At 41.2% G+C, this 248018-nt stretch overlaps 3 protein-coding genes and 1 pseudogene across 13 annotated transcripts in view; 3 read left to right on the top strand and 1 right to left on the bottom strand.

The window, feature by feature from the left end:
* Positions 1-12310: 12310 nt before the first annotated feature.
* Positions 12311-33343, top strand: Arpp19 (cAMP regulated phosphoprotein 19). 3 transcript variants are annotated; one of them, XM_075965253.1, is made up of 4 exons: positions 12311-12363; positions 12548-12602; positions 27456-27578; positions 31595-33343. In XM_075965253.1, the coding sequence occupies exons 2-4, from the start codon at positions 12558-12560 to the stop codon at positions 31763-31765; spliced, it is 339 nt and encodes a 112-aa protein (XP_075821368.1). In that variant the 5' UTR covers positions 12311-12363; positions 12548-12557; the 3' UTR covers positions 31766-33343. The 3 variants fall into 3 exon arrangements, with proteins under 3 accessions (XP_075821368.1, XP_075821369.1, XP_075821370.1); XM_075965254.1 differs by having other exon boundaries at positions 12349-12367; XM_075965255.1 differs by lacking the exons at positions 12311-12363; positions 12548-12602 and adding an exon at positions 27352-27376.
* A 15511-nt stretch (positions 33344-48854) lies between these two features.
* Positions 48855-215866, top strand: Myo5a (myosin VA). 4 transcript variants are annotated; one of them, XM_075965246.1, is made up of 41 exons: positions 48855-49032; positions 95068-95178; positions 103039-103210; positions 105209-105353; positions 114530-114686; positions 124448-124591; positions 128928-129009; positions 129524-129631; positions 132782-132888; positions 136262-136527; positions 137249-137330; positions 140178-140318; positions 141973-142098; positions 144302-144385; positions 149865-150026; positions 150646-150743; positions 153215-153301; positions 153387-153495; positions 156284-156495; positions 157104-157260; positions 159995-160234; positions 162608-162856; positions 166470-166563; positions 171044-171192; positions 172851-172964; positions 175143-175286; positions 175497-175550; positions 176956-177183; positions 182929-183029; positions 185928-186008; positions 187342-187540; positions 189570-189644; positions 191102-191195; positions 195980-196126; positions 198925-199079; positions 203537-203626; positions 204668-204818; positions 205814-206096; positions 207969-208143; positions 209998-210078; positions 210351-215866. In XM_075965246.1, the coding sequence occupies exons 1-41, from the start codon at positions 49006-49008 to the stop codon at positions 210501-210503; spliced, it is 5634 nt and encodes a 1877-aa protein (XP_075821361.1). In that variant the 5' UTR covers positions 48855-49005; the 3' UTR covers positions 210504-215866. The 4 variants fall into 4 exon arrangements, with proteins under 4 accessions (XP_075821361.1, XP_075821363.1, XP_075821362.1 ...); XM_075965248.1 differs by lacking the exon at positions 185928-186008; XM_075965247.1 differs by lacking the exon at positions 189570-189644.
* On the bottom strand, positions 121554-124187 carry LOC142846669 (2-oxoisovalerate dehydrogenase subunit beta, mitochondrial-like; annotated as a pseudogene).
* Positions 215867-222348: 6482 nt separating the features above from the next.
* Myo5c (myosin VC) overlaps positions 222349-248018 on the top strand; it is a 78442-nt gene continuing 52772 nt past the window's right edge. For 4 of the 6 annotated variants that reach the window (XM_075965242.1, XM_075965244.1, XM_075965239.1 and 1 more), the window contains exons 1-9: positions 227063-227134; positions 230839-230949; positions 234711-234876; positions 236203-236347; positions 239187-239343; positions 240705-240848; positions 241857-241938; positions 243153-243260; positions 247558-247664. In XM_075965242.1, coding sequence (XP_075821357.1) covers positions 227099-227134; positions 230839-230949; positions 234711-234876; positions 236203-236347; positions 239187-239343; positions 240705-240848; positions 241857-241938; positions 243153-243260; positions 247558-247664 — 1056 coding nt within the window. In that variant the 5' untranslated portion in view covers positions 227063-227098. Of the gene's footprint in view, positions 222485-227062; positions 227135-230838; positions 230950-234710; positions 234877-236202; positions 236348-239186; positions 239344-240704; positions 240849-241856; positions 241939-243152; positions 243261-247557; positions 247665-248018 lie in introns of those variants that run through there. The other 2 variants (XM_075965243.1, XM_075965241.1) reach the window with 1 other exon arrangement.

Here is a 248018-nt window from a genome sequence, read left to right as displayed (position 1 = left end):
GAGTGTTTTCCTGTGGAGATAAGAACAGAACCCTGCCCCCATTCTATATGTTTTTCTTACCATCTGTATGAATATCATCATTGTAGATAAGTTGTCATTTCTCCTTTCCAAGAGGTTTTTCCTCTTCAAATCGAAACTTTATTAATTTTGATGGTATCCACAATTTTTCTTCTCCTGTGGAAACAAGAGCAAAACCCCTTCCCCAACGTAGCACATCTCCTGGCTTCCATTGAGAGGTCAGCACATCTTTGAAATAAATCGGTTGATTTAGTTCAGCAGACTTTTCCATTATCCAATGTCTTTCTGCTGCTGTCGTTCCTTTCTCATTAGCGTTAAGAAAATTCAAGGTTAATAAAGCATTATGTAATCTATTTCTGGGGGTATTTTCGGTCCCTTTCTGTTTGTTCAGCATATCCTTTATAGTACGATTTGATCTTTCTATAACTGCCTGACCTGTAGGATTATTTGGTATACCTGTAATGTGTTTTATATTATAATAATCAAAAAAGCGTTTCATTTTCTTAGATACATATGCTGGACCATTGTCTGTCTTTATTTGTGCAGGTATACCCATGATGGCCATAACTTCCAATAAATGTGTGATTACTGAATCAGCCTTTTCTGAGCTCAGGGCAGTAGCCCATTGAAAACCTGAATACGTGTCTATGGTGTGGTGTACATATTTTAATTTACCAAATTCCATAAAGTGGAACACATCCATCTGCCAGATTTCATTTCTCTTAGTGCCCTTTGGGTTACTCCCTGCAGGCAACGGTGTTTGATTATAGAAAGAACAAGTAGGACATCTCTTTATAATGTCCTTAGCTTGTTGCCAAGTAATGGAAAATTCTTTCTTTAGGCCTTTACTATTGACATGATGCTTCTTATGAAATTCTGAGGCCTGCAACACACTTCCAATCAATAATTGATCAATCTCAGCATTGCCTTGGGCTAGAGGACCAGGCAGACCTGTATGGGAACGGATGTGTGTTATGTACATCGGACAAAGCCTGTTCCTGATTATGTCTTGTACCTGGATAAACAATGAAGTCAACTCTGTGTCATCTGGTATAAATTCAGCGGTTTCAATATGCAAGATAACTCTTTCTGCATATTGTGAATCTGTAACTATATTAAGAGGTTCTTTAAAATCCCTTAGCACCATAAGAATGGCATATAACTCTGCCTTCTGGACAGAATTATAAGGGCTTTGTTCCACCTTACTCAATTCATCTGACTTGTAACCTGCTTTCCCTGATTTATTTGCATCAGTATAGAACGTACGGGCTCCAGTTATTGGAGCATCACGTACAATTCTAGGAAGAATCCAAGAAGTTCTTTTTATGAGGTTAAGTCTACCACTTTTGGGATAGTTGCTATTAATTTCTCCCAAAAAATTAGCACAAGCTCTTTGCCACGGTTCATTGTCTTCCCATAACTTTTTTATTTCTTCAGTAGTAAAAGGCACTATAATTTCTGCTGGGTCTATACCTGCTAGTTGACGAAGTCTCAGCTTACCTTTTATAATTAATTCAGAGACTTTTTCCACATAAGTTTTTAATTTTTTACTTGGTTTATTAGGTATAAATATCCACTCTAAAATAATATCTTCCCTCTGCATTAGAATCCCTGTAGGAGAAATTCTGGAAGGCAATATGACTAGGATGCAGCTAAGATTTGGGTTCACCCTATCCACATGTGCCTCCTGTAATTTTTCCTCAATCATTGTCAGTTCCTTTTCTGCTTCAGCTGTCAGTTCTCTTGGACTATTCAAATCTTTATCACCATCTAAGGTTTTGTTTAAATGAACTATTAGATCAGGTGTTATCCCAACAGCTGGTCGTAGACTGGAAATGTCTCCTAACAATCTTTGGAAGTCATTAAGAGTCTTTAAGCGGTCTCTCCTAATTTGTGCCTTTTGCGTTTTAATTTTCTCTAACCCTATTCTGTAACCTAGGTAATTAATAGAGTTTCCTCTTTGAATCTTTTCAGGGGCAATTTGTAATCCCCACCTAGGCAAGACTTTCTTTACTTCTTCAAACATCCTTTCTAAAGTATCTTTATTTGAATCAGATAACAAGATGTCATCCATGTAATGATAAATAATGGACTTGGGGAATTGTTTACGAATTATTTCCAATGGCTTACTTACAAAATATTGGCACAGTGTAGGACTATTGAGCATACCCTGTGGGAGGACAGTCCATTGATATCTCCTATTGGGCTGAGAATTATTATAAGTAGGCACTGTGAAGGCAAATTTTTCTCTATCCTTTTCTTGTAACGGTATAGTGAAAAAACAATCTTTCAAATCAATAACTATAAGAGGCCATCCTTTTGGTAACAGAGAAGGCAAAGGAATTCCAGATTGTAGTGAGCCCATAGGTTGAATTACTTTGTTGACAGCTCTTAGATCTGTCACCATTCTCCATTTACCAGATTTCTTTTTTACAACAAACACAGGAGAATTCCAAGGGCTGGTTGATTCTTCAATGTGGTGAGCATCTAGTTGCTCCTGCACCAGCTGTTCCAATGCCTGTAGTTTATCTTCAGCTAGAGGCCACTGTTTGATCCATATTGGCTTCTCAGTTAGCCATTTTAAAGGTAGGGCTGTTGGTACCTCTAAAGGTTTGGTATTTGCTGTATGTTCTTGTACAGCCTGAATGGCTAGTGACCTTTTTCCATAATACCTCATCATATACTTCCCAGAATTATGAGTTCCTGGAACTACAGGAATGTTAATCTGGGTATTCCATTGCTGTAGCAGGTCACGGCCCCATAAATTTATGGCAATATTGGCTATATATGGCCTTAGTCTTCCTATTTGCCCTTCGGGCCCTATGCATTCAACCCATCTTGTGCTTTGTTTTACACGAGATAGGGTTCCAATTCCCAGGAACTGAACATCTACCTCTTGAAGAGGCCAATTCGGATGCCAAGATTCTGGGGTAATGATACTTACATCCGCACCTGTGTCTAATAAGCCTTCAATAAAAGTGCCATTTATACAGACTCTTAGCTTTGGTCTTTGATCATTAATAGAAGTCTGCCAAAATATACGTTTACTCTGTCCAACTGGGTTTTTTGACTCATCCTCCACATGGATTTCATCATTTAGACCAGTATTACTTTTTACAGCAGAAATTGTAGCTTTTAATTTTCTTGGTGAGGCACGTTCTCCACTGTGACTGGGAATGACTGGGCCACTGTTGGCTTGGGGGCCTGCGAGAGGCCCCTCAAGGAGTTTCCCGACGGTATCGGGTTGCCTTGTTTGTCTGTTGTTGACCTGCATTCATTGGACCAATGTCGGCCTTTACCGCATCTCCTACATATACCTGAAGGCCTAGGTCTCCTATCTTTGTCATTCCCAGAGGAGATAATATTCCTAGAAATTCTGTGCCTGCAATCCCTTTTCAGATGTCCTAATTTACCACAATTAAAACACCTGGCAGTTTGATGTCTCCTCATTGCTGTGGAAATCGCTTCTCCTACCCAAGATTCATCGTTATAGCTAAACGTCTCAACATTCATCGTATGCTGAATCCATTCATCCATAGGTGCTGATCTAGACTTTAAAGGCCCAATTATCTTTTTGCATTCTATGTTTGCATTCTCAAAAGCTAGAGATTCAAGAAGTATTCGTCTAGCTTCTGGGTCTGTTACCCCTATGTCCAGAGCCTTAATTAATCTTTGCAAAAAGTCAATAAAGGGTTCTCTCTGTCCCTGCCTAATTCTGGTATATGATTCAACCCTTTTTGCTGGATCTTGTATCCTATTCCAAGCATTTAAAGCTGCTTGGTGACATAGACACAGTACTTCATCATCATAAAGAGCTTGGACCTGTGGATCAGCATATTCTCCTGCACCAAGAATTTGATCTTGGGAAACCTCAATACCTTTTGCTCTTCCTTGCTGTTCCATATGTTTGGATTCTTCTCTAAAATAAATTCCAAACATCAAGGAAGGTCCATTATCTAAAACTGCAGACACTAACTGATGGAAATCATGGGGGGTAGCTCTAGCATTAGAAGCCCAAGTCCTTATCATTTCCTTTACGTATGCAGAGTGCAAGCCAAAATTAACAATAGCTTGCTTAATTTCTTTTAGATCATTCATTGCTATTGGCGTCCATCTAGCTTCTCTGACTCCCTTTGAGCCTTTAGAAGTTGACGCTTTGTCAGAATTAAGTATAGGGTATGCTGCTAAAACCTTTGGTAAGCCAGTTCTAATAGCTGGTGTTGGCATTGTATCCTGTCCTTGTGCCTTATTACTCTGTTCACCAGCTCCAATCATTTCTTCAATCATTTCAAGTCTTCTTATTATTGTCTTTATTATTGTCTCTTTTGAATCCTGAATCTCCTGACCTGCATGAGTTTCTAGTAAAGATTGTATGGTTCTTAGGAGTGCCATGATCTTCCTAAATGATAGAATATTCAAAAGAATACTGAAACCTAGTAACCAGTAAATTAAGTTATCCCCATAGTCATATAAACCTTGCATGATATAACCCATTGTATTGGTAACCAGAACAGTAAAATTCGCGTTAGAAACGGGAACTGCCATATTACCTATTATCCAGCAGGTGGCGCTGTTGCCAAGTCTCGACGAAAACACGGTCCTGTTTCAGAGTCCGCCTAGTATTTGTTAAAAACTGGAAAATGTAAGTTGCTCAACAAAGTAAATGTAATTAAATCAATTCCAGAGATGGAACCAGAAACCAGAATCCAGGGGTAGAGAAGAGCAACCTGGAAGCCGCTTATGCCTCCACGTGACAGAGTCACCCTGAGGGGTTGCAGCTTTCAGCAACCGCGTGCTCTGGTTCGCGCCACTTAAGAGCTGTGCTTGCAAGGGAGATTTAAAAACGACTCAGAAAAGAGCAAACCAGGCGGGCAGAGACTACGCGGGCCTGTGGAGTTTAAATCCACAGGCAGCGGCTGAGGAAGCAAGGGCTCCCGCCAAGCTGAACAAGCGCCCGCCAAGCCGAACTTGCGGCCGCCAAGCCGAACTTCCGGCCGCCAAGCCGAACTCGCGGCTGCGAGCCGGGAGAGGTTCTAAAACCAAACGTTGGACGCCAAATGAAGGCGTAAGTCACAAACAATGCCACACCAACTTGGGATTATGATTAATAGGGTGATATTTATTTAAAAGGGGAAAAACTTACAGATCACTGTCAGCCCTCTGCGTAACCAGGAAGGAAGTCAAGTCACCGGCGGAGCAGGAAGTGAAGAGAGAGAGGAGAGGGAAGTGGCTGCTTTTTTAAAGGGAGAGAGACCACGCCCCAAGGGGCTGGTATTTCAGCGGCGATAGGCTGGAGGAGTGGGAGGACCTCCCGCAACACATGCTAGATAATTTTCTCACACTTTTAAAAAGAATATGTACTTTTAAAAACAAATTACTATTTATATTGTAAATATATGCAGAAAACTAAAATGTGTATTTGGCTTTTCTTTTTAGATGAGACATTTATATGACTGTTGCATTAGCCATCAGACAGTTTCCATTCTACCTCTGCAGCTGCCAAGGAGAGAAGCATTTGGAAATTGGAAAGGCTACCAAGCAAGGGAGCTTGACTGGATGTAGCAGAAGCCTCTCCTGTCATGCTTGGACAGAACACAGCAGTCTTTGTATTCACGCTGGGCTGATGGGCAGCACACTAGACAACAGGGCCGGAATATTTGGGGTGCAGATCAGGATTGGTCACACTCCTGTGATCCCAATACTGGGGGTGCAGATCTTAGAGGATTGCTTCAAGTTTGAAGCATGCTTGGTCTACATAGTGAGCTCCAGGACAGCCAGGACTACATAGACCCTGTCAGAGGAGGGGGGGAGGGAGGGAGGGAGGGAGAGAGAGAGAGAGAGAGAGAGAGAGAGAGAGAGAGAGAGAGAGAGAGAGAGATCCTATTTGAACTACCAAGCATCTCACTTGGTTTCAGATAATTTTCAAGTCTCCTACTATATATCTTCTAAGTTGAAAATCCATTCTCTCCTTCGATGAACTGTAGATCAGTCATGGAGTGCTTGTCTGACATGCACAAAGCCTGGAGTTAACCCCACAGCACAGACTGAACCAGGCATGGTGGTACATATTGTAATCCCAGCACAAGGGAGACTGAAGCAGGAGGATCAGGAGTTCAAGGTTATTCCTGATTCATAGTGAGTTTGAGGCCAACCTGAGCTAAAAATCTGTCTCAAAAACAAAGGGAGGGAGGGTGGGAAGAAAGAAAAATTCTGATCTTTTAAAAGCTTTATGTGCTTACTAGATTCCAAATATTGTGTGCACATTCACATCAGAACCATCAGAGGGAATTTTGGTTAGCATCTGTTCTTGGACTGGCCCTAATTGTAAGAATCTCTGTCAAGAGTGTTTGGGTGTTTCTAATCTCGATGGCTAGTTCTTTCAGCATTCCATTCCTTGTACTAGCCACATTAAATTCTCAGTGGCATCTAAATGCCACTATATGATTAGTAGCTAGTGTGTCCAATGGCACAAATGTAGACTACTCACATCATCACAGAAAATACTATGGAACAGCCCTATTCTGGATTGATGGCTGGTCAGTCTACAAGGGTAGAAGTGATCTCTGGAAGAGGGTAAAACTGTAAGAGAATGGGAATCAAGAGAAAACATTAAAATCAATTGTCAGGTTTGGGGTCAAGTGCCTTACCTACTAAGGCCATCCCACTAGCCCCAAAATCTTGTTAGGTAAGTAAAACCAGGTATAGTGGTACAGGCCTGTAATCCCAACATTTGGGAGACTGTTATTAGAACCCAGCATATAGACTGCACAATTAGTCTGTCTCAAAAAAAAAAATGAAGAATTCGGTCAAAGGTCAGGTGCAAAGGCATAGTGGCTCATATAATCCAGCATCCAAAGCCTGAAGCAGGAGGACCATGAGTTCAAGTATAGCTGTAAATCCATAGCAAGTTGAAGGTTAGCCTGAGTTAGACTTGCTGTGGGAGTCCATTTAGCCAAATACTGAAGGGGCGTAAACGACCGGCAAATAGGAATAATCAGGCTAGCTTTAATATCAGCTTTATTAAGGGAAAAAAGGAGATAACTTAGAAAACCAAGGTTCCAAGGAAGAGCAGGAAACAGAAGGGAAGGTGGGGAGCATACCCACAAGATTTATAAGTAAATATTAGCCTAAGGGGATCCTGCCCTTCAAGCAAGGTGATTGGCTGGGCTTCCCCTACAAAATACCTTTGGGGGATCAGCCCTTTGGGTGTGGTCCAAGGTGATAAACTGCAAGAGAAAGCTCTCTTGCTCTGGCTCTCATTTAGTGTGAGGGGAGACTCTGGACAGCCGAGAGACAGCACAGCGCAGGATCGATCAGCAATGGCTTCTGTCCTGTCTCTGCAATTGTGAGTTTGTGCCTTTCCATTGCAAACTCTTTATAAATGGGTTTTATTTCCCCCAGTGTGATTAAACCTACGACCCTGGGATTAAGAGTCCCATGCTGTACCGACTGAGCTACCATTGCAAGTCCTTAATAAATCAGTTTCATTTACCTCGGTGTGATTACACAATATAGACCATTTGTGAAAAATCAAGAAGTAGATGAATTCTGAAGGTTGAACCCAGGAATTCATGATTTCAAGACCAACCTAAAGCATAGTGTGAAACCACTCATCTCGACAAAGGACAGGGCAAGGGCAGGAATGGTGGCTCGTACCTTGTGATAGGGCATGTACAAGGACCATAGGGGATAAATGTTTCAGGTACAGGGACCATAGAGAATAAAAATGTTTCAGGATATCCAATGCTGGGAGTTAGAGTAGCCCAAATTCCTAAACACTGAGATTCCCAAGCAAAGATTTCAACAATGTATAGCTACAGCCACACATACGAATTCCTTGAGTTGTGTTTCATGGTTTCCATAACTTATATGTAGCTGACTCCCAGGTGGGGAGACACTGAGGACTTTTCTCTATCACTTTTGTTCCAAACTAAAAAGAGAAAAGCACCAACAACAGAAACAAAACCATATTTCCTTTAAACCGCTGCCATTTCTTGGTTTTCTCTGTTTCTTGGTAAAAAGAGGCAAATAGCTTACTTGAGATTCTGGTTACAGCAGGAATCAGCCAAAGGAGGGAGAATCATTTAATTTGAGCCAAACTGAGCTTTGCAGCAAATTTGAGGCCAGCCTGTTGAGCTTCTTAGTAAGCCCCTGTCTTAGCAACAAAAAGTGGAGGAGGTGTGGCCAATATCTAGAGGTCAAAAGGAGAGCATTTTGAGGAATGGGTATTGGGAATCAATGTGCAGTTTTAAAGATTAAAGTACATGAGTAATGATGGTGCAGAATCATGTCCTAACAGGCCCTGGGAATTAAGATTTGTCAAAAGTTGCTTCCTGAAGAATATAACACACTGGGAATGAAAATGGCCTGCCCCCAAACCCTGGCCCTTCTAGCTCCCAGTTCTGGTATCTTGTGCACAGGACTAAATCTATATGTGATGTGGGATTCCTCTCTGTATGCTGTGAATACCATTGGTTAATAAAGAAACTGTCTTGGGTCTGCACACAGCAGAAAAGAGGTAGATGGGGAAAACTAAACTGAATGCTGGGAGAAAGGAGGCAGAGTCAGAGAGAAGCCAGTAGTCCTGCCGGAGACAGCCATGTGGCAATACTAGAAATGGGTTAAATTAAGATGTAAGAATTAGCCAATAAGCTAGAGCTAGTGGGCCAAGCAGTGATTTAATTAATACAGTTTCTGTGTGGTTATTTTGGGTCTGAGCGGCCAGGAAACAAACAAGTGACCTCCTACTACATGTATGTGCACGTGTCCTGGCTTCTATTTCATCATTTCTATGTGGGAACACTGATATGAGTAAGGCAAAGAAATGGAACTCATGTAACCCAAGCTGGTCTAACTTACTGGGTAGCTCAGGATGGCCTTGAATTCCTGCTTGACCTGCCCCTGCTTCCCAAGTATTGAGATTACAGGCATGTACCACCACATCTAACATCTTCTTTTCTCCTAATGCAGGTGAGTGCTACACTGGGACCAGAGCCAGGCTTTATCCTGTTGACAGTGTTACTTGGGGGAAGGATGGCTTCTCAGACAGTTCTAGGACATGACATTGCCTTTGAGGAATTTTTTATTTGATCACCCTGCCTCCCAGAAATTAGATTTGTTCTGACATGAATGTTACTATCTATCTTTTAGGAACAGATGTATATTTAGAGTCTCTGTCTCTCTCTGTCTCTGTCTCTCTGTCTCTCTGTCTCTCTGTCTCTCTGTCTCTGTCTCTCTCTCTCTCTCTCTCTCTCTCTCTCTCTCTCTCTCTCTCTCTCTCTCTCTCCGCTCTCTCCCCGTGTATATGCATGCATGTGCACACTGAAACCTGCAGAGTTTTTATTATCAACACATTATTTGTACAACAGTTACAAAAAGAATTGTAGATAGGCATGGTATCATTAGGATTCAATGCTTAGAAGCAAACTTTTGGTACAATGGATTATCAATTTGTCATTTTTATATAGAAGCTTTTTTTTCATTGTAGGGATTTTTTGTTTGTTTGTTTTGAGAATGGGTTTCTCCTGTAGCCCTGGCTGTCCTGGAATTTACTCTGTAGGCTAGGCTAGTTTTGAATTCAGAGACTGACCTGCCTCTGCTCCTGAGTGTTGGAATTAAAGGTGCACCACACCTCCGCCTGATTGAACAGATTCTTTGTAAGGTCACAAATACCTTTTTTCCCCCGTTTTTCTTGTCACATCTTAACCCAAAATTTACTCAAGTTTATTCATATGTCTTTGTGTGAATTGTATTTGATTAATTAAAAGTGCTAGTTAGATGTGTCCATTAGCCTAACTAGTACAATTTTTCTTCCATCTATAGCTCTACTCAAATGAAAAGCACTGAGAGGCTAAAGTAAAAGGTTTGCTGCGAGTTCCAAGCCTGCTTGGGCTAGAGTGAGACCCTGTCTCAAACCATGTCAGATGTGGCACATGTAGGCAGGCAGATTTCTGTGAGTTCTGGGATAGCTAGGAATACATGAGAGGCTCTGTCTCAAAAAAAAATCGGGGTGGGGAACAAATACCAGACAGTTACTTTGTCAGTATAGAAGGATAACAAATACATGGGGGTCAAATACATGGGGTGGGGAGCAAATATCAGACCGTTACTTTGTCGGTATAGGATGACAAACACACAGTTGTTTTTTGTTGTTCTTTTTGTGCAGTTCTGGTTTTGGAGACACCTTCATGCCCTGTGAGCTGGACTTGAACTCACGCATAACTGAGGCTGGCCTTGGATTGACATTCTTCCTCTCTCTGCTTACAAAGTTCTGGGATTCTAAGTGTGCACTACATTTGATTTGTGAAGCAATCAAGCCATTCTCAAGGGATATCTTTGTCCAAGAGTTAGTCCCTTAAGCCCTTTTATCATAAACAGGCACTTGGTTGAGCGTCTATTTAAGGCTGACTAACCTTCCCTTCCTTTTTCAACAAGAATTCAGTATTATGACTCACTTTGTTTTTCAAACTTAAGTCCCAGGCAAGTCTTCCTGTGTGAGATCCTGTGCTTGTTGAGGCTTTGTTTTTCCTTGACTTTTGTTGTTGTCTTGTTTTATTTTTGAGACAGAGCCTCACACAGCCCAGGCTAGCCTCAAGGTCAAGCTGAGGATGACCTTGAACTCCTTGACCCTTCTTCCTCTACCTCCCCCACGCTAGGACTACAGGTATGCAGGTTTGCATCACCGTGTTGGGTTTTTTTAAAAAAATTATTTATTTATTTATTGTGTATACAGTATTCTGCCTACATTCATGCTTGCAGGCCAGAAGAGGGCACCAGATCCCATTACAGATGGTTGTGAGCCACCGTGTGGTTGCTCGGAATTGAACTCGGGACCTTTAGACGAGCATGCGGTGCTCTTAACCACTGAGCCATCTCTCCAACCCCCACCATGTTGGTTTTATATGGTGCTGGGAATCAAACCTGTTCCAGGCAAATGATCCATCTACTACTGAATTAAGTTCCTAGCTCTCTCTCTCTCTCTCCCCTCTCTGTATGTTGTTTTTGTGCTAGTGAGAGATTGAATGCAGGAATTTGTACATACTAAGCAAACCCTGTAGATGGAAGTTTCTGTCCCATCCAGTTCTGCAGTCATTCAGTCCCAAATAAACACACAGAGGCTTATATTAATTATAAACTGCTTGGCCTATTAGCTCAGGTCTATTATCAACTAGCTCTTACAACTTAAATTAACCCATAATTCTTATCTATGTTTAGCCATGTGGCTTGGTACCTTTTCTCAGTTTGGCATTCTCATCTTGCTTCCTCTGCATCTGGCTTATGACTGCCTCTCTGCCTTTCCTCTTTCCAGAATTCTCCTAGTATGGTGGCCCTACCTATACTTCCTGCCTGGCTACTGGCCAATCAGCATTTATTAAACCAATATGAGTGACAAATCTTTACAGTGTACAAAAGCATTATCCCACAGCAAAACCCTCTACCACTGAGGAGCTCCATACCTGCCTTTTGATATAGGGCCTCATTAAATTGCCCAGGTTGGTCTTTTATTTACTCTATAGCCTAGGCAGGCATAAATTTGACATCCTTCTGCTTCAACCTCCCAGACAGCTGGGATCACATTCCTATGCCACAGGGCCTACCTTCAGTTTTCATGGCTTCCAAATTCCACATCCAATTATTAGGACCTTTCGATTGCTCCCCATTCATTACCTTCCAATTCCTACGAGCTGAACGTACAAGGCCATTTTATTCCAAGAGTTCTGAGGCACATTTCTTTGGAACCAGATGCACCAGCAGGTATAAGATGCTTTGTAGAATGAGGAGTTGATACGAACACACAGGACTTGGCAATTAAGAAAGTCTTTCTGGAGCTCAGTGTTTTGAGCTAACTGCCGTGAAAGAACAAGGAATGGAGCTGAATTCATTCATTACTTATTTATTACGAAGGAAATACCAAGATCTGGGGAGGATCTCAGAGTGAAATATTGGCTCTATCCTTAGTGTAGCTAATGAGAGAGGGAAGGCAACATTACCAAAGAGATCATAGTTTCTGTCTAATGATACTGTGCTTATTGTGATAGCTTTGAAGAAGTTGATCTAAGAAGAAAAGATTGTGCTGAGACAAGGTGGGAGAACTGGAGAAGTAATGGTGGACAGGGTTAAGCTGAAGCAGAGCTACTGCAGATCACAGTGCAAGCAGATGGGTAAATGGGAGGTCAGAGTAGTCTGGAAAGGCCAGAGAAGGGAGGAAAGACGGTGCTACAGATAAACTACAATTCCCAGGAAGCACTGTACGCTCACGGACGGAAGTGAGGTGAGGCGCGAGCCTCAACCTTTGAGGGAAAGAGGAAGTGCTTGGGCGTCGCAGGGCCGGAGGCGCGGGGATAGGTAGGTAAGGGCGCGGCGCGGGAGTCTGGCGGGCCTGGGCTGCGGGAGTCACGGCGGGCGGGAGCCGGGCAGCCGTGTCGTCACAAGGCGACAGCCGCCAGCCCGGCGGGTAGCTGGGCAGGCAGAAGGCAGCGGGAGGCCTTGCCACCCGGTAATCAGTCCCCTCCCGGCGTCTCTTCTGCAGAAGGAGCACCATGTCCGCGGAAGTCCCCGAGGCAGCGTCGGCGGAGGAGCAGAAGGTGAGCGTGCGGCGGTGGCTCGGCGGGGCTGAGGGAAGCCGGTGTGGCGGGGTCCTTGGCCGACGGAGCCTTCCGCTGGAGGCTGCCTGCCTGGCGACACCACAGGAGGCGGTCGGCTCCCCCCGCAGCCTGGGCCCCCGGAGGCTCGGACACCGAACGCTTCTCCCTGGTGCCTCGGTGTGTCACTTGAGTATGTGAGGGAGGCAGGTCTCGGGCCCATGCCAGGGACCCAAGTTTTGTAGTGAGCTTTTTATTTGCTTAGGACGTTGGTTTCTCCCGGAAGCGCTCCGACCACTTGTAAGCTTGCAGGTAACCCCCCCCAAGCGGTGTCTCCGTTCAGGGGGCGATGCAGATCTAGATCAGGATGGTGAGCCGCGCGGCCCCCACGATCGGTGTCGGTAAAGTCCAGGTGATAATGTCTACTTCCCACGACTGCTGTGAGGCCCAGCCGAGATCATGGAAACCCGGCACAACCCGGGCTCACAAATGCTGGCTGCCGGGGTTTGCACCTGACTAGAATTCGAGAATTGGATGAGCTTTACAAATTTTCACTATTCAGGTATTTCTCGAAACATGGGGATGCTTTTGTCAGCTCATTTGTTTTCTCTGACGAAGAAAAATGAGCTAGCTTTCCGTCTAGGAATACGAGGCCTGTGTGTTTATCTGGGCTGTTGCCTGCCCATTCCATCGTAGTTGTTAATTGTTCCGAGGCCTTGCCTTCCTGGGTACGTGGAATCAGTTAACTAAGAAAGGAGAACAGTCCTTGGTCTCAGTTCTTACATTGTTTTAGGGAGAGTTCCCAACATTTTTTCTTAAAAAAAAAAATCAAACTGCGCCTTTCATCCCAGCACTCAGGCAAAAAAGCAGGCAGATGTCTGTGAGTTCCAGGCCAGCTGGAGCTACATAATGAGACCCTGTCTCAAATTAATTAATGGATGATTAATAACAAGCTGCTTTACTGTAAATGACATTTGGTCTACTGTCTAAACTTTCTTAGGGCTTATACTTAATGTTGCCATGTAGATTAGTGCTCTGTGCCCGTCCCGTATGTTCTTAAGCATGTCAACTTTTCCTGTGTAATTTCTTCCATGTGATAGTTCCGGTCTGACAGTACTTGTAAATTAACTGATGAAAAGGAAAACAAAGATAATAAAGAACACCACGTTATTTTTGGTTGTATCCTTTGCAAGAAGAAAGATTTCTTCTTTCCTCCTTCCCTTTTTCTTTCTGCAGTAGGGGGCTTCTGGGGCAGCCTAGGCAAGGAAGGGCTTTACCTCTGAGCTCTATTCCTGGGGTCCCCTTCTGCTTTTGTGAGAACAGCAAGTGAGAAGAAAAGAGAATATGTGTGTGCAGGGCAAGCACTTTACTGACCCAGCCCCTGTTGTCTTTTTGGGAGAAGAACTGGTGTTGCTCAGGCTAGCTAGAGCGCATGACCCTGAAACTATTGATCGGTTACCATGCTGGCCCTAATCTTTTAGTTTTTAGTTTTTAAACGATCTCACTAAGTTGCCCAGACAAGCCTTGAACTTGGTGATCCTCTAGGCTCAGACACCAAGTGACTCAGGTTATAAACCTGTGCCATGAGGGCCAGCTGAGTAATGAATTTTGGAAGCCAAAAAAAAAAATTAAATAAAATGCATACAGTTTAAGGATTATAGTCTGAACAGTAATCTTAAATATTACCTGTTCATATTGTAAGCTTTGATGTATTCACAATTGTTTAGGGTTTAGGAACTCAAAGCCCATCTCTATCTTGTCTTAAATATACTGAAATAAATCTTGGTTTTAATTTGATACATAATGCTGTGGGAGGTGATTTTTTTTTAATTTATTGTATGTTGGGGGTGTTTGTGTAGAGGTCAGAGAATAACCTGCAGGAGCTGGCTTTTTCCTTCTACCATGAGAACTCCAGTATTTGGGTTGTCAGCATTGGTGGCTAGAGCTCCCACCCATTGAGCCGTCCTGCTAGCCCTTGTTTAATTATTTTTCAGGCAGGGGCTCACTCTGTAGCCCTTGCTTGCCTTTGATGTGAAGTGCTCCTCTGGCTTTAAACCTCCCAAATTCAAGGATTACAATCCAGCTGCCACTACACCCAGCTAAAATAATTTTGGTTGACAGGATTTGTTAGTATGTTGCCAAAGTTTGAAGTATTGGCTTTCTAGGGTATAAATACTTTTGATTAAAATAGCCTAATATAATACCCAATATCAAGGATAATTTTAATGTTTTCTCTTTAAGATTTTTTTCTCTTTAAGCATTTTTTAAGGTCTTTGTTTCTAGCTAATGTCATTAATATAAATTAGAGGGTGTTGGGAATGTGATGTCCCTTTTTGAATTGAAGAGTGGCTGTAGATTTTAAGTGCCTGAGGCATGAACACTATCCTTAAACAAGAGGAAAATGTGCAAAGTCACTTCTGTGTTCTAGTGAGCCAAATCACCTGTTTCTTCTATTTGGAAGAACAGTTACATGACCTAAAAAGTTGATTATTGTCTCTGTTCCCATTTGACCTTTCAATTGTAGCCAAAGTATTCAGTTAAAAATACTTTTAAGGTTTTTGTTAGCTTGTTGTCTTTAAAAGTTTAGGATAGCGGGGCCCTGCAAGGAATATGACAAGGTCACTGTTTCTACCCCTGATAAATGGCACACACTCGTGTTAAGAGAAGAAATACACAGACCAATGGTTATAAAATTGAAAGCAAATTTTTTTTTAAAGAGAAGGCAATCAGATAGGCACCTATTTTTAATTAAGTTATTAATTAGATATGTGTGAGCATAAAAACACAGATATCTGCTTCTTTGTATCAGTCTTAAACAGAAACACAGCCTATCTATAAACTATTCATTATATCTGGTATTGTGCTGAAACTAAATATATTGAGAAATGGTAGCTGCTGTTAAAAAAAGTTAACTACCCCATTGGCCATGTGATGACTAAGTTCTTTTAACATAAGCTGTGGGGCCATTTAACTATTTAGAACTGAAGATAATTTTAAAATTAGTTCTAGCTCGGCATAGTGGGTCACACCTAATAATCCCAGCAGTCAGGAAACAGAAGCTGTCGAGTATAATACAGTGAGCCCATGGTGATAAAGCATAGAAACTTTAACTTTGATCCACTTTAAAAATATGAACAAAACTAAATACATAATGCTTGCCGGGTGGTGGTGGCGCACACCTTTAATCCCAGCACTCGGGAGGCAGAGGCAGGTGGATCTCTGTGAGTTCGAGACCAGCCTGGTCTACAAGAGCTAGTTCCAGGACAGGCTCCAAAGCCACAGAGAAACCCTGTCTCGAAAAACCAAAAAAAAAAAAAAAAAAAAATACATAATGCTTATGTGCGTTGTGGCTCAGGTTGGCTTTTTGTTGTTGTTGTTGTTGTTGTTATTTTGTTTCTTTAAGATGCCAGTAGCAGGTTTCTAGAGATTATTTTACTCAGGCTAGGTGAAGTAGCTTAGACTGACGAGCTGAAGTAGAGCTCCCAACTGAAATACTCTATTAAAGAACCCCTGGCCAGGCTGGAGAGGTAGTTAAGAGCACTGGCTGCTCTTCCAGAGGAACTGGTTCTATTCTCAGCACCCACATGGTGGCTCACCGGTTTCAGAGGATCTAGTGTCCTCTTCTGACCAGGGTACATGAGTAGTATACAGACATACATGCAGACAAAATACACAAACTTAAAAATAATTATTTTTTAAAAAGATACAGGCCAGGTGTGTAGCGCACACTTTAAATCCAGTACACTGGAGACAGAGGCAAGCGGGTCTCTGAGTTTAAGGCTAGCCTGGTCACATAGTGCATTCTAGAACAGCCAGAGCTATGTAGAGAGACCTTAACACCCCCCCCCATACAAATATATATATCAAGGCCTCTGGTGGTTTTGTTCATGGTGTAAAAAGAAGAGAACTGTTACATAGATTTGCAGTGAAAAACCTCCTGTTCTCTCAAGGGCTGCCTGTTGGTGGATTGGGGGTGGCCTTGCACAGTCCGGGCTGGGGGTAAGTTTATCTTCCCGACTGTCTGCCACAGGATGAAGTCCAAGCTCACCAGCTCCTTTCATCACATTCTCTTGCTTCATCTCCTCTTGCCCACCCTGTTCCATTCTCTTACTGATGCTTCCTTCATCCTTAGACAAAACCTGCTTGCCTACGTCTTTGTGTGTCTAAATCCTACATGCCTTTTCTGTAATCAGAGTTATGCTTGGTTACATGTGGCAGGAAGATGAAACTAATAGTAGTTTTAACAAGATAGAAGTTAGTTATTTTTCTCTCTTGACAAAGAAGCCCAAAAGGCTAGCCCAAGGACTGGGATAGTGGTTCTGAGGTTTTCAAAACCTTATGTCCTTTGTTGCTGCTCCACCATTCTTAGCACCTCAGTTCTTACTGCAATATGGCTGCTTCAGTTCCAGACATTTTAAGCTCATTAAACCATGAGAAAGGACACAGAGGGCAAAAACTGCGTTCTCTTCTTCATGGGAGGCTTCTTAAATCTTGCACATGACATTTATCTCTTATCGGCTGTTTGTTTTAATGTGTATGGGTGTTTTGTCTGCATGTATGTCTGTGTGTCTGTGTGCTGCTTGGTGCCCTGGAAGGTCAGAAGAGTGCATCAGATCACCTACCTGGGACTGGAGTTAGAGACCATCATGAGCCACCTTGTATATGCTGGGAGTTGAATGCAGGTCCTCTGGAAGAGCCATTGCTTTTAACCACGGAGCCATCTCTGATGTCTTCTAATGACAATACATTTTCCTGAACATCCCTAATCATATGTGTAACATGACTGTTTCCTTATATCAGTGTTTAGCAGTACATGTAAATTTGCCCCCCCAACCCCCTGTTTTTAAAAAATTCTAGTTAATTTTGATCTTGATATTTTTTGGTAGGCTTAATAGTGTTCTTTTTTTTTTATCCAGACAGATTTCTCTCTTGTTTGTCCAGTGGGGTCTTCTATCTCAGACTGGCCTTGAACTAAAAGGGTAGTCAGGATGAGTTTGAACTCCTTGCCTCGTTACTTGTACCTCCTGAGTACTGGGTTTTCAGTCATGTCCCATCTTCTGGTGCTAGGGAGGAAACCCAGAACCTTGTTAATTACACTTCCAGCTCTACCAGCTTGTTAGATTTGCTTCTGTAGTATGTGTAAGATTTGTACTTCGTAACTTAGATTCCTGAACCTATTAATTCTGTGGCATCAAATATTCTCAAGCTGATGGTAAATCTATGTTGAAAGTTTCTTGGTTTTATGGACGCAGTAGAAAGACATTGTCCTTCCGGAGACTTTTACTTACTGTCATTGAATGCCAAGCACTGGCAAATCTTAAGAATTTACAGGACAAAAGTGACTCTATAAATTGGTAACAGTAGTTGAGCCTTCCTTTGTTTGTTTGTTTTTCAAGACAGGGTTGCGAGAGCCTGGCCTGGAACTAGCTCTTGTAGACCAGTCTGGCTTCGAACTCACAGAGATTCACCGCCTCTGCCTGGTGGTATTAAAGGCTTAAAGGCGTGCGCCACCACCGCCCGGATAGTTGAACCTTCCTAACAATATCTTTAAAGGTCTGTTGGCCTTTATTAATTCATCAGTGCCTTAGTGAACATGTTGCCATATTGCTCAGCAGACAGAGAACTGATTCAAGTGCCCAGTTTTTTCTGCTGAGCTATGTAACTTAGCCACAGGCTGAAAAAAATATTTCGATAAAATTATTATCAGCTTATTAGAATATAAAATAATCATTTAACTTTTTTTTCAGTACTAAAGATTGAACCTAGGAAATATCATGCATATGTAAAGCAAGCACTGTACCACTGAGCTACATCCCCAGGCCTAATAATTTTTCAAAGGCCTTTTGCTATTGTTGGTGCTGATCTATTGAACCTGGGACCTCATGGATTTTAGATTGTGCTTTGCTACTGAACTCTAGCTCTTGAATGTTTCCAGATATGTATTCATAGCTTATGCCTTAGTAACAAAGGGTTTCTATTGTATTCTAATAGTAAAACTCACAGAAATACATGTGTTAATCTTAGTTCACGTTTACATTCGATAAGGATTAGGTTCTAAGTGTAGACTATATGAAGACAGTTATAACCATCCCACCGTTATTTGTTAAGTCACTTAGTTATATAGCTTATATAGGTGTGTGTGTGTGTGTATTATTAAAATACATAAACCTGTGACTGTAGAGGTTTCCTGTCCCAGGAGCCACTTCCAAATTACCACACAGAGACATATATTAATTGTAAATGTTCAGCTAATGGCTCAGGCATGTTACTAGTTCTTACACTTCAATTAACCCATATTTCTGTTCAGACTTTGCCACATGTCATGGCTTGTTACCTCATTTTCTACACGTCCTGCTTGCTCAGCAGCTCTGACTCCACCGTTCTTTCTCCCAGCATCCTCAGTCTGATCACCCGCCTATACTTTTTGCCTGACTCTCAGCCAATCAGCATTTTCTTAACAATGAGCATAATCCACAGCATGTAACACAAGAGGTTTTAAAGAATAAAATTTCAAAATCAGCTTTGAATTTTTAAAACTATTTTTCTTCCTGAGTTTGACATTTCTTTTTAAGCTTTTTATATTTTATTAGTGAGTGAGTGTGAGTGTGCAAGTGCCCATCTAGCACAGTATATATGGACAGAATAGAGATCAACTTGTGGGAGTCTGTTCTCTCCTACCATCCGGGACCCAGGGATTAAACTGAGGTCATTAAGCTTGGTGACAAGTGGTCCTTTACTTTTGTGGGGGCTTTTTGAGTTCTTTGGTTGGTTGGGGTTTGTTGTTATTGTTGTTTGACTGACTTTTTTTTTTTAAAGACAGAGTTTCTCTGTTTATCCCTGTCCATTCAGGCTGACCTTGAACTCTTAGAGAGTCTTCTGCTTCTGTCTCCTGAGTGGCGTGATTAAAGGCTTCCTTTACTATTTTGTTTGTTTGTTTGTTTTTTAAGACTTGGTTTTATATATTGCATCCTGGCTTGAAACTCCTGATTCTCTTGCCTTCACTTTGTACATGCTAGGGTTACATATGCCCAGTTTTTAAGCTTTTGCTTAACAGTCTCATTTTGTATCCCCAGCTGGCCTGGAAATCTCTAGAATGTCCAAGCTGTCCTCAAGCTTGTAATCTTGCCTAGAAGTTTGAGGCTGCTTGGCTCTTACTAGTTTCTTTGCTTATTGCCCTTTTCCTGACCCCTGCTGCGGATTAAACTCAGGTCTTAATACTACCCAAGCAACTGCTCTGCCGTTGAATTAAGGGTACACATGTATACAGTCTTTGTGTGACTTCCTTTTGTTTTGTATTGAGGAAGGTATCACTAGCCAGGCAGTCCCCGAACTCGCCATAAATTTCCACAAATCCTTGAATACTAGGAATGTTAGCATACGTAATCAGACCTGATCAGTCCGCCCTCCCTCCCTTCCTTCCTTCCTTCCTTCCTTCCTTCCTTCCTTCCTTCCTTCCTTCCTTCCTTCCTTCCTTCCTTCCTTCCTTCCTTCCTTCCTCTCTTATCAGGGCTTCATGAGATGGCTTAGAGTGTTAAGGTTCTTGCCTTTAAGCCTGATAACTTTAGTTTGATCTCCAGATCTTATGTGGTGGAATAAGAGAACCGACTCCTGCAAGTTATCCTTTGACTTCCACACTTCTGTTGTGGTGATATGCAGATGCCCCCCCACAACATACATACATAAATACATACATACATGTAAAAGAAATTATTGGGATCTTTTTTGTAAAACCAAGTACTTGTAAGATAAATAAATGTTTAAGTAAATGCTGTCAGCTTTAGGATGGGGCACAATGAGCTCTCAGTAAGTTTTTCCAGGCTGACATTGAACTCATACTCAAGTGATTCTGCCAGCACACTCAGCTAATGGTGAACTAGCTGCCTCGTTCATAAATGTGCTGATTTCAAGCCTTTTTTTTCCATAAGTTGATAACTGCTCACACTGATTAACATAGGAAAGACCAGAGTTCCTAGGGTCTGACTAGAAATTATCCTTTGTAGCAACAAAGTCCACAGTAACCTGAATGACTTCTCTGTTCCTGACATTGCTCATAGTTGAAACAGCAGAAATCATCACAGAAATCATCAAAACCTTGCTGCCATGCCAGTCTCCTCCAAGGGGGAAATTCCAGACCCCAGGCTTTCATTCCTCGGGTAAAACAGCTCTGTTGCTGCTGGGTGGTGGTGGCACCTTTAATCCCAGAGGCAGGTGCAGGCGAATCTCTGTTAGTTAGAGGCCAGCCTAGTCTACCAGAGCTAGTTCAAGGACAGCTAGGACTGTTAAACAGAGAAACCCTGTCTCTGTTTAACAGAGGGAGGGAGGGAGGGAGGGAGGGAGGGAGGGAGGGAGGGAGGGAGAGAGAGAGAGAGAGAGAGAGAGAGAGAGAGAGAGAGAGGAGAGGAGAAAAAGGAAAAAACCCAAACAACCAGAACTGTTTCTGGGTGGGCCTCTAGTGCCAATTAGGTTTCCTTCCTTCAAAGGATAAAACAACACTGACTATCTTCGATCCCTGTTGTGGTGCTGGGACCTACTTGCACCATCAGGCACCTGTGTTCATTTTATACAACACACAGGCTTGTACCTTCTCATCGTAGGGTACCAGTAAGTAGCACTTGCCATCCCATGCCGCCATGGGAACTGCACAGAGAGCAGGGTGTCTGTATTTGTGGGGTTTTTGGTTTATTTTAAGCTCTCTCTCTCTCTCTCTCTCTCTCTCTCTCTCTCTCTCTCTCTCTCTCTCTCTCTTCTTGTGTATACAGTGTTCTGCCTGCATGTATTCCTGCAGGCCAGAAGAGGGCACCAGATCTCATTACAGATTTTTGTGAGCCACAGCGTGTTTTCCGTCTTCTGGAAAAACAGGCAGTGCTCTTAAATGCTGAGCCATCTCTCCAGCCTGTTTTGTTTGTTTGTTTTGAGGCAGAGTTTCTTTGTGTAGCCCTGGCTATCCTGGAACTAACTCTATAGTTCAGGCTAGCCTCGAACTCGAGATCCACCTTCTCCTAAGATTAAAGGCATGCCACTCACCACCTGGCTGTCCTATATATTTCTAATAATACTTTTAGTATCTATGTTACTCAATATAGGTGCACTAGCATTCGATTAGGGCTTGTTTAATATGTTATTTCCCCTGTTTATTTTCTACCTGTCATTTTTAAATTTTACTTGGTAAGTGACTAGTTTTTGTTGTTGTTTCTTACTCTGTGTCTGAATTTTTATCTGTTCATTTATTTGTTTATTTTTGGCATTTTGAACAGGCGGTCCTGGAACTTGCTATGTTAACCATGCTTATAGACTTGGTGGCAATCCTTTTGGTTCTGTCTCTCGAATACTAGGATTACAGGCATGACTGTCTCTCTTGGCTTCCAGCTACAGATTTAAATGGACAGGTCCATCAGTCCTTTTATGGTTATTGTGATCATTGACATTTTCAGTGTTTTTGTTTGTTTGCTTGTTTTTATTTTTCATCTCACCTTTTTTCGTTTTGAACAAATCATGTTTACTTTGTCCCTTTGTTATTATGGTGCTATGTGGGTAATATCTAGTCCCGTTAATATTTTATTAACTTTCCCCATTGATTTTCTTTTCTTCACTACTAAACTACCAATTTGGAAATGTTATGCTTTAGTTTTGTTTAGTTAGCCCCATTTAAAACTTTATTATGCAAGCCAGGTGGTGATGGCACATGCCTTTAATTCCAACACTCAGGATGTAGAGGCAGGCAGATCTCTATGAGTTTAAGGGCAGCCTGATCTATAGCACAAGTGCCAGGACAGCTACACAGAGAGACCCGTCCCGAAAACAATAAAAGATCACATATGTATTAATTTATTTTCTCATGGCTCTGACTCAATATCTGATAAAAAGTCGATTAAAGGAAGGGTTTACTTTTGCTCAGAGGTTGAGGATATACTCCATGATGGCTAGGAATGTATGGTAGCATGAGCCAATGCAGCTATAGCCAGGAAGCAGAGATGGATATTGGTGTTCATCTTTCTCTTTCTCCCATTATCCTCTTCTCATATTTTGTGTGTGTGTGCGCGCACACACGCGCGTGTGTAAACGTGTGTAAGTGCATATATGAAGTCCAGAAGAGGACATCACATTTTTTGGAGCTGGAGTGACAAATGTTTGTACAATGTGTGCCTTATTACATAGGTGTTAGGATACAAACTCCAGTCCTTGTGATGGTATGTGATTGTATAACTTCTCTTAAACCATTGAGCCATCTCTTTAGTCCACTTCCTTTTTAAAATTCAGTCTAGTGCCCCAGCCTATAAAATGATATTGACAACATCTAGGGTAGATCTTGCTACCTAATTAACCATCTATAAACTCCCTTACAGATATACCTAGAGATTATGGTTCCTATCATGTTTTGACAGTCAGTATAAACCCATCACGACTTCCACATTACAACATGTAAATTAAAAACACTATCCTGATGTATGTTTTTCTTTTTTGTCTCATTTTGTTTTTGCGGCACTTGGAATTGAATCCAGGGCCCTGCCCATTCTTGGCAAGTGCTCTGTACTGAGCCACACCCCAGCCCTTTGTTGCCTACCTCCTTTCCTCTCAGATGCAGGAAATTGTGAGTCTAGGGCCTCTGTGCTCTCTGACGCGGGCGACATCCCTGACCCTGAATCTCTCCCTTTATCCCCTCCTGCAAAAGACATCTAGGGTATAAATATTTGATGCATATGTAACCTATTTTTTTGTTTGTTTTATATTTCATTCTCTTTATCTCAAATCTTTTTCTCCCTTCTTCAGTTTGTTTTCTTTCTTAGCTCAATTAAATGTTCTAGAATGTCTTTGATGTTCATAGCAAATTCAGTCTGCTTCCATTTTTAGCATAACTACAGGTATAAATTATTCCACTTGACTTTTATTAAGCATCGTATGGAGAGGACAAGAACAAAAGCTACTTGACATAGTTCAAACATAAAGGAAATGGTTTGGGGTGCTAGATTACAAATTCTTGAAAGGGTTGGAAGGACAGAGGGAGAAATAAAGAGATGTTTCCAGAGGCAGAGATTGAAGAATGTCTCTGACTGTAGGAGTAAGTCCTGTTTGGAGCCTGCCATCTTCTACCCCACTGCCATGTAGCTGCTACAAGACCCCTTGATTATCTGTGAATACCCCACTGGAGGAACTCACAGGGGCCTGCTGCTCTGTAGCAGCATGATCAAGAGAAGAATGGGTTCTTTTCTCCCACACTTTTTTTTTAATCTGTTGTAGCTACCATTGCTACCTCATTGGAATACAGTTTGGAAAATGTAGTTTTAGCTTTCTATTTGTACTGTTTGGGGAAGCATGTAGAGCAGAGCAATAGTGGCTAAATGCCAGTAGCCACAGCACCCCACCCCCACACGTTTATATCGATATAAGCAAATCGATAGCTGTGTTAGAATGTTAGTGAAAGTCCAGCAACTTGGAGTTATTTAATGTAAGGTCCTAAAACTTCTGCAGTAGATTAAGAATGGTTTTGTATGGTTCATGAAAAGTATTGTGGAAGTCTTGATAGTGCTTCACTTTGTTTTAAAGTGTAGTTTAGGTCTGTCTTTTCATATCTTTCCTTCTCTTATTGAATACAGAAAGTTTGACTTCATATAGGAAATTGTACTAGCAGCACTTATTGATAATGTGTTACGTATTGGCAAGGACATTCAAGAATTAGATTCCCCTCTTCCTCCACCCTTCACTTCCTCTCACCTCTGTCTTCTCTCCCTGTCGTCCTCTCCTTGTTTTGAGATGAGGTCTCATTGGTCTCAAACTTTTTTTTTTTTTTTTTTTTTTTTTTTTGGGTTTTTCGAGACAGGGTTTCTCTGTGGCTTTGGAGCCTGTCCTGGAACTAGCTCTGTAGACCAGGCTGGTCTCGAACTCACAGAGATCCACCTACCTCTGCCTCCCGAGTGCTGGGATTAAAGGCGTGCGCCACCATCGCCCGGCGGTCTCAAACTTTTTTAAAAAAATATTTATTTATTTATTATGTATACAGTATACAATATTCTGTTTGTGTATATGTCTGCAGACCAGAAGAGGGCAGCAGACCTCATTACAGATGGTTGTGAGCCACCATGTGGTTGCCGGGAATTGAACTCATGACCTTTGGAAGAGCAGGCAATGCTCTTAACCACTGAGCCATCTCTCCAGCCCCTGGTCTCAAACTTTTGAGGTCCTAGGTTCAAGTAGTTATCAAAAGAAGTGGGTTTGGGGTGTGTGTGTGTGTGTGTGTGTGTGTGTGTGTGAGAGAGAGAGAGAGAGAGAGAGAGAGAAAGAGAGAGAGAGAGAGAGAGAGAGAGAGAGAGAGAGAGAGAGAGTGTCTCTGTGTGGATGTGCCTCTGGAACTGGATATGTAGACCACCAGCCTAGCCTCATTTTTTTCTTGTGTGAGCATGAGTGTGGGTGCATGTGTGCTACAATATACACGTGAAGGTCAGAAGGCAACTCTCAGGACCTGGTTCTCACCAACCACCATCAGAGACAGATTAAACTCAGATTGCCAAGTTTATGTGGCAAGCTTCTTTAGCTGCTGTGTAATCTTTTTGGCCCAAGAAAATCTGATTCTGTGACAGGAAGGTTTGAAAGTTCTGGGACTAAAGGGCAGCAGTTGCCTTTGGCTCCTTTTCAATAGCAATATTTAAAATGGGCTAACTGGACAGGGAAGCCCAAGAGTAATAGGTTCTCGCATCCAGTTTTGCTTTGAAATTGCAGTTCTGAGAATGCCAGTGGATCGCAGTAGATTTGTGTAGTGAAGGGTGAGCAGCCAGCCACTAGATGTCGCTAAGGCTCTAGCACACCTTGCATTAAACTGCATACCTTATTTTTGTCTTAGCGTCTCCAGCTTTACATAAGTGCAGTATCTTCATATCTTTACCTAGTTAGGTTCTACACTTTATGAGACAGAAATCATGCATAAAATTAGGAACTACCCCAACCCTCAGGAAGCAGAGGCTGGTAGATTTCTTTGAGTTCAAGGCCAGCTTGGTCTGCATAGTTCCAGAACAGCCAGAGCTACAGAATGAAACCCTGTCTCAAAGACAGACATAAAACTCCTTAACGAATGATGGTATTGCAGTTAATTTTTGTTTTTACTTGAGCATACAACTAGACTTGCATACCAGCTGAAGTAGTGGGCTTATGAAGGCTTAGCTTTTAAATGTGACAGTAATAAACAGCATGTTGATATGCTTACGCACTGAGAGTTACCCAGGGTTTGTATTGTATACCTCACATTTGAACTTTTGAACATACCATTTTTAAATGTAAGGACTGGAAAAATCATTATTTAGACTCTTACCTGTGCTGAATACACAGATAAATTTTCTATGAAGCATATGTGTGAATGGCTACAGTAAGAGATTGGAAGTCAACATAGTATATGAAACTGCAGCCTAGAAGATAAAAGTAGGACATCTGAAACAGAAAAGGCAGGTTTATGTAAAGAGATTAGAAAACAAAGGGTATCTGCCATTAGCACCTTTTCCCTCAAAATAATCTAAGACATAAACGAGGTGCATAAAGGAGTTGTTGAGGGCCACGTGTTGGTAATACAAAAGGGAATAGAATATGTATAAATGTGATTTTGAGGAAAATCTAAAAAACAAAAAATACATGAGATTGAAAGGTTCCTAAGTAAGTTATTTACTTGCTATGTAAGAACAGTTGGCTTGACATTTATAGATTTAACATTTCGGCTATTTTTACTTCACAAATAACCTTAGAGATTCAAAATGAGCCGAAGTGAGGTTTTGCCATTCAGAATGAGTCTGATAGCTAAAATTGCCCTTGCCAGCTGCCCAATCTCCCATAATAGGAAGCCTGTGATTTTCTTGATTTATTGTTTTTGACATGATATGATGAATAAATTCTTTTCTGTAAAGATAGCATTTTGAAGAATGTGGGCTAAATCAAGATAGGTTTTGAGAAAATTATCTTCAGACAGTGACAGGACCAGAGGTATAACCGAGTGCCCCCAAATTTAATCCTTAGCCCAGGAGGGGAAATTTAATGACTTTTTTTTTTTTGGTTTTTCGAGACAGGGTTTCTCTGTGGTTTTGGAGCCTGTCCTGGAACTAGCTCTTGTAGACCAGGCTGGTCTCGAACTCACAGAGATCCGCCTGCCTCTGCCTCCCAAGTGCTGGGATTATAATGACAGTCTTTTTAGAAAGTACTTTGATACCTAAAAATATGTGGTCTCTTTGACATGAATGGAATTTGCCTTTTGTTGGTAGGAAATAGGGACTCACCGTAGGCTGGCCTTGAACTTTATACAGTCTTCCTGCCTCAGACTCTTGGGTACTGTGATTAAAGGCACAATCTCTCACGTTCAGCCAGATGTGAGGATTAGTGAACACATTCCTCTCCTTTACAGACTTCAAGGTCTTTTGAATTCATTTAGTTAGGAAAAAACATGCTGGTGTTTGGGCAGCTATTAATGTCTAGTAAAGAGTCTTAGGAGTTTAAAATTCTACATGATTTTGAATAAATAGGAAATCAGAAAGGCCTTAGATTGTGGTGGTATTAAGAAGATTCTGTAAATATAGACAGAGAGCTGAAGAGTCCATAGAAGGAGACTAACTAGAAATGTATTATACATGACTGAAAGTGACTGCAAGCCTTGAGAGCTGAGCTGTCTCGGTATTTTTATCCAGTGTGTGGGGTGTTGTACATGCATCACAGCTATAATAGAGCTGTCACATGGGACATTCGAGAAGGAAGAGAGAGGCGCTTAGAAGGTTCCTCTGCTTGGTCTTAGTCAGAGGCAGTCAACAACAAAAGTCAGAATCCAGATATTAAAAGGTGAATTATTTTCAAATCTGAGTTTTAATAGAAATAATTTACTTGAAATTATTTCAGGAAATGGAAGATAAAGTAACTAGTCCAGAGAAAGCTGAAGAAGCAAAATTAAAAGCAAGGTACCCACACTTGGGACAAAAGCCTGGCGGGTCCGATTTCTTAAGGAAGCGATTGCAGAAAGGGGTAAGTTGTTGAGTAATGTCTTCCCTCATGGGGAAATGAGCTCAATGTGCTGACAGGCTGTGAGGTGAATGTCTGCATTTTTATCTCCGTATTTCAGGTGCGTGTGTCTGTCTTTGTCAATATTTTACATGCCTCATACCACGAATATGTATGAAAAGAATCACTTATAATGTTTTAAATTATAAGTATTTCAAGTATGTAGCATAGTACAGATGATAATGTAAGAGAAGTCCTGTAACCACCACCTTCATTTACTATTGATATATTGTCACCTTTGTAAGAAACTAATTGTAGGCATAATTCAAACCTACCCTGTATTTTCTCTATGACCCTTCTCCCTCTTCTCTTCAGAAGGAACCGATGTCTAGAAACTGGCATTTTTACCCTACCATCCTTACTAAAGCTTACCTATTAGAAAACAAGCCCCACATAACATCCAGAGGCTTACGATCCTTTATAAAATCATCTAATTTGCTTCATAGTTTCTTTAATCCAATTTGCACATTATAATCTTAGTAGTTCAAATTAATGAAAATATTTCATTATCTCTTAGCGTTGAGATCGTAGTGCTACTCGTTTGTTTCTAATTTTCTCTCAGCTCCTTCCTTCTGCTTGAAAAAAACTAGAAAATTAGGATTAAAGCACATTTGAATTCTTTATTATATGAGGATCAGAGAATGAATGATGAAGTATATGTGGAAGACAATTATTGTAGAAGATGCTAGATTTTTATATTTCTTTTTAAGGAAATACCTTAAGTGTATTGGTATCCACTGCTTATATATAAAAAACAAGTCTGTATGTGTGCACCATAGTTATATATGAACTATTTTCTCAACTCTGAACTCCAAAAGTGATTTTTAAAGATACCAACAAATGTGTTTTTAAACTTGTGAAATGAAAGGATTCACATCTTTCAAATAATATATAGACAATTATGTTAAATATAGAAAATGTAAATTTTCTGTACCATAAAACAGAATCTAGTAGGGAAATTAATCCAAATATCGGAACCTTAAAAAACATTAACATGACTCTAAATAAAGGAATTTAACAGAGGAAATAATGACTGTTTACATGCATGATAGAAATCGTACTAACTTCAGCCAAAGTGGGAAAATACTTAGAATAATTCCTGCTGCTGAGTTTGAAATTAAATGTAACTAATAGATAACTTGTTTTGTATAAACATTAAAATCATTACTCTTAATTTTCAAAGTGTTTTATGGGAGATTTATGGAAGTATTTACATTGACTGATCTCTTATAAATTAATTTTAGAGTATAATTCAGTATGAGAAAAATATCTTCAAATTTGAAGCTTTTTTTTCCCCTCTTAAAGCTTTTACTATAATTAGAAGCAGGCTTATTGTTCATCATCAGAGAAATACTAAGTTATAATCAGTCAACAAAATAGAATATGTGGTTATATAAAATCATGATTGTAAAAATCATGTAGCAGGTAAATAGAAATCTCACAGTGAGAACTGCATTCATTAGGAATCTAGCTGTGCAAAATGTTCATGTACTGTCTGCTTTCAGTACTGTACGATTAGGTATATTTTCAGCTATGACATAATCATGTATAATCCTGGGCATCAAATTCATGTTTGCACTTGACTGGTTATTAGTATTAGTTAAGAGATGGTTTCTCCACAGCAGAATTAATATATCTTTTTTTTCTTTTTTTATTGAGCTATATATTTTTCTCTGCTTCCCCTCCCTTCCTCCCTCCTCCCCTTCTACCCTGTTCCATGATCCCCACGCTCCAGATTTACTTAGGAGATCTTGCCTTTTTCTACTTCCCATGTAGATTAGATTCTGTATGTCTCTCTTAATGAATTAATGTATCTTAAAGTTGGTATTGTAGATGTAAACAGTTGGAAATGAAGTAAATGCCACTTGAATCAAATAATTCTATATAATTTGAAATGTGAATGTTTGAGTCTGTATTTTCTCAAACTATCAATGGAATAAGCTTTTTGTGCTTTGAATCAAATAATTCTGTAGAATTTGGAATGTGAATGTTTGAATGGTTCTGTATTTTCTCAGACTGTCAATGAAGTAAGCTTTTTTGTTGTTGCTGTTGTTTTAGAATTTTTTTTAAAGTCTGAGTCACAAAGTTCTAGATTTCAATTTTCTTCTGCCATGATAGTTAACAAGCTAAGAGACTTTGTTTCTTCATTATTTGAGAGAGTTAAATTGCATTTAATTACCATATCAGATCTTTTTTCTGTATTATTATACAGATCTATTTCTGTATTATTGGTGGTATTATGAAGTTAAGTGTTATATAATATTCCCATTGCACTTTTAACAGTAATACTGTGTACATGATGAATTATAGCCCATCAGAGTGGGTAAGGATCTGAACAGTCTAGCGCATGATTTTCTGTATTTGTAAGGTTTGTAAAGTACCAAGACTGAGGACCCAGTTCTAATAAACATGACTTTAAAGTTTGTTATGTTAGGTAATCACATACATAGTGTCAGTGCTGCTCAATTTTAGTGGGAAATTAGGCATGGTGGAATGTATGTGATGTCAGTACTTGAGAGTTCAGGCATCCTGGGCTACAAGAGGCATTTTCTCGATTGAATGAATGAATGAATGAATGAATGAATGAATGAATGAATGAATGAATGAATATGAAGAGAGGCTTTTGTAAGATTGCCTTCCATATGATCTAAAGTATATTTTATTTGGTTTTTAAGGAGTTTGTATTACTTGAGATAGGGTCTTAGTATAGCTCACACTAGCCTGGAGCTTACTGAGTAGCTCAAGCTGACTTCAGACTCGCTCTCATATTCCTGCTGCACAAAGACTCCATATTGAGGATTGTGTATTCTCTTCAGCAGAGCATCCCAATATGCAATTAAATGAGATCCTTTTATGATTAATATTTTTAGTATAAAACAGTTCTAGTTAGAAACTGAGTTCATTAAACTGGAGGAAATTTTATGGTGCTTAGGCATGCAAGATGAGAAAGGATAAAGAATCTTGCTGCCGAGCCTGTCAACCTTAGTTCAGTCCCCATGATTCACAAGGTGGAATGAGAGAACCAGCTGTGAAAATTGTCCTCTGACCTCCACATAGACTCTCTTGACACACATACCCAGTAAATAAGTAAATATAATTATTTATTTTAGTTTGTAGTGTTCAGTTTCTTACTTTGTAATTAAGTAACACACATAAGAAATTTACCAGACTGCTTTGTTGTCCATATGCCAGCAGTGCTCCATTTTCCTTCTTAAGACAGGGTTTCACATAGTTGAAGCAAGCTTTGAGCATCTGTCTTCCTGTCTTCACATCCCGAATGCAGAGATTCCAGGTCTGCCACACATACTTAGCTAGAAGCAGCTTCTTGATTTGGGGGCATTAGAATTCTACACTCATTTTAAAGCATCATACAAAAATGATACTGCAGCAACCTCAGACATAACCTTGCCTGCATCTCACTGATAACTGCTCCATATAAAACTTGTACAGTGCTATCCAAAAAGTAGTTTCTGTTCATAGATCCATTGGCCATAGCACAGATCTGGCTTATCAAAAAGGAGCCAGCTAATAAGACCTGCTTCCTAGGCCATTCAGTAGCCTTATGCTAACTGTGAGTCTCAGCTACTTCATTTTAGGGACTCTAAAGTCTGAGAAATTTTTTTCTGCTCATTATTTATCCAAGCCATCATTTCATCATTTTATTATTTCATTTTGCCAAACCCAGACTTTAATGACCAAACCTTATTTTTGATTGTAAAAGTTGTTATGATGGTTGATTTTAATTGACCATTTTTTATCTCTCATTAGCTCTTGAACATTAGTTTATATATAGCAGACATTCAGTAGAAATGGATATAAGCCAGACAGACCTCAAGCAAATTCCCCTGGTTGTCCTTAAGCTATCATTAGTTCTATCATGGTGTGAGAGGCCTATGGTTTCTTCATTTTTCCATCCAAATCAATCCAATGGTATGAAGAACTTTTAAACTCTAATCTAATTTTTTGTTTTTTGTTTGCAGCAAAAGTATTTTGATTCTGGGGATTACAACATGGCGAAAGCAAAGATGAAGAACAAGCAGCTTCCTGCTGCAGCCCCGGATAAGACAGAGGTCACTGGTGACCACATTCCCACTCCACAGGACCTTCCTCAGCGGAAACCATCCCTGGTTGCTAGCAAGCTGGCTGGCTGATTAAAAGAGCTGAACTGCATGAGTCTTCTAATGTCCTTTATTTCTCCTTACTATGTTCCTTCCCCACTTTCTGTTTCCTTTCACTCACTCTGTCATTCGAGACTGACAGCTTTGCAGATAGTGGTAGTGTGTGCTGCTGTCGTAAGGGAGCATACATATGTAGAGGTTTTGGTTAGTTTACAGTGCACTGATGCAAAGGACATGTAACAGCAACTTAAGTAATTGACGTTATAATAATTGTACATATTACCTAGCTGGTGTAGGGCTGGCTCCAACAAGTAGCAAGCAAGTTTTACAGCTTTAATGTTCTGGCTTTCCTTACTTCCTCGTAATTACAGCTTTGTATGTTACTCTTATTTAATAGAACCTCTGTTGTATTGATTTCTTCTGTATTTTCCTTTTGAATTTTGTAAGACAGAAGTTTAAGACCACAAGTTGGAAGACAAGTCACATAATTCAAACACAAGTAAATGGGCTGCAAAAGATTTGAATAACTGCTTGGACTTGACGGCCTTAAACCTGCTGTTTCAGCTTTAACAAGAGCATCTTACCTGGGCGATATTTGCCCGTTCTGGTGTGACTTGTGTGACTCCAGTGCTTACCAGCTGTCATTGAAGCTAGTGCTCTTCCTCGGTTCTGCAGTCTTGAGACAGCTTTCTTTGTTGAAGACGTGAATGGGTGTGCATGTGCACTGACTATTGCATTCACTTTTGTGCCATTTTTGTAAATACAATAGTTTTGCACAACCTTTTACAAATGTCTGTATTAATTTCACCATATTAGAAAGTAGATAATGTGCCAACCAGAAGCACAAGACTTCCTACACAAATCTGCCCACCATTACTGCTTTTGTATAAGAATAGTTTACAATCTTGAGCTTATTAGAATACCAAACTAAAATCTACTCACCCTGATACAGAATTAAGCATTTTTAGTTGTTACTAATATTCATGAATTTCAGTGGCCTTGTACAAATATGATATGTTGCTTAGGCATATCTTTTGTTCTATGCAGAACATTTCATTTTGACTCTTACAAAAAATTGCAATTCATATAATTTATATAAACTTTCTTAATGTAGAAACTTTTACTTCCACACTCAACTTTGGGGGATACTAAAGTTAAAGGCTTGCATTCTCTGCCTTCTGTGTTCTTCTCAACCCCCATCTTCTCTCTTTTGCTTCTGTGACTTGTGTTGGGCCGTTCCATTTATATGAGAACATACATATCTATATCTTGTCTTTACTTTTTAAACTTGCTTAAATAAAAGGACTTTTGTGAGGGTTTTTTTGTTATGCTGAGGATCAAACCACTGTCTTACATGTGCTTAGCAAGCACTGTACTATGGAACTACACTCTTATCCCTAAGGGAACTTTATAATGAAGCAAGTAGTTGAAAAGATTGGTCTAGGAAACTGTCAGGATTAGCTGAATTCTGGTAAATAATTTTAAGTAATTAGAATGAACTAGGAGAATTTGGGCTTCTAACAATTACAGTGATTTATGTAGTAGGTAAAACATATTAAAATTAGGTTTCTCTTATACATGTCATTTTAATAAAATATCACTTTACTTTTACCTGTGGTTTATGTGTTAGTGAAAACATTAGCACACTTTATTGGGACACATTTACTGTTCTCTTACAGCTCTTCCCTCGGGGTGTTGGGGAGGCATATTGAGCTGCAGCAGCCTGAGCTGATACTATTCTTTCTCTTCATCTTGGGCTGGGATGAGACCTACCCCACTATGGGAATCCAGGCATCATTTGTATTGTGGCTACATTTATGTACCCGCTTTCCTGTGGTTCCACACTAGTGATTAGTCCTCCACTCGATCTGAAGGGCAGAAAAGCAACACACTCCAGACTCCATATTGGTAATTTTACAGCTCAGTTTTATGTAAATGCATTTGTAATGAGCAAATGGACTATTCTGTAATATGTGTAATTCACCATAAGATTGGTATCTAGTTTCCCCTCCCCCCCCATGGATATTTGCAAGCCCACACCGTTAAGTTCATTAGATGCATCTGAAATCAGAGTGGCCATACCCTTCCTGACTACCAGACTCAGTTTATGACAAGTGAGTAACGCCTGCGTGAGTTTTGATTTGTATAATAGGACACTGATCTTTAACCTACCTCAAGACTTGAGGATCTGTGAAATACTAAGTGCCCCAAATAAAATATCACTATCAAAAGTAAGTTTCCTCACTGAACCAACCTGCCTTCTATAAAGTAGCAGTGCTTAAGTAAAATCTCAGGATTTTCCAGAGGGAAAGACCTGTTAAGGATGTGTACATATAGCTGCATAGCTTCCATTATTGGTGCTTGAGAGAAGTTTTACATTTTCCTGTCTTTTGTTCTGCTTCACAACTCGGTTTATTGTAGACATGTTTGCAGGATTTTTGGTCATCATTTAGTGAAGACTTTGGTTAAATGAGCTTAATTGTCCATTTGTATGTCAAAGTTGTGTCTAAGGAATGACTAGTTTTAATGTTAGAGTAAAACTGAAGTTGATAAAAATACTAAAGGCAAACTGGCTAAAGTCTATTTTGTTCAGTAACTCCTGTGAGAAACACCTTGAAGGCTACATCTGACTAACAGCTGCAGCTCGTGTCTGGTTGGAATAGCATTGGGTTATATTGAGGGGGCATTTTGTAATCTACAAGTTGTTAGATAATTTTGTATTGCTGACCTGGAAACATGTCTAAACTGTTTAAAGCAGTCATGGCAAGGCCTCCTCTTGTTATTATTCCACAGTTAGAATTAGTTGCTCTTTTTACTTGATGTGCCCAGAGTATACCTCTGAGTATTTATTGGAAGTCATTAGTAAGTAAGACTTGTTTTTTTTGTTTTTTAATCTTGTTTTGTTTTTGGTTTTGAGACATGGTTTCTCTGTAGCTTTAGAGCCTGTCCTGGAACTAGCTCTTGTAGACCAGGCTGGCCTCAAACTCAAGAGATCCTCCTGCCTCTATCTCCCAAGTGCTGGGATTAAAGGCATCCCCACCACTGCCCAGTAAGACTTGTATTCTTTTTTTTTTAATTTATTTATTATGTATACAATATTCTGTCTTGTGTATGCCTGCTGGCCAGAAGAGGACACTAGACTTCATTACAGATGGTTGTGAGCCACCATGTGGTTGCTGGGAATTGAACTCAGGACCTTTGGAAGAGCAGGCAATGCTCTTAACCTCTGAGCCATCTCTCCAGCCCAGACTTGTATTCTTAATATGTCACTGTCTTACCAAAGCTGAACTATCAACCCAAACTCTGCTCTAAACTTAGTATTTGGTGGTCAAACACAGGTATCTTGTGGGAAGAGCAGTCCTGACCAAGGCTTTGTCAAACTCACTACGTACATTGTAACCCATTTCTGTCACCATGTTCATCCTTGAAGCCCACTGTAAGCACTTAACATTTTTTTTTCTTTTTTTGTTTTGTTTTTCAAGACAGGGTTTCTCTGTAGCTTTGGAGCCTGTCCTGGAACTAGCTCTGTAGACCAGGCTGGCCTCGAACTCATAGAGATTTGCCTGCCTCTGCCTCCCAAGTGCTGGGATTAAAGGCGTGCGCCGCCACCACTCGGCACACTTAACATCTTCTAAAGCACTATCTTGATCTCACGTGGCATGTACTGCCAGTCTTACCCGGGTCTCTTTCTCCAACTTTTCATACAACTTTTAGAAATTAGGATCAAAGAAACCTATAGTATTTCATGAATAGATGACGACAGGATACTCTTACTAGTTCCAACTTTCTAAGTAGGTAGACCCATAGGTTTCAATTCTGTAAATCACTGGTGGTGGTGACACCCATTTGTGTATGTTTCTGTGGTATTTATCAACTAAATAGCAGTAGAAATCTAACTCCTTTTTGCCCTCAAATCTGTCACTGCATCTCTGCCATTTGATATGCAATAGGACACTGCCTGTATGCAAAGGGCCAACACAATTGCCTTTTCTTGTTAAGGATGTTTGTAGAGTTGGTGGCTAATGCTGGTTTGTCAAATAGCCCTTTTAAACTTATACTTGTAAAATACACCCAAAATAAATGGATCTACCTAATTTTTATTGATTTTAATATGCAGTTTTGTCTTATTTGTTAATGTTTTCTGAAGTTAAGCCACTATGAAGAAATTGTGATCTTAGATCTTAATTTAAATGTGTTAATGAAACCCTGCTGTTCTCATCTTGTGTATAGAATATTAGATACAGAAAGATGAAAGAGACAGGTAGAAATAGTTTCAGGAAGTCTACAGGGCTGAGGATATAGCTTAGTTGGTAGATGCTTGCCTAACATACACAGAATCTTTTTTTTTTTTCGAGACAGGGTTTCTCTGTGGTTTTGGAGCCTGTCCTGGAACTAGCTCTTGCAGACCAGGCTGGTCTCGAACTCACAGAGATCCGCCTGCCTCTGCCTCCCAAGTGCTGGGATTAAAGGCGTGCGCCACCACCGCCCGGCCATATGCAGAATCTTGGGTTCAGTTCCTATCACTATAGGCTGGGTCTGGGTGCACAGGTCTGTAACCTCATAGGGAGGCAGAAAGGAGGATCAGGAGTTCAAGATCATCCTTGAACACAGCTTCATAAGACCATCTCAGTAAAGTTGTAAAACATCTAGTGCCAGGAGTTCTTCAGCATAGAGTATGGGTGGCACAGAGGGACGAGTTTTCAGGTGGTGGTAAGTAGCAGTTGCTGTGAGGATGGGTGGGAGGAATGAAGAAAAAATGCGTTTTTGGGTGAAGGAAACTTCATTCTTACAAAGAGAAGAAGTGGAGAAAGGTGAGCTTTTGTAAGGAAGATTGAAAACAACGTGTAACCAGCTTTTTTTTTTCTCCTTAAATTTGGTCCTCTCTACAGTCATACTTTATAAATACCTCCATGACTTCACTCAGGCATTCAAAGACTCCAAAGTTATCCTCATTTTTTTTTCCTCCTTAGGGGAAGTAGTGACCAACACTCCCAGACATTTATTGTACCATACTCAAAGCCACTAATGCTTTTTATTATATTTTTTTAAGGCAGGGTCTCTAGCCTAGGCTGACTTCAGACTTGACCTGTAGACTAGGCTTCTTTCAGACTCAGGGCAACCCTCCTGCTTGGCCTCTGAGTGTTAGGATTGCAGGCATGCGCCAGCATGTCTGGTGTCACTGCTGTAGCTCCAAGCTGTTCCTGCTCTCTGCCATCCTACTCTAACCCCTTCCACATTGGTTACCGTGGAAGCCGCGGTGGTTTTCTTAGACAGGGATCTGGTTTTGTTCCTCAGGCTTTCCTTCAGTGTTGGGCTCAAGTAATACACTTAAGCATCCTGAGTAATCGAATACCTCCATACCAGGCAGCACAGTGATTTAAATCATGTGAGTCTCATGTAACTCCTAGAGTTTGGGTGTGAAATGTTACAGAATGCAGTATTTAGAGGAGGGTGTTCTGGTCATCAGCTCTTACTAATCCACTGACGGATTCATAATCCAAGACTGCTGTGAAGAAGTGGATATGGTACATCATAGAGAGTGTTGCTGAGGACATGTTTTGAAAGACTGGTTCTGGGTTTCTTCCCGTCTGCCGTGAGGTGGGTCACTGCTCCATGAACATGCTTTCCATCACTATTTGCTTCACCATACTCGGACCCAAAAGTAAGGGAAGGGACCCTACGGTGGTGATGCGAGTGCCTTGTTGGTAAGCAGTGTCCCTATTGGACTTGAGACATACTCAACAAGAAGCCTGGTGCTGAATGATAGAGCCCTTGTGTAGCAGGCACAAGGACCTGTGTTTAATTTCCATTACGGCCCCAAACAAAAACCCTAGGTGGAGTTCAGTGACCAGAGCTGAAATTTCTGAAACCATGAAGCAAAGAAAATGCTCTCTTAATTGTTTTCTCAGGTATTTGTCACAGCAAGAAGAAGCTAATTGACTTAGTTTTGTTTCCTATTGCTGTATTGGTAAAAGCCTTGACAGGCAATTAGAGAAGAAAGCATTTATTCCGGCGTATAGTTCCAGATTCCATGCCATTGTTGTAAACCACAGTAGCAAGAGCTTGAGACAGCTGGTCACATTGCATTCAGTTAAAAAGCAGAGAGGAAGCCGGAGGTGGTGGTGGTGTGCACCTTCAACCCCAGCACTTGGGAGGCAGAGGCAGGTGGATCTCTCTGAGTTCCAGGACACACACACAAGCAGATGTTGTAATAGGGAGCGGCGGGGCTGCGTCCCCAGCACCCCGGCCATCTGCTAGCTTATGCCTCGAAATAATTACACGGACACTGTATTCTTTTAAACACTGCTTGGCCCATTAACTCTAGCCCTTACAGGCTAATTCTCATATTCCGATCAGCCCATCTCTAATAATCTATATAGCATCAGTCTTACCGGAAAAGATTCTAGCCTACGTCCATCCTGGGTCGGAGCTTCATCGATCATCGATCACGTCTGCCTCAGAGAGCAGAGCTATCGCGTCTGCCCAGGAGAGGCGTCTCTGAGCTCACTTCCTCTTCCAGCATTCTGTTCTGTTTACTCCACCCACCTATGTTCTAACCTATCAGGGCAAGCAGTTTCTTTAATTAACCAATGACCTTCCTCCATCATTTCCCCTTTTTTCTGTTTAAACAAAAAAGAAAGGCTTTAACTTTAACATAGCAAAATTATATATAACAAAACAGTTATCAAGTAAAAATTACAATTTATATCTATTTTATCTTTATCATAACTAGGGAAAACTATAACTATAACTATTCTTCAACTCCATCAAAGACTCCAGAAAGATACAATATTACCTAAGCAAACAAGAAATAAGCAACTTTCAAACTCTAGAAATGACAGAGACATCTCGCTGCCTGGATAGTCGCCCAAAGTTCCTCTGTACCGTTGGGGCATCCATCTTCAGCCTACAGGCCCATGGTATCCAGAGACATTTCCATGAAGCAGGACATTTCAAAGTCAGTTCAGTCATTATCTGTTGTGTCCTGCAGAATGTCTCGCAGACTCTTTCATGAGTCAGGACCCCCAAAAGATCATCTCACCTTTAGGCAAGTTCAGTAGTCCTCTCTCTGTGGGTTCTCTGTGTCCAGTTTATGCAATAGTCCAGGCAAGAGCAGTTTCTTGCCCAAATGGCTATCAAACTCCATAAGGATCCTCTTCGATGCCCATCTTTCTCTTGAAGTAGATTGGTGCTGCCAGGAGCAGAGTGTCTCATTGTCATGAAAAGTCCTCAGTTATTAAAACATTAAATGTCCTATTCTGTAATCTTTGAAAGATATGAAGAATGTCTATCTAAAATTTATCTATGTACATCTAGAAAATCTAACTAACATGACTACAAACTTGACTATTATGATTATCTATTAACAACCTATATACATTAAATTTTTAAATGTACTACACAATCACAATACCTTAATCAATATCAGAAATACATATACATATAATAAAATTGACCTTAATATCAGTAAACCAAAATTCATATCAATGCAAACTATTCACATCTATATCATCTCCCCCTTTAAATGTAAAAGAACACTTATAAACAATTTTTGGGAATATGAGCGCAGTTATTTCTCTCCAAACTGCTTCCTGCTGAATGGGGGCGTCGTTAATTAAGTCTTTCATGGTATAACCTGTGTGCTAGTTTCATCTCAGTTGGCAGTTGAGTGAAGCAATTTTCTGAAGACTTAGTGTGAAGACAACTGTGCAGTGTAGTGGACAGTGCAAAGAGAGGGACCTGAGGAAGGGGCTGCTGATTTGGGAGTCTGTGTTTTCATTGGAGAGCTCCATTCCCATCGAGAAGGAGATACCTGCCTGTGGCAGAGGAATGTAGGAAGAGTAACAAATTATTTGAGATAAATTAGCAACGAGGGGCCTAGTCCTTTTGAGAGACTCTGACATATAACAAGATTCCAGTTTAGAGGAATTGTTTTTGCTGTTATATGTTTGGAAAGTTTTGAATAGAGTCATTGTGTTAGTGATCTCTGTAACATGTTTTTTTTTAATTAATTAACTTATTTATTATGTATATATGCCTGCCCACCAGAAGAGGGCACGAGATCTCAGATGGTTGTGAGCCACCCATGTGGTTACTGGGAATTGAACTCAGGACCTCTGAAAGAGCAGCCAGTGCTCTTAACCTCTGAGCCATCTCTCCAGCCCCAGATTTTTTCTATTGAGCCACCAACCAGATCCCAAATCATGACACAGAGTCGTATTAGTTTTGAATGCCTGACCTAGCCTAGGCACATTTCTGGCTCGTTCTTTTAACTAAAATTAACCTGTTTCTCTTGATCTACCATTTGCCTCAGGGCTTGTTACCTCGCTTGCCTTTGTGTATCTTACTTTCACTGCTTCTCTGTCTGGCTTCTTGCCCCAGGCACATCCCTCTTCTCCCCTCTCTTTTCATTCTTCCTCTTCTTTTTTCTCTCCTATTTATTCTTTCTGCCTGCCAGTCCCGCCTTTCCTTTCTCTGGCCTAGCTATTGGCCATTCAGCTTTTTATTAGACCAATCAGATGTTTTAGGCAAGCAAGGTGAAACAAAGACAGCACATCTTTTCATAAATAAACCAAGGTAGCATATCTTCACATAGTTAACGTAATAGTCCTCAGCGTAAACAAGCATAACACATCTTTGCCTAGTTATAATAATATTCCGCAACAGATCATTCAGTTGCTGTAACAAATTCGTGAAGTAGTTTAGATAGATAAAAGGTTTATTTGGGCTCATAAACTTTGAGGTTTCAGTCTATCATCATTTGCCCCATGGCTTTGGGGTCTGTAGGGGAGCAGCACATCATGGCAGAGACCTTGTGGCAGAACAAAAACTTCACAGGGGAGAGACATGACCGAGGAGGCATCCTGGGCCCCACAGTCTCCTTTGTAGGCGTGTCTCTGACGACATAAAATCTCCCATGAAGACCCACCATCTCCAATAGCCATACAAGCTGGGGGCCAGCCCTCTTAATTCATGAGCTCTAGATCCAAACTATGCCAGTTGTGGGCCAAACAGAGTGAAGAAAAAAAAAAGATATTCTGACTTGACCTGTCGGGGAGTGGCTAGTGACTAACTATTAGGGAGTTTTCCTGGTCAAAGGCTGTCTAGAATTGTGTGTGTGTTAATCCTTGTAGAATTTACACTCCAACCTGTTTTTTTAAAATGCGAAGAAAGTAAAAATTCAAGCGAGGCAAGAGGACAAGAATTGAGACGGAGATCAGTCTTGGCATGTCTTTGAAAGTGTCAGGAGGTGAGTCACTAGAGGTGAGACTGAAGAGGGGAACACTGGAGAGTGCCTGGGAATGACAGTCCTATCCCGAAAGGGACAGCATGCTATAATCCCCAAGAAGTGCGCTTGAAAGGCAAAGTATCGACTCAACCCCCCCAAGACCAAGTTCTCAGCCCAAAGGAGTTACTTGCTCCAGAAGGACATATGGCAGGGATAAGGGACAGAGATAAGAGACAGAGGGAGAAGGGGAAGGGAACTAGGGAAAGAGAGCAGAAGTATTCGCCCCAGAGGACAAAGAACTGCCTTTGGACAGAGAGGAGACAGATGTAGCACATAGGAAAATGGCCGTTTATAAAGGTCCAAAGGGAAACCGTGGGTTAAGTGTTTAATTTTAATTGGGCATGTTAATTAGTGAAGCAAAGGGGGCTTTTGATTCTTGGATTCCAATACTTTGATAGCTGGGGCCTTGGTAGTCAGCCTACAGAGGAGGAATTGGCTAAATAAGGGTGAGATCTCTTCCCCCATCCCTAGTCTTGGGACTCCTCTTCCCAACACCAGGACCATGAACCTAACAATTTCAAATGTACATCCAAGATAATTGTTTTTTTTTAATTTATTTATTTATTAAGATTTCTGTCTCTACCCCACCACCGCCTCCCATTTCCCTCCCCCTCCCCCAATCAAGTCCTCCTCCCTCATCAGCCCAAAGAGCAATCAGGGTTCCCTGCCCTGTGGAAAGTCCAAGGACCACCCACCTCCATCCAGGTCTAGTAATGTGAGCATCCAAACTGCCTAGGCTCCCACAAAGCCAGTACGTGCAGTAGGATCAAAAACCCATTGCCATTGTTCTTGAGTTCTCAGTAGTCCTCATTGTCTGCTATGTCCAGCGAGTCCGGTTTTATCCCAGGCTTTTTCAGACCCAGGCCAGCTGGCCTTGGTGAGTTCCCAATAGAACATCCCCATTCTTCTTTATTTTTTTTTTTTGGGTCCTTGTCGGGAGAACATCCCCATTGTCTCAGTGTGTGGGTGCCCCCCTCGCGGTCCTGAGTTCCTTGCTCGTGCTCTCTCTCCTTCTGCTCCTCATTTGGACCTTGAGATTTCTGTCCGGTGCTCCAATGTGGGTCTCTGTCTCTATCTCCTTTCATTGCCTGATGAAGGTTAATATTCAGGAGGATGCCTATATGTTTTTCTTTGGGTTCTCCTTCTTATTTAGCTTCTCTAAGATCACGAATTATAGGCTCAATGTCCTTTATTTATGGCTAGAAACCAAATATGAGTGAGTACATCCCATGTTCCTCTTTTTGGGTCTGGCCCACCTCACTCAGGATAGTGTTTTCTATTTCCATCCATTTGCATGCAAAATTCAAGAAGTCGTTTTTTACTGCTGAGTAGTATTCTAATATGTATATATTCCATACTTTCTTCATCCATTCTTCCATTGAAGGGCATTTAGGTTGTTTCCACATTCTGGCTATTACAAACAATGCTGCTATGAACATAGTAGAGCATATACTTTTGTTGTATGATAAGGCCTCTCTTGGGTATATTCCCAAGAGTGGTATTGCTGGGTCCAGGGGTAGGTTGATCCCGAATTTCCTGAGAAACCGCCACACTGCTTTCCAAAGTGGTTGCACAAGTTTGCATTCCCACCAGCAATGGATGCAGTGGTGGGGAGGAGGCAGAAATCTTTAATAAACAAATAAAAGTAAAAGAAATAAAGAAATAAGGGAACTAACAGATGTTATGACTCAAATGGACTTAAAAGACATCTATAGAATATTCCATCCAAACATAAAAGAATATACCTTCTTCTCAGCACCTAGTGGAACCTTCTTGAAAATTGACCACATACTCGGTAACAAAATAAACCCCAATAGATACAAAAAATTGGAATAACCTCATGTATCTTATCAGATCACCATGGCTTAAAACTAGAACTCAACAGCAATACTAATTCCAGAAAGCCCACAAACACATGGAAATTAAACAATGTTCACCTGAATCATCAATGGGTCAAGGAAGAAATAAAGAGAGAAATTTAAAACTTCCCAAAATTCAATGAAAATGACCACACAACAAACCCAATTTTATGGAACACAATGAAAGCAGTGTTAAGAGAAAAGTTCATAGCACTAAATGCCTACATAAAAAAGCTGGAAAATCCCACACTTGTGAATTAACAGAACATTTGAAAACTTTAGAACAAAAAGAATCAAAGGCACCCAAGAGAACTAGAAAGCAGGAAATAATCAAACTGAGAGCTAAAATCAACAAAATAGAAACAAAGTAACCAATACAAAGAATTAATGAGACAACGAGCTGGTTCTTCTTGAAAATCAACAAAATAGAGAAACATTTATCCAAACTAACCAAAGGCAGAGAGAGAATATCCAAATTAACAAAATCAGAAATAAAAAGGGGATATAACAACAGACAAGGAAGAAATACAGAGAATTATCAGGTCATATTTTGAAAACCTGTACTCCACAAAATTTGAAAACTTAAAAGAAATGGACAACTTTCTGGATAAATATCATTTACCAAAATTAAATCAAGACCAGATAAACAAATTAAACAGACCTATAACTACTGAAGAAATAGAAGCAGTCATCAAAAGTCTCCCAACCAAAAAAAAAAAAAACAAAATCCCAGAACCAGATGGTTCAGCTCAGAATTCTACAAGATTATCAAAGAAGAACTAATACCAATACTCCTCAAATTGTTCCACTCAACAGAAACAGAAGGAACATTGCCAAACTCTTTTTATGAGGCTACAATTACCCTGATACCCAAACCACATAAAGATATTACTAAGAAAGAGAATTACAGACCTAAAGAGAGAACTCTCAACAGAGGAATGTAAAATGGCTGAAAGACACTTAAGGAATTATTCAACATCCTTAGTCATCAGAGAAATGCAAATCAAAACAACTCTGAGATTCCATCTTACACCTGTAAGAATGGCCCAGATCAAAAACACTGATGACAACTTATGCTGGAAAGATATGGGGTAAAGGGAACACTTCTGCATTGCGGGTGGGAATGCAAGCTGGTACAACCCCTTTGGATGTCAGTGTGGCGATTTCTCAGAAAATTAGGAAACAACCTTCCTCAAGATCCAGCAATACCACTTTTGGGTATATATCCAAAGGATGCTCAATCGTGCCACAAGGACATGTGCTCAACTATGTTCATAGCAGCTTTGTTTGTCATAGCCAGAACCTGGAAACAAACTAATTATCCCTTGACTGAAGAATGGATAAGGAAAATGTGGTACATTTACACAATGGAGTACTACACAGCAGAAAAAAAACCCAACATCTTGAATTTTGCAGGCAAATGGATGGATCTAGAAAATATTATTTTGAGTGAGGTAACCCAGACATGAAAAGACAATTATCACATGTACTCACTCATAGGTGATTTTTAAACATAAATCAAAGAAAGCCAGCCTACAAACCACAATCCTAGAGAACTTAGACAACATTGAGGACTCTAAGAGAGACATACATGGATTTAACCTACATGGAAAGTAGAAAAAGACAAGATCAAAAAAATAAATAAAAATTAAAAAAAAAGAAAAAGACAAGATCTCCTGAGTAAATTGGGAGCATGGGGACCTTGGGAGAGGGTTGAAGGGGAGGAGAGAGGCAGGGAGGGGAGCAGAGAAAACTGTAGAACTCAATAAAAATCAATTAAAAAAGAAATATGGGTTAATTTAAATGTAAGAGTTAGCTAGTAAGAAGCCTGAACTATTGGCCAAACATTTATAATTAATTTTGAGTCTCTTTTTTCAGGTTTTTGGCAACTGGTAGATGGAAAGAAAAGTCTGTCTACAGTCCCTGACTTGGAATGTTTCAATATTCAATTTTTGACTTTATGTTTGTATGAAAGTGGCATATATTCAGTAGAAAATGTACTCTTTTTTTCTCTCCCAGTTCCTCTCTTTGGTAGTATTGTAGTGGAACCCAGGGTCTCATACATGCAAGGCAAGTGCTGTAACACTTGCTACCACCCTAGTTTTATCCTAAGCAGTTATTTTATGTGTATGTATGTTTTACCTGCTTGTATGTCTGTGTGCCTGGTGGTATCCATGGAGGTCAGAAGAGGGCATCAGATTCCCTAGAACCAGAATCAGAGACAGTTGTGAGCCAACATGTGGGTGCTAAGTTGTGAACTCACATGAATTGAATTAGCAGTCAGTGCTTTTAACCACTGAGCCATCTCTCTATTCCTTAATTTTTGAATTTTATTCTTTTTTTTTAACCTAGTGCCATTCAGTAAGATACTGCTTTATATTGTTGAGCAGATATAAGCCGTATCTCCCAGTCAGCCAGGGTATTACCAAAGTAAATGACTGGTGCCTATACTACAGTTGCCAACAGTTTTTGACAAGTATGCCATAAATTACCTAAGGTATTCACCACTATCATTAGCTATGCTTTGCGTTAGATGACTTTGCCAAACAATAGGCTAATTCAAGTGTTCTGAGCAGGTTCAAGATAGGTGAGGCTATGCCGCTGTTGTTCAGTGGGTTAGGTGCATTAGAAGGATCTCAAATTAACAGTATTTCTAATTTCTAGTGAGTTTGTCAGGACATGTCTCACTTGAGTCAAAAAGAGAAAGTCAAGGGGCACCTGAACTTTGGAGGAAAGGCTTTGGTTTTGTTTCTTTTTCATTTAAACTTGGACAGTGTTTTCATTTGAAAACAGCCCACAAGAAAATGTTAATTTATAAAGTAATAGCTGAGAATGTTATCAATTTACACCAAAATTTACAATTCCTTGTGCCTATTTCTGGAGTGTGGACCTTACTCCTGATTTTCAGATGTTACTAAAGACAGAGTGCTTTGGAATATATATGCAGAAGATAGAAGAGTCCATCCATCAGAATGCCCACTGCCAGTTGCCTGGGATTTGTCTGAAGTCTGTTCTTTTCCTGAATGAAGCAAGAGGTTTGTGGTCAGAAACCCATTTCCCAACTGTATATGGCAGCGTGCACCTGTAATTCCAGTACTCCCAGTACTTAGGAGGGAGAAGTAAGATGGTTCCAGGTCAGCCCCAGCCCCACAAAGAGACTTTACCCTCATCACCACCAAAAAAGGAAACCTTGCTCCTCTTCCTCATCTCCCCATTCTCTTACTATGACCTCAAACATCTGGGTGGTTGAATGTATGTGCTTGAAAATTATCATTCCAATATTCTTTTTGTTCATCTAAAAAATCACTTTTATAAAAACTCTTGTGGTTTTGTTTTGGGTGTATAGGCTTTCCTCCATCATACTCAGTTCTGACAGGTAGGTACCATCTGGAGGGTAAACAGGCACTTTGTACAGCAAGAAGGAAGGATAAGAGAAAGAAGCTAAATCTTCCAAATCTTTATGTTCTGCTGGTCAAAAGCAGATCTTGTCTCTTTTCACAGCTGCACAATGAAAGGATGGAATCCAGAACCATCAAAGTGACATGATTTCAGTGCAGGAATCTGTAGCCATTCTCCCTGGCATTCTAAAGAAACTGTGGGATTGTGAGCAAATGGGAAAAAGGACTGAGTTATAGGAACTGAAGACTCACTCTGTCTTCCCGTTAGTGAATAATCTTCAAATAGTCATTCCTCAAGCTCAGACACAAGCATGGAGCCAGCCGCGTGCACTGACCTTTGTAGCATGAATTCTAATTGATCTTAATAAGAAAACTCGTAGTCATCTATCAGGGGATGAAGCAGAGCGTCTAACCACTAGAGTTCTTACCTCTACCAATGCTCAGACCGGAGGGGTGATCCTGTCCTTACGAATCCTCAGGTTGCATCTATGACTGAATTCTCAGACTGCCTCCCTCAGACTGCTCTGAGCTCCTGTCTCCTCCCTCCTTGTATTCTTCTTTTCACCCAGCCACACCACTCCTGTCTTCACCTTGCTAGTGCTGGGATTAAAGTCACGTGGTCCCAAAATTCTAGGATCACCTTTGTGTGAGCTCTGTTTTGTTTTTAGACAGATTCAATCTCAAGTAACCAGGGTGACCTTGAACCCACAGAGATCTGTCTCCTGAGTCAACCTGGGATTAAAGGTGTGAGCCACCACTGCCTTGCCTCTATGGCTTAGCTTTGCACTCTGATCTTCAGGCAGGCTTTGTTTGTTATAGAATATACAAAACCTCACCAGAGACCTTGATTGGACTGGGCTCAGAATCACACTTCTAAAATCTCAGCACTTGCAAGGCAGAGGCAGGAGGATGGAGAGTTCAAAGCCAGCCTGGGCTACTTAGTGAGACCCACCTTAAAAACCAAGGAAACAAACTAAATTTGGTCCCAGTTCTCATGACAGGCACTGGCTACCACTTACAGTTTAAAGAAATAAGAAAGATGGGCACCCAAAAAGGCTGAAAATTTGAAAGATTATTCCAAGTATTGTGATGTGGGAGTCCCCTCTGTGTGCTGTGATTACCATTAATTAATAAAGAAACTGCGTTGGACCTATAGCAAGGCAGAACTTAGGTGGGCAGGGAAAGCTAGGCTGAATGCTGGGAGAAAGAAGGACAGAGTCAGAGAGAAGCCATGGATCCACCACCTGTGACAGATACTGGGAACTTTAGCTGGTAAGCCACAGCCACGTGGTGATACACAGATTAATAGAAATTGGTTAAATTAAGATGTAAGAGCTAGCCAATAAGAAGCTAGAGCTAATAGGCCAAGCAGTGATTTAATTAATACAGGTTATTTTGGGTCTGAGCCGCCAGAACGAGCAAGCCGCCTTCTACAACAAAGTATGTGTGAAAAAAAGTATGTGTGAAAGTGTGGGCGGAGAGACACGGCAAGTTGGGATGAAAGGACCACATTCCTGTGCTTGTGTAAGAGCACCGAGTAGACTGAGTCAAGGTTGCAAGCACTGGAGTTTCCCTTAGTCGGCTGCCTTTTCCTGGTGACTTCAAGATCAGCCTCAGGTAGTACCACCGAGCCTAAGAGGTCAGCAGAGTTCTTGTTCTTAAAGGTCGGTGAACTCATGCGAGCATACAGACAGGTGTAAGGTGGCAACTGCTCCCCAGGGCCATCTTGTTTTCAGGTTCATTAGAGTTTCTGAGTGTTAGAGCCCATCTTATGTTCTTCCATCACCAAGCGACCCTGTTGCATACTCAAGTTCAGCTTGGTCCTGGGCATCCTTCAACTCCAATTCCGGGTGGTGCAAGGCTCAGCTTCCCAGCCCTGCAGCCCGCACGGTTCTTCTGGAGTTGCAGGTTATAGAGATGCCTTCCACGAACCCTTCCCTACCCTAAGTCCTCTTCCTAGAAATAGCTGGGCCTGTCGGGGAGCAGCCTTCATGCTCCCTGGTCCGCGCGGGACACTAACAGCACCTGCCACCGCAGCCCCTGGCGTGGGTGACGCTCCCGCACTGTCCTTCGTTCGCGGCCACGGGGGACTCTGCCAAGGAGGGTTTGGGATGTCAGCCGCGTGGGTTGATGATGCTCGGTGCCCGCTGCCGATGGGAGGCAGCGTGAGCCCGAGAGAGCGGGGAGCAGTCGCCGCGGCCACGCTCGAGCGCAGCCTCCTCCCGCTCCCACAATGCACAGGGCGACGGCGGCAGCGGCGGCGGCAGCATCGAGAGCCGCTGAGGAGACCGAGGAGGCTGCAGAGACCAGGCCTCTCGGGAGACCTCTGAGGAGGCGAAACAGCCTAGGAAACCGAGGACGCTGAAGACCCCGGGCTGCTGAGGAGACCTCAAGGGCGGTGGAGAGCGGGCGGCTGGGGAGACCGAGGCGGCCCCGGCTGCTCCCCGGTTGCCCCCACCCCCACCCCCCGGTTACCCCCGAGCACGCGCGCCAGACTCACGCGGCGAGCCCGGGGGTGATGACCGGCTGACTGCCGCCCGCCCGCCGCTAGCGAGCGCCTGACGAGCCCCGCCCCGCCCTGCCCGGGCCCGCCCGCCCTCCAGCGCGGCCCGCCCTGCCCGGCCCTTCCCCTGCTCCCCGCCCGCTGCCACCGATTCACCCGCGCGGGCGGCCGCCACGCGAGCTGCGGCCTCCGCCCAGGCGGGGGGCGTCGGCGCTGGGCCCGCCATGGCCGCGTCCGAGCTCTACACCAAGGTAATGCGCGCGCCGCGCGCGGGGCCGCGCCCTGGGGAGGGGTCGCGCGCTGGGGGTCGGTGGTTGTAGCACGGGGTGGGTTCTGCGGGACTGCGCCTCCTCCCTGCCCGGCTGCACCTCCCTACTCTGCCTCCTGGGCCCATTTCGGGTGGGATGCTCTTGGGCAGATGCTCTGGCCGCTGTCCGGGGCCGCGCGCTTAAAATAACGTCCTGTGCCGGTACGCGCCAGGCAGCCTCTCGGGGAGATGATTTCGGATTCTGCAGACAGGGCCAGTCCGCTTTCACCTTTAGCCGCAGGGTTCTTGCTATTGCCCTGGGGTGCGGAGCCTTCGGGAAGATGCTGCCCAGGCGATGGCGAGCTTATTCTCAGGCTCGTCGGTGGCTGGCAGTTTGCAATCTGCGCGTTATCCCCGAGAGCCTCGTTAGCTCCGCGTCCTCACCCTCCTTTCCGGCGAACCTTTCCCTTTTAATCTTCGTTTAGGGGAAGTGGCAGTCTTTTCAGTCTTAAACCGACGCCCATATTCTCTGAGTCTGGTAATCTCTCTCTGAATGGCGTATTTTGGAGAGACTTCAGAAAATCTGTGTTGGCCAGTTGTGGTGTATGCAATCGTGGTATCTTGTATTATGGTTTCAATGGGTGTTTTGCCAACAATTGATTATTAATTAGCTCTAATTCCATTGAACGGAATTGCCTTAACTTTTCCAGTTCACGTTTTCAAGACTGTGCCAGAATCTCTCTTCTTATCTCTCTCTGTCTGTCTTTGTCTTCCCCTCCGGCACTGGAGATTGTAGAGCCTCAAGCGCCACAGACAAACCCATTACCACTCAGCTGTACGTAGATAACCCCAGCTCTCTGGACTTTTCCTTTGGCATTTGAAATCATTGCTTGCACCCACGACTTCAGTAAGCCCTGAGCCCAAGTTGCAGCCTACAGGAAAGAAGTCTGGGTGGGACATCCAGATACCTGCACCTGGTCTAGATGTTTTCACCAATTGTGTGGCCTTGGGCAGCCTCTCTGGTTCAGGTTTTTTACAAGTCAATAGAGTTTGTTACACTTGTCCTGCAACCCTTAGGAGCTGTTGTGAGGAACCATTTTGTTTTGTTTTGTTCTTTTGAGGCAGGGTTTTTCTGTTTCTCTGACCTGGAACTTGGTCCGTGTACTAGACTGGCCTTGAACTCATAGATCTGCCTGCTTCTGCCTCCTAAGAGCTGGTATTAAAGGAGTGCACCACTGCCACCCGGCCTTGAGAAACAAATTTAATACGAGTTGTGAAAGCTTTAAATGTATAACGTTTTTCTACAATTATGAGTTATCTGATTAATTTCTTCCAGCCATGAAATGAGGAGCTTGCATGAACCTGGTACTTCTTTCTTTCTAGTCCTAGATTTAAAAAGTGTACAATTAGAATGTTTCTCTAAACCTCCTAATTTTTTTAGGCATGGTAGCTCTCTAAGATCTGAGTGACTATCACTGGAAACTGATTGAGAGTTACCTTATTAACTATATAAGTACACTTTTAAGTGGTTTGCAAATATTATCTCATTTAATCATTACAATTAATGTATGAGTAGATACAAGTATCAGTTATGTTCCTGTGAAGAGCTGTCAGTCTGTAAACATTGCTTAGTTACATTGTTCTCTCCTGTCTGGCCCCTTCCAAGGCCCTGGCCATCAGTCCCATCCTGAACCTGCTAATCGTAGGCTGATAAGTAGAAATCAGGAGCTAAGTTGTTGGACTTCTGGATCTGTTTTTGTGCCCAAAAGATAACTTGTAGGAAAAAAGTTGGGAAAGGTGTTGCCATTTTTAAATGAGAAGGTTTTGAGTTTCCATCACAGCTTTATGGGACTAATAAAAGACTAATTAATCATTTAGTCTTTCTAGATACAGACTAATTTAGTCACTGAAACTGAGGTTGGGACTTAAGGGGCTTTCTCCTAAAGTCACAAATACCCAAGAATAGCCTGGTTCCATAGTTATTTGTGGGCTGATTTTCTGAGTGGGCCAAAGTTTAATGACAGGCAGGGATATTTATTGAGTATCCTGATACTCTGCCTGATGTTTAGAGTTTCTAACAGTGGACAAGTCATAGCCCTTTCCCTCATAGAGTTCACAGTCTGCTTCTTATATTCTTGAGCCACTTTGACTCTCTGAGGGCATAAATAACCTGCCGTTACCTTAACAACAGCAGGCAGATGTGTTAGAAGGGGATGGGAAGTGTTCCGGGCTGTGGCAAAGCCTGAAGTGACTCTACTGATTGCAGTATTGGCCTTTGCGATTAAATATGAAAGTGCCCCTTTAAAAGTTGTCATCGGACCTTTAAGGCAGATTTTGATGTGTGATACAGATCAGCTCCTATTACAGTGAAGGGCATGGGACTGCTGGTCAATTTATTTTCTTAAGTTAGAATGATAATGATTTTGTCATCACAATTTAGCAGGGTTTCCATTTCATAAAAATTTCTAGAAGTTTAAATATTTAAGAGCAATAACTTAGTGCCTGGATGTAAAGTTTCTTGAGGCGACATTTTGGTTAAAACATATTTGTTGATTTTTTTTTCCCAGAAGGTGTTGCTAAGAAGCTTTTGAATGTTTTTTTAAAGTACAGCATTATTGAGTTCCTCTGTATCGTACAATTCACCAATTTAAACTCCCCGGATTGGTAGTTTTGGCATATTCACTGTGATTTTAGGTCTACCCTGCAGTTGTTATGTTATTGCCCTGAAGAGAGTTGTTAGTCTTGACTTGGCAGTAGATTTCTGTGTGGCAACCTCATCTAATGATGCTTTTAATAACTTAAGAGGTTCAGCATTGTGGAACTAAGTTTATCAATGAGACCTGGAAGCATCACCTGCAGCAATTTAATTAATTGAGTATTAATCAGGTATATATACCATTGATAGCACATGGGTACTTTAGAATATACAAAGGTACCTAAAGCTATTTGAGTAAAAGTCCCTGGGATATATGAAGATGCTAAGTATTTTAAGAAAGAAAAAAATCAGACAGCAACTCCAAAGCCATTAAAACTTTCCCAAAGCGAAACAGCCTTGTAGGGCAGTAGATTTCATACTTGCTACCATATTTACCTTTTCCACGTTTTCTTATATACCTGCTGAAGCCATGTAACCTAGGGGTGTGTGTGTGTGTGTGTTCTGGTGTAGTTCATTTTGATATTCAATAGCACTGTCCTCTCAAACTACCATTCCTGGAGATTCTAATATTCTGGGGTTAAAATCCATTCTTTGATCCTGTGTTGTGATTTGCAGTTTGGCAAGTACATCCTTCAATCATGCTCCCTCTATGACTTTTTCTTCTGATGTCCCTGGTCTTGTTAATGGCAGTGCTCTTCTAGTTCCACAGGTTTGGAACTTCTGCATCTTTTCCCTTGGATCTTATATTTTACTTCTTTACCAATTTTGGTTCCATTTGACATCCAGCTGTTAGGATTCTGAACCACTGCTTGCATCTTCTTTTTTCTGTGTCTCAGTGACCTGGGTACATTTCCATCTGACTACAGTTGTATGTATGTTAACATTGTTTAGTACTATAAGCCTCTGAGATGCTATTTTGTTCAGCTCTCATTTGTTGAATAAATGAATGAATGAATGAATGAATGAATACTTAAATAGGAGGAGGTAGAGATTGAAAATTATGGCAGGGTGGTGGTGGTGCACACTTTTATTCCCAGCATTCAGGAGGCAGAGGCAGGTGGGTCTCTGTTAATTCAAGCCAGCCTGGTCTACAGAGTGAATTCCAGGACAGCCAGAGCTACAACACAGAGAAACCCTGTCACAAAAAATGACAACAACAACTGAGGGAGGGAGGGAGGGAGGGAGAGAGAGAGAGAGAGAGAGAGAGAGAGAGAGAGAGAGAGAGAGAAAAGAATGACATGGATTAGGCATAGTGATGCCCTTTTGTAATCTAGCATTTGGAAGGCAAGGACTTACCATAAGTTCAAGGATGGCTTGAGCTATATAACAAGATCCTATCTGAGAAAAAATGAAAAGCAAATTATAAGAATGTGATGAAAGAAGTAAACACATAATAAGGCATGTTGAAGAGGATGAGTAATAGAGAGAACTGGCAGCCAGTGAGACCAAAAAGAGAGCTGTTTCAGGGAACACAGTGTGAATCGCAGAGGTCTGGTAGTCTGAGGGATGCTTAGAAAGGCGCTCAAAGAAGGAAATAAACCTGAGAGACATTTCTGCGAAGGATTAGATATAGGATAAGAAGGAGAGGAGCCAAGATAAGGGCATGCTGGTAGCTCCACCTTGGAAACTAGAAGCTGTTTCTAGGGATTACAAATGGAAAATTACTCAGAATAATTGTTTGATCAAATTGCTTGATCAAATAACTGCTAAATTTCTTGATTAAAGCAAAGAGATGATGAGTTGCTCTAGAAATTTGTCAATGTCTCTTAAATTGTGAAGGTCCTGTGTATTGTCCAGGGGCTCAAAGATTACAGAAGTGTTCTAACTCTAGTAAGAGTTGCTACTCCTGGACCAGTTGCTTAAAAAGAAAGGAAAAATAGAAGCCCAATGAGGAACATACTTTGCCTGCCTGCCTGCCTGCCTGCCTGCCTGCCTGCCTTCCTTCCTTCCTTCCTTCCTTCCTTCCTTCCTTCCTTCCTTCCTTCCTTCCTTCCTTCCTTCCTTCCGTTAATGTAGGGTCTTACTCTACAGCCTAGACTACTCTGGAACTTATCCACCTAGACTGACCTCAAATTCATGGGAGTCCTCCTGCCTTAGCCTCCTCCTAAATTTTGGAATTACACACATGAGCTGCCATGCCCAGCTATGATTTGTTTCTAGACAAATGTATAGCTAAACTAGAGAAATTTCAGAATGGAATGGTCAGGCAAAAAAAGAAGCTAGACATATAAGAGGGATAGAACTTGAAAAATACAGGTGTTCTGGAAATATCAAGAATTAGAAATTTGGCCAGCAACATGGTTTGGTTGTTAAGGGCACATGTCACTGAGCTTATAACCTAAACTCAATCCCCAAGATCTCCATGGTAGAATAGAGAACTGAGTCTCTCAAGTTGTACCCTGACCTCTGTGTGTACTCTTGCATGTGCATGCTCACACTCACACAAGTAGATAAATGTGATAGGAACTTTAAAAAAATGAAAAAACATAGTAGAAATTTGTAACATCTTACTTTAGTAGCTGTTAGCTTATTAGAATTTGAAATAAATATGTATCATTTTAAATGGATTCTATTGTAAACATACAGATTTGTGCTTATGTAATGGAGTACCTTAAGTTATGATATCAACCTAGTTGTAGTTTCTAAATTAGAGTCTGCGTAGTCTACGAATGGTATTTTTTTGTGTTCTCTCTCTCTCTCTCTCTCTCTCTCTCTCTCTCTCTCTCTCTCTCTCTTAATTTTGTTTTTGTTTTTTCAAGACAGGATTTCTCTGTATAGTTCTAGCTCTCCTAGAACTTGCTCTGTAGACCAGGCTGCCCTACAGAGGTGGAGCCCACAGAGATCCACCTGTCTTTGCCTCCCAAGTGCTGGGATTAAAGTTGTGTGCCTCCACAGCCCTCCTCATGAATAGCATTCCTAATATACCAAACTGTCAAATCCCAAACCTTTCTTTGGCAGAGTTAAGAAATTAGCCAACTAGAACTAGTTTAAATGTTTATTTATTCACTTTTGTTTGTTTGTGTGTGTGCCTACACACCTCTGCATGAGTTTATGTGAACAAAGTTTGTGCAAGTCTTGGATGTCAGAGGATATTGTATCTCCTGGAACTGGAGTTACAGGTAATTGTGAGCCACCTGATTTAGGTGCTAGGAGCTGAACGTAGGTCCCCTGCAAGAGCAGTAAGCACACTTAACCTCTGAGCCATCTAGCACTGTAGAGTTCATTTAGTTGGAAATAAAAGAAAACCTTTTCAAAACAAGAAAGGAATTTTATTCACTTGTGTGACCTGAAAGTTTAAGATTAGCAGCTCAGGTATATCTTCGGGACTGTGTGCCACTGACTCTCGTGTGCTGTCTGACATTGTTCTCATCTTCAGGACAACTGTGAGTAGAGCGTGGAGTCTGCAGATCACATGATTGCACAGCTCTGGGCCTCGGGGAAGAGAGCCTGGTAGAGAAGTTCTTCCTGCCCTTTCTTAGAGTCATGTGCCCGTTCCTTTCTCAACACTCTGTTGGAAGTGTGGGAAGAATACCATGAGAGATCAAGTTTATGCTTGCCCAGAGGCTTGAAGGAGAACAGGCATTGTGATTGGTAGTCTCATTATGACCTTATGGGATGGCTGAGAGCCATTCTCCTTTACAAGGAATAGTGCTGAGTAGACAAAATGACAAACAGTCCTCAATCAATGTCATCTATGAATAGATCACGAAAAATGATGGTGATCAAGTTCTTACTATTTCTGATCTTTGAGTGAAGTGAAAAGTTTGTTTTTTTAACCTAACCAAGATATTAAATATATTCCCCCTAGAAAATAATCTATGAAAATATAGCTATGGGAAATCTATACAAGCAAAGTTAGTAATAAGATATCAGAAACTGAAGGTGTACAACATACCTTTTACCCAGTCTGCGAGGACTTGGTGAATTGTATTGCTAATTTTTTCTGCTGTATTTCCTCAGCATTGCATATTTCCTCTTACTTTCTTCATAGCCTTGCTTGTGCACAGTATTCTCTTCCCTCATTTTCACCCAGTGATAACATTCGCACAGTTTCTCCCCCTTTCTTTTGAGACGTGGTCTCACGATCTCAGGCTGCCCTCAAGTTTGTTGTGTAGCCAAGGATGACCTTGAAGTTCTCATCCTCCTGCATCTACTTCCCAGTGCTGGATTTACTGTGTGCACCACCACAGCTCCTTTGTGCACTGCTGGGGACCAAACTCAGGGCCTTGTGCATGCTAGGCAGACACTTACCAACAGAACTTCGTTTGTAGACTCCCTGTTGTACGTCTTAATTTCTTTGTTTTGCCTGTCCAAATTGCCCAATTTGGTGGTATGTCTTCTGTTCTCCCTCCCCATCTTCTTTATGTCCCTGTTATCTGTAAGTCCCTGCTGCTCAGTGAGAGTTAGAACTGAGCACACATACACCCTGTAATGAGCTAAGATATATTGCTATTGGAGGAACCATTCCTTAGCCCTCAGTGTGTGCTTTACTTAGTCAAACCCTGCACCTTTCCTTTCTTACCACTCCCTGAATCTGACATCATAGGAAGTAATTTTTATGAGTTTGCATAATCATTTTCTGTGTGCATGAACAAGCACTTTTGTGTTAGGTTAGTTTTCAAACTGGTTAGCCTAGACTAGTTCACTCTTAGTTTTCTGGTTTTGTCTAGCATAGTAAGAGACCATTCTTACTTGAAAACATGTTGTTTTCATACAGGACTGGTCTCTATCTGTTGAGACTAAGAAAAACATAGTTGACAAACTACTTAGGTTAGGATTTCTGCAGATGTTTACCATAAAATCAGAGCATATGTATTTCAGTAATGTGAATTTAGATCAAATTGTGGATTAAGTCTTTTATAATTTGAGTGGCTATTTCTTATTTTCCAAGTGAAGAAAGTTAGATTACAATATATGACAGTGCATTTTAGTGCACTCCTATTTCTGTCTGGTTTCTGTCCCGGAGGAGGGTTTCTCAACCTTTGCACTAACAGCAAATTGGATATTTTTTTCCCTCAAAAGTCTGTTCTTTGTATTGTAGGATATTTAGCCAAATTCATGACTTTCAGCTGCTAGTTCACTAGTACCCTCTACTTCTGTTTATGACAATCTATACTATCTCCAGACATTGCCAGATGTCCCTTAGGGGCCAAGGTAAACAAACCACTACCCTGAAGCCAGTGCCCAGACCTTAAGACTTAGATTAGGGTAGGAGGAAAACGTAGAAATAGTTAAAAACAGAAGCAGAGATTACTTGTAAAAATTAGTTGACTTGAGAGCAGGACATGTTTCATAGACACAATACCTGTGAGCCAGTATGGTGGGCTAGAACCAGCTATTTGACAAGCTGAGGCAGTTCAAGTCATGCAGGGCAACCTGGTGAGACCCTGTCATAAGGGACACGATGTTTGCCCATCATATATGAAGCCACAGTCCCCAAGCTCAATCTCCAGCAGTGTTCTGCTCCCCACAGAAAAATAAATAAATAAAAGAGGTAGTCAGGCAGAATCCAAGTCTCCTTGGTGAGAATTGGCATTTATACATGGGGTAGGACATTCACATTCATCTTTAAAAATAGTACCTTGTATGCACACTTCCTCAAGGGCAGGGAGACTGGATGTCCCACTTCTGGAAGATAACTTCCATGCCTTTATTTTGTGTTGAGAAATGCTTCTCAGTAGAAATATATACGCTTGTTTAAAATAATATCTGGAAACCTAAACTCCTTCCTTTCTTTCTTTGATAACAAACAAACACACAAGCAAGCAAACAAGCAGAATCTCGCTTTATAGCCCTGGCTGGATTGAAACTTGCTGTGTAAACCAGACTGGTCTCAAACTCCCAGAGAGCCACCTGCCTCTGTCTTAAAGGTGTGCACCACTAAGTCCAGTTTATTTTCTTTGTAGTGCCCTTAAAAAAAAGAAATTACTTACCACCTTTTCTTTCTTAAATCTTTGAAGAATTTTGGCAATAGAGGAAAAATTGAAGTAGGATTTTAAGAGAGAGAGAAAAACCATAGCTTCTGTGCTGAGTGTAAATCATAAATTTCAACTTGAAACCTACCTGATAGTATGCTGTCATCTCATTATAGAGAACATGTCTTTAATTATAGCAAACTCTAACATTTGTCTGAAGTAGTATAAGGATAGGTTGCTTTCAGGTGTATCATACCTTAGGGTTCCTGAGCGTCAGCTGCTGTTGCACAGCAGCACTGAATGCAGTGCGCACCCTAACACTGGCTGTCATACTCGGGTCTTTGTAGCTTGTGGGGCTTTCTGGTCATTCCTTGTGTGGGACTAAGGATTTGTATCAATTCAATGGTAGCCACAAAGCTAAAGGGAAATGAAGGTCAAGAAACTGAACTGACCCTTAGCATCCTTGAAGAATGCTACTTTTCCTCAGGTACTAAAATCTTGATTTTTTTGTTTTGTTTTGTTTTTGCTTTCATTTTTGGAGACAGGGTTTCTTTTGTCTGTGTAGCTGTGGAGCCTGTCCTGGAACTAGCTCTGTAGACCAGGCTCGTCTCACAGAGATCTGCCTGCCTCTGCCTCCTGAATGCTGGGATTAAAAGCGTGCGCCACCACCATCTGGATTTTTGTTTGTTTTTTCCTCTATTAGTTTCAGTTATTTTCTTCTAAAAATTTTGACTTGTACAAATACATGGATCTGGCAAAACAGTTTTTTATAGTAATGATTACTATTTACTGAGGCCTTGTTGTGGTTCAGAGAGCCTTTAAAAGAAATTCTTTGCCTGGCCTGGTTGCAGTAAGCCTGTAATGTCATTTGCTTAGGAGGGTTGGCAGGATTGCAAATTCCAGGCCCACCTGGGCTATAGAATGAGGGGTTAAAGGCAGCCTGAGCTGCGAGGTGAGACTCTTTTTCAAAATCTAATGTCTTACTAGGTTGTGCTGGGTGTTTGGATATGGTGGCCTGGGGCTGTAATCCTAACATTCTGGAGGCCAAGACAAGAGGATTGTCACAAGTTGATGGCAATTGGGCTCTTAGAGCTGGAGACTGTCCAGGCTGGCCTGGAACTCACAGTGTCGACCCAGCTGGCCCTAAACTTGTGTCAGCCAGTCCTGCTGCTTCTGCCTCCACCTCCCAAGAGGGAGAGTAAAGGTTTGCCTTACCACACTTGGCTTATCTAAAACAGGACATTTTTAAAATGTCCTGTTAGTGTTTCTAAGTAACTTTTAAATTTGCCTGTGTTCCTCACAAGCCAGACAATCTAACTTATAAGTGTCTTCTTCCTTTGCTGTGACTCATCCCTTTTCCCTGAAAGAGTGGCAGCATATTATAGCAGCCAAGGCGTGGACACCACATCTACAAGACTGAATCCTGGTTTTGCTTTCTTCCTCCCTCCCTTCCTTCCCTTTAATCCTTTCTTTTTTTTATTGAAAATTATTATGTGTATGAGTGTTTTGCCTGCATGTATGTCTGTGTACTATGACCATATCTGGTTCCTATGGAGGTCAGAAGAGAGTATCAGTTATAAATAGCCATAGCTGACATGTGGGTGCTGGGAATGAATTCAGGGTCCTCTACAGTAGCAGCCAGCACTCCTGTTAAACAGCTGAGCCCTCTCCAGCCCTGCTGCTCCCCCATTTTGCTATTAGCTTTCTATATGGCCTGTAACCAAGTTACTCGCCCTTTCTGTACTTCAGTTTTCTCATTTTTGTTTTATTTGTATGTATGTGTTGTTTTTTTTTTTTTACTTAAAAATTTCCACCTCCTTCCCTCTTCCCATTTCCCTCCCCCTCCCCCTCCCTCTCCAGTCCAAAGAGCAGTCAGGGTTCCCTGCCCTGTAGTGGGAAGTCCAAGGTCCTCTCCCCTCCATCTAGGTCTAGGAAGGGGAGCATCCAAACAGACTGGGCTTCCACAAAGCCAGTACATGCAGTAGAATCAAAACCCAGTGCCATTGTCCTTGGCTTCTCAGTCAGTCCTTCTTGTCCGACACATTCAGAGAGTTCGGTTTGATCACATGCTCCATCAGTCCCAGTCCAGCTTGCTTTGGTGAGCTCTCATTAGATCAGTCCCACCGTCTCAGTGGGTGGGCGCACCCCTAAATCCTTGGGCAGCTGAGGAGAGGGAGCCTGAAATGGCCCTATCCTATAGCCATACTGATGAATATCTTGCATACCACCGTAGAACCTTCATCTGGCTATGGATGAAGCTAGAGACAGAGACCCACATTGGAGCACTGGACTGAGCTCCCAAGGTCCAAATGAGGAGCAGGAGGAGGGAGAACATGAGCAAGGAAGTCAGGATTATGTATGTGTTTTTGTGTGAATGTGTATTTGTATATATATGGAGGCTAGAGGACAGCCTTGGATATCTTGTTCCTTGGGAGCTGTTCACCTTATTTTATTTTATTTTATTTTTTTGGTTTTTCTAGACAGAGTTTCTCTGTGTAGCTTAGGTGCCTGGCCTTGAACTCACAGAGATCTGCCTGCCTCTGTGCTAGGGTTAAAGGCATGTACCACCACTGCCCGGCCTTGTTTTTTGAGATAGGGTCTGGAACTCACCAATTGGACTTGGCTGGCAGGCCAGCAAGCCCCATGGACCTGCCTGTATCCACCCACCCAGCGTTAGTATTTCTAACTCATGTGCCACAATGCCCAGCTTTTCAGACTTATTTATTTATTCACTCATTTTTTTAAATGTGTGTGAGTGTTTTGCCTGAATTATGGATGGTTACCACATATATGCCTGGTGCCCTTGGAGATCAGGTGAAGGTGTTGGGTGCTCTAGAACTGGAGGTACAGATGGTGGCCAGCTGCCATATGGGTACTGGATTCTGCTGATTGAACTCGGGCCATCACACTGCAGCCCACATTAACTTTGACGTTTAGGAATCTTCTTGCCTCACCCTCCAAATGCTAGGATTATAAGTATGAGGTCCAATGCCAGCTGCCTCTGGATATCCTTAATATTTCATTTTATTAATAGAGTATATGAGGAGACCTGGTACATGGTAGTGACCTAGTAATTATTTTTCTATTTTTAAGGACAACTGAGAAAAGTGCCTCCTTTATATTAAGACATAATTAAGAATTGTCTATTCTGCTATTAATAGGTCTGAAATAGTAAAGGAAATGACTTGCAAAGTTACTTTGGAAGACATTCTCTTAAAATATATTTAAAGTCTCAGTACGTAGCTCAGTTGGCAGAGTCCTTGTCTAGTATGTATGGAGCCATGGGCTTGATCCTCAGCACTCAGTGAACCGGGTATGGTATTGCATACCCCTAATCTTGGCACTTTTGGGGGAGGGGGCAGCAGCGAGAAGATCAAAAGTTCAAGATTATTCCCATCTACATAGGGAATTTGAGACCCGAGTGAGCCAAAAACCAACTCTCGCTCTCTCTGTCTCTCTCTGTCTCTCTCTCTGTCTCTATCTCTCTCGCACACACACACTATTTATTTATTTATTTATTTATTTATTTATTTATTTATTTATTTATTTATTGAGACAGGGTTTCTCTATAGCTTTGGAGCCTGTCCTGGAACTAGCTCAGGTTGGCCTCAAGCTCACAGAGATCTGCCCGCCTCTGCCTTTTGAGTGTTGCAATTACAGGTGTGTGCCACCACTGCCTGGTTACATATACATTTTTAATAGTAAAAATATAATAAATATTTAATGTGAAGGAGGTAAATACAGAAAAAACTACACGCAGCCCTACTGTTTTCAAGTGCTCTAATATTTGATGTATAATCCTTCTAGTCACCTATTTCTGTTTATGTTTTCTAGAGAAAACTGGTTTGTATTCAGGCGTAAATGGGGTACCTGTATCACATACCCTTCCCCCAGAGACAGGGTGTGTGTGAAGATTTTAAGAGCCAGGGATTAGGGAGGACCAGGGTAAAGCAGTATCTTCCAGACATGACTGAGCACTGCACCCATGGACTCACAGTGGCTGTCGGCATTCTAGCATGGAGGGTCTCATGAAACCCCACCGTTGCTGAGGAACAGTTGAGGGCTGCTGAGGGAGGAAGAGGCAGTTTAAGGGTTTAGCCCTTGGTAGGTTGACCATGCTCAGTTAATGGTCCCACACCTGTGAATACATGGACAGCACAAATAGGACTCTGATTTATAAAAATAAACAAGAGGACTTGAGTAGCCAGGCAGTGGTGGCGCACGCCTTTTAATCCCAGCACTTGAGAGGCAGAGGCAGGTGAATCTCTGTGAGTTCGAGGCCAGCCTGATCTACAGAGTAAGTTCCAGGTCAAGTTCCAAAGCTACACAGAGAAACCCTGTCTCAAAAAACAAAGCTAACAAAACAAGACAAAAAAAAAAAAAAGAGGACTTGAAGTTGGGACTTACTGGGGTTGGGGGTGGGGATTAGATCTAGGAGGAGTTTGGGGGGGAAATGGGGCTGAATATACTCAAAATACATTGGGCCCATATATAAAATTTTCAATCATCCATAAAAATACTATCTTAAAAATGGCTTATTTTATATGTACTACTTTGTAAGCATGATTTGCTTTCTTTAAATAGTATTTTATGAATATTTCCCATGCCAATACATTCTTCTATATTACGACTTTGAGAGATTCTGTCACTGCGTAGACCATGGTGCCCTCAGACTTAAAGCAGTCTGGCTTCAGCCTTCCAGAGTGCCAGGATTACAGTTGTGAGCCAATGTGCCTGACTTATAAAATGTTTTTAATGGCTTCACATTGTTACGATGCAGACATTACTTAACCTGTATTACGTACTTATAATTTCTTGAAGTTCACACATGAACTGAAGAAGACATAAAGCTTTTGTGTGTTCCCGTAGAAACTGAGCTGTGGTTTTCATTGAGGTTGACTGGCGGCAAAGTGTCCCATTTTTGCAGTAATCACAATGGTATAGAAATTGGGTGGTGGTGAAATAGATCAACACCAAGGAAATTAGTCTACTTAGAGCTTAGAACACAGGCTACAGGGATCTCACCTTCTCAGGAAAAAATTCTTAAGTATTAGTAACACATCTGTAATCTCAGGATGCCAGTCTTGACAGCTTACTAGAAGCAGATTCTCTAGATGGCCGGGATGACAGATGGCTAGAGTGGCCAGAAGAAGTCAGAGTCTAACGTGAGCATACAAAGGGTCCTTTCCAGTGTTTTGGAAGCCATAATGCAGGGTGAAGTGTAAGGGATATATTAATATATCTGCCACAGAGGCATATTAGCCAAGGAGACTGTCCCTGACTAACAAATCTAGGATCTGTCACACAACTGCACCAGTCTTTAATGTAGGATAGTCTGGCTGCTCTGCTGTTGCCTTTCAATTTGGAGAGACTGACTGGGTAAAAGGGAGGATAATACAGCAGAGAAGTAAGATGGGGAATAGTCTCTGAAACAATCGTGAAATCAGTTAAGCTCTGAAAAGGAGGCTTATAATTAATGTATTTCAGTAAGTCTCTTGGTTTGCAAATGTTATAATTAGTTTCTTATAACAAGTTTCAGCTGAAATGTGTCTAGGAAACTGGCCAGAGGTCTTAAATGACCTGGTCTTGTAAAAGATGTTCATTTCTCTTAGATGAGATATGATCCCTTCCGGGGTTGACATTTCCTGCGTTTATCAGGAGCAGTGTCTTAGTCCCAAGAAAGCAGACAGATCTGTGGAGGAGCAAATGTTTCCATGGCGCTTACCACCTGCACAGTCGGTCATCCCAGTCCAGTTGGTCTTTTGGAGCTGGGCCCCCACTAGAGTGTGTTTAAGAAGCATCTGGGACAGCAGTGGGAGGCTTACTCATGAGGATCACAAGTTTGAGGCCATAAGTAGCTACACAGTGAGTTGGAAGACAGTCTCGGCTACCTTACATGGCACTATGGCACTGTCTCAGTAGAAACAGCACTGAGCACAAAACATGTGATGGAACTTAACTGGTTGGGTTGAGATTGGGAAGGCTTATGTGAGTTCATGAAAAGTATAAATGATGTAGCTAATTGGTTCATGCCTGTAATCCCAGTGCTTGAGAAACCAAGGCAGGAAGGTTGCTGCAGTTTGAGGTTAGCATGGGCTACTGAGTAAGACTTTACTCATCTTTAAAAAAAAAGTATATGTGTGTGATAGGAATCAGTACCATAAAACCAGAATCCATAAAACTCAGTTGTTAATAAATAAATATAAAAACAAACTACATAACCCAGCTGTGGTGGTAAATGCCTGTAATCCCAGGATTTAGAAAGCAGATTGGAAGGTGATTTTAAACTACGATCCTGCCTCAAAACAAAACCACACAAAGAAAAATCCCTACAAGACACAATTGTGATTGAGCCATTTTGTACATTAGTCTTGCATCTTAAAATACTTTTCTTTTTAAGGTTAACTCTTTCCTGTCTTCTGAACAGATATGGTGACATTTGCCTGTTTATCATTCTAGCTCCTTAGGAGACTGAGTCAGGAATATAACTTAAGCCCAGGAGTTTGAGGCCAGTTTGGGTTGCACAGTGGGATGCCTTCTCAAAGTAAAAATAAAAAGCCAAAACCTCATGTGTTCTTTCTTGACTTGCTTAGGTATTGATTTTTTTAACGTCTGAATTTGCATAGATTGAATACAGAGTCTTGCCAAGAACCCTGGAGCTGCTTCTGTGAGCCTTCACTGTTATCAGTGAGCTAGCTCTCTTAGTGGCTGCTGTCCTTTAGATTTCCAGAGCAGTGACATCAGATGCAGCTGGCACTTAATTCCTGTCAGACAAAGAAACATAATTAATGGGATAACCGCCTCATTAAAATATTTAGAACTTTTTTTCCTGTGTTGCTTCTTCCCCTCCTGACGAGGCTGGAGAAAAAGAATGGTGGAGATTGTTCTCTTGAGACCATGCTAAGCTATTGGTTTGTCTTAAGGCCTATCTAATGGTTCCGATTTCCACATGAATCATTTAGGCTGTGCTGTGATTCTTATTTCCTCGGATGGCTGCTCTCTGCTGTTAGTGACAGTTTTCCAGAGATCACTGTGTGACTTTGACTTGTCAGAATCTAAATATGCCCCCACTTTATTGTTTTGTAGAGGTTAGTTTTAAACACAGCTGATTTAGCAAACAGATAACCTGTCTAAGTGGGTGACAGATACTAGGCAGGGATGAGAGAGGAAGAGGATCAGTGCTTCCCCATTGCTGCTTTCCTCAGCTGCATGCTGCCTCTCAACTGATCTACTGATGTAGTTTGCATTTCATAAGAATTTTTTAAAAAGATATATGATTAGATACAGCCAGTCAGAGGAAAATCAAGGAGAGAGAAGAAAAATCATTTTTTATGTGATCATCAACATTAAGATACTACTTTTGAGAAAATTGGAAAAGAGGTTTTATTTGGTATGTGTATGTCTATATATACTTTGATATAGGGTATCAATCTGCAGCCCAGCCTAGCCTGGAACTCTTTGTAGCCCAGACTAGCTTTGAACCCATAACAGTACTTCTACTTCAGCCTCTTCTGAGTGTTGGGATTGCAGGCTTGAACCATCATGTATAATGTAGAAAGACTTTAATCATTTTATTGTAAAGATGAGAGAATGAAATTAATATGTAACATACAGTTTCCAGATTTTGACATGTAGGGTTTGTTGTTGTTGTTGATATTAGTTGTTGTTGTATTGGAAAATATGCTCTGAGGCTAATTTCTAGAAACAAAAAAACCCCCCAAAGATCTAAAGAAATGATTACATGAATTAGTAATTACCTTTCCATTCCTGTAATAGAAGACTTGTTATAATCAGCTTAAAAAGAAGAAAGGCTTTTGTTTGTTTGCGTTTGCTTTTATTTTTTTGCTGACAGTTGTAGAGGTTTCAGTCCATGTTTTGTTGTCCTGTCTCTTTTCCTTTGGCATGGCAGCACATGATAGCAGGAACATGCGGACATGTGGCAGAGGTGCTGCTCTCTCCATGACAGCCGGGAAGCCACAGAGAGAGGAAGGGGATGGATTCCTGCTCTCTCCTTCCAGGGCGCACTCCGAGTGGTCTAAGACCTTCTTCCTATAGGTTCCACTACTTTCCAGTAGCACTGAAGACCAGGCTTTAACACATGAACTTCTGGGGGACATTCCAGAACCAAGCCATAGAATTAGCCAAATCCATGTCTGTTCTCCTATCCCAAGTGTGGAGTACAGTGTGCTGGAACTGTGCAGTAAGAGTTGCAAGATAAGCAGTGGATATCCGCTGTGCAGGTCAGAGGATAACTTGTTGAGCCAGTTCTCTCTATCCACCAGGAGAGCTTGGCTGTCAGCCCCTTTACCTACTGTGCAGTTTCATCAGCCCCAGAGCCTGGGTTCTTTTCTAAAAAATATTTAATTTTATTTGATGTGTATGAGTGTTTTACCTGTATGTATATATGTTCACCGTGTGAATGCAGTGCACATGGGGGCAGAAGAGAGGACATTGGATGCTCTGGATCTAGAGCCACAGATGTTAGCTGCTGTGAACTGATCCCAGGTCCTCTGGAAGAGCAGCAAGTGCTCTTAACCTCTGAGCCATCTTTTTCAGTTCCAGAGCCTAGATTCTTAATGATATTATTAGACTGAGATAACCTTCTCTAGATTTCTTGTTAAATATAAAAATACATTCATGGTGGTATAAAGTACTAAAGCTTTTATGATCCTTTTAGCAAAAATCATTCCTGTCTTAAATGTAGCAGTTTTGGGCTGGGGATGTAACTCAGTGGTAGAACTCTTGCCTAGCAGGCCCGAGATGCTCTGGGCTTAATTACCTGCATTGCAAGAGAAACAGAATGTAAGCGCTTTGTGAATGAGACTGTATTATTTGTGTACAGAACAGTTCAGGTGTATGGTAAATGTCAGGAGGTGAAAGATGAATTCTAGTCATGTTCTGAACATCTTGAACATTATTAATATGATGTATAATATCCAGTGTTAATCGTGGTTTCTAGCTGTTCTAGTTATATTCAGAGTCTTCCCACTGTACATAGCTTTGTAAAGAGTTAATTTCCTCAGGCCTAGAAACCTGAACATGACAGAGGCAAGAACTGAAGCTTCAGTAATATGGGAAAAGTGGGTATGAGTAAGAGTGAGTGGGTAGAAGACCTCAATTAAAGCATGAGTGAGGAGAGGTGCTCCAGGCTTCCAGCCAGGCCTGGTCCTGGGACACCCAAGTTTACAGCTGCTGCAGGATTTTGAGTTTCAGCAGAAGAAGAAAACAAGAATCCAAATCACCAGAGGAGGAAGAGCAAGGCAGCCATTGCACATTTACAAGTGTTAGAACCCAGTGGCTCACTTATGGAAGGTGTATAGGGAACGTGTCCTTTACATACTTAGTACAATCCTGTTAAATTTTAGATTGCCTGTTGAAGTTAAATGGTTTGGAAATTTATTTGGTGATGAAAATTTGAAGTGCAGAGAGACCAGGAAGAGGAGAGGAGTAGGAAAATTCAGAACTTTGTGTGAGTAAGAAATTTAAGTGTGTCAGATGAACATGGTAATATTTGCTCTTACTTTAATTTTATCATTTGCTGAGATGGACAAGACAATGTCTTATTTACACCTTTTTAAAGTTACTCGGGAGGGTTCTCCACAGATAGATCATCTCAGCAGACTGTTCGTTAATGAGACCCTTTGGACAGCAAAGGGGAGCTCCGCTGCACTTGTAACTAGTTCCTGTAGCTGACAAGAACGATGCTTATGGATAATGGGCAGGGGAGTCAGGACGTCATAGTTTTGGCACACCAATTCATACATATATGCCCCAGAAAAACATATGTGACATGCCTGTTCTCTGATGTCTCCTAAACTTCTTAAAGATTTATTTTAAAGGGGCTGGAGAGATGGCTCAGTGGTTAAGAGCATTGCCTGCTCTTCCAAAGGTCCTGAGTTCAATTCCTAGCAACCACATGGTGGCTCACAACCATCTGTAAAGAGATCTGGCGCCCTCTTCTGGCCTTCAGGCATACAGACAGAATATTGTATACATAATAAATAAATAAATAAATATTAAAAAAATTATTTTAAAAATGTAATTACGTGTATGTATGTGTAGAAATGTGCATGTAATGCAATTGCCTTCAGAGGCCAGAAGAGGGCGTCAAATCCCCTGAGGCTGTAGCTACAGGCTGCCTTGGGTACTGAAAGCTAAACTGGGGTCCTCTGCAAGTATGTAACATGTTTGTTCTTAACCTGTGAGCTGTCTCTCCAGACCCATCTTCTACTTTTTATTGTTGAGATGAAAGTGTATACCAGGAAAGGACCAGTCATTTGTGACATAAGTAAAGGTCATTTTCTTGCGAAAGGCCAGTCCTCCTCCCAAGCCCGCATGTTCACATTTTTTTGTTTTTCTTTTGGAGACAGGTTTTCACTATGTAGCCCTAGTTGGCCTGGAACTCATTTTGTAGATCAGGCTGGCCTTACGATCTGCCTGAATTTGGAATGAAAGGTGTGTGCCACCGTGTTTGCATTCTATCTACTTCTCCCACATCCTATTTTAAAGGATGTCTTCATGTGGAATCTTCGACAGAGCCTCAGTTGTAAGCACATGCTGACTTTAGCAGGCTTGCTGGTGGTTAGGTGTGTATCCATGGCCTTCAGCATTGTCTGTGCTCCTCTCAGGTGTTTAGTGAAGCAAGAGAGGAGAAATTTCAGAGCTCTTGTAACATCACCCTATTTTCCTCTGCCTGTCATTCCCTTTCCTTCTTTTTTTTTCTTTTCCTTTTTTTTTTGAAGAATTTCCCTAAATGGTTTTTTTTTGAAGAAAATAATATGCAAAATGTTTCTGTTTTCAACTAAAAAAGACTTGCCTTTGGAATTTATTAATATGTCCAGTTCCTTTATAATTGTGAAGGAGATAAAGATACTGATTCTAAAAGATGGGCTTTCTGAAAAGATAATATTTGAGCTGTGGTCTGAATAAGGAAGATAAAGCATGATTGCTGGGGAATGAAAGTCAGTCTAGACTTTTTATTTTGTTCATACTTTTAAGAAGGATGTGTTTATTATTTATTCATTTTCTTTTATGAGTGTATTGCCTCCCTGAGTTCACATCCACCACCTGTGTCAGGTGCCTCCAGATGGCAGAGAGCATGCATTCCCTGGAACTGGAGTTATGGACAGTGTGAGCCATCTAACGTAGCTGCCTTGTAAGTGCTGCAAGTGCGTTTAACTGAGCCATCCTTCCCGTCTTTGCTTTTACTTTTTAAGACAGGGTCTCATTTTATAGCCATGCTGGCCTGTAAATCACTGTGTAAATTAGGCTGGCCTCAAACTCATGGCCATCATCCTGCCTCAGTCTTCCAAGTGGTGAATTACAACTATGAGCCAGCTAGGGCCAGACTTTCTTGGTAATTTTTCAGCTAATTTTTTGATTTACCTGACCATGCTATTCTGACCAAACCACTTTGACTGTTACAAACATGTTTTCCCCTATCTATAAAAGAGAGTAATGGCAGTGAGAAAGTTATTTGGCATAAATTCTATCTATCTATCTATCTATCTATCTATCTATCTATCTATCTATCTATCTATCTATCTATCTATCATCTATCTACCTACCTACCTACCTATCATCTATCTATCTATCTATCATCTATCTATCTACCTGTCTGTCTGTCTGTCTGTCTATCTATCTATCTATCTATCTATCTATCTATCTATCTATCTATCATCTATCTACCTATCTGTCATGCCCCACCTCGTCCAGCAAGGATGACGCGACCACCGGAGCTCTTCTCACTGCAGTTTATTCCAGGACTTTATTCACTCTCTCTCTCTCTCTTCCTCTCTTCCCCTCTCTCTCCGTTGACCTCTCTCCTCTCTCCTTTTTTCCTCTCTGTCCTCTCTCTTTGACCTCTTTCCTCCCCATCTCTCTCTCCTTTTTTCCTCTCTCTTCTTTCTCCTCTTTCTCTCCTTCCTCTCTCCTTGACCTCTCTCTCTCTCTTCCTCTCTCCCCAGGCAAAACCTCTCCCAGCCCTTAAGTAGGCATGGGTTGCCAACCCCGAACTGCCAGGTGGGCACTGCCCATAGGTTCACGCATATGCAGGCAGCTGATAATCATTGCGTGATCATAGCATAGGTCAGGCCTTAGCCATCTCAGGAGTTGATTATACATCTCCATCAGGTGTGACACCACGCAGCTCGCTACACCTATCTGTCTGTCTGTCTGTCTGTCTGTCTGTCTGTCTCTTTGAAGGTGAGAAGGCAAAGGCCTGGGTCTGGCAAATAGAAAGCAGGAGATGCCTTCTCCTCCTTGTTTTGCCAACCCCAACCCCACAGTTTCATACAGGGCTGACTTCTAAGTGGCTCAGGAACTATATATTAGATTACTTTGATTTGGAAACAAGTAGGAAAAACATAAAAGACAAATGTGACTTAAGCAGCTCATAAAAATGAAGAAGCGGTTTACTGTGGGAATTTTTTGTTTTGCTTCAAGAGATTTGTTGTCATGTGACTCATTCTAGCTTTGAACTCACAGTCCACTTGTCTCAGCCTACAGGGTGCTAGAATTATAGTGTTGATCACCATGCTTACCTACGATGGAAATGTTCATTGAGCTATGTCTTCGTGATTACTTGTGTATGGTGACGGCTAATGGTAGTTTTATGCCAGGTTCTTGAAATTATTTTTTTCTGCCAAAAGAGAATGAGTGAGTGTATCTGGGCATGTGTCTGACACTCCCGTTTAAAACTCTTCCTAGTTGTGATATGTAAAATTTTATTATTGTAGAAGAAAGATGTACAGCTAATATCCCTATAAGCAGTGACAGTACAGCTAAAGGAGAAAATGGAGAAAATTTAAAGGTTATGATGAGGTTTTTTTTTTTTTTAAACATGAGTCAGTACTACTAGGTAAGGTTTTCTAAACAGAGACCTTGTTATCCTAGAGCCCGGTACCCCATGATTTCACCACAGTCTGCTTGTAGACATCAACTGACTTCTTTTAAACAGGCTCATGTGACAAAAACCTGAACTTTCTTGGAGTCCAATTGTCCTCTTAGTTCCAGTAGTACTTTGATCATATTCTATTCTGTTCAAATTTAGTTTGACATCAGTTTTATCACCTTTTTTCACTTTTAGTTTCCTTTTAAAGATTTTATTTTCTGGCATTTGCAGATTATTAGTATAGAAGGAACAATTTAAACTTTTAAAAGCTTCCATATCATTTCAGGACTGATTAGAATGACTGTCATTTGTAATCACCTAGGTTCTAAATAGCTATGAAAAGTAGCTCTGTAATTATTAGACACTGCTTTTTTTAAGAGTAAAGACTTTCAATTTTATTCTTTTTTCTGCTTTTAAAAATTAATTAAAATGTAATTACACTACTTCCCCCCTTTCCTCCCTCCAACCTCTCCCATGTGCCCCTCTCACTACCTCTCAAATTGATGACCTCTTTTTTTTTAAATATTTATTTATTTATTTATTATGTATACAAGATTCTGTCTGCACGTATGCCTGTAGGCCAGAAGAGGGCACCAGACCTCATTACAGATGGTTGTGAGCCACCATGTGGTTGCTGGGAATTGAACTCAGGACCTTTGGAAGAGCAGGCAATGCTCTTAACCTCTGAGCCATCTCTCCAGCCCTGACCTCTTTTCTTTGACTATTATTTTTACATATATAAATATACATAAACTTTCTGAGTATGTTTAATGTTGCTTGCATGAATATGATTTCTGGGCTAAACATTAAATATAGAGTAATCTACCTTTTTTAAAAAAGTGATGACCTGAAGAACAGAGATTTTAATTTAAAAGACAATACTGGCTGGGCATGGTGGCACATGCCTTTAATCTGAGCACTGAAGAGGCAGGTGAATATTTGTAAGTTTGAGGCCAGCCTTGTCTCCATAGTGAGTTCCAGCACAGCTAGGGCCACAAAAAGAGAACCTGTCTCAAAATAGCAACAACAAAAAAGTGCTGGAATCAGGGCCTGAGTAGTATAGTGGATCATGTCAGTAGTCTAGCTACGTGTCAGGTTGATATGGGAAGGTCACTGGAGCCTAGAACATTCATATAAGCCTGAGCAACATAGTGAATTCCATCTCAAAAAAATTACCTGCTATGATAATAATAAATGCTATTGTTCATTTGTTTTAAAATATTTTGGGAATACCTGAAAGTTTTGTTCTGTCTCCCAAGTTTATTTTTCTTAATTTAGGCATATAAGGTACACTTCTATATTCTTCATTCCTTAGTAGCTCATATAATGGTAACCTTGGAATATTTTGATTTACAGAAGTCTAATAAGACTAAAACAGAAGTCAGGTTCAAAGCTAGATTAAGTCCCCCTCTTGTTCTGGTAATAAAAGAAACATAAGGGTAAAAAATTCTCCCTGAATAACACTCTCTCTGGCTATTGGAATTGACCCACGTTTTTATTTTCTTGAGGCAGGAATGAAGAAGTTGTATGTGATAGATGGTGCCTGGGACTTGGGAGAAAGAAGAGGTTAGGAATTGAAAGTTAGCTGAGGTCACAGAAGACCCTGTCTCAAAAACAAACAAATAAACAAACAAAACAGAAAAAAGTGTGTGTGTGTGTGTGTGTTTGCTTGAGTGTGTGCGTGTGTGTGTGTGTTAGAAACTAAACTAGCTAGAATCTCTTGAATTCTAGTTGTTTGCATTTGAATTCAAATATACTTTCCCGGAAAATGTAATGTGGAAAATCAAGGCACACTTATAAAATGTTCAAGTCAGTACAAGTATCATAGAATAAATTTGTCTGTACTTGTAATTTAGTGAATGAATCTAGGTCCTAAAGTGTACTGAGTGCACTTATTCATGTCAGAGCTCAGCAGTTTCAGGGTCCACTGTATTTGAGAAGAGATAAAGAAAGTGGCTCCCATAGTTTTGTCTGATTTAGGGAACCTTTCAGAATACCAGCTACTGAGTGTGACAGCTGTGTAAACCGACTGTCTTCCCAAATCACTGTATCATAAAATAATAGAGGTTATCCCCCCCCCCCCCAAGACAGGGTTTCTCTGTAGCTTTGGAGCCTGTCCTGGAACTAGCTCTTGTAGACCAGGCTGGCCTCGAACTCAGAGAGATCCACCTGCCTCTGCCTCCTGAGTGCTGGAATTAAAGGTGTATGCCACCATTGTTTGGCTAATAATAGAGGTTCTCATAGTTAGGGTTAAGATCTAGGTGTAGACATAGCCAAAACTAAGGGGCAATTTTGTTTAGCTTAGAGATGAGCCTCCAATCCTTGCCATGATCTCTTTTAATATATTGTTTTTGCTTGGTTAAAAATACTTAGTCCTAAATAATTGGAAGGCTAAGCAGAAGGATAACAGATTTGAGGCCTGCTCAGTTATATAAGAAGTTCAAGGCTAACCTGGGCAACTTAGTTGAGACCATGTCTTAAAATAAAATGAGCTGAGGATGTACTTCAGTTTTTAGAGCATGTGCCTAGCATTTGCAAATCCCTGGGTCCCCTTCCCAATACTGTATAGTAAAATAAAATAAAAATAGCACAATATACATATACATATATTGAAGCATGAGACAGATGTCTTTCTAAATTATGACATTAAAGTGAGTGGAGATGGAATCTTGCCTGCTGAGAATGGAGTTTTCAGAAGTCTGGGTGTCCTGGCTGCTATAGGCCTTGCATGCTTTACTTTATGATGCCAAGTTGCTGTTACTATCCACATGTCTCTTTTTCCATTCTTCACTCCTAAAACTTGTATTAGGATATTGCTACCATCACCATGATCACCATTGTCGCCACCGCCATGATCATCATGTGTGGCTAGATGAGTTTATCCATGGTCCCTTCTATCAGTAATATACTTCCCAATCCAGGCTCCTGCTGAGAAACCAAATGATCTATCTAAGATGGATTGGTCTAAGTCAAATAGACAGGATCAGGGAGACCCTGACCTAAATATGGCTAATTCACGGGCTAGTAAGGGCCGTTTGATATATCCCTTCCTCAAAAGGACACTCTAAACACAGTGAATGGAAAGATAGCTTAAGTGGGTAAAGGCACTTGCTGTCAAGCCTGATAACCTGAGTTTGATCACTGGAACCCACTGGTGGAGGAAGAGAATCAGTTCCTGAAAATTGTCTTCTGACCTTCACCACATATGCACACATATAATACAATGAATTCAGACACTAGTGGGTGTTTGTATGTTTTGTGCTCAGGATAGAACCAAGGCGTTGCACAATCTAGCTCTATGCAAGTGTTCAATCACTACATTATAACCTGAACCCTAATAGAAGTAGTGTTTATGCTGTTTAGAGAGTCTGTTTGGGGGAATACCAGAGAGTATTCTCCAAGGAGTACAGAAAAGAGTAGCAAGAGAAGAGTTACGTAGACACAGTGATAGAAGTGACCCCATCTCAAAGAGAATATTTCTCTTGAGCATGTGTATTTGACACTTTTTTTGAGAATCAGATGGCTGTTGTCAGCCTCCCTTATTAACTTTGTTGCAATCTTGTTTTTCTTTTTTTGTTTTTCGAGACCTATAGCTTTGGAGCCTTTCTTGTAGACCAGGCTGGCCTCGAACTCACAGTAATCCACCTGCCTCTGCCTCCTGAGTGTTGGAATTAAAGGCGTGCGCCACCACCGCCCGACTGCAATCTTGTTTTTCTTATTGAAAAATAAACCATGGCTCAGAATTCCACCTGCCTGTAATCCCAGTGCTAGCAGACCCAGAGAGCTCCCCCTTTTTTCTTTCTGCATATGATCTTAGCCTCTGTCTTTTGTGCAGAAAGCTCTTTTTTGTTTGTGTAGTCAAAAAATATCAGAACAGCACAGCTACTTCCTCTTTATTATACCAGAATCTCTCAAGTATCATTCTGCATGAACTTTGTTTTTGCTGAGCTTTGCTTTTTTAATTCTACTGATTCAGAATAATTCTAACATTCTGATCCTTCTAACGAACACAAAATCACAAAATATGCCTAAGCTTATACTAATACCTTTTCCATGAGAATTCTAACAGTCCTTCATCAGTATTTATGCTGATTTTGACTTAACTGGAACAAGTTATTATGTAAATATTTTCAACTACAATAAAAATTTATTGCATCCTTTTTAATTAATACATATTAGTTGTGTATATTAATGGATTTACGGTACTATCAGCACACATTGATTGATTGCATGTATTTGGATTTGTTTGCTAGTGAAAGGAAACATCTATCTTTCCCTGTGTTTAATTATTATTTTTTTTTTTTTTTTGGTTTTTCGAGACAGGGTTTCTCTGTGGTTTTGGAGCCTGTCCTGGAACTAGCTCTTGTAGACCAGGCTGGTCTCGAACTCACAGAGATCCGCCTGCCTCTGCCTCCCGAGTGCTGGGATTAAAGGCGTGCGCCACCACCGCCCGGCTGTTTAATTATTTTTGTGATGCTTCTTTTACTTGTCTTTTTTTCCTATTCACTATCTTCTAGTAATTTGTAAGGATTCTTTATATGTCATAGAAAATCATTTATATTTGGTTAGTGTCTTTTTGACTTTGCTTAGGAAGTGTTTTGCCATTTAGAAGTTTTAATCTTTTCTTTAAAATCTTCAGTCAATCTTTCTTCCAAATATACAGCCTAAGTTGACTTTCGTTTCTACTTTCCCCAGCTACAGTCAGCTAAATGATGCCTTAAAAATGAGGCAGGGCTATTTTAGCAAGCAGAAATCCTTGGGGCTGGAGAGATGGCTCAGAGGATAAACGCTTATACCTCTTGCATGGGACCAGAGTTTGGCCCTGGTACCCACATCAGATGTCTCACAATCTTTTATAACTCTAGTTCCAGGGGGCTCAGTGCCCTCTTCTGTCCTTCACGGTACATGAATTCATATACACATTTTCATACATGAACGCACATTTACACACAAAATTAAAAAGAAGTTATCAAGGAGTCCAAAGTGGAGCACTCTGTTTCAGAGCAGCAGTGGGATTCTTATGCTTACGGTGACTCCAGATTGTTTCCAGGGTGGAAATCTCCCTCCAGCTCCCATCATTGGTTGATGAGACAATACCAGTTGAATTTCTTTTTGTTTTGAATCTCATATTACTCCCAGTGACTCCATGCAATCCCATCTAATACAAATGACATTGTGTAGCAATTATGTGTATAGTATGTAAGTCCTGTCCCAGGCAAAATATGTGTGACAATAATATACAAAGAAGCAGAGCGAGAACAACTGATCAGCTCAGAGTTGTACAAGATGTGCTTTTGATTACGAATGAAAGACTTCTGATAGAACTAGTGTATTAGAAATAATCTTTTTCATTGCTCTTTTTAAAATGCCTTTGGCGGGGGCTGGAGAGATGGCTCAGTGGTTAAGAGCATTGCCTGCTCTTCCAAAGGTCCTGAGTTCAATTCCCAGCAACCACATGGTGGCTCACAACCATCTGTAAAGAGGTCTGGCGCCCTCTTCTGGCCTTCAGGAATACAGACAGAATGTTGTATACATAATAAATAAATAAATTATACATAAAAAAAAATAAATAAAATAAAATGCCTTTGGCCCATTTGCAGGGTATAAATAGACAGCTTGCCTACAAAACCATTTGAGGACATTCACATCCTGGTTCTAACCTGTTTTTTTTTCAGCTAACCAAACACTTGTTAAATATTTCACACATTTCAGTATTTATTGTTTACTAGGTAAACACGGTACTAGATTGTGGAGTTGCAGTATTTTCAGGCTTCAGACTAGTTGGAAAAACACGCAGTCCCGAGTTTTAAAAAAGTCTATAGCACCAAACTAGGCCCTCTGAATGTGGGTGACAGTTGTATGGCTGAGACAGTCTGTGTCGCCACTGGCTGTGGGGCCAGGATTTATACCCATTGCTTGAACTGGCTTTTTGCAGTCCATTCTCTTTGGAGGAATACTTTGCTCAGCCTAGACATAGTGGGGAGGGCCTTGGTTCTGCCTCAAAGTGATGTGCTAGACTTTGTTGACTCCTCATGGGAAGCCCTACCTTCTCTGAGGAGTAGATGGGGGTGGGTGGATGGGAAAGTGGAGGGAGAGGGAGGAGAGGAGGGGGTAGGAACTGGTATTGGTATGTAAAATTTCAGTTAAATAACAATAATATAAAAAATATGGAGTATAAAAAAGTCCATAACAAATCATGCAGAACTTCCATGAGCAGACATCAAAAATGACCTAAATATTGAGAAGGAACTGGCCATAAAAAAGTTAGGAAATGAGGGGAATATGTTCTTGGCAGAGTACACAGGAGTGACTTTTAAATTATAGCATTGGGGGTATTCCAGGAACATAGAAGGCTGGTACATCCAGAGTTCAAAGAAAGGGAGAAGACCCCAATAAAGCATTAAACCAGACGCAGAAAATGAATCTGCATATTATAGAATATGGAGGGTAAATTTTTTTTTTACCTCTTTAATGAAACATTTAATGGGGTGGCTGACAATTGCAGAAGTTGAGCCCATTTTCATCATGGTTGGACATGGAGGAATGCAGGCAGACTCAATACTGGAACTGAGAGTTCTACATCTTGATCAGCAGGCAACAGGAAGTGAACTGTCTCACTGGCATGGCTTCAGCACATGAGACCTCAAAACTGGCCTCCACAGTGACACACCCCCTGATAGCGCCACTCCCTTTAGAGGCCAATTTCTTTAAACCGTCACATTCCTCTCCCTGGCCCTCAAAGGTTAGTAGCCATGCCATAATGCAAAAATGCATTCAGTCCAACTTCAAAAGTCCCCGTAGTCTGTAGCAGTCTCAAACATGTTTAAATGTCTAAAGTTCAAAGTCTCTTCTGAGATTTATATAATTTCTTAACTGTAATCCTCTATAAAATAAAAATAAAGAAAAAGATCACATACTTCAAACATATAATGACATAGGATACGTACTACCATTCCAAAACAGGGAAGCAAGCACAGTGAAAAAATACTGGACCAAAGCATGAACAAAAGCAGCTGAGCAAACTCTGAAGTCTGCATCCCCTATCTGATGTCAAAATGCCCTTCAGATCTCCAGTTCCTTTCAGCTTTGATGACTGTAACACACTTCTTTCTCTTGGGCTGGTTCCACTCCCTGTTAGCTGCTCTCCTCAGCAGGTATCCCATAACTCTGGCATCTCCAACACCTTGAGGTCTCTAAGGCAATCAACATGGAGGGTAAATTTTAATGAAGAGGCATAATGAGGTTTTTAAATCTAGGTTGGTATAAGCTAGGCAATAGGTTTAAAGAAGTGTATCTCACTTGTCTATGTAGCAACTCTTGGAGGTAGGTATTTCATAACTGGAGTTTGTTTGACTTTATTTTTTAGGTAGGGTCTTGTTATATAGCTCAGGCTTGCCTGGAACTTACTTTGTAGTCAGTTGTGGCCTGAAACTCTTGATTCTCTCATCTTAGCCTCCCATGTTGGAATAATAGGCATGAGCCAGCATGCCAGTCTTAATATCTGGCTTTATGGATGAAGGCATTGCGCAAAGGAGGTTGGGAAATTTATTCAAGGTTATGTACATATTTGGAAGGATAGGAACCACTAGTTCTGTCTGACTCTGAAGCCCATAGTCTTAACCTTATCTGTAAATTCTATACTGTTGAATTGCTTTGTCTTGAAAGAAAATTGAGATTTCAAAAAATTTTAGAACAAATAAGATGATATGAGGCACTGTTAAAAAATTTAGAGTTTTCAACTTAGAAAAAAGAACTTTGTGCATGGTAGAAACTTAGAAAAGCATGAAGTAGGGGGCTGGAGAGATGGCTCAGTGGTTAAGAGCATTGCCTGCTCTTCCAAAGGTCCTGAGTTCAATTCCCGGCAACCACATGGTGGCTCACAACCATTGGAATGAGGTCTGGTGTCCTCTTCTGGCTGCAGACATACACACAGACAGAATATTGTATACATAATAAATAAATATTTTTTTTAAAAAAGAAAAGCATGAAGTACCCAAAGAAGCAACATAGATTTATTTACTCTATAAATAGGAACCTAAGGACATCTTCTGAAGCATCAAAGAAGTAATTACAGGTCAAATAAAAGCAAGTACTTTTTACATAGTGGGTAGCCAATTATCTCAGTTATAGATTAAAAAATATTTAGAGTGGATCCAGGAGGTGGCTCAGTCAGTAAGTCCTTGCCTTGCAGTGAGCATAAGAGTTGTGTTGAATCCTCAGAACATATATAAAAACAGACAAAACAAAAATGGGTATGGTGGCATGGTTTTATAATCCCAGCACTTTAGAGATAGAGATGGATGGATCTCTGGGACTTGCTCAACACCCAGCTTAGTCTGGTTGTTGCGTAGCTCAGCAGTCGAGTGCTTGCTGCTCAATCATAAGGACTTGAGTTCTGATGTCAGCACCTATATAACAAGCCCAACATCCTGAAAATGCCTGTCTTCCAGTCCAAGACGTCCACAACTTATTCTGGCCTCTGCTAACACAAAGGCAAACACCCACACACGGGCAAAACATTCAGATACACACACACATGAGTAGAATTTTTTTAAAATGTAAACTTTATTAAAGGATGGATGGTACCTGAGGAATGACATCTAACAGCATGTGCATGACCACATGCACCCATGTATGCAAACAAATAACACTTTATTAAAAATAAAGTGTTAAGGATAGTTTTATGAAGAATGTATCATTAAAGCTGGGATTAGTTGTATACATTTATAATCCTAGTATTGGAAGACTGGGACAAGAGGATTGCTGTGAGTTCAAGGCCAGCCTGGGCTACAGTTGAGTTCCAGGTCAGCCTGAACTACGGAGTGCAACTATGAAATATTGTCTCCAAATTTAACAAAACACCAAAAAGATATGATAATTTTGTAAAATTTAAAAATTTTAGGTAGGCATAGTGGCATGCCTGTAATTAGTTGTTTAAGAAAGCGACAGATCAAGACATAGAGAGCAAGCCAATAACCAACACTCCTTCATGGCCTTGCTTCAGTTCCTGCCTTGGGTTCCTCCCTAGACCTCCTTTCAAGATGGACTGTAAGCTGTAAGGTGAGATAAATCCTTTCCTCTCCGAGCTGCTTTTGGTCATGGTCTTTACATAGCAATGTAAACGTAACTAGACGGGATCTCATACATCAGACTGGCCTCAAACACACCGCATTTTAGAAAGTGGTTTCAACTCTCATTCTTCCCCCATCCCAAATGCTGGAAATATAGAAATGAGCCCCCACAGTAGGCCACTTCGTTTTAGTCTAATTAGGAAAAAATAGACAAACTTATGAATGATCTAAGTAGAAAAAACATAGAGAGATAATCAGGTAATATTACAGGTTTAGTAAAATTCTTCCAGAGAAATCCACTTTTAGCTGCTAGCAGGGTGTGGTCAAGTTTCTGCCAGGATGTTGTTGGCTTTACATCTAGGAAAAGCTGAGGCACAAATTCTCTCAGAGTCTCCGCTTGCTTTTGCTGCATTTTTCTTTCAGAAAACTCTTAGCATTTACAATTAGTGTAACTCTTGCTCAAGAACAGATGTCCTTAGTTCCTGAATGTGAAATTTTTGCAACCTAAAATAGACTGGCAGCTGATCTTGATCTTTGTGTTATGATCGTCATTCTCCTGTCTACTTGCCTTGTTCAGCTCAGGTATCTTTAGTACTTTCTTCTTCTTCTTCTTCTTCTTCTTCTTCTTCTTCTTCTTCTTCTTCTTCTTCTTCTTCTTCTTCTTCTTCTTCTTCTTCTTCTTCTCCTCCTCCTCTTCCTCCTCCTCCTCCTCCTCTCCTCCTCCTTTCTCCTTCTTTCTCCCCCTCCTCATTTTACATTCCAATCCCATTTCTCTCTCCCTCCTGTCCTCCCACTCCTCCTACCTTCTCCCTATCCCACCCCCCATCCACTCCTCAGAGAGGTTGAGGCCTCCCATGGGGAGTCAACAAAGTCTGTCTCATCACTTGAAGCAGGATCAAGGTCCTCCCCCAGTATCTAGGCTGAACAAGGTACCCTTCCATAGGTACCAAAGAGCCACATAATGCACTAGGGATAAATACTGGTTCCACTGCTAGTGGCCCCACAGACTGCCTATGCCTCATAACTGTCACTCACATTCAGAGGGCCTAGTTCAGTCCTGCGTTGGTTCCTCAGCTGTCAGTCCAGGGACAGTGAACTCCCACTAGCTCTAGTCAGTTATTTCTATGGGTTTCCCCATCATGGTCTTGGCTCCTTTGCAATATTGCTCCTCCCACTCTATGATTAGTCTGTAGGAGTTCGGCCCAGTGCTTAACTGTGAATCTCTTGATCTGCTTCTATCAGTTACAGGATGAAGGTTCTATGATGACAATTAAGGTAGTCATCAATGGGATTACAGAGGAAGGCCGGTTCAGGCACCCTCTCTGTTATTGCTTAGATTTTTGCCTGGGGTTATCCTTGTGGTTTCCTGGGAGTTCTCCTAGTGCCTGGTTTCTTGCTAACCCCACAATGACTCCCTCTTTCAAGATATCTCTTTCCTTGCTCTTCCTCCCTATCCTTTACCCAACTTGATCTTCCTGATCCCTCCTGTTCTCCTCCCTGTTCCCCTTCTCACCTTCCCACTCCCCTACCACTCTCCTCCACCCTGCATATTGCCAAATTACCAAGGAGATCTTGTCTAGTTCCCCTTCCTGCAGGGAGTGGAGGGGAAGAGGAATCCACGTATGTCTCTCTTAGGTTAACCACTTCTTTTAACATGTAAGGACTATCAGTTTGGAAAAGAAAAATGCACTCCAGATTTTGGGAATTTCTGAGTCAAAATTTTATAACTTTATTTTAAATTAGTTTTGTGTCTTAGTTCTAAACTACTGTATTAATGTCATCACAATGCAGACAAGGCCCACAGTTGGCCTGGGGCTAACACTACTTTGTGGTTCTCATTTTCCTTAAGTGTGACTGGGGTAGCTACTCTTTGGAGACTAGGATGTATCTAGTTGTGTACACATAGAAATGTATCTCATGAACATTACAGTCTTACAATATAGCCTGATTTGTTAGATATGCAGCTGAAAGAGCAATACTACAAAGTAGGAGTCAGAGTGTGTGTCCCAGTAATTTTTGTGGGGATTCTACTGACCAAAAGTCTAAACTGTGAAGGGGCTAGAGAAATGGCTCAGTGGTTAAGAAAACTGGCAACTCCTCCAGAGGACCCATGTTCATTCCCAACACCTGCATGGCAGCTCTCAACTGTCTTTTACTCCAGTTCTAGAAGATCTAATGCCCTCTTCTGGCCTTTGTGGGCACTACATGCATGTGATGTACATACATGCAGATAAAATACCCATATACATAAAATAAAAAACAAATCTTAAATCTTACATCTGCCTAATCCAGATGTTTTGGTGTATGCCCATAAACTGGTACTTGGGAGACAGGGTGTAAGGATCCATAAGTCAAGATCGTTTTTGACTACATAGCAAATTCAAGGCCAGCATTGGGTACATAAATTCTTCTCTCAGAAAACAGACAAGTTTATGTAAGCTACCCAAGTAATGGGCAGAGAAACACATAAGATATAAATATAAGTGGATTTTAGTAACTCGGAGGCTTTTTGTTTAGATATGTTGTGCTTATCTTCAAAGAAACCTCCTATTATGACATGTTTCATTTGGGTGCCAACTTTGTAGTTTCAGGCATGGCCAGCTGGGTTACTGCTTTTTCTCTTGTGCTTCTAGTCATCAACTACATTATTTTCAACTCCTTTCTATGACTTCTTTAGTGATTTTCTGCTTGCCATGGCATTCTTTGTTTCTATTCAGGGTTTCTATTGCTGTAAAGAGGCACCATGTCTATGGTAACTCTTATAAAGGAAAACATTTAATTGGGTGCCTTAAGTTCAGAGGTTCAGTCCTGAACATCCTGGTGGGACTTGGCAGCATACAGGCAGACATGGAACTGGAGAAGGAGCTGAGAGGTTTACATCTTGATATGCAGGCAACAGGAAGTAAACTGAGACACTGGACGTGGCTTGTGAAACCTCAAAGCCTGCTTCCACAGTAACACACTTCCTCCAACAAGGTCATAGCTATTCCAACAAAGCCACACATCCTAATAGTGCCACTCCCTATGAGATTATATGGGCAATTACATTTAAACTGCCACATTCTATGATTCCTCAGTTCATTAGTTCACTCACAGAGTAGACATCTTATATGCATTTACTATGCTAAGCACTAGTCCAGGTGTGGATGATGCCGAAGGATAGAGGTATCCTGTTCTAGGATCATGGTCTAGTCAGAGAGGGCCTGTGAGGGTAGCATACTGATAAAAAGCAGATATTTTAGAAGATGTAGTTAGGAGGCTCACAAAGACTTACTGGGGTCATAAAACGTAAACATAAATTTAAAAATGAGGATTTTTTTCTTTGTAAAATTTTGTCTTAAAATGGCTGGAAGTGTAAAACAAAACATAATGTCGTGGACTAGCCTCAACAAAAACACCTCTTGCCAGGGTAGGGGCATGGGAATTTAGAAATATTAGTAAAGAATACGAAGGCATGTTTAAAATAACGAAACAGAAAAACATAGAATAGTACCAGGAGGAAGTTCCAGTGAATACTGAAATCCCCATGTTTAATTTCCAAATAAATTAAAATACCCCAACCCCAAGAGGTAGGAATAAGGTAAAAAAGAAACTGCATGGGCTGGAGAGATGGCTCAGAGGTTAAGAGCATTGCCTGCTCTTCCAAAGGTCCTGAGTTCAATTCCCAGTAACCACATGGTGGCTCACAACCATCTGTAATGGGGTCTGGTGCCCTCTTCTGGCCTGCAGGCATACAGACAGAACATTGTTTACATAATAAATAAATAAATAAATAAATATTAAAAAAAAAAAAAGAAACTGCATTAACATGATACAAAGAAATGAACAGACCAGTTGAAAGTCACAGGCTACATCCATAGTTAAATATTCTGTTGCTAGGACAAAACAAGTCACGCTCACACCCTAGACCAAAACACTCTGTAGACAAACCACTCCCTGGGTGGAATCCCATGTTATCTCCTTAAGAGAACTGGAACCTTAGTTGGATCCTTAGACTTTTGTTTGAGGTAGAAATGTATCTACTTCTCTATTCCTGAAATACAGGGTCTGGCCATTAGCCACACCTGTTGATAATAACCTTGAGAGAGTAGAACTCTCTGCTCTAAATCTAGGTGGGACCTTTGTTTGAGGTAGAAACCTTGAAGGAATAGAGGTAAGTTCCAACTCTCTGACCTTTGGTCAACATAGAATTAGGCTCATATTTTTGGGCCTCCACAACAAAATATATATATAAAGCTATAAGTTAAACAGAAGTTTAAAGAATAGAAGAGGATCTGGGGGTGTATCTAAGTTGTTGGAATGTTTTCTTAGCATGTATGAAACCCTGAATTTGATCCTTACAACTCTAAACTGGGTATGGGAGCATACACCTATAAACCCAGAAATTGGAAAGTTGGGGAGGTATGAGGAACAGAAGTTCAAGGCCATCCTCAACTAACAAGTTCAAAGTCAGCCTAGGATTCATGAGACCTGGTCTCAACAACAGAAGAGAAGAGAGAAACATAAGAGACATAGTCAAGTCATGGAGTCAGAGGTGCAACTAAGAACCATGCCCATAGTGATCTGCTGTTATCTACTCAGTTCTCAAATACACATTATGTTTTCACACTGGGAATGCATCTGATGGGTTATTATGCCTTTGGTTTGATAAACAGAACATTTCTTGACACAGTAACGCTTATCTAGCTCAGACACTGTGTTGAACTCAGTGTTATTCTTTTGGTCCCTGCCCTAGCCACGCCCACTCCTTTTTAACCTCTGACCTCCGCCCACCATCGCTCTCTCTCCCCGTGTACACACAGGGCTTTGCCTCTCTCCTCTTCTCTCTCCCTTCTTCTCTCTTTTAATAAATTCTCATATGGCTATTTCCTGTGTTTATATGTCTGTTACCCGCGTAGCCGCTTGTCGCATGGCGACTCCGCCAGCCCACCCCGGGGACTGACAACCGTCTCTTCAGGGCTAGCAGCTTCTTTTATGGCTCCATGGGTCTGCTCACATGCGCCCGCTGCATTGGGGGTTCCGCCGTGTGGCTTCCCGCTGCCGCTGGGAACCCCCCATATATTTTTTAAGAATAACACTCAGGATATCAGTTTTGAGCAAAAATAGATTTCAGTTTCTGACTTTTGGGTGCTTACACTCAAGCAAAAGGTCATGTGAGATAACGTAACTGCGGGTCTAATTTAGGTCTAGAGGTCAGGGAAGGATCTTAAGTAATAGGTGTTCGAGCTTGAGATCTGAAGGGTAAACAGAAACAGTCATAAATCTGGGACTTCAGAGCTTGAGGTAGTGTGGGTGCTCAGGCAGCTAAAGGAAGTCAGTCCTTGGTTGGCTGATACTATAAGGTGAGTAGGTGGGTAGGAAATGGCACGTGGTGCTGCCGCTTCTCTAAAACAGAAGGCAGGTGCCAACTAACTAAGGCTCCGGGGGCATATGTGAATATTTTATATTACTATAAAGGGTTTTAAGCAAGGATGAGACAGGGTCAGATTTTACCATTTCCAAAAGATAACTGTGGCTGCTGATAGAGAGTGGCGAAGAAAGCCTTATAGAAAGGTTTTTTTCCAGTACCACGTAAGGTAATGGTAGAGTACTAACTGTGAAGGTGCAGGGGCCTCTAAGTACAGCTAAGAATCACTGCTAGGACTTGATTGATGAAGGTAAAGGAGAGGGCAATGCTAAGGACCAGTTTCCTCCAGGAGCCAGTAACTTGCTGGCAGACGTGCCCTTCTGTTACTCAGGGGGTGCTATGGGAAGGACATACTTGAATAGGGGTGGCAGAGCTGTTCTATTGTTGGACTCATTTAAAATTAAGATGCCTCCGAGATAAGTGAAGATTTAGGTAGTTTGTGAGCCCGAAGTCTGAGCTAGAGAGATTTAAGCTGAGGGTAGGTAGGATAGATTAGAACTATATAAGAACAAAAGTATTCTTTGTCAAAAATCAGGTAAAAAAAAAAGGAACAAAAATAATGCAGTCTAAAGAGCATACTGTTAGTATTAGTGAGAGAAGCTAGTGCTTACTGCCTGCCTCCCTGTCTTAAGTAGTGTCACGAAGGACCTGGAACATGCTCTGACCTTAGGAACAGTGTGATCTCAGCCTGGGTGTATCTGTCCTCAACTGTGTTTTAAGATTTCTCTGTATTAAGGCCCAGACATATTTAACATGAACCCCATTTTCTACTTTTCTCTAAGTTGAGAGCCAAGTATTAGATGATAGGAAGGTGTGAATTCTTCTGTTTACCTGGGTGACTTTGTTCTTAGGAGAAAGCAGTCCATTGAGATTGTCCATGTTATGTCCTAAGCACTGTGAAGGTGGAGCTCATCTGGATTTGAACATGATTCTGTTGTTTGTTGGATGGCTTTTTGTTGAAGAAGGGTTTCTTTAATGGCAGCAGTCGTGAACATGCTCCAAGGCTTCTCCAGCCTCACGATGACCATGAACAGCATTGGTCCCTTTGTTTGTTGCAGCCCTGCTCTGTTGTTGATTAATTTACTTATTTACAATTTTGTAATTTATCTTCAATACCACTGACTAATTGTAGATAGAAATAATAATTTTTCTAGGTGTGTATCTTAAAGATATTCTTATAAAGTGAGATATAGTTCCAAAAAAATCTTTACAGGAATATTAAAGAACTTCAGTTTTTAAAAATATTCATTCCAAACCTTTACCATCTCACACTAAAATTCTAGAAAAATAAAATCCCCTACTTTTGTTACCTGACTATGATTTAAAAAAACACTCCATTAATTTTATAGTTCTCATTTTCCTCATAAATTTAGAAGAATTAAAATTCTAAGACTTAAGAGAAGTTGACTTAAATTTGGTTCACATTTTTGTGTGCGTATGCATGCATGTGTGTGTGTGTTTGAGACAGGGTCACATGTAGCACAGACTGACAGGCCTCAAACTCACTGTACAGAAGAAGATGACCTTACACTTCTGCTGTCTTGCCTCCACCAATGCTTGTGTTACTATTTACCCCATTTATGGGTGCTTTCCATTCAAACTTGGACTTCCTGCATTCTATGTAAGTACTCTATAATTTAACTACACTCCCAACTTTGATTCAACTTATTTACTTATTCTTGTGGGGAAGTACTTTATTGCTAAGCAGTTTAGTTAAAGACACAGATACCTGCCTTATCACCAGGCCCTTCTGCTTAATTTATCTCTGAACTGGGGCTGACCTAGGGTCAAGACCTGTAGCTGGATTATCAGGGCACCACAGGGAGCTGAAAGTACCACTCGCATTAATCCTAAAAGCCTGACTTATTTTTAAACTCTATATTTCATTGTACAAGCAAGATAATTTCAAGAATTATAAAAAATAATCTTAAATCAACCCTATCATTTGTTCATTTAGAGAAGTCCGTGAATCAGAAATTATTTAAGTTTTAGTCCTTAGCATCTTCTCACTGGTGTTGTTACTCCTTGGCAGAGCCTCATCTTGAGGTCCTAGCTAGTGGAGCATTGCAGGATGGATGTCAGGCTGATTGTTGGTTTTTTTTTTTTACATGTTATCTTGGATAAAATACTCAACTCTGCCTGAGCACATAGATCACTTTAATGACTATTGCCATTATAATGTTAACAGGAGTAATTTGGAGGGAAGAAATAATTTACTTTTTAGCAAGGGGTACATCTGGAGTGGAAAGATTGTGTACCTTTTGGCATAGACACATTTGAACACCCCCTTTTAAACCACATTTAAGGTCTGTCTTGGTATGTGTTAAAATGGGTTAATAATGGGGGCTATTGTAATGATTTGGGTAAGGTTATTCATATAAAATCCCCAGGCATACAGAAAATAATAAATATAGCTTCATTCCTTACAGATCTGTGATAAATTCTGTTAGACAGAGTTGGTTGTTGCTGTTTAGCTCATCATCTTCTCCACTCAGTTGTGATGAGCCCAGAACACTTCTGTTCTTACTGATAACCCTGCACCAAATGCACATGTTCCCACACCCTAATCCATTCTTTACATTTCAGTCTGACTCCTTGCCCTGATTTAGACTGCTAGCTTTCCTTCACCCCCATCTTTTTTGTTCCTCTGATGTTCTGGGAGATTGAGTATAGTGGTAGAAGTGTCATTTCTGTCTTTTCAGTGAGGGCTTCGTGGTAGAGTTGGGGTGGGGCCAAACCTCTGCTCCATACTAGCCTGGCTGTTCTTTCTTTTGTCATTTCAACATTTCCTACATGGTCCAGCACTTCAGGCACCTTTCTCTATTTCTGAGAGTGTTGGGAGAGATCAGTAATTCTTTTGTGTACCCTTGTGGAAGTATATCATCTGAGGCCAAGAAGAGTCATATGACCAGAGTTCATGAGAGATTATTAAGGGCAGTCTTGTGTAAAGTTCCAGAGAGACAAAGGTGAAAAAGACAGACCTACTTTCAAGGAGCTCGAAGTCTCTGGACTTGGATAAATCATCAAGTAGTGGGATAAGGAGCCTAATAGAAGACTGGATGAGATACAGGAGACATTGAGAACGAAGTGCCAAATGACAAGTAAGGAAAGGCTTCTTGGAGAAGATGACATGGAGGACAGATAGCAGGGGTAAATAGTGTTCTACTGGTTGGAAATAGAGGGATGGTGATCTAAATGTTGGAAACAGTTAAAGCAAAAACATAGACATGCAACCCAGCAGAGCCCTTCAGGGTACAGCAGACGCAGACTCTGACATAACTGGAGAAGAGTGGAGTAAGATAAGGGGAAAAAGTGCCAAAGAAGCTCTTCTGTTGAAGGGTTCAATACAATTACTGATATTCTACTTCTGAACCTAAATGATGGCTATATGAGAATTCATTGTATCATTCTTTTGTTTAACATATATAAAAATATAATAAGTACACATGTATACATAAATATAAATACATGTATACATATACATACATGTATCTTCTCTTATTTGTATATCTCAAAGTTTTTAAATTAAATATATAATTATTAAGTGTAATATTTTCCTAATATTTTCTAGTTGCTTTAATGTTTTTCCTTTTCTTTAGAAAGCCCATTGTGTATACATTTTAGAGTGACAGTTCCTGAATATTTCACCCCAGGCATTCCATAATTGTTAGTAGCCATATAGAATATCATTAATGTGTCAGGTTCAGAGGTGGGGGCATTGGTGATGATTTCTCTCCCCAGCTCATGCCCCAGAGGGACACACACACACACACACACACACCAGACTTTCTGAAATGGTACAAAATCATTTTTGTGAACATTCACAATGAATGAATGCACTAATACAAATTGAATTATTCAAATCATAATAATTTAATGTGGACTGTAGGGAAAATGCTCACATACTCTGTGAATTGAGTAGTGTATGAAGGAATTTAGGGGGAAAGAGAGGATTGTGTGGTAAGGTTTGTTGGGTTTCAAAGGTTGGCTGGTTCTTGCTAATGCTGTTGGTTATGTCCCTGAATGTCTGAGGCATCAGAAACACAGCTGCTTTTGGTGTTCCTATTTCAGACTTCCTTGATTGACAAAAACGCAAGTTAGCACAACTTCAGTGAGTCATTTTTACTAATCAAGGATCTCTTCAGTGTTGTCATGGTGGCAGGAAACAAAAAGATGACTGGTGCTCCCTTAAGCAGGCAGAGATGTATCTCCCTAGAAGGGTTATGCTGCACACAGTAGCACGATCTATTGCTCATCTGTAGTGCATACCTGGGCAACCATGTTCTGGAACCTGCCTTTCCAGTGCACTTCTATTAGACTGTCAGAATTACTTCATCGCTGCCAGATGGGCCAATTAAGTTGTATTGTGAAAATTACAGATGACTTTTATTTCCCTTGCATGTTGTATTATGCAACTTAAATCTTTGGTAACATTATCTTCTCAGATTTCGCCTATTACAGAGTTTAGCCTATCTCATTTTATTCTTACACTCATTTCTTACTTCAACCTTAGTTATTTCAAGTGGATTCAGTTATCACGATTCTGATATGTCTACATTAAAAAAAAATCTTCATTTACTTAACAGTACTGGACATTGAACCCAGGGTGTTGTGCATGCTAGGCAAGTCCTGTATCACTTAATCAAACTCCCTCTGTGTGTGTGTATTTTACTTTTTTGTTTATTTTTTAAGACATGGTTTCTCCATGTAGCTCTAGCTGTCCTGGAACTCACTATGTAGACCAGGCTGGCAGGACTTGGAGATCTGCCAGCCTCTGCCTCTCTAATGTTGGAATTAAAGGCCTGTACCACCACTGCCCAACACTCAATGTCTGTATTTTAATTTGATCTATTTTAAGCTTTTTCTCATTCCTTCATCTTCTGCAGATTTGTAGGGAACTTTTTGTTGTTGGTGATGATTTGTGTATTCATAGTATCTCAATTCCCAAACTCTTGCTTTTCCTCTCCTACTAGTTTCTATCATTGGTTACTTTCTTGCTTTATGAATTTCTCTACTTTAAGTACTTGACTCATGTCCTATCTCAGACATGTTTTGTGGCCTAAGGTGGCTTCATGGAGAACCCTAAGTTAAACTTTTAAAGTTTACTTTTGCTTCCTCTCATGTCAGCCTTTTCATCTCTTGTCCTTTGATCTTAAATAAAATCAACATGTGTGCTACTCAGCCACTGGTCCAATTTGCATGGCCAACATTTGGGGGATTCGAGTCTAATATAGGTGGTAGATTGATCCATAACAGGTATCTGTCTTATTTCTGATGGATGCTGGGTTCTCACTGCTCTGTCCACTTAGAGATTTTCCCTGTGATCTAGAAGCCTTGTCTTTTTGCCTTGTTTCCCTTGATTCATATGCTGGAGGTAAGTGGATGCATTTAGTCCTGTTCCTTAGGGATTTTTGTGTGTTTTTGCATTGGGTCCTGGGGAAGGAGTGGAAGGTAATGTGAAAAGTAACAGAATCATACTAGGATGAAAGTTGGTTCTCATTATCATGGAGAAGAAGCACTAAGAGGCAATGGTAAGAGTTCACAGATTTCATAGCTGTTTCTCCTTGGATACTTTCTTAAGAGGTAGCAGTAAGACAAAAAGTTGATTGTTAGAGAAGCTTGTTTAAATATCTTGCCTCAGGTCAGGCAAGGACATTAGCCTCTGTCTACTTGTATGAAAGTGATATTACCAACGTCTGGGAAGTGCAACTTTTGACAAGTACTCATTGCAAAGACTGGAAATGTGAGCTATCAACACAAAGGTACTTCTTTGAAGACTCCTCCTAGTTAGGCAAGGCCAGTCATTCCTCTATAAGCTTATCCAGTTCCTTGAGGTTTTCATCAGTCAAGGTAGTAGGTAATTTCAAGACTTTGAATGTCATATGTTTATGGGTTGTTTTGTTTTTCTTTTCTGGAACTAGTAGATCATTTATAAAAAAATACAAAAATATTAACTTTGTAAAGTAAGAGATGGAGCATGTAATAGATGTTTTTCTATTGCTGTGATAAAAGACCATGACCACAACAGTTTCTAAAAAAGCTTGAGTTCCAGAGAGTTAGAGTCTGTGATGGAGAAGTGAAGGCATGGTTGAAGGTGGTTGGAACAGCAGCTAAGCGCTCACATCTTTTGTTGTTGTTGATATTATTGAGCTATACATTTTTCTCTGCTCTCCTCCCTTCTTCTTTCCTCCCTTCAACCATCTCCCATGGTCCCCATGCTCTCAATTTACTCAGGAGATCTTGTCTTTTTCTACTCCCCATGTAGATTAGATCTATGTTAGATCTCTCTTAGTGTCCTCATATTGCCTAGGTTCTCTGGGATTGTGAATTGTAGACTGGTGTTCTTTGCTTTATGTCTAAAAGCCACTTATTAGTGAGTACATATGATATTTGTCTGTCTGGGTCTGGGTTACCTCACTCAATATGATGGTTTCTAGATCCATCTATCTGCCTGCAAATTTTAAGATGTCATTATTTTTTTTTTGCTCCATTGTATATATGTACCACATTTTCTGTATTCATTCTTTGGTTGAGGGGCATTTAGGTTGTTTCCAGGTTCTAGCTATGACAAACAATGCTGCTATGAACACAGTTGAGTACATGTCCTTGTGGTATAATTGAGCATCCTTTGGATATATACCCAAAAGTGGTATTGCTGGGTTTTGAGGAAGGTTGCTTCCTAATTTTCTGAGAAATCACCATACTGATATCAAAAGGGTCTGTACCAATTTGCATTACCAACAGCAATGCAGGAGTGTTCCCTTTACCCCACATCTCTCCAGCATAAGTTGTCATTGGTGTTTTTGATCCTGGCCATTCTTACAGGTGTAAGATGGAATCTCAGAGTTGTTTTGATTTGCATTTCTCTGATGTCTAAGGATGTTGAGCATTTCCTTAAGTGTCTTTCAGCCATTTTAGGTTCCTCTGTTGAGAGTTCTCTGTTTAGGTCTATATTCCATTTTTTATTGGCTTATTTGTTTTTTTAATGACCAATTTCTTGAGTTCTTTGTATATTTTGTAGATCAGCCCTCTGTCTGATGTGGGGTTGGCGCATGACACAGAGAGAGCACACTGGGAATAGCACAAGTCTTTTGAAACCTCAAAGTCCACTCCCCAGTGACACACTTCCTTCAATAAGTCCATACTTCCTAACCCTTCCCAAACAATTCCACCAACTGGGGATCAAATATTCAAACCTATGAACCTCTGGGGACCATTCTCATTCAAACCACCAGAAAAGTTATATAGAAATTCTTGTTGAATTAGCAATTTTAATTATACTTCTCAGTTTATAGACCATGTATCAAAGTTATAAAATAAATTTCACTAAATGTATTTGATACATTTCATTAGAAATCACTTCCTATGGAGAAAAATGAGCAATCTTGCTCATACTAATATATTGTTAATACTTTTTATTACACTTTTACAAAGCTTCTGTGTATGTAATCCTTACAACAGACTGCTCTTGCTCTCTGTTTTATATTTTTGTCTAAAATAAAGGTTTAAGGCAAGTATGATAGCTGGATTAGAACTTATAATTCTAACATAATATGATATGCCAATGTAATGTAATATAGTATAAAATAGTTCTAACATCATAATCTGTCATGCTAAAAATTTTCAGTATTTTTCAAATTGTTCACATTAAGTTTTTTATGATTCTGTAATCATAAATGAAAAATGAAAAAAATTGGGTGAGTTTTAATCTATATAGAATGTACAATTTTTGTTTTCTTTCTTCTTCTCTCTATCTCCTTTCCTCCCTCCTTTCTCACTCTCTTTCTTCCTTTATTTTGAGACATAATTTAATGTTGTGGTCCTCACTGGAGCCCAAGATGACCTTAAACTTTATCAATCCTTCTTCCTCAGTCTCTCATGAACTTGAGTTACCTGAGCATGCTACTACACCTGGCTTTCCAAACATCACCAGCCATGAGCTGGTTTGGCATATTTTATTTTTTTTTAATTTTTATTTTTTGGAAAGTGCTACATTATGTCATAGTAGTTTCTTTAAAAAAAGGTTTAGAAATCTGTCAGTACGGAGGTTAATGTAATGTCTTGTACAGGGGTGGGCTGAAATAAGTGTTTTTCTGTCCAGAGACATTTTCTTTAAGTTCTCTGGAGTCTTAGATCTCCTCTGCTTTCAGTCACCTACTGATTTTTTGTTCTTTCCCCTCACCTTTAAATTTATCGCTAAATCATGTACATCTCTTTTTTACTAGGGAGTGTTGTTGATAGAGGTTTGCAGAAGTTGTGACCAGTACTTAGAATATCATCGCACTACAACTGCTCTACATGGCACACACCTAAATCCAGATGTCTTTCAACTCGAAACCCACGTAGATTATGTCTTGGTCACTATTGACAATGAAACCCAGGGCCAGCAAGACGGCTTAGTTTGTAAAATGCTTGTCATGTAAGGACTTGAGTTTGGATCTGCAGCAACTTACATAAAAAGCTAGAACATTAGTACATGCCTATAATCCTAGCTCTGTGGAGGCAAAGACAGGCAGATCCCCAGAGTTTGCTAGCCGTTTAGTTTTGATGACTTGGTGAGCTCCCAGTTCAGCTAGAGACCATGTCTCAAAGCAAAGGATGGAAAGCAATAGAGGAAGATACCTAACATCAACCCTTGACTTCCGCACTTACACTTATATGCACATGTATATGCGCCTATCCACACATACACCATTCAAGTCTAGCTGAGCATGGTGGTGCATACCTGTAGTTCTAGCTACTTGGTTGGCTGCAGCAAGGCCTGTCTGGTCTACATAGCAAGTTAAAGCCTTTTTAGTGCGACCTTGTTTCCAACTGTAAAAGGGGATTGGAAACTACTAAGCGTTCAGGTCAGTGATCGTGTTTGCCTAGCATTAGTTCGGTCTTCAGCACTGCCATTACTGGAAGGAAGGAGGGCAGGAGGAAGGGAGAGAGTAAGGGGGAGAGATGGAGGGAGGATTGATATGGAGATGGTTTTACATAAAATGACAATATAAGTACAGATCAGAGAAGAGATTTAGTCTGGCTGATATCAGTATGTATTCCTCAGTTAACTAGATCTAGCTTGTTCTACATTATGATATATACATATTAAATATTAAAATATTTTGTACTTTTTCTCAAGATTACCTGTCTGACTTAGGTCTAGATAAAAACTAGTTGAAGCTATAGTTTTAGGATTTTGTGGTTCTCATGGTATTGAGGCTACTTGACCCAAATGTATTGCTAGTCAAATATCATTCTTATTAATCTTTATAAAATACTGTGTGCAAAATTTCAAATAACAATGTTTTTCTTAAACTGTTAAAATAAGCAATAATTTTTTTCAAAGAAAATTGTAGATATGCAGTCTATGAATTACCTGTGACTTAAGGCCACACACTTATTTCTTATCTCCCCACTAGAATGGTTCCTGAAGGGTATCTGGGATGTCACCATGGCTTTGCAGATGAGGAAACCACAATGAAAGATTTAGATTGCGAATGCTACCATAAAGAGATGACTGTGCTGTCGAATTACCATCCTAGAACTTTGAAAATAGACATTATATATAAATTTTTACCCCAAATTACATTTACTATATAAAGCAAAGCTAGGTTTTAATTTTGGTTATTTTTTCAGAGCACATTATTTATATAATTTGGGAACAGTAGTGGTACTGGAGCTAACCTACTTTTCTATTCTAATTTTAAAAGTGAGGGTCATTGCAGGCATGGTATATACCTGTAATCACAGTACTCAGCAGGACTAAGCAGAAGGACTGTGAGGTTAAGGCCAGGCTGGAGTATGTAAATGAAATGGTGCCTCTAACAACAAAAAAAATGAGGCAGATTTCATATAGCTCAGAGTTCTGTTTTGTTGTTTTGTTTGTTCTTTTTTGAAACAGGTCCCAGGTCTTACTGTATAACTAAGACTGACCTTGAATTTCTGATCTTCCTTCCCCTTCCAGTAGTGGGCTGAAGACACGCACCACCATACCTTGCTTAAGATGCTTTTTTATAAATTAATTATAAGTGAAGTTATAATGTGATATGTTGTAAATATGGTTGTTAAGTGATTGATTTGTTAGCTTAAATTTCTTTCCTTTTTGTCTTCTAGTTTGCCAGGGTTTGGATCCCTGATCCCGAGGAAGTGTGGAAGTCAGCAGAGTTGCTCAAAGATTATAAGCCTGGAGATAAAGTGCTGCTACTTCACCTTGAGGAAGGGAAGGTGAGAATTTTGCCTTCATTTCTTGTGTTTAGCCTGAAGTGATGGAGGGTGAAAGATAAAATCTTACTATAATTTCCTTAATCCCAATTATAGCACAAATATTGAATTACTTTAATATTATTATTTACTATTTTGATAAAATGATACTTTTTCTGCACTCTACATAGAAGCCAGTAAAAACAAGTCATGCTTTAAAACACCGTCATTTTAGCTTCTACATTTATTGTGATTATCAAATTTGCTTTAATTTCTAATTTTAATACTAAAGAGGTACCTCTGCATCCATGTTTTATGTTTAGAAAAGCATTGCACTTAGTTCATAATAACTAAGTGCCTGTCTAAGATTTGATATTTGGGAAATATTTACCAAGGAGCTGTTGTATATGAAGCATTTTGTAGTCACCAGAAGACCTTACAAGCAGCCCTGTATATTCGGTATTCTGTGTCAGTGAACTCATCTTTGTTCCAAAGCTTTTAATCTGTCCAGTGCATTTGGCAGGCTATGTCATCCTTCTTCTTAAACAGAACTTTGTGGCATTCATTTTCTTTAAAGAATTTATAGTCCCAGTGTTAAGTGCTCAACCTTATTTGGGGGCATCTATATTACCCTCTCCAAGGCTCAAAAAACATTGCAGAAGATGAGAGAGGATGAATGTAGGAGCTGGAGGATGTCAGGATGGGGGTGGGGTTTCTTTTTTTTTTCTTTTTTTCTTGGTTTTTCGAGACAGGGTTTCTCTGTAGCTTTGGTGCCGGTCCCAGAACTAGCTCTTGTAGACCAGGCTGGCCTCGAACTCACAGAGATCCGCCTGCCTCTGCCTCCCGAGTGCTGAGATTAAAGGCGTGCGCCACCACCGCCCGGCGGGGGTGGGGTTTCTATAGAATGCTGTTTTCCTGACATGGCATGGCTGTTGCACCTTAAGCTCACAGCAGCTGTGACTGCCTACATAGGACTAGGCCCATTAGCATTGCAGCCTGGATGGAGAAGGGTCTTATGAGTCCCCACTCCTCCCTGAAGAGTTACAGGTAGTAAATGATTTCTAGGGATGGGGAGTCATATTCCTCAGTGGTGCAGCCACTGGTAAGTTGCTCTTCCTTGAGTTAATGACCCCAACCCATGTTCATGCAGACAACCCTAATCAGATGCAATGGGATCTGCCCCTACCCACTTCCGACCCCTATCTCCCCATAGACATGAAAGTAGGAGGGAGTTTCTTGGGAAGAAGAAAGGACTCAGTGGAAGAGGGAGGGGATAATAAAAGGGAATAGGAGGGGGAATATGACCAAATTGTGTGTGTGTGTGTGTGTGTGTGTGTGTGTATGACTAAAATAATAAAACCTTTAGAAGAACTTTCAATTTAAGTTAGGTACAGTGTCTCATTCCTGTATTCCTAGCATACAGGAGGCTGGGGCAGGAGAATTGCAAGTTTGAGTCCAGCTTGGTCTATATAATGAGTTATTGTTTAAATACATAGAACAAGGGATGGTGAGATGGCTCAGGAGATAAAGATCCTTGCCACAAAACCTGATGACCTGAGTTTAATCCTCAGGATCTGTATGATAGAAGGAGAAAACCAGTTCCAGAAACTTGTCCTCTGGCTTCCACCTGTGTGTCATGGTAGATGCATGTGTACATGTGTATGCCTCCTCCCATACATTAATAAATAAGTGTAATTTAAAAATTTAAAGCAAAGTAAGAAAAATCATAATCTAGCCAGGGGAACTTGATATAACTACATGTAACGCTAAATAATTAGGAATTAGAATAGGGCAGCACTAGGGTTCTCAAGACTTCTACCCTGTTTCCCTGTTGCTGTGATAAACGCCATGACTAAAACTAATTTGAGGAGGAAAGGTATTATTTCATCTTACAGCTTACATTCATTGTCAAGGGAAGCTGAGTAAGGAGCTCAAGGCAGGGACTTGGAGACAAGAACTAAGCAGTGACCATGGAGGAATGATGCTTACTGGCTGGCGCTGGGAGACAGCATCACTGTCTAGAACAACCTGCTAAACTCCATTTACAGCATTTAGCCCTTTTCTAGTACAGAGTTCCAAAGATTCCATATTCCTTCAAAAACCCCACGTAGTCTGGTTTTCACAGCAACAGCCTGCTTTTTGGTTTCAACTTCTGTATTAATGGCCTTTCTGCTGCTGTGATAAAACACCACAGCAGAAGCATCTTACAGAAGAAGAGTTTATTTGGACTTAGAGTCCAGAGGGATAAGAAGTCTGTTATGCTGGGAAAGTATGGCAGCAAGTGGCAGGTGTGGTGGGAGCAAGAAGCTGAGATCACATATTTTACCACAAGCATGAGGCAGAGAGATCAACCTAGAACTGGGGCAAGGCTGCATGTATACTCCCCAAGCCCATCCTAGTGCATTCCTTCAGCAGGGCTACCTCTCCACACCTCCCAGCACAGTGACCAACTGGGCACCAGGTATTTAAATGCCTGATCCTAAGGGGACATTTATCATTGAAACCACCGCAATGTTAAAACAAGTGTATGTTTATTTTTCAAATGATTAACCCATGCATTGAGTACTTACTGAGTATCAAGCATGATTCTAACTCTTTTAAGACAGTTCATCTCTTAGGGTCCTTCTTGTTTCCTGGCTTCTCTGGGGTTGTGGCCTGTAGGGTGGTTATCCTTTGCTTTATGTCTGATATCCACTTAAGAGTAAGTACATACTATGTTTGTCTTTCTGGGTCTGGGTTAACTCACAGGAAACAAGGAGGACTCTAAGAGATATACATGGATCCCCCAGAAAGGGGAAATAGAGAAGATCTCGTAAGTAAATTGAGAGCAAGTGGTATAGGGTAAAAGGGAGTGAGAAGAGAGAAAGGGGAGGGGGGAGGAATATGTGAGGGATCGGGAAGGTTGGGAGAAGAATAGAGAAGGAGAGCAAGTGAAGAGATATCTTGATAGAGGGAGCTATTATGGGGTTAGCAAGAAACCTTCCACTAGGAAAATTCCCAGGAATACACAAGCATGACCCAAGCTAAGAATATGAGCATTAGTGGAGAGGGTACCTAAACTGCCCTTCCCCCATAATCATATTGATGACTGCCTTAATTGTCATCATAGAACCTTCATCTAATAGCTGACAGAAGCAGATGTAGAGATCCACAGCTAAGCACTGGGCTGAGCTCCTGGAGTCCAGTTGTAGAGAGGGAGGAGTGATAATATAAGCAGAAAGGTCAAGACAGTGATGGGGAAGCTCACAGAAACAGCTGACCAGAGCCAGTGGGAGCTCATTGACTCTGGACTGACAGCTGGGGAACCTGCGTAAGACTGAACTAGGCCTTCTGAATGTGGGTGACAGTTGTGTGGTGTGGGCAATTTGTAGGGCAACTGGTTGTAGAACCAGTATTTATCCCTAGTTCATGATCTGGCTCTTTGGAGCCCATTCCATGTGGAGGGATACTTTGCTCAGCCTAGATACAGCGTGGAGGGCCTTGGTCCTGCATCAAATGATGTGTCCGACTTTGTTGACTTCCCATGGGAGGCCTCACCTTCTCTGAGGAGTGGAAGGGGTGTGGGGTAGGGGAAATGTGGGGGGAGCAAAAGGAGGGGAGGGAGAGGAAATTGGGATTGGTATGTAAAATAAAAAAAGATTGTTTTAAAAAAAATTTTAAAAAAAGGGGAACTTGCCTCAAAAAAAAAAAAAAGACAAATGTAACATGAGGTCCTGCTAGTTGGGGTTTCTGTCCTGCCCAGTTCCCACAGCCGGTAAGCCCCAAAGAAATTACACAGAGAGTCTATATTAATGATAAACGGATTGGCCCATTAGCTCAGGCTTCTTATTAGCTCTTGTAGCTTATCTTAACCCATTATTCTTATCTATGTTAGCCACATGGCTCTGTACCTTTTTCAGCAGGGCAGGTCACATCCTGCTTCTTAGGTGCTCTGGGAAGGATGGGGAGAAATGGGCTTCCTCCTTCCCAGAATTCTCCTGTTCTCCTCACCCCACCTCTACTTCCTGTCTGGTTGACCTGCCTATACTCCATGCCTGGCCAATCAGCATTTATTTAAAACATGATTGACCAAATATAGACAATTCTCCCACACCACTTTCCCCTCTCTTTTTTTTTTTAACAAAGGAAAATATCCATAGTGTATTTTTTGGGAATGTGGGCATAGTATTTCAGGCTACTTCCCGCTGGTTGGGGGCGCTAATAATCTTATGGGGACCTTAAGAAAATTTAGAGTTATGATCAAGTCCTAACTGGAGTATTCTATGAGGCTTGATCATCTCAGGCAGCATCTTGAATCTGTTCTGGATGTAGAACTCTGACAGCTGGGCCATCTGTTCCTTCCGGAGATTTCTCAGGTGGTCTTCCTTGATCAAACCTGATTTTTCTTAACTCAGAATGAATCCACAGTCTCTCATTTCCTGTGGAAACAAAAGCAAAATCTCTTCTCCAAAGTAACATACCTTTTGACTTCAATTTTGAAGTCAAGGTATTTTCAAAATACCTATCTTGGATTAATTCAGCAGCATTTATAAACAAATATCTTTTAGGAGCTGTTGCTCTTTCCTCAGCATTCAAACAATTCAAAGAGAGCATGATGACATACAGTATCAAGATTCTCTGTGTATTTTTCATCTTTACGTGGCTTTATTTAAACCTCCAGTTCTTTTATTTTTACTTTTTGGCTTTTTGAGACAGGTTCTCTGTGTATCTTTATCCGTTTAGCCCTAGAGAAAATCACACAGAGGTCTCCATAAGATTATAAACTGATTGTCCCATTAGCTCAGGCTTCTTATTAGCTCTTGTAGCTTTATATTAACCCATTATTCTTATCTATGTTAGCCACATGGCTCTGTACCTTTTTCAGCAGTGCAGGTCATATCCTGGTGGTCTGGGCAGGACTGGGGAGAATGGGCTTCCTCCTTCTCAGAATTTTCCTGTTCTCATTGCCCCACCTCTACTTCCTGTCTGGTTGACCCGCCTATACTTCCTGCCTGGCTATTGGACCAAAAAAAAAAAACCCAAAAGACAATTCATTTTTTTAAAGACAATGTCTCACAATTGAGCACTGCCTAGCCCAGAACTCTCTTTACAGACCAGGCTGGATTGGATCTCATTGAGATTCACCTTTCTCTGCCTCTTCTGGTACTAAAGGTGTATATCACTGAACCCATGACAATTATTTTAATCTTTACAATAATACTACGAGTAGGGCTATTACTATTTCTATTTTATTTGGTTTTGTTATTGTTGTTTGGAGGTACTATTTCATGTCATTCAGGTAGGTACAGAGGAAAGGTAATTGAACCACGTGGCAGAATGAAGATTAATTAAAAAAAAAACAGGTTAAATTATAAGAGCTAGTTGGGACAGAAACCTGAGCTAAGGCCAAGTCTTCATAATTAATAATAAAATAATATAAAAACTCTTGATCTTCACTAGTATATGGAGAGTAATTAGTGTTTTAGAATACAAATAGTGAAGTTTGTGTTTCAGAGAAGGTACTATGGATATGGATTAGACCAGATTAAGGAAGCCCTGAATGTCAAGCTACAGAATTACAGTATCCAACATTTATTATTTGTCTGCTTTATAGTATTAGGCACTCTGTTAGACCTGTTGGCCTATATTTTCTAATGTCAGTTCACAGCTCTATGGGTTATTAGGTTCAGAGGCATCAGATAGATTTGCCTGAAATCAGTGTAATTAACAAAAGCAAGTCATCAACCCTATATAGTCATGCACAGTGTTGTCCCAGTACTTGGGAAATAGAGTGGAGAATCAGAAGTTTGTAAGTTATTCTGAACTACTTAAGGCCAGCCAGGGATACATGAGATCCCGTGTTTCAAAAACAAAAAACAAACAAAAAGAGAAAAAAAGAGGAGGAAGAGCAATTCTTAGAACAGGATGCAAGTGAGAAAAATAGACAAAGTCTCCCTGCAACTGACCAATTTCCTTTTTAGGAAATACAGTAGTTTAGGTCCTAGAATACAATAGAAAAAAAACCCATGGTCTTTGCAATACTAGAGTGCACATTTATTTGCATTTCAGAGAAGCAGATTATAGCCATTCCAAGAGGGAATTTTTATAAATATGTTACAGATGACTCTTGCCTTGTTAGTGTCTTCTCTAATATCCCAGTTCCATTTTATTTTCCTATACTGACCAAATAATTGCACCATCCTTCTATGAAGACTGAGAAAAACATTCTTGGATGACCGTCTGCTGTTCTGGAACTATACGATGAATTGTATTATCAAACCATGAAGATCATGAGCATATCTAAAGCCCCACATCCTCCAGGGTGTGATATCAGTCCATATTGTCACACTATCTAGACACAAACAGAAAAGATCAGTGAGGTTCCTGACCCCAAACATGTCATCGAAGGTGGGCAGGCAAACAGAATGTAGTGAAGGGAATCTAAAGCACTCAGATTGGAGCAGTAAGGAAACAGAGGTGGACTGACAGAGCCAGTGCAGTGAGCAGTCAGCCACAGAAAAGGACCTCATCCCTGCAGGAGCTAACAGAGGGGAAAGGCACAAAGCTCCATGCCTTTCCTGTATGCTAATCCATTTCTACCTAATGAAAATTTGACTTCTCTGTACATCTTCATTAGTAACAAACGAGTATGTTCCGCTATAATTGAACCCATCTTTTCTTCTTTTCACTTGGCCTATACTATTTGTCCTTAATATATAGTAAAGTGGCAGCTTTCATAATTGGTGTTGTCAAAAAATCCCATATACCTATGATTTTATAATGCGTAGTACTCCTTACATTTATTTTGACATTTAGTGTACATATTCATGTATGTGTATATATATGTGTTCTTGCCATGATGCACATATACAGGTCAAAGGACAGGTTCAGGAGTTGCTTTCATTTCTCTATGTGGGGATCAAATTCAGGTCTTGTATGTATAAATATGTACACACAGTGTGGCACGTAATTTCAGGGGACTCTTGGGGTCCTTAGGGCTTCAGAAATCTTAGGGGTTCTCAGATTGTGCTAAGCATTGCGTCTTTAATTTTTTTCCAAAGTTTTTGAGCTGTTTTTGTTAAACCACCTTACAAATGAAAAACTTAGTTTAAATAATGCACACAAAGCTACATAGAAGTTAAGTGTCAGTATTAGGTTTTGAACCCAGGTCAGACTGACTTTAAAACTAAGCTCTTGACCTCTTATATCCTTTCCCATACATAGAATGAAGAGGAAGATGAGAGCTCATCTAATGGTTGAAATTTTCTGGGTAAAAAATCTTTACACTCCAGCTGAGCAGTCGTGGTGGACACCTTTAATCCCAGCACTAGGGAGACAGAGGCAGGAGGATCTCTGTGATTTCAAGGCCAACCTGGTCTATAAGAGCTAGTTCCAGGACAGGCTCCAAAGCTACAGAGAATCTCTGCCTTAAAAAAAAAATCTCCACACTCTGATTTCTTCCACTATATTAACAAAAACCATTTACAGTGGTGCTGGAGCAATGGTTCAGTAGGTAAGAGTATATATTGCTCTTCCAGAGGACCAGAGATTGGTTCCCTGCATTGGGCAGCTCATGCCTATAATTCCAATTCCAGGAAATCCAATGTCTAGTCTAGACAACTGTATCATGTACACACATACACCCTCACACACTACACACATGCATACATGCATAATTAAATATAAAAATAAAATTTTAAATTATTTGTGCAGATTTATGTCTGTTGGAAAAGAAACCACTCCTTATTGTTTGCCATTTTTACTAGTTTCTCTGTTAATAGAAAAATGATAGAAAATAAATACATTTAAAAGCCAAGAGGCAAATCAGAAATAGGGAATAATCAAGTGCATAGGTCTGTTTCATGTTCATCATTATTGACCTAGATATTGCATCTTTGTCCTCAGGATTTGGAATACCGTCTAGATCCAAAGACCAAGGAGCTGCCTCACTTACGGAACCCTGACATACTTGTTGGAGAAAATGATCTCACAGCCCTCAGCTATCTTCATGAGCCTGCTGTGTTGCATAATCTCCGCGTTCGTTTCATCGATTCCAAACTTATTTATACATATTGTGGTAAGTGCTTTCCTGATGAGCTATAAGCTTTCCTTTGGTGGATGTAGTAATGGAAGTGCAGATGGGGAAAACCAACTTGGTTGAATTTCTCATACATACAAAATCACTTTGAAGTTATCAGAAGGATTTGCCAGTATCCAGTAGCTGGTTACAGTTCATGCCAGATAAAGTTACTTGTGAATTTACATGGTTTCACTCAACTTAAAAAGAACAGGTCCAGTGCTGAAATCACCAGTCCTTTTCATCTCGTGAAAACCTACTCCATGAAGAGTAGGTGTCCACAGACTGGCATTTGGTGCAGGTGAAGGTAACGTGCTACCTTTATCCTTACCTAGACACCCAGGACTGACATGTGACGAGTGTCTCTTTCCTGCAGTGCTATCAGCCAGCAGCCCAGCTCATGATGGTTTTCTCCAAAGTGAAGCTGGAACATGTGTGCATGGCTGCAGTTCTTCTCCTAGCCCCATCTGTCTTTGTCTTTCTCTTCTCTATTTTGTTCATAGTTATTTCCTCCCACTTCTCTGGCTCTTCTCCCTCATGATCTTCCCTCTCTCCTACTAATCATGGCTCTTCTGAGGTCCAGATCCAGGTGTTCACTCTTTTGTGTGCTCATTGGCTTGCTGGCCCATGTCGTGTTTATCATGATTTCACTATTGTCTATTTAAGCAGGCACAGCCACTTTTTCCTCTCAAGAGAATTTGTCTTACATACCCTTAATGATAACCTTTCTTTCTCCCTCTTATTTAAATATTTTCTTTGTTTTTCTTCAATTTATATTTTAAGATTTATTTTATATGTATGAGCGTTTGTCTGCATGTTTGTATGTGATATGTACACCACATGTATAACATATCAGGTGCCTGTGGAGGTCAGAAGAGGGTATTAGATGCCCTGGAACTGGAGTTATGGGTGGTGATGAACCACATGTGGTGCTGGGAGCCAAACCCAGGTCCTGTCCAAAAGCAGCTCTCTTAACTACTGAGCCCTCTCACCAGCCTTTCAATTTATTTATTTATTTTTTTGCACATATCATGTTTTTTTTTCTTTTGAGACAGTATCTCGTATAGCCCAGACTGTTCTGGAATGCATTATGTAGCTGAGGATAACCTTGAACTTCTGATTCTTCACCTATCTCCACTTTCTTTTTTTTTTTGGTTTTTCGAGACAGAGTTTCTCTGTGGTTTTGGAGCCTGTCCTGGAACTAGCTCTTGTAGACCAGGCTGGTCTCGAACTCACAGTGATCCGCCTGCCTCTGCCTCCCAACTATCTCCACTTTCTATGACACTTAGTATTCTTCAGAATTCAGAATACTCAGTAATCTGTGGTGCGGAACAATGCTCATGTAGAATCACAGTGATTCTAGTATATGTTTTGTTGGTTTCTGTTTTCACTGTATGACTACCAGTGTGAGATTCTTCTAAAAGAAAACCCTTTTAATGAATCTCTGATTATTTCATTGGATAAATCTCTAGAAATGAGCGTGTGTGTGTCCATGCATTTTGGTGCTTGCAAAGTCTAGAAGGTCTGATTCCTAGGAATTGGAGTTACAGGCAGTTGTGAGCTGCCTGACATGGGTGCTGGGACCTGAACTCAGATCCTCAGCAAGGTCGGCTAGTGCTCTTTACCCTTGAGCCATCTCTTCAGCCTGCAGTTTTTTAAAACTAAATATTTAAATTGTTTAAAACACTGTTATTTTTCCTTTTCCACAACGGAGATAAAACCCAGAGGTTTCTGAATGATTGACAAGTCCCCTGCTTCTGAGCCCCATCCCTATCCAGGTCACATTGTTTTAAACAATCTAGCCCAGGTTAGTTAGGATTATGTATAATAATTTAGAATGGCAATGACTGTGATATATTTTGACCTTTGAGCAATTAATTAGTTTAGTATGAACTGAATTGAAACAAGATTTTGTGTTGCTTCACTTTACCAAGCTTGATGTGCCCATTGGGATATCACTGATTTCATTTTCTTTCTCACCCTCTCCCCCATTCCCAGGAATAGTCCTAGTAGCTATAAATCCCTATGAACAGCTGCCTATTTATGGAGAAGATATTATTAATGCATACAGTGGCCAGAATATGGGTGACATGGATCCTCACATCTTTGCAGTAGCTGAAGAGGCTTATAAGCAAATGGCAAGGTTGGTAGGAACTTCTTTCATCATTTCATGGCTCTTGTTAGATAAGATAATTTATTCTTTGCTGTCATGGGTGTTTAAAGAAAATAAGAACGTGAAAATAATTACTGCCTAAGTAGCTTTGGCCAATTTGTCTTAGATTGTTTGAACTATGTAATTAAATATTAAAATCTTACAATAATGCACAGATTAAATAGTTTGGTTTTAAGTTACCTTTGGAATCTCATCATGCTCTTATGACAAAGCAAGGACAGGTATTGTGTTTTATAGGTGAGAGAGTCAAAGTTTAGTAGTAACTGTAGTAACTTGTAAGTGACTTGTCTAATGTCTCTCAGAAAAGGAACAGATGAACTAAAAGATCTATGAGCTAGAAAATAAATTATCTCTATGTAGCAATTAAAAATTTATCATATGACATCAGTTATGTGTGTATAAAGAACATCTGCAAAGTGTGTCTCATATGACCCACAGAGACTGGTGAATAAAGGTACATTCAGGGTAAGATCATACTCTGAATAATAAGTGACATGTTGTAATGTGAAAGGATGAGTGCATAAAGAAGTTAATTTCTCTTGCTTACAAGGAGGAACTTGGTAAAATATGAAGTGGGAAACCCCCAAAGCAGTTTATAAAACAGAAAGGAAATTAACGCTATAGAGGCCTTTATTTTTTCTTTTGAAACCAGTGTACATTTTGGGTTCAGACTGTGACAGAATTTTATAATTATTTCAATTTAAGAGCCCATAGAAGTATTATTATTTTTTCTTTTTTTGCTTTTTTTGGTTTTTCGAGGCAGGGTTTCTTTGTAGTTTTGGAGCTTGTCCTGGAACTAGCTCTTGTAGACCAGGCTGGTCTCAAACTCACAGAGATCTGCCTGCCTCTGCCTCCCAAGTGCTGGGATTAAAGGCGTGAGCCACCACCGCCCGGCAGAAGTTTTAATAATAATAGTACTTCTAATAAGAGCTAAAGTTAACTGTCTGCTGTCTCCCTACATGGTATTGATTAGTTACTTTCAATTTGCTAACAAAATTTATCTTCACAACAACTTTTTGAGTTTGGTGTTGTTAGTAAATTAAAACTTCATTTTACAATTGGTAAAACTGAGGCTCAGAGAAGTTGTATAATTTTTCTGAGGTTTCATCAATAGGAAGATCATTTTTTAAAATTCAATTAGTCTGAGTAAAATATTAGTATATTAAATATAAAATTGCTAAGTGAACTAGCAGTATATAATATGCTACATTATGCCTGATACTTCTATAAAATGGTAATGATTATCCAAAGTTTAAAGCTTTTTTTTTTTTTTGAGACAGGGTTTCTCTGTAGCTTTGGAGCTTGTCCTGGAACTAGCTCTTGTAGATTAGGCTGGCCTTGAACTCACAGAGATCACCTGCCTCTGCCTCCCAATTGCTGGGATTAAAGGCACGCATCACCACCGCTCCCCCCCCCCCCCAAGTTTAAAGCTTGACATTGAGAAAATTCCATCTGTCAGTACGTTTTTCCTCTAAGCTGAACATTGTCTACTAGTACTTGATTTTTCTAGTTCTCGAGCTTTGCAGTACAATGCTGACACCACTCAGAACAGCCTGAAACCCACTAGTCAGAGAGGGGATCCCATGAGTTGCTAGACTCTAAAATTGATCTCTGAGGAATTTTTAATACTTAAAAAATTATACAACTTTTCAGAAAATACTTTTTTTTGGCTCAAGGGATCAAAGCAAGAGTGTTGCATATGCTCAGTCCATTCTCAACCCCAGTACTGTTCTTTAATCTGAAAGCAGGGTTCTTTCATCATTGTGGTGGCAACCCTCAAATGTCAGCGATTCAGCTTGCTTCCTGGCATTCTCCTCATCCCACATGATATTTCCCGTGAGTCAATCAGTATGATTTCTTTCTTTCTTTTTTTCTGAGACAGGGTTTCTGTGTTTAGCAGACTTAGATGTCCTGGACGTAGTTCTTATAGACCAGGCTGGCCTCGAACTCACAGAGTGCTGGAATTAAAGAGGGGTGCCACCACCGCCCTGTCATTAGTATGATTTCTTAATTGAAGGTTGTGGTTTTTCTTTGCCTAATTTTCTCTTATAGATACTTTGAAAATATGCTCCAGTTAGTTAGGATATTTAATCACTTGTATTAACGAATCTGCATCCACAAAATCTACAGTCACCAAACAGGGTATGTCTGCTTTGGCTTAGTCAGGAATCAGTGCTGGAGGATCATTTCTTATTTTTTTCCTTACCAGATAAACATGCCATCTTTCCCAGATGTGAATCTTGGTGTTTCATATCAGCACTGTTTGTACAAACCCCTTAGATCTTTAGGAAAGATACAATTCATCATTACTGACAGAAATTTTATAATCACAATTCAAAAACCAGCCAGTGTCCTGGACATGATACGCAGCAAACTAGATAAAAGTTCCACCCCACAATCAAAGCCTAGTAAAGAATAAAAGTAAATAAGGCTTATGTTTGTCACCTATCGATAGGGTGATTGATTAAATGGGAGTGTTATTATAGCAGTGTTAACTTTCCTGACTTTGGTCCTTATAAATTGGTAAGAACAAAGCTCTTCTTAGGAACCATATTGTGAAGGTGGTAGGAAGATACATGTTTACAGTCCACACTCAAAATGCTGCAGAAAGTATTAGATTGAGAGAAATAGAGAAACATAGCAAGTGGACAGCTCCTGGCTCTGAGGCAAACATAAGCAGGAATTCATTTTACTGTGCATGGAGTTTTCTACAAGTTTGAAATCACAACAAAGTAATTTTACAATAACAAAACAGAGCGAGCTAGAGTAAAACTCAGGAGATGGGGTAGGTTAATCAGTGAACTGAGTGAGAAATGACAATTCAGTTTAGAATATTGAGCAATTCCCTTTCTAGAGATGAAGAGGTTACACGAAGAGTGGATCATGTGTACATGGTAGGGGTGAAGAGGTGGGTTTACATCTTAGTTTATTTTTTTAATCCACATATATGAGTATTTTACCTGCATGTATATATGTGTATCATCTTAGTGCAGTACCTGAGGAGGCCAGAAAAGGGCCTGGTGCAAGTGCCTTTTCCTGTAGAGCCATCGTGATAGGGGTTTTAGTTAGAAATGATCATGCCCCATCTCCATTTTAAACATGCTCCTTAGAGAGCAGTGCCCATATTGTCAGACTCTTCCTTTAATGGGCCTGTTGACTTCTAGAGGAGAAAAGGTGAGTGGAGTTCGGGGTCTTTGTTTCTCTTGTATTCCTTTCCTCACATTCTTACTTGTCTTTTCTCATCTTAAAGCTGTTTATTTGTGTGTAGTGTGTGGTGTGATGTGTGGTGTGTGGGGTGTGTGTGTGTTAGCAGAGAGGAAAACTTACGGGAGTCAGTTCTCTTTCCATGTGAATTTCAAGGATTGAGTTCAGTTAATCAGTCTTAGTACTGAACCAACCGACTTTGACTTCTGAGCCATCTCACTGGGCCCTGATTTTTTTCCTTTACCAAAATCACAGTGCTATTCTATTAAAACATCAAAAATTAGTTTTGTTTTCTTAAAGCCATGTGGTGTGGTATCATCTTAATCTTATATATTTCCTGTCCTTTCTGAGTCATGTTCTTAAGAGCAATGTTCTTAAGTTTCACTTATAGTTTTGAATGAATAAAAAGTTAATACTGTCAAATTAACCTTGAAATAATTTTTAAAAAAGAGCTATCTGTACTAGTTGCTTCTAATAGCCATAGAACTTAAATCTCAGGATCTTTGTTTAATCAACTATAAGATGGAACAGTTTCACAAATGGTCTAGCTTGACCGTTATAATGTTCTGTGAAATGTATTTGTTATCCTTATGTATGATAGGATAATGCATGGGCATTTTCCTTCTTTTTTGGGAAGGACAGACCAGGATAAGAAGTGACAAAGCAAAGCAGAAGGAGCCTACTCTAGACCTCCCTATACCTCTGGAGTTAGGCTGTAACAATCCACTGTCTAGACATACTAGTCACCAACTTTGGGCAAACTAACTCCTCTGTTGTTTTCTCCAAAGAGGACAAGAGAGTGTCTGTCCTTATTATTCCAGGATTTAAAATTATCCTGGCTGATAAGTACAGAAGCACTTTGAAAAATATGAAGTAGAATTCAAATTCAATCTCTTCCTTTCATTATTGTGAAGCACCATCTCTTTAGTCTTCTTCCATCCATTTAGACATGTCATCTGCTTTTGTTACTTCTGACTTTATTACCAGGCCTTTCTCTCATTTCGTTATGTGGTTTCTGAATGTTCTTGTGTTCTGAGGTTCATTGGCTAAGTGGGAAATGACTCTTATGGGTGATGAAATCTCTCCTGTTAACACCAGTGACTCAACTACCATGTGGTGCCAAGTATCCTAGTTATATAACAGGCTTGGTGTAATGCATGCTACCTTACAAGGATGATTTTATACAGATGCTTTGTGACTTTCAGTCAGTACATCCCACGTTAGGTTTGGTACCACCTGTGTATATGCCATGTGTTATATTATTAGTATACAATAGCTCCCAAGGTTTATGTGTTGAAGATTTAGTACTATTATTGAGAGACAATTGGATAATGCACTAACTTCTTCAGTGAGTTAATCTATTAAGTTCCACGTTGAATACACTATTATGAAGTACAACCTGGCTAGAGGAAATAGGCTGCTGGGAATATGTCTTTTAAGGGTTTCTCTCATCCCTTCCCCCTGCTCAGCTTTGTCTGCTTCCTGGCTGCCATGAGGTGAGCAGCTGTGCTTTTGCTTTCTTGTTCTGTACCGTGATTCGCCGTGGCCCAGAAACAACAGACCCAAGTGAACGTGGACTAAAATACAAAAAAAACCAAAAATCTTTCCTCCCTGCATCAGTTACTTGTATTGTTGCTGTAACAAGGTACTTGACAAAAGCAATTTAAGGAACGAAGGAATTATTTCGGCTCACAGTTTAAGGGTCAAGTCCTTCATGGCCGAAAGTCACAGCAGAAGAAATGAGGCAGCCAACATCAGTCAGGAAACAGAGATAAATGCTGGTGATCAGCTCATTTTCTTCTAGGACCCCAGCCCCTAGAGTTGTATTGCCACATTTACTTATTTAACCAAATTAAGGTAATCCCTTTACAGACATAGCCAGTGATTCTAAATCTGACCAATTTAGCAATCAAGTTTAAACATCATGGTGTTACCCATTGTCAATTTGATATCCAAACATAGTGCTTTAAAAGCATAATCTTTACTTCTTGTCCTTTTGGCTCATGGCTGTCTCATAATGTAAAGTGCGATCAGTCAAATTCTAAAGTCTCTATAGTATTTGTCAGTCCCAACACTGTTTAAAAATTCTAAGTCCAAGTCTCATCTGAGACTCAAAGCAATTTCTTAACTACAAACTCCTATAAAATATAAAACAAGTTATATACTTTCAGCATACTTTATTGTGGCATGATGTAGTAATAGGGGGGCGGCGGGGCTGTGACCCCAAAAACCCCAGCTGCCTGCTCGGCTAGCTTATGCCCCAAAATAATTACACAGACATTGTATTCTTTTAAACACTGCTTTGGCTCATTTCTACCTAGCATCTTCTAGGCTAACTCTCTCATATTAATTTAGCCCATTTCTAATCATCTGTGTAGCGCCCCTAGGTGCGCTTACCGGGAAGATTCTAGCCTAAGTCCATCCTGGGTCGGAGCTTCATAGCGTGCGTCTTCCCTGGAGCAGGTAGCATGGTGTCTCTCCTGCGTCTGCTCCGGAGAGGAGAGCTGTCGAGTCTGACCTCACTTCCTCTTCCTCCCAGCGTTTTGTTCTGTCTACTCCTCCCACCTATCTTCTAACCAATGAAAGCCAAGCAGTTTTTTTTAATTTAACCAATGACCTTCCTCCATCATTTCCCCTTTTTCGGTTTAAACAAAAAAAAAAGGCTTTAACTTTAACATAGCAAAATTACATATAACAAAACAGTTATCAAGTAAAAGTTACATCAGAAACATTTATACATATAACAAAATTGACCGTAAATCTCTATCAATAAAGCAAAATCTATACTAATGCAAATTATTCATGTCTATATCATATCCCCCTTTAAATGTAAAATAACATTTATAAACCATATTTGGGAACATGGGCGCAGTTTTTTCTCTCCAAACTGCTTCCTGCTGAATGGGGGCGTCGTTAATTAGGTCTTTCATGGTATAACCTGTGTGCTAGTTTCAGTTGGCAGTTGAGCGAAGCAATTTTCTGAAGGTGTTCACACCAACCCTTCAGGAGGACGTGGTCCATCATACCAAATCGGAATAGAAGAAATCCATAGAGTCTCATCCTCTGTGAAAACAAAAGAAGACTCTCTCCAAAGCATCATATCCTTAGACCCAAATTCTGAAATCGTACCCTCATGATATCCGTTCTGGTTCCACTTGGCAGCCCATATAATGAAATGTCTCTCTGTACTTAGCTCCTTCACAGTCAAAAATTTTAAAGAAAACACAATAATACAAAGAATCCAGACTCTCTGTGAATTTTTCATTTTTACGTAGCTTATATTTCTTTATTTCTTTTAATCTCTTAACTATCTGTACTCTGTCTCTTTAAAGACTTTACCTTTTTTTTTTAAACCATTAACTTTATTCTCTATATTCTTTTTCTTCTCTCTCCCAAGCCTATGTACGTTCATCTAACAGTGTGACTCATTTAGTGGTCTGAATCTGTCCTATTGTGAATCTGTAATTTTTTACTATCCAGGAGCACTTTTGATTTGCGCCTTTAAATCACTAGGTGCTTAAGAATCCAAGCTGTGACATTCCTAAGTTAACTTTTTGTTTTTTGAGCGTATATCTGTAGACCAGGCTGTCTTTGAACTCTCAGAGATCCGCCTGTCTCTGCCTCCCAGGCATTGGGATTAAAGGCGTACACTACTACACCTTGAACTCACAGAGATCTGTTTGTCTCTGCCTTCTAGGCACTGGGATTAAAGGCGTGTGCTACCACACCTTGAAGTCACAGAGGTTTACTTTAAGAATTTTAACTTTTAGTCTGCATATATTTTTAACACACAGTAAACCATTCAGAAATTTTCTCTGTCTTTGAATCTCTTTTTACTGTATATCTCTCTTTTTCTGACCACAAGAGCCTTTAATTTACCAAGCAATATCAGTAGGACTAAAGGTGTGGCTTTGCCAGCTAGATCCAGTCCATTCCTTAGCTTTCCAGCCTCATGGCGGATATACAGGCTGCAGCCATGTTTATAGCCACACCTCTATGGCGTTTCAAGGTCCCTGCCAGCCAGGGAGCTACAACAGACAACACTCAAGTCCTCTCTCAGTAGCCGGCCCTCCTGCCTCAAACAGTCAGAGTTTGCCCTGGTAGGATGGCCCAGAAAGCCGGCATTTTTAAACGGCGCAGCTTTTTTCCTGCTACGGCTGAAAACCGAAAAGCATGCGTTCAGCTTTTTGTCACCACCGTTTAAGTGTTTCGTGGCAGGACCTCTTAATGAGCTGCAGGGATTTGCAGCTGAAGCTGAGTCAGGAAAATTTCAAAATGGAGGACGTACCATTTTGTGCTAGCTCTGGGGCCGCCAGGTAGGAGCGGCACTCAGCACTTTAATTCTGAGACTGAGCACGCAGCACAGAAATTCTTTTCATCCAAGTTACATCCAAATCTGACACGCAGAGCACTACGCAGTCTGAAAACACATCTCTGTATGGCAGCAGGAATCCGCCATGCTCTTCCGCCTGCCTAAGCCTGATTCTGCCTTCTGCCCAGGAGCAGGTGGGGAGCTCTGAGTCATCGTCAAGGTCTCAGAGCACTCTCCTTCCGATCCCAAGCAGGAACACTAACATAAAGCCAGAGTTTGCACTGGCGGCACAGCCCCAGGAAGCCACGCTTTGAAATGACACAGTGTTTTTTCTGCTGCTGTTGCCGAATCAGGAAATCTCTCTACAGCACGCCACCAACAAACAGCAAAAATCTGTGTTAAACTCTCTCTCCCTTATTTTTAAGCCTTCTCAGGTTTTTTAAGTGGGTTTAGTCCATCACGTGGGGCGCCATTTGTTGTAATAAGGAGCGGCGGGGCTGCGACCCCAAAAACCCCAGCCGCCTGCTCGGCTAGCTTATGCCCCGAAATAATTACACAGACATTGTATTCTTTTAAACACTGCTTTGGCTCATTTCTACCTAGCATCTTCTAGGCTAACTCTCCCATATTAATTTAGCCCATTTCTAATCATCTGTGTAGCGCCCCTAGGTGCGCTTACCGGGAAGATTCTAGCCTAAGTCATGAAGTAGTCATTCATGGTCACTTCATTCTGACATTCTGGCAGCTTTCTTAATCAATGACTCATGGTCTCATGTCCCCAATATCCTGGGTCTCCATTGCAACTTAGGCTTCATCTTCACACAACAGCAAAAAAATAATAGTATTCTATTACTGTATCTTCAGACATGAGTGTGTTGATATTTTTTAAAATGAAATTAGCCAACAAAGTAAATTCTTACCTGGTTCTGTAGGTGATTGGTAGGAATAGGAGCTTTTGGGTGATTCTACTTTACAGATCATTAGCAGATAGACAATTTGAAATATTTCAAGTGATTATAAACAGCTTTAATTAAGAACCTTTTTCTAAATTCTTTTGTTGTGGATCCAGCATTTCCTTTTTTATTCTTTTTTTTTTTTGAGACAGGGTTTTTCTGTAGCTTTGGCGCCTATCCTGGAACTAGCTCCTTGTAGACTAGGCTGTCCTCCAACTCACAGAGATTTGCCTGCCTCAGTCTCCTGAGTGCTGTGATTAAAGGCATGCGTCATCATTGCTGACTTCCCCTTTTATTCTATGGTAGCTGACAACAATATTATAAATCCCAGTGAAAATCTCCATGAATAAAATACTGTGAGATACATGGAAAATTCAGAATGCCTTTAACACAGAGTTGTCCTTAGTTATATGATTCTTTTAAGTTAATGGTATACCCTTCTTTTCTGTCCTTGTGTATAGGTGGTCATTATGAAATACTATATTTCTTAATATTGTTTCAAATAAATACATTTATTTGTTTCAGATATGTTTATATGTTTCAAATAAATATATTTGCTTCTACATTGTTGTGTATATGAACTAGCAGAAGTTCACTCTGCCTCATGGGGAGAAGGGATCAGAAGTAATCACATTCAGAAGTAGACGCACTGGCAGTCACTCTTATTTGTTCTATAGGGATGAACGAAATCAATCCATCATTGTAAGCGGAGAGTCGGGTGCAGGAAAGACTGTCTCAGCTAAGTATGCCATGCGATACTTTGCAACTGTAAGTGGTTCTGCCAGTGAGGCCAATGTTGAGGAAAAGGTCTTGGCCTCCAACCCCATCATGGAGGTAAGAGCAACATTCTCAACCTTTGTTCTATAGTCTCTGGTTAAGCAATGAGCTGAAAACTTGATTGTTATTGTCATGTCAGAAAGTCTAAGGTTTCCAGCCACTAAAGCTAAGGAAATTCTTTCCTGTGTTTTAGTAAGAGATCTGGTAAAAGTGAAAATTTTGCAAGGTGGGTATTACAAGTAAACCCTAGGTATAGAGGAATTCACATTACTCTATAATGCTTCCTTTGAACTTTCAGAAAGAATTCTGCCTATAATACTAGGCAGCACTTCTTCATACCTATTGTTCCTTGTACAGAGGGTAAGGTTACTCATTTTCTCCCAGTCCTGAGTACTTGTTTATACTCCTTCCAAATCAGGGTTTGCTCTCACTCAAACATGAGTGAGTTCTATTATCATTTTACCCACATTATATTTTTTGTGCTTAGTTCAACCTCTTCAGCTACTAATTTTAATTGTTTCCGAAATCTAGATTATAGACATAAACCCTAATCACATGAGCACTTTTACTTTTTTTAAAAAAGGAAAGTGTTGCAGGCAGTAATGGTGCACACTTTTAATCCTAGCACTCAGGAGGCAGAGACAGGTGGATCTCTGTGAGTTTGAGACCAGCCTGGTCTACTCTCTGGATATGATGGCTCATGACTGTTATCCCAGAATTAGGAAAGCTTAAGGGAAGAAGATCACCATAAGCTGGAGGCCAGCCTGGGCAGCAGACCGAGACCCTCCTCAGAAAACCAAACCAAAGCAAAGTCAAGGACATATACAAAGTAGAAATGCCTGTGCCAAAGACAAGATGGCCAAATGTATGACAATTTTATCTTTAAAGATATGTAGATGAAGAGAACTCCAGAAAGTTATTGCTCTGAAAATTGAAAAATAGATTTCATTAAGTAGAGAGAAATCAAGACAGGCAGAAACAAATCCTTCCTGTCAAAATCACATGGGTATGATTTTATCCCTGTCTTTTTCCTCTGTCAAGTTCTCGTTATCACCCAAACACAGATGGAGCTAAAACTGACCTGATGTGCCTTGGTAGAAGTGGTTTTTGCAGTAATCTGACTAGAGGTAACTGTGCCTGGTTTGCAGTGCTGTGTGTAATGTCTGTAAAATGAATGCTGTGACCTCTGTCTATGTGGCTGCCCATTAGAGCAGCGCACTCCCCTTCCTGGATGACCTAGACAAGATATTCTGAGGAAGCCGAAAGACCTCCAAAGCTAGGTGTGCTGCAGGAAGAAGGAGGAAGAGGTGTGTGTTGTAACATGGGCATGGAGGAGCAGGTGGCTGTGCCAAAGGAAAGCAGTAAAATTTAAAATTAAGAGTTTGAAAGTATTTAGCTCTGTATATAGTAGTGGATGCTACTGGTGTTAATGTTGAAGCCATATATTTTGTGGAGCCAGTTTTTAACTTGAGTTAAAAACAGCAGGGCTTAGCTTGGGCTTTTATTCATTTTCCCCAGTGCAACAGATTTCTAGTATTTGACAGAGTCCTAAGACATCCTAGTTCCTAATCTTAGACTATTAAAAAATCTTGATTGTCATAGCTTTAGGAAATTCCATGTCTACTAGGCTGGATCATCCAAAACTAGAATTTGAGTTTGTCTTGGGAATACATCCCTGAGGGAGTCTCCTCTGTGTGTTGCTTGTATTGGTTAATGAATAAAGAAACTGCCTTGGCTTGATAGGGCAGAGCTTAGGTAGTCAGAGAAGACAGAACTGAATTCTGGGAGGAAGAAAGCAAAGTTAGAGGGATGCCATGGATCGGTGGCCGGAGGTAGACGTGCTGAAACTTTTCTGGTAGGCCACAACCTTGTGGTGATATACAGATTGATAGAAATGGGTTAAATAAAGATGTAGGAGTTAACCAATAAGAAGCTAGAGCTATTGGGCCAAGCAATGTTTTAATTAGTAGAGTTTCTGTGTGGTTATTTCAGGGCTAAGCTAGCCTGGCAGCCAGGACAAACAAGCAGCTTCCTTGCAACACATCCCAATGACCTTTTTAAAATATGCCAAGGGCTATTTCCTACCTCTTTCAAAAATCAGCTGTATCTTTTGTTGTAGTAGTTTTCAGTACACATTTGAGTTTTGTTAGTAAAAATGACATTAATTTGAAAATGGGCACAAGGCTGCTCAGCTCCGAAATAATCACACAGAAACTATATTATTTAAAACACTGCTTGACCCATTAGCTCTAGCTTCTTATTCGCTAACACTTATATCTTAATTTAACCTATTTCTAGTAATCTGTATGTCGCCACGTGGCTATGGCTAACCTGGCCAAGTTCCCAGTGTCTGTCTTCAGTGGGGCTACATGGCTTCTAAAGTCCACCTTCTTCCTTCCAGCATTCAGTTTAGTCCCCCCCCCCCAAGTTCTGCCTTAGTATAAGTCAAAAGCAAGTTTTTTTTTTAATTAACCAGTGGTATTCACAGCATACAGAGGGGAATCCACATCAGATACTCTTTTTAGTAAAATGCAATTATGAGGAATTTACCTTGTTTGCTGAGATGAGCAAAAAAGAAAAAGGTTCTCTTTCTGTATTACTGTTTACATATTTGCATTTACATCAAGAAGATTTTCCTTGATAAAGGATTGTTGAGGGATGTAATTCAGTGGTAGTCAGCTTCATTACAAGTCCCTGGGCTCAGTTCCCAATACCATATACAAAAAGTAGAGAATTTTCACGCCTAGAGATATAGCCCAGAGTACTTACTGCTCTTACCAGGTATGGTGGCTCATGACTGTGATCCAAGCACTTGGAGACTGAGGCAGAAGTACTAAGAGTGCTTGGTGTTCTTGCGGAGGGTCTGGGTTTGATTTCCAGCACTCACATACTGGTTTACAAGCACCTGTAATTCCTGTTCCAAAGGATATAACACCTTCTGTTCTCCTCTGGCACCAGGCACACATGTGTTGCATGTATGTATAAAATAAAAATAAATTTTTTTTGAAGAAGAGAATTTTTAGCAACTGAGAAGTTGTTTTCATTTAAAAGGCTGAAATAGAATATGGGAGGCAGAAGTTGTAGCACACCACCTGTAATCCCAGGAGGCAGAGGCAAGAAGATCAAGAATTCGAGGTGATTCTTGGCTGCATGGTTAGTTTGAGACCAATCTGGACTACATAGACCTTGTCTCAAAAAACAAGATAAATAAATAATAGACAATTTTGATGATTCATATCTATAATTTCAGTGCTCAGGAGGTTAAGGCAAAAGGATTACCATGAGTCACAGTACAGCCTGGGCTAAATAGTGAGTTACAAACTAGCCAGGACTACATAGCAAGATCTTCCCTCAAATTAAAATCTTAAACATATATGCACCAATAGAGGTACCTGATTTCCTAAAAGAGACACTCTTTGATATGAAACACAGATTGACTGTACCACGTAAGTGATTTCTACTCTCACCAATATACAGGTCATTGAAAACAAAAAAGCTAACTACCGGGAAACTTTGGCGGTAAACTGACATCATAAATCAAACAGACCTAACAGATATCTACTTAACATTCCACCCAAACATTAAAGAGTACACATTATGCTTAGCATCTCATAGAACTTTCTCCAATAGCAATCACATATTAGAAAAAACAAATCTAAACAAATACAGGAAAGTTGAAATAATGTTCTTCATTCTTTTTGACTACAGTGGAATAAAGCTGGATATCAACAGCAAAAGGAAGTACATAAATTGCACACTCATGGAAACTAAGCAGCACACTCACGAATGATAATTGAATTAAAGTAGAAATCAAGAAGGAAATTTAAAAATTCTTAGAATTGAGTGAAAATGAAAATACAACGTGCCAAATATCTGTGATTTTGATACAAAGGACTCTCAAGAGGAAAGATTTCATCATCTAGTATCTGTATCAATACCATAAGATCTCAAAGTAATAATTTAAGGATACACTTGAAAGCCTTGGAAAAACAAGAACAAACAACTCCCAAAAGAGTAGTTGGGAAAAGATGATCAAAATCAGGGCTGAAATGAATGAAAGAGAAATGAAGAAAAATGATACAAAGAATTGATAAAATGACGATTGTTCCTTCGAAAAGGTTAACAAACCTTCACCCAAATTAAGTTAAAGAGAGCACAAATCCAAATTAATAAAATTAGATATAGAAATGGAGATATTACAATAGATACTGGGGGAAATTCAGAGAATCATAAGTACATTTTTAAAAACATATTACACAAAACTGAAAAAATTCTATAAAAAATTAATTTCTAGATATATATGACTTACCAAACTATATCAAGATGAAGTTAATAATTTAAATAGACCTATAACCTTCAATGAGATAGAAACAGTAATTTAAATACTCCCAAATTTTAAAAAAAGTTCAAGACCAGATGGATTCAGGACAAAATTCTTCCAGACCTTCAAAGAAGAAACAAATTATTTAGTATAATAGAAAATGAAGAAACATTTATAAATTCTTTTTACAAAGCCAATATTACCCTGATACAACATTAACAAAAACTTCACAAAAAAGAAAACTATAGGTCAGAATCTCTGATAGATATGGTTGTGAAAATTCTCAATATAATGTTTGCAAACTCAATTCAAGAACACATCAAAAAAATTATCCTCCATGATCAAGTTCACTTGGTCCCAGAAAAGCAGGGATGGTTCAACTGAACCACAGCCATAACCTTTCTATAGTATAGCAATTTCTTGTTGATTGAAATGAAAATAACAGAATCTTGTGGATATAGTACTTACAAGACAGAAGAAGAAACATATCATATGATACAGGCAAAAGACATATCTTCCCATATCAAGACCAAAGGTTAGAATCATGTGTTATTCTTTACAATTTTTATTTTATGCATCTAATTCTTGGGCCTGCATATGTATGTATGTGCACCACATCCTTGCCTGGTGCTTACAGAAGGCAGAGGGCATCAGATCCTTTGGGACTGGAGTTAGAAACAGTTGTGTGCTACCATGTGGGTGCTGGAAATCAAACCTGGTTCCTCTGGAAGAGCAGCTAGTGCTCTTAACCACTAAACCCTCTCTCCAGCTCCCCAAACTTTTAATTTTTTAAATTTATTGTTGGTTAGCATATAGCATGGCAAGCTTCCTTATGGCATTTTCATGCATAATTATCTTAGGTTGAGCTCCTGCTCCTCTGACACATACCTGCTTCCTCCTATCTTCCTGTTCCTGCCACTTATACTGTCCATCCCCAATATTTCTCTTCTTACTTTCATAAGGTCATCTATCTCTCTGGGTGTGGTAGTGCTTCTCAGAGAGATTATACTCTGCCACCCAAGCCTTCAAACTGACTTTAGTTGCTGTATCTTCTATTTGTTGTTCTATGTTTAAATGTTTTACTGACAGTCAAAAAGTTCTGCTTTAGCCCTAACCTACCCTTTTCTCACAGTATGTAGCATTGTTTTATTAAGTTGTCAGTCTGGTATGAGAAATGGCCAGTAGATGCAGGTTGTGGAATAAAAACTGTAGACCACATTCCCCCAACTGCCTTAGATACAGATATGAAATTGCATAGGGCAGGGCTTGGTAAGCACTCATTGATATAATTGATAGTGCTACTTTTGCTATAGGTGTCTACTTTTTGACAGTCTATATCCTTTCAACTTTATTTTGTCTTTATTATTAATCTCCTTTTCTAAATAAAACATCAAGAAGATGTATGGAATAGTAAGTTTTTTTTTATGATGTCAAGGAAGGTGAACTAAGTCACAGTTGATCAGAATGCAGAAAATAAATGACTCTGCAGTACTGAGCCCTAAATGGGACATCTGTATTTACTTTCTTCCCCCAAATATTCAGGGACATCACAAAAGAGGGGGCAGAAAGATTGCAAGAGCCAAAGAATAGGGAGAGCTGCCATAAAATGGTGTCTTCTGGACGTAGCAGGGGCCTTGAGCTTTCAGCAGCTGTGGCTGCCTACAGAAGGCTGGTACAAGGTAGAGCAAGTCAAAATCTCAGCAAGGACGACAGAGGAATTCATGAAGCCCCACCCTGACTGAAGTGCTCTTTGTAGTTGATGGCTGCCAAAGGATGGAGACTCAGTTTCCTTCGTGGGCATGGCTCCTGGTAGATTGTCCATGCTTTAGTGGGTGATGTCACACCCATGAACATATGGGCAGCACTGATCAGATTCAGTCTGTTTAGAAAAAGAACATTTTAGTTTTTTTTCTTTTCAATGTGCCTTTGTTCTTTTTTTTTTTTTGAGTATAGCACCATACCCAATAATTAATCACTAAACAGTTCATAAAATTTTCTCCTGTGGAACACTTTAGAAAGTTACTCTAAAACACCCCGGGAAAAATCAATCTACATTGATACTTTGTAGCTCTCCAACTAGGATCCATGATAGTTCATTTCATAAAGCTATAATTTAAAAAGGAGATAAATCTGAAGCAATATAAAAGAATTTAAAAATTTTAAATATCTTGTTGCAATCTTTCTGGTGTTCTCTGTGGTCAGTAGTTGATTATCTTTTGAGGGCACTGCAGCACTTCCATTTGTCTGGGATGTCAAACGGCTCAAAAATGTGAGAAAATAGAGTGTCATATCCACATACTCTGGATATGAGAGCTTTAAAAAACATTTTTCCTGGACTGTGGAGCTGATCTTGAATGTGAAGCACCCATCAAAAGAGTCTTATGGTTGATAGAGCAGGCATCTTGGTTTGTTCTTCAAACATTTTAAGATTTACTTATTTTTATTTTACATGCATGGGTATTTACCATAAATGTATATATTTGCACCAACTATATACATTTTCCTTGGAGGCTAGAAAACAAGATCTGATCCCCTGGAACTGGAGTTTTCAATGTGGGTGCTAGAAGTTGAATCCAGGTCCTCTGCAAAAGCAGCTAGTTCTCCTAACCTCCGAGCCCCCTCTCCAGCCCCAGGTGCCCCATTTCAGACACAAACTTACAAAGCGTGTCTATATTCTGAGGCACTTAGTTCACAAATCAATGACTTCACAAGATATGCCAAGTTTTTCTCATGCCATGGATGCCACCTCTCAGATCTTATGAGCCTGCATGCCGTAGACAACCAGAGTCACATCACTGCCTTCCTGGATGACTTCAGCCTGTGGCAGATGGACATAGTATAGTACTATGAGAACCTGCTTCACTACTGCCCTATAAAATACTACTTAGGTTAAAAAATGTACATGGATTTTTTTTTTGATCCTCTATCACAACAGAATTGCCTCATCTTGGATGGGGATTCTGGGTATGACCAACTTCATCCCCTCGGCAGTGGGCAAAACAAACTTTAGGACTCAGAGGATAATAGAGAGCCCTGAGGCTGATGCAGTCCTGTGGCCCCATGGTGATGCTCCCACAGTGGAAAAGATCCCCAGAGCTATAGGCACCTTTGGCTGCTTCATTCACAGTCTGATCAAAGGCAGGGAAATACAGTCTGTAAACTGAATTTCAGCAATGCAGTGTCTTCAGTGAGCAGTTCCTTTTCCAAACCCTTGTCCTCACAATGTGCTGTTAAAAGCAGTTTTCACATTTGACTCAAATAACAGTACCTTAAAGGCGGGGAGGAGGCAGAAATCCTTAATAAATAAATAAATTTAAAAAAAAGATCTCCATTAAAAACAGCATCTTCACCAACGACTGTTGAAGTAGGGTCTTTGACCAATGATTTATCCAAGACTCTTGTCACTGAATGAGAGGTTTATTTTCTGAGTTTTTTTTGATAGAACTTTGGGTATTAAATACAACACCCCCCCCACACACACACAGACACACACCTCTCACAGTTTGTAATTTCTGAGTAAATGTCTGTTTAGTTAAATTATTCTAAGCTATATTAATCCCTCTGTAATTTACTAGGAAGAGAGTTTCCAATCATTCTTATTCTTTTTATAAAATGCATTAAAAATGTTAATTCAAATTCTAATAGTATCCTCATTGCTGATACAAATTATACTATCTTTCATCTGTTTGAGACAGTGATGATACATTTTCTTTGATTGGTCAAAGAATCAAATATACTGACTCTTGTGACTAGGGTCTTACTATTTTTATCCCTGATATTTGTTCTCTCTCTTAACATTCTTTACTATTCTCACATCTATCTCTTCTTCATTGTGGGTTTGATACATTAGTCCTAACAAACTTTGTACAAGGGAAAATATTAATCTTACATGAAATAAAGTTATTAAGTGTTAAATATATATTATGTGAATGCTTGTTTCTATTTTGCCTTAAAAGAGAAATTTACAGAAGCATATCACTTTCTATTAACTTACAAAGCAGACATATGTCATTAAGAATTTAAGGTTATGTATAACATTTAGTAGAACGTTACATTCTCAGTATTTGGTTGACGATGTTTTACAAGTTAGATAAAGCCATCAAAACCAATGCTGGGGTGAGATGGCACTCAGTTGGAAGAATGACTGCCTAACATGAACCAACCAAGCCATGTGCACGCGCCTGTAGTCCTAGTACTCTACAGGTGTGGCAGAAGGATCAAGAGTTCAAGGTCATTCTCAGCTACACAGCAAGTTCTGGATAAACCTGGACTGTGTGAGAAGTCTTTAAAACAAGCAAACAAAGAAGCCGGGCATTGGTGGCACATGCCTTTAATCCCAGCACTTGGGAGGCAGAGGCAAGTGGATCTCTGTGAGTTTGAGGCCAGCCTGGTCTACAAGTGCTAGTTCCAGGACAGCTAGGACTGTTCACAGAGAAACTCTGTCTCAAAAACAAAACAAAACAACCCCCAAAAACAAACAAAACAACACCCACCTCAAACAGTAACAACAAACATTTTGGGTCTGGAGATGTGGTTCATGGATGCAGTGCTTGCCCTGCAAGCATGCAAATCAGATATTAGGTCCTAAGTACCTGCATTAAAAAGCTGGGTTTGGTGACCTGTCTGTAATCCTAGTGCTTAGGAGGTAGAGATAGGGTCCCTAGGGCAAGCTGGGTAGCTTTGGGTTCTGTGAGAAACCCTACTTCGGTAAATAAAGTGGACAGTGGTCAAGGAAAGCACCTGATGTTTTCCTCTGGGCTTGATTCCCACATGTACAGTACAACTGCACATGTGTACTTGAACACATACACACATTCACATTATATATCGGAAAGCTTCGTTTTTTACTTCTGGTTTCTGAAAATGGCATTCAAATTGAGTGAGGAAAGCCAGGTACATTTACATATGCCTATTATCCACACACACACACTTGGAAGTAGAAGCAGGAGAGTAAGAAGTTTAAAGCATCCTCAGCTTCATAAGGAGCTCATGGCCAGTCTGGAATATATGAGATGCTGCCTCAAAATGTTATCAATCAGTAGAATGGGTAATACTAATCCCTGCTAATAAGCAGTCTCATTTGACTTCTGTTGCTATAGGATGAGATGATAAAACTGTCTAGTTCCAAAGATATCTTTTATACCAGCGTTTCCAGGGAAATTTTCCTTTGTCTTAATGATTTCATTTACATAAGACAGTCTTCTGACTTCTTGATGGCTAATGACGAGATGCTGCATGAAAATCTCACCTCTGTTGCATCAGTCCTGCTACTTCTGAAATTCATTTCTGTGAAATGATAAGAAAAACTATTGGCATCTGCCTGTGTAGTTGGAAGGCAAAGCAGACCCTTATGCTGTTTACAAGGGCAGAATTGTTTCTCTTATTAAAAGACTCAGTTAGAACTAAGGGTTATATTCTATTCCTTCTCTCTATGAATAAGATTTGTAAATAATATACATTCTCCTCCTAAAATCTTGTTTTCTCTCTTGCTTCTTAGTCAATTGGAAATGCTAAAACGACCAGGAATGATAATAGCAGCCGGTTTGGGAAATATATTGAAATTGGTTTTGACAAGAGATATCGAATCATCGGTGCCAATATGAGAACTTACCTTTTAGAGAAATCCAGAGTGGTATTCCAGGTAAGGTGTATGTGCATACACATTCAAATACTTGTGTTGATTTTTGGATTATTATATAATTGCTATGTTAAGTTTTCTTGGGGAGAGGGAAACAAGCAACCCAGAGAGAACACCAAAGACAGAATAAAATAACTATTTTATGGAAGTTTAATTCGATGAATCAGTTAATTTATTATGCTTATTTATATACATGATTGACCCCAAAGTAGCGGTATCACTATGAAGTCCCATCCCATTATGGATGACAACCTCATGGAAACTGCATCATAGAGCTTCCCTTTCGGTTAACCTTTCATTTTTTACATATCCTAACATCTCGCAAGATCATTTGCACTGGGGGAGAACAGAGCAGAAAGTAATTGCTTCAAACCTAGCTGAAGCTCCTGTGACTTCACCTTGCCTTTGCTACTAAGCTATATTACAGCTTCCTCACTTAAGACCTAGGTACGTCTTTGGAGTTCTGTTGAATTCGTTTCCATGGCTACAAGAGGTAACATAATCTCTTTCCCAAGATAATGGTCATTTTACACCCAAGGAAAAAGCCGTACTAAGCTGGGCGGTGGTGGCGCACGCCTTTAATCCCAGCACTCGGGATGCAGAGGCAGGCAGATCTCTGTGAGTTCAAGAGCAGCCTGGTCTACAAGAGCTAGTTCCAGGACAGTCTCCAAAGCTACAGAGAAACCCTGTCTCGAAACCTCCCCCCCCAAAAAATACCAATTATAGAGCCCTTGTTTGCCAGTACGATATACCTCATTTCTCAGTACTCTTGAGCTTAGTCTCACAGCATTACTATAAAAGGCACTTGGATAGAAACATATAAAATGATTCCTGCCAGAGGTAGAGGACTACTTCTTTAAACTAATTGTTCTTAAGAATGGGCACTGATTTAGGTTTATTGTTTCATATTTTATTAACTTTTTAAGTTACTGTACAGAATAATGGATTCCATTATAGCATCCGTGTATATACATATAATTGCTCCAGACCACTCTTGTGCCCTCCTTTTTTCTTGCTGATCTGCTTTCTCTCTCACACAGTGTCTTCCTGATTTCTTTCATAGACATATATGTATACATGTCTATCTGAAATATCTTAAAGCTAGATTCTGCATGTGAAAGAAGGCATGTTTTGTCTTTCTCCGCTCCACGACCCTTGTTTACTCGCACCCCCTGCTTTAGACATTATTCCTCATCATAGTCTCTATTCTACTTTCATGTTGTGTGCTCATGTTGTCTCATGTGTGCGTTATGCATTTATGTTTAAATTATATTCTACTTGTAAAAGAAAATGTGTGTTGTTTGTCTTTCTGAGTCTGGTGAGTGGTTTTGACTTTCTTACAGATATTATTGAAAAGCTCAGTTGAGACAAGGCATTATTTAGTCTTGTCTCTTATATTTCCCAATTGACAAAGAAAGCATTGATCTATGTCTTCAAAGAATTTCAACTCAGCTCAAGAAAAACACAATATCCCTGTCCTCTTTACTTTTTTTTTATTCTTAGATATAATTGAGGAGAAAAGTGATGTTACAGGGAAATTGAGAGGGGGGTTTCTTTGAGTTCTTAGTCTTAATAAATAATTTAAAAATCCATTCAGATGCTTGAGGATAATTTTACTAAAGTTTGAAAGTAAAACAACAATAGAGGAAGGCTCAAAATCCCAGCAGCCACCAAAAAGAGGGAAGAAAGAAAAGTCAGGCCTTTTAAGCTAGGCATGGAGGGCAGACAAGGCCTAGAACATCAGGAAAAACATACTTAGGAGGGCTGAGTCTCATCTGAGTTCAGAGGTACCCATTTCCTGGCTCTTATACCCTAGAGCAAAGGATTGCATAGGGACACATGGTTAAAAATAGAAATAGCTCATTAAGAAAGGAAAAGTATCCAAGGAATGGAAGTGGGCTAATGAGCTGAAGAAAGAACCCAACAAATACTGGGCCATGTGGCCTGGATCCATTATAGATGATTTACATAATACCAGTTCCAAGTTCAAATAGGCAGAGCTTCTTGTGAACATGCTCTTTGGAAGAAGCCAGTAAGGAAGGGCTTCCAGCTCTCTTTTGCAGACTGGCTTTCCTTCTGTTAACCCTGATGTTTCAGCCCAGTCCCCTGTTCTGCCAGTCAGAGCTCAAAGAAAGCTGCCATAGCCAAGTTGTAAACTGCCATCAAATCCCAGCTGAATATTCGTACAGAATTTTTGTTGACACTTGTATTGTTGTTTCTTTCTGATGGAAAGACGTGTGTTATACCCTTGCAGCACTAGCAGGTGTACACTCTCACATTGTAGGCACGTGAGGATGTAGATTATCATCAGAAAATGTCAGTATGTGGCTCCTGGTGACCCACTGCACACATCATACCGAGACCCAGAGTTTCAGTGGCCCACGTGCTGGATGCCACATCAGTAAAGCTGAAATACTCCGCACAGCAGGATCTAGTCTTCTGTTGCCAAAGTCTGTTTTGGCTTTGAAATTGTCTTGTATATGCCAAGGCATGATTTGGGGAAGCCAGGAACCCTGACTTTGCCTGATTAAATACTTAATCTTAAATTATAATGCTTGATATGCATAAAGTTATAAATAAATACTTGATATGTATAGTAAGGCAGTAACCACCCTCCTTTAAAGTTACAAACAACAGTGTTATTCCACACATTAAAAAATAATCTATAGTGAGAAGAAAGAATGAGTGAAATGTAGATGGGTTAAGTCCTTGTAGAAATATGTAGGAATATGGGACTGGAAAGATGGCTCAGAGGTTAGGAGAGGACCTGAGTTCAAATTCCATTACATATATCGGTGTCTAACAACTGTCTGTAACTCCAGTCTCAGGAGATTCAGCACTCTTCTCTGGCTTTTACATACACTGCACACATGTGGTGCACAAACAGACATGCAGGCAAAACACCTATATACATAAACTAAAAATTAATTTCTTTTAAAAAAAGAAATATATAGGACTGTGAGCAAGTGTAAGAGAGATGGAAATTGACCTTGGTCAGTAAGTTGACCAGTGGTAAGACTGCCTAATAAAGAATTTGACAAAGTTCAATCTTTATCTATAGGTGTGGTAGTAAGTCTAGCAGTTCCCCAGTCTTCAGGAGTATAGAATATTGAGAATGTTTGTTTTTTCAAATGAATCACAGTCAAAATAAGCTATCCTGTACAAAGATGACCACAGCGTTTCTGCAGGCCCACCTGATTTTCTAGTTTCTGTGTGCTGAACCACCTGATCTCTTGCCTAGTCATGCTTGTGGTCATTGGTATGTTTGTTCAGTGTCCTGTGTTTCTTCAGTAGTCATAACCCCTTTAGGCTTCAGAACTCCCCTTAACTTTATTAACTTTAATCTTTATTCAGATGAATGTACTCCAAAATTTAAGAATATGTTGATTGGATTTTAGTATTCAGCTTCATATATGCAGTAAGTTTTGCAACTATTCTCTAGATGTGTATGTAGAAAAAAAATTAAGGAAATACTAAATATTGATCTTACATTATAAATTTTTTATTTTATCAAATTATTGTTGATAGGAAAATATGCTATATATGTTACATAATTCAAAGTATATAATATATAAACACATATAGAGAATACAGTACATTCATGGACTTACTGCAGTCATAAGAGATCAGTATCTCTAAAGTATGGCAAAGATGAGATTATTCTCTTTTAGTCAAAGTGTTAGTCTAGAAGTTATTAGTAGAAAATAATGGTGAGCTTTGCAAAAAAATAACATTTTATCGTCCCCCCAATCACCAATGTTTAATGATTGTGGCCATCTATCAAGAAATTCCCTAATTCAGAAAACATTACGAAGTGAGGCACAGTAGTGCAGGTCTCTTGAGAGACTGAATCAGAAGACTCACAAGTTCAAGACCTGTCTGATCTACAGAGCAGTTCAGAGCCAGACAGGGCATTTAGTAAGACTATCGAGACTATCTCAAAATAAAAAGTTAAAATGGATTTGAGATATAGTGCGGTGGTAGGAAACACTTGCCTAGCATGTTTGAAGCCTTGAGTTTAAGAACACCAAAAACCCTTAAAAAAAAAAAAGTCCTGCTGCCTGGTATTTTATAGTGAATATGACTAACACTTTTATCCTTACTTATTTTTTATTTTTCAAGAGATAGAGCCTCACTGTTTGTCCTGCCTGGTTTCAATTTTTATGCCATCCTCCTACTTTGTAGATGTAGCATAAATTATAAGAGTTAATTATTTAAATCAGTATTAGAAAATGTGGGGAATTGCTGAGATGGTTAAATATTAAAATTATGTGTTATGGTAGGTTTTCCTGGTTTTTATATTAAGATGTCACAATTGAAAGCTCTTCTTATTTCAAAGGCAGAAGAGGAGAGAAACTACCATATCTTCTATCAGCTTTGTGCGTCAGCGAAGTTACCTGAGTTTAAAATGCTGCGATTAGGTACGGATATGATACTAGATGGGCATGCCTTTCTGTGAAATTTTGAGTTCTCAAGCTTGTCAAAAAATCTTACTTCATACTAAAATATTTATGAATGAAAAGATTCTTGAAGGTCTACATCTGGCTTTAGAGCGGGTGGGTTGAGTGGCCATATCAGGGACAGGATTGCCTGTAGCAGTGGGTTGGGGTAGGTGAGGAGTAGATGGGGTTTAGCGTTCTAACCTCCCTTCTTTTATACATGCTTGAAAACTGCTTTCATGAAAGAGTTTGAGGAAACATATTCTAGCATTTTGTTTGGAATAAATCCAAAGAAAAATATAATTTACTTCACCCATTAACATAAAATCTATAAGCATTTTAGTTTTGGATCTTATATTAGTATGTGAGTTTAGACTGGGCAGACTCCAAATCCTGTATATCAGTGCTGTCACTGCCTCTAATTCAGCATATGTGTAAGGGTGGAAGTCCAAGCCTCTCTTCATAAAAGAAAAACCTTTACCTTCCTCCACTGCAGGAAATGCAGATAGTTTTCATTACACGAAGCAAGGAGGCAGCCCTATGATTGAAGGAGTGGATGATGCGAAGGAGATGGCGCACACCAGGCAGGCCTGCACTCTGCTGGGTAATGGCATTTCATTCTTTAACTTACAAGTGCTGGTCGTTTTGAATCAAGTAACTTTTGTTTGGAATATTGGTTTGGCTTTATGCTGGGAGATTTCACATATATGGAACTTGTTCAGACAAATGGGTCTGAGGTTTCTTAGAACAGCTTTAGGATTAGATAGTGGTAACAGTTGCTCAACCTTGTTAATTTAATGAAGATTATTTTGAATTGCACTTTAAGAGTATATTTCAGTATTAGGAGAGGTAAGATTAACTTTTAGATTACATTTTTACAAAAATCTAGGGTTTGAAACTAAATGAAGTGGGTTGTTTTCTTTTTAACAGACTTAATTCACTTTTATTTTCCTTGTATAAAAACCCTTATGTGGTGGCCACAGCTGGAGCCTGGGTCCTCTGAACGGAGACTCTGGTGTGGGTTTTCACAAGATGGTCAGTGAATTCCTGATAAGGAGACTTGGTGAACACAGTCTCTTTCCAGAGGTCAGGGGTCAGGTAGCTGTAGGTCTTGGAGATGGCATCAAAGGTGGCCTTGGCAAAGTTGCCCAGGGTGGCAGCACAGCCCCTGGCTGATGTGTAGCAGTCATCGATGCCAGCCATCATCAGTAACTTCTTGGGCACGGGAGACTATACCAGTGCCTCTTGGGGCAGGCACCAGCACAGAACCTCTGTGGCATGTCACTTTGCAAGGAACAGTCTAGGGCTTGCCAATTTTGTTCCCCCAGTAGCCAATGGCGGATGACGCCGGTGCAGCGGGAGGGCCCGGAGGACCCGGGGGCCCAGGATTAGGAGGCCCTGGCGGCTTCCTCGGAGGATTCGGCAGTGGTCTGAGGGACCTCAGCCCTGGTCAAGGCCATGGCTGAGGCTGAGGCCGTGGGGCTCGCGGAGGTAAAGCTGAAGACAAGGAGTGGATTCCCGTCACCAAGCTGGGCCTCCTGGTTAAGGACATGAAAATCAAGCCCCTAGAGGAGATCTACCTGTTCTCCCTGCCCATTAAGGAGTCCGAGATGATTGACTTTTTCCTGGGAGCTTCCCTAAAGGATGAGGTTCTGAAGATCATGCCCGTGCAGAAGCAGACTAGGGCAGGCCAGAGGACCAGGTTCAAGGCTTTCTTCTCTATTGGGGACTACAATGGTCACGTAGGTCTCAGTGTCAAGTGCTCCAAGGAGGTAGCCACTGCCATCCAAGGGGCCATCATCTTGGCCAAGCTTTCCATTGCCCCTTTGTGGAGAGGGTTGTTTTTTTTTTTTTATAAACTCACATTTTGTGGGTTTTGTTTGTTGGTTGTTTGGGGGGCTTGCTTATTTTTGTTCTTCTGTTTTTGTTTGTTGATAATTTTTGGAGATAGGTTTTCACCATGTAGCTCAGCCTGGTCTTTGACTTTTGATCCTCTTGCTTTGGCCTCTTGAGTACTGGGATGGAGGGCATGTGTCACAATGCCCAGTGCAGAGTTTTGCTTTTGTTATTTTTCTTGTTATTTTCAGGGCATGGTGACAGAACACATGTATTTTAGTGTTTTCCTTTTGTTGTTGCTCTTTGATAAAAGAGTTTTTAAGTCTCGATTGTTTGAGAATTTCATACATGCACATAGTGTTGTTATTCCAGTGTTATTGAAACAGATGCCATTGTTCTCTCTGTGATTTGAAAGTGTTAAGTCCACATATGAATCAATTAATACTATGAACTATACAACTTTTTTTTTTCGAGACAGGGTTTCTCTGTAGCTTTTGGTTCCTTTCCTGGAACTAGCTCTTCTAGACCAGGCTGGCCTCGAACTCACAGAGATCCGCCTGCCTCTGCCTCCCGAGTGCTGGGATTAAAGGCGTGTACCACCACCGCCCAGCCAGAACTATACAACTTTTAAAGGTGTCCTTTTCCCCCATATTTTTATAAAACCTCAGAATAGAAGTAACTCAATTATTGTATTTGGTATTTAGAGACATACCATCAAGCAAGGGAGCTTAGGTCTTTAACCACTGTGGGACTTGCTAAAAATGAAGACTCTCATAGCACTTCACAAAGCTGTGGGTTCAGAATGTGCATTTTAGCAAGGCCTGCCAGTGCTCCATGAACACATTATGAGAACACTGCTCTCCTTAAGAATTTTAAAAGACCAGTTCAATGCCGGGTGTGGTAGCACGTGCCCTTTATGCCAGCACACAAGAGGCAGAGAGGCTAAAGAATCTCTGTTCACAGCCACCTGATCTACAGAGTGAGTTTCAGGATAGCTAGGGCTACAAAGAGAAATCCTGTCTCAGAAAAGCCTAAAAGGAAGGAAGGGAGGGAGGGAGGGAGGGAGGGAGGGAGGGAGGGAGGGAGGGAGGGAGGGAGGGAGGGAGGGAGGGAGGGAGGGAGGGAGGGAGGGGAGGAAGGAAAGAAGGAAGATAGGAAGATAGGAGATAGCAAAACATTCATCATAAGGTTAATCTCAATTGCCTTATAGAAAAAATGTTTTGAAAAATAATTTTACTACTACTACTTATATAATTATGTTTAATATTCTAGAACTTCTTATCTTCACTGAAAAAATGAAACATTTAGGTCCTGTTCCAAAGCTGTGTTTGGACTTTTACTCATTAACTTTGAATATAAAACTATAAAATACTTCTGATTTTGAAATCTCTTTGATTTCTAATTAATCTATACTTGAAGTATTTTAGTAATCCAACTTAAATCAGCCTTATTAGGCTACAATATGCATTTTAAGTAGGGATAAATAGTAGCAATAATATTAATAAAGTATTTATATATCTAAGATGTGACAGTAATGCTCACTTTTAAAATACGTAATGTGTCCCAGGTATACTCTGTGAATTATCTCATTTAATGTTAAAAACACTCTTTGAAGAATTATCTCCTTATCTCAAATAAGAAAACCAAAGCATAGATGGATGAAGTTTTCTGTCTCTGGAGGTGGCAGGTTGATTTCAGTGCCAGGACATAAGACCAGATCAGGCATACTCCATAACCTACAATGTGAATCTGCCTAGTTTATTACTGTCAGCAAAGTTAAAAGTATTGCTTTTGTGACTATGTATATAATATGCACATCTGGCAATATTTAAGAATTAATACTAGAGTTAAAATATTCTCTTATAATTACTATTTTGCTATTCTGCCATAAATCACTTGTTTATTTGCTATATTCCAGGAATAAGTGAATCTTACCAAATGGGAATTTTTCGAATACTTGCTGGCATCCTTCACTTAGGCAATGTTGGATTTGCATCTCGAGATTCAGACAGCTGCACAATACCTGTAAGTGATGGCAGGCTGTCCGTTAGTTTTGTTTTATTGCTGGGGATAGAACCTAGGGCTTTGCACATGCTAGGTAAGTAATGTATCTGTGGCATGCCCCATGTGGGGCTCTTTGCACATGCTAGGTAAGTATGTATCTGTGGCATGCCCCATGTGGGGCTCTTTGAACATGGTCCTACGGTCATACTTGAACATGGTCCTACGGTCATGCTTGAACTTTACCTACTGAGCCGTCTCCATAGACCGACAGTGGCTTTCATTTTTTAATTTATTTATTATTTTATTTATTTGTATATTTGTGCACATGCATAAGCACACAGATATACAACAACTTTGTGTGTGTATGTAGAGCAGAAGAGGACATTGGATCACTAAAACCTAGAGTTGCATGATTAGCTTGCTACTCGGTTCTGGAACCCAACTCCAATCTTGAGAATTGTGTAGCAAGCAGTTTAAACTGCTGAGCTATCTCTCCAGCCCCACTGTGTGTGTGTGTGTGCACACACACGTGCATGTGTGTATTGGCATATATGTGCCACATGCATGTGGAATCCAAAATATGTGTGTGTGTGTGTGTGTGTGTGTGTGTGTGTGTGTGTGTGTGTATGTACTGGCACTTTGGGAGTTGGTTCTCACCTTTCGCACCATTGAGGCAAGATATCTCTTGTTTCTACCTGTTCCTCATACTCTGGGATGGAAGCCTTTGGCCAGTTCTCCTGTCTTTGCTTTCTAGTTCATCACAGAGTACTAGGATTTCAGGTAATTGCCACCACATCCAGATTTTACCTGGGTCCCAGAGATTGAATTTAGTTAATCAGGCTGTGTGCTATGGGTTAATGCTCTTGTACACTTTAAAGATTTGTCACTTGTATTGGTTTAATAAAACATTGATTGGCCAGTAGCAAGGCAGGAAGTATAGGCAGGACAACCAGACTAAGAGAATTCTGGGAAGAAGAAAGACAGAGAAGCATTCACCAGCCAGATACAGAGGAAGCAAGATGAGAACGCCTTACTGAGAAAAGTTACCTAGTCATATCTAAACATAGACAAGAACTATGGGTTAATTTAAGTTGTAAGAGCTAGTTAGTAATAAGCCTGAGCTAATAGGCCAAACAGTTTATAATTAATATAAGCCTCAGTGTGTTTCTTGGGACTGAATAGCTGCGAGACCGGACCGGAGAGAAACTTTTGTCCACAGCTGTGTTACTTTAGAAACTTTTGTCCACAGCTGTGTTACTTTTGCCCACTGAAACATCTCTCTAGCCCTACAGTTTTTTTTTTTTTAAAGAAGAAAATGATGGGTCTGGTTTAAAGCCCTATTTTCTCTTAAGGAAATATTAACTCGTTCTTTCTTTCTTTCTCTCTTTCTCTCTTTCTTCCTTCCTTCCTTTCTTTCTTTCTTTCTTTCTTTCTTTCTTTCTTTCTTTCTTTCTTTCTGCCCTTCCTTCCTTCTTTCCTTTCTTTTCCTTTCGTTTCCCTCCCTTCCTCCCTCCCTCCTTCCCTCCCTCCCTTCCTCCCTTTCTTCCTTCCTTTCTTTGGCAGGGTGCCTTGTGACTCAGGCTGGCCTCAAACTTGTGACAATCCTCCTGCCTCATTCTGCTAAGTACTGGGATTACAGGTATGCATAGTCATACCTAGCAACAGTTGTTTGTTTCCCCCCCCCCTGAAAACCAGCTTTATTGAGATACAATCTATTTACCACTGACAATACATGATTGTGAGTATTCTCACAGATACATGTAACCATAACCACAATGGATTTAAAATACTTTCAAAATGAAGCCTGGACCCCTTACCTATTGTCAATTTGTGCCCCTATCTCATCAACTCAAGCTGTCTTGAGTTGTTGCCTCTGTAGAGTGACCTATTCTGGACACTAATATAAATTGAATATGTGGTCTTTCAAAGTTAATCCATGTAGCACATATCACTCCTTCAAGACCAGTAGTTGTTGTTAGTCAAGGTACTGATTTGTATCTGAAGTGATTAGTTTTAGGGAAGGGCTGCTTGCCTGGGAAGGGTCCATTGAGGGCATCAGGAAATTCAGGTTTTAATGGCAGTGCTAACATATATTAGCCATGTGATTGTTGTCAAGCTGTTTGTCCCCTTGGATCTCATTTCCTCATTTTTCAATGGGAGATAATATATACCCTGCCCATTCTCCACAAATATTGTCAAATGCACTGGATGTATATGGAAGATGGGGGAAAATAAAACACACTGATGTGTATTAAACACGTATTTATCAAACATCCATTCATATAAGGTCCACAGAAGACATGTAAGGGATTCAGAATTCTGTTAATAATTAAAGAATTCTAATCTAAAGTTCTTCAAATGACATCAGACCTTCAAATGACTTCAAACCTTTGATGGCCTGAGGATAAAGGTCATTTTACACATTTCTGCTTTACTTAGCTTCAGTCCTTCCTCTTGCTAGTTTCCCTCCTACTACAGAAATTTTTCTTCTCATGTTCCCCTCAACTTAGACAATCTTCCTCTTCTTAACCAAGAAGTTTCTGCTGCTATTCTTTCTCATCCTAATCTATGATCTAAGGTAATTGTCTCCTGCCTTGCTGGATAGAGCAAACTCCTCTTGTGTGGACTCTCAGCACAGTGTCTTCCTCTTATATTGTTTCACACTTCAGTCATTAATATCTACTTCCCCTGAGACGGCAAGCACTCGGTGGGAAGGGACTGTCTTAGTTACTTTTCTGTTGCTGTACTAAGACACCATGAACAAGCTAATTTAGTTCACAGAGTGAGTCCATGACCATCATAGTTAGGAACATGATCAGCAAGCAGGCAGTCATGGCTCGAAGGCAAGTAGCTGAGATCTTATATCTTGAAACACAAGCGCAAGGTAGAGACAGAGACACTGGGGGTGGTATACACTTTTGAAACCTCGAACCTGCTCCCAGTGGTAAAGCTCCTTCAAGAAGACCACACCTCCAATCCTTTCCAAACAGCCCCAGCAACTGGTGTCCAAGTACTGAAATATGAGCTACTGAGGGCCATTCTCACTCAAACCATCACAGGGGCCATGCTTGTTTTGTTTACTAGCTCAGATTCATTAACTAGCTGACAGATTTCTGACTGAGTGATTGAATATGTCCTAAGAGATACAGGAAAAAATCTATGAAGAACCAAGAAAGTTCTTCATAGAACTTTTTTTCCCCAAATGAGCCCTACAGGAGATTGCAAAGTGACATTTATATGCTGGCTTATGAATGCTTCTTATATCTTGCTGATGGAAGATGAGTGATGCTGATGTCCATATGACAGAAATTTTGCTAAATTTTGTTACTTCCCTTTTCAGGACTTATTCTTTGATTGATCGTGCCATAGGCAATAACACATTCTCTTTTGGCAGCCCAAGCATGAGCCACTTATCACCTTCTGTGACCTCATGGGTGTGGATTATGAAGAGATGTGTCACTGGCTCTGCCACCGAAAGCTGGCTACTGCCACAGAGACATATATCAAGCCCATCTCCAAGCTTCAGGCCACAAATGCCCGAGATGCTTTAGCAAAGCACATCTATGCAAAACTCTTCAGCTGGATTGTGGATCACGTCAACCAGGCTCTCCATTCTGCTGTCAAGCAGCACTCTTTCATTGGCGTGCTGGATATTTATGGGTGAGTGCATTTGGCTTATTGCCCTACCCTGCTAGAAAGCAGTTGTTTGTCGGGAGTGTTTTGTAACTCTGAGCACTATTTAATTTTGTTTTCTACTGGAGAAGAAAGGAAATCCTACTTATGATCATTCAGAAGTGTCTTTGATGATGGAAATATAATGATGCTAAAAAAATAATTAAGCCCTGCTTAAATAACAATTAGCTCAACTCCAGTCCTACTTGCTAATCTAATAGGTAGAGTTAATTGATTTCAGACTCTCGTATGATTAATTATTGATTTTCTGAAAATATAATTTCATTTCTAGTTGCCTTCTCTGGTTACACTTCTGTAATTGTTGAAACTTTTTTTGGCAGCTAATTTTTCACCCTCTGATTCAGTTTTACAGAAGCACCTATCCCCTGTCTCTGCGGATAGAAAGTTTGATGTATAAACTGAGAGGAACGGTAGTCTTAGCATAGTTCTGCTGTTCTGTACTAGAGGGTGAATGAGCCTCAAACACCCAAAGCTGCACATCCGTAGGCAGGGCCATGCAAGGGAAGCTTTGTCTCAGCCAGTGCCCGTCATGTTGTGTCTTAGCAGCAACCTTTATCTGATATGTAAAGAAGATGGGATAGTGTTAAGGAGCTTCTCATTTCCTCTTCCAAGTATGCTTATTTTCAATATTTTTAAAAGCTATTTATTCTTTTTCTTTCCTTCCTACCTTACTTTTTTGGTGTTACAGATTTGAAACTTTTGAGATAAATAGTTTTGAACAGTTTTGCATAAATTATGCAAATGAAAAACTGCAGCAACAATTCAACATGGTAAGAATCTTCTTTCTTGAATAAAATTTTGCTATAGATTTTTCTTTTGAATTCTTAGTCTTTGTTAGAAACTTGGTCTGTAAAATAAACTCCTGAGCTATAATTATTATGTGGGTTTAGAATAGTGAAACTGCCAAGGAACTGAGCATTACAAATTGATGTAACATTATAAAAACTCTGTCAGTTATCACTTATCTAGAATAGTGAGCATTTGGGCAGATAATCTGAATGAGAGTGGTCAGTTGGGCAGGCACTAACATTGAGTCTTTCTGTGTGCTGTTTGGAAGCCAACAATATGTGGAGTTATAACTACATTAACCACCATTTACTGTGTTACCAAGATGTCAGAATTTTACAAATTCTCTTTTCAGTGGGGAAAATTCTTCACTGAGGCAACGGCAACGGGCATATTTTGGAAGTGTCCCTAATTGGCTAGCCTCCTGCCTCTGCATTCTGAGTCCTGGGTACATTCAAGTACTGACTTGCCACCACCTCACCACCCACTTCAAACAAAATGTTTTATTTTTGTCTGAAATGAATGATAAATTTCTCTCAAAATAATCTGTACATAAATTGTCATAACAGTGTAAAACAGAAAATGTGCTTGAAAAACGTCCTTTTTATTTTCAGAGAGAACAAATTTATATTAGGTAAAGTTAGAAATGACATGGTTCATTTTTAGGTCTTGTTGAGTCGTTAAAAAGAAAAGTTTCAACTGTGATAGAATACTGTGTTATGTTTAAGCGCTACTTGTCTTCAAATTTTATTTTCTATGATATGGAAAGTTTTTCATATATATGTATTCAGCAGTATGTATATATTGCTAAGGACCAATAAATGGGGAAAACAAAGACAAAATAAAGTTTTAAATTGAGAAGTCAAAAAAAGCTGATGAACATAATCTTTTAAAATATGAAATAAGTATTAATAAGCAGCAAAGAAAGTTAAAATTTTTTGCATAGAGACAGATTGGGGTTTTGCACATTTGGGACTGAAGTTTTTAAGTATATGACATTGTCGAATATTGTAAGTACTTTGGTACACAAACCATCTTTGTTTAGCAAGTAAAGCTGTCTGTTGCAGTGAAATAATGTAGAAGAGATCTTAAAAATGCTAAGGTTTTCCATAATAACAGGACCAGTTTTTCACCAGTTATGGATAGTTGTAAACTATCTGTGAGTACTGGGAACTGAACCCAGCTCCTCTACAAGAGCAACAAGTGCTCTTAAACACTGAGCCATCTCTCCAGTCCCAAATCCTTAGTTCTTAATGATGCCCTGTTTACCACTTTATTAATAGTAATTTAAAAAACAGAAGTTTGTTAATTTGAATTATGTATATATACATACACACATACATATATCTTTTAGACCAAGGTTCATTACTACTAATAAGCTAAGATGATATTGTCATAAGTGTAAAATAGAGTGGGGAAGAGAGATAGAGATAGAGATAGAGATAGAGATAGAGATAGATAGAGAGAGAGAGAGAGAGAGAGAGAGAGAGAGAGAGAGAGAGAGAGAGGTTGTCAAAAATCTCTGTGTCACCTTTGGGTTCTAAAACTTAGGGGTCCTAGAAAATAAATATTTTTAGGTCACATCCACAAAAAGCTACTTTTTCTAGAAAACAAAATGGCAAGAAAGAGTGAGGCAAAGGATCCAGAAGAAATAAATAAAGAAAACTTTAAAATGCAGTAGTGGTCATTAGCATCTGTAAAATGTGGAAGCTGTATTGTCAGCCAACTTGGCTGAAGCAGAGGTGGTGGTTTGATTATTCTGCCTTCCTAGATTAGTTAGCTTCTGTTTATATTCAGAACTTCATCACAAGCTTTTCCCCAGGGAAGCCTACCCGAACACCCATCTCCAAACTAGGTGAGGATGTTTGTTATTCTCCTTTGTAACATCATTAGCATTTGTAATTTTATTGTGTAATTTAGCATGTGTAATTCTTTGTGACTATTTGATTTCTCCAGTTCTCTCCCCATTCACAAGTGCAGCATCCATGTCTGTGTTGTTGACCACACGCAGAGGCTGACACATGGTATAGACTCAGTAGCTAAGCTGATTAAAGAGTAGGTGGAGATAAGAAGTAGTGGTGTGCATGGTGCCTGGAGCTTTAGCAGAGGTTCAGCGCATTGGTAGTGCTTGTAGCTGCTTGCAGTATTCAGTGTACATTCCAGAAATGTGAGCCCTAGATTCCCTGTCTGAGAAAATCAAGGTAGATATTCAAGGACAACTGTCATCTAATTCTGAGGCATCTATACTTCTAAACTTGGAAAAATTATTTTTTGCAGTGAAATCACTGCCTGGCTGTTCAGTAACCTGGAAAGCATTCATTCTGCATAGCTGACCAATGCCAACTGAGGCATTCCTGTGCTCATGTTAGCATTTCTGTGCAATAAGTTCAGGAAAAAGTTACATAGTTTTAGAAATGTGCATTTAAAAAAACCACAAGGACTAGTGTATTTATCTGCTATCCAAATCAGTTATAGGTGTACTGTGGTGATACAAGCCTGTAATCCCAGCAGTTGGGAGCCTTAGCCAGAGTACAAATTCAGAGCTGGCCTGGGCTTCATAGAGTCTCAGGCTAACCTGGTCTACATATTGAGAACCTGTCCCAAACAAAACAAAAATTAAAAAAAAATTTACATGTTTAGATTTATTTGTTCTTGATGAATACTTACAGCTGAGGTTTTCTGTACATGATTTCAGTCACGCTTCTCCACGATGCTGTTGTTGCTGGAAGCCATGAGCTATCTCATTATGTGGGTTTCCTTGGTATTCTGTAGACACATGCTTCTTTATTACTTTCTTTATGGTAGTGACTTTTGTTTTCTCTTTATTTCAGCATGTCTTCAAGTTGGAACAGGAGGAATACATGAAGGAACAAATTCCATGGACACTCATAGATTTTTATGATAATCAGCCTTGTATCAATCTTATAGAATCTAAACTGGGAATTCTAGATTTGCTGGATGAGGAGTGTAAGGTGATTATGATTTTCTGGAGTACTTAAGCCTGTCAGAATAGGTACATCAGGCTACACGGCAGCTACGTGCAAGCAGAGACTCTTCAGTTTAACATGAGATACTGTTGTGACAAGTCAGGGGTCACACTTCCATTCTGAAGAAACACTAGACACTAGACCCCAAAGGTTCTTTTAAATTCGTAAATCTTTGATGTTTTTATTAGCAGTAGTATATATTGAAAGAAATACAAGAAATTGCACAAAAATTATTTTGAATTATAGTTCTAAATAGCTATAAGTTTTGAATATTGGCTAGTTGTCTTTGCTACTGACATAAATAAATAGTCTTTAACGTTAACATTTATAGATGTAGCATGTTAGAAAGTCACTGGATCCTTCACTTTATTACTGAATGACCTTAGGTGAATCTATCTTTTTTCTTAATCTTTTTTCCTTTAGTTTATCTACAATAAACCACAGCCTATCATGTGTTGACCCTCATATGAAGCCATACTTAGTGTGTTTAAAATAGATGTATGGCTGCTGAGATGACTCAGGGGGTAAAAATGCTTGCCGGATAGATCTGACAACCTGAGTTTGATCCCCAGATCCAACAGTGTAAGGCTATGGCATGAACTTGCCCTCAAACACCCAATAGTAATAAATTAAAAACTGTGCTTTTTACAAAGGCGTGCATGTGGTAGAAAAATATTCTTTATTACTTGAGATTAAAAATATGAAAGCAGGCTGGGCAGTGGTTGCTCACACCTTTAATCCCCACACTCACTCGGGAGGCAGAGGCAGTGGATCTCTGTGAGTTCGAGGCCAGCCTGGTCTACAAGAGCTAGTTCCAGGACAGGCTCTGAAGCAACATAGAGAAACCCTGTCTCGAAAAAAAAAAAAAAAACAATAACAAAAAATATGAAAGCAAAGCAAAAATGATATCCTGAAGTTACTTTAAATTTGGTACCTTTCTTTTGTTGAAATTAACTTAATATTACATTAATATTTTAATGTAATTAAATTAAAATTAAATCAGTATATATTTGATGAAAGGCAAGAATTCATGCAACATGTTTTAGAGGAAAGTAGAATCATAAATGTGTATGCCTTTTGACTTAAGAGTTTAGCCTATAAGTATACTTGTAAATATATAAATGTATATATGTATAAGGAATATGACAGTTGTCATAACAAAAAGTTAATAACAACCTAAGTAAGAAGGGAAAATGCAAGGAGTATATGGAATGAGCCCATTCATTACATGTCTTAAAAACAGGAAAAAAAATAGTTTCTAGAAATGACAAGAAGAGACTACCAATTCATACCTTTCTGGATTAAGTTAATATTTCACTGTGTATAAATGTTACCTCCGTTTAACAAAACAAAACAAAAAAGTATGCCTAATAGTTGTATTTCATTTTTAACTTGTAAAGCCTTTATTGTGTTAATGCATTAAATATTGATTTGATGATTCCTGGTATAGGCAAATGCTCACTCAGATGTGCTGCATCAGCCCAATGAAGGGCTTGGCCATGCCTTCGTTGGTGGCTCACTTGTGCTGATGAGAAGGGAAAATGAGCTCTTAAGTTGAACATAGGAACTGGCCTCTTGTTGCTGATATAGCAGAAGACCCTTAGTGCTCAGTCATTTCTCTTTCTTTTTTCTCCCCAAGATGCCTAAAGGCACAGATGATACATGGGCCCAAAAGCTGTACAACACACATTTGAACAAATGTGCTCTCTTTGAGAAGCCTCGTATGTCAAACAAAGCTTTTATCATCAAACATTTTGCTGACAAAGTAAGGAAACCTTTTGTCTCTTTTCCTTTTTAATACTTTATGTTAAATTATAATAAAAATCAGTAGTCAAGTATTGTTTTTCCTTTGCAGTGCTTGCTTTCTTTAAGGTCATTTCAGGAAAAGCAACAGTGCTGGGTTCTTGTTTTTTTCTTTTTTTTAACTTCAGTTGGATTATATATTAAATAAATACGGGTCAAAAGTCTTTTGCCTGAAATTTTGAAATTCAAGAAACTGAGAACTGCAAGTGTTTTTGTAACTCATTTAGCAGTCAAACCTGATCTCTGGCTTGAGCTAGCATGAGATATGTTTATGATTTTTAAGCCCACTTAAGGTGTTTAAGTATGGAGATATTAATGTTTATGTAATGTAGGGTCTAGATGGCTTTATTAAACTTTTCTGATATTTAGAATGGTCTGTATACATACTACATCTCTAACTACATGAAAATTCTATGAAAGCATGGTGATATGTTCTTCATAAGCTCTACAGTTCACTGAGCAGTCAGAGATCCTGTGACTAGTCTGCATTTCAAGGAAGTTGTGGGATAGGCAGTGTTGTGAGAGTTTGGAGGCCTCTTTATGAAGAGTTTTCTGTTGTCTAGTCCTGACTTGAAACCTTTGAATGACTAAGGTGATCTAAGGAGTATAGGAGGTAGAGCCCCTTTTGTGCAGATGATTGAAGTTGTATGGTTTTCAAAGAAAAGGAATTAATTCTCAAATAGTCCCAGTTTACCAAATTATACAATATTTGCCCATCTTCTCCCTCTGTCCATCATCAGTTGTTGACTCTTCCCATACTCTCTCCTCTTAATCTTTTCTCTCTTCAGAGCAATGGTCCTCAATCTGCTATGACCCTTTAATACAGCTCCTCATGTTGTGGAGTCCCCCAACTGTAAAATTGTTTTTGTTGCTACTTCATAACTGTAATTTTGCTACTGTGATGAATTGTATTATGAATTATCTGTTTTCTAATGGTCTTAGGTGACCCCTATGGAAGAGTACTTTGACCCCCAAAGGGGTTGTGACCCACAGTTTGAGAACCACTGCCTCCAAGGACCACATCTGCTTGATGCAGGTGGTGTCCTAGCTTAGAAGATATGCTGAGTCAGCCTGGGAAGTATTCTGTTTTCCATGGGGGAGAGCAGCTTACAAGTCTGCTTACCCATGAACTGACAGATCATTTTGATCATTTATAGTAGTCATTGCCACTCTTATCTAGGAAATTGGTATTTGTATACTTTTACCAAAATTACATATTTCTTTTTATATTCTGCTATTTTTGTTTTTTATTTTAAAAAGTTAACATATAGGATAATGGATTTTTATATTTTGAGACAAAGTCTGTGTAGCTAACACTGGTCTTAAACTTACTGTGTAGTTGAGGCCAACCTCAAATTCCTAATCTTTGTGCTTCTACCTAATAGTTGCTGGAAGTATTGGTGTGTGCTATGGATTTCATTTTATCCTTTTTTTCTTAAATACTTTGTTCTTAATTGTTCCCCTCCTCTAGCCCTTTCCACTGTTTCTGCCCTCCTCCTGTGATCACATTCCATATCCCATGGCTATAGTTCTGCCTTCAGGTCACATTGGTTCCATTGTCTTTTATTTTCCCCATTGAGAGCTCTTTTTTTTCCTGTTATACTCCCTTTTCTAGTTTTACGACCTACATTCATATCTGTGTACATGCACACATACAATACACATTGAAGTCTAGTATCTACATATGAGAGAAGACTTGAAATGTTCATCTTTCTGGGTTTGACCTACTTCATTTAACATAACAATTTTCAGTTCTATCAGTTTTCCTACAAATATCATGATTTCATGACGTTTTATTTTTTATTGTGGCTGGATAAAATTTCATTTTGTGTGTGTGTGCCACATTTTCTTTATCCACTCATCTGTTGATGGGCATTAAGACTGGTTCCATTTTTTAGCTGGCATGAATAATGCAGCAATAAGCATGGATGTGTAGGAAGCTCTCTGATAGTGCTTGGAGTCCTTTGTGCATATCTTGTCAGGTTTGCAGTAGTGAATTACCATACTTTTCCTAGGAATGGTACTGATCTCTTACAAAAGACTGATAATACCACTTGCTGAGAGCTAGTCATAGAGTGCAGGCAAATAAATCTGCTTTTGTTGATGATGGCAGCATCTATTCAAAAGTGTTATCAGTTAAGGAGATTTTTTTCATGTGATTTCAGGTGGAGTACCAGTGTGAAGGCTTTCTTGAAAAGAATAAAGACACTGTTTTTGAAGAACAAATTAATGTCCTTAAATCAAGCAAGGTAACCATGGATAGACTTACTCTTATCAGGATATGTTCTATAAAATGTTAATTGCTTTAGCATCAGTCTTTTAATATTAATAATGATTTTCTAACAAATTTTAATCAAAATTTTAATTTATCAAATATATAACACTTACTTAATATGTGTCTGGTCCTGTACTGAGTACCTTTCAAATGTTGACACATGTGATTCTTACAGTGAGATGCTATTACATTACTCTCCTTTACAGATGAGGAGGTGAGTTGTACGTACTTAGGACTGGTAAGTTCCCAAGTTAGGTTAAGCTCATGCTGTCTTGCTTAGAACCTGCTTCCAACCACTCTTCCACATGGTCTTTCAGCTTTAAGTCCATGTCTCCACAGTAGCTTTACTCTCCTGTGCCATTGTGCAGAACTTAGAGAAGAGGGTTTTTCTGCTTCATCATTTTGAAGGGATTTGTTATAAATGTGGCCTATTACACTCCATCTAAGTGGAGATCAGCTCTAGGTCATGATGGCTGTAATTTGAGATGTGACCCAAAGTGTTTCAATTACTTTTTCATAAGAACAAATACTAGAGCCACCTCTTTAACTAGGAAAAAGAATATTCCAGATGGCAAAGAAGTATGATTAGTTAAGTTGGTCTGTACCACCACCTGCTGACCTTTTTGTAGTAATAGGAGCGACGGGGCTGCGTCCCCAGCACTCCGGCGGCCTGGCTAGCTTATGCCAGAAATAACAACACACAAACTGTATTCATTTAATCACTGCTTGGCCCATTTCTATCTAGCCTCTTCTAGGCTAATTCTCACATATTAATTTAGCCCATTTCTAATCATCTGTGTAGCGCCCCTAGGTGCACTTACTGGGAAGATTCTAGCCTATGTCCATCCTGGGTCGGAGCTTCATCATGTGCGTCTGCCTGGGAGCTGGGAGCATGGTGTCTCTCTCAGGCGTCTGCTCCCGAGAGGAGAGCTGTGAAGTCTGAGCTCACTTCCTCTTCCTCCCAGCATTCTGTTCTGTTTACTCCTCCCACCTATCTTCTAACCAATGAGGGCCAAGCAGTTTCTTTTTATTTAACCAATGACCTTCCTCCATCACCTTTTTCTGGAAAGGATGGGAGAGGGGCAAACAGTCAGCCTAAGGGAGCAAACCAGGAAGTCAGTCACTTGATGCTGCAATACTCACTTCAAAAGTAAGTGTTTAAGTGGACCTTATAGATTACTGATGGCACTTTTGTTTTTCTCGCCTATTTTAAGAGAATCCTCTTAACATCTGTTAAATAGTATCTAAATAATAGGATTCTTATTTTTAAAAAACAACTTTTTATAGTCAATTATGTTAATAATATAAAGATCACATTAAGACCAAATCCTAGTTTTAACCCTCAGAGATAAGGCAGATATTCATGGAAAAATCAGATTTGTTTTTTTTAACCCTTAACAAGTGTTGAGTATTAATGCTTTCTTAACTTATAAGATTGATGTTCAAGGCAAACTTTTTTAGAGTAACAATCATTAAGTGTGATTCAAAGGTCTTTGTCATTTTAATCTATAATGTAAGCATGACATTTTGTTGTTAATACTTTGTCAAAATAATTTAGCTTAAATAAAACATGGGTTCTCATTCTAGATGTACCCATAATCAACTCTTTCTTTATTCTTAATTTTCTGTTTGGCTAGTGGGTCCTTAATCATCAGAGGGTAGCAGCATATTCGAAGAGTCATTGAGAAGAGCCAGTCTGTATACTATTATTGCAGTTGAAGTGGGGATAGTTTATGATTTTCATGTAAGTTCGAAGGTCATTCTTATTCCCAGTCTTTGTAGCATTTCAACCAAGAGACCTGAACTTTATTTTCTCTCTGAACCTGGTATAAAGAGGTGTAATACAATACCAGTCTGTTCTCTTGAAAGGACCATTTTGCTGATATTTGTACTATGTGCTTTGAACTGAAGTTTTGGTGACAAGAACGATGTAAAATCCATTTTTATCTACTTTACATATGTTTAATTAAATTGTCAACTAGAGATAGCCAGGTAGAATTGTCATATGGGAAGTGAGGAATGAAGCAGGTCACAGGGAAAGGCAGAGAGGTGGTAGAAATGCTGTGGGCTTCAGAACTTGGTGCCTTTTAAAGCGATGAGACTTGGAGAGGGCATGGAGATAAAAACTCCTAGAGCTGAAGCCAGATGTTCCAATTAACAGGCAGCCAGAAGAGGCACCAGAAACAAAATCCAAGAAAAACAGCCTCTGAAGAATACATTATAGAACAGTTTCTGATGCAATAATTCTAAGTGTATGCTGTTAGTGCGCATGTGTGCACATGTGTACACACACACATGGGGACACTCATGTTCAAGTGTATGAGTATATGTGTGAAGGAAGGAGGACAATATCAAGCTGTCCTTAGGAACACTGTCTACTTCTTTTGAGACATTGTCTTTCATTGACTTGGAGCTCAGCAGTAAAGATAGAGTGAGGTGACCAGTGAACCCCAAGGATTCTCCTGTTTTCTCCTCACTATTGGGATTACAGCCGTGTGCCACCTTGCCCAACTTTTTATGTAGCTGGTGGAGTTCAAACTTAGCAAGACAAACACTTTACCAATTGAGTCATCCCCCAGCTTTGTTTGAGTTTGCTATTGTTTGCCTGTTAAGACAGGACATCATTTAGTCCAGGCTGTCCTCAAAGCATGTAGATGGGAAGTTGAGGCTGGCTTTGACCTCTGAGCCACCTCCATTTACCTCCTAAGTCATAAAACTACAGACACATGACCTTGTTTTTCAGTGAAAGTGATCTATCTCATAGAAAAAAAATTTCCTAGATAATCTGAGATTAGTAAATAATTAATTGGTGGTTACAAGCATGACTTGAATTATGCAAATGATTAATTTTATTTATATAAAATAAAACAGTGTTAGATGTGTCCATATAGCAAGATGTTGCTGTAGACTAGTTTCAGGTCTTCTTTGTTTCAGAAATTTTCTTTTTTTTTTTTTTACTTTTTTTTCTTTCTTTTATTGATAAAAGGAGAATAAAGAAAAGAAAGAAAAAAAAACAAATTTCCACCTCCTCCCAGCCTCCCATTTCCCTCCCCCTCCTCCCACCCCTCTCCCTTTCCCCCCACTTTTCTCCCCCTCCCTCTCCAGTCCAAAGAGCAGTCAGGGTTCCCTGCCCTGTGGTAAGTCCTAGGTCCTCCCCCCTCCGTCCATATCTAGGAAGGTGAACATCCAAACTGGCTAGGCTCCCACCAAGCCAGTACATTGCGTTGGATCAAAACCGTGTGCCATTGTCCTTGGCGTCTCATCAGCCCTCATTGTTCGTCATGTTCAGAGAGTCCAGTTTTATCCCATGCTTTTTTTGGTAACAGTCCAGCTGGCCTTGGTGAGCTCCCAGTAGATCAGCTCCACTGTCTCAGTGGGTGGGTGCACCCCTCGTGGTCCCGACTTCTTTGCTCATGTTCTCCCTCCTTCTGCTCCTCATTGGGACCTTGGGAGCTCTATCCAGTGTTCCAGTGTGGGTCTCTGTCTCTATCTCCATCCATCGCCAGATGAAAGTTCTAGGATGATATGCATGATATTCGTCAGTATTGCTCTAGGATAGGGTCATTTCAGGTTCCCTATCCTCAGCTGCCCAAGGAACTAACTGGGGGCCTCAGCTTGGGCACCTGGGAGCCCCTCTAGGGTCAAGTCTCCTGCCCATCCTAAAGTGGGTCCTTTAACTAAGAAATGGGGTTCCGTGCTCCCCTATCCAACCTTCCTTTATCCCGATCCTCCTGTTTCCCCAAGTCCCCCCTCCTTTCCTTCTACCTTTTCTCTCCCCATCTCCCCTTACCCCCATCCCACCCCACCCCCAACATCCCACTTTTCTCCCCGGCAATTTTGTCTACTTCCCTTATCCAAGAGGATAACTATATGTTTTTCCTTGGGTTCACCTTCTTACTTAGCTTCTTTAGATTCGCCTATTGTAGACTCCGTGACCCCTATTTATGGCTAGAAACCAATTATGAGTGAGTACATCCCATGTTCATCTTTTTGGGTCTGGGATACCTCACTCAGGATAGTGTTTTCTATTTCTATCCATTTGCATGCAAAATTCGAGAAGTCATTGTTTTTTGCCGCAGCGTAGTACTCTAATGTGTATATATTCCATACTTTCTTCATCCATTCTTCCATTGAAGGGCATCTAGGTTGTTTCCAGGTTCTGGCTATTACAAATAATACTGCTATGAACATAGTTGAACAAATGCTTTTGACATATGATAGAGCATCTCTTGGGTAAATTCCCAAGAGTGGTATTGCTGGGTCGAGGGGTAGGTTGATCCCGAATTTCCTGAGAAACCGAAACACTGACTTCCACAGTGGTTGCACAAGATTGCATTCCCACCAGCAATGGATGAGTGTACCCCTTCCTCCACAGCCTCTCCAGCAAAGGCTATCCTTGGTGTTTTTGACTTTAGCCATTCTGACAGGTGTAAGATGATATCTCAAAGTTGTTTTGATTTGCATTTCCCTGATTGCTAAGGAGATTGAGCACGACCTTAAGTGTCTTTTGGCCATTTGAACTTCTTCTGTTTCTGAAATTTTCATCCAGCTACATTGACTGGTATCCACTCACTTATTAAAGGTGAAGCAGAGACAGGCAGATCTCTGAGTTTGAGATCAGCCTGATCTACAGAGCTAGTTCCTGTGGTAACATAGTGAGATCCCCCATCTCAAAAAACAAATGAGTATGGTAATTGCACTAAAGTTTTAAATTTCTTGAAGTCAAATATAAATACACATAGGATAATAACAAGGTTTTCTCCTTTGTTATACAATCCAAATTATTTTCTTAAAATTATTAATTCATTAATTTTTGCCTTCCAATAGTAAAAGCTTATTCATAGCACCTTTCTGCTGAAACCCTTGGGTGTTCTGAGTTAGTGCTTACAACTCCAGTCACCCACATACCTGGCCTAGTCCTTTGTTTCTGCTACATAAACCCCCTGTAGAACTGAGGTAATAAACTTAGTCTTTTGGTTAATATTTTCTCATAATTATATTCAAAACCACTTGTATGTTTAACTGACATTTCCTTTGGGATTAGTTAGATCTTTAAGTCTATACATAATTGTTTGAGTTTCTTTATAGAATTATTTTTTCCAGCATATATTTGTGACATTTATATGTCCCCTCTCTTATATTTTTTTTTGCTCCTAACACAGAAATTATTTCTGTGAGTCTGACTATAACTATATACAACCATAAATGTTTATTAGAAGTATCTGTAATGCGTCTTCTACATAGGCTTATTTTCCATTTAGGGTTTAGGGTATGAATTTTTGTTATTTTGGTTTAGTCTTTTAGATAGTGTCTTATTTGGCCTTGAAGTCACTTCCTTTATAAGTCTGGCCTGGAACTCATGAGCTTCCTCCCTCTGTCTCCCAAGAGCTGGGATTTTAGCTGTGTTGCACTTGGTTCTAGAGTACAATTTTCTTTACTATTTTTTGACTTAGTTTAAGATGCTACCAGAACTATTTCAAGATGATGAGAAGGCCATCAGTCCTACCTCTGCAACCTCTTCAGGGCGCACTCCTCTCACTCGAGTGCCTGTAAAGCCTACCAAGGGCCGACCTGGCCAGATGGCCAAGGAGCACAAGAAAACAGTGGGACACCAGGTGAGTTCAGGAGCTGCTGCTACCAGCCTCCTTCCCTTCAGCTTCCACAACCTTGTGAAGAAAGGTCAGGGTTTTTGCTGTGCAAACAATACTGTCCAGTTAGATTTTACCCACTCCACACTCATAACTGCATCAGCCTTTCCAAAAATAATTTTCTATGTCTCGGTTCCTCTAGTGCATATAATGTCTCAGACCACTGCTATCTTTGTTTTGTTATTGGTGACCCATGTCCTTAATGATGCTTTCTTTCAAAAAAAAAAAAAGATGCTTTCTTTCTGTTTGTCCTTCTGCCTGTTCTCTGCTTATTTTTTATATAATATTAAGAAATCTGCAGCTTTTTTTGAGCAGAGTTCATGCCTTATATAAGTCACACATAGTGGAGCTCACAACAGGAAGCTACAGAGAAAGGAGTAGAAGAAAGGTACATGCATATTTAGAATAAACATGTAGAGTTCAGACAAATGTAAACAAAAGCCCTAGAACTTTTGTTTAATAACTGCCCCCTGTGAAGATGACTTTATAGCTTGCAAAATCACCTCTATTTATGTCAAAGGAGGAGAATTTTAAATTGTCATTGGCCTCAAACAAAACTTTAATTTTTAAAATCTTTTTCATGCAGTTTCGAAACTCCCTTCACCTGCTTATGGAAACCCTCAACGCCACGACTCCTCACTATGTACGCTGCATTAAGCCTAATGATTTCAAGTTTCCATTCACGTAAGTCAAACTGAAATGAGGAGAAAGATTTCTAGGGAAAATCTTCATGTCTTGGATAGGGAATCTACTATTCGATCAAGTTCTCAGGTTTGTTTCCTTTTGGGAATATGAAAACAAATTAACAGTTAACTCTCTAAGGATTTGAAAATTTGAGGCCAACCAGTTATTTCTGATTCTGTTTTGACTTTATCTCTGTTGGAGATATTTCTGGGCTTTTTGTTAATTTTTACATTAGTTAAAAGCAGGGCTGGCTGAATGAATGCTTCTTTTGCCAAGGCCTACCTGCTGCTCTTTAACTGTTGGAGCCAGAGAACATATCAAAATCTCATCCTCCTTCACATACCAAGTCAAAGGTAAAAATGAATCTTTCTGGAGATGATTTCAAAATATAGATATTTCTCTAACTTTAAAAGTAACACATGTATGTTATTGAGATGGTTTTCAGGAAGGTAGTAAAGAGGCAAGTAGTGTAAATTGTCACATGTGCTGGATGAGTTAGCATTCCCTCTTTCCCTGTGTGTGTGTGAGAGAGAGAGAGAGACAGAGACAGAGACACTGAGATTAACAAGGTAGGGTCTCAGGCTATAATTGCTATTTCAACTCCACTCTTAATATCATTGATTGTGGACAGTTTCTAGATTAGTATTTAAAAAGCTGCATTATTGATTGAATGACTGCAGAGTATCTGATGTTACAGATGATCCATAATCTATTTAAATCATTTAGGTTGTTACAGCTATTTTTTTAAAAAAATGCTTTAATAAAACACAATTATCACTTTCTTCCCTTCATTCCCTCCCTGTTACTCTTCTTGAAACCCCTCCTATTTCAGATAACAATTTCTGTCAAGTATTTTTTACAAAAATTTCTTCATCTCCTTAGGTTGACATAAGTCTAGAAGAATTTGTGGGCTAAGGATCAAGTGTATGATTTGATCATTGTGCATATTTATTGAAATATCGTATTTTACCCCATAAATAGCAGAAATATCATGCCAAATAAGCTTTTTAAATGTATTTTTGAAAGACCAGCCATGAGGCTATAGAGATGGCTCGACTGTTAAGAGTACTGCTCTTCCAAGGTACCTGGGTTTGACTCCCAGCACCCATATGACAGTTGCCACCATATTTTAAGTCATTTGACACCCTCTTTTGTCCTCTGAGCACCAGATATTCAAGAGTTGTACAGATCTACATTCAGCTAAACATTATATATACATATATATGTATATATATGCATATAAAATAAAAGTAAATAGGTAGATTAAAAAAATAAAAAGACACCTGATGGTGGTGGCACACACCTTTAATCCCAGCACCCTGGAGGCAGAGGCAGGCAGAGCTCTGTGAGTTCGAGACCAGCCTGGTCTGCAGGGGGAGTTCCAGCACAGGCTCCCAAGCTGCAGAGAAACCCTGTCTCAAAAAAAAAAAATCCATGAATGAATGAACAAAGAAAGAAAGGAAAGAAAGAAAGGAAGGAAGGAAGGAAGGAAGGAAGGAAGGAAGGAAGGAAGGAAGAAAAGACTAACTATATAGACTCAAAGTTGCAGCTCTTATTCTACAGTGTATGAGTGAATGTCTGGATGGTCTTGCTGAACCAATGCTGAGAGCTTACATTTTGATCAACAAGCATAAGACAGAGACAGGGAAAGCTAGCTGGGAATGGGAAGGTTTGAAACCCCAGTGATACCTTCACCAACAAAGTCACACACCTCCTAATCCTTCCTAGGCATTTCCACTAAATGGGGATCAAGTCTTCAAATATATGAGCCTATGGAGGCCATTCTCATTCCATCATGCTTAGGATAAAATAAATGTGAAATGTAATAAATAAATACATTTTTATTGCTTTACTAATACCAATGTTTCGTATGTTCACAGTAAGTGGCTTGTAGAAAAATGAAGTTGTTGCTTTTGGGGGGTGTTTTTTGTTTATTTGTTATTGTTTATCGAGACAGGGTTTCTTTGTGTGGTTCTGGCTATCCTGAAACTCACTCTTTAAACCAGGCTGTCCTCAAACTCGCAGAGATCTACCTGCCTCTATGTAGTTGTTTTTAAAATAACTGAATGGGGCATGTTTAATTTGTGTTTCAGTTTCATCAATCTTTACCCCAGGGGTGGTCTATGTACTGAGCTACTGAAATGGGAGGATTTTCAGTCAGGCTAAGCCATGATTGCACACTCATTACAGGATGGGCAAAGTGAGAGAAAATTCTGTCTTCTTTCTTTTTAGTATGCTCTGTGGACTTTCTTATGACACTCTAGTATATGAACCAGAGGAACTATCTACAGCTCTTTATTTTTACTGCAAAATGCCTCTTCTCTACTCTTTCATGGAGTTGTTCATTTTGGTCACTGTTCCAGATTTTGAATGCTTTCTTTTCTAGTTCATCTACTTGCCTTTTGACAGAAGAATTTAACCCTTGACAGCCTGGGTCTTTGTGGGCTAACAGCTTTTGTTTCTCCATGCAGATTTGATGAGAAGAGGGCAGTACAGCAACTGAGAGCATGTGGTGTCCTGGAGACCATCCGAATCAGTGCAGCAGGTTTTCCCTCACGGTGAGCCCACAGTCTTCAATGTAAGGGAGCTTTGTGGAAGCAGTTCTTGCTTGAATCTTTAAGCTGTTATGGGCTTCTGTTCTAGGTGGACTTATCAAGAGTTTTTCAGCCGGTATCGGGTCCTAATGAAGCAGAAAGATGTGCTGGGAGACAGAAAACAAACATGCAAGAATGTATTAGAGAAACTGATATTGGTGAGAATGATTTTTACTTAATTGTTGCTGAAAGGTATTGTCCAGAGGCTTTATCATTCTGAACTGTAAAAGCCCTGCAAACTTCATTATTAGATTGCTTAAGTAGGAAAACACCTGACATAGAGTTCAAGTGAGACTCACTGTATTTACTATGCTAGAAGTAATGTGGATGCTGATAGCCAACACCAGAAAACTGTTTTGAAAAAGGTTGGACTTAGACTTGAGACACAGCCCTTTTAGATAGTTTGATCATTGTCAACAAAAATGTTCTTAGTATTTGGTTATGCGCGATACCAGATATCATTAAGGAAAAGAGCCCATTTTTATTTTAAAGATGAGTAAAGATGCATTTTAAAGATGAGCATGCAGATAATTATTTCTACCTCAAATATTGAGTGAGGGCTCGAGATTTGGCTCAGTAAAAGAGTGCATACTAGACTCCAGACCCATGTAGGGTGGCCCACACCCAACTGTAACTCTAGTTCCCAAAGGAGCCAGCACCTCTGTCTTCTTAGATGCTTACATTTTTATTCACAGAGACACACATGTATGCATGCATGCATGTATGTATATATTTATATATACATATATATTACTAAAATCTTAATATTTAAAAAAATGACAAAAATAGAGAGGAAGATATTAAAGGAAGGCAAAATCATATCCAATTGTGAGAAAGAAGAATAATTATATGAGGTGTGGGATTTAAGTCAGGATCTGAAGAATACGTATGTTTGGTTAAAAATGAAATAAGCTATTAAAAAGTAGGGGGAAAAAACCCAAGATTTGCTGAAGTGGCTGGAGAAATGCTTAAGAGCTCCTGCTGCTGTGGCGTAAGATCGTGTTCAGTTCCCAGCACCCACATTGCTGGCTTGCAACTGTAACTCCAGCTCTGGAGACCCAACGCCCCCTTCTTACTTAAGTGGGCACTGCACACACACAACATACACTCATAGAGACACATGAAAAATAAATCTTTAGGGCTGGAGACATGGCTCTGCAGTTAAAGCACTTGCTGTTTCTGCAGAAGACCTAGGTTTTGTTTCCAGCACCCACATGGTAGCTCACAATCATTCTTCAAGTTCCAAGTGATGCAGCACCTTCTTTTGGACTCTACAGACACTAGCCATGCATGTAGTGGGCATTCTGTGCAAGCAAGCCACAGATACACATAAAACATTTTTAAAATGAAACAGTAAGGTAGCCTTTTACAGAGTAAGAGTTGTGTATGAGACAGTAGAGAATTATATAGATAGATGATGGTGCTATAGACAGTTCCATGACAGTCAAAGAAACTCTCAAACTATTTTGTGTAGTCACCTGGAGGGCTTGCCTGATACAGATTGCTGGCCTCCACCCCTAGAATTTCTGATTCAGTAGGTCTGGGATGGACCAAACAATTTAACACCCTTTCCCCCACACTTTATTTTTTTTCTGTTCTAGTGATACAACCCAGGACTTTGCATATACTAGGCAAATGCTTTACCACTGAACTAAATCCCTGTATATTTAACAGTTCCCCAGGCCCTCACAGGACACATAGAAAATCTCTAACCTGAGTCTTGATGAGTTTGAGATTTATGAAAAGATATTCAAAAATTAATTTTACTTGTGCCTCACTATGAAGTAGTCATAATTACTATCTATTAATTAAATGTAAAACTTCTTTAATAATTTTTCCCCCTTTGAGAGAACTAAGGATCCCATCCCTCCCTAAGGATGTAATGCTTTTTAATATTTCTTGGGGTTTTTTGTTGTTTTTTGAGTTTGGCCCAACTCTTTTCTAATTTGGGTTCAGATGGGAATGTGGAACAAAAGGCTGAGACAATCATCACCTGCCTCCTCACCCAGACCACTCAAGGCCTGGATCCAGTGGAGGCAGAGGAGTAGCTAAGGTGTGACGGGCAGTGGGAGAGGACCTAGGTAGGGTTTCCATGCAAATGTTAGGAAATAATTTTAGACTTCTCAGATAGATGTGCTTACAACAAAAATTGAGTTTCTCTATTTTTGCTTAGAATTCCAACACAGTAGTGATTATTATATGTAAATTGCGCTGTTCTTTTGATATGAAAATGGTTAATGATTTGCATGCTTACGTCTGAGGTGAATCACATGAATATCTCTGTCTACAGCTCTGCTTATGCATAAAAGCCAATGCAATATTAATAAAAGAAATTAGCAATCTGTAGATGGTTTTTAACACATTTATGAGGTTGTATTTGTTTTTAGACACTGTTGAAGCCACATGGTAACTATTTAGATGCATACCCTTAACATGAGCACAGGGATTTGGAGGGATTGGCTGGTGGTTTGTTTTTTTTTTTTTGTTTTTTTTTTTTTTTTAACTTTTTTATTTTGTGTGCTTTCTTCCTGCCTTATTCTTCACACTGGTTTGTTTGTTTCTTCAGCTGCTCCTGGATTATGCAGCCTGATGTAATCTTACAGCGGTCAGTCAAAGGGAGCACCTCCATTTCCTTAAGATGTTTAAAATTCAAACAAGCAGATAATAGCTGCATAGAACCCACTGCCAGTTTTGGGCCCAGATATTAATTCCAGGTAGAATAATTCTGGAAAATAACTCTTAGGCTACCATTTTCTCTAAAATCCTTTCTATTTACGTAACTTAAATAGGATAAAAAAAAAATCTGGTTCTGTTAGTTCATTGAGATGTAACCCAGGTTTTAGATAATAGATTCATTCTTTTACTAATTCTGCTTCTAGATTTTCCCCATCTTTAATTTGTTTTATAAAATCAGTGTTTCTGTTTATATTTTTCCCTCTAAAATAGGACAAGGACAAATACCAGTTTGGTAAGACAAAGATCTTTTTCCGTGCTGGTCAAGTTGCCTATCTAGAAAAATTGAGGGCTGACAAACTGAGGGCTGCCTGCATCCGGATCCAGAAGACCATCCGTGGGTGGCTGCTAAGGAAGAAATATTTGTGCATGCAGAGGGCAGCCATCACAGTGCAGCGATACGTGCGGGGCTATCAGGCTCGATGGTAGGTCTCCTTATGGCCTCGTGGACCTCGGCTAATTCATGGTCCATTCAGGACGAATCTGAATGACTATCCTCCCTGAGAAGTTAGCATCTCACTCGTTATTAATTTCAAAGTACAACAAACTAACTTAAAAGACAATTAAAAAAATAGAATTTTACGTAGCCTTGGAATAATTCAGATTTGAATTGCTACCAACTTAGAATTTGTATCTCTTTTGCTAAAACATGGAAGTTGAAGAAAGTGTGTGTAAATTAAAATAACTATGAATATGAGACAGTTAATCTGACTCTATTGAGGAGCAATTAACAGAAAAGTCCTAACAAATAGTTATATTTCAGTATACATATACAAACAGTTTAAATTTAAGGAAGTCTTTTTGAAGTTTATGTGACAATATGGAACATCCTGCTTTTCAAAATTAAGGAAACCTCAATGAAAAAGTACTTCAGAAGCTGCACATTCTGAACATGTGTGAGTAACTGTAAATGCTTATTTGTCATGAATATTAGAACAACCACCAGTGAGGTCTGCTTAGGATACCTAAGACATTGACATTGATGTTTTGCGGTCTTGATGACTGACAATACACCACTATTTTCTTTGACCAGCTATGCTAAGTTCCTACGCAGAACCAAGGCAGCAACCACCATTCAAAAGTACTGGCGCATGTATGTGGTTCGCAGGAAGTACAAGATTCGACGAGCTGCTACCATTGTTCTTCAGTCTTATTTGAGAGGCTATTTGGCAAGAAATAGATATCGCAAGGTAAGGTGCTGTTTTCAAGTTTGTTCATACATTCCAGTAATCATATTTTCTGTCTATACAAAAGCCATGTGGAGACAACACAATTGAAAAGTATGCTAGTATTGAGTAATTAGATATACTTTTTAACAAGACAATAGAAAATATACTTCCTATTTCCATTTGTTTGAAAATTTGTAAAATTAAAAAAGTAAAGTGAAAAAGAAACCACCAATTTGGTTGCTAAAAACAACAGGACTTATTTTCTCAGCTTTCTGGAGGCCAAAAATCCAAAACCACTGGGCTGTAATCAAGGTATCAGCAGTACTACATTCTCCAAAAGCCCAAAGACAGAATATATTCCTTGTCCCTTCCTGTGGTGGCTTACACTCCTGTGCTTGTATTCAGGTCGCATTGCCCTCATCTCTGCTCTATCCTTGTATCATTTATCCCTTACTAAAAATCATGGGGCTGGTTAGATCCCCAGAATTCACATTGTGGAAGGAAAGAGTCAACTCCCACATATGCTCCCCCAAATAACTGGTTTTTTAAAGGTAGTTTTTAAATTATGGTAGTATTTAAGTCCCACTTTTATAATCCAGGATAATATCCCCATCTCAAGATCCTTAACCTGGTCACATCTGTTCTCCAAATAAAATCACAACTATAAGTTCCAAGGATTAGGACAATATGTAGACAGCTACAGAGAGGTAAACTACACAAATAGGTTAAATATATGACACGTAGACAGAATAAGAAGAGCTTAGGAGAATTTATCATGGTGAAAAGGAAATAACTATATCTGTATGGTTAAAATTACATTAACTGGAATATGGTACATTTTTGATACTCTGTGTGTACGTGCATGCGTGTTTGTGTGTTTTGTAGGCTTGTCATTGTGTGGGTATGCAAGTTATACATACCTATGTTGAGACCAGAACAGGATTTCGGTTGTCTTTCTTGTTACCTTGATACAGAATCTCCCACTGAACCTGAAGCCAGTAAACTCCCAAGATCAACTCATCTCCACCTCTCAGTGCTAGGGCTATAGTGGCATGTATCCATCTCAGCTTTTCATGTGGGTTCTGGGAATTCATACTTAGGTCCTCATGTTTGTGTAGCAAACAATTCTTACCCACTAAGCCATCTTACAAGCCCAACAAATAATCTTTTTTTTTTTTTTTTGCATGAGGCACTGGGGTTGAATTCAAGGCTTCATGCATACTAACCATGCATCTTCTACTAAGCCACACTCTTGTCCTGACAAGTACTGTTTCTATCTTAGAATCGTTACTGTCCTCTGTAGATCACAGATACTCATGAATCTGTTTTAAATCATGTGTGCCATTGTGTCAGTGCGGGTGTCAGAGGACAACTTAGAGGATTGATTCTTTCCATCTTGTGGGTTCCAGGGGAAAAACTTTTCTAAAAATTGTTCACATTGTCTCTGCTTAATGGTCTTCAGTGACAAGAAATCTTTCTCATAAGGCAACCCTTTTCTTCTAAGTTGTATAAAAGTTTAAGAAACTGTCATGACTTTAAAAAAGTAAAAGTAAGATTACTTTCTTTTACATTTCCGTGTGTTTAGCTTTCCTTTTAAAGCATGTGCCTTTACCTTGACATCCATAACAGATTACTGCTGCATTGGAAACAACAGGAGGAAATCATACTAGAATGATACACCTCAAATGTGGCAGATAAGAGCATCAACGTTAGGCTGAGGCAGGTGGCACATGCCTTTAACCCCAGCACTCAACTGGCAGAAGCAGGTGGACCTTCATGGGTCCAATGCCAGCCTGGTCTACATAATGAATTCTAGGCTAACCAGAGCTACCCAGAAATATACTGTTTCAAACAAACAAAGAGAATGTCACCTTCTGAGTTTCAGGAGTGTGGTCAGTAAGTCATAAATAACTATTCGCTAACTCAGGTGTCAGCTTCTCAGCCAGCTTACTGGCCGTGCCCATGACCTCAAGTCCAGGCCCAATGCATAGTGAAGCAGTGTAGTGGGACAATCTTTTATTTTAATAGCACATAGTTCATAAAGTACCTGATTCTTAGTTTTATAAGGCCTTTTACAAGCAGAAATCCTACACCAATAAGGAACTGATGCATTTTTTGTGTTCTTTGTAGAATTTTTCCTTTTTGCAATCTGGTATTTTTTATTTAAACTGCTTCCAATTCCATGTATTGTTTATAGTTGTGTGTACGTATAATAAAATGTAACTAGAAAAGTGGACATTGAAAGATGATTTGATCAGAGAGTCCGGTTTTATCCCATGCTTATTCAGTCCCAGTCCAGCTGGCCTTCCTGAGCTCCCAATAGATCAGCCCCATTGTCACAGTGTGTGGGTGCACCCCTCGCAGTCCTGACTTCCTTGCTCATGTTCTCCCTCCGGACTGCTCATCAGACTCGAGAGGGAGGGGGAGAGGAGTAGGAGGAGGGGGAGAGGAGTGGGGGGAGGGGAGAGGAGTGGAAGGAGGGAGAGGGAAATGGAAGGCGGGGAGGAGGTGGAAATTTTTTCAACAAAAAAATAAATAAATAAAAAATTTTAAAAAAGGAAAGATGATTTGAGAAATATATATATATTAAATTATATACCTTTAGATTCCTGTGATATATAATCCACATAAAACTGCTGTTGTTTCAATATTTTGTCCTCTCTAAGTGTGGATTCTCAGTTTGACGTACATAGGAGCATAGAGTTGAACTTTTGAGTCTAGTCTAGAGACTCAGGTTATCTCCCTTTTCCTGCAGATACTTCGTGAGCATAAAGCAGTCATCATTCAGAAACGTGTTCGTGGCTGGCTGGCTCGTACACATTATAAGAGAACCATGCAAGCCATCATCTACCTTCAGTGCTGTTTCCGGCGGATGATGGCCAAGCGTGAGCTGAAGAAACTGAAAATTGAGGCTCGCTCTGTGGAACGCTACAAGAAGCTCCATATTGGCATGGAAAACAAGATTATGCAGCTGCAGCGCAAAGTGGATGAGCAGGTGTGTTTTTAAAGAGGCCCTAAAGCTAGAGCACAGCTGGAGACCCACAGGGTTGCTTTTAGTGGCCTTTCTTCTGGACTGACCCTGAAGGAAAGGAACAGACAGGGACTTATTTTTTAAAATGCCCTACTCCAAAACTGTGTGATCATGAGCCATATTATAATTTATACTTTGCAGAACTCTTCCTTTCCTGCCTCTCATTTGTATGTGTGTCTTCTCTGACAGCTGTTGGGCACGGCAGTCGCCAGAGAAGCAGGAGGATGTACAGGCTTCTGAGGGGCCCACAGCCTACTTTCAGAGAGAAAGTGCTCTTGCTTAGCAGTAGTTACTAAGTGGTATTTTAGTACACGCAAATGATCTAAAGGTAATTAAGAATATGTAAGACATAAAGAAGGGAAGCTACAGAGAAACCCTGTCTCGAAAAAAAAACCAAAAACAAAACAAAAAAGACAGCAAGGAGAGATGGGTCAAAATGAAGTAGGATTCATCAGAAAGGTTTATGAAATGGGAGGAATTTTAAGATTTTTATCTACTTTATCATTCTTATTCCTCTTCTCCCTTGCACATAAGCTTATTTTTTGTATTAGCCCCAAGTTCTGACCTGTGGTAGACAGATACTGTCACTGAGCTAAAAATCTCAAGCCTTAAGATAAATGTAGTGGCTTAAATCTGTATTACAGGTATGCAGGAAGCTGAGACGGGAGAACTGCCTCAAAGTCAAGACTACCCTAGGGTACAGTGTGAGATTATGTCTCAAAAACAACAAATAGATACAATAAGTACAATATTGTATATATGTATACATATCTCCACAGTCTTTTTTTTTTTTTTCCAAAGAGAGGCCTTATTGAATAGAACGGGCTGGCCTTAAAGTTGTAGTCCTACTTCTGCCCAACAGGTAGATGAAATTACAGGTTTGTGTTCTCACACTTAGGTTTAGTACATGATTTTTAATATTATTCGAAGGTAGTTTCAAACAACAAGTATCCATCCAGTCCCTTGTTTTGAATTAATTATTATTTACTTACTTTAACTTTATGTGTATTGGTATTTTGTCTGCATGTTTGTCTGTGCACCATGTAAGAAGGCCAAAGGTCAGATTCCCTGAAACTGGAGTTACAGATAGTTGTGAGCCCCAGTGTGGGTGCTGAAAATTGAACCAGATCTGAAAGAGCAGCCAGTGCCCTTTACCAGCAAGCCATCTCTTCATCTCCTTCCCTTATTTCTAGACTAAAAACTAGGAAACTCTGGGACTGGAAGGATATATCAGCTGTTAAGAGCACCAGCTGTATTCCAGAAGTCCTCTGAGTTCAATTCCCAGCACCTACATGGTAGCTCACAACCATCTATAACTACAGTCCCATGGGTCCCAATGTCCCCTTCTGGTGTGCAAATGTATATACAGACAAAAAGGACATAAGTAAATCTTTTTTAAAAATTACAAACATAAGAATTCACTGCGAAACTCTATGATTATGAGAAAATCATATTTATGTTGCATATCATATAAATCAGAATTAATTGCTCTATGCTGTTATTCATTTGTATGATGAAGAAGCCATTGTTTAGATTATGAAAAGTGCTGAGCAGGTAGGAACTATAATGCCATATCATTTTCTACTTGCACTAAGGAAATGTGTTGTTACTATGTTCTGATGCTCAATATTGTTGAGTTGTTTTGGGTTTTGTGGGTTTGGGAGGGCTCTTTGTTGTTGTTGTTGTTTGAGACAGGTTCTCACTGTTTTAGCTCTGGCTATCCTGGAACTTACTCTTTAGATCAGGCCAGCTTTGAACTCACAGAGATCCAGCTGTCTCTGCCTACTAATTGCTAGGATTAAAGGAGTGTACCACTACACCTAGCTTAATGTCATTTTCAATGCAGGGTATATTATGATCATTTTTGTATAGCAAATTTGGCCAGATCCTATCTCAATGCTGTAATGATGTCATAAGAATTTATAAGAATGGTATAACATGCCTTTAATCTCAGCACCGCAGAGGCAGAGATAGAGGCAGGTGGCTCTCTATGAGTTTGAAACCAGCCTGGTCTCCATAGTGAGTTACAGGCCAGCCAAGGCTGCATATAAGACCCTGTCTCGGTAAAAAGGAATTCATAGCTGGACTTGGTTGTGCACGCCTATAAATCTGAGACAGAGGATCATGAGTTCTAGGCTTTTGAGTTACACAAGTTCTGGAGCAGTTGTACTAAATAGTAAGACCCAGTCTCAAAACAAATAAAAGGAAAATCCTAAAAGAATGTAATTAACCAAAGCCTGGAAGAATCTGACTAATCACTATGGTTTTCTTACTGCATATATTTGGTCATTCATATTATAAGTATTTACTTATTGTTACTTACGTTTGTATTTAAAGAATAAAGACTACAAATGCCTCATGGAGAAACTGACCAATCTGGAAGGAGTATACAACTCTGAGACTGAAAAGCTACGAAATGATGTAGAACGTCTTCAGTTAAGTGAGGAGGAAGCTAAGGTTGCCACTGGGCGGGTCCTCAGTCTGCAGGAAGAAATTGCCAAGCTCCGCAAAGACCTGGAACAAACTCGATCAGAGAAAAAATCCATTGAAGAACGAGCAGATAAATACAAACAAGAAACTGAGCAGGTACAAAACGGCATTCTTATCCCAGTGCCCCTTGCACAGAGTAAATGCTGTCATCCTGGCCTGGTTCATGTGACACTATATTAATTTTAATCAAAGACATAACACAAATTTCAAAGGTTTATAGATTATACTAATGTTTCCCAATTATACTAATGTTTCCCAAACACCTCTGCCCCATAATCAACAAGTAGGCTGTAGTCTTGAGGTAAAAACTAGTGGAAACAGAAACAAAACCCAATGAAATTGATGTCTATGTACTGTACCCGTTCCTGTAACAAGATGCCTCAGATTAGGTAATTTATAAAGATTAGAGGCTTATATAGCCATATTCTGGAGGCTAAGAAGTCCAAGAGTGTGGTACCAGCATCTGGTGAAGATTTTATGATTACATCATATATCCGGTATCACATGGCAAAGAAGAACAAGTGTGCAACTTTTAGAGCAAAACCACTCCCTCAGTAATACATTAATCCATAAATAGGTTATCCTATTCATAAGGGCACAGTTTTTATTACCCAGTTGTCTCCCTGAGATCCCATCTCCAGATATTAACAGTGAATTTAAGGATGTTAAGAAAAGACAGTCACATCATAACATTTATTACAGACTTTTTCAGTGTGGACTTCATGAGATGCAGACTCCTTATTATCCCTTGGTAAGGGATGCTATGATTCTCAGGCAGATCAGAGAACTGTTAGTACCTGAATTTATAGTTGGAATTCCCATGAATACCTGTGTTAAACTATGTTAAGTCCAAGTTGGAAAAATCTAGACAGGAGCTGCTGAGCAGATGAAATTCCCAAATGTTCAGTCTCATCCATGCTTCCATGCTATGAATTTAACTTACATTAAAACTTGTTGGGCATGGGAAAATGCAGGGCTTCTAAGAAGTGGTAACGAAGTGTATTTAAACATTTCTAAAAGACCCTTACAACTGGGCTTCCTGAGAGGTAGTAATTGATTTGAATGAGTCCACAAGGATCACCTTCTCTAGAGGAAAATGAGTGAGTTGTCAGCTGCAACTGAATAATCCTCACTTGTTTCTTCTGTGCTGGATTCTGAACAGGGACTCATTCTTTTCAGGAAGAGCTTAGCTGAACTGCAGGCAAAATTGTGTAGCCAGTACAACTGCTACCCCATCATTCATGGTGCTCATAGTCCATAGAATTCCTCCTGCATCTGAGTGAGACCCACTCTATACATAGAAAATGCAGTGCCACTGTGCAGTATCCTTTGTCGTGGCAACTTTGTTCTTGCATAACTCAAATATGCATTTTAAAGGATACCCTTGAGCATTTAAGATCTCTTTTCTTCCTCAGTCTCTGAAAGCTTTCAAGATTCCTCTGGAAATATGGCTTTCTTTTTTCTTTCTTTCTTTCTTTCTTTCTGTGTGTGTGTGTGTGTGTGTGTGTGTGTGTGTGTGTGTGTGTGTGTTGCTGGAGATTCATTCTCTTAAAACCCCATTACCCTCTCAAAAAGGAAGGCAAGGTCCAAGATAGACTGATAAGAGAGATCCAAACAGTCAAACTTCAGGGCTCCTATGGCCCAAACATTGGTTTCTCTGCTGTCCCAAACTGTGGTAAAAAGTGGTGGATACCAGTCCAAGTAGAATGATAAGAAAAGGTCCTAAATAAAGCTGACTCAAGCAGCCATGAGACCACTGAATCTTTTCTCTCTGTGTTCAGGCCTGACAAAGGTGTCTTTTTCTTCCGGGTTGGTTCCCCAAAGTTAATGGAGTCATTTGGGCAAAAGCCTGGACATCTAACAGCTTCACCAGGCTAGGCTCTACCACTAGACCTGATTGATATATCAGTTAAAGTGACAGATAATGATGAAAAGCACAGAGAAGATACTCTGTGAGGAACAAATAAGGGGTCCCACCTTTGCTTTTGTTTTTTTAATTGTAATAAAATATATACTTTAATACCTACTAACTAATTTCTCTTGAGACAAGGTCTTACTACGTAGCCCTAGCTGGCCTGAATTTACTGTTAGACCAAGCCCGCCTCAAACTCATAGAGATCTGACTGCCTCTGCCTCCTAGGTGCTCAGATTTTAGGCATGTGTCACCATGCCTGACCCCATTTCCATAATTTCTTAAAGCATGTTATTATAAGGAAATAAATACATCAGTATTTATCTAAGGTCATTATTTATTTAAGCATGAAATTTAAAAAAAGGTCAGTTCTTAAAAAATTCTTTGAAGTTATCACATAGAAAATTCTCCCTAAAAAGATATAAAAGAGAGTATATCAGAAAGCCTTTAGTGAATTCCTAAAGCTAAAATGCTTTCACACAGACACTCAAGGGGAAACAAAGGCACCACATCTTCCCATAATTAAACAAATGCAACACACTTTACACAGTTAAAGTAGTATTCCGCAGCATAAACAAATGTAGCACATCTTTGCTTGGCTAAAGTAATATTCTACAACACAATCCTGTGAATTGACTAAATGTACCCATATTTATAAAAAGGAGAGAACATGAAGTTGGAAGAAAATTGTTAGGAATGGGATCCAATAAGACTAGCAGGGTGTGAATATGGTGAAAATTCATTGTATACATATATGAAAGTCTCAGAATAAATGAAAAAGATTTTATTTTTAAAAGAATTCATGGGTTCAGAGAGATGTCTAAGCTATTAAGTTTGTCTTTTGCCATTCCAGAGGACCAGAGTTTAGTTTGTAGCCTATACATCTGTGATTCCAGCTCTGTGGGGTCCAGTACTCTCTTCTGGCTGTGGATACACACACACACACACACACACACACACACACACACACACACACACACGGCATACACTTACATATACACATAATTTTTTTTTAAAGACTCATAGCTTCAATTTCTTTAATCTGCCCATTTTGAATTGTGGTATTCTGATGGTACAATGAGAAGATGTTTGATGACTAATCTTAGTTGTCAACTTGACACACTGAAAAGATGGAATTTCAAAGAATTGCCCCTAGCAAAATTTTCTTGGGCATGACTGTGGGGTGTTTTCTCCATTGCTAATTGACGTGGGAAGGCCCAGCCCACTGTAATTGGTATACTCCCTAGGCATGTGGGCCTGGGCTATATAAGAAAGACAGCTGAGCATGAGCCTAGGAGCAAAACTTAATTCTGGTTTCTTCTTCAAACTCCTGCCTTAGCTCCCCCTGGTGATGGACAGGGATCTGGACATGTAAGATGAAATAAACCCTTTCCTTTACCACAGCAACAGAATCAAAATAGAACAAGGTGGTATCACTATTCTGGGAACAGGTGTTTTCTAGATGCTAGTCAGGTGCTAAGTGTTTATCATACAGAGTAAAACAAACACCATCACCATCCTGTTCCTCCTAGGATATGTCTAGTCTATGGGAGAAAACAAGTAATAAACCATTCATAAGAATGGTAAAGAGGCAAATACAGAGCTTTGCAACAGCTCAGAGAAAAGGTCTCTAATGGAGATGGTTTTGAAGAAGTGTCTCTGGAGAGAGTGAATTTGAGACGTGTGACAGGCGACAGGATGTAACTAAGTGAAGACAGGAGGTACAGAGACAGTGACTGTTGTGGGACTTCTCGGTCTATTACAACCAGAATCTCAGTTTGGCGTTTCATTTTATAGCTGGTGTCTACTTTGAAGGAAGAAAACACTTTGCTCAAACAGGAAAAGGAGACCCTCAATCACCTCATTGTGGAGCAAGCTAAGGAGATGACAGGTAAGGTTTATGTGGGTTTAGCCTAGCATACAACAACCAATGTCAAACCTAAGTTTTATAAGTTTGATATTAGGTTACCAGTTACACAGTATTACTTAGAGCTGAATTTTTTTTTAAAGTTTTGGCTGTCATCTACATTTACAACAAGACTCTCAAATATTTTACTAAAATTAATGAATTTATAAAGTTGATCTCTGGGCTGGCTCTATGTACTAATATAAAGTTATTCAGTAATATAATATGTAGCTCTTAAAAATTTATGTGTATGAGTTTTAATTATAGGATTCTTACTGATTTAATAAGAATTCTTGAGCTAATTTGTGGATAGATAGTTTATGTGTTCTTTTATCCACACACACATACATGCATGCATTTTTTTCTTTGAGTCCAGACTGGCTTTGAATCTGCGGTCTACCTGCTTCACCCTTTCAAATGTGCCTCCACACTCAGCTCTTTGCATATGTTCAAACTGATATAATTTGAAATATTTGTAGGAACAGTACAATAATTTAGTACGTGTGTGTATAATGATCAAATCAAGGTATTTCATCTTCTCAAAATTTGTCATTTGTACTTGTGGGGAACCTTCCCACTCTCCTGCTCAGTGGTACTTTGGAACCTTTATACAGCTTTTCTCCTGGCTTTCCCAGTGCCCATTGACCATTTTTTTATACTCTTTTCTATCAGTTCAGTTTTTTTAAAAGCATCTTTATTGATTGAGAATATATACTGTTTGTCTTTCTGATCCTTTCTGATCACTTAATTTTTATTTATATTTTACTAAAGTAATGAGTGTCATCCTTTTAAGTTCAATTCTCTTTGCTACCAAACTAAACATGAGAAGTAATTTTTAAGATAAAGAACAAGTAAATATGTACATTTATTCTATTTATTGATTGTAGGGTTGATTAAAATGGTCATAAATAAAAGGAACCCTTCAGATTGGCTTATGGGCATGGAGCATTCTCTTGATTGCTAACTGCTGTAGGCGGGCCCAGCCCACTGTGGGTGGTACCATCCCTAGTGATGGATTGTGGGCTGTGTAAACAAAGGGAGCCAAATGTGAGCCCTTAAGCAAGCCAGTAAGCAACATTCACCCAGTGTTTCTGCTTCATTTCCTACCTCTAAGTTCCTACTTGAGCTCTTGTCCTGGTTTGTTTCAAAGATGGACTGTTCCATACTTTCTTCATCCATTCTTCCATTGAAGGGCATCTAGGTTGTTTCCAGGTTCTGGCTATTACAAACAATGCTGCTATGAACATTGTTGAGCATATACTTTTGTTGTATGGTAGGGCATCTCTTGGGTATATTCCCAAGAGTGGTATTGCTGGGTCCAGGGGTAGGTTGATCCCGAATTTCCTGAGAAACCGCCACACTGATTTCCAAAGTGGTTGCACAAGTTTGCATTCCCACCAGCAATGGATGAGTGTACCCCTTATTCCACAACCTCTCCAGCAAAGGCTATCATTGGTGTTTTTGATTTTAGCCATTCTGACAGGTGTAAGATGGTATCTTAAAGTTGTCTTGATTTGCATTTCCCTGATCGCTAAGGAAGTTGAGCATGACCTTAAGTGTCTTTTGGCCATTTGAACTTCTTCTGTTGAGAATTCTCTGTTCAGCTCAGTGCCCCATTTGCCTAGGCTGTTTGGATGTTCACCTTACTAGACCTGGAAGGAAGTGGGATGTCCGGGGGAGTTGATTGGGGGAGGGGGAGGGAAATGGGAGGCTGTGGCGGGGAGGAGACAGAAATCTTTAATAAATAAATAATAATTTTAAAAAAAACAAAGATGGACTGTAACTTGTAAGCTAAATAAAACTCTTTCCTTTCCATGTAGGTTTTAGTCAGTGTTTAATGACAGTAACAAATGGAGGCATTCTGAAAGTCATCCAGAGTAAAGATTAGAGTGATAGCAAGGGATGAACTGGAAGTTTCCCCTTAAGACCATGGTGATAGAGCCCTCGTACTTTCCCTCACATAATTTCTTCCCTCCAATTAAAGAGGATATAGAGGAACAAGAGGACATCCTGGGATTAATACCTTAACGAAAAAACAAGGTGATAACAAGAAGCCAGAATAAAATGTTAAAAGGGACAAAAGAAAATAGTATGAAAGGATGTTTCTAGGATGCAGGTTGTCAGGGAAGGATCCAGAATGATGAAAACATTTCTACAGAAATACACGTTTGTGGGTTTTTTTTGGTTTTTTTTGTTTTTCGAGACAGGGTTTCTCTGTGGCTTTGGAGCCTGTCCTGGAACTAGCTCTGTAGACCAGGCTGGTCTCGAACTCACAGAGATCTGCCTGCCTCTGCCTCCCGAGTGCTGGGATTAAAGGTGTGCACCACCATCGCCCGGCAGAAATACACGGTTTTTTTTGAAATTGACTATAGGAATGAAGAGGTAAGAATGGATTTGTCTTGAAAATTTTGTTGGAAGACTTGGTCTAGCTTCTACAAATTTGTAGAAATAAAGGACAATTGATAAGAGTATCTTAGGAAAAATTTCTCATTCATTAATTTATATATAATTTATAGATTCCCTCCCCTAGGAAAGTATTGTGGAAGGCATCAGGGACGTAGTAGTGACAAGTCTCTTGCCTCCCTTGACTCCTGGAGCTGGCAGAGAATTAAATGATAGAGCAATAGAAGCAGGTAGGCAGTTTGAAACAAAATATAAGACTACAAAGAATATATTGGTAGGAAACCTGATCTTGTAAGAGTAATTGGTTGAGTCACTGGGTTACAAAGTATAGCTTCTTTTAAGGAGTATTTTTTTATTTAATTTAATCTTATGTATATGGATGTTTCATTTGCATTTGTGTCTGTGCACCATGTTTATGCCTGGTGTCTGTGGACGTCAGAAGAGGGTGCTAGATCCCATAGAACTGAAGTTACAGGGTGTAATCCACCATGTCGGTTGTGGAAATTAAATCCAGGTCCTCTAGAAGAGCAGCCAGGACTCTTGATTACTGAGCCCCCAAGCATAGCTTCTTTGTTTTTTTATTACCTGTAGTCAGTGGCTAATCTTTGAACTCCAGACCATGTCTAGCCAAAAGCAAGCTACTGGCAGAAAAGGCAGAGTGAGGTGGGTTCCTTAAGTAACACATGCCAGATGGCAAAGAAGTAAATAGCACAGTCAGCAGCGCCTAAGCAGTCATCTGGTTAGAAATGGAGGGGTAATAGGATGACAGGATTTGATGTGCTCGAGGATTGTATGATAGAACCATGGGACTGAGCTACACAGACTGACTATCGTATAGGAGGACAAGTTCTGTAAAAGTCACCATTCTCTTGAAGAATGACTTTTTGAATCATTATTTAGCCAAAAGAATTTAGGAGTAAGGTGGCTCATTTCCAGGCCTAAAGGCCTAAATTCAGTCCCTGGGTCACATGGTATGTGAATATCCCCATGAGTAGTGATCCTCTGGCTTCCACATGTAATTGTATGTGTGTGCTCTGACACACACACACACACAAAGTATTTTATTGTATTTTATGAATATCCTAAAACAACACTTGGAATTAAAAAATATATATGCCAATACTTACATGAATAACCTAAGGGAGTGCTATACAACTATATTATGTATATATTTATGTGTATATGTATATATATGTGTGTATGTATATATATATATATATATTGTTATTGCTTACTAGACTAGTATGTTGTGGAAGTTTATCCAGAATTTCCTGTAATCTGGGTGTAGTGTTATACAATAATCCCAGCACTGAGGAAATTGAAGCAGGATGGACTGCATAGTTCTAATGCCAGGTTAGGCAGGGCTATATAGCAAGACTGTCTCAAACAGCAAACAAAGAGGAACGTGTTGTAACCAGTGCATGAACTAGTGGGACCAGAGCTATAGTTCATGGAGAGCCCATAGATGAGAGTTGTCATGTATAAGCATAAGTGATTTAGTTGGGGTCATGCTTCTTTCTTTTCCTGCATTCACAAACTGCTCTCCCAGGGCTAGAAGTTCAGTTCCACCAAGAGAAACTGGAAGTCAGCACACCTGTTTACATTCTTAAATTCTGTGGAGTCGCCTTTGTATACATATCCACCTTCCAGTTTTGCAGGGAGGGGGTGTTTTTGTTCTGTTTAGTTCTAAAAGAAAAGTTTATTATAATATAGAAGCAGATTCCTAGGCAATATTTAATTCTTAGTTGAGTAAAAGGTGCAATGCTGGAATCTAGATGATAAATAATAATGGAATTGCTATTATCCTTGGAATAAAGGACAGCTATTTTTTTAAAAACTGATTTCTTAATCTCATTTGTGACCAAGTGCCCTTCCCAGGGGCTTTTGCTTTTAGCCCCTGAGTTGCTTCTGTTATTCTTTGACTTCTGCTGGAAGGCCTAGCTTCCTCATCTGTCTCTTTGGGATATTTCAAGAGCTTTCTCTTGCCACCTCTGTGGCCTGACATGTCACCTGTCACCTTTTTCCCAGGCCTTGATCCTCTATATCCTCTTATTTATTTCAGAAACTATGGAGAGAAAGTTAGTAGAAGAGACAAAACAGCTGGAGCTTGACCTAAATGATGAAAGGCTGAGGTATCAGAACCTTCTGAATGAGTTTAGTCGCCTGGAGGAGCGCTATGATGACCTCAAGGAGGAGATGACCCTGATGCTGGTGAGTCCAACACTTCTTTTTTTAAAGAGTCTTTCTATGTAACCCAGGCTAGCCTTAGACTCATGATTCTTCAATTTTCTACCTCCTGAAGATTACAGGCATGGTCCTTCATACCTGGCATCTGCTTTTTATTTTTAAAATTTATTTATTGGGAGCTGGAGAGATGGCTCAGAGGTTAAGAGCACTGACTACTCTTCCAGAGGTCCTGAGTTCAATTCCCAGCAACCACATGGTGGCTCACGGCCGTCTATAATGAGATCTGGTGCCCTCTTCTGGCATGCAAGCATACATGGAAGGAATGTTGTATACATAATAAATAAATAAATAAATCTTTAAAAAAAATAAAATAAAATTTATTTATTTATTAAGTATACAGTGTTTTGCCTGCGTGCCAGAAGGCACCACATCCCACCATAGACGGCTGTGACCCACCATGTTGTTGCTGGGAATTGAACTCAGGACCTCTGAAAGAGCAGCCAATGATCTTAACCTTTGAGCCATCTCTCCAGCCTCCATTCTCCTTTACTTTTTTAAGATGAGAATATTTAGTCATGTAAGTTATATATAAAAGAAACATAGGGTGCATTCAATATGCTACTTATATCTATCACCCAGTTCCCAAATAGTCAAAGTATCTCTGTTTTCTCTCCTATCCACTACCTTCCCCACTTCATGGATTATATTATTTAAAGCAATCCCATAAGTGATGCAGTTTATCCAAAAGTACTTCAATAGAGTCAGATACTTAGAGATAGGGCTATAAGGCTCCTTTGAGTCCCCTCTGTGTTTTAGGTACAGTTGGCTGGCCCACTCCACATTTTCATTCCCTCTGAGTTTTCTGAACACTGACTGATATGGTATCTTGTGCCCTAAAAGTATCACCCAGACCCCCTGAATCATCATGGTCATGATTCAGGGATCTTCAGTGAACTCTGCAATCATCTAGCTTACCTGCTTTGTACTGTCTTATTCTCACTGCTTATTCCACAGAGTTGTGTTGTGTGTAAAAGTGACAGAAATTACAGTCACATATTTAACTCCTACTTATTTTTTAACCGCTTATACTTTATTACCATGTAATGGATGGTTATGTCTGTCATTCAGTGTATTTTATGAATTTTCTGGTAACTTATTTTATCACAACACTAAAAGCATTGCTTGAACTGAGTAACTCAAAACTTTAAAAAACAAACAAACAAAAAAACAAAGAGCCTTGAAGAAGCCCTATTGGTAGAGCCCTTGCTTAGCATGGTTCTAAAGGCCTGTGTACCATTCTCAGAACTCATATAGGGTGTGGTAGCTCATGCCTGTAATCCAGTCCTCAGGAGGTAGAGGCAGGAGGATCAGAAATTCTAAGTCATCATTAGCTACATAGTGAGTTCAAAGTTAAACTGTTCTACATGAGACCCTGGGGACTCTGCTAATAGTCACAGGTGATCTGCATTTGGCCCTTTGGTTTCATAACAGTTCTTACCAAGCTGTCATGCCTTTCTCATTGGGGAGATCACCCCTTATAAGAATTTGGTTAAAACCCTTGAACATTTGACCATCAGTGCAAATTACTGAGTAGAGACTGCAATGAAGACATTGTGGATGCTGTTTCCAGTGTATAGTTTTATTATGTTAAATGAATTGTATTTGGGTTATTTACCTCACAGAATGTGCCTAAGCCAGGACACAAGAGAACAGACTCTACCCACAGCAGTAATGAGTCTGAATACACCTTCAGCTCTGAATTTGCAGAAACTGAAGACATTGCACCAAGGACAGAGGTACATTTTTCTGTCACTAATAGTAAGATGTACATGGTTCTTTTGATAGGCAACATTTCTAATAATTGGCTTATATATTCTTAATCAGTTGTATGTATACATACCTATTGTACATGGTTTTGCAATGTATATACTAATTTTTTGTTTGTTTTGGTGGTAGAATTGAACCAAGAACTTTATATGTGACAAGCATTTGCTCTGTCTCTGAGCAGCATCCCGAGTCCCACATTACACTTTCAGTGTTAAGTTTTGTAGCAGTAGTTACAGCTGTCTCCATCACGGTTTCACACAAGCAGTTTCTGCAGCAACTCAGCTGTTGACTGCACTTGCCCTGGAGCTCTCACAGCATCCATGGGGCTGCTTTGTGTTGGTTTGAAAGGATTGTTTTTTCCTGATTCTTTTTTTTTTTTTTTGGTTTTTTTCGAGACAGGGTTTCTCTGTGGTTTTGGAGCCTGTCCTGGAACTAGCTCTTATAGACCAGGCTGGTCTCGAACTCACAGAGATCTGCCTGCCTCTGCCTCCCGAGTGCTGGGATTAAAGGCGTGCGCCACCACCGCCCGGCGCTTTTTCCTGATTCTATAGGCTGTTGGAGTCCTGCTTTATTCCTGAGCTTCCTCACAGTTTCCATCCTGGGAAAAGGGCCACCACAACTTTCTCAGCTGTGGTAGGATAATTTCAAAATTAAATTCAAACCAGTGGTGGTAATTTTATTAATTAATTTTATTATCTTTTCATCAGTTGTGAGACTACTATTATTTTTAAGGTCAATATCAAAGTTTCACTGGCTTGGGTGACAAAATCCTTACTAAAAAAGGAAAGGAAAATAAGACCCCACAACTCCTCTCATCCTGATGGTCCACTCCTCCTCCTATTTCATGTGGTTCAGAAAAGGCAAATGACCTTGCTATAAATAAATATGCCACTGGGACTACGGACATCATCTGAGCACTCTGAAGTGATTACCATTCATTACACCTCAAGTTATTTTGTATTTGGCAAGTGTTATTTTCTGTGCCCTACCTTTTCCTATTCTCATATTCCTATCTGGAGAAGTTTGTTTTCACCTCACAATCAGTGGATTCTGTATATAGCATTAACTGATAACTGAAAATTGCCCCATCCTATTTTAATATGATTCCCTTTTAAATGTCCATTCAAAGCCCAAAGGGGTGATTTCCAGTTAATAACATTTTAAATATCAAGAGTGAAGTACTATCTATGATCGTTTATAGAATTGAGGATTCTGTTGCAGTTTTTGAAAGTTAAAGTTTCAAGAATATATGCATCACTAATAAATGAACAGATATTAAGATATTTGAATGAAATGTTTAAGTATTTGTAGGTGTTTTTGGTGGGCCAACACAATAGCTCATTGGGTAAAGTACTTAATGTATAGCCTAATGCCCTGACTTCAGGCCCCAGAACCTATTCTGGAAGAAGAGAACCAATTCCTACAAGTTGTTCTGTGACCTCCATACATGTACCATTTAACCTTATGAAAAGCCAAAGAATAAAATTTAAAACAGCATTGAAACGCCACCTTTGGACAATCAACTGAGATGAAAACTTTTTGTTGAGTCATAGCAGTCACTATTGTCCCAGGAATGATTGTAGTTGTTGAAGTAAGTAGAAGTTGCCCCAGTCCACCAGACTTCCAAGTATTATCTTCAGATACTATGTTCTTAGATGTGTATTTTAGAAATTAGAAACCATCTCATTGCCCATCAGGAAGACAATGACTAAACTGGGGGTTCACCTTGCTCTACAATTAGACAGATAACTGGAAACAATTAGAGCAAGCGCCTTTGCTTGCTGAGTTGTCCCCCAGCTGTGTAGACTTAATTCTTAAACAGATTTGCTACATTTTAATAAACACACACAGCTTTCCACAGGCTTATTTATATATTCCACCAATATAGTATGAGACACAGTTGCTAATATAGGACATTATTAACTTTGAAATGCCGTCTTTGGGTTATCTGCCAGTCAGGTTAAGAGAGAAGTAATGCCTCACGATCATTTAACTCACGTTTCTATAATTATTAGCTAGGATGAACATGTTTTTTGTTTTGTTCTACATTTTTTCTGTGAGTTTGACTGTTTTACTACTGAACTGTTTTCACTTTGGCTTGTGAGTCCTCTGTCTTTTACTTGATTCTTATGATCTCTGGGTTTTAGGAGCCAAGTGAGAAGAAGGTGCCTCTAGACATGTCATTGTTCCTTAAGCTCCAGAAGCGTGTCACAGAGCTGGAACAGGAGAAGCAAATAATGCAGGATGAGCTGGACCGAAAGGAAGAGCAGATGTTCCGCAGCAAGGCAAAGGTGAGCAGCAATAGCCTGTTCCAGGGCCGCGGGCAGCCCAGGCAGGTTGTCCTGTGTCTTTCTGTAGCCCCTGAGTTATTTAGCTATGCAGCACTCGCTGAAGCTGTGAAGGCTTTGACACGTCACTGCTTTTTGTACACAGCTAAGTGTTCTAATAGTCAAAATTTGACAATTAAAATACAAAAGCTTTTAGTTTATTTTTCTCCCCAGGAAGAAGAAAGACCACCAATTAGAGGTGCAGAACTGGAATATGAATCCCTCAAGGTATTGAAAATTTCATCCCAAGACTTTGACTACTTTGTTTTGACAAGAGAGCTGCTAAGAACTTGTCTTTTCCTCTGAGAACATCCTTAGCTAAATCTAGCTAAATCTTATCTGGGCACTAGTTCTAGCCTCTGTTCTTTCATTTTACAAACCATTTCATTAAGTAGGACTTCACTCTGAACAGGAGGTAGCAGCCCTGCAAGCTACAGTAGTAAAGATTATGAACTCTAGAGTCAATCTCCCTCTCTTCTCCACCATAAAAATCTGAGGCTGAGGGGCAGACTAAAAGCATAGGGTAGCAGTCTGCTCTCTAAAACATTCCTGCCTCACATAAACATAGGTAAATGAAAGTGTTTTCTATAGTATGAGTGAAGCCCAGATATTGACACAGCTTTGGTGAGTGGTTCCCAAAGTATGGCCCTCTATTAACATAATCAATACTGCCTGGTTCCTTGTTGGAAGTACAGAATTCTCAGACCTCGTGCCATTAGACATAAAGTCATGATCCTGTAACTGGGGTTTAGAAATATGTGTTTCAACAGGAACTCCAACTGGCTGTGATGCATGTTAAAGTTTGGGGCACATTGTGTCAGAGCCTCAGTATCAAAATAAAGACATTGTCTTGGTTCTGTCCCAGAAATGAGCAATGCAAAACTGATTTCCAGGATTCAAAGAGAGCACTACTGAGAATTTCAGTCATTGGGAATATCCTGACCAGTTGTATGCTTTGTTTTACCCTTTATCTGCATAGTTTTATATTTACCTGCAAACAAAACCTGGGTTTCCCAGGATTAGGACTCAGCAGTCTTCATCTCAGAGTATTCTGTGAGCAGGTCGGAGTAAATTTGCTTCTGGAATTGGAGTTGGTGATACAAACTCTAATGGTCCCTCTAATATCACACTTACCTAATCTGGGCCATCCCTAAGAGTGGAGACTGATGTCCTTTCTATTAGAATTATTCTATCACTTAGGGGTTAGTTTTCCGATGGAAAGATGAAAATGATAGCAGTAAATGTCTTAGTTGGGGTTTTTATTGCTGTGAAGAGATACCATGACAATGACTACTCTTATAAAGGAAAACATTTAATTGGGGCTAGCTTACAGTTCAGAGGTTTGGTCCATTGTCATCATGGTGGGAAGGATGGTGACGTGTAGGCATACATGGTTCTGGAGAGGTAGCTGAGAGTTCTACATCCAGATGTGAAGACAACAGAAAAAGATTATGACACACTGATTATACTTGAGTATCTGAGACCTCAAAGCCCACCCCATTGACATACTTCCTCTAACAAGGCCACTCCTACTCCAGCACAACCACACCTCCCAATAGTAGCAGTCCCTATGAGCCTGTGGGGCCATTTTTATTCAAACCACCATAGTAAACTTGACTATCTTTTCATTCAGCGTCAAGAACTGGAGTCAGAAAACAAAAAACTGAAAAATGAGCTGAACGAGTTACGCAAAGCCCTCAGTGAGAAGAGTGCCCCAGAAGTGACTGCACCAGGTGCTCCTGCCTACCGTGTCCTCATGGAACAGCTGACCTCTGTGAGTGAGGAGCTTGATGTTCGAAAGGAAGAGGTTCTCATCTTGCGGTCTCAGCTGGTGAGCCAGAAAGAAGCCATCCAACCCAAGGTAAGCATGCATATATGTTGAGTACGAAGCATGGTGACTGGCTTTCATTTCTTCCAGTTTGTAAAGAGACAAACACTTAAGAGTAGTTGCAAAAAGCCACTGTGTTCCTAGGTGTCTTTCAAAGTTTAGTTCCCCACAAAGAATATCACAGTCTAAAGACAGCCAGCTCCTAGATCACCCAGGATTTGAAAGAAATCCATGGTGTCAGCAGTACACTAAGACTTCTTTATCTGAAGGAGTTAGGAAAAAAGACACTCAAGCATTCACTTGATGGCTTCCTTTTTTTAATTCTCTCATGCTGTTGTTCCTCTTATGATGTTCCTCTTTGTTCTCCATAGCTATATATATACCCAACAAAATCTTTCAAGCATACAGGAGTTATATTTGAAAATCATAATCCATTCTTAAGTAGATGATAAAAACAGAGTCATCTCGACAACTCACACACAATAAATCTAAACAACTTGTCACAGAGCAAGGAAGGAGCATTTTTTCTTAGTCAGCTCCTTAATTGGCAGACTGTAACTTGCAGCAGCAAAGAAAGAATCAGTCATTTTGTTATCTATCTAGAGAGGTAGTCTATAAAGGAGTTATAAACCTTAAACTACTGAGGAGCCTAAGAAAATAAGGTGATTATGTACTGTAACCCACACTTCTGCGTGTATAAACATTTTGATGCGATCAGTAATAGTGAAAGCCAGGCTTTCTCAGACTCAAGAGAGTGCCTTTTTAGAAGATAGAGGTGTGTTGTCATGTCTTTGGTTCAGGCTCAGGATTACCATAAGTCTTTTAATATCAGTTCAATAGCCACTCTCCAAGGTATAGGACACTAAAAGCATTTTAAATCTTAAAATATATTTACTGTCCCATGTATAACTTTAGACCATACAAGAGAAAACTTGTAACTCTTTCTCAGGGCTATGAAGTAAATTATTTTTTGTAGCCCTGACCAGCCAGAACTTCTCTTCCCATGGTGTTTCTGAACAAAAGCTGTAATTAATTATTGTTCCAGTTTATCAGTCAGACCCAGCAAATAAAGCATGTGCAGCCATTAGGTTGCTTTTCACTTTTGATCCTGGCTCAACAAATAAGACAGTTGGCTATATGTCCTTGTAAATTTGCTTTTCTGGGAATAATTTATCTTAAAAACCATTAGCAAGGCATCTGGTCTAATCTAAAGCTACTTTGAAGTTTTATATCAGCTGATAAAACTCAGCTTTCCTGACAACTGGGGCAAATTCATCTGTTTTCATAATCATCAGCCTGAGCTGAAGTCTAAAACATCTCCTAGGGAGAAGTTCATAGGCCTTGACTGTGTAGTATTTTTTGTATTCATGTTTATTCATCAAAACTCTGTAAAAGCTAACATTATTAATATCAATTAGACAATACAGCTTCAGGAGGGGTCATCTTGACAAGAGATGAAAATACCCAGAAGATTAGGATGTATTCATGAGATAAGCACACTATGATATACTATGATTTGATTTGATAGGATAGGATATGAATAGGGAAATTTGCAGTAGCGATTATGAAGTTATAGATCGAAGCAAAAGATATTCTGGAATCGCTAGCCTTATGACCTGGTCTAATGAAGTTTCCCATCAGAGAGTTTTCCTTATACTTGGCTGACACCTTGAATATTAATTACCACCTGCTGTTCTAATGTTAATACTCACATTTTTTAAAAAATTACTTTTGTAGTAATCCTGCCTCAGTATATTCTGAACTAAAGTAAAATACATTAAATATAATAATATACAAATTATTTTGGTACAAAGAAGCATTAAGTCTAGCTAAAATTACTTGTTAAAATTGGTCTGCATAAGTAGAAATGTAACAAAATGGTTAGAAATGAAATCAGTTGATGGAAATTACACTCCCAGGTGTAAACAGAGACTGTGTGCTCCTTTCCCAGCTACTTAGACCCAAATAATCACACAAAAACTATATTAGTTATAACACTGTTTGGCCAATGGCTTAGACATATTTCTAGCTAGCTCTTACATCTTAAATTAACCCATTTCTATTAATCTGTGTATCACTACAAGGCTGTGGTCTACCAGTAAGGTTCTGGCATTTTTCTCCTTTGGCAGCTACATGGCATCTCCCTGACTCTGCCTTCTTTCTCTTTTGTTTTTCTGCTTAGCTCTATTCTGCCCTGCCATAGGCCAAAGCAGCTTCTTTATTAATCAATGGTAATAAAACATATTCACAGCATGCAGAGCGAATCCCATATCATCCAGGAGTTCCCTTTAATAGGGAGAAGGTAGGAAGGGCTGTGTTCATGGAGTAAACAGAAAGTGTTCTATACTGTTATCTTTCTTGGCTCAGTCTCATCTGGTTCCAAGGCTTGAACAGACTAGCCTTGAGAAAGAAAGCCCTGTATGCCTCCTGGACAAAGACTAAATCAGTATTCTCTCCTCTCTCAGCAAATGGATAGCCTCTCTTTTTCTTTTTAAATTTATAGATAATTGTGTGTTTGGGTATATATATATACATACATACATACATACATATATATATATATATATATATATATATATTGTGGAGTACATTAGTCTCATAAGAAACTTTAGTGGAAATGAAAAGATTGGAAAATAAAAACGAAGCAAAGGTCATAAATACAACCTCACTAATAGAGCACATAGTTTGGTAACATACCTGCCATCTTATTAAGTTCACATAGTTCATGTGACAACTGTTCTGTGATAATGGGCTGGCTCTATCTCTATACAGTCCCTGCTTGCTCAGCTCCCAGTCTCCTTGTTACACACCTTGGCTGTTCTGGAGGAGTATGCAGTATACTGAAACCTTCCAGACACCCAATGCCTTTTGTAATTCTGGGTTCCTCAATTTCTTATTATTAAGCCAATGGTGAACAGCACACAGTGAGCTAGAGTGTGAGTCATCCCAGCCAGCTCTTGTTTGTCTGTTCTACCTCCAAAGAGCTCAGAGAGACTTTCCCTGGACAATTAGCCTCCCAAAGAGACTTTCCCTGGACAGTTAGCCTCCCAAAGAGACTTTCCCTGGACAATTAGCCTCCCAAAGGCCACTACTTGAACTCCTCAAAGACCTAGTATGAAATCTCACCCAGATAAATCAACAGCAGAATCATTCTTTCATACACCCAAGCATTTTACAGCCAGGAATATTTAAAAACAAAACGACTCAGAAAAGAAGTTAAGCATTAGTAATAGGAGTTCCAGTCAGGTGGTGGTGGCACCTTTAATCGCAGCATTAGGGAGGCAGAGGCAGGTAGATCTTTGTGAGTTCGAGACCTGTTAGTTCTGGTCTACAGAGCGAGTTTCAGAACAGTCAAGGCTACACAGAGAAACCCAGTCTCGAAAAATAAAAAGTTAAAAGGAAAAAAAAAAAGGAACTCCTATTTCCTACACATATATTAATGTCAGCCTTATGACAGTTTTGTGAATGCTAATTCATTACAGTTAGTTTTACAAGAAACAACTCACAGCTTTTAAATTAACTCTTGTTAATTCAGTGAAAGTATCTATTCATGAAGCTAAAGATTTATTGTTTCTACATTTTTGTGCTTGCCAACATGTGATTTTTCAGGATGACAAGGTAATTGTATATATTTTTAATATTTAATAAGTACTTCTGTTTAATCCTAACATTGACTTGCAGGTCTCTTTAATTTATGTAGTTCGTGTTTTGTGACCAGGTCTATTTTATTTTATGTTGTTTTTTAAGATTTATTTGTTTATTATTTGTGTCTGTGTGATTATGTGGAAATGAATGCCAGAATAGGGCATTGTGTGTCCTCTTCTATCATTCTCCATCTATTCCTCTGAGGTAGTGATTCTCTCAAACCTGGAGCTTTCATTTCCTCACCGAGGCTAGAAGCCAATAAGCCAAGCAATGCCCTGGCTCCATCCCCTCAGAACTTGGGTAACAGACATGTATGGAATGTCTAGCTTATTACATGGGTGCTGAGATCTGAACTCAGGTCCTCATGATTGAGAATCAAACACTCTTAAGTGCTGATACATCTCTCCAGCCCTCTCTGCCCTTTTGCCTTAGGATCTTATATAGCCTACTTTAGCCTCAAACTCACTGTATTGTTGAGGATGTCTTTGAACTCCTGGTTATCCTGCCTCCACTTCCTGAATGTTCTGAGTACCGTTATAAGCTGCCATGCCCCACTTCCTTTTTACTTACTAATTTCCTGACTTCTTTCTATACGAAGTCACTAGGAGAAACTGTGGATGTCAGATGGATCTCCAGGACTTGTAATTCACAGTCATCTCTGTGACTCGCTGCTGTAATTCTGGTGTCATGCACAAGTTGGGGAGGAAAAACCCTTAACTTAGAGACAGTTCTTCTGGGCACACATCGTACCAAATCTAACAAGGTTGAGGAGAAATGGAAGAGCTGAGCATGAATTCTTTACTGCTACTTTTCCCTCCCTAAGGGCAACGCCCATAACTAGAATGAAAAGTAGCTCCTGTGCCGGGCGGTGGTGGCGCACGCCTTTAATCCCAGCACTTGGGAGGCAGAGGCAGGCGGATCTCTGTGAGTTCGAGACCAGCCTGGTCTACAAGAGCTAGTTCCAGGACAGGCTCCAAAAACCACAGAGAAACCCTGTCTCGAAAAAAAAAAAGTAGCTCCTGTGAAGGTGCAGAGTTGAATCTCTCGACTCTCTTGGTTTCTGCTGTTGAGCAATACTGGGTGCTTCATGTATGGTGCAACCTTCTCAGAACTTGGAGCCGTTGCATGTGGGAAACACACAGAACACTGAGTCAAAAACTTCTCAGTGCTAAAGTGTAAATCTGAGTCCGTCTCCCAAATACCATATTCTAGTCAAGACAGGCAGAATTAAGAAAGAACCAGCTACTTGTTCCCCAGGACATCAGCAAATGGAGTCACTCATCTTTTCTTGTCTTCATACTAGCCGAATAGATCAAGTGACCTAATTTATCAGAATTTTAAAAATACTCCAGAAAAGTCCTAAGATAGTCAAGTACAGTGTATCATTATTTGATATAAAAACTTGAGCCATTGTGAATTTTATTTATAGGGCTTAAAAATGAGAATATGAAATAGATTTTTCTTTCAGGGAAAGAGAAAAATTAAATTAGCAAATATATACCCTTTATAAAATAAAGCTAAAGAAATGTTTATTTGGGACCAGAATGTAGCTCAACTGGTTAAATGCTTACCTAACACATACAGAACTCTGGGTTTGATCTGTAACACTCCATAAACTGTGCTGGCTCAGTGGTACATACCAATGATCCCAGCACTGAGGAAGATGTGGTAAAAAGACCAGAAGTTCAAGGTCATCCTCAGATACCTAGAAAGTTTAAGGACAGCCTGGGCATGAGCCACCATGCCTAGCTTAGAGCAAACATTGATTGAAAGATCAGACATGTTTTTAGACAAAGAGAATGACCCTTTTAGTGTGCTAAAGTTGTTATTCTTTAGAGGCAATAAATTAGTAATTTGATTTAGTGTTTTGGGGGTGTTATATGCACACACGTGCACAAAAAAGAGAAAGAGAGAGTTGCATGTGTCTGTATAAGCATACACATGAATGTCAGTTGATAACTTATGGAAGTAAATTATTTCCACCATGTGGATTCTAGAGATTGAACTCAGGTTATCAGGCTAAGTGGTAAGTGCCCTTACCCACTAAGCCCTGAAATGAAAAGAATATGTTATATGTGATCCACAGTTACGGAGTTGAGCCTTCATGTGGATTTGTGTCATTTCTCCCTTCAGAATACAATGACAGATTCCACAATACTTTTGGAAGATGTACAGAAAATGAAAGACAAAGGTGAAATAGCACAAGCATATATTGGTTTGAAAGAAACAAACAGGTAAGTTCATCCTTTCATCCACCTTGGTTTAACTGTATTAAGCTGAGTCTTCAAGTCAGTTTCTTGTTCAGGAAGTCAGTGTGCTAATTCATTGCTTTATTAGACATCAGCCAATCTTTAAGAAGAACCTAAGGTTTCTGATGTAAATCAACTTAACATCCCTTTCATAATATCAGATAATTGTTGATGATTGGTGTCAAAGGAAATGTTATTCACATTATGAGAAGATATGTTTATATCAAGGGCCTTGACCTTAAGCTGCCTGAAGAAGAAAACCTATTGCTCAGTTTGGACTGTCCTGGGTAGATCCTTTTCTAGTAAGGGTGTTGTTCAAGATGGCTATTTGAAGGTTTGTAGAGACAACTACAGTGTTCAATAGCTGAAATGTAGCATGAAGAGAAGTTAAGATGTGTGTGCCTAGAATTCCATCAGTGGTAGCCATATAGCTCTAGTGCCACAACTTTGAGAACGGGAGAATGAAGACTCATACCTACAGTTGTCAGCATTACTGCCAACCTCATTTCTGAACAGAGATTTAATATCATTGTACTCTAAACAGAAAAAATTACACACTGGACCATTTTGAGAGAGCATGACCAGTGGTCAAAGACAGTTCTGGAGTCTCCTAGGTATCTTGATCACAGTTCCAGGATTGGCTTGCATAAATACCCACAAATTAAATATATATACCTTACAAAACATAAATTACTTCTTTATTTATTGGCAACAGTACAAAGGTACCTTTTCAAAGGTATTTAGTTAAATGTAAATTTAATTTATGAATTAGTTGTGATCTTTTATATTTAAGAATATCATATTAGTCTGGCTGTGGTGGCCCACGTCTTTAATCCTAGAACTCAGGAAGCAGAGGCAGGTGGATCTCTGTAAGTTCAAGGTCAGCCCGATCTACATAGTGAGTTCTATATAGTGAGTTCCAGGACAGCCAAGGCTACAGAGAAAAACCCTGTCTCAAAACAAAACAGAATATCTTGTTATAGTAAGAGTATATGCTGTCTATGCAATCCACTCAGCTATTCAGTCACTAGGTCAGGAATGTTTCTACCCCATGCCAGCACTATGTTACATTGTGGGATACAGCAGAAGACAAGTAAATGCCATCCCTTCCCACAGAGGTGATAGGCTCCTTAGATAAAGGACTGAGAATGTTTGCGTTTTAGTCTAAAGATATTAGAAAGAATTGAAGTATTTTAAGTAGAAGAATAATTGTAATGGAACAAGATTGAAAACACAAAACCAGTTAAGAGGCTTTGCTGTAGTCCAATGACTGAGCATGGTGACTCAAGGTTGGTTGATGACAGTTAGGATTGAAAGAAGTGGGGAAATTTGGAAAGATATGCGTAAAGATGAGGTCAGTAAACCCTGTGGAATGTTGGGTGTGTGAGAGGGTTTAGGGAAGCTTGCAGTTTCTGCTGTGGGGATTCAGATGGATGTGCTGATGCCATGTCATTATTATGAGACCAGGATGGAGTGATGAGTGGATTTATATACATTGAATTTTAGCAGACAAGAAGGAATTCAGGGAGAGAAATTCTACTAGGCAATAGAGTTATATATAATAGATCTATAATCAAGACACGTGGCCTGAGATAAAAATTTTGAAGTCATAAGAATACAATAAAATAATCGAAACCTCAAAAATAGCTAACTTTAGAGACAGAGAAATGGTAGATTGAAAACAGAATTCACTCAGATTCATGTTGCAAACATAGCAACAAAAGTGTATCAAGGCCGGGCGATGGTGGCGCACGCCTTTAATCCCAGCACTCGGGAGGCAGAGGCAGGCAGATCTCTGTGAGTTCGAGACCAGCCTGGTCTACAGAGCTAGTTCCAGGACAGGCTCCAAAGCCACAGAGAAACCCTGTCTCGAAAAACCAAAAAAAAAAAAAGTGTATCAAGATTAAGATCCTGGCCTCTGAAATCACATGGCACTGGACTCAAATGCTTCTTACCAGCTGTTAATTCAACATGGGTGATGGGAAGAACAGATGAGGTAGTGAAAGAATGAAGAACAGCATCTGACATTTAATACATCCTCAAAATATATTATTTACACCCTTGGTAGGAAAAATGTTACCAACTAAATGTTGTCTATAAACTACAGATTTTAATAAGAGATGATAAATAAACCTCTGATATAAAGGTAGTTTCTCCAGATCTTAAATTTAATTTTACCCAAAATTTAAAATTATATCAAAAGCTGAGAACTTTGGATACATTCTTATGTTATTTGTACAATAATTTTTATAAAAGTTTACATGGGGAATCAGATTATGCTGAAATAAATTTATATCAAGATAACTGAAGGGCTGGAGAGATGGCTCAGAGGTTAAGAGCATTGCTTGCTCTTCCAAAGGTCCTGAGTTCAATTCCCAGCAACCACATGGTGGCTCACAACCATCTGTAATGGGGTCTGGTGCCCTCTTCTGGCCTGCAGGCATACACACAGACAGAATATTATATACATAACAAATAAATAAATATTTTTTTAAAAAAGATAACTGAAAATTTCATTTTGAAATAGATTATGAAAATTGTCACATGAAGATATACCTAGAGTTTTCATTTTATGCATGTGTTATGGTTAGCCTTAATGAAATGCTTGATGTGTAAGATCATATGGCTAGCCTCATAAAACATTAGAAATTAAATGTCTCATCTTCTAGTCATTTCATTTTTTCATTTATTTGTGATACGACTTCTTGCCCATTTTTTAACTAACCAAAGTAATTTGTGATAATGTAAAGTCATTTGTAATTACTAAAAATGGTCCTATCCACTTAGTAAATACTGAAATATCATGTGCTTTTCTTGACCACCATCATCTCATTTCCATCCTGTGTCCCTTTGTGTTTTGCATTGTGTTCTTTTACATGGAAGATCATCTACTATGGATTACCAGGAGTTGAATGAGGATGGAGAGCTCTGGCTGGTTTATGAAGGGTTAAAACAAGCCAACAGGTTATATCTGTCTCCTCAGAATGGAATGTTATTAACTTGTTTTTCTTACTAACAGTGACTTACAACTTTGACTACTGTGTGTCTTGTGCATTTACTATCTTCCTGAGACAGTTAGTCTCAATAAAACTTAGACTCTGCAGCCAAATACCTACTTTTAAATTGTCTCTACTAACAGATACTGTTAAGGCTAACGTTGATTATAGGTGAATACAAATTGCTTCATGTATGCCACAGTGCTGTCAGGAGTGAAGATCTAAAAATTGTGAATCTCTCTAGGATTTGAGGAAAACAAGACTTTAAACTGAAGCAGTTATTGGAGCATGGCCACTAATACTTGTTACCTGGACAGTAACTTATCTGTAATAAATGTCAATCTGGGATACACATTCCTATAACAAATGTGGCCACTTTCTCATTATTGTGATGCTGCCTAAAAGTATTGTCAAATACCTGATTCAACATTTTCTGTTATTATAAGATTCAAAGCCAAATAAGGATAATCATCTGAGATCAGCAATTTACTTCCAGGAAAAAAAAACAGAATTCACTGTGTCTTTCTCTAACACATTTATCTGCCCTAATGCTGTCTGTGTCTTAAAAATCTCACAAAAATTCCATTATCATGATTATAATTTTAAATCATTACACTGTTAAATGGGCTGTGCTTGTTCTGCTTTGTTCTAACCGTAACCATCAGTATTGATAACAAAGGAAATCGGGATTAAATGTCTTTCTCTTCATGTTAGTTACTGCTTGACTATAACTTTGTCCAAAAGCAATATCTTGTTAGCATTCTGTTAGATATGTAATCTCATGGGGAGAGAGATGACAGTTCTGTCTACACACACACACACACACACACACACACACACACACACACACACACTTACAGAACTACTAGATTCCATTGGATAAATCTATGGATCTCCAAGTAGTGCACCACCCTGTCTTGGATAAGTGGACAATATTAAAAACATGATCCTGGTTCCACCTTTGCCTGAAATCAATGGCTGTGCCTTTTTAAAGGTCTTTTTCATTAGATTGGGAATGTATAACCTTGCCTTTTACAATGCAACTATTTATCTGTCTGTCTATTTATTTATGGCAATGATGCTGTCTTTGCCAACTTAGAGGAGAACTTCATACAATTCAAAGATGCAGATGTGACACATGGATTCCCATTTCTGGCATTTGAGTTTCATGACATTACTGGAGTCAGGAGTTTCACAGATGCTAGAGAGTATCTGCTTTTCTTATTCTTGCAAAGGAACATGTAGCTTCACACCCTTTAGAGGTGTCCTGTCCTCTACAAACTTGTGTGGCCTCTCTGCAGGCTCTTGGAATCCCAGCTACAGTCGCAGAAGAGGAGCCATGAGAATGAAGCCGAGGCCCTCCGTGGGGAAATCCAGAGCCTAAAGGAAGAAAACAACCGGCAACAGCAGCTACTGGCCCAGAACCTGCAGCTGCCCCCTGAGGCCCGCATTGAAGCCAGCCTGCAGCATGAGATCACACGGCTGACCAATGAAAACCTGGTAAGGAGAGTAGCAGTGTCCCAGTCTGCTGTATGTTCTTTTTGGACAAGCACGGCTTTTCCTTGTTGGGAATGACACTCTTCTGTCTCTAATAGAGACAAAAAGGAAAATATGAATGTGTTGATAGAAATGAATCAAAATAATAAAATTGCACCCAGCTGTTTCTCACAACAGTCTATTGGACAGTTGAGCCCTCTCAGACCTTACTTGCAGTGTTTGGAAGAAAGTCTGCTGGCTACTTGCTAGGCTTTGAATACCAGAAAGACATGGCTACAAATTATTTTCCTTTGATCCCAAGCATCCAGTGAGGATGCCGTCCAGCCCGTCTAGCAGACAAGCCAAGGAAGGGTCTTGATTGAACTAAGCATGGGCTATGGGTGGAGCTTCTAAAACAGGATGGAGGGACTAGTATTGAGCTTGGCACATTTTATTCTTTTAAGCAGAACTTGTACAGTAATAAAGAGGGTACTTTTGCCTTTCCCCTTACCAGATTCTGAATGCTGAAATGGACTCTAAGACTTCTTTTTTCTTATTCCTTTAAAAAAAATTTTGCCAAGAAAAAAAATTATTTTCTACAGTATTTCTCTCTCCATCACATTATAACCTTGATTATATATCTGGAATTTTTAAATCTGTGTAAATTTTACAGATATATTTATTGCATAAAAAGTCATTGAAAGATCATAATTACAATTTTTACATAAAATCTGTTCTTTAGTGACATGAAAAAAACCTTTTAAGATCTATACTAAAAGTGTTTCAGTTTCGTTGAAGGTCTAATTCCCATCAGTGATAACTGACAACACAGATAGGTCTCTGCTACCAAATGTTCACCCATGTTTTATCTAGATTAGGAAAAAATCAGAGTAATTTCTTTCCAGTCTGTCTTATGTATAAAGCTCCATGGTAGGAATGTGGGGCAGGGGATGAGGATGATGTCTGAGCTCTTTCAGCATGACTGAACCTATGGGGAAATCTACTGAGTCACAAAGTGTTTTTTAAAAGTTGTGTTTTACTCTGTTGCTTAAATAACTAACAATGCTTTTGATGATTACAAATTGACAAATGTATGGAATAATATTGATTGATCAGTGTACAGACTCTTTGCTTCTGAATCATTGTCTTAAAATGTTAGATGTTCTGTGAAATGGGTTTGTTTCTGGTGGTAGATTCTCAGTTTGTTCACTACATTAATCAAGTGTTGCCCTTACAGCTTGTCTGTAATATTCTTGGCAAATTTTGTACCCAATGTAGAAATGATCGAGCCCTATACTCTAAATAGAAGACTCTAATTAGTTTTAGGCTACCCTTTGCAGATCAGCTGCTTGTACCATTACACTGACTGCTAATTCAAAGAATAGTATCAAACTCAAGGCTCTCTCAGGCTACTTAGAGTTTCTTAGTCTAAATTATGCATTTTTTTAGGATGTACTTGAGCAGAATATTAAGGCAACAGTATATCTGGGCTTGGTGCTTCTGAAGTTTTGCCTTGCATGCCACCCCACACACACACATACTCACAACATGCCAATACATATAGGAATGGCTTTCGTTCTCCTCTAGTGCACAGGTCTCACAGGCCTCCCTCATGCTGCCTCTCACCAGTCCCACCAGTTCCAAATGGTAGTGGGGTGCTAACAGCACTTCTGCCTTTTTTATTCTGTTGCATTCCTTACCCTTGCTGCTCTTCTGGTTACTGAGCAGGGTTGGGAGAGTCACAAATAAGGGAGGAGTAAAGGGCTGGGGACTAGAATTTCAGTATTCTCTGGGTACCACAGTCTCCTGTTCTATTGACTTGCTGAATGACAACATTCTGGCCATCACCTGTTTCCAGTGGTCATGCAAAATAGATCTGTAAATATGAAACTCAGCTATACTAAAAAAAAAAACATGGTAATGGTAGGTGGCAAATTGAAAGTAGATATAGTTTCATTACCTGTGTTTTAAAGTTTTTTAAGTTAATTTTTCTGAGAGGTAGCATTCCCTCAAAGACTCAAGAAACAAATATCCATTGTACCTGTTTTTTCAGTATTTTGAGGAATTATATGCAGATGACCCTAAGAAGTATCAATCATATCGGATTTCACTTTACAAAAGGATGATTGTATGTAAACCGCAGTGCTTTTCCGTTGTCTTCTGCTACTTCTAGCCTTCTCTAACTGAAGAGCACACTGCTGCCTGCCACTGCCCAGGAGGTCTCTTCAAAAATCCTCACAAAGTCTCTTCCCTCAACCTCCACAGCTCTCTTTAGCCAGTGTGGCATCTCTTTCAGTGTCCTGTGTCCACTGTGTGTTTGGTTTGTTGTTAACCTCAGGCTTACAGTGTGATGGAAGCATAACCCACCACTGGAAATGTTAGCTATTCCCTTTGAATCAGTAATCCACTCCAAATCTACTCTTGCACAAGCTGGAGAACGAGCCAGTGTTTCAAGTGTTGTTCTCTATAACTTAGTGACAAGCACCAGCCATCGCCACTGATTCATGGTCCTTCTAAGCTTTCTTAGTCTGGTGCTGTCTACTTCCCTCCTAGTTGCTGAGTTTATAACTGCCTGTCCTTTGAGAGAATTCTTTACTAATTAGAGCCAGTAGTCACAGATGTCTTACCTTTGCTCTGCATGTTTAGGTTTTCTTTCTCTCGTTTTTTTGCATTAGGCATGCAAAGTTAGGTGTTTATTTTTTTTCCATTTGTTTGTTTTTTTGAGACAGGTTTTCTGTGTTGTAGCCCTGATTATCCTGGAACTCTGTAGACCAGGCTGGCCTCAAACTCACAGAGATCCACCTGCCTCTGCCTCCCAAATGCTCGGATTAAAGGTGTGGGCAACCATCCTGAAGCAGCTTTTTTTCCCCAGAGAAAGACTCTCACTTCATAACCCAGGCTGGCCTTGAATTCTCTCTCAGAATTCCAGGTACTTGAGTTATAATCATGCACCTTAATGCCATGTAGCAAAGGTTCTTTATCATTTTCCTTAATTTTTTGTTGTTTGGTTTGGATTTTGAGACAGTGTTGCTCTATAACTCTAGTTAGCCTTGAATTCAGAAATCCACCCACTATTGCCTCCTGAGTGCTGGGACCAAAGGTATGTGCCACAACAACTGACTTAGCTTACTTTTAGTTTTTCCAAGCTTCTTCATGTTTCTTAGGCGTTAAGGCTAAGTTTATAGCTGGTAAATGCTAACAGTGCTTTACACATGGAGTGTCAGCTTCGCATAAGTGCCGCCATCCTCAAATCTCCCACAGAACTTTTGTGCACTCATCAAGACTCAGTTTTGCTCAGTCCCCCTTCAAAAGTGACAATGTATCTGTGAGTTGTTGCCCGCAGGCATCTGCTGGAAGACTTCCATCACGCTGTAAAGGAACTTAGAGCTGTTGTGTTCAGTTGCCGTCCCTGTAGCTGCACCTCCCTTGTCTGCCAGTTTGAGCCAGGTGGTGGCTCCACCAGTGAGCTCTTCTGCAGCTTTTATGTAAACTAACAGTGTGTTGCCGTGATTGTGTTTGTGCTCCCTTTGTGCCTGTACCAAGCCTGTTCTGATCTTTCTGATAAAATTCTCATTTTGATCTTAGGATTTGATGGAACAACTTGAAAAACAGGATAAAACTGTCCGGAAACTGAAAAAACAACTGAAAGTCTTTGCCAAAAAAATTGGTGAACTTGAAGGTACTTAAACATATTTTTACAGTATTTCTCAAATTTTATTTCCTCTTGCTAGTCTTAATCTCCCTCAGATGAATTTTTAGAGAAATAACCAAGATGACTTTTAACAATCCTTACCTCTGTGGAGTGGAAATTTCTACTTCTACATGTGGGGATAATTTTCATGGTAATATAACAGTAAGTTATGAAGGGAAAAAAATCATTCAGCAGACATCTAACAAACATCTGATATGTCAGATACTGCCCTAGTCAGCATAGCATGTGCTTAGGAGCAAGGGTTCTAGAGACGACTTCTTGATTCAGATCCTGTCTCTTCTATTTCCTAGTCTCAGAATATTTGCAAATTGCTGAACCTCTCTGTGTCTCAGTTTTCTCACATTCTCACTGGGAATGATGAGGTTATCTATCGAACTTGGTTTGTAAGAACTGAGTGTGGTAATGTGGGTGACACATCGACAATAGTAATGGTAAATGCTACACACACCTGCTTGTTAGCACCACAGCTACAAAAGAAATGTGCTAGAGTCTATCCTTAAAGAGCTCATGATCTAATAGAAGGAAGAAAGTGAATCAGGAAATAGGAATTATAAAGAAATATAATTTTAAAATATAATTATTTCTATATGAAATAGATAAGCTCCTTGAGAAAAAAACTCAATATAAACATACTAGCCTTGTCTTGTGGCTTAATTTGTCCATTCAGTAAGTTTTATTGAATGCTTCTTAGATGCTGTACACAGTTGCAGGTGCTGGAGGCCTAGCTGTGAAGACCAAAGCAGATGCTCAGTCCATTCTGAAATCATATCACTGCTCAAGGCATTTTAGAGACAGAATTTCAAAGATGAAATTCCCTTTAAATCTTTGCAAGCTCCTACCATTTTGGTCACCAGTGATATGTTCATCCTAACATCTATCATATTCTCTAGTTGTCATCTTTATCATCCTCATATGACAAAAAGAGTAGACTCTCCCCCACTTGAGATATTCAAGAGAATCTATCCCAGTGAACTCTGTGTTGCTTTTTCTCACTCCATCACACTATATTATAACTGTTCTGTCCGACTGCCGGTGTCCTGGCCAAGCCCTGCTCATTCTTTGAGATGAAAGGCACATGGCATATCATCAGAAGCATCCTGATCCCACCATAGACCACATGACCCTGCCTGTTCAGTTTATACTTTCTGTGGTTTTTCACTGTCATATTTTTAGCAGTGTTTCTGTTTGAATTACTCATTTCTATGGTAGACCAAGAACATTCTGAGCATGGAAATCGCCTCTTATTTCTTTTTTTTTTTTTTTTTCGAGACAGGGTTTCTCTGTGGTTTTGGAGCCTGTCCTGGAACTAGCTCCTGTAGACCAGGCTGGTCTCGAACTCACAGAGATCCACCTGCCTCTGCCTCCCAAGTGCTGGGATTAAAGGCGTGCGCCACCACCGCCCGGCTTCGCCTCTTATTTCTTATAGTTACAAGGAGCACAATGTCTGATCTATGATAGAGCATAGTACCATGGGTGCTAACTTTGAAAGAGGGTATTGCTCTCTTTAATGTACTGATATTGAAATGTTTGTTTAGATGTCAGAAAGATTACTTTATACCCATGTGTTTCCTAAAGACCTTTAGTATTACACATAATTCATATATTACTTTGAAACTAGCCGGGCGGTGGTGGCGCACACCTTTAACCCCAGTACTTGGGAGGCAGAGGCAGGTGGATCTCTGTGAGTTCAAGGCCAGCCTGGTCTACAGAGCAAGTTCTAAGATATCCAGGGCTGTTAGAGAAACTCCGTCTCTAAAAACAAAACAACAATAAAAAAAAAACTTTTGAAACTGTAGCAGTTGGGGAGATACCTGTGCATGTAAAGCACTTTCCATAAAACTATGAGGACTGGATCCCCAAAACCTGCATAAAAGGTTGTCAGGCATGGCAGCTGCCTGTAATCCTAGTTTTAAAGAGACAGAAACAAGGAATCTACAGAACAAGCTTGCTAGCTAGACAAGCTGAAACAACAAGCTTTGGGTTCAGGAAAAGACCCCACCTCAGTGCATCAGGTAGAAATAGATGCCCAATGTAACCTTAGGCCTCCACATACATACGTGTGCATCCAGGTGCATGAATATACACATGAACATGCACACATACCATACATACAAATATAAGAAGAAAATGGTCTGAAACTCCAGGTCTATACATGTTGTCTAGGGTTTTTGTCCTGCCCAGTTTCCACAATTGTTAAGTGCCAAAGAAATCACACAGAGGTCTACATTAATCATAAACTGATTGGCCCATTAGCTCAGGCTTCTTATTAACTCTTATAACTTATATTAGCTCATTATTCTTGTCTATGTTAGCCATGTGGCTCAGTACCTCATTCAGTGAGGCATTCACATCTTGCTTCTTCTGTGGCTGGGTCAGGACTGCCGACTAGGATTTCCTTCTTCCCAGAATTCTCCTGTTCTCATTGACCTGCCTCTACTTTCTGACTGGTTGTCCCACCTATACTTCCTGCCTGGCTATTGGCCAATCAGCATTTATTTAAAATATCATTGACATAATACAGACCATTGTCCCATACCATATACATATGAGCAATAATGTTCATTGGCAATACTTAAAAAGTCTAGGATTTTTTTTTCTTCAGAGAACCATCTTCATTGAACTAGACATTATGCTAAGACAGCAGAGTATTTGCTCTTAAAATACTGTTTTAAAGGTATTGACCTATGAGGTCAGTAAACTAGAGGCTCTTTGCCAACATTAGTGAATGTGAATAATTATAAAAGCCATTGTTATTTCACATTTTAAATCACTTTTCTTTAAATGTGAGGTAAACTCAACCTTTGAAATATAATTGAAGAGAGAAGTTAAAATATTCCAAAATGCTATTCATTTTTGGCCATTGTCAATTAGTTATCTTACCTCTTCAGTTAAACTATCCTGAAAGCCAAGCAAAAAATAACATTTGTGTTAGCAGCTCATGGGTTAAACAAGAAAAGACTTATTTATTCTTAATGAAGTTTATATTTTGAGTTAAATGATTTATATCTAGAGGCTAAAATGAAATAGGTACTACATACAAGCTCTTCTGACACTTCTCTCTTCCTCTCCACATGTGTTTTATACCAGAGTCTTTGTGCAGCAACGCCCTTCTAATAATCAAAAGTTATTTGTCTTTCTTTAAATGTGTTCAAGCATATTTAAATCTTTTGCTTTAATTTAAAATGGCAAGACTCCTGCCTCTCCTGTGGGCTATATTTAATTAAGGACATTTTTTTGAAAAGCAAACTTTAAAAAAAATGCCAACATGTATAATTTTTAGCAGAAATTATACAGCTAAGTAGAGAGTCTTTTCAAAATCTGATCTACATGGTGCTCTGTTTCAATTCAGGAGTGGGTGTTACATCTTGACTTTCATTAAAAAAAAAAAGACCTGAAAGTATTCTAGAAACCAGTAACTTTTGATACAAGACAAACAAAATCCTCAAAACTACAGTGACATACCTGATACCCTGCCTGTTGGGTCGTAGGTCTAGAACCTCAACTTTCTGATTTCCCTGCTTTGTTACCAGAGTTTTCTACTTGTAAGAAAGTGTCTGACAACAGGATTAAACCTGAGATTAAGATCTTTGTGGTACTTTTGAGAGAAAAGGCAATTTTTTAGAGACTCTTTTGAATTGCTCTCCTTTTCCTTTGGGTCTGTAAGAATCTAGAACATGAAACTAGAGATTGCTGCAGGTTCCAGAAGAATGCCGGTTCGTATTGCAGCCCCAGGCTAAGTGATTGTTGACTCAGTCTGTCTGTGCTGCTCAGGCTGGGAAATTCATAAGCAATGGAAAATACATTTTTCACGGAGAGTTATTTCTCAAAGGGATAGAGGTTCAAGAAGATATCTGTAGGTTCAGTATCTGGGGAAGGCCTGGTTTCTGCTTCCCGGGTGGTGTCCTATTGTGTAGCTCTCCAAAGAGACATCATCTGTTCACACATGACTGAAATAAGCAGAAGAAAGGTTAGCCTTATGAGGGAGACCCTTAAAAACCTGATTTTAGGCATTTTTACATCAGTTTGTGCTAATAAACACTGTCTTATCAACTATCTTGATGTGGTTTGAATTCGAGATAATGGTAAATTTTAAATAAACGCTCTTGCTTTAAATGAATAAATATTGGATTCTTAGAACAAACATGTGTTCTACTGTCCCTTTAGAATGTTTGAGAGATTTGTTTGTTTGCTTGCTTGCTTTTGAGACAGGATCTCATGTAGCTGAGGCTGACCTCAAACTGGCTATATAGCTGAGGCTGGCCCAGTATGCTTGATCCACCTGACTCTTTCCCAAGTGCTGGGATTACAGACATGTTCTGCCATTCCCACCTTGTTTTTCCATTCTGCAAGCAGGAGCTTGACTATGTTTAACTACTTTTGGTTGGTAAAGATTCATTAGCAAATCTGCTAAATTGCATATGTTGGGGACTTTTTTGTTGTGCTGTGGATACTTGATCTTATTGTAAAGTAAACCTGATACAAAACAAACAAAAACCCTTGCCAGTTTCTGGGTAGCTTTTTCATATAACTACTTGTGTATCAGCCTCTGTGGCTGTTGGAGTAGAATTATCCTTTAATATTGCTATTTACACAGTTTCAGCAGAGAAAAATATTTTAAAGTTGGGGGGAACTAAATGACAGCGATAAGGAGCTTCAGTTCTTGAAGAGTCCACTTTATTTTACAAGAGCATGGAGCCCTCTCAGCCATTGTACCTGACAAAATCTCTCTCCTCTCTTTGTTTCTCCTGAAGTGGGTCAGATGGAGAACATCTCTCCAGGACAGATCATTGATGAGCCTATCCGGCCAGTCAATATTCCCCGGAAAGAGAAGGATTTCCAAGGAATGCTGGAGTACAAAAGGGAGGATGAGCAGAAGCTTGTGAAGAACCTGATTCTAGGCAAGTGTTTTCTATGTGGGTAAGATTCCTTCCAGCCAGGCCAGTGCTGGAAAGGCTAGTCACTGGGTTTGAAACTGATTTGATAGTCTTTAAAATTATTTTCTTGACTGGCAAGGTGACTCAGTGGGGAATGGTGATTGCTGTCAAGCCTGATGGTTGGGTTTGGTTCCCAGGACCCCCACTGTAAAAGATTGGTATCACTCAGGAGCTTCAAGACCAAGGTCTCAGCACAAAGGAGCTTTATTTACTGCAGAGTGAGAGAGCACAGGGAATAAGAGACAAATGGGAGATAAAGGACAAGGGAGAAGAGGAGGGAACAGGGGAGAGAGGGAAGGGATCTTTGTCCCAAAGGGATAAAGGGGAGACAGATGTTGCACATAGGAAAATGGCGGTTTATAACCATAAAAGAGGAAACCCTGTGTTAGGTTGAGGTGTTTAGTTTTAATTGGGCATGTTAATTAGGTGAGCCAAAGTGGGCTTTTGATTGTTGGGCTTCAATACTTTGATAGCTAGACCTTGGTGGTCAGCCTCAAAAGGAGGAAGTGGCCAAATAAGGGAATAGACCTTGGTGGGTAGCTTTAGGAGTGTCATCTAACGGGTTTTTTAGCAAGGCAGAGGAAATGGGGTAATGGCAAGGCCTGCCAGAGCCATGCCCGCCATGCTCGAGCTGGCCAGAGTCCCTTCACCTATGGTGGAAGGAGAAGGCAGAGTCCTGAAAGCTGTTCTTTGACTTCCACAAACATTGCGTCATAGGCCCTCACACAGCACGCACAAAACAAATAAATGTTTAAAAAAAATAAGCTCTAAAATTTCTTTTTGGAGACAGTGGTCCCGTTGTAGCCATGCTTATCTTAAACTCCCCGGAGTTATCATCCAGTTTCAGCTTTCTGAGCAGCGAAGGCCATAGATGTGAGCCACTGGCAGGTCCAGCTCTGGAGTTTTCTGGGTCATTTCATCCTGCACTGGAGTGCTGTGGTAGAGTCCTTACTGAGAATTAACTATCAGAGTGGGAGAGCCTGTGTCTAGGATCCAACTGTAAGCTTCTCAGTTCCGGCTTCATGTTAAGATCACTTGGAAATTTTGGTTTGGTTTGGTTTGGTTTTGAGACAAGATCTCATCGTGTATAGCCCAGGCTGACCTAAAACTTGATATGTAGCCAAAGCTAACCTAGAATTCACAGTACTCCAGTCTCTTCCTCCCGAATACTAAGGCCTATGTGTATTTCCACTACAAACAGCATGTGGGGATTGTGTTTGAGGGGGAGGGGAATCAAACCCAGAGCCACATGAACAGTAGACAGATACTGAGCCATATTCTCAGCCCACTTAAGAAGCTCTTAAAAAGTGTTGATAGCCCCCCGCCCCAAATTAAGTAAATTGAAATTTCTATGGAAAAGAGTTCACTAGTACTATTCTGGAAACGTCTCAGGGATTCCCAAGTGTAACCACAGTTGGATGCCACTGTTGTAAGTCATTTAAGTTTCTAAATTTTTGTTTTCATTCCCTAGAAATGTTTATGAATTACTGTATTTAGTACAATTCAGTAATATGGAAGAAAAAATATAATTAAGGAAAGAGATCCAGCAAAGTATGGAAAAGATGGGAGCGTTGAAAAGGGAATGGAAGAGGCATTTGGGAGGGGCATACAGCTTTGAGGGTGAGCCTCTAAGAAGAATTATGAGGGAGTAAAATAAGGAACTGATGCATGAACCCCTGAGTAGTAGTGAACTGAAATCTTCAGCCTTTACATTTCTCTCCTCCCAGCTACCATGGTGACAGCAGTGGGGTTGACAGTCACACTAATGTAGCACTCCTCAGCTTCGTGGTGCTCAGCTTAGTCCTATATATAGGCTCAGAAGTGCTTCAGCTTCCACATGATCTTCATTTAGCAGAAACGTTTCAGAGGCTGGTAGATTACAGGGTAAAAAGAATAGAGAGTAAAGACTAAATAGTAAGTGTACAGTTTCATATAAGATTGTCATTAAACACTCTTTGATGGGGTGTTCTGTGCACAGTGGCTAAACAGAATAAGGAACAAGTTGTGCTTCTGAGGAAAGAACATCAGAGACATGAGTCCTGGGTGGGAGTCATGGAGCAGAGTGAGCTGAGCATGGGGAAGAACGGGGCTAGGTAGTGTGGAGCACAACTCAGGTTTGGAATTTTATAAGTGAGCAAGAAGCTCTTTGAAGAATTCTCAGAACAAAAGTGGCATGATCTAACATGCATTTTCTCAAGTAAATGGCTGTAGATACTTGGAAATTATCTGAGAATAGGGGGTGAATTTATTCCAGCAGCCCTAAAAGAGGTGATAATGCCCTCAACTGCAAAGTAGCTAGTAGAAGTAGATAGATTCTAGCTGTATTTTTTAGGGCGCGCTAGCAAGATTAATAAATTGAGTAGATGGTGTGAGAAAAGTAAGGAATTTTAAAAATGGTGAGGTTTGTGACCTGAGAAGCTGAAGATGGGGAGAGGTCCATAGAGAGCAGATACCATGAGGAATGGAGAACTTGGCTTGGGAGAGGCTTGACTTGATGTGCCTGAGCAGAGACGCCAGGAAGAAGTTGATATACAAGACTGGACTTCAAGGGGAAAGTCAGAGCAGGATATATGAACTGCATATAGATATGTGCCCATAGTCAATAATTTCACTAATGAGCTGTTAAAATACTGGGTTTGGGGGTGTTGATGACTTGCCCTGAATGACTGAGCTCTTACTCAACTATGCTTTTCTCTCCCACAAAACATTCCTTACAAAGACTCCCAGGGTTACATAATTTTTTCTCCTTTTTCTTTATTCAGAATTGAAGCCACGTGGTGTGGCTGTCAATTTGATTCCAGGGTTACCAGCATATATCTTATTTATGTGTGTGCGACATGCTGATTACCTGAACGATGATCAGAAAGTAAGATCATTGCTGACATCAACAATTAACAGCATCAAAAAAGTCTTGAAGGTCAGTTCCACGTTCCACAGTTCTCATGGTTGTCAGTGATGACAGTCTGTGCACTGTTTCTCTTTTAGACTTGGTACAGTTGCTAATTACAAACCCTTTTCAGTCTTACCACAAACTGCTATTGTAGGAAACCGTCTATATAACTTTCTGGGCTAGCTACTTTCTCATCACTGTGACCCAGTACCTGACAGGAACACTTAAAAGAAGGAATGACAATTTTGAGGGACTCAGAGCTTAAGGAGGTATAAGCTCATCACAGAGGAACACTAAGCAAAGACTAATTCAGAAATGGGGTTGGACTATAATTGTCAAGGCTGCCCCTTTCCTCCAGCTAACCCTTATTTCCTAAGGATTCCACAGCCTCTCAAAAGCTACCACTAGCTGGGGACCTGTGGTAAATATGACAGTTTATATGCCTTCTTTCAGAACAGGTTCAGATTGGACAGTAATCAAGATGAATTTGACATTTATTGCATTTAATTGTGGAGCAAAGTGACAACAATAGTCTTCTTTAGATTTTATTGAAAACAAATTTAAAATGTTTAACAGAAGCCAGGCATGGTGGCACACATCTTGAGGATCCCTGTGACTTTAAGGTTAGCCTGCCCTTACAAAGCAAATTCCAGGCCAGTCAAGTCTACACTGTAAGACCCTGACTCAATGATAAATAAATAATATGTTCAAATGTTTAGTGGAAACCAATTATATACATGCATGTTAATATGTGGTCCATATATGTAGAATATGATGCTGATGTTGAGATAAATGTCAAGTTCAGTAATATGTAGTTTATTATAATAAAAAAGATGACTGCTATGACATTAATTTTTTTTCTTTCAACTTCTATTCCCCTGTTCTCCAATTCATCCCACAAACTGTCTTGTTACCTACAATCCCTGTGAAGACAACATGGAGATGCTAGTCAGATACAAAAAGGCTTGGGAAAGACAGTAGCATTAACAATGGAGGAGCAGCCTGTTAACTTAGTGGCCACGACTTACCTTATGTAATCCTCCTAGTGACTCCAGAGAGACACTCTTACTTTTAGCTCAGTATTTCTGTGAGGAATGAAGATGTGATCCAGGCACCTTGCCTTCTGATTATTCAGCTTAACAGAGCATCGATGATGAAGATCTCTTGCATCTAAATTGGCCTTTTAAATTTTTATTGTAAAATCCCTCCCCTCAGGGCTCAGGGAACCCTGCAGAAGAGGAATCAGAAAGAGTATAAGAGCCAGAGAGGATGTTGGACACACACACAAAAAACCAAGGCCCTTTAATTTAACATGACAAAGCTCTTACGAACTCAGAGACTGAGACAGCATTTACAGGGCCTGCGTGGGTTTGCATCAGGTCCTCTGAGAACATATTATGGCTTCTACTTTAGTGTTTCATGGGATACCTGAGTGTTTGAACGAGTGAATAATTTTGTTTCTTGTGCCTTCTCTTAGGCTCTTTTTCTTTTGTTTGTTTTGTCTAATTCCAATGTGTTTGTTTTTTTTAATCTTATTTTATTATTATTCCTTAGGAATCTGTTTTCTAATAAGAGACAGAATGGGCTGGGATCTGGATGAGAGATGAGGTAGGGGAGGAACTAGGAGTAGTAGAGGGGACAAGTGCTGCTTCCCCACTTCTGTAGCAAAGTTATTCTCTGTCATCTCTTCAGGGTTTCTAAAGACTCTTCTTTAAAATTCATGATGTTTTTCTAAATATAACTCATTTAATTTAGGGCATATTGATGCCAAGCAGACTATGTGTTTACTATTTCTTAAGTCAACTCATAGACAGATTTTTAAAACTTTTCCCCCTTTCTCAACCTAATCTAAGATACATTCATCTAGTTTGACTAATCATCATACCATATTAGCTAATGATTTTTGTGTTTAGGAGAGTGTTTACCACAGCATAATAACAGTCTTGGCATTCTGCTTTAATGTGCATTGCCTCAAGTGTGTTTGCCCTGCATCCCTGGTCTGATCTTAGCAGTGTTTTGACACAGGCTCTAAAGCATATTGATAATCTATACAGTTTTTAGCTCACAGATAATTTTACCTAATAAGTAGAAAAGAAAACTGAGAATAATTCTGAGCTTGTCTAATTTTCTTTGTAAGTCATAATGACATTAATTCAATATCTAATTTTGGTGTACAGTTTACTCATTATCAAAATATTATTTTGAGATAACTAGTAGAGAAGTGCAATTGGTTTTAAATGCTTTAAGGTCCCCAAAACATGTATTTTTAAGTAGCACAGAGTGTTTTACTTTAACAGGACAGAGCAGACCCATCTTGTTCATATGGCAAGAAGCTGTTTTAGTGGAGTTAATTTGTTCATGAAGCCCTCTCTTTAATCACCTTCTCCTTTTGTCTGGTTGTTTTTGTTTGTTTGCTTGGTTTTGCTTTCTGATGATGCTAAGAGTACTGGTAATGTGGGTACAATTACAGGATATCTGTTAGGTCCTTAAGAGACTTTGCAGCTAGACTTATTCAGTCATCAGCAAAGACAGCCAGTGACTCTGTCCTATGGAACAGCCTTGACTAATGTTGCCTTCCCTTCTACACAGATGTTCTCTGCCAGCTCAGCCAGCACCATCATGGGAGTAGATAGAATCCACGTCTGTGGAAGAGTTAAAGTTCTTAGTCAAACCTGTATGCAAGCCACATGATGATTGTCTGCGTGTGGAAATATCATAACATTTTATTTAATTCTGGCAATATTCTTTTTTTGGAGGGGTTTGCGATGGAGTTTCTCTGTATGACAATTCTGGCTGTCCTGGAACTTCTTTTGTAGACCAGATTGGCCTTGAATTCTCAGAGATCTACCTGCCTCTTCCTCCTGAGTGCTAGGGTTAAAGGTGTGTGCCACCACTGCCTGGATATAATTCTGGCAATGTGCTAGGTTTTTTCAAAGTAGAGGCCTGAACTCAGTTCTTCTGTTTCAGCTAGAAATACTAAATTTGGCTAAAAAATACAAAATATCTTCTAGGATTTCTTTCTTAACGTCATTTCAGAATAATATTCTCCAAATCTTAAGGTTTTTAATGTGTTTTATGCATATTTAAGGATGTAAATTTTATTATCTAAAAGAAATGATCCTGTAAGAAATTAACCATTCCTCATAGCATAACCTGTTCTAGATACACTTGTACTATATAAAGTGACAACCAGGATCAAAGACAAATGTTCTATAGTTTCTAGAAATCTAGGCTGTGCTCTGATGTACCAGTAAGAAATATATATCATTTTAAACCAGGTATGGTGGCATATTTGGGTGATAGAGGTAGGAGGATCAGGATTGAAGGCTAGCATCAGCTATATAGTGAATCTGAGGCCAGATTAGGCTACATTAAACCAAAGATAGGTAGGTAGAGAAAAGGTAGGGGGAGGATACATAGACACTAAATATATCTTTGTGTGTGTGTGTATGTGTGTGTGCACACATGTGTCCACTTGAGCACAGTTCTACATGGCAGCCAGTAAACAACCTCCAATGTTCCCCAGGAGTACCACCTACCTTGTTTTTTGAGACAGGGCTTCTCACTGGGACCTGGGACTCACTGATTGGGCTAGGCTGACTAGAGTATGCCCCAGGAAGTCTCCCATCTGCTTCCCCAGTACTGGGACTACAAGTTACTACCCCCAGTCTTCTGTGCGTGCTGCAGATCAATCTCAGGTCCTCATGCTTATTCTCTAAACACTTTACAGACCCAGCCCCCATACCATTTTTAAAAAAGAACTTCTAAGATAAAACCGTAGGTATTTAATGCTAGGCATCTACCCCAGGTAACTATTTTAATGTTTCTTATGCAAAAATTAGGTAAACATTGATGATTCTTTAACTTTCTGTGTCTGAACTAGTATTAAAGGTTCATTCACAAACTTGTAGCCATCTGCCCTGTGCCTACTCTTTGACCTTTGAGAAACACTTCCAGTGCCAGCGTCTCTTTGAAGCATGAGACTTTGCTTCTCCCTGTACTCCTCCCATGATGGTTAAGAGCCAGCCAGCTCCCCTGTCTACTCAGTGTGGGACTTCCTCCATCTCTGGTTCACTGCCCATAAAATTCATTGTGACAAAAGTTTTAATCCAAGCTTCATTTGAGGGTGGCAAGCTCTTTTTCATGTTCGTCATTATAGAACTTACTATATCCTTTGTGCCTCTGGCTCTTTCTGATTTCTTTCATTAATCCCAGCAGTGTGAGTCAGTCTGGGTTCACTGTGAACTGAACCTTTTTCTGCACAAAGAGGCAGCTAAGATAGCTAAGTGGGAATACTTGTCTGAAGGCAAGAACAGTAACGTTTGTTACCAGGGGACTTGCTTGGATTCTGCTGACAATGGTGTGAACTAACGTGTGCTATACTGGTGTGGTACTTTATGATGGTTCGTGAAAGAAGCGGGCCTTCTGTGTCTGCCCACCTTTTTCCTAAGGATAGGAAAATTTAGACTTATTTTCTCTTACAGAAAAGAGGTGATGATTTTGAAACTGTCTCCTTCTGGCTCTCTAACACATGCCGATTTTTGCACTGTTTGAAGCAATATAGTGGAGAAGAGGTAAGAAAACCATGGTGGTAAAAACAGCGTGCTGTACTTTCTCTGACCTTTTAAAGGGAAAGTTTAAAAAACATTTGAATCATGTTAATTTTCAAACCCCTAAGCAAGTGACTTGGAAATGTGAATCAGTGATTCTTGCTGTCTTCTGGTGAGCTGAGCAATGGTGTGGTTTCTTCCTTCCTAGCATTTGAGAAACATGGCAAAAACAAATCAAGCATCAGTCAAATGAGTAATTACCAGAGCTGTGACTCTGCATCTACATAACTTGGAGACCTATGGCAGGCAGAGAAGCTTAGTCAGTAGCAATCTCTAGCACCCGGAGCAAAGGACTTTCATACAAAATGACAGGCTTTTCGGAGACAAGCAGGGCACCCAAGAAGGTGGGGCTGAGAGAACAGAATCCTGAGAAAGGCGGTGAAGGAGGTCCTGGATGCAGTGTCATTCAGGAAGCAGCTCCATCGTCAGGCAGGGCTGCTGAACAGTGTGCTTCCATGCAAAGTGTCTGGAAGAAGTGCTGCCCATCTGGGGAATTCTCCTTTTACACCAGTGCTACTGAAAGACCTTTCTAAGATCTAACAAATCATTGTATAGATTCCACAAGTTAGACGAAAATGACAAAGTTCATTTATTTTCTAATCCAGAAAAATACTGGTACAAGAAGATTATGCATATATATTCCTCTGGGTGTGGTGTATATGAATAGGACTATATTTAAAGAGTAATTTCAGTTATTTGTTTAGTGTTTACTGTTTTATTAATGAAGTATTTTTTTTCTTAAATCCCCCCATCTTAAGTATAGATTGTCAAGATCATTTATTATTCAAAACTTTAAGTGGAAGAGGTTGATGACCAGAGTAAAAACATAAGCAATAGTATTGAGAATGAATATCCTGGCACTGGGCGTGAAGGTGCTGAGCAAATTACAGAGTGAGATGGGCAGAGGCACTTGGAGACAGTGAGGTGGACAGAGAGACACTTAGAGTCAGTGAGGTGACAGAGGCACTGGCTTCCTGTGCACCCCTAACACTGTGTTGATTCTAGGGCTTCATGAAACACAACACATCTCGCCAGAATGAACACTGCCTCACCAATTTTGACCTTGCCGAATATCGGCAAGTGCTAAGCGACTTGGCCATTCAGATCTACCAGCAGCTTGTGAGAGTGTTAGAGAACATCCTTCAGCCGATGATAGGTAAGACCAGTGTTCCTGAGCATCGTGTGTGCTCGCCAACAAGTGAGGCCAGGGGGACATGTGTCCGGCACGTATTCCTGTGGAAAACATAAAATAGTAGGTACAACAGAAATCCCTGTCTCCACATGACGGAAGCACTAGAATCTGTGTTTAAGTCTTCTCTCTAAAGACTTAGCTGTGCCTTATTTCTAGCAATAGACTTTGTCCTTGTGTCCAGTTGTCAAAAAGACTTTGGACTTCTAACTACAGTGGCACTACTGCACAGAGACTCCTGGGGGAAACCAAGGAGGCTGGGATGGGTTTTCACAAATGGTTTTGGTATAGGGTTTGTGAGGAAGCTGAGTTTAGCACAAGGGAATAAATAAAAACAACCAAGGTATGATGATTACTTTCAAGGGCCTCCCAGGTAAGGGGGATGGACATCTTAGAGTGGGTATCTCAGAGTCGGCTGTTAGAAGCTTTCTAAGGAGGCATAAACCAGACACAGAGAAAGAGGTACAAAAACAGAGACTAAGTCTGGAGAAATCAAGGCATTCCAAAGTCTCACTGCAGTTGTGAGGATCAGGGGAAGCTCAGCTCTCCAATCCCCACACCACCGGCTCTAGCAGGTCTTATTCTCCAAGACTGCTTCCCAAGGTCACACCTTTCTTACTGTCTTCTTGTTATTGTTTTGTTCTTGGTGTTGTTTGGATTTGTGGTTTTTAATATCTGAGATCAAATACAAAGAACACTTATTTAACCACTCCCAAAACTTCTCAGATACTACATGCCAGTGCAGTCCCAAAAGCTGCTGCTTCTTTTAGAAAATACAGCAGTAAGGTTACTTAATACTGGAAAAAACTTACTACTTCACTAAAGTTTAAATCCAAAGGTGAAGTCTTGGAGCCTTTCCTTCCCCCACCATCTTCATTCTCACGTCATTTCCTAAAGTGGGGGGGGGTATATACATGTGCACCTCCCTCTGAATCCGCTTAATAATTGAAATACTTCTACAGTCTCAGGCATGCTAGAGCATGAAACAATTCAGGGTGTATCCGGGGTGAAGCCCACAGGACTCAGAAAGCGAACCTCCAGTATCGCAGACGAGGGCACCTACACGCTGGACTCCATCCTACGTCAGCTCAACTCCTTCCATTCAGTCATGTGTCAGCATGGCATGGACCCGGAGCTAATCAAGCAGGTGGTCAAGCAGATGTTCTACATTGTGGGTGCTATCACCCTAAACAACCTCCTCCTGCGCAAGGACATGTGCTCTTGGAGCAAAGGCATGCAAATCAGGTGAGCAAACACCAACAGGTGTCACTGCCCTGCTTGCCTCTTGAGGGCTGATGACTGTTTCCAAGCAGTGCACCCAGGTTTGGTGCCACATGGCCAAGCATGTGAGAACGACTGGCATAGAGCCAGTTCTCTGAGCTGGGTGGGTTCTCTTGCTCCTCTGTTAAGCCACCTTGTTTGTAGGAGTGTACAAAAGGCACAGCAACAACAGACTTTTGTTTTCTCTTTTTTATTTGTTTTCACTGTACAGTAAGGAAATATTAGGGAAAATGAAACTTTCTAGTATTTGGTGGTTGCTCTTAGAAATATCTTTCCATATTAGGAATATGAATGAGAATAGGTCCAATAGGGGCTGGAGATATGGCTCGGTGGTTAAGAGCACTTACTGCTCTTGCATAGGACCCAGGTAAGGTTCCAGCACCTATGTGGTGATTCACAACTATCTGTAATTCCAGTTCTAGGAGATACAACTCCTTCTTCAGGACTCTGTGCATAGTGTGTACATGTACATATATCCAACCAAACTCAATCACTTAAAAACAACTAATTAAAAAAAGGTTTAAGTTGAAGAAAAGTAATAGATCCGAAGAGATAATTTACTAACAGGTGAATTTGAAGAAAAACTATACTCTATTTTTAAATTATAGTTTTTTGTGTTAGAGAAAAGGTCTCACCGTGTGACCCAGCTGGTTTGGGGCTCACAACCCTGCTTCAGCCAGGAATGCAGGCACGCACCACCCATGCCCAGCAGCAACTAAATTTTATACCCGCTGCTCATCATTGTCTCATTGTTGTAACATGACTGAATGGGGGAGGCAAATAGTTATTCTGTGCAGCCGGTATGTTCCCCGAGAAAGAGAAAGGGGGTTTTCTACAAAATCCATCTATAGTTACTAGTAGCAAACTTTGGTGTTGTATATTGACCGCTCTTCTCCACATTTCACTTTAAGGTATGACCTCCATTCAGGGATTCTAACTTTTCATGAAGCTATGCATCCTATTTTAAATGACGGGGCCTCGTGTAGCCAGGCTGATCTCAAACTCACAGTGTAGTCGATGATAACTGTGAACTCCTCATTTTCTTGCTCTACTTCCCAAGTGCCAAAATTACAGACATGTGCTATCACAGCCAACTGAAGCCACTCATCTTTATATCATAATTCCTCCTTCTGTCTGAATTCTGACTGTGTGTCGGTCTGCCTTAAATGTAGCTTGAAATCTGCCATTAGATAGCTGAGCATCTAAACCCTAGCATCTGGGAAATTTCCTTATCTCTCCAGTTTGGACTCCATCTCTTCCCAAGGGCTTTCTTCCCCTTTTCTTCTCCTATCTCTAGGCTTTCTCAGGCCACTGTTCCCATTTTCAAGGCCCTTTCTTAGAGAAGCTTGAGTCCAAAGCATATATTGGGTATCTGGTTATTCAGCCAATCAATTTGGAGTCTTAAGTAAGGCAGAGTGCATGAAGAATTGAGAGACTTATCCTGCAAAGGGAACCTATGTCTGAAATTGCAGGAGAAGCCAGAAAGTCCATTCTAGTCAGCTGTTTAGTAAGTGCAGAGTCATGTGCTATATTCAGTTTTGTTTATTAGCAAGTCTAATAACTTTTCCTCTGGTGACTTTGTTTCCATCTTCAGTAAAGAGTTGCAGTCTCTTGTCATTCATTCTTACATAATTACAATTATAAGCCTCATGACTTTATAATGATAAATGTTAAAGCACAGATGATTAGATTTTAGAAAATTGAACAAAAATACTACCTGTCATTTTAACTGACAAGGCTACATACACAAAATTAAGACACTTATGACAGCATTCAGAAAATTTGCATTTTCTCTTTTATTCTTTCTTACACTTTCTCTTTTTATTTTTGGCGTAGGTACAATGTCAGTCAATTGGAAGAATGGCTACGTGACAAGAATCTAATGAACAGTGGGGCCAAAGAGACTCTGGAACCTCTCATTCAGGCTGCTCAACTTTTGCAAGTGAAAAAGAAAACCGATGATGATGCTGAAGCCATCTGCTCCATGTGCAATGCTCTGACCACTGCCCAGGTACTACAGCCTCCTAAGGAGGCACACCATAGCAACCGTCACAGAGGAATTCAGAGAAGGCAGGCCTAGCCGTTGCTCTCCTCTCTGCACTGACTTCCTCCTTTGACAAGAAGATACATAACTGTAAATCTGAAAGAGAGGAGATTTTATTATCAATTAATACATTTCAATACTACTAATAGGCATCTACAGAATATTCAGCAAAGAGTGGGTACCTAGTACTCTGTGTGATATACTCAGCCTTGAGAGACAGCCTGGAATAAAACGATGTCCTGTGGGGCATATATTCTGTGGAGCTCCAATTCATGAAGTTATTTCTATGTTATTTAATAATTAATGGATCTTTATATTTTTCTATTTGGATCCAGTAATGTGGCTCAGGTAGTAAAGGCACTTACCATCAAGTCTAATGACCTGAGCTTGATCCCTGAAACCCACATGGTAGAAGAGAGCCAGCTCCCAAGGGCCGCCCTCTGACTGTCCACATGGTAGAAGAGAGCCAGCTCCCAAGGGCCGCCCTCTGACTGTCCACATGGTAGAAGAGAGCCAGCTCCCAAGGGTCGTCCTCTGACTGTCCACATGGTAGAAGAGAGCCAGCTCCCAAGGGCCGCCCTCTGACTGTCCACATGGTAGAAGAGAGCCAGCTCCCAAGGGCCGCCCTCTGACTGCCCACATGGTAGAAGAGAGCCAGCTCCCAAGGGTCGCCTTCTGACTACACATGCATGCTCTGCACTGCCCACATGTGCACACACATGCTCAAAGCATTTCTTACTCTCAGTTTTTCAAGTGATTAATTCCCACCACACAGTATCATATACTTGTAGGGGAAAATACTTCACTTAAGAATGAAAAATCTCCACCTTCATGAGCTTATAGTTCAATGGGGAAACAGAAATGCATGAAGCTGACACTGTCATAAAACCTCTAACAGACACTGCTCTTCTGCTTAAAAAGAAGCACTGGGGGAGATGACAGCCTTTTTCTGAGCAGTGCTGCTCCGCAGCATTAACCTTGGACAGGGACAGGATAGGAAGGTTGTCAGAGGAAACAGCAACAGCTGGAAGAAGGCATCCAAAGAGCCTGCTGTTCTCTTTGCCTGGTGTTTCCTGCACTGAATCTTTGTCTTCCCAGTGCTGAGCACTGCAGCTGTGGCCAGTGTAATTCACTGTTCTCAGGGAAGACAGTCAGAACCACTGTCTGTAAAGGAACAGTGGGGAAACCCAGTTTATACATGTTCCCTGTCCTCCAGATTTTAAAGAATGTGCTCTGGAACTTAAATATTTCAACTTTAGTATATGCCCCAAGCATTAGGTAGACCTAGAATCCAGTTATCTCTTTGATTTACCCGGCAGATTTTAGTGAACAGTTCTTCTCTGCCCAGCTCTAACCCTTGCTTCTGAATGCCTAATTCCTGAGTCCAGTGTGTCACTCACAGACTGGTCACTGTTCCTGCCTCTTATTCCATGTCTCTGGTGCTTACCATACACTTTGCCTATAGGTCAGCATTGCCCTGTACTTAACCTTCTGTTTAACTAATTTAAATGTAAATAACTACATGTGGCTGTGATGACCAGTGTGTTAGCACAGCTTTAAATAACAGCTTGAAAGTGAGGCCAGCAAGGTGGTACAGTCTCTAATCACAGCACCTGGAAGCTGATACAAGAGGGTAACAAACTCAAGTCCAGCTCAGGCTGCAGTTGGGATATGATTATCACACACACACACACACACACACGTCTCCTTCCCTCTCCAGCCCACCCCAGGTAAAACTAAGAGGTCCTTCCCACTCATTAGATCATGAAGAGCCAGCCTGTTTGTGAAATATGCCAAAAGCTTTACCCTTTATCTCTCCAGATCGTCAAGGTATTGAACCTGTACACCCCTGTTAATGAGTTTGAAGAAAGGGTCTCTGTCTCATTCATCCGCACTATACAGGTAAGGGGCTTGTTCTTTCTCACTGTTTCACCCCAGGCTCGCTCCAGTGGAGTATTTACCATGTTTTGGAGGGATAGTGTGTTCTTATCTTTACTTTTCCATTTTACTTATTTTGCAGGACATTGACTTTTTATATAAGATTATAGTCAATAAATATTTTTAAGCAAAGATTAACATTTTTATTAAAGTTTTTTTTAGTAGAAATTTCGGTAGAAAAGTATCTTACAAATTGGAAGTACTAACACCCTGCTTGTCCTTTTTCTTAATCTTAGATGCGGTTACGAGACAGGAAAGATTCTCCACAGCTGCTCATGGATGCTAAACACATCTTTCCTGTCACATTTCCCTTTAACCCATCCTCCCTGGCCCTAGAAACCATCCAGATCCCAGCCAGCCTAGGCTTGGGCTTCATTGCACGGGTCTGAAGTGCTGTCCAGGCAAAGACAGAGAACGCATTTCTCCTCTGAATAAGAACAGTCGTTTCCATTGAGCTACTGAAAATACGTTTTTAAAGAAAAAGTACTGATTATCTCTAAAAGAAGATGTTATTAACTGGAAGTTTCCCTAGAATCCTTTCACTTGGGAGGAGACACCTTGTCCCATGTTACCTTTAAACCAGCGTTCATTCTTCACCAGTTGAGTTTGCATACAGATGGATGCTATCAGGGAGGAATGAGAAGAAGGGTAAAAGGTGTGTGTCTTCAGCTGACAGCGTTTGTTTTAAACCTTTAGTGCTGCATTTAAGTGACATAGAAAAATACAATTCCATACGGACGAACTGTTGTTAGCAAGGCACAAACAAAGAACTACTGAATACATATCAGCTTAGGAGCCAATCATGTTGATATTGTCAAACTGGATCAAAAAATAAACTGGCAATATGTAAAGTAATTGCCTAAGTAACTTCCTTGTTTGTGTCATTATGGTACAGCGATATTAAAGATGCTGGCTTGCTAGGTAGCATAGTTGCTTTTTGTACTGTAGCTTACCAAGCATCTTAAATTACTGCTACGTGCTGTCTCCTGATGATAGTCTTATTAGGCACTGCACAACCAGCTTCTCTTTCTTCACTGTTTACAATTCAACCAGATCAGTTTTAACAGGGTTATATACAATTATCCACAGGTTCATCTGCACAAGGAGCAGACACTGGAAGTTGTGTAGTGATAGGACAAGATGTTTGATGTTTAGATAGTGTTAGAGTGGTTGGGATGTCCTTGCTGATCAGGATTGCATATGCAATTATTGATATGCAAATTAATTTTACCTGTGTGGCTATCATCATATCATGGTATAGTGTTCTGTAAAATTACTTATTTTTAGTTCCCAAATCTTATTCTTGCCATGCATATATTCAACATTAACTGGTCCTATTTTTAATTTATTAAGTGTTAGCCTCAGTCACTATCTTGAAAGGACTATCAGAATATTTATGATTCAGATCTTGAAACTTTGATTATCCTATAAGTTATTCAAAAGAGACATATAATAAATCATTATAATTCAGGGGGTATAGGTGTTGCATCCTCTAAAAGTGTTTTCAGATATCACTAAATACTTTTAAAGACATCATATTATAAATACAGTAAGAAGATTTATGTAAGAAATATAAGAAGATTATTAAATTTTATAGAGGATTTGGTTCAGTAAGACCTAGATTCTAAACCTTCATTATGAAAGTCTAATTAAACATAGTCTCCACTTTTTTTCCTGGAAGTCTTATATAATAAATCCTTTGAGTTATGTAAGAACAAATTCTTAGCTTTTATTCCTCTGGTTCTTAGTTACATCATCAATTTATATAGTTTAACTGTAAGATGGTCGATAACAATGACATTTAAATATGTGCAATATTATTGATGAGAGCTAAACAGTTTCAAGTCAATGATAAATACTGTTATTAAACAGCAGTTATTGTCCATTATCTTACTGGAGCCTGAATGTCCTTGTTTATAAAATAAGAGGGTTAGGTAACTGGTTGTTCCAGCCACTTCCCCATTTACAGTCCCCTCATGCTTGGTTCCTAGGGCAAGGGGCCACAGTTACTCAGTTCATCCTGTTGTAAAGACCAGTGTTTAGTGCCTGTCGGTTCCCTGGGTTAACACAGTAACAAGTTTACGTAGCCACAACTTTTTCTTAACGTACATCATATAGGTACTTTAGGAAAATCCTAATGTATTTGTGTTACTTGAAAGTCACATAGTTTAGTGATTTTTGTTACATGATGAACTGCTTTGTCATTTGAAGGATTTTATTGAACCCAGGGCCCCATGTATGTTAAATAAGTCCTCTGTCACTGAGCTGCTGTCTCAGCCCTTCGTCAGTTCTAATACATTTATTTACTTGCAGAACCTAAAACACTAATTCAACCAGATTCAATTTTTGTGGGTTTTCTATTTTGTTTCAGTGAGCAGTTAATGCTTAAAGCAGCTTCATTCGTGCCGTGTGTCATACAGCTAGAGGGGGTAGCAGGTGGAAGAGCTGCTCAGCAAACAGAGCCATGTGTAGGCTGTCTTCCCTCAGCCCTGGCAGTCCTCCCACACCCTGCTCCCAGCTTAATCCTGTGAAGGACGCAACTGTTGTACACCCTGAGTTTTGTCTTCAAGATCGTGCTTCCACTGTCCCTGGAGCCCGTTTTTTCCTCACTCCAGACATTGTGTCCTACAGTTCCTGGCACTTTTTCTCTGCTGTCAAGAACTGAAACTCCTGCTCCATAGCTATTCCTACTCCGCAGTTTCTCCTGTTTCAGTGATAATGGCTCAGAGTTTCCATGATTCCAGGCTCCAGCTCTTTGAAGCTGCTTCAGAACCCCAGATGGGGATCTGAAGTAACGCCTCTTGTTTATCTGGAGGCTTTTAGTCCTCAGAAGAATACTTTATAACCAGGGAACCTCAAAACCTGGTAAGTGACTGTGTGCACTTTGTTAAGGAAGCACCAGGTTTCTGCCGACTAGGTAGGGTAACCTTCATTCTGTCATCTGTGCCCTCACCTAGCTTCAGACACACACCCAGCTTTTCCTCTGCCTGTCACACTTTCCTGCTTCTTCCCTCGGTCTAATTTACGAGCCAGATGGTTTTCTGTGGCGCTGGCCGGCATGCATGGGACTTACCTTTTGGTGTCTGTGCACACACCTTTCTGTTCTCGTTTCTGTACTCCTTATCATTATCACTGATTGGCTCTTCCATCATTCCTCTGTGACACACTTGGACTCCAAAGAAGGAGCTCTTGGAAGGCACAACAGCACAGCACCTCTTCTCTTGGTAGCCCCTGCCAGAACCACCCACTTTCCCTGCTGCACGTGCAGTGTACACCCGTGGGATCCAAGGTGAGAAGAAGCAGTTTCCCCTCCCTTCCTGCAGCTTTTCTTAGCCCAAGGCTTGAGTCTGCCTTCAAGTAGCTCCAAAGCAGGAAAGATAAGCATGAAACAAGATTCAGAAAGGACAAGTTGATGGTTCCTTTAGAAGCTTTGAACATTCCTCATAACCCGGCACTGCTTTGAAAGCAAATATACAGAACTGTAATCCAAAGCCAAGTGATAGAAATCAGTTTAGAGGACTTGCTTTGTTACTGATCCATTTTAGTAGATAGACTCCTAACGGGTGAGCAAGCGTGTGCAATACACATATTCTTTCCGAGTGTATACAGGAGGCTGTGAAAAGCAGTGTCTTGATTGTTGTGAGAAATTACTTTTCTGACAATTCTAGGAAAGAGGAGCTACTGCCATCCTGAGAGCTCCCCAGAGTCCCTTCTCTCACACCCACAGCCGCCAGCTGAGAGGTTTCAGGAGGTCTTGTCGAGGGTTAAAGAGCGAATGTCCATGTGTGCTAGAACCCGTATGCATGTGCTTCACGCCAGCACTCTTCTCTCTTACCTCACTCCCTCACAGCGTCCACAGGAGACAGCTCCCACAGTCAATGTGAGGGACAATTCGGGACAACGGTGTGCTCAGTGACTTGCCTAGGGTGGCACTGTCCTCCAGATGCTGGGGGTGCCCTGGGCTAGTGAGGGCCCTCTTCTTCTCTACTGGTACGTGGGAAGAGAAAAATGATGGGCATCAGCTTGCTTCTGTGGAGGCCGGTGCACAGTACTTGTAGCGCCAACTGTGACAAGGCTTGCCCTTTGACGTAATCAATGCTAGTTGACAGGGTACGGGCTCTCAAACTAAGAGGGCAGGAAGCAGTAGAAACCTCAGATCTGAAGAGGCCAGGCAGGCCACGCTCCACAGCCCTGAGTTTCCCTGGGAGAGCCCCTGACTAAGCGGCACAGCCTACAGAGAACTCTCCTGTAGTTTCAGTCTGCTGTCTTGTCTAGGGGAGCCCAGGACACTAAGGACTTCCCTCCCTGGGGCTGTCCACCATTGGCAAGTCACTGTAAGCTTGGAAGTGCCCCCAGCACGTTGCCAGGGAGACGCTGGCGCTGCCTGTGGGCATGCGTGCTGGAGGCCACAAGCATTGTGCTAGTGCTTTGTAACTGTTCTCAGACTGTGCTGTGAGGGCCGCCTTAACCCTTGCCCCGTCCCTATTAGAGCTGCCTTAAGTTCCCCAGAACTTGTCCTCAGTGAGGGATATCTTGCCATGTTTCTTGAGGTTTTGTGAAGATTTGGATTGGATATGGCTTCCTACCACTGATTCCTTTCTCTCCTTCCTGCATCTCCTGCCACCTGTCATTTCCAAACGGAGATTGGGATTTATGAAGCAACCAATAAAATGTTAGCTTTCAGAGTGTTTCTGGGCTAGTGCAGCTCCTCACGACAGTAAGGAAACGAGCTCGTGTGGAGGAAGCAGGACGGACGTCAGAGTATCCGTGGGGTCTCGATAGATCAGAAACCGAAAGATGCCATGTCAAACATCTCCCAAATGCATTTTATACATTTTTTTTATTTTATAATTTGGCCTAGCTGAAAATGTTCATTAGCTTAATGTAATGGATAGAATTAGACTCATAACATATCTGTAAACAATTAACATATCCTTGGCATTGTCATATTGCTTGGAATAGTTGAGAAAGTTTTGGGTTTGCTTTTGAAGGTTGAAATTGTCATATATAATTTAATGTTTGAAAAATTAATGCATTCCTGTGTATTTTCCAGAGTCAGTAGTTTCAATAACTTACTGTTATTATGTGCTATAAAATCTTAACCTAAGTCACATGAGCCATTATTTTTCCTGCAAACAGTGATTTTTTTTCCTTTAAATGTGGATATGTGTTGTGGTTTATAATCCCTAAATATGTTCCTTTGTGGATTTCTGACATAGTATTGATTTTCTTGTGTTCTTGGAAAATTTAAATTATTCCAGCAGTATTGCACAGATGAGTTCATGACATTAAACATACTGCATTTTTATTTTAACTGTTTATAACTTAGTGTGAAATGGACCTGCCTTGGAAATACAATGAAATGGGGCATTGCAGTTTTCAAATCTGTTTTTTTTCCTTGAATCTGGAGAAAGAATTTTCTTGATCTACACAGTTAATCTCTGCAAAGTGATTAGGTGAGGAAGCAGAAATGCTGAAAGGTGAGAGGTGTTACCAAGCCTCTCCAGAGAGTCTCACAGGAAAGCTTCTAGAATGTTAACAATTCACCTCATATCAACAAAGCCTTGGAAACATGAGTTTCTCACTGGATATCACCTAATGCTAAAAGGAAAGCCAAAACAATATCAGAATGACATTTTCTGCTCTGAATTTGTAGTTGTCTAATGTTGTACTTAGTATGTATCTGTTGTTAGCTCTGTATTCTCCTAGCTGCTGTAGAAAAATGTTGAAATAAAGATAAGGATATAAAGAAGTTTTGTCCATGTCTATAAATCCACTTCACATTTTAAAACAACAAAACAAACTGTTATTCTGAAGATTAATAAATGTATAATCTCTTCAAATGAGAGTCTCAAAGGGTCTTAGAAATGGAAAGGTCGGTGAGTCTATACTAGAAAACAGTGATGTGTGAACTGCCAGGCCACATGAGCAGATCAACCAGCTGAGGAACAGTGGCCTCTCTTCTTCAAGGGAAAGGCATACCTGAGTTTCCTTGGATCCTCTGACAGAAAAATACAGCCTAGGCATTTGGAAATGGATATGGAGTTTTCAAAAGTCTAAACAAGATTTGTGTCAAAAGTTCAGCTTTTAATAGAGTAGAAGAGACGCATCCACAGAGTGGGATGGGAATCAAAGGGGGTGTGGACTACTCCACTGGAGAGAGAACAGTTTGTGATTGGCTCGTTCTCGTCTGTAGTCATGATATGAAAGCATGAGTAGTAAGTTCTACAACAGATGGTGTCCCCGTCACATCGCGATAAGTTGGTTCATTAGACTCCTTTAGCGAGGACTTTCCTGTCGGGAGCGCCAAGCAGGCCCTAGACATGCAGCAGAGGGACCGTATTCATCCACTAGCTCAGGAGAATCCGTGCTCTGTGTACATCAAGAGTTACGAAAACAGGAAAAGTTGATATGTGCTAACAGTTTCTCTTTCTAAATAGATTAGAACTCAATCAAGGTTTTCTCTCCAAAGTGAAACCATCTCACTATGGTATTTTATGATCATTAGAATTCTGGGATACAGGATAGAAGTCAAACTAGCTTGACCCCAAAGGGAATCCATTTCCTGACATAAATGAGTTGGAATGTATCTAGGTGCCCAGTCATTGACCTTGGGGATAAACACATTACTTTCCTTTATTTTGGCTTCATTCTTAGCCAGGGTCTCTCCAAGTGGTGACAGAGCCCCCAGAAGCACAGCTCTGTCATCCAGCCTCTTTGTTAGCATTATCAGCAACACGTCAGAATGGAGTCTCATTGACCTGTTTGAATTCTGTTTTTCTTTTTTTGTTGTTTTTTGTTTGTTTGTTTTTTTATTTGTTTGTTTTTTAAGACAGGGTTTCACTCTGTAATCCTGGCTGTCCTGGAACTCCATCTGTAGACCAGGCTGGCCTCAAACTCACAGAGATCTGCCTGCTTCTGCCTCCCAAATTCTAGGATTAAAGGTATATGCCACCACCACCTGACTCTGCATCCATCCTTAATACCTGTACCTAGGGGAATAGAGCCTAGCCAGCCTGAGCCACACCCCAGCACTGACCCTTGAGTCACCACCGAAACCGAGTGAGTGTGAATGCAGTGTGGGGCCAAGGCAAGGATGGGAAACAGTTAACCAGAAGTGATAGCATCTGCTCACAGGAGAGAAGGGAGCAGTGGCCGCATGTAGCCCCAGAGGTATGCTTCCTTCCTCAAAGCTTGGGGCTGCTGGGCTTGTGACCTTACCACTGAGCGTACAGAGATGGGCAAGTTTGGCGCTGAGCAGTTGGAGGATTCTGACATGGCATTGACCACCCAGAGCAAGACCTGGGAATCCATGCAGTTGTCCCCTCAGCACGGTCTGCCATGCTGCGGAAACCATAGCAGGGGCATTGTGGCGGAAACATAGAAACCTGCCTTGTGAGCTTCTAGCATGATGCCAACCTCTCTGGGTGGGCCAGGCATTGGAGTTCAAAGAAAACAGGCGAGGTGAGGGTCAAAAGAGAACTCAAGTCCTGAGGCACCCTGACCTGGGGAACCAATGAAGGGAGTGGGGCTGGAGCAAGGGTTAAGATATTCCAGAGGCCTGAGGCAGGAGAGCTACATGATCAGTAGAGAGTGTAGTTTGTGTGGAAAACAGCTCTTGTTATGTCCCTCGGTGCAGAAGGCCTGGGATTCCATCCCAGCACTAGGGGAAAGGGTGGTGGTGGGGTGAATGAGCGCACTGACACCGATAAGGAGAGCATGAATTACTCATGAGCCCTATGTATGTGGTAAGCAATTGTATTTTGAAACATCAGCAAAGTTACCACTGAGGAAACAAAATACCAAGTTCATCTCAGAAATAGTAAAGTTATGGAATTCTGTATTACTAAGTCTGTCTTACCAAGAAACTTTAATGAATTTGAGAATTCAGCTCATGTTAACCTATTGGGAAGAAAGAGAGAGAGAGAGAGAGAGAGAGAGAGAGAGAGAGAGAGAGAGAGAGAGAGAGAAGAGCTGGGTGATAGCGAAGATTCAGGCTCTAGCCCAGGAACATGTAAAGATCTAGGCCCTCTTTTACATACACCCCTGGTTGTTAAAGTCAGGATTCTAAGTTGGATGGCCTGGGCTAGGTTGGCGAACACTGTATAAAGATGGGACTCCTTCGTGTGAAGAGAAGCCTGTGTGGTAGAGGCCAGAGGACGACATCAGGTGTCTCCTTCAATCACATCTTACCTTCTTTAGGAGCCAGGAGGAATTTATTCATTCATATAGTTTGGCTGCCCAATGAGCTCCTGGGATCAGTGTGTATGTGGGTCCTGGGATCTGAACTTGGGTCCACTTACTTGAGCTACAAGACATTTTACTGACTTAGCCATCTCCCCACCCACAGCCTCAGGCAAACAGAAGAGATGAAGACAAAGGGGTGGAGAAGGAGTTAGGAGATTAGAAGTGAGACAGACCACATTATCCCTGCAAAGCCAAGTCATTCTTAACACTAAATATTTCTCAACAGTAGACTGTAAGAGTTATACTTCTGGCCCAGCAGCATCAAGAGCCCTATGAACCCCCTGCCTGTGGAAACTGGTGACAATATTTTTTAAAAAAATCAAACAAACAAAAAACAGGCCTTCTAAATTGGGCAGTGGTGGCACACACCTTTAATCCCAGCACTCTGGAGGCAGAGGCAGGTGGATCTCTGAGTTTGAGGCCAGCCTGGTCTACAAAGTGAGTTCCAGGACAGGCCAGGACTGCACAGAGAAACTATCTTGAAAAACACAAAACAAAATGAAAAGAAAGGGAAAAAGAAAATAGACAAACAAATAAAAGAGGGATGGAGGAAGAAAGGAAGGAAAGAAAACATGCTAAATTTTGATGAGTGGTATATATGATTGTATATATTAATTACAACTTGACAAAACCTAGAGTCACTTTGGAAGAGAGAGTCTTAATAGAGAAAATGCCCCTAACAGATTGGCCTGTGGGCAAGGCAATGGTGCTTTTTTTATTTCTTGATAATTGATGTGGGAGGGCCCAGCTCTATGGACCATGCCTCCCCTGGGCTAGTGGTCCTGGGTACTATATAGAAGACTGAGCAAGCCAGTAAGCAGCGTTCATGCATGGCCTCTGCTTTAATTCCTACCTTCAGGTTCCTGCTTTGAGTTCCTTTGTTCCTTCCTGACTTCTCTGGATGATGGACTGTAATTATCTAATCTTTGAGGTGAAATAAACTTCCAAGTTGCTTTTGGTAATGGTGCTTAATCACAGCAATAGAAACCCAAAGACATTGTAATAAAATACCATCACCAAAACAATTTATAAAAAGGAGGAGTGTTTGTTTTTGTTTTTTGTTTGTTTGTTTTTGAGCTTTCAGATCTAGAAGGTCATCATGGCAGCTTAGGCCTCAGTGAAGAGCTCACATCTTTAACAACAAGCAGGCAGTAGAATTCTAGGAACAAATTTGAATGATGTATATCTTTAAACTCTCAAAACCTGCCTGCCCCCACCTTGTGACATACTCCTAACAAGGCCATGCCTCCTACCCCTTCACAAACAGCACCAAGTACTCAAATACATATTGTGGCGGGCATGTGGAGGTCACAGGGAAACATTCTGACGTTGGTTCTCTCCGTCCATCAGCGAGGTTTCAGGGATGGTGCTCTAGCCATCAAGCTTGGTGGCGAGTTCCTCACCCACGGAGCCACCTCACTGCTCCAAAACTGGCAGCTTTAAACGGTTTATTAGAAAAGAAGCATGCCTCAAGTCAATAACATAACATGTTCATTCACCTTAGAACCTGCTGGGAAAGAGCAAGCCAAACCCAAGGCAAACAGAATGAAGGAACTGGTAAGGAAGAAGCAAAGTTTTATAGAGAAAGCTAATGAGCGTATATAAACACAACTGACAAAATTTTAATCAAGTTGACTACACAATATGAGAAATATAAATTACCAAAAGCAGGAATGAAAGAGGGAGCGTCTTCCTCAGCAGAGCCAGGATGAGAAGGAGGCAAATGAGAATCTTGGAGTGCCGAGACTCAGGCCCCAATGCTGAGCAGGACCCGAGGGTGAACAGGCGACCTTAGGCTTTGCCCCCTCAGGGCCTCATCTGGAATCAGGAGTGGAGCAGAGCGCCACCTACAGGTCTGTTCCAGCAAAGTAGATAAAGTAGACAAATTCCCAGAAAGACAAAGTATGAAAATCCTAAGACCTAGGGAATCAGAATTGATTTCCAAGTAAAGAAAGTGAAGAGGTGAATAAGGATCTTATAAAGAACGATCTAGGGGTTGCACTTCAAGTTTCATCAAATATTTCCAGAAGAAATAATACAAACCCTTCACAGACTGATAAAATAAACACACACACTTCCTGATTCTAGAGGACAAACACACCACAGGAAAGGCTGCCACACCCCTTAAAAGGACAGTCACAGAACCCCTAACAAAACCCACACACCAAACCAGCAGCAAATAGTGAGAACCACATAACCCAGCCAAGTGGGGCTTATTCCACTATTTAAACATAGTTGAATGTTTTTAAAAAATCAACCACCAGGTTCTGTGCTATTGTCTTAGAGTTTCTATTACTATGAAGAGACATCAAGACCACGGCAACTCATAAATGAAACATTTAATTGGGGTAACTCAGTTACAGTTTTGGAGATTCAGTCCATTATCATCATGACAGGGAGCATGGCTGCTTGGCCGTGTGAGGGCAGATGTGATGCTGGAGCTGAGAGGGCTACTCTTACAGACCACAGGAAGTCGGCTATCTCGCTGAGTGGTATCCCAAGCGTAGGAAACCTCAATGCTCACCCCACAGTGACACACTTCCTCCAACAAGGCCATGCCCACTAACAAAGCCACACCTCCTAATAGTGCCACTCCCTGTGAGATTATGGGGGCCGATTCCATTCACTATAGGTATGTACCTGCAATCTCAAATACTTGAAAGACTGAGGCAGGAGAATTTCAAGTTTGAGGACAGAGTGGGCAGCCTAGTGTGTCCTCAATCCCCAATATATATCCATTCATAAATTAGTAAACTATCCTATTCAAAAATCTTTATTCCCACACACCATATCAAATAAGAACAAAACCCAACTGGGTTGGCCTCAAGCTTGGACTCCCCTGCCTCAGTCTCCCTAGTGCTAGAATTACCATCATCTCCTACACCACTGGTTATTTATAATTTCTAACCGTGAATCTGTATGTTGTTTTTATTCAGCGTTTTCCATGGATCTGCCTTCATTGCTTTCCTATGTCTGCCGATGTGGGGCGCTGTGAATGGACGCCACTAGGCTCCATCATTCACATGTCCATTCTTATACGAGTTTTAATGCTGTAGCTTTGTTGTGCCTATGCATACCTATGGATATGTGGTAGGACAGAGCTGGGGCAATAGCTCAATCTATAAAGTGTTTGCGCTGCAAGCCTGAGGTCCTGAGTTCAATCCCCAGAACCCACATTTTAAAAGCCAGGTGTGATGATGTTGTAAACCCAGGGATGCAGGAACAAGTAGGAGCTCCAGGGGCACCAGTCAGCTTAATCTACTCAGTGAACCCCAGATCTCAGTGAGACACCAGCTTTAGATAAAGAAGAAGAGAAAGTGCACTGCCCTGAGGAAGGACAGCAGAGATCTCTTTACTCTTGGTTGTGAAAATAGTCTTAGCTATCCACGGACTTAGCCCATATAAAATATAAAAGTAAAGTCAATAGACAAAGTGCTGCCAGGGTTCTTAATCCAGTATACTGGGCTCAGGTGTTAATTTGGGTGGAACCAACACCTTTCCAATGTTAAATGAACCCCATCTGTCCAAATAGCATGTCCATACTTACTCAGCCCTCCTTGTGTGCCCTTCAAGAGAGATGAAAGCTCTCTCCTTAAAGGTCAAACGAGGTTTTTATTGCCATAATCGTAATCTCTGCATTTTCCTTGATTCTTTATCTTATTTTCTATTGCGTATGAAAAGTTCTCAGGACAACGACCTGTCCTTCCTTCCTTCTTTTCTTTTCTTTCTTCTTCTTTTTGTTTTAATCCCACCCCTTTCTCAGTTTAGAAGTTCTGTTAACTCACTGATTCTTTGGGGTTTTCCGTGTAAGCATTTCGTTTCTCTGCCCGCTACAGGAAGGGAGCAGGAACTTGGGCGGGACCCCTGGAGGTTTCTTTCACCTGTTGCCTGGGCCGGGCCAATAGCAGCGCGGGCCTGACCGTGAGCACCAATCCCGCTGCTGTCCCCCACCCCCCCAGCCCCGCCACCACTCCTCACTCCCCGAGCCCAAGCCCTAGGGGAAAGGGAGCCGTGGCACTTGGGAAAACTTGACAAGATGGCCCAGCGCTGACTGGCTGGGCGCGCACGGTTCCCTGCAGCAGCAGCGCGGAGGCCCATGGCGGTGGCTGAGCTCTACGCGCAGGTAGGGGCGCGGGGACGCACCTGTGCACCTGCCCGGACGCGTGGAGGGCAGAGGCCGGGAGCAGCTGCGAGCTCTGCCGGGCGCCTTGCGGGTGGGCACACCCAATGGAGGGCCGCTGTCCCCACGACGGGTGACTGTACCACCTGGACCCTTCCTCCTGGCACTGATGGAATCTGGGTCCCGCACTGGTCTGGAGCTTCGATCCAGCACGACAGGCTTCCGTAACCTTCCAGGCCTCCGGAGCCTGGAGGATTTCAGCAAGATTGGCCTTGCTTTCTAGAATGCTGGGTGCGTTTCCCTGGGCAGCGAAGTTCCTGGGGGGATTCTCCTGGAGCTGCCTGGTCTGAGCACATGGGTGCTGTCGGGCTCTGGCTATCCCCTCTAAGGTGCTTAGCTCAGAGACAGGCCTGGCGCTGAGCTCTGAGAGCACTCTGGGAAACGTCCAGGGCTTTAGAGCTTCACTCTCGGCCAGGAAAGCGTGTGTAAAAATTAAACAGCCACGAAACTGATCCTGCTATACCGTCGTAGGGGACATTTAGAGCCCTTCAAGACAGATAGAACTAGTATGGATTCTGTTGGAACACTTTCCCACACACAAGAACTTAATTTAGCGGGGGGTGGGGGTGGGGCGGGGGTTATGGTTTGCTTTTGGGTTTGGGTTTTGTTGTTGAGACTGTGTCTCACTGGGTCTCCCCAGCTAGCCTGGAAATCACTATGTAGATCAGGTTGGCTTCAAACTCACCGAGTTTTGCCTGCCTCGGCCTCCGGAGTGCTGAGATTAAAGGTGTGGCCTCCAGGCTCCACCCTGTTTTTGAGACAGGTGCTTGCTTTGTATCCCTGGCTGGAATGGTACCCTCTCTCTCTACAGCTCAGGCTGGCTTCACATGTGTGGAGATCTGGCCTCAGCGACCCGAGCGCTAGTATTACAGACATATATACCCCACCACACCCATATTTATACATTAAGTTTAAAAGGTGCTTTATGATTATAGTTCCCATGGGGAGGATTTTCTTCTACTTTGTTTAAGAAGTTACAAGCATACATCAAACAAAGAGGATATCCCTCTGATGCATTCAAACCATTGCCTTATAGTTTATGTCTCTTTCCACCCGTGCCCCCAAACTGGGGACTGAACCCAGGGCCTTGTACTTGCTGGGCAAGTGCTCCACCATAGAGTTAAATCCCTCATCTAGAAGATTTTACCAGATACAGTGTGAGTCACCAGGTCATCAACAATGTTTCTAAGTCGTCATGTTACTAACTATAAAAGAAAATTCTTCAGCAAACCCCCACCTTAATGGATATTTTTGCAGACAGATAGCTAGCTGATTATTGACCTGTTTTGAGAAACAATTTTTCTTGAAGCAAAAATACACAGGTGCACTTACCCCTATTGCCAAGTGCCTGTAATCACAGCACTCAGTGGGCTGAGGCAGGAGGATTGCCTTGGGTTTGAGGATAGCCTGGACTACATAGTGAGTTCCAGGCAGCTAGAGCTAAATACCAAGGTTGTTTTTCCCCCCCAAAAAAATAAGTGAGGACATGGGGGGGGATAGAGAAAGGAAGGATGGTGGAGTGTGGCGGGATAGGGCTTTCCCTGCAGACAGAAGCACTGTGCATGGGGGAGCAGAGAAAAACTGTTTTGTTTTATTCTGGAGCCATTGTTTTGCCTCCAAGGTATTTTCTGGTTCTCTGAAGTGAGAAACGTCAAGCAGACGTTTGCTGAGGCCTTGGGAGACCCAACTGAGGCAGAAGGGCCGCTCAACAAAGGTGGGGGTTTCATCAGGGGCCCAGCCTTTCAGGGATCCCGATGGATCTGCAGTCCTGGACATGAGGGGTGGAGACAGACAAGGAGGAACTGCCCGGGGAATATTTAGACAAGGGACACACCAAGGATGACATGGACACGGGCATCTGTGTGACTGAGAACAGGGTGTGTGGGGGCGGCATTAGAGCCATTAGGAGAAGGAAGTGTCTCTGTGAGAAGCCAGGAAGCACTTTTGTTTTTTTAAACCAGCAAGGGTGTTGAAGCAGGGAGAGAACTCCAGGGGAGTAAGTGGGGGGGGGGCGCACAGCCGGGATGTCTCTAGGGAATGGGCTTAGTCAGGGGCTGAGGTGCCCTCTCCCAGTGTGGCCACTGAAACCAAGACAGGAGCACCCCACTGCAAGAGGGCCAAGGCCAGGACGGAGGACTGCCTGCATTCCAAGAGAGAAGCAGCTGCTGGCTGCCAATGGAAGAACCATCACAGAGAAGGCAGGAGGGCTGGGCCGTACCAAGAAGAGAGGTTCCCAGAGGGAGAGGGGTTCCAGAGAGAGGCCATGGTGCAGGAGGTGTAAAATGACCCACATCCCACGGCAGCATGCCTGAGAAATATTCTAAGCAAGCAGTATTACTTGAAATTTCTTTGAGAAAAACTGATCTGACGAATCCGTACTTATAACCTTCATGAAGTGTTTGTCACCTTAGATTCCCAACCCTATCTCAAGGGCCTGCCTCTGCATCCTCTACCCCCCACCCTGCTCCTAGCTGGCTTATGCCCTGCCAGCATGTTGTCTGTCCTTCCCAGCGTGGCCTACATGTTCGCCAATGGCTCAGCATACCCTTCAGATTCCATCTGGGCAGACTCTGAGACACCCGAGCCAGCCCTCCATCCAGCACCCTGTCCACTGTCAATATGGCCAGCTATGTGTCCTCTCTGCTGACCATTGGCTTGTAAAGACCAGGGTGCGGTGAGCACACTCTAAATACAGGCTCTGTACACACATTCAGGAGTGGGTGTTTCTGTTTACAGCGACAGCCGTGGGCAGGATGGTTATTTTTATCTTGCATGATAAAGTGGAATGTTTCTAAGTAGCAGACATCATCCTCAGAACCTTCTCTCAATCTGAAATAGTCTGAAGAAAAAACTATCTATGTGTTAAACCTTCAGGCCCCATTCTGTGCGGAGCTCAGATCAAGGAAGTTTCCTTAGTTACACAGACCTGACAGAGTCAGAATCCTAATGCTCTGACCTGGGCCCCACCCTTACCATCTCCAAGGAACCTGAGCTTTTTCCCATACAGAGGACTCCTGGGAAGTCCATGTTGTCGAGGTACCTGCCCACACATGCTAATTTGTCATATTGTTCTCCATAATAACTATATGGAACAAACCCCAATATCCATAAGACAGAGAGAAGCTAGTCACAAAATCCTGCCCACACAATGAAGGACAGAGAGGCACAAGGATGCTGCCTGGGAATTCATAGCCGCATGGAACGAAGAACGAGAGCCCAAAACCTATACATGCTGCAGCAGCAAACACAGATAGTTTGTAAGCACATGACTGAAGCCTGGGAGATTGGTTCTGCTGCCTCGTCCCGAGGAAGGTCCTCAGATGTCACTCCCATAGGACCATGGTGTTGTGTTCCAGTGGACCCCTAGGAAGAAAGGGATTCTCACTTGGCTGAGGGGAAGGGCTGTGAGTGAGCGCAGTGCACAGAAGGGAGAGCGGCAGCCATTGTGCACACCGCAGTGAGGAGTGGGGATGCTGCAGCCCAGGATCCCAGGATCGGAAGGTGGGGAGGTATGCTGGGGAAGGAGAGCATGGCAAGGGCGCCACCACCGCTGAGAAAGGCGGTAGGACCGAGAGCTGTTCCAGAGCCTTCTCCAGCCAGTCCCTCCCCTGCTGACCTTCAGCATGTCCACCCTCATGGTGCTGTTGTCTTATACCAGCTGCTCAGCCAGGAGCCTGTGGGCTCTGAGATCCTACCTCCCATGCTGCTAGGTTTTGAGCAGAGCTGGCCTGTGCTTTCCCCAGAAAGACACAATCGTTTGGTTGTGCGCTTGTCTTGATTGTGTGTGAAGAACTCACAGGAGAGATTGCGAACACCAGGGCAGGGCGGCTGTAGACACGTGAGGAGCTCATGAGTATTTTCACAGTCGACTGGAACCCAGGGAGCAAGGTCAGGAGAAGTACCTGAAACTCACAGTCCAGGTCCCTGTCTCACACATGGCCAATGCTCACGCTAGTGACATTCCCATTTGGCCGTTCTAACATCCTTCCTCTTCTCCTTCAGATTCACCCACCATTGTCCAATCTGTGAGTAGTTCAAAAGGTTACAAATGAGAAAGGGCCAACAAGCCAAGTGCCGACTTTCATTCTTTTCTGGTACGGTGGACCTGCGAGGCATTCGAATTTTTCTTGAACAGTCGTTTGTGAAGCAGGCCACATGCTGTAGGGTCCCAAGCACAAAGGCAAGGTGACACTCGGATGCTGGCTGAGGAGGGGGGAGCTTTAGAAAGGCTTCAGTCAAACCTCTCGGGAGGGACCAAGGAAGGGGCCGCAACTAGAGACTCTGGGTGTTTGTCTGCTCACAGGTGTGCCTGGCTGGGGCTAGGGTGGGAGAAATATCAGGACAGGCAGGGAGTCAGTGAAGACCTTAGTGTTCTAGAAGGTGCTGGTGGTTCGCTGTGACTGCAGGCATTGTAGGCATGGTAGAGGAATGGGCTAGCAGAGTGGCTCCCCGGCTATTGGTCAAAATCTCGAGGACGACTTTCACTTTTTCTCTTGCTGTGGTTGCTATGGATACTGATACTGACGAGGGTGTCTGTGTGTGCACAGCTGATGGTGGATGCTGGTGGTGGATGCTGACGGTTGTCCGTGGCTGGTGAGTGCTGGGCTGCTTAAACACTGGGCTTCAGAGCACCTAGGGAGTGTTGGGCAGGGACAGGCAGAGGTGCCACAGTTCTGGGTTCCAGCTGAAGAGCAAGAGTGCTCAGAGGGACAAGCAGTGCCAGCACTTGCTCTGTGTGAGCTGCCAAGGATGTTGAGGTCTGCTATCTGAAGGTGCTGGAGATGCAGTAAGATCGTGTGGCTGAGACCGGGCTGTGGTGGTACACACCTTTAATCCCAACATTTGGGAGACAGAGGCAGGTGAGTCTCTGTGAGACTGAGACCAGCCTGGTCTACAGAGCGAGTTTTAGGGCAGCCAAAGTGACACAGAGAAACCCTGTCTCAAAACAAAACAAAACAAAAGGCCTTTACTGTGGTCTCAAAGATGCAGGTGCTGGGGCCGTTGAGAAAGTAGCTGGGACTCTCCAAAAGCAGCTTGGCTTTTCAGTCTTCCCGTTTCTCATTTAGTCTAGAAAGTCAGATTCACCCACCATCGTCCCACCTGTGAGTAGTCATATGGAGGGAAGGAGACTCCAGGGAGGGGCCTACAAGGAGAGGGAGGAGGAAGAGGAAGGAGGTATGACCTCACCTGTCTGGTTCAGGGCCCTGAGCATGGAGATTCCAGTCCAGGAAGGCATGGGAGGACCTGGCTTGAGCCCTATTGCTTCCTCGACCTCTCTGGTCCTAGTTTCTCTTCATTCTCGAGCCCCCTTAGTGAGAAAGCCCACCAGAGGCCCACAGGCAGCCTTATGGCTCTCGTCCCCGCAGCAAGCTTGGCTGCCCATTCTAGGATGGAGCCCTCTGCCTCACAGGTCAGAAGCTCGCAGGAGTCATGTGAGAGCCGGTCACTCTGTTTGCACAGCTTGTGCGTATTTGTCCAAATGCTTCACTTCACTCCAGTGTGCTTTACAGTGTTGCCTTGTGGGCAGAGGAATGTGAGGAAGGAGGGACGGTAGATGGTCCGTGGGACTGAGTAAACTATAGTGTTTGCTTAGCGGGCTTGGTTTCAGGCGCAGGATTCTAGGCCTCAGACAGTGTGTTGATAGGGATGCTAGGACCAGTGGGTATGGTTACCTGGGATACCAAGTTGCAGCAAAGAAGAGGAGGGTGGTCGTGTGCATTTTAATGCTGCCGCCACTGAGTGAGGTAGCTGGAATGAATCCAAAAGTCACTAGGAGAGCGTGGGACAGTCAGACGCTTGTCAGGGTCACCCCCAAGGCCACACCCATTTAATTAGCCAGGCCCAGGCAGGAGTCCTAGGCCCTGCTGTTGGTCTTTTAAGGTTCTTTCTGGTGTGCTCTTGGGCTGTCTGGGTTTGAGTTGGAAAGTCAGTAAAATGAAAGAATTGGCCAGCTCAAGTGATCACACGGCAGCTCCTCTAGAAGTTTGAACCACAGGGCCCTCATCCTTCAGCAGGTCTCCCATCTGAACGCCCCAACTTTCTCCCGCCTCCCACAGCATCTGAAGTAAACCATCTGGAACTCTGATTCTGGCAGACACTTGCAGTGGACCATTCAAGGATACTTATGGCTTGAGCTTTTATAATGGCCAATTCTTGATATGTTGGGGTATTGTACTTTAATAATTTGTGGTTTATTGTGTTATAAAAAGCATCTCTAAGAGCCAATCTGAGGTAGGAAATGTGCGGTCATGGTGACAAAGGTGTGTGGGGTGGGTGTGGGTATATCTAAGAGGCGTGCCCGTGTGTACACAAGGCTCCATTCAGGCCCTTGCAGGGCTGGGTCATTGCCTGATGGTTTCTGGGGTAGTCCTCCATTCCCATATTCATTCATTCATTCATTCATTCTCTCTCTTTCTCCCACTCTCTCCCTCTCTCCCTCCCTTTCTCCCCCCTCTCTCCCTCTCTCTCGTCCCCCCTCTTTTCCTCTCTCTTTCTCCCTCACTCACTCTCTCCCTCTCTCCTCCCTCTCTCCCTCTCTCTCTCTTCCCCCCTCTTTTCCTCTCTCTTTCTCCCTCACTCTCTTCTCTCTCTCTCTCTCTCTCTCTCTCTCTCTCTCTCTCTCTCTCTCTCTCTCCCTCTCTCCCTCTCTCCCTCTCTCCCTCTCTCTCCCCCCCTCGCATTGCATTCAGTTAACTGTTGGGGGTGCATGCGTGCCATGGTGCATATGTGCAAATCAGAAGAAAATTTCAGACTCGGTTCCCTCCTTTTACCACATGGATCCGGGGGATCAAACTCAGGTTGTTAGGCCTGGTGGCAAACACCTTTATCCGCTGAGCCATCTTGCCAGCCCTGCTCTGTCTCTTCTTATAGGGGCACTATTCCTACAGTCCCATCAGATCAGGGCTCTCCCTTAGGACTTCATTTACCCTCTAAGGCTCTAGTCTTCAAACAGTCACATCAGGGACCAAGACTTTGATGCATGAATTCTGTATGTCACAGTTCAGTAATGCAGTAGGATCCGCTCAGCAGCTGAGATAAGTGCACCAGTAGCCTGCTGGGAAGAGAGCAAGCGGAATGGTTGGGCTTCTGCCTTTCCTGAAGTCGGAGTCCTTGGCTACTGTTATGTAAACCACTGGTATCTGAGCAATAGCCAAATGTGCTGGTCGTGCCTGTAATTCTTGCCCCAGAAGACTGAGGCAGGAGGATTATCAGTTTTAGGCCAGCCTGGGAAACATGCTGAGACCCTGTCTCGAAATAAGAACAGTCCTAGATATTGCTGCTGTAACAATCTTCCTTAATATTTTACAAAGTTCATTTACTTGCTTGTTTTGCTTTAGGAACAAGGCCTCATGTATCCCAGGCTGGCCTTGATCTCACGATGTAGCCAGATGACCCTAAATTCCTCATCTTTCCCCCTCTTCACCTCCTGAGTGTTGTGATTACATGTGTGCACTACCATGTCTTGTTTATTCAGTACTGGGAACGGGACCCAGGCTTCGTTCATGCTAGGCAAGCACTCTATCACTGAGCCACATATCCAGCCCCCAAATGCTTTCCAGTGCATATACTTACTTAGCACCCCTGTGGAGTGGATTTTGTACCATTTTATGGGTAAAAAGAGGGGGTACAAGAAATTAAATAGTCTATTGGTAGATGACAAATTCCTCTGCCCGAGTCTCATAGAAAGTTCCCAGCTTCAGCTAGGGAATTCTAAGATGTCGTCCCTGCCCCCCCCCCAAAGCTTTTAGTTTCATGGTGTATTTATGAAGCTCTGGAGTTCTGCCGCCTACAAAACCAGGTCGGTAAGCCTGGCTGTGCATCGTAGATACCCTAGAATTTATCTCCTCACAGCAAAAGAGGAGGTGAAAGTATTCTGAGAAGAAGGGGTGTGTGTGTGTGTGTGTGTGTGTATGTGTGTGTGTGCGCGTGCATGTGCATGCGTGTGCATGTGTGTGCATGCACATGCTCACCGTATAGAGGTCAGAGGTCTTCCTGTCATTCCTTGGGAGCCATCACCTTGTTTATTGAGACAGGGTCTCACTGGAAGGAAGCGGAGCTCACTGATGGCAGACTGACCGACCTCAATTATAAACACCTCCTCTGGCTTCTCGCAGGGGTGCTAGGGATTGACCAGGTCCATGTGCTACCATGGCAAGCACTTTACCTACGGACTATCCCCTAGCCCTGAATGTCTTCTAAATGTGGGGATTGATCCAGTTGACAGAATAAATGGGGATCTAATGGTTCCTGTTTGGGGTTCTCACATGTCAAGGTTAAACCTGTCTCACCCTGTGCAGTACAACAGGGTTTGGATCCCTGATCCTGAAGAAGTGTGGAAGTCGGCTGAAATTGCAAAGGACTACAGAGCTGGCGACCGAGTCCTCCGACTCCTGCTAGAGGATGGAACGGTGAGGGTCCCTTCTGCTCACAATACAGAATGACATACGCAGCTGTGACATGGGGACAGAGCCCGGAGGGACAGTGCAGGCAGAGGAGCATAAGACACACCAGCCCCACATCCAGGGAGGCCAGCTCGTGCTGAGGATCTCCTGATGTGTGTGTGCCCTCCTGCTGCCCTGCACCAGCCGCCCGTCTACAAGGGGCTCCGTGTCAGTCACAGATCTGCGTCTCTGCTGTGTTCCGAGCCCTCAGCGTGTTTACTGAAACCCATCAGCCATTTCGGTTCGTGGGTCTCACTCAGTAGACACGGGACAGGCAAGGGACTTGGAGGGAAGTAGTTTGACCCCAAGGCACAATCCAAGTGGCAAGAGGGAGCTAGATCTTGGGGAGAGGTCGGAAGTGTGGAAGGAGAGTGGAGAGCTAGGAAGTCAGTCTAGGGTGCACAGATAGTGTAAGGGTCAGGAGGCTGTGCGGAGACAGAGCCTGCAGTGGTGGGAATAAAGGCAGCTCAGACTTCAGCCAAGACTCCAGTGGGATGTGCTGCCGTGCAGTTACTGCCAGGGGCCACTCCAGTCTTTTGATGGTACAGCTACTGAAGATTTTGTATCGGCTTTAAGAAGTCACTCCTCTGGGTTCACAGCCAAGGCTGACTTTGTGCTTTTTTTTTTTAATTTAACTTTATTTCATGCTCATTGGTATAACAATTTCAGATTCTCTGGAACTGGAGTTACAGACAGCTGTAAGCTGCCATGTGGGTGCTGGGAATTGAACCCGGGTCTTCTGGAGGAGCAGTCAGTACTCCTAACCACTGAGCCATCTCACCAGCCCCAACTTTGTGCTTTTAGACTCAAGTGTTAGATGTGGAGCTGGACCAACCATCTGTGCTCCATTGGGTCAGGGGTGGTAATCTGGGATTTGCCTATAAACATTAAATGCTGGAATTTACAAAATATGCACAGAGACACCCTGTGCTCCTTCAGGCATCTGGTCCTGGAGAACAGGCATTTCCGGAGATCTCAGAAGTTGCAGAGATGGAAGGGTCATGCTCTGGGGTCAGGTGTACTGCTTGCTGAGTCTGAACCCCGTAATTTCCACACAGAGAAAAGGAGCTCACATCTATTGCTGCCTCAGGCCCTGAAGGCCATACTGTACTTGTGTGCACATAGGGATAAAAGAGCACAGTCAGGGTGCTGCCCAGGGACCGTCCCTGTGTGTGCATACGGATAAGAAAGCACAGCTGTGCTGCAGGCCCTGAAGGCCAGGGACCGTCCTTGTGTGCACACACAGATAAGAGAGCACAATCGGGCTGTGCTCTGCGGAGGCCCCACTCTCGGTGGCTCCCTGTAGCTCTTCTTGAGTGCTGCAAGGGCCTCTAAGTACCTCCGGCAGCTGACTGGGCATAAACAGGTGGCTGGGCCCAGGGAGGGAAGCCTTGGGACAGCAGCTGTCTGTGCTTTTAGCAGGCTCCAGGGCCCCTGGCCAGGGAGGCAGAGAGAATGGCAAGCAGCCAACGCCTCTTACCTTAACCCTTCTTTATACCTGAAGACAAAGATGGCATTGTGTAGAGAATGTCACCTCTGCCTCTACTTGACAATCTCCTGTTTTCTCCTCCCCCAGAAATAGATCTCTCCCCTCCCCCTGCATGTTACAGCTGATCTCAAAATGAGATTGTCGCATTAAAACAGAAAAATCTAAGCATGGAAACTACAGACTCCACGTTAGGGTCTCTTGTTGATAGTGTTCTCAAACACAGCCTGGGATTAGGGCGTGTGCTGGCAGGGCAGACTACGCGTAGACCTTGATGAGGGTCAACGGGATCTGGCCCAAGGACTCTTGTTTGGTGTCCTGAACTTCCCCTAGCTTCGCTCCTGGTGCAAAACTGACAAACACACAGGGTCAAGCCCAGTGGATGACGTGAGGTGCTGAGGGAGTGTGACTGCTTTCCCAGCCTGTCTTGTTCAGTGTTCATGCCCTCCTCAGCAGGCGGGACTGAAGCATCTAGAGAGCACCAGGGATGAAGGCCTAGCATTTACCAGGGCACAGCTGGTCCAGGACCAGGCATCAAGAGCAGAAGCTTGGGAATGGCCAGGCTCCCTCCAGGCCTTACCCTCTCTGGCCTGAGCGTCCCCCAACAGTAAAACAGGAATGGAGGCATTGGGAGGCTTTTATTACTGGGGGGTCCAGTCTTGCACAGTCTGGATGCCTCCAGGGTCCCAACATCCCCTTCCTCTGGTCAGCAGATGCCTTGGGGATTCGAGGTTTAGCTCCTACGAAAGAAGGGCCAGACTGAGGAGGTCATTCACCCACAGCTGAGGATGTCAGGGATAGCCCTGGCACCGACTGCCCCATACAAGGCTTCCTTCAGACACTTCTCGTCCCCCAGTGTGCCAACTGAGGAGACGTTTGGCAGCTTCAAAGCCACGAGGCACCTTAGCCTGGGCTTTCTCAGTGACAGCATCTTCCCCATTGTGCATTCCCACGGCCCCTATGGTGGGCACAGGGTGGGGACCGCTGGATACCTGCTCATTGGCTTCTCATCCACCTTCATTACAGCCTCTTCAGCCCTGAGGACCCCTTCACAGAGGCGGGAAGTCAGGTGAGGGGGGTGACTTGCCGTAAGACACACAGACTTGCTCTAAGACACACAGTCAGACTTGCCGCAAGACACACAGTCAGACTTGCTCTAAGACAACACACAGTCAGACTTGCCGTAAGACACACAGACTTGCCCTAAGACACACAGTCAGACTTGCCCTAAGACACATAGTCAGACTTGCCGTAAGACACAGTCCTTGCTTTGGTCCCAGTTTTTCATTACCCAGAGTCAACTATGAGGGTTACCTGCTTTCTCCTCTACTAAACATTTCTAAGACAGGTGTGGTGACACTCACTTGTAATTCCAGCATTGCTGAGGCAGGAGAATAAAGGGCTTGAGATCAGCTTGGATTACCTAGTGAGACCTTAACTGCTGAGCCACCTCTCTAGCTCCCACAACTTAAGAGCACCTGCTGCTCTTACAGAGGACCAGGGTTGACAGCTCACAACCATTTGTAACTCCAGTTCCAGGGGACCCAACCCCCTCTTGTGACTTCTGCAGACATTGCATAAATGTCATGCATATACACACAAGCAGGCAAAACATTCACCCCAGCACCCTCCCCCCACATAAAAGATCAATTAAAAGTAAAAATAAGCGAAGATTAAACCTTGTACCTTTTGCATAATGAGTTAACTAGAAAACCCCTAAGAGAACTCCAGCTAGGAACCCCGAAACCAAACAAACTACTTAAGAGCAATACAGAGAATGCAGCCATCTGTGTAGCAAAACAGTGGGGCGACTCCTGGGTGGGGGTGAAAAGCCTGCCGAGCTTGGGGATAGCTGGTTACCCGATAAAGAGTTTCAGTTCAGCTTTAAGTTTACCATAAGAACCTGCAACCAAAATGTAAGCTTACATTTTAGCCGCAAGAGGGATAGCTCTTCAGAAATGGAAGCAACCTTTTATTAGTGAATAAACATCAAAGCCCCCAGACCATTGTTGGCCTAAAAGCAGCCACCAATAAAGAACGCGTTAAAGCTCAACACTACAACACCTAAATTCCACAAACTATAATAACCTCTTTAAAAGTTGTGGGGTGTTGTTTTGGTTTGGTTTTTGTTGCTTTGGTGTGAGAAATGCCTCTGTGGGAGCTGGAAGGAGAAAGGAGACTGTCTAGTGGAAGCGCCCAAGGTCCTCCGTTTCACAGAGTTTAGATCTGTCTTTGTTCACAGGAGCTGGATTACCCGGTTGACCCGGGGTCACTGCCTCCGCTTAGGAACCCAGACATCCTTGTGGGTGAGAATGACCTCACAGCCCTCAGCTACCTCCACGAGCCGGCAGTGCTGCATAACCTCAGAATCCGCTTTGCAGAATCCAAGCTCATCTACACCTACAGCGGTAAGGAGTCTGAACTCGGCGATCTGCTGAGTGTCCTGGGCGAGCTGGATGCCTTGTTTATGTAGAGTGTGTGTGAAAGAGGCATTTGTGTGGGGAGACTCTCTCACAGGAACGAAGATGGGCTATGAGGAAAGCAAACACCATGGGCTTATGTTTGAGTCTCTCACCAGATCCCACACATTTATTACTGGCCGGGACATTGTTGTTATTTATTGCATTTGTATTGGGAATTGCAAAAACACAGTTCATTTCCCATGTGTCACCCCATCCAGCCATCAGAACAGATCATAGATAAAGGTGACTTGTGAAATATTAGTTAAAGATATTTTACATTCTTTTATGCTGTGGAATATTTGTTTAATGATGCAAAGATGTGTTACTTTGTCTGTCTAAAACACCTGATTGGTCTAATAAGAACTGAATGGCCAATAGCAAGGCAGAAGAGGCATAGGCAGGGCTGCCAGGCAGAGAGAATAAATAGGAGGAGAGGGAAGAAGAGGGAGGAGCGAGAACAGGAGGACCCCGGGGCCATACAGCTACACAGCCAGCCACAGAGTAAGAAGGAAAGAAAGGTATATAGAACAAAGAAAGGTAAAGCCCAGGGGCAAATTAAGAAAAGCTGGCTAGAAATAAGCCAAGCTAAGGCCAGGCATTTGTAATAATATATATTTGGGAGCTGGGTGGCAAGCCCCCAAAGAGCAAAGAGTTAAAAAAAACGAACTACAGTACAGTCAGGTGACCAAAATTCAGAGCATTCAGTGACCTGACCCAGGTCGAGTAAAGGCTTTAGTAAGTGGCAGGACGGGCCTTCAGGAAGGCATCCAGGGGGACAGTGTCTTTGTCTGTTTTCTTTTGCTGTAATAGAGTATCCGAGACTGGTTACCTACAGAAAGCAGAAGTTGGGCTCATGGCTCTGGAGGCCGTAATGCCCAGGAGCATGGTTGCCAGCACCTATGAGCATCTGGTGAGGGTGTCCCAGTGTGAGACAGAGCAGGTGTTCATGCTCCAGCGTCTTGCCCATCGAGGCTGCTGTGGGTCCCCATCCTCAGGACCTCATGATGTTAATGATTCTCTGAAGACCATCTCCAGGTGCTACTCACATGGGAAGGGGGGTTAAGTTTCCGACCCACTGACTTCTGGGAGGACAGCAGCGGATGGGGCAGGACACCAAAAGCAAAAGCCCACCATCCTGACAATGTTTCATAACCTGTTTGTGTAAGCATCAAGAGACAGACATACAAAGAAGTGTATTCAAGTAGGGTCTCTCACCAAGGAGCAGATGGGGTAAACCCCGTGAGAGTCTGGTGACCGTGCCTCTTTCCTCAGGAATCATCTTGGTGGCCATGAATCCTTACAAGCAGCTGCCAATATATGGGGATGCCATCATCCATGCCTACAGTGGACAGAACATGGGTGACATGGACCCACACATCTTTGCTGTCGCAGAGGAGGCCTACAAGCAGATGGCCAGGTAGTGCGCTTCCAGGTTGGCCTTCCTCAGCTCTCCCAGAATCCCCTGCATTGGCTCATCCCTCGTAGTGAGACTGTGGGGGTGGGGGTGGGGTGCTTTGCTGGCTAGATGCCTATAATGAACAGCAGGTGACAGTCACAGGGTGGCTGGCCTGTCTAAGGACTTTCTGGTTTATTCTTTGGTGGTAACATGTCCAGCCTCCCAGTTCCCCTGCAACCTGTTTGGCCGGAGGAGGACTAACTGACTCTGCACTGTAAGGTGCTTACGGTTTTTGGTTTGGTTTTTATCTATTTAAGGAGGCAGAATTCATTGCCAGATAGGCACAGGTTCGAGCCACAGGCTTGGCTTTTGGCCTGATTTCGTCACTTTGCTTTTCACAACCCTGTAGAATTCTGATTTTGCTACTGAACATTTACATAAATCCTCCTGTAACAAGAACACCAGGTTCACATTTCCAGCACCATCTTCATACCCTTGGGACAGCCTGCCAGATTCCGCCTGGCCCCAGAGTGCTGTCTACCTCTGGGTGGGTTAAAGGCAGAGCTGGGATTTGGGCCCAGATATTCTTGATTGCCATGACTGCCTTTGTGTGGTTATATTGCCCTTGACTACAGGATACTGGAGAAGAAAAATACCATCCTAACTTTGTCAAATCCTTTACAGAATTTTCACCCATAGTGATCTCCTTGGGTTTTGCCACACTCCTGCAAAGTCCATTGTTCTGCTGTCATTGCCCCCATTTAGCATTAGAAGCTGGGGTGTGGGCTCCACTGTATACCTCGTAATTCTAGGTAGAGCAGCTGCATGGTGCTCATTCCTGGACCAGGCTCACTAGTAGGCTCATTATGACAAAGGAAGCCATGACATCGACAAGTCATGTTTCTCTCCCACAGGGAAGCCTGGTGAACCATCTAAGGCTAAATTTCACCTCTTTCAAATCATCAGAGACTGAATGATCCCCCACTCCCCTGTCCCTTGAGTGAGACCCTTAACAACAGGGCCCATCTAGTACCTGGCCATTTCTTCCTTATTCTAAGTCACATGGATCAAGAGGTGGGATTGTCCTCCAGGTGACAAGAACCCCGCAGAGCAACACTGCTCATGGGGCATACGCACATGCCCTGAGAAGGCTGGTAGACCCTTTCTCTCAGGCAGTAGCTCAGCCTCTAACAACGGGGTCATGTTCCCAGGAAGGAGGAAAGGATGGAAGTCTGTGCTGCACCAAGGTTGCTTCCAATCATAGCACACCCTGCCTCTGGAACTTTCTGACTGCCGAAGACCTCCCAGAAACCCCTGAAGTCCAGTCTCATGACCAGCATCTGAGGTTACAGTCTGGCCATCAACAGAGTGAGGTCAAGGAAACTGCAGGGCCGTGCCAGGTTGCAGCTTGAATCTGTGTCACAGGAACAAATTAAGATAAAGCAGGTTCATGGTACACTTGGCTTGGTGCTGAACACAGCCTTCTGCCTTTTCCGAGAGACACAGGTCTGGCACCTTTAGAGAGTCTCCCCTCTCTTTTGAGATGAAATGACAGGGACTCTAGTGTCACCACAGGGTGTGTGGTAGTGTGCCCCAGGTCAACGCCTGTGATGCCTGAGTTGCTGTCTCACGCAACTGTAAAACGGATAATTATGCCTTTTGTGATGCGAAACCGAGAACACATGTCCCGAGTCCACCCAGTGTCTACCACAGAAGCGGTGCTAACACCATGTGGTGTTATACCACCATAGTCCTGTGGCTTGAAAGCTTAAGGTATTATTTTTAAAATATCTACATTATATAACAGTGTGTAGGATTATAGAACACATATGTCCCCAAATATATTTTGAATCATTGTTCTTAAAATAACGTCAGTGGGATGTGTAGGAATTGCTAACGGGGATTGAGAGAGCTGTCCTTAGAGCCCCTTGGAAAGCTGGTCTGAGCCTGGCTAATTTCGGGACAGCTCGCTCTTCCTCATATAAACATGGCTCTCTGTACCTAAGCTTACGCTTTATAGAAGCAATGTGTTCTATACTGAGAACCGGATTTCCTCCTAGAAGGCCGAACTCCCAGTCCTCAGGGAAGTACAGAACCCCTGATGGATTCTAGGTAAACAGAACTTCACAGGCCCCAGGAAATCCATTCCCCGAGGCAGGAATGTGGCAATTGTGGCCCAATGTGGGTCAGCTTCTGGGAAATCTATCCCTGGTTTCCTGCTTCACACCATGGCTCCTCCCTTGGCTGATTTTGCCCTGAGTTATTTGGTGTCGTGGACCCCAGCCTTATCCTTTGAGTGATTGCTGATCTTGGCCTTGGTCTTGGGGACCTCAAGACAAAGGGATAAGGGACATATCAGGAAACAGTGTGTGTTCTCTGTGATCACATATAAGAAAAAGGAAGTTCACTAAATATTTAAATCTGTGAGACAGTTCCCTGTCTTCCAGTTTGCCAGACCTTTTTCTAAATTAGGTAGACAGACAGACAGATAGGGCCTATCATTTTGCTTTGATTTGTTTTTGTTGTTGTCTGTTTTCTTTTATTTGAGACACGATCTCCTGCAGCCCAGGTTGGCCGCTAACATCCTATATAGCTGAAGATGACCTTGAACTTGAAATTCTCCAGCTCCTGCTTCCTCAGTAGGGCACCCTGCCCTGGTTTATAGGGAGCTGAGGGCCAAACCCAGGGCTTCCTGCATGCTAGGCAAGCGCAGTCCTGGCTGAACTCCGTCTCCACCCCCTACTCTCTTCTTTTTCAGAGACAGATCTTGCTGTGTTGCCCAGACTGGCCTTGAACTATACCGCCTTCTTAATAGAGAAAGATTAATGTTTCTCGGCATCTCTCGTGTGTTGATTTTTAGGAACAACAGAAACCAATCCATAATCGTGAGTGGGGAGTCGGGAGCTGGGAAGACTGTGTCTGCCCGCTATGCCATGAGGTACTTTGCCACGGTCAGTAAATCCAGCAGCAACGCCCACGTGGAGGACAAAGTCCTGGCGTCCAACCCCATTACTGAGGTGGGCACTGCACCACTGCAGGAGCTACTGGGGGCTGGAGGCTCGGGTAGGGGGTAGCTCTGTAGTGATAACTCCCTGCCTCTAAAGACCAAAGACGTGAGTGTGCAACGAGCAGAATACAGATTCTGTGGTAAGGTTGGAGGAGGTGAGGTGGAGTGGTGACTGCCACGGTGTGTTCTGCCGACAGCACTGGGCACTGTGTCAGCAGATCCGAATACCCCAAGCGTGTGCTGACATCCCGGGGCACTCCCCGGTCACATGGCGCTCTCAGTCAGCAGCATCCGTTCTCCCGAGGGTTGTTATTCAGTCTAGAGTCTTGGGAGGGGACTGTTTGCACTTTGGAAGTCTAAAGTGGGTCATAGAGTCCTGACCGCTTACACCTGGGCATATGCTAGCTACGATCAGACTCTGGCTCTTTTCTCCAGTGGGGCAAAGTCACACAGAGCACCCCAGGATGAGCAGACCGCCCTGTGAGAGAAGAAAGAGCTAGATTGCACAGGAAGGGACCCCAAGACCAACGCTGTGTACCTTACAAAGTGAGAAGGGGATTGCAGAGAATGGCCCTGGCAGTGCAGCCTGTGACCCCCCCCCCCGATTCCCACAGAGCCCTCTCCCCATCTTACAAATCAGAACCTTCAGGGACTTCCACTGCCTGCTTCGTTTAAGCCATTGTGGAGCAGTATCCAACATAATGGAAATAAGTAAGACCTGGTCTTTAAGATCAGGGCTCTGCTAACAGAAGCATGTCTTTCAATGAAAGAACCTTACCTGGGGGGGCGGGGGGACTGAGCGAGCCTTAGGTGCACCGCTAGAGGCAAAGACTGGTGCATGGAGACATCGATCACCATCTATGACAGCAACAGGAAGGCAGACCAGAGGAAGGGTCATGTGACCTGCCTAGCGAATGACTGTAGAGCTACTTAAGGTTTGTATCCCCACCAGACTAGAAGCTCCATGAAGGTGGGACCACATCAGCAAGACATCCCTCTTGCTGACCAAGCCTGTGACTCACAGTAGGTACACAGCAGATGTATGAGTTCAGTCCCGGGATGCACATGGTAGAGAACATCCTCTGACTTCCACACATGTGTGTGCGTGTGCCCACACTCATACACAACGTAAATTTCCAAGGAACCATGTGGATGTGGGAGGAAGCATTCAGTCCACAACAGCAATTAGTTCCCATATCGCAAGTAGAGGAAGACATGGAAAAGGAAGCTAAAGTTAATGGACATCTATGGAAAGTAGAAATGGATCGCAGGACGGTGAAGCCCAGGCCCCTCCACAACCTGACCAGTCTCCGGGCTTGAGATAGCATTGTCAGCGTACAGCACCCCTGTAATTAGAACCCCTTGTTCTAGGCGGTCGGAAATGCCAAGACTACCCGCAATGACAATAGCAGTCGGTTCGGGAAATACACAGAAATCAGCTTTGATGAGAGAAGTCAGATCATTGGTGCCAACATGAGAACATACCTCCTGGAGAAGTCCAGAGTTGTCTTTCAGGTAAGAATAAAAGTATTAAGTCCCCTGTTCCCAGCTGGAAACACTGCTTACGTGCATAGACTCAGACAACCAGCAAAGCGTGCGACCCGAAAACACGAGTTTGGCACCTTTGCCCTTTGGGTTCTTGATCTGTTCTTTTGTTTTCAAGACAGGGTTTCTCCATATAGCCCTAGCTGTCCCGGAACTTGCTCTGTAGAGCAGGCTGGCCTTAAACTCATAGAGATTCCCCTGCCTCTGCCTCCTGAGTGCTGAGAATTAAAGGAGTGTGCCACCATTGCCCGACTTGTTCTTTTTCTTAGAAGCAAACGTTGATACATAGACGGAATCTTGTGAGTTGTAGAATTGAGAATAAAGGTACTGGTTTTTAACTGGGGGAAAAAACTCTTAAAGTTCAAACAGCAAGAGTATCTTTCTCAAACACAAACACTGAAGCAGGCAGAGCTGCCAGCCTGGCTTTGCTGTTGGTGAGAGAGAGGATTAGAGCTGGTAAGAGGGGGCGGGGAGGAAGAAAGGCTTTTCTATGAGTAAAATGGGGGCTGACTGAGAAGCCATTGATAAAGGCACTGCAAGAAAGGCTTTCTATGAGTAAAATGGAGAAACTTCTTAAGCACATTGGCCAGAGCAACAGGAAGCCTTGAGCAGCCCAATGGCATCTCAGAAGTTTCTGCTCATAAAAATCACACCGTTCCTTAGTGTGGGATATTTTCATTTAATCATGTTTCCCGGACCATCAGCTTGAAGATCATGCCCCCATTTCTTACTCAGTGACAGCCAGCTGTGAGCTGGCCATAGGAAGCCGTGTCCATCCCCAGAGAATCAGCCGGCCAGCCTGGCATCTAGGGGCCTCAAGTGAAAACCCTGGCGTTTTTGTCAGTTAAGGGGTTGGTGCATTTGGGACCTTCCCTGGCATTTTTTGTCAGTTAAGGGATTGGTGCATTTGGGACTTTCCCTGGTGTTTTTTGTCAGCAAAGAGGTTGGTGTATCTGGGACCTTTTTTCTCTCTTGCAGGCAGAAAATGAACGGAATTACCACATCTTCTATCAGCTCTGTGCATGTGCGCAGCAGCCGGAGTTTGAGCATCTTAAGCTAAGTATGTGGTGGGTGGCGGAGGAAAGGGTTCTTCTCTGAAGGCTTTTAAATTCTTAGTTTATTAGCACACAATTTTAAAAAATCATTTTCTCTAAAAACATAGGGTGGGCTTTAGGACTGAAATGAATGCATTAAGAAAATCAGTTGGGCCAGGCGGTGGTGGCACACGCCTTTAATCCCAGCACTGGGGGGAGGGGGGGGGAGGCAGAGGCAGGCAGTCTCTGTGAGTTCAAGGCCAACCTGATCTTCGTAGTGAGTTCCAGAACAGCCAGGACTACACAAAAAAAAAAAAACCTGTCTCAAAAAACAAACAAAAAAAGAAAGGAAGGAAAGGAAGGAAGGAAGGAAGGAAGGAAGGAAGGAAGAAAGAAAGAAAGAAAGAAAGAAAGAAAATGTGGCACCATACATTGATAGTCTCAACATTCAAAAAGCAGAGGCAGGAGGATTACTACATGTTCAAGACTAACCTGGTCTACATAGCAATTTATAGGCTACCTAGGACTACATAATAAAATATTTCTCCATCCCCCCCCAAAAAAGGAAAGGAAGAATGAAAAGAGAAGGGGCTCAAAATATACATAATATTATTTTTTAATAATTTATTTTTATTTAATATGCATTGATGGTTTGCCTGCATGCATGTCTGTTTGAGGCTGTCAGAAGCCTTGGAACTTGGACAGGTATGAGCTGCCATATGGGTGCTGGGAATTGAATCTGGGTTCTCTGGAGGAGCAGCCAGTATATCTCAGTTGAGTGCCCACCAAGCATGCATGGAGCCCCAGGTCCAATCCCCAGCTTAGAGCAGACTGGTGTGTATGTCTATAATCCCAGGAGAGGTGGGAGGAGGAGAGTTAGGGATTAAAACAAGGGCTTTACACTGGGTCCGCTTTTATACCCCTGCTTTGCTGGAAATGCGGGACCCTGAATGAGGCCTTCATCTTCCTGATTCTCGGCTTCTGTTTTTTTACAATAGCCTCGTAAAATGCTTTGTAGTACCCATTAACTATGAACTTCCTTTCTTGTTCCTTCCTTCTCCCCACTCCCATTTTTCTCCCTCTCTCGGACAGGATTTTATGATGTAGCCCAGGCCAAACCTTGGATTTAGCTTTGGGAAGTGGAGGAAAGCCACCATGCCTGGCCTTTCCTTATTTCCGATAGCCATGTATGTCCAGAATTCTGAGTTGTGGGTAGAATTAATTGTCCTTTCTGTCCCAGGGAGCGCTGAAGAGTTCAACTACACAAGAATGGGAGGGAACACTGTCATTGAAGGTGTGAATGACAGAGCCGACATGGTGGAGACTCAGAAGACCTTCACACTACTGGGTAAGCAACATCATGCTGGCTGAGGAAGTGCACATGCTCAGGGCAAGCAAGAACACGGCTGGGGAGCTGGAGAGACGGCTCAGTGGTTAAGAGTACTGGTTGCCCCTCCAGAAGACCCAGGTTTGCTTCCCAGCACCCAGTTGGCAGCTCACAACCACCTCTAACTCCAGTTCCTAGGAATGAGATTTGCCTTCTGAACTCTGAGGACACAGGCACTCAAGAGTGAACTTCCGGGCTGGAGAGATGGCTCAGCCATTAAAGGATAGGCTCACAACCAAAAATATAAGAGTGCCCTTCCATCCATGGAGGCCAACACACACACATAAAATAAATACAATTTCAGAATAAAGAACATGATCGGGGGACACTGGCTTGCTTCTATCCACTGCCAGCCCTACACATAGGCCTAGAGTCATAGACACTGTTCCCAACATTGTACAGAGAAGCGAAGAACATTAATCTGTCATCTATTATGGCTGCTAATGGCCAGGGCCACCGCTGGACTGTGAGGTGTCGAAAGCCTCCGCCAGTGACTGGGATGGAATCTGCTGTTTCCAATAAGCTCGCTACTCAGCGCTGCTGCCTGCTGGTTGCTCTTTCCTCAAACTGCTAGGGCACTGCCTTGTCAAACATACAGATATAGATGGTGGCCGCCATTTCTGTCATTCTGCAGCCCCTCCCTCCCTTTCCTGCAGAGATCCTTGCTCTGGCTGTTGTTGTGGCCCTTGGTCTCTGCAATAAGCCCACACTTCAGGCTCCAGGGACGGGACCTGGCACACTTACTCCTTGGTGTCTGATGCTAGAGTGACTTTGTCTCAGAAGATTCTGACTTACTGAGGTCTACAGTTCCTTCACTGGCCATGCGAGTGAGGCTGCACGTTTTTGTCTCTGAAAGGCCTGGTCAAAGATTTGGTTAAAGATGACAAAAAGCCAGCAGGGTGCTCCAGGCTCTGTCGTTTCCTCTGCTTTTCTCAGCCATTTATGTGTCATCTGTCACATCAGCCACCTGCAGGTTTTCCAGGCTCATCTGTCATTCAAATCCCAGACCCAGTGAGCAGAAATCCTCTGGGTATTTATGGTCTGATATCATTCATCTTTGAAGCAGAGAAGTTTTGTATATTTTACTTTCTTTTTATTTATTCTTTGTGTCTTTCACATCATGCATCTTGGTCCTATTCATCTCCCTGTCCCTTCGTATCTGCCCTCTGCCCCTTCAGTCTCCCCTCAGAATAAAACAAAATAAGATTTAGGAGAATATAGAGAGGGGGAGCAGTGGTGGTGCATGCCTTTAATCCCAGCAGAGGCAGGTGGATCTCTGTGAGTTCGAGGCCAGCCTACTCTACAGCTAGTTCCAGGGCAGCCAGGACACACACACACACACACACACACACACACACACACACACACACAAAACCCTGTCTCAAAAAAAAAAGGAAAAGAGAGAAAGAGAAAGAAAGGAAAAATCTCTTTTGGGAAGCTGTAATGTGATGTAGTGAGTCAGTCACACAGCATATACCTTAGTTCATAAATGTTTTCTTGCAAGTGTTCATTGCAAAGAGTCATTGGTCTGGTTCGAGGCCTCTGGTCTCTGCATCACCATCAATACCGGGCCCTCATGGGGACTCCTCTTAGATTTCCTGTTGTTGCCCTGTGTCATGGAGATACTGGAGCTTTGGGTCTGCTCAACCTGCCCCTTCACAAGCTCCAGCAGATCAGAGATGGGGCGGATTTAGGATGGGCCAACTCATAGCCTCGTTCTGCACCTGGGTAGCAAAGCAGAGAAGATTTGCTGGGTCTTGAGATTGTTTGGGAATCTGACCTCCTTGATGATCCAGACCCCCAGGTTTCTCCCACAGAAAGCTTAGGTGGCATCAGCTGCTCTTCTCTGACACTCAGGGCCTAGTGTTCTGCTGGGAGCAGGGACAGTGCTGGTCTCTATTCTGCTCTCTCCCCAGCATGGACCAGGGTCTTGGACCGTGGTGGGAGGGCCCCAGCCTCTCTCCATGCTTACAGATTGCCACAAACACGCATGGCTGCATCCTGACCAGCACAGCCCACTCGACAACTGGCAGCTAGACACATGATCCTCCTAGCAGCTGGCTTGGTTTATTTTCAGCACCAGGAAATGAGCCAGTTCCCCCTACGTATATTCCACATGAATCAGTCAGGATCCCAGGGGTATTATATGGCAATGTCAAGACAGGACCAGAGAGGGAGAGTTCATGTCTAAAAGGACCAACACAGAGAATGCAGATGAGGTCTGGGAAGCCACCATGGACAGCAGGGACCTAGGAAGAGTGGCAGAACTGTTCCTTGCATCTACCTGTCCAGACTCAGTGTTGTTCTGTGAGCCTGGAAGGAGACTAAGGGAAACTCAGTGCCAGGCCAGGAGCAGAAACCTCTGTGAGGTCACACAGCCATGCACAGAGCATCCTCCACCAGGCTTTGCTTCTTTTCCCCCTCCTTTTTCTCCTCCTCCTTTATCTCCTTCTAAAGCTCTCCCTTAAGCAGGCCCAGCCAGAGACAAGAGCCCTTTGCCTTGATCCACAGTGATTGGTCCGTGGGGACTGGGGGCAAATGGAATCCTTCCATTGTTTCACCTTAAGGAGGATTCTGGGAGTTCATGAGCAAAGACAAAAGAAAATCTTTAAAATTAAATGTATAAAATACACCAAAGTCTAGTCTCTTTGGAACCTGACTTAAACGGCTGCTTAGATAGGAGTTGGTTTTGTTTGCATTCCTGTTTTGTTCTGAGGTTTGTTGTCTTTCTTTGAGATGGGGTCTCTAGTAACCCAGTCTGGCCTCAGACTTGCTGTGTAGGATGGTCTTGAACTTCTAATCCTCCTGTCCCTACTCCCTGAATTACAGGACTGTTCTACTACACCTGGTCTATGTGGTGCTGGGAATCAAGCCCAGGGCCCCCTGCATGCTAGGCAAAAACACTCTGCCAGCTGAAGTCTACCCTCAGCTACAGATAAACACTGAACTCTCCAGCAGCCCCGGAGAGAGGAAGCCCCACTGGCTACAGTATTTGAATATAGGGGAGGAACTGGGAACAGCTTGTCTCTATCCCTGCTTCACACCCCTGCCCCATAACCAGCCCACTTCACGCCCCTGCCCCATGACCAGCCCACTTCACACCCCTGCCCCATGACCAGCCCACTTCACACCCCTGCCCCATGACCAGCCCACTTCACACCCCTGCCCCATGACCAGCCCACTTCACACCCCTGCCCCATGACCAGCCCACTTCACACCCCTGTCCCATGACCAGCCCACTTCACACCCCTGCCCCATGACCAGCCCACTTCACACCCCTGCCCCATGACCAGCCCACTTCACACCCCTGTCCCATGACCAGCCCACTTCACACCCCTGTCCCATGACCAGCCCACTTCACACCCCTGCCCCATGACCAGCCCACTTCAAACCCCTGCCCCATGACCAGCCCAGTTCACACCCCTGCTCCATAACCAGCCCACTTCACACCCCTGCCCCATGACCAGCCCACTTCACACCCCTGCCCCATGACCAGCCCACTTCACACCCCTGCCCCATGACCAGCCCACTTCACACCCCTGCCCCATGACCAGCCCACTTCAAACCCCTGCCCCATGACCAGCCCAGTTCACACCCCTGCTCCATAACCAGCCCACTTCACACCCCTGTCCCATGACCAGCCCACTTCACACCCCTGCCCCATGACCAGCCCACTTCACACCCCTGCCCCATGACCAGCCCACTTCACACCCCTGCCCCATGACCAGCCCACTACACACCCCTGTCCCATGACCAGCCCACTTCACACCCCTGCCCCATGACCAGCCCACTTCACACCCCTGCCCCATGACCAGCCCACTTCACACCCCTGCCCTATGACAAACCTATTTCACACCCCTGTCCCCAAGACCAGCCCACTTCACACCCCTGCCCCATGACCAGCCCACTTCACACCCCTGCCCCATGACCAGCCCACTACACACCCCTGTCCCATGACCAGCCCACTTCACACCCCTGTCCCATGACCAGCCCACTTCACGCCCCTGCCCCATGACCAGCCCACTTCACACCCCTGCCCTATGACAAACCTATTTCACACCCCTGTCCCCAAGACCAGCCCACTTCACACCCCTGCCCCATGACCAGCCCACTTCACACCCCTGTCCCATGACAAGCCCACTTCACACCCCTGTCTCAGCTCTTGGACCGGAACTGGAGTGTCTGGGAAGAATCCAGGTGCTGTATTGTGGGCATAGAAGAATGGCAGTGACCTGACAGGGGAAATGATTGCTTTCAGGATTCAAGGAAGATTTTCAGATGGATGTTTTTAAGATTCTCGCTGCCATCCTACATCTGGGTAATGTGCAGGTCACCACCGTGAGCAACGAGAGGTCTTCAGTCAATGTAAGAGTCATGTTCACTTTGCCCTTCCTGGGTGTGAAGGTCAGTGGCACAGCTCACGGTTCGTTTGCTTTCATGGATGAGCACCAACCGTGGTCAGACCTGCTAGGCAGGCTGGTTTAGCAGGAAGAAGGAAGAAAGCTTTCCGGGGTTTATCTTACTCCCTTGGCACAGTGCGTGCATGTTTGGCGCAGTGTGTGCGTGTGTGTGTGTGTGTGTGCGTGTGTGTGTGTGTGTGCGTGCGTGTGTGTGTGTGTGTGTGCACATGCGTGTGTGTGTGTGCGCATGCACGCGTGTGCGTGCAATGTGTTCTTTTATTCCACAACCATCTATGAAGCCTACCGTGTGTCAGGATGT

This window comes from Microtus pennsylvanicus, chromosome 3, assembly GCF_037038515.1.
Source record: "Microtus pennsylvanicus isolate mMicPen1 chromosome 3, mMicPen1.hap1, whole genome shotgun sequence".
Taxonomy (NCBI): domain Eukaryota; kingdom Metazoa; phylum Chordata; class Mammalia; order Rodentia; family Cricetidae; genus Microtus; species Microtus pennsylvanicus.
This window is presented reverse-complemented; position numbering and strand designations above follow the sequence as displayed.

Excerpts from the sequence above, each read along its gene's own strand:
- Myo5a (XM_075965246.1), top strand. The coding sequence starts at position 49,006 with ATGGCCGCGTCCGAGCTCTACACCAAG. Across the intron at positions 189,645-191,101 it reads CACTTTACAAAAGGATGATT|GATTTGATGGAACAACTTGA; the intron begins GTATGTAAACCG and ends TTTTGATCTTAG. Across the intron at positions 208,144-209,997 it reads ATGCTCTGACCACTGCCCAG|ATCGTCAAGGTATTGAACCT; the intron begins GTACTACAGCCT and ends TTATCTCTCCAG.
- Arpp19 (XM_075965253.1), top strand. The coding sequence starts at position 12,558 with ATGTCCGCGGAAGTCCCCGAGGCAGCGTCGGCGGAGGAGCAGAAG. Across the intron at positions 12,603-27,455 it reads CGTCGGCGGAGGAGCAGAAG|GAAATGGAAGATAAAGTAAC; the intron begins GTGAGCGTGCGG and ends AAATTATTTCAG. Across the intron at positions 27,579-31,594 it reads GGAAGCGATTGCAGAAAGGG|CAAAAGTATTTTGATTCTGG; the intron begins GTAAGTTGTTGA and ends TTTTGTTTGCAG.